Source organism: Carcharodon carcharias, chromosome 18 (genome assembly GCF_017639515.1).
Source record: "Carcharodon carcharias isolate sCarCar2 chromosome 18, sCarCar2.pri, whole genome shotgun sequence".
NCBI lineage: Eukaryota > Metazoa > Chordata > Chondrichthyes > Lamniformes > Lamnidae > Carcharodon > Carcharodon carcharias.
This window is the reverse complement of record NC_054484.1, coordinates 28,949,177-29,218,144: the sequence shown is the minus strand read 5'-3', so window position 1 is coordinate 29,218,144 and position 268,968 is coordinate 28,949,177. Positions and strand designations below refer to the sequence as shown.

The 268,968-nt window shown below is 42.1% G+C and overlaps 5 protein-coding genes and 1 long non-coding RNA gene across 20 annotated transcripts; 3 read left to right on the top strand and 3 right to left on the bottom strand.

Annotated features, from left to right (window-relative positions):
* Nucleotides 1–28,227: 28,227 nt before the first annotated feature.
* On the bottom strand, nucleotides 28,228–108,549 carry LOC121290306 (transmembrane protein 50B). Of its 2 annotated transcripts, XM_041210618.1 has the most exons (8): nucleotides 108,432–108,549; nucleotides 84,528–84,706; nucleotides 57,604–57,716; nucleotides 55,916–55,983; nucleotides 41,954–42,046; nucleotides 41,207–41,463; nucleotides 38,258–38,315; nucleotides 28,228–28,869 (listed from the first exon to the last, which is right to left on the bottom strand). In XM_041210618.1, exons 2-7 carry the CDS (start codon nucleotides 84,624–84,626, stop codon nucleotides 38,268–38,270), a joined length of 678 nt encoding a protein of 225 aa, XP_041066552.1. In that variant the 5' UTR covers nucleotides 84,627–84,706; nucleotides 108,432–108,549; the 3' UTR covers nucleotides 28,228–28,869; nucleotides 38,258–38,267. The 2 variants fall into 2 exon arrangements, with proteins under 2 accessions (XP_041066552.1, XP_041066553.1); XM_041210619.1 differs by lacking the exon at nucleotides 41,207–41,463.
* Nucleotides 108,550–115,148: 6,599 nt separating this feature from the next.
* Nucleotides 115,149–117,481, bottom strand: dnajc28 (DnaJ (Hsp40) homolog, subfamily C, member 28). Its single transcript, XM_041211626.1, has one exon. It carries the CDS (start codon nucleotides 117,093–117,095, stop codon nucleotides 116,022–116,024), a length of 1,074 nt encoding a protein of 357 aa, XP_041067560.1. The 5' UTR covers nucleotides 117,096–117,481; the 3' UTR covers nucleotides 115,149–116,021.
* A 4,692-nt stretch (nucleotides 117,482–122,173) lies between these two features.
* On the top strand, nucleotides 122,174–173,293 carry gart (phosphoribosylglycinamide formyltransferase). 2 transcript variants are annotated; one of them, XM_041211906.1, is made up of 22 exons: nucleotides 122,174–122,386; nucleotides 126,350–126,498; nucleotides 128,883–128,978; nucleotides 137,104–137,278; nucleotides 137,800–137,911; nucleotides 142,498–142,566; nucleotides 143,173–143,298; nucleotides 145,217–145,304; nucleotides 146,093–146,178; nucleotides 146,338–146,506; nucleotides 148,373–148,604; nucleotides 149,141–149,235; nucleotides 150,097–150,206; nucleotides 150,332–150,530; nucleotides 153,103–153,354; nucleotides 154,991–155,143; nucleotides 157,896–158,099; nucleotides 159,760–159,903; nucleotides 160,482–160,612; nucleotides 167,875–168,016; nucleotides 169,155–169,270; nucleotides 172,742–173,293. In XM_041211906.1, exons 2-22 carry the CDS (start codon nucleotides 126,354–126,356, stop codon nucleotides 172,937–172,939), a joined length of 3,042 nt encoding a protein of 1,013 aa, XP_041067840.1. In that variant the 5' UTR covers nucleotides 122,174–122,386; nucleotides 126,350–126,353; the 3' UTR covers nucleotides 172,940–173,293. The 2 variants fall into 2 exon arrangements, with proteins under 2 accessions (XP_041067840.1, XP_041067841.1); XM_041211907.1 differs by having other exon boundaries at nucleotides 122,384–122,469.
* A 4,991-nt stretch (nucleotides 173,294–178,284) lies between these two features.
* On the top strand, nucleotides 178,285–234,930 carry LOC121290533 (protein SON). 9 transcript variants are annotated; one of them, XR_005945820.1, is made up of 13 exons: nucleotides 178,285–178,399; nucleotides 190,565–190,731; nucleotides 198,539–199,846; nucleotides 200,490–200,647; nucleotides 203,202–203,336; nucleotides 214,148–214,324; nucleotides 215,104–215,214; nucleotides 220,459–220,575; nucleotides 221,742–221,824; nucleotides 224,052–224,170; nucleotides 227,380–227,527; nucleotides 228,552–228,620; nucleotides 231,239–231,311. XR_005945820.1 is itself a non-coding variant. In XM_041211014.1 (13 exons), exons 1-13 carry the CDS (start codon nucleotides 178,320–178,322, stop codon nucleotides 234,789–234,791), a joined length of 2,856 nt encoding a protein of 951 aa, XP_041066948.1. In that variant the 5' UTR covers nucleotides 178,285–178,319; the 3' UTR covers nucleotides 234,792–234,930. The 9 variants fall into 9 exon arrangements, 6 of the variants coding, with proteins under 6 accessions (XP_041066948.1, XP_041066949.1, XP_041066952.1 ...); XM_041211014.1 differs by lacking the exons at nucleotides 221,742–221,824; nucleotides 224,052–224,170 and adding exons at nucleotides 232,419–232,579; nucleotides 234,683–234,930 and having other exon boundaries at nucleotides 231,239–231,354; XR_005945821.1 differs by lacking the exons at nucleotides 228,552–228,620; nucleotides 231,239–231,311 and adding an exon at nucleotides 226,985–227,077 and having other exon boundaries at nucleotides 227,380–227,516.
* LOC121290536 lies at nucleotides 206,955–209,688 on the top strand. Its single transcript, XR_005945825.1, has 3 exons — nucleotides 206,955–208,116; nucleotides 208,973–209,076; nucleotides 209,577–209,688. It is a non-coding gene; the product is annotated as an uncharacterized LOC121290536 (long non-coding RNA).
* Nucleotides 212,293–266,707, bottom strand: LOC121290535 (protein downstream neighbor of son homolog). Of its 5 annotated transcripts, XR_005945824.1 has the most exons (12): nucleotides 266,182–266,707; nucleotides 260,977–261,060; nucleotides 256,367–256,567; nucleotides 254,997–255,175; nucleotides 253,994–254,172; nucleotides 253,476–253,602; nucleotides 248,843–248,947; nucleotides 246,789–246,987; nucleotides 243,818–244,030; nucleotides 235,800–235,958; nucleotides 235,353–235,428; nucleotides 234,850–234,992 (listed from the first exon to the last, which is right to left on the bottom strand). XR_005945824.1 is itself a non-coding variant. In XM_041211021.1 (11 exons), exons 1-10 carry the CDS (start codon nucleotides 266,527–266,529, stop codon nucleotides 235,821–235,823), a joined length of 1,773 nt encoding a protein of 590 aa, XP_041066955.1. In that variant the 5' UTR covers nucleotides 266,530–266,707; the 3' UTR covers nucleotides 234,850–235,428; nucleotides 235,800–235,820. The 5 variants fall into 5 exon arrangements, 2 of the variants coding, with proteins under 2 accessions (XP_041066955.1, XP_041066954.1); XR_005945822.1 differs by lacking the exon at nucleotides 234,850–234,992 and adding an exon at nucleotides 212,293–212,381 and having other exon boundaries at nucleotides 235,353–235,958; XR_005945823.1 differs by having other exon boundaries at nucleotides 235,353–235,958.
* Between the last annotated feature and the right edge of the window lie 2,261 nt (nucleotides 266,708–268,968).

Here is a 268,968-nt window from a genome sequence, read left to right as displayed (position 1 = left end):
GGTCCATGTCAGATAGAACCTGGTCTCCACTTAGTGCCTACCCACAACAACATGGTTAATACTATGAACTTGCCGCAAAGAGAACAGATGTCCTGTGACACAGGTGTTGCAGAGTATTAAGGGGGCTGTAGTGTAGTATTTATGTTCCTAGTCTAATAATCTAGAGGCCTGGATTAAAGATGTGGGGACATCAGATCCCACCATGACAGTTAGGGAATTTGATTTCAATTAATAAATAGGTCTGAAATTAAGAAACTAGCACCAGTAATGATGACTGTGTAACTCGTGTATGTTGTAAAAACTTATCTGGTTCACTCATTTCCTTTAGGGAGGAAAATCTGCTTTACTCATGCAGTCTGGCTTAAATGATTTCAGGCAATGTGGTTAACTCTTAACTGTCCTCTCATATAGCCTAACAACTGCACTTCCCCCGAGTTATGGACAATAAATACTGGCCTATACACCCATATCCTTTGATTGAATTTTTAAAAATCTCACTTGATAATGTTGACATGAACTCTTGATTGATTGCATAACACTGGAAGACAATAGAAATTTGAACATCATATTTATGTTTAAGTCAGTGGAGAGACTGAATATGCAGCAAATAATTAATTAAAACATATTTGGAGAGATATTTTACTGCTATTACACTTTATATAGTCTGTGCAGTAGTACTTACAAAGCACAATAGTTAACTGGCTTCATTTTCCACGGCTTTTCCTTTTCTCTGCCTTTTTCACATTTCAGATTAATGTTAAATTTGGCTTGGATTCTACCCAGGTTAGTAAGAACAATTTAATAACGAGCACTTTCATTTTGTGCTTTGCGGACATGCTTCAGTTTGATTGGCTGAAACGAGGAATTGCAAGTATTATTAGTAGTGACAGGCACTGAATGTGCATTATCAAACCAGGTTCTAGGTGTACTTGGGAAAGAAGATTTTATAATCTGACCATTCAGTTTACATTTACTAAAATTCCAGAACGGGATAATGTGTTGTTGAATTGATTTAAACAAGAACAATTTTGATAGGTATAAAAGTGACATTCATTGTGCTGGATTAGTAGTTGTGGATGTGAGCATTAGAACATGTTTTCTAAATCAAAAGCCCAAATTAATTCGGGCGAAAACATTCTTGCAAAGTTCTTCTGGTTAACACAGTTAAACTGGAAGAAAATTGCATTACAGCATAAATGTTTTCAGTATTGAGTGATCTATTTGGTTTAGTAATGACAAACGACAGACGTTTATTGGATTGGATCTCGTCCTCAGGTATCCTCTTAAGTTGTTCACCATTACTGAGTGAGCTTTTACTGTTCACATTAGGGCCTGAAGATTGAACGCTGTATGGAAGCTTAAGAAAGGTATACTGTAACAAGCTGATGAAGTTATTTCCTGCTGAGTTGTCAATAGGTTAGATGAAGTAGGGTAGGAGGGGGCTTATGTGGAGCATAAACACCAGCATAGATAAGTTGGGCCAAATGGCCTGATTCTGTGTTGAAAATTGTGCAATTTGTAGCTCCTCACAGCTGTAAATTGTGAAGCAACATTGTCTAGTTCTGTGGGCCAGATTGTTTCAGCTTCCCAACTGAAGTGGGAAGCACAACAACAAATGGTGGCAGCAAGGAGGTGTAATTGTGGGAAAAATATAAAAGATAGGAATGTGTTAATGTGGAAAAACTGGAACGTCTTGTAATTCACTAACTGACTTCACTAACTGAACACAACTCTCTTCAAACTTTTATGTTTGACTGTTTTGATCAGGGATTAAGCATCTAATCATGAATACTGACCTTACTGGTACTTAATTGCACAGCATTAATGTAATTAGTCCTCTGATATCATAGAATTATAGAATGGTTACAGAACAGAATGAGGCCATCTGATGCGTCGTGTCTGTACTGGTCCTCTGAAGCAGCAATTCACCCAGTGCCACACTCCTGCCTTTACCTCGTAGCCCTGCAACTTTTTTTCTTTTCAGAAAGTGAACCAATTCCCTTTTGAAAACCTCAATTGAACCTGCTTCCACCATGCTCCCAGGCAGTGCATTCCAGATCCTAACCACTCGTGTCACCCTCGCTTCTTTTGCCAATTACCTTAAATCTGGTTCCCAATTCTTCTACCAATGGGAACAGTTTCTCCCTATCCATTCTATCCAGACCCCTCATGATTTTCAATACCTCTATCAAATCTCCTCTCAACCATCTCTTCAAGAAGAACAGTCCCAACTTCTCCAATCGTTCTATGTAACTGAAGTTCCTCGTCCCTCGTACTATTCTCATCATGAATCTTTTATGTACCTTCTCTAATGCCTTCATATCTTTCCTAAAGCGTGGTGCCCAGAACTACACTGCAATGCTCCAGTTGCCAAACCAGTGTTTTATATAGATCATGGCAAATGGAACATTATCAGTGGTGGCAATGATTTTCTAATACTTTTGTCTGAAACAATAATTACATTTCGTAGTTGCATAATACAGTGCCAACTCTTGAGATGCCCGTGTCTTATCAGAAATAAGGCAAGCATTCCCATGAAGTAGGTAGGTGGTGGCATAGTCGTATTATCACTGGGCTGGTATTCCAGAGGTAAAAACAAAAAACTAAAAAACTGCTAAGTTTTTCCAGGTATTTCTGTTTTTGTTCCAGAGACCCAGGGTAATGCTCTGGGGACCTGGGTTCAAATCCCAGCCATGGCAGATGGTGAAATTTGAATTCAATAAAATTCGGCATTAAAAGTCTGATGATGACCATGAAATCACTGCTGGTTGTTGTAAAAACCCATTTGGTTCACTAATGCCTTTTAGGCAAAGAAATCTGCTGTCCTTACCCGGTCTGGCCTACATGTGACTCCAACTCACAATGACTCTTAAAAGCTCTCTGAACAAGGGCAATTAGGGATGGGCAATAAATGCTGGCCTAGCCAGTGATGTCCACAATCCATGAATGAATTTAAAAAAAAACTCATATGTTTTTGCTTTAGAGCAAAAATCTTTCAGCTGATAATTGTTTCCCTGGTTCACATTTATTTATTGGGAGCTGTAAGTTTAGGTGTAATACACTTGACTGTTACCAATAGAAAATTGAAGTATTTAGTCATGGCATAAAGCCCGCCTGACTCTGTAGGGAATAAGACTCTTCCAACAGAAAACAGGCTCCAATTTGGTTTTACATCTTTGTGGAACAAATAAGTGATAATGAAACTGCACAAGTTTATGTGTAATCTACAATAAAAGGATTTATGTAATGTTGTAAACCTGGAGAATGAAGATTAGCACTTTATACAGGAGCATATGTTACTTATTTGTATATAGATATCTTAACATACAACTTTGGCAACTATCATTTTATCAATTTACCATCAGGTGTTTACAAAATAGTAGAAGATACAACTAAAAATAAAACCAAATAATAATGCTTGGTAAACTGTTCAGGAATTTATAGAGGGCCAGGTCTCATTTCATTACTTTGGGAAGGACATTCACTGCGCTTATTGTGCTACCTGTTGTCAATGCTCCCTCAATATTTCAATGAGCTTTTGACATGTGCAAGTACCTGGTAAATATCAGTTAGCAGCACAAACGTTTTTGTCTTCTTGTTTCTATTTTCATGTGTGAACTTTGAAAAAATGTAATCTCTTACTCAATTTATATCTTTTGTTTTTTTTTATAAATGTGAAATGAGCTTTGCCATTGAAAATAAAGAGCTTTTAATTTGTCATTTAGTGTGCTTAATTTTTTGATTAAACTTGCTTTAAGTACACAGGGAGGCAGACAGCAACAGTCCCATTTATTAATGCTATGCAGATAATTTTAATGGATGGGTAGACAGGTATACAGCTGCCCCATAATAGTCATTCGTTCTGAAATTTCTGGCTGCCCGATTCACCAGTGCAAGTATAGAACCCCATCTAGCCACACCAGTAGCCACAGACCTTTCGTCAAATTACAAGAACGTGCTGGAGACAAGCACCACTTGCTGATACCAGCCAGAATATTGTAACCATTTCTGTCATTTTCTTTCCTCATACACCATTAAATATACAGCGGTTCAAGATGGCAGCTCACCACCACCTTCTCAAGGGCAGTTAGGGCTGGGCAATAAATGCTGGTCTTGCCAGCAACGGCCATATCCCATGAATGAATTTTAAAAATTCATTCTGCATACAACTTCTTGCAGATGTGTAAAGATTTGTAAGACTTGTGTCCTGAAAACATTGACCTTTTATGTCAGTAATTTCCCCTATCTGTTCCTCCACCTATAATAAATAAAAACAGATTTAGAAACTTTCCAAGCACTGTAGTTGTTCATAGGTAGACATCGTAGAATAAATCTAATCGTCTCATCTTGCCTACGGGGAGTTGCACTCAAAAGGGAATGCAGGTCAGGGAATCAGAGTGCCAATGTTGTATTCCAGCTTGTGTTCCAAACTAATTGCAGGGTCACTAAATATATCCTTGAGAAGTCACAGATGGAAAGAACTTGTGCTTTGACTAGCCTTGGACATCTTGCAGATTTAAGGGTTAATAATCAAATTTCTCATATCTGGAAACAGAAAACTTTCCAATCTAAACAAAATAGCTTTAGAGTGCCATGAGAGGAAAGCATAATTTACCCTGTGTTTTTGACATCTTGAATAATATCTACAAGAAATGCTTGTGCTTGTGGAAGGAAAAAAGTAACTGGAACAGCATCAATCATGAGAGATTAAAGGATAACTTTAGTATCTGTTACGATATTGGACCACGAGCCCCTCCACAAAAAATTTTGGTATGATCTGGTTAGTTACCAGTAACTTCTGGTTTAAAGAAGACAAAGTTTGAGATTCAACACGCTTGCTAAGAGATTAAATCCACAAGATTAAATGGTTTTTGAACAAACAAAATAAACTTTACAAGATCAGAAAAATAAAACAATTTAAAATATCTATCTTATAATCTTAGCATTCAGGGTTAATATAAAGTAAATGTGAATTAACAGGTAAATTGTGGTCAAACACTACACGTTAAATAGCAAATGCGACCAAGACAGACCCCATGGATTTCTCAGCAGCTCACCCATACGTCAATCAACACTGAGTCGACCAATCTCATTGAAACTCTGTCTCTCTCATGAGGGAATCCAGTCTTCACCTTCGAATATCTGCCCTCTGAATTCCCTCCAGGAAAATATAATCATTTTCATAATGTTAATGGGATTTATTGTAAGGTAGGAATAGTGGGCAGGAGTTAGCCCTTGGTTGACGTGCGGGTCCCACTGGTTCGGCAGTGGACGGGCAGCCGAACCCCACTGCCAAAACGGGGTCTGCTGCCATTTTCAGTGGGCGGGCCAATTAAGGCCTGCCCAGCAGCCTCCCTGACAGGAAGCGCTATGCACTTCCTGTTCCGGGGGGGTAGGGAATCTCCAACTGTCAAAGTGCGCTCTTTCACACATGCGCGTGAAAGAGTGTACTGCTCCCTGAGGCAAAGTCCTGTCTCAGGGAGTTTAGTGAAAGGTAAGTAAAGTAAAAAAATAGAGACATTTTAAAATTATTAACATGTCCCCCTCGTGACAATGGGACATGTTGATAACAAACTCATACGATTTATTAAATTTTTACAAAACGGTAATGAAACTTCATCCTGCCAGTGGATGAAGTTTCATTAATAATCTACAGGCCGCTGGGGGTCCTGGCCTGCCCACCAGTCTTAAGGTTGGCCAGGCAGGGCATTTAACTATCTTAATGAGCCTGAAAATGGCCATAATTGGCCATTGACAGGTTGGCCAGTGGACAGCTGTTTTCGCTGTCTGGCTGCCTTCCTTAAGATTTAAATGGCCCGGGATGATGTCGGGGATTCCTCCCGAAGTTATCCCGCTTCATTTTCCCCTCGTTGAGTGGGCCGGGCCCCAAATCACCGAGGGGAAAATCCTGGCCAGTGTGTGGGACTTAAATGAATTAAAAACAGCTGGTTTGTAGGCTTTGATGTATCAGAAGAGAAGATGGTTTGAAATGTTAAATAGCTGAACAAAAGGTGTACAGGGAAATTTTTCATTTTTAGATAAACCAGAGTAATTTGAATTTCAAAAGAGAGGATGAAATGTTACACTTAATCAGAAGAAGCCACACAGTGTGTTTATTTTCCCAAAGCTTACTGATAAAGTTGGTGCTATGAAAGATTTTTATTTTTAGAAAGGTAAAGTCCAAAGACATATTGAAACAATGGGATTTACATTAAAAAGGGAGGGACATGTATAAAGGAAATTAGGTTATGTGTAAGGAAAGAAGGCATTCTAAGATCTACCAACTGTGAAAAGCCTCAAGCCTGTAAGCCTCAAGTCACTGTCTACACGAACTGAAGTGAAGAAAACTCACTTTGAGTTCGACTGTTCAGGGTATTGTATTACTTTACTGGGTCTTTTAAAATCCTCCTTAACAGAAGTGTAACTGGGAGTTAGATTAACTAGGGGAGCTAGGAGTTATCATAGTAGCAATATGTAAACCTATGTATGTGCTTAAAATCATTTTTTTATTTAATAAAAGTTTAATTCAGTTTTGTAAGAAAAGTGTAAGACTTGGTGGTCTTATTACTACTGAATTCAAGGCACGCATCTCGAAATTTATACAAATTGTAAGATAGTTGTGGCAGTTGTTTCAAATTTTGCTCTGAACAGCTCAGCATTTACCACCCATCGTGTCATAATAAAATTTGGGGCTCTTTGCAGGATATATTTTATATTCTTTGATTGGTTTGGAGTTGATGAATCTTAAGGTTATGAGTACAAGAAACACTATGAATTCAGGAGATGGTGTGAGGTTTCTTTTAATTGGTGAGACTGCATTGTGGCTTTGGCAGTTGCTAAGACTTGTCTGGGAGTTGAAATTGTAACTTTGGTTGGTTTACAAAGGGCAAATGAAACTAAGTTAATGGAATTGGCAGACAAGTTACAATTAGGGTTACCTTCAGGGGTAATGAAATCACAGATAATTGAAGTTATAGCACAGCACTTGAAATTGGAAAGAATACTTTGGAGACCAAGTTCTCCAAGGGGTGGTTCATTGCAATGGGCTTAAATTCAGTTGCAAATGAAAAGAACTGGAAGGAGAGGCAGCAGAAATAAAAGGACAGAGAAAGAAAAAAAAAGGAAAGAGAAAGGACATTCCAAAGGGTATAGTCAGATAAGCAGGAGAGAGAAAGAAAACAGGAAAGGAAATTAGAAATGGCAAGGTTAGAAAAGAAGGAAAGAAAAAAATGAGAGAGAAAAAGAGAGAGAATTCCAGCTTAAATTCCTGGCATTTAAAAAAGACACTAGAAGATGCGGGAGGACTTATTTCAAGATCAGAACGCAGTAAGGTGTTTAAATTTGTAAAAGCTCTTCCAAAGATTGAGGAAAGAAATGTTGAAGCATTCTTCAGCTAGAATATGGCCATTGACGTGTGGGGGCGGGCCCAACATGCCAACGTATTAAATGATGCCAGGTGTGTGTCCCAATGTCATCGGGCATCATTCCAATATCGCGTTCAGTGGGCACCAGCCAGAGGTGGCTGTGCGCCTGCTGAACTATCAAAAGCCTATTAAGGCCATTAGGAAACTAATTAAGCTGATTAACAGCACTGCCTGTCCAACCTTAACGCTGGCGGGAAGGCACAGAGCCCAAGTAGCCTTTGCATTTTTCAGGAAACCTCATCCACCAGTGGGATGAGGTTTCCTGAAGGTTTTATAAAATAATTAAATAAAATTTACTAAATGTACGAACATATCCCAGCTCATTGGACACTGTCACATGAGGGGAGATATTTCAATAATTTTTCCATTCATTTATTCAGGAGTTTTATTATGAACTTAATCTCCCTGAGGCCCGGAGCTGCCTCAGGGAGATTGCTGCACTCTTTCGCACGCATGCACAAAAGAGCACAGACCCCAACTCTCCCCCCTCTCCCCGCCTGTACAGGTAGCGCTGAGAGCTACCAGCCGTGCGTCATACTGGGCAGGCCTCAATTGGCCCATCCAGGTGAAATGGCGGCATGCAGCCAATCACAGGCAGAAATAAAAGTACTGTGGGTTCTGAGGTTCAGGTACAGGAAAAACCAATGGTTTGTTTACAGATAAAGCAGGAAGAATCAGTGATAGGCAAAGAAGTAGGAATGTGTTCACAATTTACACAAGAGAATTCTGAGGAGCAGGATGCAGAAATGTTTAAAGATTTTGTGTGTGAAGGGAAAGTCTTTCCATGAGTACAGGGTGGAGTAGGTAAAGATGTTGAAATTTTAAGAGACACGGGAGCTAGTAAATCCTTAATGTTGTGGGAGAGTGACATTTGTTGCTCAGAGGGAGCATTGCAGCAACAGGTGGGGTTATGAAGATGCTAAAACTATTCCATTGTTGAAGGTAAATATAAAGAGTAAGTGTAAAAAAGGCAAAGTGATTGTTGGAGTAGTGGGAAAATTTGCCCATTGCAGCGCTTCAATTTATTCTGGGTAATGATATAGCTGGGTCACAATGAGGGTGATGCCTATGGTAGCTGAGTAGCCAGTAGAAGTGTTTTTAACAGAAGTGTTGCAGTGAGAGCATCCTGAGTTATTTCCAGATTGTGTAATAACAAGATCACAGACTCATAGGTTGAAACAAGAAGAACAGAGAGTTCAAAGGCAGAAAGAAGGTGTGGAAGTCCAATTAGCTGGCATTGTGTTTGATAAGATTGTTCAGGAAGAAAGACTGGAAGACAATGCAGCTGAGGTGTTTAACTGAAGACATTTAGTGGAGTTATAGAAAAAGGATTCGCAAATTAGACAGTTATATCAAACAGCTTATTCAGATACAGAGGCAGAATGTATTCTAGAATGTTATTACCTTAAGGGTAATATTTTAATAAGAAAATGGGGGCCTTATCATGTTTCAGCAAATGAAAGGTAGAAGGAGGTGCATCAGATTGTAATACCACTTGGATCCAGAAATGATGTTCTGAGGACAGCTCATAAAATTCCAATAGGGGGACATTTAGGAATTAGAAAGACACAGGCAAAAGTACAAAAACATTTTTATTGGCCTGGATTGCATTGGGATGTAGTTAAATTCTGTAGAACACGTCCCACGTGTCAGGTGATAGGGAAACCACAAGCAGTGATTAAGCCAGCACCTTTAATTCCAATTCCAGCATTTGAAGAACATTTTATAGGGTCATGGTTGATTGTGTAGGACCCCTCCCTAACACTGTGGAAATCAGTGCTTATTGACAATAATGGATCTGTCTACAAGGTTTCCTGAAGTGATATCTTTGAGAAATATTACAACAAAGGGAATTGTGAAAGAGTTGATTAAATGTTTTACAAGATATGATTTACCAAAAGAAATACAATCAGATCAGAGTTTAAATTTCATGTCACAGCTGTTTAAGGAAGTAATGAATAGTTTGGGGATAAAACAATTTACGTCAACAGTTTACCATCCTGAGTCACAAGGGACTTTGGAAAGATGGCATCAAACTCTAAAAACTATGATGAGGGTGTATAGCCAGGATTAACCACAGGATTGGGATGGGGGCATTCTATCCTTGTTATTTGCTATTAAGGATGCTCCTGCATCAACTGGTTTTAGTCCTTTTGAACTAGTTTACGGGACCACTGACAATGATTCATAAATACTCCAGATAGAAGAAAGAAGCAGAGACTGTGTTATGTAAATATGCTTAAAAAGTACTTTGACAGGGAAGAGGACCAAAAGAAGGTATCAGCGTTGGTGTGTAATGAGAAAGAGGTAGAAATGCAGGATTCTGAAATTGATTTTCCTTGAATCAAATTGGATAATGAGGGTGTACTTGAATATTAAATGTAATATCGAGTTACCTTCCAGACAAGTGTCAAAGTGATTTAAAACAAAGTGATTTGAATCAAACAAAATTGATTGAATTTTTTGAGGAGGTGACCAGCTGTGTAGATGAGGGTAGTGCAGCTGATGTAGTTTATATAGATTTCAGCAAAACCTTTGACAAAGTCACACATGGGAGGCTTATAAAGAAGGCAAATGCACATGGGATACAGGGTAATTTGATAAGGTGGATTCAAAATTGGCTTAGTTGTCGGAGACAGAGGGGGATGTCAGAAGGATACTTTAGTGACTGGAAGCTGGTGTCCGGTGGCACACCACAGGGATCTGTGCTGGGTCCCCTATTATTCGTCATTTATATAAATGACATGGATGGCTATGTGGGGGGTAGGATTAGTAAGTTTGCGGATATCACAAAGATTGGCCGGGTTGTTAACAGTGAAGTTGAGTGTCTTGGGCTACAGGAAGATATAGATGGGATGGTCAAATGGCCAGATAAGTGGCAGATGGGATTTAACCCTGAAAAGTGTGAGGTGATACACTTTGGAAGGAGTAATTTGACAAGGAAGTATTCAATGAATGGCATGACACTAGGAAGTTCTGAGGAACAAAGGGGCCCTGGTGTGTGTGTCCATAGATCTCTGAAGGCGGAGGGGCATGTTAGTGGGGTGATGAAAAAGGCATATGGGACACTTGCTTTTATCAATCAAGGCATAGATTACAAAAGAAGGGAGGTCATGTTAGAGTTGTATAGAATCTTGGTGAGGCCACAGCTGGAGTACTGTGTGCAGTTCTGGTCACCACATTATAGGAAGGATGTGATTGCACTGGAGGGGATGCAGAGGAGATTCACCAGGATGTTGCCTGGGATGAAACATTTAAGTTATGAAGAGAGGCTGGATAGACTTGGGTTGTTTTCGTTGGAGCAGAGAAGACTGAGGTGCGACCTGATTGAGGTGTACAAGATCATGAGGGGCATGGACAGGGTGGATAGGAAGCAGCTGTTCCCCTTAGTTGCAGGGTTAGGCACGAAGGGGCATAAGTTCAAGGTGAGCGGAAGGAGGTTTAGGGGGGATGTGAGGAAAAACATTTTTACCCAGAGTGTGGTGATAGTCTGGAATGCACTGTCTGGGAGGGTGGTGGAGGTGAGTTGCCTCACATTCTTTAAAAAGTACCTGGATGAGCACTTGGCATGTCATAGCATTCAAGGCTATGGGCCAAGTGCTGGTAAATGGGATTAGGTAGGTAGGTCAGGTGTTTCTCACGTGTCGGTGCAGACTCAATGGGCCGAAGGGCCTCTTCTGCACTGAGATTGATTCTGTGATTCGGGGGAGCTATTGCAGTCACACAAAGCTATTTGTAGGAACAAACTGTGGGGGCAGACAAATTTAGCTACACATGATATATGTGTAGAAGTTTCATATTTGATAAGGCAACATCCTTATAAATTAAATCCAGCAAAGTTATCACAAGTACAGAAAGAAACTGAATTCATGCTTCAAAATAACATCATTGCATTTAATTGGAGTAACTGGAGTTCACCTATTGTGCTGGTACCGAAACCAGATGGAACACAAAGACTGAGTGTGGGCTATCGAAAAATGAATGCAGTGACAAAAGCGGATTCATATCCTACACTACATTTGGAAAGTGGGACAATCAAAATGTGTCACAAAGATTGACTTGCTAAGAAGATATTGGCAAGAAATGTTATCGGAGAGAGCAAAAGAGATATTGGCTTTTGCGACACCAGATGGACTATATCAGTTTGAAGTCATACCATTTGGTATGAAAAATGCACTTGCAACATTTCAAAAGCTGACAAAGTAATTGCCGGTCTGATCAATTGTGTTGTTTATACTGACGACTTGTTAGCTTTCAGTCAGACATGGGAGAATGAGATTCTTACAGTATCTGGAAGAATTGTCTTGTCAATTACAATAAGCTAATTTGGTGATGAACTTGGCTAAAAGTGTATTTGCAAAAGCGCAAGTTACGTATCTAGGCCATACCATTGGACATGGTAAGGTGGATCCGAGAGATGTGAAAATCAAGGCTGTCTTGGATTTCCCCATGCCTACAATAAAATGAGAAGGTTTGAGACTTCTAGGCATGACTGGGTTTTACCAGAAATTTGTACTAAATTTTAGCAGTGTGGTTGCTCCATTGACTAAACTATTAAAAAGGAACAAGAAGTTTCAATGGACACAGAAGTGTCAGAAAGCATTTGATAGTTTGAAAACTGCATTAACTATAACACCAATTTTGGCAGTACCTAATTTAAGTTGGCTGTTGATGCAAGCGATATAGGCATTGGAGCTGTATTGCTACAAGATGACAAATGAATTGACAAACCAATAGGATATTTTTCACGGAGATTAAACGTAAACAAAGAAGATATTCAACGATCAAAGAGGAGTCCCGAGTGGGAGGTAGTCCCCTGGAGGGTGTATAGTCAGATGGTGCAGGATGTCCCCTGGGGGTTCGGGGGTGTGTCACATGGGGGACCAGTGTGGGACTGCACAATAGTTACCCAGAAGCTAGAATTGGTTTCAATTCTTCTAACTTTTCCTGAGTAACTATTGATGTAACACAGTCAGAACCATCCAAAGTTTGTGAGTTAAATTGCATTTTTGGGTGATTCCTGGTGCAGGGCAATTGTCCATGGGAACTTTGCACTTGCCATGGAAATATTGCCTGGGAACTTCCAGGGGGCGGTCCCCAGCACATCTTTGGGGTACCCCCAAACGTGACATTCTAGAGTTCAAAAGTTACAACCCATTGTTTCTACAGGCTTTATCTCAGTGACAAGTCATCACTATCCAAGTACAATGCCTACTGAAAGTAGGACTGTCCAATGCAAGCTCAGAGAGATACAAGACATGGCTGAATCAGACATGATTCAGTCATGTGCTGGCCACAAAGGCTGGAAGAGATTACAAAATGCTCTGAAATCTGTCTACAGGTCTCAGCCTACTGGTTCATCACTAATCTCGAGGCAGACAGATCAACACTGCACACTGCAAAAGCCTAAATTCTAGACAGGTATGCAGAGCACTTTAACCACATCCTCAATCAACCTTCATCCATCAATAAAGAAGCAATCAACAGGTTGCCACAGGTTGCCATCAACTGCTGTCTTGATGACCCTCCCACGCTTTTAGAAACAATGAAAATCAATGAGAATCAGACTCCTGTCTGGACAAAGTTCAAGGAGCTGATGCAATCCCAGCTGAGGTCTACGAGCTGGAGGTCAATGCCTGGTCAAGAAGCTTCGTGAACTCTTTCAGTTTGTGTGGGAGCAAGGAACCATCTTGCAAGAATACAAATATTATCCGCCTGTACAAGCAGAAAGGAACTTGACAATCTTAAGACAATCATATAGGAATCTCCCTCAACTCAATCGCCAGCAAAATTTTCACCAAAATCCTTTGGAACTGCTCAGTGCAACATCTCGACCAAGATCTACTGCCAGAGAGGCAGTGTAGTTTCAGAAAAGTTTGGAGAACCAATAAATATGGTGTTTGCAGTTGGATGACCACAAGAGAAATGCCAAGAACACAACACTGACCTCTACATCATGTTTGTTATGAAAATAAGTATGTACAAACACACAAATTAGGAGCGGGGGTAGGCCATTTGGCCCCTTGAGCTTTTTTGATAAGATCATGGCTGATCTGATTGTGGTCTCAACTCTACTTTGTTGACTACCCCCTTTGACACCCTTGTCAATCAAGAATCTATCTAACTCAGCCATAAAAATATTCAATGACCCTACATCCATTGCTATCTGAGGAAGAGAGTTCCACAGACTAATGAGAGAAAAAAAAATCTCCTCATTTCAGTCTTAGTTCAAATCTCCCCCATGAGAGAAAACATCCTCTCAGCACCACCATGTCAAGTCCCCTCTGGATCTTACATATTTCAATGAGAGCATCTCTCATTCTTCTAAACTCCGACGGGTATAGGCCCAACCTATCCAACCTTTCCTCATAAGACAACCCCTTTGTCACAGGAATCAGCCAAGTGAACCTTCTACTGTTGACCTGACAAAGGCATTTGACACAGTCAGCCGTGAGGGCCTTTGGTAGGTAATTGTGAAATTTGGCTGCTCTGAGAAATTCATCACAATGATTTCGACAGTTCCATGATGGCATGCTCTTGAGCATCTTGGATGACGGTGAGTCTTCTGAGCCATTCCCTGTCAGTATTGCCGTTAAATAGGGCTGCAAATTATCACCAACCTTCGTCAGCATGTTTTTCTCCACCTTGCTCTCTGATGTGTTCCATGATGATGATCCTGGCATCAAAATCAGATCTTGCACAGACAGGAAGCTGCTCAATCTGAGACAACTCCAGGCAAAGACCAAGGTCTCCAAGGACATACTGTTGGATTTCCTGTTTGCTGATGCACTAGCTGCCAGTTCAGAACTGGACATGCAATGGAGAATGGACTTGTTTTCCAATGCATGCGACAACTTCAGCCTTACAATCAGCACAAAGAAAACTGAAGTAATGTAGCAGCCTGCTCCAGGAAAGCCCTATCTTGAGCCCAAGGTTTCAGTTCATGACCAGAACCTGTCAGCAGCAGATATTTGGGGTACCCCCAAATTTGACACCCTGGAGCTCGAAAATTACAGTACATTGTTTCTACAGGTTTTACCTCAGTGACAAGTCATCACTATCCAAGTACAATGCACACTTAGCAGTACATTCTCCTGAGCTGTCTGTGACAATGAGATACTTGCAAGAAATACCAAAGCAAGTGTAATCTTCAGTAGGAATGAAGAGGAGTAAGTCTGCCTACCAAACTAAAAGGCCAGCACTGGAAGGCTGTTTCCAATGGAGTTCTGCAGGGCTCAGTACTAGGTCCCCTGCTTTTTGTGGTATATATTAATGATTTGGACATAAATGTAACGCAAAATGATCAAGAAGTTTGCAGGCAACACAAAAATTGGCTCGGTGGTTGATAGCCAGGAGGAGGGTGCAGGAAGTTATCAATGGACTGATCAGGGTCGCAAAAAAGTGAAAAATGGAATTCAACCTGGAGAAGTGTGAGGTGATGCATCTGGAGAGGTTAAACAAGGCAATAAACGGGAGGACACTGAATAGTGTAGAGGAAGTGAGGGGCCTTGAAGTGAACGTCCACATATCCCTGATTTCCAGTGGAAAAAGTCATGAATGTTATGAATTCTGATTCGTGGCAGGTCGCTATCTCCTCGTTGGTCCCCTGGGTAATGTCGCGTGGGATTCTGCGTTCGTGCTTGGTGAAGTGCAATCTGATTGGATGATCTTCCGATTTTGCTTTGACCAGAGCAGACGTGACAGCAAAGTAACTGGAATGAGCGAAATCACTTGATTGGGCTGGTTTGCATAAACAATTACCTTGCAAGTGCAGGACTATAAATTGGCTAGATTAATTCGATAATGGACAGTCCAAATGGTCTGATCTGTTCCAAATGGGATGCGAACCGGTCAAAAAACATCCCCGTGTTGGTTCAATTCTCCCTGGCAATCAACAATGGAAAATATTTTAATTGCTTGGGTTGGGTGTGGTTAAAGTTGCATCTGCCAACTCTGCTACATCTCTTTGCATATCCTCATATACACAAATGAGGAAGACTTTATAAGGCCATTTACCAAGACTGTTACGATTATTGATCAGACTTCTTTTAATGAAGATAGCAGTCAATGGACGTCTAGCAAAGATGATAAAGTCACTCAAGAAAGCGCCAGAAGTCAGAACAATTCCCGTGAAATCGGGATTTTATCAGAAACATTGTCGTCGGATAATTTTAATTTGACATTTTATAATTCGAATTGTAGAGTTCCTCAGACAGAATCTAGTCATCATATTAGTAATAATGACTGTCTTTTAGACTTACCCAGTGATTTTTTAAAATTCGCAATTTAACAAACAAAATTATCTTTAATGTTAATGATAATTAAAGTCAATCCATAATCAGGACACTATGATTCCACCTAAATTGTCACGCGTTGGTGATTTTAATTACCTCGCTAGGATTTGTTGTCTTTGCAAGCAGTTTGTCTGCCCAGCCTGTAAGGAAATTTTAGATTCAATTACTAACTTAAGAAAGCATCTCAAAAGTAAATATAAAGCATAAAATTGAACATATCGAAAATCTTAACATAATTAAATTTCCAGTTCTTTGGAAAATCATCCTAATCAACGCACTTATAACGCTGCTATTTCGACATGCACCTCTATTGAAAGTTCATCATTGGTGCTTGCAGTTAGTGTGACAACTAAAGGCCCAATTGGGGATACATATTTTAAGTGGCATGAATTTGAATTCAAGAAATGGTCAAGCCTCGGTTATCAAGGAGTTGGAATATTATATTTTTATAATGATACCATTCCTAATCACTGGTTTCATTTTAATCATTTCAAACAATCTTTTATCAAGGATATTCTATTAAGGAGCAAGGTATGTCTAACTAGATATTTTTTAATCACTTGGTAGGGATGAATATATTACAAATTTCAGAAGGTGCACCGCCCCTAATGTGACTATCTCACACATTTCCAGCTGTTGTCTATTTGTGAAGGATGTTAGAATACTCCATCACACAAGATTCTGAACCTTCTCAAAGAAAAGGTCATGAAATTTGGACCATACATTAGGGCATTAATTATATATTATGGAAAACTGGATATAATTTTTCGAAAAGGTGATACTGTTGCCGTAGTAGATGTTACTTTCAGATATAAATACAATAATAATTCATTAAAGCGCATGAGATGAAAAAGTCTCCAAATATAAACATCTTGCAGATCAGATCAAAACCATGAGCAGTGGCCAAAATGTTAAATCCTTTGGCTTTGTAGTAGGTGCTTGCGGTAAATGGTTTAGGCGCAAAGACCCGTGGTTGAGATTTTTACTATAAAATGTTCGCCAGTAAAACCCTCAGGTTGACAATGTTGTTAACATTGGAGATTTTACAAATTTTTATGGACAATTAAGTTTGCATGCTTATTCCTTTTAACATAACTTTTAACGCCTTTTTAACTCAATTTTTCTCGACTCAAATAGCTTTTCCTATTTTAATTAATAATGTTTTATATTTTATTTCATTATTCATAAATGATATGATGAAGGGATTTGTCGACTTTCTTGTTTGAGTGACTAAACATTCAGCTCATTAGTTCAGTCCTCCATATTGGTAAATTCTGCAATAACAATGTTCGTTTATTTTATATCTATTTGTTCCCTCAGTTTTACTTTAGGAAATTTGGCCTAATTAATTTTTTTCACAATGTGGATGTGCACCAAATACTCGAAATGTACATTATATATTTTTATGTATCAATGTCTATTAGTAGCAGGACAGTTTGATAAAGTGGTTAAGAAGGCATATGGAATCCTTTCACTTAGTGACTGAGGCATATAATATAAGAGCAGGGAGGTTATGCTGGAACTATATAAAACATTAGTTAGGCCACTGTGTGCAGTTCAGGTCACCTCATTACAGAAAAGATGTAACTGCACTAGAAAGGGTTCAGAGGAGATTTATGAGGATGTTGTCTGAACTGGAAAATTGCAGCTATGAGGAAAGCTTGAATAGGTTGGGTTGTTCTCCTTGAAATAGAGCAAGCTGAGGGGAAATTTGACTGAAATGTACAGAATTGTGAGGGGCTTGAATAGAGTGGATGGGAAGGCCTATTTACTTTAGCAGAGATATCAGTGCTGAGGGGGCATAGATTTAACGTGATTGGTAGAAGGATTAGAGTGGAGATAAGGAAAAGATTTTTAACCCAAAATGTTGTAGATGTCTGGAACTCACTGCCGAAAGGGTAGTTACGGCAGAAATCCTCAGCTCATTTAAAAGGCATCTGGATATGCACCTCAAGCACCGTAACCAGCAGGGCTACGGACCAAATACTGAAAAGTGGGATTATGCTGGGTGGCTCGATTTTCAGCCAGCGCAGACACAATGGGGCCAAGTAGCCTCGTTCTGTGCTGTAAACTTTCTATGATTCTATCATGCCAAGAAGCTCAACCACTTTCAATTGATCTGCCTTCGGAATCTTCTGAAGATCAGATGGCAAGACAAAATACCAGACACTAAGATGCTGACCCGAGTTCACATGACAAGCATTCACACCATACTGAGACAGTGACAACTGAGTTGGGCTGGTCATGTAGCCAGACTGCCGACACTTGCTTACCAAAGCGAATCTTTTATGGAGAGCTTGAGTCTGGGCTGCGCTCTCATGGCAGCCAAAGGAAGCGCTACAAGGACATTCTGAAGGCTTCACTTTGGAGTTTTGATATCAATCCCAAACTCTGGGAGAAGCTCTCCCAGGATCACTGCACCTGCTACAACCAAATAAAAAACAATGTGTCCTCCTTCGAAAGCAAGCTAAAGCAGAGGTAGAGAGAAAATGCAAGGAGAGGAAATCCTGAACTAGCAACTCATCCAAAACTCAATCATCTGCGATACCGATCCTACTTCCAGGTGCAAATCCACCTTAGCAGTCACCAACGTAGCCAGCAGAACTCGACCAAACACTCCAGCTGATGAACATGGTCCTCTTCATCTTGAAGAACAAACAAGAGGAAGAAAGTTCAGGTCATTACCACTCATAATGTAAAAAAGCTCTTCTTCACATCCCCTCTAGTGTCTTGCTCAAAACCTTAAATCTGTGTCCCTTAGTCCTTGTACCGTCAGTTAATGGAAAGAACTTTTCTTTGTCCACCTTATTTAAATCTGTCATAATTTCACACACCTGTATCTCCCCTCAGCCTCCTTTGTTCCAAAGCCCAGTATCTCCAAACTAACCTTATAGCTAAATTTCCTCATTTTGGAGAAGTAACTTTGAGGTGAACAACTATGGCTGTTTATATAAATAGACTGTTTACGAATGATTCAGGAATAGACACATCATGAGGTCTTATTACAACAACTTATATTTCTTCAGTGCTGTTAACATAGGGAAGCATCCAAAGATGCTTCACAGGAGTATAATAAAACAAAGTATGACACCCAGCCATATACTAGGTCAGATAACCAAAAGCTTGGTTAAAAAGGTAAGTTTTAAAGAGTGTCTTAAAGGAAAGCGATGTATGGTGTTGGAGAGATGAAAGGGGGTATTCCAGAACTTAGGGCCTAGATAGCTGAAGGCATAGCCACCTATAGTGGAGCAATAAACATTGGGGGTGCTCAAGAGGCCAGGATTAGAGGAGCACAGATATCTGAGAGGATTGTGGAGCTGGAGGAGATTATGGAGATAGGGAAGACAATTTGAAAACAAGTATGCGACTTTTAAAATCAAGGTATTGTTTCAGGAGCTAAAGTAGGTCAGTGAGCACAGGGGTGATAGGGGAACAGGACTTGCAGTGAGTTAAGACACAGGCAGCAGAGTTTTGGATGATCTCAAGTTTTGGAGGATAGAATGTGCGAGTGCAATGGAATAGTGGCGTTTAGAGGGAACTATCTGTGACGTAGCTTTGATGCGGGAAAAAAAGGCAAATAGTTTTTGACAGTTATTCGGAGAGCACGAATGATAGAAGAATTGAAAAGATGCTCTCTCAGGTGGATGGAATCTTCCAGTCCCCCGTGGACAGGTTTGAAGGTTGGACTAGAAGCAAAATTTGCAAGGTGGGTGTTGGATTGGTTAGCCAGTGCATTCCTGCCTCCAGCTGATCTTGCTGCAGGCAGGATGGAAGAGGCAACAGCTACTGTCCCGGCAGTGATGTGTAGCAACTTTGTATATTTAACTGGGAGAATGGGTTTGCCGCTGGGATCTTCCCTCGCTGAGAGTAAAAACTGGCAAGTACCTGGAGGCACCTTGCCAATAGCTGGCTTGGTGGTGGTTGGGGGGGTGGGGGGGTTGGGGGTAGGAACTTCTTCCAGTTCACCACCACCTCCCACTACTCTATTCCACCAGAGCCATCAGCAGCCCACAGCTGTGGTTGCAGGCTATCCTGTGGATGAGCTTCTCCTCCACAGGGGTGGCCTGGCAGTGGTAGCTACTTTATATTTTATAAAAGTAAATATCTGTTCAGGGGGTGCCTCAAATGGAGAGACTCTCACAGCGCCATCCTGCAGTGGCAGTGCCCACCTCTGTTTGGGCCTCAGCAATTGGACAACAGACCCAGATGCAGCCTCTTAACTGGCCGCCTCCATGAAGATCTCCTAGGTGGGCACGCTGTGCAGGTGGGATAGGGGCTCAGAACTAGTCCCGTCCTCAATTATTTCTAAAGGGGACAAGACTACCCTCTGTTACAGTTTGGCTGATCCAATAAAGTCCATTCCGTATAGTCTACCATCGAGTAAGCTTACTCAAAGCATGCTGTCGTGAATCATGGAAGGGAGGAAATTGAATATTATCAGCCAGAAATGCTGGAGCAGGGAGGAAATGCACAAAACTAGAGGACAATCAGCCTAGGTGATTGTTTCAATGTTTAATTTTCTTTTCTTTTGCCTTTTGAACAGTCAGCTCAGCTGCTTGTTTTGGTTCCTTAACTTTCTGTTATTTCCTCTCATGTGTTGGGTTCTCACAGTATTTGTTGCAGCTATCAGCATATTGGTAAAAATAACATTTCTGGTTCCTAGCTTCTGGTGTTCTTCCCTTTCTATTTCTTCGCATTGTTAGTTTTTAATCGTCTTAATTCTCTTCACATGTACCGGGGCACGCAACATCATTGTAGACCTCAGAGTAATTTCATCTGTCCTCTATTACAAGCCAATCACTTCTTGGACTCTGGGGGATCCCCTAATTTTGCCCTGAGGCTGTTTACAACTTTCTCCTGAAAAACACACCTACCATTTTTTTGCTTTCCATGAAGAAAAGCTCCCACCACAGACAGTAAGGCATGAGGATGGTTGGCATGCATGAACAGTTCTTTCTTTCTTCTTTCCCTTCTTGGTGCCTCACATCTTCATGACTTCTCAAACTAACCAAGAATGTTAGCATGGATCTATCCCTAGGAGTTCTCTCCCTTGCTTGCTGCTTACTGCAACCAAAAGTCCTTTACTCTTTCAAGGTTCTGGATAGAATACTGACAGAGCCCTATGGTCCTATAAAGATTTACTTTATTTCAAACTACCCAATAAAATATCAAGTTCTTTATCTAAACCATAGGCAGAAAACCAACCTTTAATGCTATCCAATTGCCATTAACCTCTTGAGCCTTCACACATACTTCTGACCTTGATTAATCAAGCCTTATGTGATCCCTTCCTTATCTCGAGCTGTTCTCTCTGATTAATTGGATCCTCCTGTTATGAAGCAGCAGATGATGTGAGCCAGGCAGATTAAATCCATGAGGGAAACTTGATCATGCTATCACAACTGTTTTGCAATTTGTCTTTATTTTGTGATGCATGCTCTGAGTTCAGAAGTAATAAGTCCACCAAAACGTTAGAGATTTAAAAAAAACTAAATTAAAATAATTATTAACAAAAGGTAAGGTTTCAAGCACATACATAGGTCTACAAATTACTACTATAATAACTCCTAAAATCCCTAATTAACCTGGCTCCCAGTTACCAGCTCCCAGCCTTTAAGGCAATGGTCCAAAAATAGATTTTAGATTTTAAACAGGTCCAGCAATTTAACATAATACCCTGGACAGTGGAATTCAAAGTGGCTTTCTCCAGCTTTGGTTTCTGTAGACAGCAGGTTTATGCACAACTGCTGTTGGCTTCTCACACTTTTGTTAAATCTTACAATGCCTCCCCCTGACACATAGGCAAGAATTTTCCCATCGGTGAGCAGGGGCAGGGCCCGCCAACGCGTAAAATGATGTGGAATGACATCAGGTGGAACTTCCTCATTTGCCATTCCACTCCTGCCCGCACAGGGAGCGCACAGCGTTTCCATGCAGACGTCATGCTGGGTGGGCCAAATGAAAAATAGTGGCACGCCCCCAATCGGGGGCGCTGATCAGAGGCCCACCCAGCCCGCTCCCACACTCAATGCCTGCTCCTGCACTTCCCCCCCCTAATGGGGGGAAAATTTTGCCCATAGCCTCATCCTCCTTTATATATGTTTCATCCTTTTTAACATATTAATTCCATTGTTTGCATACGTCTTTGGAACTTTTACCTTTCTCATATGTCTTTTCATGTTGCTACTATTTTCATTAACCTCCTTGAAATTCAAATCCCCCTTCAGCTATCTAAAAATGCAAATTTCCTTTACACTTTGCATGTTAAGACCCCAACTATGTTTACTCATTACCGTATTAAAGACACTTCTGCATCTTACTTCTTTTGATAACTTTAACTTTCAGTCTGTTTGGCTAACAAATATAATTAAATCTCACACACAGACAGAAAAAACACAATCTCCATAAACTTACTTTACAATAAACCAGAAAAATATTATGAAAATTATTATACCTTCATGACACCTCCCCCAAAATGCTCTACCTCCAGATTCAAAGCTAACTCTCAGAAGTTTCATTTATTTGTATTTCTCACCATTTATTTATGCCCAAAGCCATTCATAAGACCTGCTAATGAGCTGTTTATAAATTGCCAGTCCACTGTCACTATTTCTCATCAAATTGTTGAATAATAGTGTTGCTCACTGAAGTAACTTATATTCTACTTCCACACACTAATTAACTTAAGTATATCAGCAAGCATAGTTAGGCAATGTTAAGCCCAATAAAGTTTCATAGTATATATTAAATTCTACCAGCTGCCTTGTCTGATCATGGGCTTTTTAAGCTAGCTACAGCTGTTATCACCTAAAAATAATTATTCTAATAGCTTTACTTCTAGAGAAACAAAATCGTAAGCACTTTCCAGGGGAAAAAAATTATAGCACTAACTTATCATTTAACTATTTCAGGCTGACTGTTAAATATTAGTAATTATAATAAATTTGCAAATGTTACACCCTTGTTCAAAAAGGATATAAGGTTATGCCCAGCAATTACAGGCCTGTCAATTTAATCTTGGCGATGGGGAAGCTTTGAGGGACGATAATTCGGGACAAAATCAATAGTTAGTTGAGCAAATTCAGGTTAATTAAGAAAAGCCAAGGTGGATTTCTTAAGGGCAAATCATGTTGCACTAACTTGCTTGAGTTTTTGATAAGATAATGGGTAAGTTACTTGAGGGTAGTGTGGGTAAAAGGCATTGATAAAGTGCCACACAACTGACTTGTGAACAAAGTTAGAGCTCATGGAATAAAAGAGACAGTAGCAACATGTATACAAAATTGGCTGAGTGACAAGAAATAGAGTGTATTGGTGAACAGTTGTTTTTTGGACTCCAAGAAGATTGATAGTGGGGTTCACCAGGGGTGGTGTTAGGAACCTGCTCTTCTTGATATATATTAATGTCCTAGACTTCAGTGTACAGGACACATTTGCAAAATTTTCAGATGACATGAACATTGGAAGTAATGTGAACTGTGAGGAGAATAGTGTTAAACTTCAAAAGGTCATAAACTGATTGGTGGATAAATGTGCGATAAAATTTAATACGTGGAAGCGTGCAGTGATTCATTTTGACAGAAAGAACTGGGAAAGGTAATACAAAATAAAGGAGACAATTTTAAAAAGGATGCAGGAACAGAGGGACCTGGGGTATATGTGCACATAGCATTGAAAGTGGCAGGACAGGTTGAGAAAACAGTTAATAAAGCATAAGGGATCCTGGACTTTATAAACAGACGCATAGAGTACAAAAACAAAGTTATGATAAACTTGTATAAAACACTAGTTCGACCTCAACTGGAGTATTATGTCCCGTACTGGGCATCATAGTTGAGGAAGGATGTGAAAGTGAAGATTACAGAGGTGCAGAAAAGTACACAAGAATGGTTCCAGGGATGAGAAACTTCAGTTACATAGATAGGTTGGAGAAGCTGGGGCTGTTCTCCTTGAAGAGAAGGTTGAGAATGGATTTGATAGAGGTGTTCAAAATCATGTGGGGTCTGGCTAGAACAGATAGGAAAATACAATTTCCATTGGTGGAATCAGAGGACACCGATTTAAGACGATTGCCAAAAGAAGCAATGGCGACATGACAGAAGACTTTTTTTTTTTACACAGCGAGTGGTTAGGATCTGGAATGTACTACTTGAGTGTGGTGAAAGCAGATTTGATTGTGGATTTCAAAACAGAATTGGATAATTATCTGAGGAGAAAAAATTTCCAGGGCTACAGGGAAAAGGAAGGGGAGTGGCACAAATTGAATTGCTAATTCAGAGAATCAGCACAGACACAACAGGCCAAATAGCCTCCTTCTGTGCTGTAGCCATTCCATGATTCTATATGCTTTTTCTAAGCATAAACAGTGAAGCTTGCTGAAGTAGGATGGGCAAGGCCAGGCACAGATTATGAGGTGAATGATTTTGAATTAAATGTAAAAGAGAACGTGGAGGTGATGAAATTTAGCTAGAACGGGGTAATTGATGAATGAGACTTAATGCCGGGTATGGTGCAAGCAACTGAATTTTGATAAGTTGGAGCTTGTGGAGAGTGGAACTCATCAAGTGTATCAGAACAGAGTGTTAGAGAAGTTGAGTCAGGATATTAATTAAATATGAATTAAGATTTCAGCTATCGTGGAGCAAGGTAAAAGCAGGGGTAGGAGCTGTCAGCAAAGTGCAAGGATAAGATGCAGGATATGAAGTTTAGTTCAGAATCAAATCAGACACAGAGATGTACACTATCTAGTTCAGGATGACTGAGCAGCCAAGAAGGGTGATGGGAGATATAGAAAGAATATAGGTTGAGACTTTGCTCTTTGGATTAAGTCCTAATACTGGAATACTATTGGAATAGGTGTATCACAAAATTGAGTGGATACGAGTATTAGAGCTCAATATTACCAGTTTACATATGAAAACTCCATGCCAGGTTTGGACTGCCTAGCTAAGAGCCAACGGAAATGATGGCCTGAAAGTCCTCTTTTTGCGCTGTAAAGCTCTAAAGGAAATTTAGGCAACATTTTTTTCAGTAACAATAAAAGAACTGAACTGACTATTAGTAGAGCGGTGAAAGAAAAATAGCATTCTTTAAAATAATCTGGATGAAGTCCTGTTAGGAGGAGGAGATACAGGGCTATTTGTTCTAGAGCCAGATAAGGCACCTAATGGGAATGGGGAAAAGGTAGATTAGATAACCAATTATTTTCTCTTGTTCAAAATAAAACTCTATCTTATGTTGGAAGAAAACTTGAATTTTAGCTGTTATCAGTCTTAATTACATAAACATGAAGAGAAATGCCTGAAAGAGAATCGGGGGTAACTTAAGGCAATAGTTCAGCAAGGTTGCTGAGATTAAAAAAACTCCATTTTAAAGCAGTTTTCAACTTGGTTACTTCCACATAAAAACCACAAGTTTTAGAGCTTACTAATCTAAAGTTCAAGGATTTTTGGTGCTTCAGTGTCAATATTACTGTACATAGTACATAGATTTTAAAAGATATTTTTTCATGTAAGCTAGCAGTAGTTTACTTTGTGACATGGGGAATCCCTGCAAACATGAACCTTCCCATGACCTGCCATCCTAATTTTTGGTAATGTCAGCTACTTGGAACAAAAGAGCTTTGCAGTGCAGAAATATTTTCATTAGCATGTCACAAAAAGTGAAACAGAATTTGTAAGTCAGTAAGTACCGAGATAAATTCAATCCAATGCATTCCCATTACAAATCTGGAGTCCAGAAATGTCACGAAGATATTATGGTACATAATGTTATTGGAAATTATTTTAAATTGGACTTGTAGTAGGGTCTGTCTGTGAATGTGTATCAATTGGATTAAAGCCAGCTAGTCCAGGTGCTTTGATGTGTACTGGTTTTGAAATGTTAAACAATAAGGTACAGGGTACATTTGCATTTTATTGAATAAACCACCCAAAGACTGGGGGTGAAATCTTGCACCTTGCTAGGTGACACCAAGCAATATGTTTATATTACTAATAAAATTGGTAAAGGGGTTTTATTATTAGAAGAGGTGGAGTTCAAAGGGCCTGGTGATAAAATGAGAATTTGCATTCAAAGGGAAGGCTAGGTATATGCAGAAGTTTTGAATGTGGAAGTCAGAGGCATGTAAGATCTAAGCCTGTAAGCCCTACCACTGTGTCTGAGAAGGAACAAATTGAAAAGAACCTCATTTGTAAGTTAAAAAGTGCTTTGCCTGGTGTCTGCTTAAATCTATGGGTTATTGTTGCCTTGGTGAAGATTTATCTAGGAGTGATTAATTTGGGGATTTGTTTAATAGTTATTAAGGGATTAATTTGTAAACATATGTGTGTGTTTAATACTTGTTAAATTAATAAATGTTTAATCTAATTTATTTAAGAAAACCTCTGGCGGCTTGGCGATTTCATTTCTGAATTCAGAGCTGCATCTCAAACATACCAATAGAAAATATAGGTTATGACAGTTGTTTAAAGTTTCCCTCTAGGATTTTAAATAACTCAGCCTTTACCAACTGCTGGATCAAAACAGGAGACTCTAACTTTAAACGACAGGCTTTCGATGTTTTGCAAACTGGACAGAGACTATCTTTGAACACTTTACAGAGCTGTGGAGAAGGTTGCTGGTTTTGTATTCATGTAGCAAACAAATGGTCTTTGTCCATCAGTTAAAAATGCCAGCTCAAGCTACATAAGGTTATGCTGGCTGACTAGATTGAAAATTAACATTTATCATATGCATGCCAGAGTGTTATAGACATTAACCATGGCAAGCCACAATAAAAACATCCCCTCCTCTTCAAGATTCTGAGATATTGGCACAATGTTTGGCATTTACTTCTTGCAGCTAATATTTCCCTTGCCTGCAGAACAGAACCTCTCTGCTTGAGGTGTCTGTGGGGCTTCAGTGGCAGTTATCCCTGCTTGAATACTTTTCCTCTGTGTTTAAAGCCATTTAAAAACTTCACTTCATAATTAGTTAACAATCTGACTGAAAGGTAACATCTTGTAAATAGTGACCATTATATGACTTATTGAGTTTCATATTAGGTTGGAGAGAGAAATGAGTCACAAACCAAGGTTTTGAATTTAAGCATGGCAAACTTCAAAGGGAATAGAAATAAAGTGAGCACAATAAGTTGGGTTAACCTACAAACAGTGCGAAGTATTGAAATATGTTCTTGGTACAATACGAGTCCACAGTCCTAAAAGGCAAAACTCCAATAATAGCTTGAGTCAGTCAACAAACACAGCAAAGGGCTGCATCAAGCTAAAAGAAAAAGTTCACACCAAAGCAAGGAAAAGTGGATATTCAGAATAATTGCAAAAAAAGGATACGAAGAAGGTAACGAGGTGAAAAAGAGAGTATCCAAAAAAAACTCAGGGAAAATAAGGAAGAAGTGTTCATTTTCTGAAAGGCAGAGTATGTCACGTAGCGCTCCCCAGGAGTCCGTATTGAAGCCTTTGCTTTTCACCATGTTAATCAATGACTTATGTAGATAAAGGAGTAGTGAGTTGGATATCCAAGGTTATAGATGACAAAGTTAGGAATATGTTCTCTTGTTGAGAACAAGATGTTACATATGAACACAGGCAGTTTAAGTGTGCATGGGAAAAATTGTGGCAGATGAAGAACAGAGGAAAGTATGAGGTCATTCACTTCTGAGAATCCAAATGACTGGGAGCAGGTGCACATTGGTTTTTATCTTAAGTGGATTGGAATTCAAAAGTGAAGAAGTGATTGTGAAACTGTACAAAGACTTAGTCAGACTCCATCTGGAGTACTGCACCAAAGAAAGGATATGTTATTCTTGGAATGAGTACATTCTGGATTGAGTTATTTCAAGTCTTAAAAATTAGGTTATGAAGACTAGATGTTAAGTTTCGAAGGTTGAAAGGTGATTTCAATGAAATGCTTAAAATGATAAAATAAATGATACAGAGGAGCCATTTCCTCTCGCAGGGAAATCCAGAGCTGTGGGTATAATAAAAGTTAGGACTAAGCTATTCAGCAGTGAAACTAGGAGGCACCATTTCACACAAAGTAGTGAAAATCTAGGATTCTCTCCTTCAAGGCCATGGATGTTGGGGTCAATTGAAAGTTTCAAGAATTATATGGTTTGATTTTTATTAAGTGAGAACAAAAAGGGATATGAAACAAAGGCAGGTAAATGGACTGGAATTACAGATCAGCCATGATGTAATTGAGTGATGGAATAGTTTTGTGGGGCTGAGTAGCTTAGTCTTGTTTTTTAATGTCGGTTCCCTTTTATAGTTCCACATTTCTCTTGGTGGTTCATCATTCGTTCATTTGTTTAGCACAGACACACTCTACAAGGAAGTGTGCGTGTAAAATTAACCATTAGAAAAAAAGCTTTAATAAGATGAAAGCTATTGATAAAATGAGAAAGAAAATCTATTATTTTAAGTCAGCTATATGGCTCATTTCCTCCTGCCTTTCAACAGAACAGAATTAGTTTTTGTGAATTTTGTGCAGATGAACACAAGAAAATATGTAATTGAGAAGGTTTATTTCATAAATATTGTTTAAAGAAAAAAACCTATTTAATAGTGGCAGTCCCTTCTCAGACAACTAAAAACAGAGTTGGAGCAGACATTCTGATTCAACAGCGATGCTTTTTAAGTGCTTTAAAAATTTAAAAGGGTTAAACAGATAACTAACCCCTACAAATATTTTGCACAACCTAAAGTTACAAATTTACAATGCTTCGGGGGTGCAGAGAAGGATTTTTTTAAAAAACACAAAGCAGCAATAATTGTAGAATAATTGTAGCAACATACATTTTACATATTATCCATATTTTTCCAATGGATTTAATAGAGTACAGGTCATATGACAGTTATCAGCCCAAACAGCGCGTCATCTTCTGTTTATATGACCCAATATAACTATTATTCACAAAGCAGTATCAGAATACAAAATATTAAATGTTCATAAAATAAAATGATGACTTTTTCGAAATTATCTTTAATACATTTAATCTAAAATCAACTTGAATTAATATTTGGCCAACAATACAAAGCAGTGTGCATTTGTAGCTATCATTCATGTGCAGGATATCCTGAGTCAGTGCTGAGATGGGCAGAGTTTATGCCCAAAGTTCTTCTGTTCTTCCAAACTTATAGATCAGGCTGCTGCAAAATAAGACAAGGCAAGATGTTTAATAGATTCCTACATTTTGAGTGCAAAATGTTTTATCACATTTAATGAAGGAGTCAAAACATTAATAGTGTTGCGTATCAAATAATTAAAAGGGCAGGTCCGATGTAGTGATAAGCCAGAAGGGTCTGGGATTTGATCTCCAGCATGACTTAGCTTATTTCAGATGGGGCAGCAACTGGTTTAGGGGAACATATCCATCTACACCTAATGAATAGCAACACTCAATGTCTAGGATCAAACATTAAGAACGGCCACTTGGGCAAGCTCCTGAGGTTTTTCCTCAGAAATCGCTGAACCTAACAATAGTCACTACCTCCATGAGATGACAGAGGTCAGAGTCAAGTGTGTAATCTAGACTGACACCAAAGAAGTGCTGCACAGTCAAGGTCTCTGTCTTTCAAATTAGCTCTTTGGTCTGCCCGTGCAGAGTTGTCCCCAACTGAGTGTTGCAGACTGGCACATTCCAAGCGTGCTGAAGGACGCACTAAAGCTTGGGGCAGCCAGCACAAAGGGGAAAGGTCGCTGTCTAAGACCTTTCTGCCACTGTGCGCTGAGGGGCTGGGAACTGTTGAGAGCCCCCCGGGCTGTACAGCTCACAATGAATGTATGCAGTGAATACTAATTGTATTATAAATGTAATGAAGCACCTCAGAGTGCAACATGATGTATGTTGATAACTCCAATACCATTGTCTGATTGTCTGCATTGACCATATTGAAATGATTGTAATATTCATTGATTGTATTGATGCACCTTGTGATACATGTTGTAAAAGTTGAATCTGATTGGACTTATGTGATGGTGATTTTGAAATGGTTTGGAATGTTCTTCCAGATATTTTATGGATAAAGTATATTTTTCAAAAAAAAAGCTTTTTTTAATTAATTCACAGGATGTGGGCTTCACTGGCTGGGCCAGCATTTATTGCCCATCCCTAGTTGCTCTTGAGAAGGTGGTGGTGAACCGCATTCTTGAACCACTGCAGTCCATGTGGTATAGGTACTGTTATGGTGCTGTTATGAAGGGAGTTCCAGGATTTTGACCCAGTGACAGTGGAGGAACGGTGATATATTTCCAAGTCAGGGTGGTGAGCGACTTGGAGGGGAGCTTCCAGGTGGTGGTGTTCCCATCTATCTGCTGCCCTTGTCCTTCTAGGTGGTAGTGGTCAACGGTTTGGAAGGTGCCGTCTAATTAGCCTTGGTGAATTCCTGCAGTGCATCTTGTAGATGGTACACACTGCTGCTACTGTGTGTCGGTGGTGAAGGGAGTGAATGTGGATGTGGTGCCAATCAAGCGGACTTTGTTCTGGACGGTGTCTAGCTTCTTCAGTGTTGTGGGAGCTGCACTCATCCAGAAAAGTGGAGAGTTTTCCATCACACTCCTGACTTGTGCCTTGTAGATGGTGGACAGGCTTTGGGGAGTCAGGAGGTGAGTTACTTGTTGCACGATTCCTAGCCTCTGACCTGCTCTTGCAGCCACAGTATTTATATGACTAGTCCAGTTCAGTTTCTGGTCAATGCTACCCCCCAGGATGTTGGTAGTGGGGGATGCAGTGCCGGTAATGCCACTGAACAACAAGGGGCGATGTTGGATTCTTTCTTGTTGGAGATGGTCATTACCTGCCACTTGTATGGCATGAATGTTACTTCCCACTTGTCAGCCCAAGCCTGGATATTGTCCAGGTCTTGTTGCATTTGGACATGTATCATCAGTATCAATACCATCAGATACTTCAGTATCTGAGTCATGAATGGTGCTGAACATTGTGCAATCATCAGCGAACATGTCCACTTCAGACCTTACGATGGAAGGAAGGTCATTAATGAAGCAGCTGAAGATGGCTGGGCCGAGGACACTACCCTGAGGAACTCCTGCAGTGTTGTCCTGGATCTGAAATGACGGAACTCCCAACAACCACAACCATTGTCCTTTGTGCTAGATATGACTCCAACCAGTGGCGAGTTTTCCCCCCGATTCCCATTGACTTCAGTTTTGCTAGGGCTCCTTGATGCCACACTCTGTCAAATTCTGCCTTGATGTCAAGGGCAGTCACTCTCAAATCACCTCAGGTGTTCAGCTCTTTTGTCCATGTTGAACCAAGGTTGTAATGAGGTCAGGAGCTGAGTGACCCTGGCAGAACACAAACCGGGCATCAGTGAGCAGGTTATTGCTAAGCAAGTACTGCTTGATAGCACTGTTGATGACCCCTTCCATTACTTTACTGATGATGGAGAATGGACTGATGGGGCAATAATTGGCCAGGTTGCATTTGTCCTGCTTTTTGTGTACAGGACATATCTGGGCAATTTTTCACATAGCCGGTTAGATGCGAGTGTTGTAGCTGTCCTGGAACAGCTTGGCTAGGGAGATGACAAATTCTTGAGCACGTCTTCAGTACTATTGCCGGAATATTGTCAGGGCCCATAGCCTTTGCAGTATCCAGTGCCTTTACCGTTTATTGATATCATGTGGAGTGAATTGAATTGGCTGAAGACTGGCATCTGTGATGCCGAGGATCTCCAGAGGAGGCCGAGATGGATCATCCATTCTGCACTTATGGCTGAAGATTGTTGAGAATGCCTTATCTTTTGCACTGCTGTGCTGGGCTCCTCCATCATTGAGGATGGGGATATTTGTGGAGCCTCCTCCTCTAGTTAGTTGTTTAATTGTCCACCACCATTCATGACTGGATGTGGCAGGACTGCAGAGCTTAGATCTGATCCGTTGGTTGTGGGACAGCTTAGCTTTGTCAATAACTTGCTGCTTATACTGTTTGGCATGCAAATAGTCCTGTGTTATAGCTTCACCAGGTTGACACCTTATGTTTAGGTATGCCTGGTGCTGCTCCTGGCATGCCCTCCTGCACTCTTCATTGAACCAGGGTTGATCCCCTGGCCTGATGGTAATGGTAGAGTGGGGGGATATGCCGAGCCACGAGGTTACAGATTGTGTTCGGGTACAATTCTGCTGCTGCTGATGGCCCACAGTGCCTCATGGATGCCCAGTCTTGAGTTGCTAGATCTGTTCAAAATCTATCCCATTTAGCAAAGCGGTAGTGCTACACAACATGATGGAGGATATCCTCAATGTGAAGGCAGGACGTCGTCTCCACAATGACTGTGCGGTGGTCACTCGTACCGATACTGTCAAGGACAGATGCATCTGTGGCAGGCAGATTGGTGAGGATGAGGTCAAATATGTTATTCCCTCTTGTTGATTCCCTCACAACCTGCCACAGACCCAGTCTAGCACCTATGTCATTTAGGACTCGGCCAGCTCGTCAGTTGTGATGTTACCAAGCCACTCTTGATGATGGACATTGAAGTCCCCCACCCAGAATAGATTCTGTGCCCTTGCCACCCTCAGTGCTTCCTCCAAGTGGTGTTCAACATGGAGGAGCACTGATCCATCAGCTGAGGGAGGGAGGGTAGTACGCGGTCATCAGCCGGAGGTTTCCTTGCCCATGTTTGACCTGAAACTGAGTCTCCGTCTGTCTGCTCAGGTAAACAATAAATGATCCCACAGTATTATTTGGGGAAAGAGCTGGAAAGCTCTCAAGGTGACCCGATGAATATTTATCCCTCAACCAACTACAGCATAACTAATCCTATATGACAAAACTTCAAAGGTAATTAATGTACTGTGAAATGCTTTGAGTACTCTGAAGGGATGAAAAATAGCTCTATATACTTGTAAGTTTGCTTTTGGGAAAAATGGAGAGAAATTGAATAAAAAATAGTGGGGTGGTGGTGAGAAGAAAGATTGAAGAGCAATGAGGGTGGAACAAATAAGCAACATTTTCTTGATTTATAAATTGTGATTTTCAGGGATTTGGCTACAGCAGGCACAGAAGCTAAAAGTGAGAGGTGCTGCATTCTCAGTAGATACAAGGATTCTTGCTATTTCAAATGTGTATTTATTTCAGTTCTCAATTTGGCCCATTGTATTTAGGGCAACTCATCTAGTCCCATTCCCCTGCCTTTTCCCCACAGTCATACAAACATTTTCTCCTCCGATAATTAGCTAATTAGCCCTTTTGAAAACCTTGATTAAATGTGCCCCCACTAAACTCTTGGAAGTGCATTCCAGATCCTAACCACTTACTGCGTAATAAAGTTTTTCCTCATATTATCATTGCTTCTTTTGTCAGCTATCTTAAATAGACATCTTTTGATTCTTGACCCTTCCGCCAACGGGAACAGTTTCTCCATCTGCTCATCAGGCTCCTCATGATGTTGAACACCCCTGTCAAATCTCCTCATAATCTTCTCCAAGGAAAACAGTATCAGCTTCTCCAATCAATTCATGTTACTGAAGTTCCTCACCCCGGGACCTATTCCCGTGAATCTTTGTTGCACCCTCTCCAATGCCTTCACATCCTTCCTAAATTGTAGTGCGCAGAACTCGACACAGTGCTCCAGGTGAGGCCAAGCCAGTGTTTTATACAGGTTCATCATAACTTCTTTGCTTTTATACTCTGTTCTCCTATTTATAAAGCTCAGGATCCCATATGCTTTATTTACTGTTTTCACAACCTGTCCTGCGACTTTCAATTATCTGTGCACTTATACCTTCACGTCCCTCTGTTCCTGCACCCTCTTTAGAATTGTACCCTTTATTTTACATTGTCCCTCCTTGTTATTCCTACAAAAATAAATCACCTCACACTTCTCTGCATTAAATTTCATCTGCCACTTGTCTACCCATTCCACCAGTTTATGTCCACTTGAAGTCCATCATTATCCTTCTCACAGATAACAATTTTCCAAGTTTATGTCAATTCTGCAAATTTTGAAATTGTGCCCTGTACACCCAAGTCTAGATCATTAGTATAGACTAAGAAAAGTAGTGATCTCAACATCGACACCTGGGAAATCCCATTGTATACCTTCCTCTAGTCCGAAAAACGACCATTCACCACTACGCTATTTCCTATCACTTAGTCAACTTTGTATCGATGCTGCTGTGATCTTTTTATTCCGTGGGTTTGACTTTGTTGACAAGCCTGTTATTTGGCACTTTACCAAACACCTTTTGGAAGTCAATGTGCACCACATCACCTCCATAATCTCATCAGAAAACTTAAATCAAATGGGTTAAAAATTATTTGCCTTTAACAAATTCATGCTAGCCTTCCTTAATTAATCCACATTTGTCCAAGCAACTGTTAATTTGTCACATATCGTTTTGGGCGTTATAAAAAAGCTTCCCTACTGCCGAGGTTAAACTGACTGGCCTATAGTTGCTGGGCTTATCCTTGCACCCTTTGTTTTTGTAATTCTCCAGTCCCCTGGCACCACCCTTGTATCTGAGGAGGATTGGAAGATTGTGGCTAGTGGCTAAGCATTTTCACCCTTATTTTCCTCAAAATCTTGGATGCATCTCATCCGGTCCTGGTGACATTATTATGTTCAGCTAGCCTTTCTAATAGCTCTTCTTTATCAATTTTTAGCCTATCAGGTGCCTCTTTCACTATGACTTGAGCAGTATCGTCTTCCTTGGTGAAATAAGATGCAAAGTACTCATTTAATACCTAAGCCACATCCTCTGCCTCTGCTTAAATCCTCTTTTTTGCCCCTAATTGGCCCCACTGTTCCTTTTACCATCCTTTTGCTATTTATTTGCCTATAGAAGTCTAAATTGTAATGATAAAAAACTCTCAATCTTGAAACTTTCCATTGCTAATCTTAAGTCTAGAAACACTAAAAACTAGTGACAAACTGCAATTAAATTTCTAGTCGTCTAAATGTTTTTCATGCTATTCACTAGAAAGCATTTGATCTGGTGTGCTGAGTCTGACTGTTAGAAATAAACAAGGTAGAATTACTATGAGGGAATGGTGTCCCGAGTACATAATAGCTACAGTCTCACATCTATTTGGTGTGAATAGAAGCCACTTTTTTTTTTGAAAACATGGGGGCTTCAAATCATTAAGTAAAGCTAAACTAGGACCTCTATCAGCTACTTGTGGAAGCCCAAATACAATCACACACTAGGAATATCCTCAATCATTTCCCAATTCAGTGCCATAACTTCACTGTAAGTGTTGTAAAAATGCCATTTGTGTAAATAGTGTTTCGAACGGTGTCGCTCTGAGGAAATACCTGACCAGGCAAATCTTAACTTTGGAATATAAATATCCAATCATGGGATCAGTAAAGGTGAAATTAATTGCATGTTGATATCATAGAATTTTTGAGCTACAGTCCATGAAAATCTGTCTATATGTAATTAAACAGCAGTCATCATAACCAGTTAGTCGGGAAAGGTGGGGGGAGACATTGGGGGCACTTTAACATTTTCACACTAGACTATCTGGAGGTTTGTAGTGTGGCTTGTATATCATGCAATTATTTCCACTTGTGCTCTGGAAACTTTACCCCACTTATGTTGCGGTAGGATACAAAGCTCTGGCAACAGTAATGAAACTATATGTGCAAGCCTGCCTCTGTGGCATTGTCCTCTGTTGGCACTGGAAAACTACCTTATGATTTTTTCAAAGTTGTGACTTCTCTTTAACGTAATGCTACAGTATTTATTAAGGAATACAGGGTGGCTTTCCCTTCTAGTGTCAATTTTCTCCTGTCCTCCACTGAAAGTATCAAATCATTCTTCCGTTCAGTTCCATGGTGTCAGAATACCAGTGGCCATACAGTGACTAATTGAAATGGCTATTCTACATAGGAGATTGGACAGGGTCTGCAGTTAACCAAGGAACCCCTTGTACTGTCAAGCCCAATGTTGTCTGCATATACCTTCTCTACGACAGGATAAACTGGATTGCTGCAGCATGCAAGAATAGTGGCTGATTATTTCCCTCATCTTAAGCCAGAGTGTGAAAGTTAATTTTATCCATTAAGTCATTGGGAAAGCTACGAAGTTTCTACCCTGTTCACTGCAATCGGACCAGTCTAACTAACGCTGTGAATCTGAGAGTGGTCGTAGTGGATTTTTATCCCTGCCCGTCCTTTTCTCAATTGATCCGAAATCTGCTAATGTAGTTCTGCATTGCCCCTATGCAAAACATTAAATAGTAGAACTGTGTTATAGCAATGGTGGCTCGTAGGGTTAGAATAATACAGCACAGAAAGAGGCCATTTGACCCATCGTGTTTGTGCCAGCTCTTTGGTAGAGCTATACAATTAGTCCCACTCTATTCTCTTTTCCTATAGTCCTGTAAATGTTTTTGTTTCAACTATTTAGCCGATACCCTTTTGAAAGTTATGATTTAATCTGTTTCCAGCACCCTTTCAGGCAATATGTTCCAGATCACAACTGCATTAAAAAACTTTCTCCATGTTGCCTCTGGTTCTTTTGTCAATCACCTTGTATCGGTGTTCTCTGGTTATCAATCCATGTGCCTTCATATATGAAGATTTGCATAGTATACTTTAAAATACAATATTATTATTAAAGCTAAAGTCCCCAGAGGAGAAGAGTTTGTTGCTTACAACATCCTTACAATACCACTGGTCTCTGCAAACTGAGATTAATCAAAGGAACTGAAACCAAGCTGACGAGCTAATCATGCTTGGTTGAAAATAACATACAACTGTAGCAAATTGCATGAATTTTTATAAAATCTCTAGTCAGTGCTAATAATGCAAAGCTACATTTTTTTCAAATACAGTTTCAATTACAAACCACAGCACACAGAACACTCATCATATACTGCTTAATTTCTAAAATTCTCATTTTGAAACACCATTTTGAAGAGTAAGAAGTTTGGTAACTATTGTAATTACCGAATCAAATTATAATATTTTGCACAGGGGCAATGCAGAACTACATGAGCAGATTTCTGATCAATTGGGAAAAGGGCAGGTGGGGATAAAAATCTACTACTCTCAGATTCACAGCATTAGTTAGAGTGGTCCGATTGCTGTGAACAGGGTAGAAACTGAATAGAAGAGATTGAAAAGGGGGGTTTTGAGAAAGAGTGGTATGGATTTGAGAAGAGAAGACATGTTAAAGTACCTTAGAGAACAAAGGAAGGCTCGTCTTGGGACAATGGTCAGGCGAGAATAGAGGGTTGATTATAGGCTTTTTTGGGGGTCTGGGGTAGGACAGATAATGATGGTGATTTTGAAAGGGAAAAGAAAAAACAGAACCACTTACAACATCAGCAAGCATAGAGGCCAGGATGTGTAGTTTAATGGTCAGGATTTCTGTGGGGTTGGTTTCAGAAGAGCAAAATGTGAATGAGTTAAGCTTGGAGAGGGCAGGGAACAAAAATGAAATAGAAATTGCAAAATGACAGGGAATCAGGGTAAGGACATTTGAAGCACAGCTCACTGTCAAGTATGATATCCAAGTTGAGCATTGAGCTTGAGCTAACACCCAGGAAGGGTGATATGATTAGTGTGAGGAGTTTCTGGTGGAGGGTCAAATGTGAAGGCTTTAGATTTTGCCAATGTTGAGCTGTGAGCTCCAGCTCATATATGACTTTAACAGACAACATGCAGACACTATCATGGAATTAAGACAGTTTTTGGAGAGAAGAGGAAACTGGGTATGACTGCCATATTTATGTAGGGCAATCCCATTGGCGGTTCAGTCCAACTGGTGCATGTTGGTTTACCCTGCACACAAACAATAGTTCCAATTCCATGTGCTGTCCTCATCCCATAGCTCTTTATTGCTCGAATAACATTGCTGAGGAGAATATATATGTATGTACAATAGATGTCACAAGGATAGAAACTTGAGCCGAGAGAGAGCTAACATTGCAGTCATAGAATGAGAAGCCACTGCAAAAGGGGATGGATTGGCCACTTTGTGAAAGACAAGACAGAAATTACAAGATAGCAGTGCCATTGAGGAGAGGTGGTGGTCAAACATGTTCAAAGCTGTAGAGAAAGCATCATGGTCACAGTCTCTCAGGATTATCATCTTGTGACTTCAACTAGAATGGTCTAAGACGGAAGCCAGAATAATGAGATTTGAACAGGGAGCAGAGATCATGGAGTTAAGTGGTGATAACTTTTCAGAATCTCAACAGAAAGCAGATGTTGAAGCTAGAGGTGGAAGGTTACACCTTTAGGAGTCTGGGTTGCAGGCAGGCAATTTGAACAAGGTTGGGGGGGGGGTGGGGGTTCAATAATATTTGATGAGATTGGGTAGTTGAGAATGATCAGCTCAAGCAGTGACAGGATAATTTGAATGGTTAGGAGTCGATTTGGCAGGGGATCAGGAACACTGCAGCTGGGTCTCAAAAGAAGAGACAAATCTGGTAATGTGTTCAACCTGGTAAAAAAAATATTTGAAGGAGAGTTAGCATTTTATACTCAAAACTATTAGGCTTCTGTCTGAGAAGCCATGCAGTGATTGTCCATTTCCTAAATTAAATGACCAACTTACCTAAAAAATATTAATGCATTCTGAAAGAACACAGCCAGGCCTGGATACACATTAACCTCTGCAAGAAAAGAATAGGAATGTTAATTAACCAAGGAATTGGTTTAAATCGACCGGTTAGATAACCCGGATTTTGTCACATATTTCAATCTGTTCATTTGATTTTACCGAATTCTAGAAATAGTTTGAAGCTGTAGATCATAATTACAGCAAAACAAAAATTAAGCGCAAATGCAAGTAGAGTGAAAATAAAAACAGAAAATGCTGAAAATTTTCAGCAGGTCTGGCAGCATCTGTGGAGAGAGAGAAACAGAGTTGACGCTTCAGGTTGATGACCTTTCATCAGTACTGCTGAATTTTAACTTCACTTGACTGGCTAAAAGCATTTATAAGGCCTGTCGATATATGCGTATCAACTGATCATATAGTAATAATAATTTATTTCCTTAAAACTATAAATAGGTCATCTTGTAGTGAAAATTTTACTCCATGTGGTATATTTTACTTCATACCTTAGTCTATCAGTAAATGGAAGAAAATGGGTTAAAAAGGTTGACTTTTTTTTGATGTCAGTGGGGAAGCCAGCATAAAATTAAGAATCTGTGAGCTCAACAAAATCAATGGAGCACATTATTTTGCATTCCAGATACAACACAGGCAGTTACAACCTTCTTCCAGGCTGACCTTCTATTAATACCAACCCTTCCTGTGTTTCTTAGAGTAAGACCAATTTTATGTGATTGTGCTGTTGACTCACTCATGAAAAGACTTTTCAAATTGATTCACACAAATTTTCATTCTTCATGAGTTAAGGGTCCTTTCAGATGATTAGCATGGGCTATAATCAAACCATGTCCCTCTCAAATGTTCATCAGCTGTTAAACATTTCAATGCTGAACTAACACTTTACTTCTAAAAATAACTGAGCATAGAACTGAGCACTTTTAGATTACATAAATTAGAACAAATCTGCTCCTATTTTCTTTCTATCTTTGCTCTCCAAATCAAGGGAACACAGACTTGAGCATATCTGGGGCATAAACAGCATCCTTCACTAGATTTGGCTCGACCACATCAAGGTTCATTCTGCACAGTCAAAATTGCCCTTTACTCTAGAATAATCTTTGACAGCAACCTAGCCTGCTTTTATTATTCACCTCCTTAAGTCCTCTCTCCTCTAACAGCAAGTGCTAGGATCTCATGGATTAATTAGTCAATGAGTTAGGTCACTTGTTCACCAAACTCTGTTCTGTTTCCCTCACCCACAAGTCAAACTTCCGGCCTTTGGGCCCCCCTATCATAGCACTGAACTGTTTCCTTAGTTCTTCTATTTTATACTAGATCCTCTTCAAGCTTGTTTTGCCAAATATCTACCTAGTGTTCCCTTGATTCCCTCTGAACTGCTGATTGCTCAATTTACTTTTTTTGGTTCTCTAACTGATAAGTGGTTCCAGGTGACTTCTCAGATACTATCCTCTGTCTTTTCAAAACTACCATCATCACGTCCCTCCTCTCCACTGAAAAATCTTTTACTATGATGTCTCCTTCCAAATGCACACCTGTCTTTCCCACAATTCTTTGTTTAAAGCCCTTCAAAAAGTAGGTTCTTACAGTACTTAAAAGGTCCTAAACAAAATTCTGTGACTGTGGCCATGGTGCATAATGCATCCTCGACTTCTCTGCAGCGTATGACACAGTTGACCATGTCATCCACCTCCATTGCTTTTCTGAGGTTGACATCAGTGGAACTACTTTTACTTGGGTCCAATCTTAATTTACCTGATCAAAGTCAAAACATCTAAACCAATGGCTTTTCTTCGTCACCTCAGGAATCCTCCAAAAATCCATCCTTGGCTCCCTCCTCTTTTTCATCCAAATGTTGCTTCTTGATAACAACTATATTTCAGAATTTTTGGCCATTTTTCCATGAAAAGCAATATATACTCAGTTTTTTTTTAGAAAAAGAGGGCACACCAAGACAAAGGGTGTCCAATATGCTTAAAATAAGTTGTTTTACCCTACAAAGCAAATCACAGCTGATTTGGTAACTATTCCAAGGTAATGGAAACATCTCCCATCCATTATGTTGGAAAATCTTTTGATCTGCCTCCGTGAACCAAGGGTTAAGAAGAGAAGCAGCACTAATTTTGGAAAGAGGATAAAGAGTGCACAGCACAGGCAGTCAAGCAACAAAAGGTTATGAAAGACAAGAATTCGCAAGAAGAGGTTCTACCATGGAGGGCAGAGCAGAATTCAGAGCAGTTATCCTGTTCAAATTAAGAAAGCAACTCACTGTTGCAGTGTAATGTGACACAATAGCATAAAACTAAGTTATAACTGATTGAATTAAGAGAATCAGTTCTTAACTATTGCTCTGCACATTTACCTTATAATGAAATAAAACTACTTATCAATTAAAACCAAATCTCATCTTATCTACTATAACCTCTTTCTGTGCTACAATAATTCTTCCCCCTGAGCTCTAATTCTCTAAAGCTCTGACTCTCACCTCTTCTGCAACTCTTCCTTACCCTCTGCCCCACCAACTCAATTAGTGGCTATGCCTTTAATTGACTAGGCTTCATGCTCTGGAATTCTCTTTGAAAATCTCTTGATATCCCTCTTCTTTAAAGGCTCTCTTTGAACCACATGACTTTTACAAAGTTTTTGGTCTCTTTTCCTATCAATTCCTTCTATGTCACAGCATCCATTTATTTACTTTAGATATGTGCAAAATCGCATGGTAATTTTTCTATATTAAACACAACATATAAATAGAATTGTATTGACTACAGATAGCAAAATGGTTAGCAATTCATCTTCAGAAAAAAATGGAGAGAGAGTATTAATGCTCTATGACCTTAAGCTAGTGCACATTCCAGTCTTAAGAGGTAAGAATAATTGTGGAAATAATCAACTCCAAATGATTTATAATAGCTTCAGTCCACTTACTGAAACAATTATATTTCCAATATGTTCCTTCCTCACTTCACTTCTCCCCTTCCCACCGAGTAATCCTTTTTCCTCGCTTCTCATGGCATACACGTTTCTGAGGCAGCTCCTGCTTTCAAATGCTACACTTGAGAAAGTAGCAGGGAGCCAGGCAGCTTTGGATGATGCCCCCTTCCATTTGTCCATATCTTCCCAGCAGAGGTATGCTTTTTCTAAACTGAGGAGAATGATTAGGAGAAATTTCTTCATGCAGGGATCTGTTAGGGCCACAATATGATTTGTCACAGGGAATATTTGAGGCAGAAAGCATCAAGTCTTCTAAAGGGAAGAGCAGATAAACAATTGAAGTAGAGGAAGATACAATGCAATATGGGGAATGCAGGGCAGTAAATTTTGGTTTGCTTGAACAAAGGGAGCAGGCACAGGAAGGATGGCCAAGTGGACTCATTCTGTAGAGTAAACCATGGCTTTTGTTGGAGGGCCAGAGGAGGTTGGCATAAGAGGGAATAAAGGAAGCCCATTATTCTACCATCCTGAAGAATGGGATTCATACAAAGCACTGCAGTGACATTGTACTTATCATTGCTTTTCAACCATCTGATAAAATAAATCCTCAAACTAAAATAATTGAGTGTACAGGACTTCCAGCTAATTTTAGAAACACATTTGCTTGGGTGTTATAATACTGGTAATTTTTATTTGAAAGTCAGAGATCACTTATAGGAGCATTTAAATGATACGACTTACTAGGTACAACATATGCCCCAAATAAAATCCACATGGAAGCTATGAGAGATCCAAACATTAGCATGAAGCCAATAAAAAGCCAGATTCGTGCACCTGTAAAAGAAAGCAAACATGTTAACACGTACATTTGCTTGTGCACTGAGGTTCTGTTACAAATGTGGCGAAACAGAAACTTTTCTAAACCCGTATTTGCTCAGTTTAGTAAATAATACAAACAACTTTTTCAATTGGCTCTGATGACTTCCCTAATATCTGAAGCAGCACTGGATTGATAAGTGGTAACAGGGCTGCTTTATTTCCATGTTGAGGGTGGGTCAAGGGAAGAGCACTACCAAGGTGTTCAGTCAGACTAAAAAATACTTCTTCCCTTGATTATGAGAGAGGCACACACACTCAGAGGGGTACACACAAAGAAGAAAAGACTTGTATTATTTAGTGTTTTTTACACCACCTAATGTCTCAACAACACTTTACAGCCAATGAAGCACTTCTGAATTGTCATCACTGTTATAATGTAGGGAAACATGGCAGCCAATTTGTGCAACCCAAAACTCCCACATACAGCAATGAGATAATGAACAGATAATCTGTTTTTGTGATGTTCATTGAAGGATAAATGTTGGCCAGGACACCTGAGATACCTCCCCTGCTCATCTTTGAAATGGTGTCATGGGATCTTTTACTGCCACTTGAGAGGGCAGAGGGGCCTCAGTTTAATGTCTCAAATGAAAGATGGCACCTCCTACAGTACAGCGTGCCCTCAGTAATACATTGGGGTGTCAGCATGGATCTTTTTTGCTCAGGTCCTGGAGTGGAAATTGAATCCAGAACCTTGTTATTTGTGCTCCAGAACGCACTGCATTCTTAGCTGAGCTGTTCCATTGCAGTTACAACACTGGCATCTACCCGACCAGGTGGAAAAGTGCCTAGGGATGTCCTGCCCACAAAAAACAGGACAAACCCAATCTGGCCAATTACTGTTTCATTAATCAACTCTCAATCAACAAAGGGATGGAAGTTGTCATTGACAGTACTATCAAACAGCATTGACACAGCAATAACCTGCTCACCAATGCTCAATTTGGGTTCTGTCAGGGCTACTCAGAATCTGACTTCATTACAGCCTTGGTCCAAACATGGATAAAAGAGCTGCACTCCAGAGGTGAGGTGAGAGTGACTGCCCTTCACATCAAGGCAACATTTGACCGAGTATGACATCAAGGAGCCCTAGTAAAATTGAAGTCAATATGAATAGGGGGAAAACTCTCCACTGGTTGGAGTCATAACTAACATATTGGCAGGTGGTTGCGGTTGTTGGAGGCCATCATTTCAGTCCCAGGTCATCACTGCAGGAGTTCCTCAGGGTAGTATTCTAGGTCCAGCCATCTTCAGCTACTTCATCAATGATCTTTCCTCAGTCATAAGGGCAGAAGTGCATAAAGTTTAATACCATTCGTGACTCCTCAGGTACTGAAGCAGTCCATATATACAGCGAGACCTGGACAACATTGAGGTTTGAGCTGATAAGTAGCAAGTGACATTCACAACCACACCAAGTACCAGATGATGACTTTTTCCAACAAGAGGGCAATCTAATCATCTCTTCTTGATATTCAACAGCATTACCATTGCTGAATCTCCCACCATCAATATCCTGGGGTTACCACTGAGCAGAAACTTAATTGGACGAGCCACATAAACACTGTGGCTGCATGAGGTCAGAGGCTGTAAATTCTGCAGTGAATAACTCACCTCTTGACTCCCAAAGCCTGTCCATCATCTTCAAGGCACAAGTCAGGAGTGTGATGGACAACTCTCCACTTGCCTGGATGAATGTGGTTCCACCAACACTCAAGAAGCGCGACACAATTCAGAACAAAGCAGCTCCCTATCCACCATGTTAAACACTCACTTCCACTCTCTTTACCACCGATGCACAGTGGCAGTAGTGTGCACCATGTATGAGATACACCGTGGCAACTCACCAAGGCTCCTTTGACAACACCTTCCAAATCCGCAATCTTTACCATCTAGGAGAACAAAGGCAGCAGGCACATGGGAACACCACCAACTGCAAGTTCCCCTCCAAGCCACACAACATCCTGACTTAGAGTAATATCGTCATTCCTTCACTGTTGTTGGGTCAAAGTCTCAGCTCCCTTCCTACCAATACTGTATGCGTATGTGTAGCCGCACCAGATGGACTGCAGCAGTTCAAGGCGGCGAATCATCACTACCTTCCCAAGAGAAATTAGGGATGAGGAACAAATACCAGCCTTACCAGCAACACTCACATCCCAAGAAAGAACAAGAAAATAAGGTGCTGTGCTACCAACTGAACCATGACTGACAGAGGGAGTTCGAGAGCAGCCAGAGGGGGAGAAAGAGACACACATACAGATTCCAGGAGGAAAACAGACAGTAGATATAATATGCGCAAGACCAAGAATTTAAATAAGTTGTTGCTGGGCTCTACAAGTAGGCTGAGAGTTCAACCTACATGGAGAAAAGCAGTGACTTGTGCTACAGGAGGCTGCGACCTATGTTTACCATCAGTAGGGTGAGAGGGACCACAAACAGAAATTTCCAGGAGAAAATGGAACAACGCTCAATGAGAAGGAGCAGTTGTTGATTTTGGAAGACATTGCAATGAGAAAGGTATTTGAATGATGAGAGGCCATCAGGAAAAGGGTAAAGTTGCGGCCAATTCTGGGACCCTAAGCAGGCGAGGAAATAGGTAGATAGCAGTATCCAGTAGGATGAAAGCTTAGGAGGAGGAGAGAAAGGCATGCTGCAAAAATGATGCTGAGGGGTGGGGAGTAGTAAAAGGAAAGACTGGATGGGATTCTAAAAGGAGAGATGCAGATAGGGAACACAATAGACAGTAAAGAGGCCTTGGGTTTGGAGCAATTACCATTATATACATACATATGAACAAACAAAGCCATGGGCAAATGAGGCAAAGTTGAAGTTACTTATATAAAGCTAAGACTCCTGTTCTATAACAAACACCTCTCAAACCTGTCCTTAATTCACCTAACTAAAGGACTGCTGACTTTGTAAATAAACAAAACATTCACATTTAAACAGACTTTATGCCACTCAAGCTTTATTTAATGATTTGTTTCACAATTCTTCAGAGTCGCCAGATTTCATAACTAGGTTAAAACAAATGGCACACCTATATGCAGAGATGATGCATCTATTCGCAGGAAAGCTATTTTGTCAGCAATGAATTAGTTGACTTTTGATGCATATGAACAGAAGACTATTCCTGTAAACCACATCCTTTTCTCCCTGGTTAACCACATGCTTCACAGTACTCTCGTCTCAATTAACAGTAACTTTTCTCATTCAAGCATTTTGAAACAGGTCTAGCAAAAAGCACAAGGATCAGATGATTACCTTGCCACTCTATGGATCAGATAACTGCTACATGCATCCAGCAGAGCACAAAATACTGAACATTTAATACGTGCACTATGTGCGAATGCGCATTATTCTCTCAAATAGTTAAACAGAAAATGAAGAAAATAAATAATGGTATAATCTAGCACATATTTCCAGCATTGTACTTATGTACTGTACCAGATATCCAACATTGTAGTTTCCCTCAACCTTTTTATTCATACATTGTTTTGTCTGGGCTAGATAAAAATTCAGATTCCAACTCAAGCAAAATTTGTCACTCTGCCACGACTCTCAAAGTTCAATCCATAAAACATTGCTGATTTTCAAATCCATAGCAATCATTTCAACTAAAGCCTGAATTTGTACTATATTTATACCACTACCATATTTACTGTGTTCATTTTAGCCTCCCAATATTCTTTATATTTACTCTCGTAGTTTCTCTTGAACAAAGGTGGACCAGATTAAGAAGCAAGGGTAACAAAACAGTCAGGTAACAAATACAGTTATAAATAAAAGTATGAAAGGACTGCAGAAAACAAAGTAAAGGGAACAAGTATTAAAGATAATTAAATTGCCTGTACAGCAACATACTCAGCATCCAAAATAAGATGGGGGAACCCGAGGCAATAATCAATAATGAAGAAGCATTTGCAGTAGGAATAACTAACATGGATTCATAAAGGACAAAACTAGCACTAAATATTGCAGGTTGCAATATAATTCAGACAGGATAAAAAAGTAAGAAAGGGCAGTGGGGTAGCTGTACCAAATAGAGATAACAATGACAATAGAAAAAAAGTGGCATAATTAATAGGAGGATAGAAACAAAATCCAAATTCATATGGTTTGAAATAAAAGACAAGGGGTTGCACAGAACCAACAGAATCAATAAAGTTTTAAAATGATTTATTTATTTTCCACTGTTTGCTCAATGCCCATAACACACAACTCAATGGTTGAGAAAAGAGATTTGTGATCTGCTCTCAAGACTTTCAATAGTACCCAAAGCCAGCAAATAAGAGGGACCCAGAGATCATAAACCTTTAATCTTCTCACCCTTATTGTAAGGAAGCATTTGGCCTTCAACTTCTCAGATGGCATGGTTGCCTTGACACTCCAGCAGTTTACTGAAGCTCCAATACACTGCACTATAATGTCACAATTTACTAAACGTTATGCAAAAAAATCTACTATAAATCTATAGCAAATACCACTGAATTCCAAGGGTTAGGCCCTAGATTACAGCCATTTTCCTTAACAGTTGTCATGCATATGCAACATCTGTTTCCAATAAATTCAGAATAATCACACTCAAAAATGCTGGAGCTTCAGTGAATGAACTGTATTTCTTACAGCTCTTCAAATATAGCTGGTGGGTTGATATACTGTTGCTGGGCACCTGACTGCAGTACAGCATTAAGTGCGTACTCTGGATGTACATCTGCATAACAATCAGTTCCTAGCTCTTTATGAATAACAACATAACATCCCTCTTTCTTTAAAAAATGCTTCTATATATCAAAATAATTGTTCTAAACATTAACTTTATTATAAACAAAAACAGAATTACCTGGAAAAACTCAGCAGGTCTGGCAGCATCGGCGGAGAAGAAAAGAGTTGACGTTTCGAGTCCTCATGACCCTTCGACAGAACTTGAGTTCGAGTCCAAGAAAGAGTTGAAATATAAGCTGGTTTAAGGTGTGTGTGTGGGGGGCGGAGAGATAGAAAGAGAGAGAGAGGTGGGGGGGTGGTGTGGTTGTAGGGACAAACAAGCAGTGATAGAAGCAGATCATCAAAAGATGTCAACGACAATAGTACAATAGAACACATAGGTGTTAAAGTTAAAGTTGGTGATATTATCTAAACGAATGTGCTAATTAAGAATGGATAGAAGGGCACTCAAGGTATAGCTCTAGTGGGGGGTTTTTTTTGTATAATGGAAATAGCTGGGAAAAGGAAAATCTTTATAATTTAGTGGAAAAAAAAGGAAGGGGGAAACAGAAAGGGGGTGGGGATGGGGGAGGGAGCTCACGACCTAAAGTTGTTGAATTCAATATTCAGTCCGGAAGACCGTAAAGTCCCTAGTTGGAAGATGAGGTGTTGTTCCTCCAGTTTACGTTGGGCTTCACTGGAAAAATGCAGCAAGCCAAGGACAGACATGTGGGCAAGAGAGAAGGGTGGAGTGTTAAAATGGCAAGCGACAGGGAGGTTTGGGTCATTCTTGTGGACAGACCGCAGGTGTTCTGCAAAGCGGTCGCCCAGTTTACGTTTGGTCTCTCCAATGTAGAGGAGACCACATTGGGAGCAACGAATGCAATAGACTAAGTTGGGGGAAATGCAAGTGAAATGCTGCTTCACTTGAAAGGAGTGTTTGGGTCCTTGGACGGTGAGGAGAGAGGAAGTGAAGGGGCAGGTGTTGCATCTTTTGCGTGGGCATGGGGTGGTGCCATAGGAGGGGGTTGAGGAATAGGGGGTGATGGAGGAGTGGACCAGGGTGTCCCGGAGGGAGCGATCCCTACGGAATGCCGATAAGGGGGGTGAAGGGAAGATGTGTTTGGTGGTGGCATCATGCTGGAGTTGGCAGAAATGGCAGAGGATGATCCTTTGAATGCGGAGGCTGGTGGGGTGATAAGTGAAGACAAGGGGGACCCTATCATGTTTCTGGGAGGGAGGAGAAGGCGTGAGGGCGGATGCGCGGGAGATGGGCCGGACACGGTTGAGGGCCCTGTCAATGACCGTGGGTGGAAAACCTCGGTTAAGGAAGAAGGAGGACATGTCAGAGGAACTGTTTTTGAATGTAGCATCATCGGAACAGATGCGACGGAGGCGAAGGAACTGAGAGAATGGGATGGAGTCCTTACAGGAAGCAGGGTGTGAGGAGCTGTAGTCGAGATGGCTGTGGGAGTCGGTGGGTTTGTAATGGATATTGGTGGACAGTCTATCACCAGAGATTGAGACAGAGAGGTCAAGGAAGGGAAGGGAAGTGTCAGAGATGGACCACGTGAAAATGATGGAGGGGTGGAGATTGGAAGCAAAATTAATAAATTTTTCCAAGTCCCGATGAGAGCATGAAGCGGCACCGAAGTAATCATCGATGTACCGGAGAAAGAGTTGTGGAAGGGGGCTGGAGTAGGACTGCAACAAGGAATGTTCCACATACCCCATAAAGAGACAGGCATAGCTGGGGCTCATGCGGGTACCCATAGCCACACCTTTTATTTGGAGGAAGTGAGAGGAGTTGAAGGAGAAATTGTTCAGCGTGAGAACAAGTTCAGCCAGACGGAGGAGAGTAGTGGTGGATGGGGATTGTTCGGGCCTCTGTTCGAGGAAGAAGCTAAGGGCCCTCAGACCATCCTGGTGGGGGATGGAGGTGCAGAGGGATTGCACGTCCATGGTGAATTCTTACCTTCTCTCGATCTTTTCATTGAGAACTGTTGGCGCGACATTAGTCGTCTTAATTTCTCTGCTCCTCTCACCCATTCTAACCTGTCTCTCTCTGAACTTACTGCACTCCATTCTCTCAGGTCCAACCCTGACATTGTCATCAAACCCGCTGACAAGGGTGGTGCTGTTGTTGTCTGGCGCACTGACCTCTACCTCGCGGAGGCTGAGCGTCAACTCGCAGACACTTCCTCCTACCTCTCCCTGGACCATGACCCCACCACTGAACATCAAGCCATTGTTTCCAGGACTGTCACTGACCTCACCTCCTCTGGGGATCTCCCTCCCACAGCTTCCAACCTGATAGTCGCCCAACCTCGGACAGCCCGCTTCTATCTCCTACCCAAAATCCACAAACAGAACTGCCCCGGTAGACCGATCGTCTCAGCTTGCTCCTGCCCCACAGAACTCATTTCTCGTTATCTTGACTCCCTTCTCTCTCCCCTTGTCCAGTCCCTTCCCACCTACATCTGTGATTCCTGACACCTTACGTCACATCAACAATTTCCAGTTCCCTGGCCCCAACCGCTTCCTCTTCACCATGGACGGCCAATCCTTCTACACCTCCATCCCCCACCAGGATGGTCTGAGGGCCCTTAGCTTCTTCCTCGAACAGAGGCCCGAACAATCCCCATCCACCACTACTCTCCTCCGTCTGGCTGAACTTGTTCTCACGCTGAACAATTTCTCCTTCAACTCCTCTCACTTCCTCCAAATAAAAGGTGTAGCTATGGGTACCCGCATGGGCCCCAGCTATGCCTGTCTCTTTATGGGGTATGTGGAACATTCCTTGTTCCAGTCCTACTCCGGCACCCTTCCACAACTCTTTCTCCGGTACATCGATGATTACTTCGGTGCCGCTTCATGCTCTCGTCGGGATTTGGAAAAATTTATTAATTTTGCTTCCAATCTCCACCCCTCCATCATTTTCACGTGGTCCATCTCTGACACTTCCCTTCCCTTCCTTGACCTCTCTGTCTCAATCTCTGGTGATAGACTGTCCACCAATATCCATTACAAACCCACCGACTCCCACAGCTATCTCGACTACAGCTCCTCACACCCCGCTTCCTGTAAGGACTCCATCCCATTCTCTCAGTTCCTTCGCCTCCGTCGCATCTGTTCCGATGATGCTACATTCAAAAACAGTTCCTCTGACATGTCCTCCTTCTTCCTTAACCGAGGTTTTCCACCCACGGTCGTTGACAGGGCCCTCAACCGTGTCCGGCCCATCTCCCGCGCATCCGCCCTCACGCCTTCTCCTCCCTCCCAGAAACATGATAGGGTCCACCTTGTCCTCACTTATCACCCCACCAGCTGCCGCATTCAAAGGATCATCCTCCGCCATTTCTGCCAACTCCAGCATGATGCCACCACCAAACACATCTTCCCTTCACCCCCCTTATCGGCATTCCGTAGGGAACGCTCCCTCCGGGACACCCTGGTCCACTCCTCCATCACCCCCTATTCCTCAACCCCCTCCTATGGCACCACCCCATGCCCACGCAAAAGATGTAACACCTACCCCTTCACTTCCTCTCTCCTCACCGTCCAAGGACCCAAACACTCCTTTCAAGTGAAGCAGCATTTCACTTGCATTTCCCCCAACTTAGTCTATTGCATTCGTTGCTCCCAATGTGGTCTCCTCTACATTGGAGAGACCAAACGTAAACTGGGCGACCGCTTTGCAGAACACCTGCGGTCTGTCCACAAGAATGACCCAAACCTCCCTGTCGCTTGCCATTTTAACACTCCACCCTTCTCTCTTGCCCACATGTCTGTCCTTGGCTTGCTGCATTGTTCCAGTGAAGCCCAACGTAAACTGGAGGAACAACACCTCATCTTCCGACTAGGGACTTTACAGCCTTCCGGACTGAATATTGAATTCAACAACTTTAGGTCGTGAGCTCCCTCCCCCATCCCCACCCCCTTTCTGTTTCCCCCTTCCTTTTTTTTCCACTAAATTATAAAGATTTTCCTTTTCCCACCTATTTCCATTATATAAAAAAAAACCCCACTAGAGCTATACCTTGAGCGCCCTACCATCCATTCTTAATTAGCACATTCGTTTAGATAATATCACCAACTTTAACACCTATGTGTTCTATTGTACTATTGTCGTTGACATCTTTTGATGATCTGCTTCTATCACTGCTTGTTTGTCCCTACAACCACACCCCCCCCACCTCTCTCTCTCTCTATCTCTCCGCCCCCCACACACACACCTTAAACCAGCTTATATTTCAACTCTTTCTTGGACTCGAACTCAAGTTCTGTCGAAAGGTCATGAGGACTCGAAACGTCAACTCTTTTCTTTTCCGCCGATGCTGCCAGACCTGCTGAGTTTTTCCAGGTAATTCTGTTTTTGTTTTGGATTTCCAGCATCTGCAGTTTTTTTGTTATTAACTTTATTATATTTAATTGAAAGGTCAACAATTAAACCGAACACCTTTAGAGTCTGTTACATCTTAATTTCTTCTCAAAATATTATTCATGGTATCGCTTAGGTGGTAGGGTGTTGTGCCTCCATCTTGTAGGTTGGCATCACTCAGTGGCGAATTGGCATGCAGCACAGGTGACATTCTGCATGTTGCTCCTGGTGTTACTATAGGAGTCATGCTTGATGTTATGTCTGGTGACTCTGATGTTGCATTGTTTGTTGATGAAGCTGGTGATGTTGCTGATGATCTTTTCCAACTTAGGTGCTTGTCGAATATGGACTCTGTTCTTCTCTTTTGCCTGTCGGTTTTGGTTTCAATGATATATGACCTTGGAATCTCAGCTTCACCAACAATTTTTGCTGGGTTCCAGGTTTTCATGAATGGATCTGTAAATGTATCATTTGTCCTTCAATAACTCAGGCAGGGGTTTAGCAAGCCTGAAGCCTGTGCAACAGTGAGTTGATATCTTGCTTCCTCCAAGTGACCAGAAGGAAGTAAATATTTTGCTTGGTGTTTTCTTACATTCAAAAGCTCTGCAGGCGATTTAGATTGGCCTTGAGAGGTGTAGTTTAGAGTGATATTAAAGCAGGCTTGGGTCTTCCTTGTTTCTTGGCATTTAGTGAGGGTTCTCTTGACCTTCTTGACATGTCTTACTATAAACCTATGTCGCTTTAGGGAACGTGGTGATGAGGTGGTGTTGAAGCCATAGTGTTCAACAAATTCTTTAAATTCTGTGGAGGTGAACTGGGTTCCATTGTCATGTATTTTTTTTTGGGAATCCCTTGCTCAGCAGACAGAACTTGTACTGCTGTGATAATTGTTCTCTCTCTTAAATCTTTCACCTTTCAGAAAAAGGGAACTTTGAGTATTAATCTGCAACTACGAGATACCATTCTTCTTGATTTTATGTGAATAGATTAGCATCCACAGTACGCCATGGTCTGAGTGGTATTTCAATATCTATCATCTCCTCTTTTCTACTGTTACTGCTGTACTTCTGCATACATTGCAATGTAGACACCATTCTTTTGATGTGTTTGTGGATGCCAATCTAACAGCTGACCTGCCTCTAAGCTTACACTGCCCCATTCCCATGTGGTCTCCGTATATAATTTGATGTCAAGCGAAATTCCAAGTGCCCCGGAGATTGAAATCTCTTCTATTTCCATAGCATAATGTGCATGTCAACAAGATGGACTTTAATTGCACCTTTAAATATAAACTTCCTGTGTGTATTTGCATCAGTTACTATAAAAAGGTAACCAGAACATCACACGAGGATGATCTGTGGATGCCACAAATCTGAAATAAAACAGAAAATGCTAGAAACACTTAGCAGGTCTGGCAGCATTTGTGGAGATTAAAGGTTATTGACCTGAAACATTGGCCAGGATTTTACAGCCTCGCCACAGCAGGTCTCCCCCCAACAGTTCAGTGGGACCGTAATTTCCTGCAGGGCGGGAGGAGCTGTAAAATCCTGGCCATTAACTCTGTTTCGTTCTCCCAGATGCTGCCTGACCTGCTGAGTATTTCAGGCATTTTTTGTTTTTATATCAGTTCAGTGGATACAGAAGCAACTATTTCCTCAACTGAAAGATGACTCTAGTAAAATGTTAAAAAATATGCAGAGCTGTCAGCATCTAAAGAGAGAAGAATGGCTAACATTTCAGATTTAGATCTTGCATCAAATTAAAGAGTTGAAACCTAAAAATGTACTTCTTCTCTTTCCAGATGCTGACATGTTTATTTCTTTTTAACCCTTAGTGTTGTATTTTGAATGGGAAGGGAAATGCAGAGTCATCATGGCCAGTATTCTGCATTTAATTAGAAATTTTGAACGTATCTTAAGATGCCAACTGACCAGATGCCTACAAGTGCTCTTTCCAACAGCATCAACATTTGCTTGCAATTCTAATGTAGCTCAACACTACTACAAGTTGCCACCCATCAATATCCGCACATGGAAGAATTCTTGCTCTGCTGCCAATTCTATTTTTAGAGGGGGAAATTTTTAATGTTTTGTGTGAGCTTAAAATAATATTGGCACTGCATGCCATTAATACTATTCAATGGCAATTTACAAGTAACGAATGTTTGCAATTCTATTAAGCAATTCACAAAAATAACTTTGTGGGTCTTAAAGAGCATGCGTCAAATTCTGACCCCAGAACAAGTCTGTTGGGAGACATTATCTTAAGTCCAACTCCAAACTTTGTGGCTTCCTGAGAAGTTAAAATAAAACAAACTTACTATATTTTGAATAGAATAACGGATCTAAGCCAGTAGCATAAGAAAAATATTTCACTTACTTGATTTGCATACCTCAGAGTTTTGTCTTTCAAAAATATCCACCTTGGTAGTAAAGTATGGAGACACCATGTTTCCACAATTCTTCAAACTGGAAGAGTCATGGCACATGGTATTTCCATACTTATTCACCTTTTATTATTAGTGATCAGTAGGTATTTTTGATCCCAAGGACTCAATATTAAGAAGAGATTAATATTTCCACAATGCTCTTGAGGCATCTTTTTCTAACCGCCTTCTCTCCAATAAATAAAAGCATCACCGGTGCAACATTGAGCCAAATAGTCCAGGAAGCGCTCAGATTAAATTCTTGACCTATGTGGAGTTTGTTGATTTTTGCCATGACAGTAACTGGAGTGCCACAACTGGCCTGAATCTTTGGACCCAGCAGGAAAAAATTTATAAAAATGAGATTTTCCATTCCTAATTGATAGCCGATGAATCCTGCTGATAAACATATCTATGGGTGAGAATAGGATCAAGCAGGTCTATAAAGCTCTCCACAACCTAGGTTCACAGATGAAGTCTTATTTGGAGCAAGGTACTCAAGGGCTTCTGGCATTGTAAATCTAGTACAAGCAATTATCTTAGGAACAGGAGTAGGCCATTCAGCCCCTCAAGCCTATTCTGCTGATGGCTGATACGTATCTTTACTCCATCTACCCACCTTGGTTCCATACCCCTCAATAACTTCACCTTCAAAAGAAGAAAGAAATGCTTGGGATGGTCAGGGGCAGGGAAGCAAATCTCAACATTCAGAAACATTTCCATTTCATTTTCTAAAATTTGGTCAATCCCCAAAATTCTAGTGCCGCATAGTTCACATATTAGTGTCCAACTTGAGTTAGCCTCGCACTGAAGTCAGTTCTTTAGAAAGAACAATGAAGTAAATAATCAGCACAGTAGCATAGGCTGCTAGAATGAAAGTACTTGGCAGTAGTACATAGAATCAATCTCCACAACTCCACTGAGTTATCAACTTTAGTTTCACTGCTGCAGAGAGGCACAAAGTAGAAGCGAGGGAACCACAGGGTAGACCGGGGTGGGGGAATGGAGGAAACTAGTTCATTCCTCTGCACTACCTCCCATTTTACTCTGGCACAAGAGTGGCAAAGGCCCAGAAACAGAAGGAGATGCCTAGCTCCGAGGGCTAAAAGTGAACTTAACTTGTTCACTCAATGACCGACAAAAATAACTTGCTTTCAACATGATTAGCAACTCAATACAGGAAAGATTTTAGCCACTCAAGAGTGTCACATATAGATGTAAGTAAGAAACATAAAACAGTGCTCATTAGCCTGGTACAAAATCTACAATGCATCACACTAGACATTCTGGCGTAATGAATGTTTTTCTATACATTCATCATTTTTCACTCCAGTTGGTGGTCTGCACTCTGCTGAATGCTTCATTCAACCTAGAATTAAACAACCTAGAATCCAAAATCTAGAAGCAGAAGTGACTGTTTTCTTTTGACAAATCACACTGATGCACCTCTTTTCTGATTCTCATCCCAAATAACTCAGCATCTGGGAAAAACTATACTCAAATGCTATGCCTTTTTTAAACTTATTTTCTCTTTTAAGGTTTCCCTATCTGTCCCCCAGCCCCAAAGTAACACATCATTTCCAGCTGATCATTAGCCAGTGCCCAAATCAATACTTAAGAGATGACAGATTGATGGGAAGCTAATAGCATTCCCACTGATCATCTGAGAAAACTTACTCTCATTAGTTAATATCTCTAGTTGACAATAGGGCCAAGACTGATGCATTAACACTACAGAATAATGCAAAGCATGCGCAATCCAATGTTTTTTTTACTTTCATGCCAGTTCAGGCACCTTTCAAACCTGTAATTTTACCAGCAAAAAGGACAAGGGCAGCAGGTGACTCCATCACCTAGGCATTCCCCTCCTTGTCACACACCATTCTGACTTGGAACTACATTGCCATTCCTTCACTGTCATTGGGTCAAAATCCTGGAACTCCCTCCCTTTCAGTATTGTGGGTGTACCTACACAAGGACTGCAGCAGTTCAAGAAAGTGGCTCACCAATACCTTCTCAAAAAGCAATTAGGAATAGGCAACAAATGTTGGCCTTGCCAGCGAGGTTTGCATTCCATGAATGAATAAAACGAAAATGTCCTCTTCACTTATATTGTTACCCTTCACAGATTATGAAGTTTCTTTTCAAAAAAGCTGGTTAAGTTCTTTGCATTTAGAATCAGCATCCCACTTGCAACAAACCAGAGGTTTTCTCTGCAGTTCTGCCTTCAATGTCATTAGATAACTATTCTTCAATACTTCTCAAAATGTGGTAATTACTGAAATAAGTAAATAGCTTGCAGTATTCTTACCTATTCTTCCCAGGCACCCATCACTGTATCCATCCCCTCGGACCTGTCCATTAGACACAGCATTTATCCTAGATTTTAGAATTAAAAATAAGTTACATTAAATACTTCACAGGACAAGAGGGCTTGACAGGGTAGATGAAGAAAGGATGTTTCCCTTGGCTGAAGAGTCTAGAACTAGGAGACATAGACTCAGGAGAAGGGGTCAGCATTTAGGATAGAAATGAGCAGTACTTTACCATTACAGCTTGCACATGTGGATAAATTTAGGAAAATGCAGCAGTAGGAAAAGCAGGTTAATTTAAGTGAGGTAAATGGGTAATATGGTTTAATTAAATTAAAAGAACAGCAGAAATAATTGACCAGAACACCAAGCAAAGGCAGCAAAATTCCAATGGGAACGCAAAGTAGGTACCTTAATTGAAACGTGATAAAGACTGAAGGAGGACTGATACCCTTGAGACAGCATTGTTGGTGGAGGGTGCATTGTCAGGGAGCAAATTTGAAATGTTATGAAATGCTCTTTTACAAATTTTAGGAATAAAATATATAAAAAAAAATACAAGGCTAATGTGGACTAAAAAAAAATGTATAAAGTCATTGCCAATGGGGTCAAATCTACACTGGAGTTAGTGATCTACCTTGATCGGACCTGCACTGTATCCATCAGATCTCTGATAGAAAACCGAACCCTTGGGAACACAAGGCTATATGCAGAACAGATGGATGGATACCTGTCTCCAGGTATCAGGACCAGGAGTAGGCCTTTGACAGAATATCACACATCATACATGATTGTGTGCAGCATGTGGAGATTGAGAGACTCCGGGCGTGTCGGAGGATCTAGGGAGGACCCTTCTCATCACCAGTCAAACCACGTCTTGCTGCTTGTTTGAGAATTCTGGGGATGTGACATTCTGCCAAATTACTTTGACTGTGCTCTAGAAATTTGAACTGTTATGTAATGCTCTTTTACAAGTTTTAGGATTCACCACCTCCTTTTCCCAGAGCTTCGAGGACGTTACATGTGGACTTGCTGTCAAAAGAGTTTTTCTGCACAAACTTTTCCAAGAGGAACAGGTAGAATGGCACAGACCAACTGAATGAAGCGTTCTATAGTAATATGGCCAGACCCATCCATCACAACATCAGGGAAAGAACATAGCACATAGTGTCACTTGGTGTTTGCATATCAAAGGTATGCACGCAGCTTGACGTAGCCCACCCAAGATGGTTAGTACACCCCTAAGCACTTTACAGCCAATGAATTTTTTTTAATGTCGGAAACAAGGGTGCAAATATATACACAGCAAGGTCGCACAAATTGCCATGCAATAATGGCTTGATAACCTTTTTGAACTGATATCGATTGAGGAATAAATATTGGTCAGGATATCAGGATAACTCCCCTTCTTTGAAATAGTGCCGTGAAATCTTTTATATGCAGTAGAGAGGGCATGCGGGCCTTGGTTTAACAGCTCATCCCTCAGTACTGCCTTGGAGTGGGACTTGAATCTATGCTCTTCTGCCTCAGAGGTGATAGTGCTACCCTTCAGCCATAGCTGATACCTGCAAGGTTCTCTGTTCATACTTGGGTATTTAACCCATAAAACACAGCCATATAACGCATTTAATAAAACTGATAAAGACAGCCAAGCAACAAGGTACTGTATTCAATTGTCAGAACTTACATGAAAAAAGCTATGGTTGACATGACTCCACATGTGTGAAAGGCAGAATTCATTTCTCCACTTTTTGAGTAAACCACTGCAGCATCTATAATTATCCACCAACCGGTAAAGAACTGTAAAAGGAAAATAAAATAGCATTATGAGGTTTTTGCACTCAAATTATATTACTAATTTTTCTTAGTAAAATAGAAGTAATAATTATCTCATTCTAAAAATTACAATTTTGTTAAATGGATTGGGCATTTTGAAAGGTCAAATAACTAGCTTCTCTAATAACTCAACTGTAAACTCATTAATTGGTGTAGAATATAGCCATAATGGACCAGGAGAATTGCCAATTTGATCCCTTTTCTGGGGCAGGGAGGAAGGAAAGGGAAATAGGTAGGGCTGTTATCCTCATTTTTATCCAGTGTTCCATTCCTGGAAAGAACAAACTTACTTTCATTATATTCAGCTATGGTAACATTTATTGCCAACCTCCTAATGGTTCCCCTATTCACAGAGTTTAATTATCTGTTCTCTCTATGAGCTAGTTAAATGTTGTCCCCATAGATCAACTAAACAAAGGCGATCGGAGACCAAGTAAATTGTCACACTTTCCAATTGTTCTGTATTTTTCTTTCATCTTTTAAAATTTATTAAAACAAGTCTCATCCTGGTCCTGTCCTGGACAAAATGAGAAAATTGCTTTATTGCACTAGTTCACAAAGAATTTTAAAATAAGTCTATCTAAGCTCACATTGCCAGTCAGTAATTTCTAAACACACATTTGCACATATAATATGTGCCTGAGATTTATTCACCATATTTTCCTGAATCACAACAGTGTTCTAAAGATTTCTGCCCTGCATTGCATGCAACCAAGAGCAGCTAAGGAAAATACAACTCTCTGCTTCAAATTCATCTCTCTCCTCTCCCACTCTAGATCTTCCTTTCCTAAAGATTACATGCCAAGAGACTTACAAACAGTAGAATATTTCAAATCCTGTAAACAACTTATTCATAAAATGGTGTAAATTCTCTTCTGATAATTTGTGATACAACATTGTCTACATGTCTCTGTGCACTCTAAGACAAGTATGTTGCCTATACAAAAAGTGAGCATCTGAGAAGAACAAATGCATTAGCAAACAAAAATGTGTTAGACTACCGCCTCTCGACAATGGATTTTAAATCAGAAGACGCAATCCCAAATAACAATTAATTTTATGAAGAACTGAGACCTGCTCATTGGCAGGTTAGCAATACTCACTTCAAAACTTATGCATACCCCCCAAACCCTGCCACCACCCTCCTTCTCCCCTACAATATTGTAATCATAAATGAACAGGCACATAACCAAAACTCATCACCTATTGATTCAAATCCTAAAATACAGCAGTACTCGAGTGCTCACTGATTCCGTGTCTTGGAAATTCCCATAGAATTTCTCCTCCCACCCCCACTTCTATTCTATTTAGAATCTATAAAGTTTCCATAAGACCATAAGAATAGGAGGGGGTAGGCCATTCAGCCCATTGAGTCTGCTCCACCATCCAATAAGATTATGGTTGATCTGATAATCCTCAACTCCACTTTCCTGCCTTTTCCCCATAACTCTTACTGATTAAAAATCTATCTCAGTCTTGACGATACTTAATGACCCAGCCTCTACAGCCCTCTGTGATAAAGAATTCCACAATTCTCTACCTTCTAAGAGAAGAAATTCCTCCTCATCTTGGTCTTAAATGGGCAACCCCTTACTCTGAGATTATGCCCTCTGGTCCTAGACTCTCCCACAAGGGGAAACAACCTCTCAGCATCTACCCTGTCAAGCCCCCTAAGAATCTTATATGTTTCAATGAGGTCGCCTTTCATTTATCTAAACTCCAATGAGTACAGGCCCAACCTACTCAACCTCTCCTCATAAGAAAATCCTTCCAGAATCCGGATCAAATTAGTGAACCTTCTCTGGATTGCCTCCAATGCCAGTATATCTTTCCTTAGATAAGGGGACCATAACTATTCACAGTATTCTAGATGTGGTCTAACTAGTGCCTTGTATAATTTTAGCAAGACTTCCCTATTTTTATACTCCATTCCCTTTGAATTAAAGGCCAACGTTCCATTTGCCTTCCCTATTACCTGCTGAACTTGTATGTTAGCTTTTTGTGATACATGCACGAGGACCCCCAAATTCCTGTGCTGTAGCTCTGTGGTCTTTCTCCACTTCAATAACATTCAACTCCCCTATTCTTCTTGCCAAAGTGCATTACCTCACATTTGCCACATTATATTCCATCTGCCAAGTTCTTGTCCACTCACTTAACTTGTCTATATCCCTCTGTAGACTCCTTGTGTCATCCTCATCACTTGCCTTCCCACTTTTTGTGTCATCCGCAAACTTGGCGATAGTACTTTCATTTCCCTCATCCAAGTCATTAATATATATAGTAAATAATTGTGACTCCAGCACTGATCCCTGCAGCACTCCACTAGTTACAGGTTGCCATCCTGAAAATGCCCCCCTTATCCCAACTCTCTATCTTCTATCACTTAGCCAATCTTCTATCCGTGCTAATATACTACCCTCAACACCATGGGCTCTTAACTTATTGAGTAGCCGTATGTGCCTTTTGGAAAGCCAAAAATATTACATCTACTGGTTCCCCTTTATCTATCCTGCTTGTTACCTCCTCAAAGAATTCTAATCAATTTGTCGGTCATGATTTCCCCTTCATGAAGCCATGCTGACTCTGCTTAATTATATTACGCATTTCTAAATGCTCCGCTATTACATCCTTTATAATGGACTCTAACATTTTCCCAATGGCGGATGTGAGGCTAACTGGTCTATAGTTAACTGGCTTTTGTCTCCCTCCCTTTTTGAATAAGGGTGTTACATTGACAGTTTTCCAATCCTCTGGGAATTTTCCAGATTCTAAGGATTCTTGGAAGATTACTACCAGTGCATCCACTATCTCTGTAGCTACTTACTTTAATATCCTAGGATGCAACCCATCAGGTCCAGGAGAGTTATTGGCCTTTAGCCTCATTAGTTTCCCTAGTACTTTTTCTCTAGTGACAGTTATTGTATTTATTTCCTCTCCCCATTTTGCCCCTTGATTATTTAGTATTTTTGGAAGGCTATTAGTTATCTTCTACAATGAAGACTGATGCAAAGTATTTATTCAACTCCTCTGCCATTTCCTGCTTCCACATTATTATTTCCCCAGCCTCATTCTCTAAGAAGCCTCTGTTCACTTTGGCCTCTCTCTTCCTTTTTATATATTTAAAGGAGCTCTTAGTATCCATTTTTATATTACTTGCTAGTTTGCCCTCTATTCCTCCCTCTATTTTTTTAATTCATTCGTGGGTTGCCGGCTTCGCTGGCTGGGCCAGCATTTATTGCTCATCCCTAGATGCCCTAGATGGTGGTGAGTGCCTTCTTGAACTGCTGCAGTCCATTGGTGTGGGTACTCCACAGTGCTGTTAGGAAGGGAGTTCCAGGATTTTGACCCAGCGACAGTGAAGGAACAGTGATATATTTCCAAGTCAGGATGGTGAGTGACTTGGAGGGGAACTTCCAGGTGGTGGTGTTCCCATCTATCTGCTGCCTTTGTCTTTCTAGATGGTAGTGGTCGTGGGTTTGGAAGGTGCTGTCTAAGGAACCTTGGCGAATTTCTGCAGTGCATCTTGTAGATGGTACACACTGCTGCCACTGTGCGTCAGTGGTGGAAGGAGTGACTTTTTGTGGATGTGGTGCCAATCAAGCGGCCAGCTTTGTCCTGGATAGTATCAAGCTTCTTGAGTGTTGTGGGAGCTGCACTCATCCAGGCAAGTGGGGAGTATTCCATCACACTCCTTATTTGTGCCTGTAGATGGTAGACAGGCTTTGGGGAGTCAGGAGGTAGGTTACTTGTCGCAGAATTCCTAGCCTCTGACCTGCTCTTGTAGCCACAGTATTGATATGGCTAGCGCAGTTCAGTTTCTGGTCAATGGTGACAGCCAGGATATTGATAGTTGGGGATTCAGTGATGGTAATGCCATTGAATATCAAGGGGCGATGGTTGGATTCTCTCTTGTTGGAGATGGTCATTAACTGACATTTGTGTGGTGCGAATGTTACTTGCCATTTGTCAGCCCAAGCCTGGATATTGTCCAGGTCTTACTACATTTGGATATGGACTGCTTCAGTATCTGAGTCATCACGAATGGTGCTGAACATTGTGCAATCATCAGCGAACATCCCCACTTATGCCCTTATGATGGATGGAAGGTCATTGATGAAGCAGCTGAAGATAGTTGGGCCGAGGACAATACCCTGAGGAACTCCTGCATTGATGTCCTGAAGCTGAGATAACTGATCTCCAACAACCACAACCATCTTCCTTTGTGCTAGGTATGACTCCAACCAACGGAATTTTCCCCCTGATTCCCATTGGCTCCAGTTTTGCTAGAACTCAATGCCACACTCGGTCAAATGCTGCCTTGATGTCAAGGGCAGTCACTCTCAAGAGGCATCTTTTGTTAGTTTTTAAAAGTTTCTCAATCCTCTGGCTTCCACTAATCTTTGCCACATTGTCTGTTTTTTCTTTCAATTTGATACTATCCTTAACTTCTTTTTTCAACCACAATTGGTTTATCCCCTTCCTAGAGTCCTTCCTCACTGGGAATATATCTTTATTGTGAGTCATGAACTGTTTTCTTAAATGTCTGCCGCTGTTCATCAATCGTTTTTTTCTGTTAAACCCCTTTTTTAGTTCACTCCAAGCAACTCTACCCTCATTCATTTGTAATTGCCCTTACTTAAGTTTAGCACAGTTGTTTCCAATCCAAGTTTCTCACTCTTAAACTGAATGCTAAATTCCACCATCTTATGGTCAAGCCGCTCGTACACTTCCTTTCCAGGCTACATTCTAGCCTTTTCAACCTTTCTTCTTAACTCAAACCACAGTGAGCTCAGCTCCTTAATTAGCTGGCTCCAGTTTAGCAAATAAATATGGATGGAGTTTAGCAAGATACATATCCACGGAGATTGGAAAGTCGGTGCCACAGAAACTATGGTGGGAGGATCAAGCGCTGGGATGCAATGTTGAGTAGATAGAGTGGGGTGCAACTCTGGAGGGAATTGCTTTGGAAGTAAACATTGAATGGAAGTTAGGAGGAGGAGAGGAGTAATGGAAGCTGTTGAAGACATGGGCAATAGCCAAGCAGAACACCATGACTAAGTGGCAACTGGAGGTGAGTGCAGTGAGACAGTGTGTTAAATCGAGGAATTTGGTAAGTGAGGGAAGAAGTGCTTTTCTGGCCTTCACAAAAAAGGAGCGGTCCAAGAAAAGGAGTGGTCCAAGAGAAGGAGCCAGAGACAGCAAGAACCGAGAGCTCAAGCCCGGAGGTATTAATTAGATGTGCAATAGGTGATTGGTGAATTTCCTTTTTCCCTCTAAACTGGGAACAGTAGTTTAAACCAGTATTGGGGAGACACAAGTGTTATATTACATTTTTAGTGGCACTGGTTAAACTCCATAATATAACTACAGATAATTGTTGAGTAATATTTCTAATCTTGAAACCTAATTAGTTAAATAAAAACAAAATAAAGATGGCAAGGCAGGTGATGTGTTGCAGCTGTAACATGTAAGATCTAGCAGATACCTGTGTGATCACTGCAACCACATCTGCAGTAAATGTCTGCAACTTGAGGAATTTTGGCTTAGGGTTGATGAGCTGGAGTCCAGGCTTTGGAAACTGCAATGCATCAGGGAGGGGAAAAGTTCCCTGCACACTTTGTTCTGGAAGGCAGTCACACCCCTTAGGCTAAGTACTTCAGATCTGGTCCATGGTCAGGACAGCAGTGTATGACTGTAAGAGGCAGATTTGTGGATCCAGAAGATAGCAATGGAGGGGTCTCAGCCCTTGCAATTGTCCAACAGGTTTAATGTTCTTGCAGTTTCTGTAGACAAGAGCAGGGAATACAGGGAGGATAAGCAAACTGACCACAGAACCGTGGTACAGGGGATGATTCAATTAGGGGAGGAGAGTGGGGCAAAAATGAATGTAGTTGTAGTAGGATCCACAAATCTGCATCTTACAGTCATACACTGCTGTCCTGACCACGGACCAGATCTGAAGTACTTAGCCAAAGGGGTGTGACTGCCTTCCGGAACAAAGTGTGCAGGGAACTTTTCGCCTCCCTGATGCATTGCAGTTTCCAAAGCCTGGACTCCGGAGGGAAAAAGGAAATTCACCAATCACCTATTGCACATCTAATTAATACCTCTGGGCTTGAGCTCTTGGTTCTTGCTGCCTCCGGCTCCTTCTGTTGGACCACTCCTTTTCTTGGACCACTCCTTTTTTGTGAAGGCCAGAAAAGCACTTCTTCACTCACTGTACCAAATTCCCTCACTTACTAAATTCCTCGATTTAACACACTGTCGTCTGCAGCAGAGAGCGTGAGTCTCAAAAGCTGTGTTGCCTGCCAGGTTCCAGTGTTAAGGACATCTCCTCAAGGCTGGAGAGGAACTTGCAGTGGGAAAGGAAGGATCCAGTTGTCCTGATTCATGTGGGTACCACCGACATAGGTGAGGCTAAGAAAGAGGTTCTACTGAGGGAATATGAGCAGCTGTGGACTGAATTAAAAAGCAGAACCTCAAAGGTAACAATCTCCGAGCCATGAACAATTTGGCATAGGGTATATAAGACCAGGAGTTGAAGGTGTGGCTCAAAGATTGGTGTGGGAGGAAAATGGGTTTTGATTCATGGAGCACTGGCACCAGAACTAAGGAAAGCTGGAGCTGAACCACTGGGATGATCTTCTCCTGAACCCTGCTGGTGAATTATATAACTAGGGCAGTAGAAAGGGCTTTAAACTGAATAGTCGGGGAGGATTCATGTGAGGGGAGACTTGGAAAGTTAAAGGACAAGGCAATAGTGCAGGGTTGTGATGCAGGTAACCAGTGTGCGACAGGAAGGGACAGAGCATACAAGAGTGCACCAGCAAGTGAGGTCAGAGTAAGCAAAAATGGTAAAGGACAGAATTAAAGGCTCTTTATCTGAATACTCAGAGCATTTGTAACAAGATGGATGAATTGATAGCACAAATAGAAATAAATTAGTATGATATGAAAGCCAGTACAGAGACATGGTTGCAAAGTGATGACAGCTGGGACCTGAATACTCAAGCGTATCTAACATTTTGGAAGCTCAGGACAAAGTGGAAAAGGAGTTGGAGTAGATCTGCTAATAAAAGATGAGATCAGCACAATAGTGAGAAGTGATCTTGATTTGGAGGACCAAAATGTAGAATCAGCTAAGGTGGAGATAAGAAATAGCAAAGGAAAGAAATCACTAGTGGGGATGGTTTATAGGATCCTTACAGTAGCTACACTGTAGGACTGAGTACAAAATCAAGAAATAATGAGCTTGTAAGAAATGTACTGCAATAATCATGGGGAATTTTAATCTTCACACAGATTGGACAAATCAAGTTGTCAAAAGTAGCCTGGGGATGAGTTCATAGAATGTATTCGAGACCGTTCCTAAGAACAATACATCTTTGAAACAACCAGAGAACAGGCTATTTTGTACCTGGTAGTATATAGTGAGAGAGGAATAATTTATTACCTCATCGTAATGGATCGTCCTCTAGCTAAGAGTGATCATAACATGATTGAATATCATAATCAGTTTGAAGATGAGAAATTTGGGTGTGGAACGAGTGTCTTAAACTGAAATAAAGACAATTACAAGGGTATAAAAATAGGGTTGACTGAAGTGGAATGGGAACATAGGTTAAAAGATAAGAAAGCAGAGAAACAGTGGCAGACGTTTAAAGGGGACATTTCATGGCCTGAATCTTTGGCTCGGTGAGCGGGGGCGGGGCCTGTTCGCTGAGGCATAAAATGATGCACGGTGACGTCGGGCATGCGTTCTGACGTCACCACGCGTCATTCCAATCTTCAGTTCGGCAGGCACGTGCCGGAGTCGGTTGCGCGCCCACCGAACTGTCAAAGGCTTAGTGAGGCCATTTAAAAAGACAAGTAAGCAATTACCTGAGCTGCCCGTCTAACCTTAAGGTTGGCGGGCAGGCAAAGAGCCCAGGCGGCCTTCGTATTTTCATGGAACCTTATCCATGGGCAGGATGAGACTTCACGAAGGGTTTATAAGTTAAATCAATTTTTTCATTAAAGTTCATTGACATGTATCAGCTCATGAGGGGACATGTCTTAAAAAATTTTATTTCTTTATTAAAACTTTTGGAACTTAAACTAATCTCCCTGAGGCAGCTCTGTGCCTCAGGGAGATTTCTGTGCTCTTTCACGCGCATGCACACAAAAGAGTGCAGGCCCTGATTCAGGGAACACCTTCCCCCCACCACAGGGAGCACTCAGCGCTTCCAGGAGCACGTCACGCTGGGTGGGCCTTAATTGGCCCGCCCACATAAAATGGCGGCAAGGACCCTACCAGGAGCGCTGTTCGGCTCCGCACCCACCCCCACATTAACCCCCCGAATGGCGGGAAAATTTTACCCCATAACTCTCGAAGATATATTCCACTGAAATAGAAAGACTCTACAAGAAGGATGTACCACCTGTCGCTAACTATCAAATTGAAAGGGTGTGAAGGAAAATTGCATTTTTAGATAAGTGAAGGGGTTGCTTGGGTTTAAAAGGGATGATAGATTGTTTACTACAAGATTTTTACATTATGGGAAAAGTAATTTTCCAAGGACATATAGAGCGATGGAATTTACAGATTAAAGAGAAAGAAACCTATATAAAGACGGATGGAAGGGTATGTTGTCGGGCCATGTAAGATCTAAAAGGACCATGTAAAACAGCCTTGGGGAAGCCTCTGTCTCCAGTGACCAAAGGTGGAGGAAAGCCTTTGGAATTCCACTGTCAAGTGGGTGCTGTGGTAAACTTGCTGACTTGCTTATTTAAATCTATAATCTATTTTGGGACTGTTGCCTTAAAGGGGTGTGTAGTTGGGAATCAGGTTAATTAGGGATTTGTTTTAGTATTAAGTAACTGTAATCTTATGTATGTGCTTGAAATATTTTTTGTTAATAAATTTTTTAATTTGCTTTTTAAAATCTCTACAAAGGTGTGGGTGGACTCGTTACTTCCGAATTCAGTACAGAAATCTTCTCGTAATAAATACAAATTGCAAAACCGTTGTGACAGTGTGGCCAAGCTTCCCTTGTGGATCTGGTCTGCCTGGCACATATCACCTGCCATGTCATTATCCTTGCACATGAATGGCCAAAAGTTGGGATACAAGTACAGTGAGTAATTGGGAAGGCAACTGTAATGTTTGCCTTTATTGCAAGGGGAATGGAATGTAAAAGTAGGAAGGACTTGCTGCAACTGTATAGGGCATTGGTAAGGCTGCAAATGTGGGGGAATCTAGGAGTCACAATTTAAAAATGAGAAATCTCCCATTGAAGACAGAAATAAGGAGGAATTTCTTCTCTTAGATGGTTGGTAGTCTTTGGAATTTTTTGGAAGTGCACTGGAGGCTGGGTCATTAAATCAGTGTTGAATATATTCAGACAGATCTTTGATCGACAAGGAGGTAAAGGGTTATTGGGGGACAGATAGGACAGTGGCTACAATCAGAACAGCCCTGATCTTAATGAATGGTGGAGAAGGTTCGATGGGCCAAATGGCCTACTCCTGCTCCTATTTCTTATGAATATAGCATTTTGTGACAGCTGGCTTTCCGAAGCTGGGTATTAGGAAACTTGAATCCAGCAGGTTACTAAGACAAGTTTCAGCCAGTGTGGGAATGAGGCGAGGGTGGACATGGGAGATTACTGTGGAAGTGAGATGGGTATCAGGTTCGAAGTTCAGCTCAGTTATGCACTTAATACGACATGAATATTACACATCCAGTAGTTTAACCTGAGCTCAGTTAGGAAAGTGCTCAAAATTTTTGATGTCAGCTGAATGGGAGTGTTTGTGTCAATCACTGAAAGTCCTCAAACTTGATGCAGTTTTTTAAAGTTGTATTTGTTTGTTTTGTCTATCTTGACTCACTTCCCTCCTTTCGAGAATTCTGTGGTGTGTTGGAAGGACTTAAAGACTGGTCAACAACCTGCTCTGAGCCTGTTGGTAGTGCCGTCTTTCAGACAAGGTGTTAAATCAAGGCCCCATCTGCTCACTGAGAGCATGTAAAAGAACTCACAGCAGTCAAAGAACAGCAGGGGAGTTATCCCTGGTAGCCCGGTCAATACTTATCCCTCAATTCAGCAAGACAAAAAAACAGATTATCTGGCCATTTATCACATTGCTGTTTGTGGGAGTTTACTGTGCGCATATTGGCTGCTGCATTTCCTACATTACAACAGTGCCTACACTTCATTGACTGTAAAGTGCTTTGAGATGCCTGTGGTCATGAAAGACGCTATATAAATGCAAGTATTTTTTGTGTCAGAAAAGTTCCAACCCACCCATGAAAATGTCAAATGGCTTTGTGAGAAATGGATGTTATTTTAAAAATATTTTTGGGGAATATGGTGTTATTCTGTGAAGAAAGCTGTGTGTAAGCATGTGTGCATGAGAGGTTTAATTAATTTGGGAAAAGATTAATAGAAGACAGGTTGTCTGGGGAGTTTAAAACATCAAAAGGATAGAGGTGTTAGGTTTGAGGTACAAGTGAATGGGTAAGATCTAACTTTTGCATTTTTAGATGAGTTGAGAGTTTGGCTGAATATCAAAGGGAAGTCAGAGATAACAAGGGACATTTGCATCTTGCAGGAGTTCCACAAGTAAACAAAAGGGGGGAATATTAGATTTTATTGACCTGACAGTAAAGATGAAATAGAGATATGAAATATTTTATATTTGGAAGGACTTGTGTTTCAAAAAGAGGTGTGGGAACAATGGAACCTGAGATGAAAGGGTGGGTTGGTGGGGCGGGGGGGTGGAGAACGGTATTTTACAGTTACCGTTGGAAGCTGTGGGAGGTAGCAGCTAGAGCTGTGAGCTTTAGCTGGAGCTGAGTTGGGAGCTGTTATCTCTGGGCTGGGAGGAGATGCAGTTTGAATCAGCTATCCAGCCAAGCCAGGAAAGTCTTGGGCTGCAAAATGTAGTTTTGTTCTGAAGTCTGGATTTCCATAGCAGAGGGGAAGAGGGTTAAAGGTCATGTGGTATGCCTTTGTTAAAGCTATAGCAGTTTGCCTTGGGTAATATTACTGGATTTTTATCATTGAACATCTATAATGGAGTGTTACCTGGAAGGTGGTTACTTGTGGGTCTGACAAAGAATAGAGTTTTTTTTTAGGAGAAATATGTTTTTTTTATTCTTGTTAATAAAACTTTTACTTTAAATTTGTGGTGGTGGGGAAAGAGAGAGACATTTACTACTGATGTAATGAGGTAGTTGAGAAATTAAAGGTTCAGTGGTCAGGTGACAGGCCGCAAGAGCTGGGCGTAAAAGGCAGGAATTTTGTTGGGGCAACAATTGATGAGTGAAGGTGATAAGAAATTGAGACTGGCAGCAAAACTGGCAATTCGGGCCAGGATCAAATGTAGCAGATTGTCTGAAAGATTGAGATTAACTCCTCAAGTGTCTTGGTGAGGCGGAAGATGAGGCTACGGTAAACATCTTACCTGAAAGATGACATCTCTAATAATGGTACTCCCTCTGTGTTGCACTGAACTTTAACCTAGATACAGAACCCACGATTTCCTATCTCAGAGATGAGAGTATTACCACTGAGACAATGCTAACACCTTCACCAAGTGGTAGCACTCTCATCTACTGAGTCAGAAGTTTGTGGTTTTAAGTATGGTTCCATTGTTCAACAATATCATCTTTCTTTACAAACACCAATGAAGCGAATACACTGAAGGCTATGGTGTGGGACCAAAACATTTGCAAGGGTGAGAAGTCATTCTTTACCATTTCCACTACAGGGCTGGAGATGGCATTGAAATACGCTGGTATTGTTACAGTTTTAAGGAACTGCTTTGTGCTTTAGCTCACCAGAGGTGAAAAGAGAGTCCAAAACAAAAACAGAATTACCTGGAAAAACTCAGCAGGTCTGGCAACATCGGTGGAGAAGAAAAGAGTTGACGTTTCGAGTCCTCATGACTCTTCGACAGAACTTGAGTTCGAGTCCAAGAAAGAGTTGAAATATAAGCTGGTTTAAGGTTGGGTGGGTGGGGGGGGGGGGGGGGGGGGGGGGGGGGGGGGGGGGGGGGCGGAGAAGAGACAGGGAGAGAGAGAGAGAGAAGTGGAGGGGGTTGGTGTGGTTGTAGGGACAAACAAGCAGTGATAGAAGCAGATCATCAAAAGATGTCACAAACAACAGAACAAAAGTACACATAGGTGTTAAAGTTGGTGATATTATCTAAACGAATGTGCTAATTAAGAATGTGTGGTAGGGCACTCAAGGTATAGCTCTAGTGGGGGTGGGGAGAGCATAAAAGATTTAAAAATATTTAAAAATAATGGAAATAGGTGGGAAAAGAAAAATCTATATAAGTTATTGGAAAAAAAAAGGAAGGGGGAAACAGAAAGGGGGTGGGGATGGAGGAGGGAGCTCATGATCTAAAGTTGTTGAATTCAATATTCAGTCCGGAAGGCTGTAAAGTGCCTAGTCGGAAGATGAGGTGTTGTTCCTCCAGTTTGCGTTGGGCTTCACTGGAACAATGCAGCAAGCCAAGGACAGACATGTGGGCAAGAGAGCAGGGTGGAGTGTTAAAATGGCAAGCAACAGGACGGTTTGGGTCATTCTTGTGGACAGACCGCAGGTGTTCTGCAAAGCGGTCGCCCAGTTTACGTTTGGTCTCTCCAATGTAGAGGAGACCACATTGGGAGCAACGAATGCAGTAGACTAAGTTGGGGGAAATGCAAGTGAAATGCTGCTTCACTTGAAAGGAGTGTTTGGGCCCTTGGACGGTGAGGAGAGAGGAAGTGAAGGGGCAGGTGTTGCATCTTTTGCGTGGGCATGGGGTGGTGCCATAGGAGAGGGTTGAGGAGTAGGGGGTGATGGAGGAGTGGACCAGGGTGTCCCGGAGGGAGCGATCCCAATGGAATGCCGATAGTGGGGGTGAAGGGAAGATGCGTTTGGTGGTGGCATCATGCTGGAGTTGGCAGAAATGGTGGAGGATGATCCTTTGAATGCGGAGGCTGGTGGGGTGATAAGTGAGGACAAGGGGGACCCTATCATATTTCTGGGAGGGAGGAGAAGGCGTGAGGGCGGATGTGCGGGAGATGGGCCGGACACGGTTGAGGGCCCTGTCAATGACCGTGGGTGGAAAACCTCGGTTAAGGAAGAAGGAGGACATGTCAGAGGAACTGTTTTTGAAGGTAGCATCATCGGAACAGATGCGACAGAGGCGAAGGAACTGAGAGAATGGGATGGAGTCCTTACAGGAAGCGGGGTGTGAGGAGCTGCAGTCGAGGTAGCTGTGGGAGTCGGTGGGTTTGTAATGGATATTGGTGGACAGTCTATCACCAGAGATTGAGACAGAGAGGTCAAGGAAGGGAAGGGAAGTGTCAGAGATGGACCACGTGAAAATGATGGAGGGGTGGAGATTGGAAGCAAAATTAATAAATTTTTCCAAGTCCCAACGAGAGCATGAAGCAGCACCGAAGTAATCATTGATGTACCGGAGAAAAAGTTGTGGAAGGGGGCCGGAGTAGGACTGGAACAAGGAATGTTCCACATACCCCATAAGGAGACAGGCATAGCTGGGGCCCATGCGGGTACCCATAGCCACACCTTTTATTTGGAGGAAGTGAGAGGAGTTGAAGGAGAAATTATTCAGTGTGAGAACAAGTTCAGCCAGACAGAGGAGAGTAGTGGTGGATGGGGATTGTTCGGGCCTCTGTTCGAGGAAGAAGCTAAGGGCCCTCAGACCATCCTGGTGGGGGATGGAGGTGTAGAGGGATTGGACGTCCATGGTGAAGAGGAAGCGGTTGGGGCCTGGGAACTGGAAATTGTTGATGTGACGTAAGGTGTCAGAGGAATCATGGATGTAGGTGGGAAGGGACTGGACAAGGGGAGAGAGAAGGGAGTGAAAAGAGAATCACCCTGTTAAGTGTAATTTCCCCCAACCCTGACACATTCCACACTCAAAATGCAAATGACTGCTTAATGGGCAAGCTGACAATTATTTCTTCAAAGCACAAGAAACAAACATGCACTGATTAGATGAGATACAGGATTTACCCTAATTAGTGCTATCTATACAATGTAAAGGGAGCCCGAGTGACTTCGTTGTAGCACTCCAGCCTCTGAGCCAGAAGGTCAAGGGTTCAAGTTCCATTGACCATGGAAGAAGCTTTACAGCCAATGAAGTGCTTTTGAAACAAAAACAGAAAATGCTGGAAAAACTCAGCAGGTCTAGCGGCATCTGTGAAGAGAGAAACAGAGTTAACATTTCGAGTCCGAATGAACCTTCTTCAGAGCTACTTTTGGAAGTGTAATCACTGTTGTAATGCAGGAAACATGGCAGCCAAACCCCACAAACAGCAATGTGATACATGACCAGATAATTTGCTTGTCATGTTGATTGAGGGACAAATATTGACCAGGACACTATAAATAACTTCTCTGCTGTGCTTCATGTGCCATGGGTCTTTTTTTACATCCTGCCAGCAGGCAGATGGGGCCTCGGTTTAATGTCAGCCACAAAGCAGGTTGTTAATCAGCCTGTAAATCCTTCCAATACTCCACAGCATTCTCCATGGGAGAAGAGTGTGTCAAGGTACACAAAACAAACAAACAAATATAACTTTTAAAAATTGTCAATTTTGAGGAATTTCAGTGATCGACAAACACTTCATGGAAAGTGCGTAGCCCTATATGTATAAGCAGTTTCAGAACGACAGAAAAGAGAACTCTTGTAACCAACTTGATGCTCCTTTGCTACTCTCTAATTCTCTTCTGTGTCATTTCCTTATGTCTTTCACCCCTTTTCTATCAATCTTGCTGTTTTCACTTGTAATCAATTCACTCATTTTAGTACTTATGTCATTGTTACTTTCTCAATTTGTTTTTAGATTCTTTTATCTCAGTCCAGGTATTGCCTCTTCCTCAGTATCTCTAATGTCCAAGTAAATCACTGACATTCTTTGTAGGAGATGTGAGGTGGGGTAAGGCCAGATACATGGGCAATAATAGGGCTGAGGGCCATGTCAAGGGAGACTAGAGAAAGCAAGAGCTGCAGTGTTGGGAGAGAGTGAGAGGGGCAGAAAGAAAAAAAAAAAGGATGGACCTGAGAATAATCACAGGAGCTAAGAAGTGGGAGCACTGGGTCATGGCATAACTAATTTGGTAGTCTGGTGAGGGGGAAAGAAAGGAGAAATTAACTCCAGGAGGGATTTGCGAAACTGGCGGCACAGAAACTATGAGTACAAGGGTCATTGTGGGGACAGGGGTGTGCAGAGCACTAGGATGTAAACTGAGAAGTATAGGATCTAGCTACCAGACCAAGAGACAGTGCACAGTTACTGGTCTGAAGCATAATCAAAGTATTACGATGTGACAGCAGTGACATGAAACAAAAATCTTAGCAGTGGATGAAATGCTTCAAGGAGTTTTGAAGTTTTTATTTAGTGAGCAGCATTGCAGATGAAGCTGTATGGCCATTTCAGCTGCTGGGAAGCATTAGGTGGACATCAATATTCTCTCTAATCTTTTCAGCATGCATGTGATTTATTTAAGTGCAGGGCCCCTTTAACCATTTTTGCGCAGCCATGCACACATGGTAATTTAGAGGGGCCAACTGTGCAGGGCTTTCAAATTGCTTTGCAGCTTAGAGGGAAGATTGTTGGATACACTAAATTAATCGGAATAAAATTCAAAAGCCTCAGAATAAAATGTTTCAACATCTCAGGATTTTATAGCAGGACAGGCAGTTTAGTTCACTGAGTCTGTGGTGGCTCTCTGAAGGTGTTAGCCACAGTTCCATTCCTCTGCTCTTCATCAATCTCTGACTGAATTTGTTCTTTTTAAAATATTCATCCACTTAATTTTTAAAAGCTATTGTACATTCTAATTCAGCAACAACTTGCATTTATGCTGTGCCTTTAACATAGTTAACTTTCCCAAGGCACTCAACAGGAGCGTGATCAAAAATAAATCACACCAAGCTGCAAGAGATATTAGGACAGGAACTTCCACTGATCTGGTTTTTTTAAAAATTCATTCACGGGATTTGGGCTTCGCTGGCTGGACCAGCATTTATTGTCTATCCTTAGTTCCCCTTGAGGTGGTGGTGGTGAGCTGCCTTCTTGAACTGCTGCAGTCTATGTGGTGTAGGTACACCCACAATGCTGTTAGGGAGTTCCAGGATATTGACCCATATTGTGTACCATATTGCAATAGATAAAACGCAGATTACTGAAATCATTTTAAGAAGTGGAGTATAAGGGGACTGAGCAATCTTTTTGGAAATGAGCTGAGATGGGATAAATAACTTTCCCCACCTGCACTTACTTTTCAATGTAACAATTGCATGAATCAAAATTAGTTCAAAATTGGCCGAGTTTCCTCCTTTACAGTGGGAACACTGCACTTACTGTCATCCTACTTCCTCTTTTCTGGTTACACAAATGATGCCCATTATTGCGGGAGTGCAATGGAATTTCAAAGGAGACTTACAGCAATATAACTTATTTATGAAAAACATTTCTTTCATCACCATTCACAGTTAGATAATGGAATTACAAGAATTAGCTAACTCAACATAGATTCAACAATAGCAATTAGGTCTCTCTTTCAGAATAAAACTGGGACTAAGTATTAACTTGTGGCAATGGACTTACCCAAATTATTAAGGGCCAAGAGGAAATGGATTGCACAACACTCAAGTTAGTGTCAATATTTTTTTTAAAGCTCATTCACAGGATGTGGACTTTGCTTGCTGTGCCAGCATTTATTGCCCATCCCTAGTTGCTCTTGAGAAGATGGTGGTGAGCTGCCTTCTTGAACCGCTGAAGGCCCTGTGATGTAGGTACACCCACAGTGCTATTAGGGAGTGCGTTCCAGGATTTTGACCCAGCGACAGTGAAGGAACAGCAATATATTTCCAAGTCGGGATGGTGGGTCAACCCAAGCCTGGATGTTGTCCAGGTCTTGTTGCATTTGGACATGGACTACTTCAGCATCTGAGGAGTTGCGAATGGTGCTGAACATTGTACAGTCATCAGCGAATATGCCCACTTCTGACCTTATGATGGAAGGAAGGTTATTGATGAAGCAGCTGAAGATGGTTATTTAACTTCAGCACACCTACAATTGCATTGCAATGTTAGAATTGATTGCAGCAGGCAGTAATAGTTCTATCAATGTTACACAAATGCCAGTATTGATAGGAGCGACCACCACACAGTCCTGGTAGAGATAAAGTCAATCTTCACAATGAGGATACCCTCCATCATGCTTTGTGACATTACCAACGTTCTAAGTGGGGTAGAGTTCAGAAGAATAAGGGGGGGGGGATCTCAGAAGCCTATAAAATTCTAACAGGACTAGACAGGGTAGATGCAGGAAGGATGTTCCCGATGGTGGGGGAATCCAGAACCAGGGGTCACAGTCTGAGGATACGGGGTAGACCATTTAGGATTGAGATGAGGAGAAATTTCATCACCCAGAGAGTGGGGAGCCTGTGGAATTCGCTACCACAGAAAGTATTTGAGGCCAAAACATTGTATGCTTTCAAGGAGGAGTTAGATATAGCTCTTGCGGGCTAAGGGGTCAAAGGATATGGAGAGAAAGTAGGAGCAGACTTTTGAGTTGGATGATCAGCAATGATCATAACGAATGGCGGAGCAGGCTCAAAGTGCCGAATGGCCTACTCCAGTTCCTATTTTCTATATTTCTATATATCTAGCAACTCAAAACTGGGCAGCCGTAAGGCACTATGGCTATCATCATCAGCACTGTATTCAACCACAATCTGTAACCTCATGGCTTGGTATATTTCCTCATTACCATTAAGCTAGGGGATCAACCTGGTTCAATGAAGAGTGCAGGGAGGCATGCCAGGAGCGTCACCAGGCATGCCTAAAATTGAAGTGTCAACCTGATGAAGCTACAAGACAGGACTACTTACATGCCAAACAGCAGAAGCAGCATGCAACAGACAGAGACATGCTAACCCAGAACCAACAGATCAGATCTAAGCAGCTACATCCAGTTGTGAATGGTGGAGGACAATTAAACAACTCACTGGAGCCAGTGGTTCCACAAATATCCCCATCCTCAATGATGGGAAAGCCCAATACATCAGGACAAAAGACAATGTTGAAACATTTGCAACCATATTATGCCAGAAGTGCCAAACGGATGATTCAACTCGGCCTCCTCCTGAGGTTCCCAGCATCACAGGTGCCAGTCTTCAGCCAATTCAATTCACTCTACTGCAACACTACCAAACCATTTCCTAAGACATAGAAGCTTGGCAATTATAATACAATGGGCAAATTTATTGGCACTGAATCTGGATTTTTTGACCCGCACACAGAGGCTTAAAAGGACTTTCAGTCGTTTCTCTTCCTTCGTCATATGCTATTTTATTTTTCAATTCCCCCACTTATTTCTGAATTACAAGGGCCAAAGAAATGAGACAGAATTATGTGCCCTCATACAAAATGAGCTCCCAAGTTCAACTGTGCCATCAAAATAGCTACATACAGTTCCATGTGGAAGAGGGGGGAAACGGTAATTAAAATAAAAGACCCTTTGCTACTTCAACATGCCCCCTCAACCAAACTTGGAATAAAATTTGATGTGCATTGCTAATAGTTAGTAATTCTCAGCCATGAATGTTGTGGAAAATATATAACTGAATGCCTTACTGTGCCAACACATTCTTGGAATAAAGAGAGCTCTTCTTCAAAATAGTGCCATGGGATCTTTTACACTCAACAAAGTAGGCAGATCGGCGAAGGGTGGGACAAATATTCATGGCATACTTGAAGGGGGTGATGGAAGGGGAGAACCAGTGCTCAAGAAGGAATTGTTAATAATAATCAGCTAACATGGGCACAGGAGGGGAAGTTAAGACCTCAACAGCTTAGTTGGAATAGGATCAAGAGAACAGAATGTCAATCTTGTGGACAAGACGATCTTGAGAGAGCAAAGTGGGACATAGGATAGAATCCAGCGAAAGACTCAAGCTCAGGGCTAGGTCAGCAGGGAACATTAGAGCAAGTCTGGTCAGGTGGCTAGGAATGGAGGGAAGCAGCAGAGGCACCCAAGTGGACAGTCACCATCTCTGTGACAGAAAAAGAAAAATGTGAATGTCCTTGCAGTTGTTGATGGGGGCGAGGTTGGAGGAGCAGGGGAGGGTTGCTTAAGAAGAAAATTGTGGTGGTGAAGAGAACCCACGGTTTATTTTTTCATTCCTGAATGATTTTTTGAACAATAAGCAGCTTTCGCAATGGAGAGCGTGACCTGATAATGTGTTATGTGGTCCTGTAAGATGTACATCCAAATCTGCACCCCTAGGATGAGCAGGATTTATTAGTGGCATATAATATTCATGTCATACAAGTTCTAGGCAATGGCCATCTCCAACAAGAGAGAATGTAACCATCTCCCCTTGACATTCAATGGCATTACCTTCACTGGGGGTTGCCATTGATCAGAGCCTGAACTGGATCAGCCATTTAAATACCGTGGGGGCGAGAGCTGGTCAGAAGTTGGTGTGACTTAGAGACAAGGGCTATCCACCACTGCAGTGGTTTAAACAGGTTAGGTAAGATTCTTGAGATGATTTCACAGTGAGGTAGCCTGAAATACAATCTTCAGTCATACTCTCTATTGCCTAGCCTTTACAAGATAAAAGTTGAAATTGACCAGAACTGCGGGGTTGTTGCACGTCAATATTGCAATTGTTCTTTCCAGTCACTGTATTGGTTGATGATGATGCCATTAATTGATCAGCCAACCAGCCTCTCCTGTGGAGAGATCACATCCGCTACCACCCTCCCCATTTATAATAACCCTCTAGTTTTGTCACAAAGATGCAAGATGCTGCCTTAAAGCCTTGATAGAATATGATGAAACCAGGATTAAAATGAGGCAGAAAATAAAATGGTCTCTACAACTCTCAAAACCAGTAAACTGACTCTACCACAATACAGGAAACACCCAAACCAGAACACTATTTGGTCAAAACTGCATTTTTCTTTTATAATTAAAACCAAAGAAAACATTACAAAAGGAAAAACGAAAAACTAAACAGGTGCCATTTATCCCCCACAAACCTGTTCTGCCATGCAAGGAGACCATGATGATTTGTCACCTAACTCCATGTGCACCCTTTGCCCCATAGCCCTTAATATCTTTGAGATGAAAGATTTTTGTTCGCCAATGTTAAAATTAACAAGTGACCCAGCATTAACTCTCATTTGCCAAAGTGGGTTCCAAATCTCTGCAACCCTTTGTGAAAAAGTATTTACTAATTTCACTCTTGAAAAGTCTGGCTCTCATTTTTAGATTATACCCCCTAGTCCTAGACTCCCCAGGCAGCAACATGGCAATCTTCTGGCTCCCTCTACTGGTCATTTGTAGTTGTTCAATTAAATTCTTAATCTAGTTCAAGTGTTCCATGACTAGTCAGCTGATCATTCTTTTCGCTTCATTTCATTTCTAAGTAAAAGGAATTTTATATTCCATTTCACTCTTCTACACCAAACCGCCTGCACATAAATTAAATATTTTCTGAACTGATCTTTTCCACCAAATGCAACCCAATAAGGATTAAAAAAAAATTAATCTGGCCATGACCATAAATTCTCTGCTTAGCCTAACAAAATAAAAATCATCAGATTTAGTGTGGCATACTTTGCATTCTTATTATAAATTCTAGAAAGTAGAAAGACATGAATTATAATTGTACAGTGGTTAAAATTCCATGCTAATCTGCTAGGGTGAGTGAATGGCTGTAACAGTTCTATGATTTTGTGATCACAGAATCACATGCAGCACCAATGTACTCATGGTTATCTGGCCAAAGGCCTTTATTTTCAAACTAAAAACTGAATGAGTGTTGGAAATATGCAGCAGACCCACCAACGTCAGTAAATGCAAGACTGGTGAATGTTTCTGCTTTAAATCTGCTGGTTTCTGGTATTTTCGGTTATTTTTCAGATTTCTAGCATACGCAGATTTTTCTTTCCATCTCCAAGTATTTTCTTTAATCTTTTTCCTTAAACGTTATTACTTTTATTGTCTAATTCATTCAACTTGGGTTTTCTAAACTTCTACCTCCTTTCAAACTACTTATATTCTCTCCCTGTAAAGTCAGGCAGTTTTCTCTCATTTATTCTATGCTATTGAATGTAGTTTTAGCATACTGCCATCCAGAGGTAATAAACAAGTGCTACAACTGGTGCCATTTATCCCCTCAAAACTGTTCTGCCATTTAAGGAGATCATGATTGATTTGTCACCTAACTCCACCCAGGCCCTTTGTCCCATGTCCCTTAATATCTTTGGCTAACAAAAGTCTTTCTTTCTCGATGTTAAAATTAACAAGTAATCTAGCATTAACTGTCACTTGCTGAAGTGTGTTCCAGACCTCTACCACTCTTTGTGAAGGTTTTCACTCGAAAAAAGTCTGGCTCTAATTTTTAGACTATGCCCCCCGCCATATTGCCCCCCCACCCCATATCCCACCCGAGTCCGAGACTCCCCCCAATCAGCAAAAATAGTTTCCATCTACTCCAACAACTTCCCTTAATATCTTGAAAACTTCAATCAAATTAAACTTTCTAAGCCATTACTGCATTTTAAGGGCTTACTGCCTCAAGACAAGTTTGTCTTACAAATAGCATTCATCTTCATGTGCACATATATATTTTGGTACCACTGCCCATATGCTAATATTCAACATGGGCCTTTTTTCTTCTAAAAACTGCAATTGATTTTTCAATTACATATTTCAACAAACATATGAACATACAGAAAATGAACAGCTTCAACTTTATTATATCATTTTAAAAATATTCTTTTATGGGATGTGAATGGCAAGGCCAGCATTTTTTGCTCATCCCTAACTGACTAAGGTGGTGGTGAGGTGCTTTCTTGAACTGCTGCTGTCTAGCTGCTGTAGATAAAGCCACAGTGCTGTTGGGAATGGAGTTTCAGGATCTTGACCCAGTGATGGTGAAGGAATGACAATATACTTCCAAGACAGGATGGTGTATGGCTTGGAGGGAAACTTGCAGGTGGTGGTGTTCCCATGCATCTGCTGCTCTTGTCCTTCTAGGTGGGAGACGTCGTGGGTTTGGAAAGTGTTTTTGAAAGAGCTTTGGAGAGTTGCTGCAGTGCATATCATATATGGTAAGCACTGCTGACACTGTGCATCAGTGGTTGAGTGAGCAAATGTTTAAGGTGGTGGATGATGTGCTAATCAAGTGGGCTGTATTACACCTCTTTTCTATTTTTCCTTAGTTCTGTTGAAGAGTCATACGGACTCGAAACGTTAACTGTGTTCCTCTCCGCAGATACTGTCAGACCTGCTGAGTTTTTCCAGGTATTTTTGTTTTTGTTTTGGATTTACAGCATCTGCAGTCTTTTTTGCTTTTGCCCTGGATGGTGTTGAGCTTCACGAGTGTTGGAGCTGCACTCATCCAGGCAAGTGGAGAGTATTCCAACACACTCCTGACTTGTGCCTTGGATGGTTGACAGGATTTGTGGAGATAGGAGGTGAGCTGCTCGCCACAGAATTCCCAGCCTCTGAGAATTCATAATAGCTTAAATCTTGTTCATATATGCCTATCCACTTTCTGATTACATTCTTTCCACACAGCCATTTAGGCTCTTCCCTTTGCAATTCATCTGAACAGTCTGTTGCACCAAGATTGTAATGCTGTCTCCTTTTTCACTCCCAGGTGCTTTCCTTACATTTCCAAATGTAAATAAACATGCTTAATTTTCACACTAAGTGATTATCTGCAAGAGATATAATGGAGGGAATGCTAACTTTCTTATAAAATGCAATTAATCCTTCAGCTAACATGGTAAAAACATTTTTCTTAGCCACTGGAAGGAGTACTACTAAACACAAGATCAAGATCGAAATGCTAGGCTTATATCAATTATGGTGTCTGAAATTGTAATATTTTTGTATTTGTACTTATGTAGGTGGTATAGTGGTAACATCGCTGGAATAGTAATCCAGGGACCCAGGCTAATGCTCAGGTTCAAATCCCGCCATGGCAGCTGGTGGAAATTAAATTCCATTAATAAATAAAAATCTGGAATTGAAAGCTAGTCTCAGTAATAGTGATCATGAAACTATCATTGATTTTTGTTAAAACCCATCTGGTTCACTAATATCCTTTAGGGAAAGAAATCTGCAGATCTGGAGTCATATGAAGACAATATGTAGTTGACTAGCAAGCCACACAGTTAAAGAGCAATTAGAGATGGGCCACAATTGCTGGCCTTAGCAGTGACCCCCACATCCCATTAAAAAGAATAAAAACTTTATGGCAACTAGCAAAGCATTGTAATTCTGTTGATGGGTGGGGGGGGGGTAGCGGGGAATGGAAGAAAAGACTTGTATCTACTTTCTCTCATGTCCACATGTCCGTCCTTGGCCTGCTGCAATGTTCCAGTGAAGCCTAACATAAACTGGAGGAACAGCACCTCATCTACCAATTAAGCACTTTACAACCTTCCGGACTTAATACGGAGTTCAACAATTTCAGACAATGAACTCTCTACTCTATCTTTACCCCCTTTTTAATCCAATTTTTAAAAATTTTAATTTTAATATTTTATTTATGTTTATTTATTTTTTAATATCCTTTTTCCCCAACCCCTCCCCTCAAAACCCCAACCACAGGGCCATCTGTCACTTGTTGATATGTTGTGCTTTCACACATTCTGCTCTTAACTTCATGCCACTATCAACATCTTTAGCCTTTACCGCTACCGTTAACATTCCCTGCATCTCGCGTCCATGACATCTTTGTCAATCTCTCCTTAGCTCCCAACTATCCCTGACCTTCTACTTTGCTCCACCCCCTCTTAAACAGTATAAAATCCTTCACATTTCTAATTCTCTTTAGCTCTGAAGGCAAGTCAAGTGGACTTGAAACATTAACTCTGTTTCTCTCTCCACAGATGCTGCCAGACCTGCTGAGATTTTCCAGCATTTTTTCTTTTCATTTCAGATTTCCAGCATCCGCAGTATTTTGCTTTCACACTAGCAGACATCCCTATTCTATATTGAGCTGCTGGTTGCAACAACCCAATTATTAAAGGGAGACTGCACAGTGGAGCCCTATAAAATGAGACTTCTTTAAAACTGACATGTATTTATTTTCAGTTTGTATAGGGGGTGGGAGGCATGGAATGAAACGGTAGAGTGATAACCCCTATAGCATGAGCCAAAAGGGAGAAAGTGAAAGCTATGTTGTATGTTAAAGTAGTACTTTTTCCTCTCAAATGATAATCCTCATTCCCAGTTCTCAAAAAAAAAATGCAGTTAATCTAGAAAGCCTGTTGCAGTGCAATTCTTAGATTTACATTCTGAAATGACAATTAAACAGTGGTGCTCTAAGTATTTCTACAAATAATTTTATGTTCTGAGATATAACATCTACATGTCAGGTGAGTTTTATGTACAGGATGGTCCACTGTGTTTGATTTAATTGACAGACAATTAGATTCCAACCACCCCCCCCCCCCCCCACCCCCCCACCCCCACCCCCCAACCCATCCACCCACCAAGAGGCTAGATTATATATGGCAGGGTTTTCTTAATAACCATTTCAGTTTCTGGAACTAGTGTAGACTCCCTAGTACAACAGAGAAATCACATTGTCCACAGACACCATTGAAGGTCAACAAAAAATCCTAAATTAAAAGCTATATTGCAAAAAGTATGTTGGACAATCTGTGTTTTAGAAAAACATTTAAAATGATGTGTACCGCATCTAGTATCCATATCATGTTTAGGCCCCCCTCTGCTCGTGTAACATCTTACTTGCAGATTAATCTATTTACTTTTTCATCCAATTTAAAACTAAGATAGTTTAAAGGAATAAAGTCAGCGTTTACAATGCATTCATATTTGAGCCCCTCTCATCAGGTTTCCATCCTGCTCCATCACTAAAAAGCCCTTATCAAAGCCACAAATGACATCCTATGAGACTGTGAAAATCGTAAATTATTTATCCGCATCCTTTTCTATCTGTCTGCAACATTCAACATAGGTGACCACACCATTCTCCCCAAAACCTCTCTTTTATTGTTCAGCTCCGCGAGGCTGCCTGTGCCTAATTCCATTCCTATCTATTCAGCCTAAGATTCACTTGAAATGGTTTTTCTTCCCATCTCCGCACAGTTACCTCTGGAGTCTTTCAAGGATCTATCCTTAGCCCCATGTATTTCTCATCTACTCACTACCTTTCAGCAACACCATCCAAGAGCACAATGTCTGGTTCCACATGTAAGAACACACAGCTCTACTTCACTACCTCTCTCAACTCTTTCACCACCTCTGATGTTATGGTGCTCGCCTGACATGCAGTATTGGGTGAGCAGAAATTTCTTCCCATTAAACATTGGGAAGATCAAAGATATTATCTTCAGTCACTGCCACAAACTCCATTTTCTACCCACCATATGACTCCATAAAATATCATAAACAATAGGAGCAGTGGGTCATATGGCCCCTTGAGCCTGCTCCACTATTCATTAAGATTATGGCTGATCATTTACATTATCTCCACTTTCCCACCCTGTCCCAAAATCCTTCTATTTCCTTGCTGCCCAAAATTTTATTGACTTTCGTCTGGATCCCTCTCCCCGGCCACTGCTGGAGGCTGAACCAGACCACCTTAGTGGCCTATCTGACCAGAGTTGAACTTCTGATCTTATATCCTCTATCACAAGGCCACCTACTTCCACCTCCAAAACATTCGGTCCCTGCCTCAGCTTGTCAGTTGCTAGAACCCTCATTCATGCCTTTGTTACTTCTAGACTTAACTATTCCAATGTGCTCCTGGCCACACTCTCACTTGCACCCTCTGTAAAGTTGAACTCATCCAAAACTCTCTGTGTCCTAACTTGCAGCAAGTCCTGTGCTCACCTGCCTACAGTGGTTCCAGTCCGACAACGTCTCGATTTTGAAATTCTCACTCTTATTTTTAAAACACTCCATGGCCTCCAAAGGCAAATGTTTTCCTCTTGTGCCCACATCATATTGTTTTCTTCTTCAGATAGGCAAATGGGAAAATGGCCTCATCCCTCCCTATTACTGGAACCTCCTCCAGCCCAATAGCCCCAAGAAATTTCTATGCTCTTCCAATTCTGGTCTCGAGTGCAGCCACAGTTTACATTGTTTCACCGTTGGTGGCTGTGTCTTCAGCTGCATAGGCACCAAGCTCTAGAATTTTCTCAACTTCTCCCCCTCTCTACCTTGTCCTGCTCCTTTAAAATGCTCCTTAATGCCTACCTCTTTGACCAAACGTTGTCATTAATCCTAATATCACCTGATCTGTCTCCGTGTCAAACTTTGTTTGATATCGCTCCCAAGAGGTGATTTGGGATGTTTTACTATATTAAAGATGCTATATAAATGCACACTGTTCTTTAGTAATGGTCTGTTGATGGGAACCTCATTATAAAGTTCCTTTCACAACAAAATTAACTTTATTGGCTCTCAGATAGCACCTCACCATGAGGGTGAATGGTGTACAAAGAATACATCCAGTAACAGGACAGATAAAAATGCTTAGAAGTATTTGTTCGTGTGGAATGTAAACAACAACATGGACTAGTTGTGTTGAATAGGCTGTTATCTAGTTTTGTATTAAGAGAATCATTAATTTGCTCTTTTCCTGTGTCATGACTCACTAGCATACAATTTACAAAGAGTAAGTTGCCATTTTCAATATATCTACAAAGCGAGGCACTGAAAAAAATCATCCATTTACAAATTTATTTACAGAACTTACCAGCACCCCGGCAACTATCGAAGCAACAGTATTTCTGCTTTCTCCCCAGTCAATACATTCAAATTCTGGCCAGCGGAAATTATCCAGGAATCCTGCCATCTTAGAGCTGCTGTTGGGATCGTCCTCTATTTACTGGACCTCAATGTAGTCTTTGACCTTCAAATTCAGTTTGCGTTTCACTGAAAGAAAGATACATGTCGATTAATTTTCTAAATCAATTCCTGCCACACTTCATTGTTGAACTGAATAACATGGGCCAAATCCACCATGTAGCTGGACTAAATGCTGGATTATCCCAATCTCTAGGATTCAACTGGCCTCAATTGTTCAAATTACTAGGCCTTCTGATTTGGCTTCCATCCCAGGGATAAAAACACAACTTTCTGGAGGTGGAAAAACTAAACAGAAGTATGTTTGTTCTTAATCAGAAAGTTTTTATTGAGAGCTTAAGCCTTCAAAATAACTTGTGAATAAATGCATACAATATTTTAATTCCCTTTACAAAGTACTGTATTTAGCATTAATGTATGGGGCCAAACTAGGTGGGCTACCCGGCACTAACCCAAGAAAGGTACATCCACTCAACCCTCACTAACATCTAGAGACTTATGCCAAGCAGAGTTCCCATAGACTAGTCAAGCTAATGTAGTTGTAGTCGCACCTTATCTTTGAGCCAACACCCCAGACTACTCCACCACTGTCCCTGGGTTATGTTCTGACCCACAGGAATTACAGATACACCAGAGTTGATACCACGGTGTATAGTCAGGAGGGAATGGCCCTGGGAGTCCTCAACATTGACTCAGGACCCCATGAAGTTCAATGACATCACATCAAATGTGGGCAAGGAAACATTCTGATTACGACCTGCACCCTGTACCCTACCTCATCGGATTAATCAGTACTCCTCAATGCTGAACATCATTTGGAAGAACCGCCAAGGGTAGCAAGGGCACAGAATGCACTCCTGGATGGGGGAATTCAATATCCACTGCCACAAGTGGCTCAGAAGCACCACTGCTGACTGGGCTGGCCAAGCCCTGAAGGACACATTTGCCAGACTGAGCCTATAGCTGTTGTTGAGTACACCAAGAGGGAAAAAACCTAATTGACCTTGTCCTCACTAATCTACCTGTCGCAGATGCATCTGTCCATGACAGTATTGGTAGGAGTGACCACCGGACAGCCCATGTAGAGACAAAATCCTGTCTCCACACTGAGAACACCCTTCATTAAGTTGTGTGGCATTACCACCGTGTGAACTAGGGCAGACGTAGAACAGATCTAGCAGCTTAAAACCAAGCATCCATGAGGCAGTGTGGGCCATCAGCAGAATTGCACTCCACTACAATCTGTAACCTCAAGGCTTAGCATATCCCTCATGACCATTTCCATCAAACCAACTAGCAACCCAAACTTAATGAGGAATGTAGGTGATTATGCCAGCAGAACCAGACATATCTAAAAATGAGGTGCCTACATGAAGCTACAACACAGTATTATATGCATGCTAAACAGAACAACATGCTACAGACAGAGATAAGCGATTCCACAACCAACGGATCGGATCAATGTTCTGCAGTCCCGCCACCTCAAGTTGTGAATGGTGGTGGACAATTAAACAATTAAAAGGAGGAGGATCCATTCTCAATGGCGGCAGAACCCAGTACATCAGCCCAACAGACAAGACTGAAGCATTTACAACCATTTTCAGTTGGAAATACTGAGTGGATGATCTATCTCAGCTTTCTGAGGTAACCAACATAGCAGGTGCCAAACTTAAGCCAATGTCACATGATTAAAGAGGGAAGACCGAACAGGATACATCAAAGGTGATGGGGCCCAACAGCATCTACAGTTGCAGTGCTGAAAACTTGCACTCCAAAATTAGCCACACCTTAGCCAAGCTGTTCCTGCACAGCTACAACACTGGCAATTAACTGACAAAGCAGAAAATTCTCCAGGCATGTCATGTCTACAAAAGAAACAGGACAAATCCAATTTAGCCAATTACCACTCCATCAGTTTTCTCTCAATCATCAATGAAGTGATGGAAGGTATCATCGACAGTGCTATCAAGCAGCAGTTACTCAGCTATGTTGTTTGACATCCACCAGGACCACTTGGCTTCAGACCTCATTACAGCCTTGGACCAAACATAGACAAGATCTGAATTTTGGAGGTGAGGCAAGATTGACAAAGCAACATTAGACTGAGTATGACATCAAGAAGCCAGAGTAAAACTGAAATCAATGGGAAAAAAGGAGTGGAGGGGAAATTGCCACTGGCTAGAATCAAGCCTACCACAAAGGCATATGGTAGTGGTTGTTGTAGGCCAATCATCCCAGTCCCAGGACATCACTGTAGGAGTGTCCCAGGGCAGTGTCTTAGGCCCAACTGCTTCATTTATGACACTCCCTCCAACATGTGGTGGGGATGTTCCTTGATGATTCTAGTTCTATTCACAACTCCTCAGATACTGAAGCAATCAGTGCACATATGCAGCAAGACCTATATCATATCAGCCCAGGCTTGATTAGATTGCAAGTAACATTTGCACCACATATTTGACCATCTCCAACAAGAGAGATTTTAATGAGATTGCCATTGCTGAATTCCCCCACCATCAACATCCTGGAGTCTCTACTGACCAGACACTTAACTGGACCAGCCATATGAGAGCAGGTCAGAGGCTCAGTTGCCTTTTGAATCCCCAAAGCCAGTCCAGCATCTACAAGGCACAAGTCAGGAGTGTGATGGAATACTCCCCACTTGCCTGGATGAGTGCAGCTCCAACAATGCATGGGAACACCGCCACCTGCAAGTTCCCCTGCAAGCCACTCACCATCCTGTCTTGGAACTATATCACCGTTCCTTCAAAGAAACTAGAACTCGTTTCCTAACAACACTGTGGGTGTGCCTAACACTACACGGACTGCAGCAGTTCATGAAGGCAGATTACCACCACCTTAACGGAAATTAGGGATGGGCAATAAATACTGGCCTTGACAATGCCACACACATCCCAACATTTAAGTAATAAATAATAACAACAAAAAAAATACAAAACACGTCATTAGCTGCATCCTCCAGGACGATGTGCAAACAATCCAGGCAACTGCTTTTCTTTGATAGTAATCACTTTTAGAGAGAATAGGTACCTCATGCCAGAAGTGGAGACTGCTTGGCTACAGTGGAAAATGGTAAATCAAATAATGTGTTTTAGTGGCAAAACACAATGAAGTTATAATGTTGCTGAAAGTAGAATTGGTCCCATTGGGATTTCTGTGCACAGTTCTCATAGGAAGGATATTACTAACCTTTTCAGAGTCCAGAGGTTTTTTTCCCCTGCTCTTCACTGTTTCTTGGAATTGAAGGAAATTCCAGCATTTAAACAAACTGCACGACAGGCGGCAAAAACTGAGGCATACAGAAGCGCTTAATGTTTTTACATCCTCCCAAAAAGAAAATTACCATTCTATGAGCGAATAACTTGCCGAAAGGCTCCAGGCACTTGGAAAATGCCTATTCAAATATGAAGTGTTTTTATTCTGATATTATGGACAAGTTTATATGAATATCTCTTACAGGAAAATAATTTGAGGATGCATTAATTGCAGTAGCTGTGAAAGTGCCAACAAATGAAAATTCCACGGGCGAGGGGGTCGGGGGGAAGAAATTCTGTGAAAGGAGTGACGGATACAAGAATTAAGGAAATTTGAGTCAACTGAAATGTTTTATTGAAACAAAAACATTCTTTTTCACTTTTGGACCTATTCAAAAATGACCAAGAATGGAGTGCCATGAAGAGCTTCGAATTGACTAGGTTTACTTCACAAAAAAATTTGGATTCATCAGCTTGAACATTATGAATCTATTTCCTTGCTAGGAACTTGAATATGGAGCAAACTTAGCTTCCAATGGACACGAATGCGCTTGTCATAATTTTTTCACTAATCAGCAGTCACACCCACACAGCTAGTGATATGTGCTCCGGGCTTGGCATTAAACTATAGGATTACTGCAGCAGTGGAGAGAATGTTACACTCCCAATCCTGACTCAAAACTCTGGAGGAAAAGGGTAACATTCTGGTCCTGAAAAACTAATTTTAATATTGTGGAATGTCAAATTTCTCCATTACAATAAAAAAAATAATTAATTCTTAAAATAATCAAAATGATAATCTTCTAAAGGTTATGATACTTCAGATTCTACCTTAATCCTATGTGTATGTTCCAATCTTTTTTTCATGTATAAACTGGGTAAAAATGAAGGATAATCACTGCATTTTACTTATGGATTGCAGTTCATGAGAATTATGCAACGTGATGCCTGCCTTATAACACTGCTGTTGCTGGAAGCTGAAGATCATCTTAATCTGACGCTGGAATGAAATGTACATCGGTAAAGATGAAATCCACACCACAGAGATTGCTAGATCTCTACGGGCAGATTTCTTTGACATCAACATCTTGCCAAAATCCAAGCCACTGTATCCAGGTGGTGCTCTTTTCTCAACTCGCTCACAGGTGAACAAGTTTCAGTGTTCTGCTGCTTCCCGCCTGCCTCAGTCCTGATGCTCTGCTTCGAGCACTAAGTATACATCTGCTTTTAAAAAAAAATGAGAATTCCAATTTTAAGTGGCAGTGAGCAGAACACATGATGACTGTACCAGCAGATATTTACTGTACTAGCTGGTAACGTCTTGCATCAAGTGCACAAGTAGAGCTAGGGTATTTTCCTATTTTTGTAAAAAATAAAATAATTTAAAACATGTATTAAGACCCATATGTGGGAGATCGTCACTATTTTAAACCGTGGAACAAATAAGTTTGATAGCACGTGAACAAACTTCAACAGAAACACACGAAACTTCAACAGAAACACACGAAACTTCAACAGAAACACACGAAACTTCAACAATACAGGAAACAACTAACTAAATACCAAAAACGTTTATTACAATTTCTTTAAAAGCTCATGAATAATTCACCAGAAGTAGTAAGGGGAAGCAAAAGTGATTAAAAAAAATTTGGGTTTACATAGTAACCATTCCAGTTTATTTCATCTTGCAGCACAGATAGTTGAACACCCCTTGACTGTTAGTGACACAGCCTAGCAAACCAGTTCTGGAAAGTGCTTCAACTTATTAGTCATCACATTGCAACAAGTAGCAACAAAAAAACATGGAGCACAAAGATGTGCTCAAAAATTTGCACCTGCAGTTTGGACCCATGAACTATAGATCTTAAAACTGTCAAATGTAGACACTTTCCAAAACACATTACATTCTTTGTTAGGGTTAGAGAACATACTTGCCTGTGTTATAAATAAAAATCAAAATGTTTGCTCTTTTATTAAGGTATTAAATTATTACTGTAATGTCCAATGTACAAGCCAAACTTTGTGAATGTTATTTTCTGGTTTTTGATTACAACACTGCAACTGCATTTGAGAATAAGTGATGTCTTTATATTTTTGATGTTGAAGAGTTAGGTTACAAATCAACCATGCAAGTAGGCAAAGGGGAAACAATTAGGATGCAAATGAAATTCCATTCCTTGCTCTCCACTCGAACTCTGCTCCACTGTGTGTTTCTTCCATTCTCCTACTGGTGGCCCCAATCTCTAGGTCACACTAAATCCTTCATCTTAAGACATCTCTCACCATCCTTCAAAACCTCCTTAAAACCACTCTCTCTCTCTCCCCCCAACTGGACCGTCCGTCGCCTCCTCTCATTTCAGAACCACCTTCCCTCAAGTAAAGTCTGTCACCCACCTATGAAAACCATGAGTCTTCTCGTTATTCTTAAGGCATTATTAAAATGCAATCACTGGTGGCAGTGTTTACAAGAACTCAGTTATTATTTGCTTGTTCGGGGGGATAGGGGAAGATTATCTGCGTGTCAGCCGGGATTGTGGAGGGAATTATCATCTTGGTGATTGGTTTCTAATTTAAGAAGCAACTTATATGAGCAGGTAATTGAATTGGCAATTTCATCCCACTTCTGGAGAGTTTCTTGACCCAGTAGGGCGATTATGTCAAGCCACTTTTACAACCTGGAGTTTTACATTAATTAGGCTTGTTGATTGAGTGCAAAGGAGCTCATCATCATTTGATTCTTCTAATTAATGTAGCAAACAACCAGGGTATGAAGCATCGTAGTGCAATTGGGATTGGGGAGGAGTGAACAGAAAAGTCATCATTAGTATTCTTTCACCCACCTCCTGGTGACAGGTTTCAGAACACTGGCAGAGCAGAGGGCAAGTAGCCTGCATTCTTACTTGGGGTACATAGTACTTGAGGTGAGGAGACATTAATAAATCAGTAAGATGAAAAAGAAAGCTTTAACTCATCCCCTCCCCCAAATTAAACACAAATATACCATTCATGAAAAACACTTTTTTGAAAATGTTAAACATTGAATGCAAATTTCCTATTAACAACATCAATAGTTTGGTAAATCACAATTTCGAATTTTCCTTTCTGTTGTCAGCAACCACTCCCTGAAGATACTGTAACTCGCCAGCTCGATGTCACGTTGTGGGCAAGGCAACATTGATTTTCTAATAGTTACCGATGTAGATAGAGAACTAAAACTGTAGGGTTTTTTTTGGCACTTCAAGCAGCACTCTCAAAAGGAGTAGCCTGGCAGGCAAGCAAGTATTATCCGAGTTGAAACCTCGGAGAGTGCATGCTGGGGGGATTGAAGGACTCGCTAAAGCTGCTGTTATATTTGGCTAAATACCACGCTCGTATCACCGGCATCTGTGCACCTGCTCTACTGATTCCTGATGATGCCCTCTTCAGACAGTAAGCTTGTTGGATATGCCAAGGCTGGCACCCAGGAAAACATCTTCTATAAGATTGAAAATAAGGCAGTCAGCCTTCGGAAATCCCATTAATTTAAATTGGGGTTGCCACAAGCTGCGCAAGGCTCATGCAGATGGTGACACCAAATATAAAAGCAGTTTAACACGGCATAAAGATACGGGTGAGTGGAAATCAAACATACCCCAGGAAAAGCAGCAGCTGTAACAGCTGCCCATGCAGAGAAGCTGGAAAGCAGCTACTTATAGTTTCCAAAGCACAGCATTTACTGGAATATCAGAAAGATTATTCAGCATCCCGATGGGAAGAATGCTGTTTTGGTACAACTAATACTTTTTCAGAATTCATTTGAGGGAGCATGTCAGTTTCATTGAACTTTAGTACATGAGGATTGGATTACCAACTTAAAACAATAAACATGCCATGTTTTGATCAATTTCAGCCTCAGTTTAAAGAGGATGTAAAAATAGCATCTGACACGCCTAGTGGCCTCATTCAATCAATTGCAAGTAACTCCCTGGACAGGAAATGCTCGCTTAGCACCTATATTTTGTAAATATATGGAAGTTAATTTTTTCCTGCCGTAACTTCTTCCATGCAAATCATAACCATAAAGATTACACACAAAACAGCAGCTTGCAATTATATGGCACCTTTAACAGGCAAAGTCACATACCTCCTGACTCAACAATGCAAAAAGAAGCTCCAAGTCCCTGTTTCACCTATGAATAAAAACCTAGACTGTCATCTGTCTTGAGAGAGTATGTCTCAGGACTGTGAAGGATTCCCCACTATACTCTCATACACTCAAGAGTTGGTGGGATACCCCATTTCAGACTGTACATTCAGACAAAAACTAGTAGCTTAAATTTACATTGAAGAAATCAAACAGAGGCAGAAATACACAGCAAGAAACTAACTATATAATACTTGGCTTACATAATGCATAAATTCTTTCAAAACAAAAAGACAATACATAACCCTCATTCTTTGATTTCTTTTGACTGAGCCCCTCATGGATGCACCCCATAAGAATGACATTCCTGGAGCCCTTCATGACCCTAGTATAGGCAGAGTGAAACACGGAAGTGGGTTTCTTGACGCTGGCTGCTCTTTCTTTGGTGTGAAAGAAAGTCCTCTCATGTTTTTGGCATTTGCTAACCTTTGAATTTGCATCACCTTCTGCTCTCACATATCTATCAATGTTACTGAACTCCTCCAAGAACAAAGCATTGGTTCAGCTATTGTAAACCAGTAAAAATCTTTTTTGGCAGTTTACAAATGTGCAAGTTCCAAAAGATATTCAGTTCCTGAAATGAAGCGATTAACCCTTTTTAGAAATGTGTACAGTCTGAAAATACTTGCTTTGGATGTCTTTTTTGAAATACCACTGACTGCTATGGCTAATTTATGATGGACTGGAGCTTGAAGCTACACAGAAGTATCCACTGTTCTTCAAAGGGCTAATAAGTTCATTAGCATTTAGAATTAAGTCTCTGCACCCTGGTTCTCCACAGATAAAAAAAAGCCTGTCTGTATTCTCCCAGAAAAGTGTACTTCCTCTTAATGTTTAGTTAAGGAAAGTCAGTTTAAACATTAATTCCAATTGTTCTAAAACTATACAACTTAATTTTCAGATTTTTTTGAACCAGAATTAAAACTGCTGTCATCACAGCAGCTAAATGTTTCAATATCTAAGCTCTACCTGGATACTTATGTTACATGTTGGAATATCTTTTACTTGGCACAAGATCATAAGATAAATTCAAATAAAAAGACTCCTCTCTTCCTTCCCGAAGACTAACCCCATTATTTTTCCATTAAGCCGTTTCAACATTCAACCTTAACACTCAGCTAGATCTGTTTCATCTCTCAAACTGTGAAGTTTCTCATAATGTAACATGCCCTCAGTAATGTAACGTGTCCTCAGTATGCACAAATGTCAACCTAGGTTATGTACTCAAGTCCCACTGTGAGTCTTGAACTCTAACAGAGATGCAGAACCATGGGTGATGCTAACTGAGCCAAACACAGACCTATGACTTGAGCACATGCTAATTTTTGCATGACCTCTTCATGATTCAAATATCAGTGGGCACAAGTGAAAAATCAGGACATTAGGTTAGGAGTAAGAAGGGAAGTCAGCTGGAAATCTTTTACCCACAGGATACCAAAATCATGAAATGAGTTACCTGGGAAGGCCAGGCAAGTGAACAATATTGCTGAAGTCAAGAAACAACTGAATGCATTTCTAAAGAGAAGTGATTGAGTAGAAACATAGAAAGATAGAAACTAGGAGCAGGAGTAGGCCATTCAGCCCTTCGAGCCTGCTCTGCCATTCAATATGATCATGGCTGATCCTCTATCTCAACGTCATATTCCCGCTTTCTCTCCATAACCCATAATGCCCCTAATATTCAAAAAATTATCAATTTCTTTCTTGAATACACTCATTCACCTGGCCTGCACAGCCTTCTGTGGTAGAGAATTCCACAGGTTGACCACCTTCTGGATGAAGAAATTTTTCCTCATCTCAGTCCTAAATGGCCTGCTCCCTATCTTGAGACTGTGGCCCCTGGTTTTAGACTTCCCAGCCAGGGGAAAAATCCCCCCCTGCATCTAGTCTGTCTAGCCCTGTTAGATTCTTAAACGTTTCAATCAGATTCCCTCTCATTCTTCTAAACTATAACGAATAAAGGCCCAGTCGAACCAATCTCTCCTCATGCAACAGTCCTGTCATCCCAGTATCAGCTTAGTGAACCTTTGCTGCACTCCCTCTATGACAAGTATATCCTTTCTTAGGCAGGGAGACTAAAACTGCACACAATACTCCAGGTGTGGTCTCACCGAGGCTCTGTATAACTGCAGTAAGGCATCCCTGCTTTTGAACTCAAATCCTTTCGCAATGAAGGCGAACATACCATTTGCCTTCCTGAGTGACCTATGTTAAACACTAGTTCAGTCCGGCTGGAATATTGTGTCCAATGCTGGGCTCCGCAGTTTTGGTTTCAGAGAGGGTACAGAAGAGATTTATTAGAATGGTTCCAGGAATAAGGGGTCATAGGTACTTGGAGAGACCAGAGAAGCTGAGGTTGTCCTCCACGGGGCAGAAAACGTTTAGACAAGATTTGATAGAGGCATTTAAAAATGAAGGGTTTATAAAGAGTCAATAGAGAAACCCTTTCTATTGACTGAAGGGGCGATAACTAGAGGGCACAAATTTAAGGTGATTGCAAAAGAACCAGAACCGATAAGAGGAAATCACAAGTGGTGAGGGTTTGGAATGCACTGATAGGGTGGTGAATAAAGATTCAGTAGTAGCCTTCAAAATAGAATAGGATAAATTCTTGAAAAATTTGCAGGGATGTTAGCAAAGAACAGGAGAGTGGAACTAATTGGATTTCCCTTTGAAAGAGCCAGTGTAAATTCCATGTGCCAAATCTTCTCCTCCTGTGCTGAACTATTCTATGATACTATGATCTAGAGAGGAAGGTAGGTAGTGGCGTTGTTCTATCATGTGAAATAGGATTGCTTTCGCTCTTGCGAAAAATATTCCTGTAATTTTTAAGGTAAAAATGGAAAGAAGATAAAACATCACATTTTAATAAAGCAAGATTGTAATTTAAAAAAATCCTCCTTCTCATTTCTCCCTGTTCACAACCAAAGGTGAACATACTATTCATTCCCAACATATCTGTCGAAGATGCACTACAATGGGCCACAAGGGTGTTCCCACAGGAAAGGTCCAGGTTTGATCCCTAGCCTGCAGCAGCCCCGTTGATCCTACCAGAAAGTATTTGGTGAACGTCTTTTCAGATACAAAAGAGTACCACTTCCAGAAGATGCAAACTAAAACATTTCCTCTCAAAAGACTGCTTAAAATCTTTACAAATAACATACATTAGCAAATATTTTTACTATGTGATCTATAATTAGGAAACTGAAGCCCTAAAATCACATGGCATTGATCAACATGCATACCGACATAAGACTACAAAAGCCAGGAAGTAATGCTAAACTGATAGCTTAGCCCCAGCTGAAGTAGTGTGTCCAATTCTGGGCACTACACTTTAGGAAGGATGTGAAGGCTTTGGAAACGGTACAGAGGGATTTACTAGAATGTTTTCAGGGATGAGGGATTCAGTTATCTGGATAGACCAGGGAAACTGGTGCTGTTCACAATAGTGCAGAGAAGGCTAAGTTGAGATTTAAAAGAAGTGTTTAAAATCATGAAGGCTTTAGAGCAAATAAAAAGAAACTGCTTCCAGTAGCTGTTGGGTTGATAACCAGATGGCACAGATTGAAGGTGATTGGCAAAAGAACTAGAGAGAAACTATTTAAAAAAAAACAGAATGAGTAATTAGGATTTGGAATGCACTACCTGATGGGTTGGTGGGTAGAGATCCAACAGCAGACCAAAAGGGGATTGGATCAATACTTGAAGGGGAACAAAAATTACAGAGATCCAGGGTAATAAGATTAACTGGTTTGTGATACGAAAATTGCCAGCACAGGCTCAACAGGCTGAATGCCCTCTTTCTGTGCTATTCTATGATGCTATGAAATGCATTGGATACATTTTTCATTTAAACAGCAAAAAGAGACATCCACCTGGTTAGATAATTTGCTATGTTAGATATATTACATGTGAAGACATACCTTCACAAAAAAATTTGAAAATTTTATCTGAAAAACATGAACAAAACATTCATGTCAACTAAGTGTTTTCTCCATTTCTAGCGAAAACACTTAGTTGACAGTATCATTTTGGGTTTTCATAAAGGAAGTGAGAGTACATCATTCACACTATTTATCCCTAGCTCGGATGCATGTACATGTCAATCTATTTAATGAATTAATATTTATTTGCTTTTATCTCCTTCCCTCCTAATGTTTATTCTACATGTAAAGTTCCACTTGTTTGTCTAGACATAATTGTGGAAAATTGTTAACAGCCAGTTTTCATTTAATGAAAAAACACTTGTTCACTGGAAACACTGTTAAAGAGACCTGCATTCCCTCTAATCTTCTCGTAAGCAGTTGTAGTGGTGCAGATTTGATGACAGATATTGTCAGTTACAGCAATAGAGAGGCAGTCAACATGGATAGTGACTCAGAAGTAGGGTTACTTCCAATAGGACTACATACCAGGACAAGACAGTGACGCAAGAAAATAATGCACATTATGAAGGGCCATCAAGCCTGGTCCTTCCACAACACATACACAATTTATTCTAGCATGAACTTTCTCCTTTTCCAAACAACTTCTGAACAACAAAATCTTAACAGAAACTGCATTAACTGGAAAAACTCAGCAGTTCTGGCAGCATTGGCGGAGAAGAAAAGAGTTGATGTTTCGAGTCCTCATGACCCTTCGACCGAACTGAGTGAATCCAAGAAAGGGGTGAAATATAAGCTGGTTTAAGGTGTGTGTGTGTGTGTGTGTGTGTGTGTGTGTGTGTGTGTGTGTGTGTGTGTGTGTGTGTGTGGGGGGGATATGGTTTGGGTGGGGGGAGAGAAGTGGAGGGGGTTGGTGTGGTTGCAGGGACAAACAAGCAGTGATAGAAGCAGATCATCAAAAGATGTCACAGACAACAGAACAAAAGAACACATAGGTGTTAAAGTTGGTGATATTATCTAAACGAATGTGCTAATTAAGAATGGATGGTAGGGCACTCAAGGTATAGCTCTAGTGGGGGTGGGGGGAGCATAAAAGATTTAAAAATATTTAAAAATAATGGAAATAGGTGGGAAAAGAAAAATCTATATAAGTTATTGGAAAAAACAAAAGGAAGGGGGAAGAAACAGAAAGGGGGTGGGGATGGAGGAGGGAACTCAAGACCTAAAGTTGTTGAATTCAATATTCAGTCCGGAAGGCTGTAAAGTGCCTAGTTGGAAGATGAGGTGTTGTTCCTCCAGTTTGCGTTGGGCTTCACTGGAACAATGCAGCAAGCCAAGGACAGACATGTGGGCAAGAGAGCAGGGTGGAGTGTTAAAATAGCAAGCGACAGGGAGGTTTGGGTCATTCTTGCGGACAGACCGCAGATGTTCTGCAAAGCGGTCGCCCAGTTTACGTTTGGTCTCTCCAAGGTAGAGGAGACCGCATTGGGAGCAACGAACGCAATAGACTAAGTTGGGGGAAATGCAAGTGAAATGCTGCTTCACTTGAAAGGAGTGTTTGGGCCCTTGGACGGTGAGGAGAGAGGAAGTGAAGGGGCAGGTGTTACATCTTTTGCGTGGGCATGGCGTGGTGCCATAGGAGGGGGTTGAGGAGTAGGGGGCGATGGAGGAGTGGACCAGGGTGTCCCGGAGGGAACGATCCTTACGGAATGCCAATAGTGGGGGGTGAAGGGAAGATGCGTTTGGTGGTGGCATCATGCTGGAGTTGGCGGAAATGGCGGAGGATGATCCTTTGAATGCGGAGGCTGGTGGGGTGATAAGTGAGGACAAGATGGACCCTATCATGTTTCTGGGAGGGAGGAGAAGCATGAGGGCGGATGTGCGGGAGATGGGCCGGACACGGTTGAAGGCCCTGTTAACGACCGTGGGTGGAAAACCCTCGGTTAAGGAAGAAGGAGGACATGTCATCGGAACAGATGCGACAGAGGCGAAGGAACTGAGAGAATGGGATGGAGTCCTTACAGGAAGCAGGGTGTGAGGAGCTGTAGTCGAGGTAGCTGTGGGAGTCGGTAGGTTTCTAATGGATATTGGTGGACAGTCTATCACCAGAGATTGAGACAGAGAGGTCAAGGAAGGGAAGGGAAGTGTCAGAGATGGACCACGTGAAAATGATGGAGGGGTGGAGATTGGAACAAAATTAATAAATTTTTCCAAGTCCCGACGAGAGCATGAAGCAGCACCGAAGTAATCATCGATGTACCGGAGAAAGAGTTGTGGAAGGGGGCCGGAGTAGGACTGGAACAAGAAATGTTCCACATACCCCATAAAGAGACAGGCATAGCTGGGGCCCATGCAGGTACCCATAGCTACACTCTTTATTTGGAGGAAGTGAGAGGAGTTGAAGGAGAAATTGTTCAGTGTGAGAACAAGTTCAGCCAGACGGAGGAGAGTAGTGGTGGATGGGGATTGTTCGGGCCTCTGTTCGAGGAAGAAGCTAAGGGCCCTCAGACCATCCTGGTGGGGGATGGAGGTGTAGAGGGATTGGACGTCCATGGTGAAGAGGAAGCGGTTGGGGCCAGGGAACTGGAAATTGTTGATGTGACGTAAGGTGTCAGAGGAATCACGGATGTAGGTGGGAAGGGACTGGACAAGGGGAGAGAGAAGGGAGTCAAGATAACGAGAAATGAGTTCTGTGGGGCAGGAGCAAGTTGACACGATCGGTCTACCAATACAGTCCTGTTTGTGGATTTTGGGTAAGAGGTAGAAGCGGGCCGTCCGAGGTTGGGCGACTATCAGGTTGGAAGCTGTGGGAGGAAGATCCCCAGAGGAGATGAGGTCAGTGACAGTCCTGGAAACAATGGCTTGATGTTCAGTGGTGGGGTCATGGTCCAGGGAAAGGTAGGAGGAAGTGTCTGTGAGTTGACGCTCAGCCTCCGCGAGGTAAAGGTCAGTGCACCAGACAACAACAGCACCACCCTTGTCAGCGGGTTTGATGACAATGTCAGGGTTGGACCTGAGAGAATGGAGTGCAGTAAGTTCAGAGAGAGAGAGATTAGAATGGGTGAGAGGAGCAGAGAAATTGAGACGACTAATGTCGCGCCGACAGTTCTCAATGAAAAGATCAAGAGAAGGTAAGAATCCAGAGGGAGGGGTCCAGGTGGAGGTAGAATATTGGAGGTGGGTGAAAGGATCCGTCGAACGGGGAGAGGACTCCTGCCCAAAGAAGTGAGCCCGGAGACAAAGACGGCGGAAGAAGAGTTCAGCATCGTGCTAAGCCCGAAATTCATTGAGGTGAGGGCGTAAAGGTATGAAACTAAGTCCTTTGCTGAGCACTGAATGTTCAGCATCGGAGAGGGGAAGGTCAGGGGGTATTGTGAGTACACGGCTGGGGCTGGGATTGGAAGATGGGGTGGGGACGGAGGGACAGGCAGGGGTGGAGGGTCCTAGATGGGTGTTGGTGTCAATGAGTTGTTGGAGGTTGCATTCCTTAGCACTTGAGAGAAAGAGAAAAAGTTTCTTGTTGAGGCGTCGGATGAGACGAAGAATAAAATGAAACTGGGGGCACGCGCAGCTTTGAAAAAGGGTACGGCGGTGCTGCTGGAGGGAGAGGTCGAGTGTGTTCATATGACGGCGCATGGCACTGAGTGTGGATCTCAGAATGTGACGGGAACAGCAGTCTGAGAAAAGTTTTATGTCCGGAGATACCTGTAATCCTGGGTGGTATCTTAACAGGTTGCATTTAACAAGTGAGGAGAGGCTGCTCTCAATGGAAAAATGAAGTGCAAAAATTAAAAATGTGTTTCTTCACAGCAGATGGTGCGCAGATGAACTGATCCTAGGTCCGCAATGCTTTCTCTCCACTGATGAACTTTAAGGGTGTACCAAAAGTGTATTATTTCACAAAAACAAGCAGCACAGGGTTTGTGCCAAGTATTCCATTGTTGGTGAAATTCATTTCAGTTGTGCTTTCAGAGGAGTCCATATGCCCATTGGGAAATCTATGGATCATAGAATCATAACTACTGATGGGGATGAAAAAGGTAGAACAGGATAGTTCATGAAAGAACTAGCATTTGTACACAGTCTTTCAAATCCCAAAGCACTTCTCATTACTTTGCTGAAGTGTAGATACCGTTACAATGGTGACAAATGCAGAGGTAAATCTGCAAACAGCAAGGTCTCACAATCGACAAGATACATAACTGGTTAATTTGTTTTGGTGGTGTTAGTTCAAGGGCAGAACACTGCAGAAATGCCCCAGTTTTCTTTAAATAATGTCACGGGATCTTTTATGTGACAAATAAGGTACAGGTATAACTTTTCAATTAAAGTACATTAACTCTGACATATCAGCTCCCCCTTGAATCTGTTTTGAAGTCTCAGATTATTTTGTTTGCTTAGGAGGAAAAGTATCAGCAAGTGAATGAAACTGACACTTGTCGCCCCTGCACATTTCAGAACATTTTGTTATAAAAGGGTAATCCTGATTGATAGGGAAGTTGAAGGTATTACCTATCCAACACCACCCCCCAACCCCCCACCAAAAAGCTGCACAGCAACCAAAATGTTGCCGAAAAATCTGCAGGAAAAAAAGCATTTAAGTCAATTTTCTTTTTAAATTTGTCTATCAGATCTGAGCATTGCTGGCAAGACCAGTGTTTCTTATCTATTCTTAATTGTCCTTGAGAAGTTGGTGATGAACCACCTTTCTAAACCACTGCAATCCATGTGATGCAGGTACGTCCAAATTGATGTTGGGGAAGGGAGTTCCAAGAGTTTGATCCAGTGACAGTGAAGGAGAAGTGATATAGTTCCAATCAGGAAGGTAAGTGGATTGGAGAGGAACTTACAGGTGGTGGTGCTCCCACGTGTCTGCTGCCCTCCCAGGTGGTGGGGGTTGCAAGTTTGGAAAGTGTGTTGAGGGAGGCTTGGTGAGTTGCTGCAGGGCATCTGGTATATACTGCAGCCACATATTTTTTGTATTCATTCACAGGATGTGGGCTTCGCTGACTGAGCCAGCATTTATTGCCCATCCTTAGCTGTGCTCGAGAAGGTGGTGGTGAGCTGCCTTCTTGAACCGCTGCAGTCCATGTGGCGTAGGTACACCCACAGTGCTGTTAGGAAGGGAGTTCCAGGATTTTGACAGTGAAGGAATGGTGATATATTTCCAAGTCAGGATGGTGAGTGACTTGGAGGGGAGCTTCCAGGTGGTGGTGTTGCCATCTATCTACTGCCCTTCTCCTTCAAGATAATAGTGGTTGTGGGTTTGGAAGGTGCTGTCGAAGATGCCTTGGTGAATTCCTGCAGTGCATCTGGTAGACGGTACACACTGCTGCTATTGTGCGTTGGCGGTGGAGGGAATGAATGTTTGTGGATGTGCTGCCAATCAAGCGGGCTGCTTTGTCCTGGACGGCGTCGAGCTTTGTGAGTGTTGTGGAAGCAGCACTCATCCAGTCAAGTGGGGAGTATTCCATCACATTCCTGACCTGTGCCTTGTAGATGGTGGACAGGTTTTGGGGAGTCTGGAGGTGAGTTACTCGTCACATGATTCCTAGCCTCTGACCTGCCATTATAACTACAGTATTTATATGGCTAGTCCAGTTAAGTTTCTGTCAATGGTAACCCCCCTCCCAGTATGTTAATAGTGGGGGATTCAGTGATGGCAATGCCAGTGAACATCAAGGGGCTATGGCTGGATTCTTTCTTGTTTGAGGTGGTCATTGCCTGACACTTGTGTGTTAGCCCAAGCTGGGTATTGTCCAGGTCTTTCTGCATTTCAACATGGACTGCTTCAGTATCTGAGGAGTCGCGAATGGTGCTGAACATTGTGTAATCATCAGCAAACATCCCCACTGCTAACTTTATGATGGAAGGAAGGTCATTGGTGAAGCAACTGCAGATGGTTGGGCTGAGGACAGTACCCTGAGGAACTCCTGCAGTGATGTCCTGAAGCTGAAATGACTGACCTCCATCAACCACAACCATCTTCCTTTGTGATAGGTATGACTCCAACCAGCGGAGAGTTTTCCCCAATTCCCACTGACTCCAGTTTTGCTAGGGCTCCTTGATGCCACACTCAGTCAAATGCCGCCTTGATGTCAATGGTAGTCACTCTCACATCATCTCAGGAGTTCAGCTCTTTTGTCCATGTTTGAACCAAGGTTGTAATAAAGTCAGGAACTGAGTGCCCCTGGTGGAACCCAAACTGGGCATCAGTGAGCAGGTTACTGCTAAGCAAGTGCTACTGGATAGCACTGTTGATGAACCCTTCCATTGTTTTACTGATGATCGAGAGTAGACTGATGATTGGTAATTGATGACTGGGGTGGTAATTGGCTGGTTTGGATTTGTCCTGCTTTTTGTGTACAGGACATACCTGGGCAATTTTCCACATAGCCAGGTAGATGCTGGTGCTGTAGCTGTACTGGAACAGCTTGGCTAAGGACATGGCAAATTCTGGAGCACAAGTCATCAGTACTATTGCCAGATCATTGTCAGGGCTCACAGCTTTTGCAGTATCCAGTGCCTTCAGCTGTTTCTTGATATCATATGGAGTGAATTGAATTGGTTGAAGACTCCATGATGCTGGGGACCTCTGGAGGTTCCAGTGATTGGGGCAAATGAATGTTTAAGGTGGTGGATGGGGTACTGATCAAGCAGGGTACTTTGTCCTGGACGGTGTCAAGCTTCCTGAGTGTTGTTTGGAGTTGCAGTCATCTAGGCAAATGGATAGTATTCCAACACCTTCCTGACTTGCGTCTTGTACATAATGGACAAGCTTTGCAGAATCAGGAGGTGACTTGTCAGAGGATTCCCAGCCTCTGACTTGCTCTTGTAGCCACAGTATTTACATGTCTGGTCCAGTTAAATTAAAGTGAGTCTGGGGAATTAATAACGGTAAGGAGATGGCATATGAATTCAACAGGTATCTTGCATCGGCCTTCACTATAGTGGACACAAGTAACATCACGGAAATAGCTGTAAATTGCAAAATGGAAGGGGCAAAGAACTCAGGCAAATTACAATCACCACAGAAGTGGTACTGAGCAAACAGTTGGATTCGGAGGCTGACAAATCCCTGGGTCCTGATGGATTCCATCCTAGGGTCTTGAAAGAAATGGCCAGTGTAATAGTTGAAGCGTTGGTTTTAATTTTCCATAGCTCTCTAGATTCAGGGGAGGTTCCATTAGATTGGAAAATAGCAAATGCAGCTCCTTTATTCAAAAGTGGGGGAGTTGGGGAGGTTGGTGTGTGGCAGACAGAAAGCAGGAAACTACAGGCCAGTTAGCTTAACGTCTGTCATAGGGAAAATGTTAGAAGCCAATATTAAAGACATTGTGGCACGACACTTTGAAAAATTCAAGGTAATCAAGCAGAATCAACATGGTTTTGTGAAAGGGAAATCGTGTTTAACTAATTTATTGGAGTGCTTTGAAGGAGTCACATGTGCTGTGTATAATGGGGAACTGGTGAATGTACTGTACTTAGAGTTCCAGAAGGCATTTGATAAGATGCCACATCAAAGGTTATTGCAGAAAATAAAAGTTCATGGTGTAGGGGGTAACATATTGGTAAGGACAGAAGATTGGCTAGCTAACAGGAAATAGAGTAGGCATAAATGGGTCATTTTCTGGTTGACAGGATGTGATGAATGGTGTGCACCAGGAATCAGAGTTGGGGGTCTCAACTTTTTACAATTGATATAAATGACTTGGATTAAGGGACCAAAGTTTGCTGATGACACAAAGATAGGTAGGAAAGTAAGTTGTGAAGAGGGCATAAGGAGGCTACAAAGTGACATAGATAGGTTTAGTGAGTGGGCAAAGATCTAGCAAATGGAGTAAAATGTGGGCAAATATGAAATTGTCCATTTTGGAAGGAAGAATTATAAAAAGCATATTATCTAAATGTGAGAGATTGCAGAGCACTGAAATTCAGAGGGATCTAGGTGCCCTAGCGCATGAATCACAAAAGGCCAGTGTGCAGGTATAGCAAGTAATTAGGAAAGCTAATAGAATGTTATCATTTATTGTGAGGGGAATTGATTACTAAAGTAGGGAGGTTATGCTTCAGTTATACAGGGCACTGGTGAGACCGCATCTGGTGTACCATGTACAGTATTGGTCTACTTATTTCAGGAAAGATGTAAGTGCGTTAAAAGCAGTTCAGAGAAGGTTTACTAGATTAATATCAGGAATGGGCGAGTTGTCTTATGAGGAAAGGCTGGACAGGTTAGGCTTGTATCCACTGGAGTTTAGACTTGATTGAGACCTTTAAGATCCTGAGGAGTCTTGACAGGATGGATGTGGAGAGAATGTTTCCTCTTGTGGGAGAATTTAGAACTAGGGGGGTCATGGTTTAAAAATAAGGGGTTGCTCATTTAAGACCGAGACGAGGAGAAGTTTTTTCTCAGAGGGTTAGAAGTTTTTTCTCAGAAGGTTAAGAGTTTTTGGAACTCTCTTCCTCAAAAGGCAGTGGCGGCAGAGTGTTTGAATACTTTTAAGGCAGAGCTAGATAGATTCCTAATTAACAAGGGGGTGAAAGTGTAGGCAGGAATGTGGAGTGGAGGTTACAATCAGATCAGCCATGATCTTATTGAATGGCGAAGGAGGCTCAAGGGGCCTACTCCTGCTCCTAATTTGTACATTCGTATGTATGGTCAATGGTAACCCTCAGAATATTGATGCAGGGGGATTCAACGATGGTAATTGGCCCCTTCGTCACAAGGTTTCAAGTTCAAGCTGCATTCCAGGGCTTGAGCACAAAAATCAAGACTGACACTGCACAGCCGTACTGAGGGAGTACTGCAATGTCAAAAATGCCAACTTTAAGGTGAAACATTAAACCAAGCCTCATCTGCTTGCTCAGGTGGATGTAAAAGATCCAAGCACTCTTTTGAAGAACAGGGGGGTTATCTCTGATGTCCTGGCCAATATTTATATCTTGATCAACACCCACCCCCTACTAACCAAAAAAATTCTGCATTATCATTTTGCTTTGTTTGAGAGCTTGTTGTGCACAATTTGGCTGCCACTTTACATTACAACAGTGACCGCACTTTAAAAAGTGCTTCAATGCCTGTAAAGTGCTTTGAGATATCCAGGGTTGTCAAAAACACTATATAAATGCAAAACTTCCTTTTGAACATCAAGTGGAGATGGCTAGATTCTCTCTTGTTCGAAATGGTTATTGTCTGGCAACTGTGTGTCTCAACTGTTACTTGCCATTTAATGCCCAAGTATGAATGTTGCCCTGGTCTTGCTGCATGCAGGCATGGATACTTCAGTGTCAGAGGGCTTGCCAACTATACTGAACACTGGGCAATCATCAGCAAACTTTCCCACTCTGACCTTATAAGGAAGGGAAAGTCATTGATAAAGCAGTTGATGATGGTTGGGCCTAGGACACTACCCTGAGGAAGTCCTGCAGCAATGTCCTACGGCTGAAATAATTTTGTTTTGGAAAAATATACTTTACTCATAAAATATCTGAAAGAACACTACAAGACATTCCTAAATGACCATCACAAAAAGTGCATTCATTTTCAACTTTTACACATGGATCACGAGGTGTTTCAATACAATCAATGAATATTACAGTAATATGGTCATTACAGACAGTCAAACAGTGCAATGGGTTTGGAGTTATTGACATACATCATGTTACACTCTGAGGTGTTTCAATGCAAATATGATACATTTAGTATTCACTACATACAATCTTTGAGAGTCATACAGCCTGAGGGGTCTATACAATTCCCAGCCCCATGGTGCACTATGGCAGAAAGGTCTTAGACAGCAACCTTTCCCCATTGCGCCAGCTGCCCAAGTTTTACTGCGTCCCTCGGCATATCGTCCTGGATCTTGGAATAGGCCAGTCTGCAACACTCAGTTGGGGACAACTCTTTGCACTGGAAGACCAACAAGTTTCGGGCAGACCAAAGAGCATCTTTCACCGAGTTGATGATCCTCCAGCTGCAGCTGATGTTTGTCTCTGTATTTACCCCTGGGAACAGCCTGTTGAGCACAGACTCCTGCTTCACAGCACTACTCTGGATGAACCTCGACAAAAACCACTGCATCCCTCTCCAAACCTTCTTTGCAAGGCACATTCCACAAGGAGGTGAACAACAGTCTCTTCCCCACCACAGCCACCTTGAGGGCAACATGCAGAGGGGATGAGATGCCTGGCATGTAGGAAGGATCTGACAGGGAGGGCCTTTCTCACCACCAGCCAAGCTACATCTTGGTGCTTGTTGCAAAGTTCTGGCGATGAGGCATTCTGCCAAATGACTTTGATAGTCTGCTCGGGAAACCATCCAACAAGATCCACCATCTCCTTTTCCCTCAGGGCCTGCAGGACTTGTGATCAAAGGTGTTTCTCTGCATAAATCTTTCCACGAGGAACAGGTGGTACAATTATTTGGAGCATTCCGCAGCAGCGTGGCCAGACTCATCCTTCGCAACACCAGGGAGAGGTAGTGACACTTGGTTTTTGCGTACCAAGGGACTACGCACAGCTTGATGCAGCTGCACACGGAGGTGGCCTTCAGAATGAGGGCAATGTTGGGCACAGTTTTTCCCCTTTTATCTAGAGGCTTGTATATCGCGTCCCTGCGAACACGATCCATTTTCAACCTCCAGATAAAGCAAAAGATGGCTCAGGTGATTGTCACCGCACAGGAGTGAGGAATGGGCCAGACCTGCGCCATGTACAGCAGCATCGAGAGTGCCTCACACCTGATGACCCGCAATGGAGATGGAGCATCGCTCCCACATGCCCAGTTTTCTTAGCCACTCGCTCCTTCCAGTTTCTAATGCATATCCCCAGCACCTTCAGGCCGTCTGACCTGACAGTGAAGGGGACAAAGGATCGGTCAGCCCAGTTCCCAAAAGACATAGCCTTGCTCTTGCTACGATTTACCTTGGCTCCCGAAGTCGGTTCGAACTGGTCACAGATATTGATCAGTCTGCGCAACGACATCAGATCCGAGCAGAAGACAGTGACATCATCCACGTACAGGGAGGCTTTGACCTGAGTGCCTTCACTACCTGGGATCGTCACTCCTCTTATGCCCAGAACCTTCCTGATGGACTCAGCAAAGGGTTCTATGCAACACACAAACAGGACAGGGGAGAGAGGGAAGCCCTGCTTCACTCCAGATTTAATTTGAAAGCTTTCTGATTCCCACCCATTGATTGAAACTGTTCTACTGATGTTGGATCAAGTTGCAGATTCCCTCCCCAAAACTCATTTTGAAGAGCACATCCACCATGTAGGTGTGTGATATTCTATCAAAGGCCTTCTCCTGATCCAGGCTGATGAGGCAGGTGTCCACACCCCTGTCCTGCACATAGACAATCGTATCCCTGAGTAGTGCGAGGCTATCAGAGATCTTCCTGCCAGGCACAGTACAGGTCTGGTCAGGGTGGATCACTAACTCCAGAGCAGACTTGACCCGATTGGTGATGACCTTGGACAGAAACTTATAGTACACATTCAACAGTGAAATGGGTCGCCAATTTCTAATTTCCTCCCTTTCCCCCTTGTGCTTACAGATGAGGGTGATGATGCCTTTCCTCGTGGATTCTGACATGCTGCCGGCCAGGAGCATTCTCTCATACATTTCTAGCAGGTCTGGGCCAATCCAAGCCCACAGAGCCGAATACAACTCAGCCGGTAAGCTGTTGCTTCTGGGAGTCTTACTCTTCTCGAATGACTCAGGGGCCTTAGATAATTGGCCTCTATCAAGCACAACCATCTTCCTTTATGCAAGGAGTGGCCACAACCAGCAGTCAATTCACTGCCCCGATTCCCATTGACATCAATTTTGCTAGGGTTCCTTGATGCCACAGTCAAAATGCTGCCTTGACATCAAAGGCACTCCCACCTCACTCGTGGAACTGAGCTCCTTTGTCCTTGTCTAACACAGGGGTAAAATAACAAAAACCACTTCCTGCTCTCTGTTTTAATTTCCTGATGCAAACTTATCAAACAAGGAAAGCTTGCTGATTGGTTGTATTTCCGCACCCCCTCACAAACACACCGCTGCCCCTATAAGGGACATAAGTATGTGGGCATGGTATTGCCAGCAGTTTAGGATTAGGAATGCGAGGAATAAATGGTTAAAAAAAAAGGTGCTGTCCAAAGCTGTCACTATTTTCCACTTGGTTAAAAGATGACAGGTAAAGAACATGCCCAGACTTTAAATACAGGAATGAAGACGTATCTGTAACCAGTAATCTTACACTGAAGGGATGGGCTGGACCCAGATGCAGGTATGAGGTTATTTCAGACCTTGCTGCATCTTCCCCGACCGTCGCCTATCTCCCGGCCTCAGGGGCGTAAGGCAGGGGTTAGGGTCACGCTCAATGAGAAGTACATCACTATTGTTTAATCTCTATCGCTTTTCTTTTTTTAAAAAAAAAATTAAAAATCAAAAGTGCACGAACCTGGGCGCAACCTCTTCAGTTCGGCTCCTTCAACTGCCCAGCGCGACTCGGCCCTATCCTGTCCTGTCCCGTCCGCCCGATCACGATCCCAGCCTCCGCAGTGCGACCCCGCCCTCCCAGCGCCGATTGACACCCCTGTCAGCCAATAGAAACAGCGACAGCCGCCCGCGACCGCCAATCGTGCCTCCCTTCGCAGTTACAAGGTTTCCGCCCGCTTTGACGAAAGGGTGATGAGTGAAACGAGAGTTGCCATTGGCTGTCACCAACCACCCCCCCCGCCCCGCCTGCCAACCACAATGTGAGACCCTTCACTGGGTCAAGTTATTAATAAGGCATTACACAGCACAAGGCAGAGTTTCTCTTGAGGATAATTTTTCTGCAGCTTACAGATCGCTCACTGGAGTAGCTGCCAATTTACCACAATATGAGGACAGAATTATGAGGCAAAAGAGGGCAATTAGCTGGCAAATCCATTAGATTGAATATCTTTTTTCTCCTCAAGGAGACAAGTTACACTTTTCTACCAAAAATATAAATAGCAGGTTGACGTTGGTTGTTCTGGAAACAACTGTTAGCTTGTTGGCAAGAATAAAATTCAAGTATTTTCCTACCACTATCTGAGGTTGGTAATCTGAGCATCTGAAAGACATAATTGGAAGCTGTCAGAACCAAGTAGGTTTCACTTTCTCCTTTTGTTGGTTATATATTGTTCTGGAGGCAGAACATGTTCAAATGAGCTGTCGGTTTCTGAAGGGCATTATTACAGATGGGACTGGTTTTTATCCTGAGAGAAATTTACTTACAATAAATGTATTTACAATAAATTGCTAAAATGCAGATCTTTTTAATGGGAGCATGTCAGTTTCATATCTTTTTGAGACATATACAAATGCAATTTCTTTTGGTGTTTGGTGTTTTTGCTGTATACCAAAGTTTGGTTTTCAAATAGGAAGTTGGAGCTTTTGAGTTACACTTTTTGTAGGTTTCAAAATGCCAGTAAATGCAGTTTATCAGATAGTAAAAGACAAATCAATTTTTGGCAGAATGGGGGAAAACAGGATTCAACCAATCATTGGAAATAAATCTCATGTTTTCCATACTCACTTCGACAACAATAGAATCATAGAAAGTTTACAGCACAGAAAGAGTCCACATGGCTCATCGTTTCTGCACCGGTGGAAAAGTGAGCCACCCAGCGTAATCCCACTTTCCAGCATTTGGTCCATAGCCCAGCAGGTTACAACACTTCAGTTATGTATCTAGCCAGCTTTTAAATGAGTTGAGGGTTTCTGCCTCTACTACTCTTTCAGGCAATGAGTTCCAGACCCCTACAACCCTCTGGGTGAAAAAAACATTTCATCATCTCCCCTCTAATCCTTCTACCAATCAAGTTAAATCTATGCCCCCTCCTCACTGACCTCTCTGCTAAAGTAAATAGCTTCTTCCCATTCATTCTATCCAGGCCCCTCAATCTCAATCAAATCTCCCCTCAGTCTCATCTACTCCAGCCTATCCAATCTTTTCTCCTAGCTGAAATTTTCCATAAATCTCCTCTGTACCCCCTCTAGTGCAGTTACATCCTTTCTATAATGAGGTGGCTAGAACTGTACACAGTACTCAAGTTGTGTTTTATATAGTCCCAGCATAACCTCCCTGCTCTTATACTCTTTGCCTCTATTAATAAATGAAAGGATTCCATATGCAATCATATACCACCTCTAACATAGTAAGATGCCAAAAGTGCTTCACAGAAGAATAAATAGAAATAAAAGAAGCCAAAAAATTAGGACAGGTGACCAAAAACTTTGGTTAAAGAAGTAGATTTTAAGGAGCATCTTAAAGGAAGAGAGGTAGAGGGATTTAGGGATAAAATTCTAATGCCTAGGGTCTCGATGGTGGAAAGCACATCCACTAATTATAGGGCAAAAGACAAGAGGTCAGAGTTGGAAGATTTTAGGAGGTTACATAGATTGGGATGGACAAAGCTACGAAGGGATTTGAACACAGAAACTCTGAAAATTGATGTCTTGATGAACAGTGGAACCCATGATAAATAGGCTGTTGATGACTACCTTATCCAGTATTTTATCATGAACTGGACTCAGTTGGAAATAGCAATAAAAGTTTGACTTATTGCTCTAAAAATGTCATTAGGTTTTAGTATTATCTGCTGATCTGAAAAATAAGTAGGAGTTTCCAAGGAATTTTATTGATGTAGGTCCTCGATTTAATAATCGAGGATAAAACATTGGAAGCATGAGAAGAAATAAGGAAGCCCAGTAAGTATAAGTGTAATACAATTGAACATTGCAAACCAGGGAAGTGGGGCTGAATTTCACGACATGTGGGCTGGCGCACGACACACATGACACAATGGAAGCTAAAAGCCCTTAAAGTCAATAGACATTCGATCGTTGGCATGAAATAGAAGCCCAGATTTGATACAATATTACACCACAGAAACCAACCAGTTAGACATCACATTATGCTAGTGTTTTGTTCCCCCCAAGCTAGGTTGTGCATCCAGTTTTAGTCTCCTATTCACTCCCCATATCCTTTTACACTCCTCTCTTTCAAACAACTGTCTAGCCTCCCATTTAAATTTATGCACTCTGCTTCAACAACTGCTTGCAGCAGGGAATTCCACATTCTAACCAACCTGAAAGGAATTTTTCCTAAGTTCTTTAATTCTTTGTGATTACAATAAATGTGTGTTCTCTGGTTGCCATCTCACTGATCACACATCAGTAACATTAAAAAAAAACGTATGAACGCTTTTAGAAGTAAAAATCAGGGTAAATCCTAAAACAGGGTTGTGACATAAACATTCCTTTGGATAACCTTGATGTGGGTAATAGCTTTAATCCGGTTCGGTAGACTTGGCTAGTTAGGGAGGGAAGTCATGAGAAGGACAACTTCATGCCAAGGAAGATGTTCAGAATAAGAATTAGAGTAATGCGGTCAGACAGATAAAGAGAGACCATGTTGAAGATGTATTTTAAAACAGAACAAAATCTTTGCAAGAGAAGCAGTGAGGCAGCAAAAGATGGGTTTAGTCAGAGAGATATCTAGCAGTATTGTAATTAATAATTCAGTAACAGTCAGAAGAAAAATTGCCTGATGAATCATGGAAAAAAATGCTAAATAACCTAGATGCCACTTGCAGGGAAGAGAGGATAAATGTGAAGAATTCAAAACATACTGGCTGGAATTTTTGCCACCCCTGGGAGTGGGCTGATTGGCAGGGTTTGTAACAGCTGGTGGCATGGCAGAGGGCCAGAGGGGGGACGGGGGTGGGGTGGGTATGGTTGGTGTTGGATGGCCTTCCCTCCTTTGGGCCAAATGAGATTCTTAAGTGCCCACTTAAGGGTCTCCTCCCACCGCCGTTGGCGTTTTACCAGTGATGGGGGTGCCCATGCCATGTGGTGAAGCTGCTGAAGGATGGTGACCTGGCTGTGGGCTGGGTTGGAGGGGCTGGTCCTTCCTGTTCGGGAACTCTGCACTCAACAGAGGCTGACCCCATTGTCATCACTTATTTCTGCCCTGCCCTCCTGATTGCAGCCCCTGATCCCCCTTGCTTGGACCTTCCCTTCTGGCCTTGGTGAAACACCCCACTTATCCCAGTGTCCGGTTCTAGCGTCAATTTTCATGGGGAACTGGCTGCAGTTCCAATGGTAGCCACTGCTCCCAGTGGCACAACTGGGACTGGAGAGTTTCTGGCCATCTGATCTGTCAGCATTTCTTGCAGGTGGAATTTCCTCCCAGATGTGGTAGAAGTCTCAACATCAGCCAATTAATAGGCTGACAACCATTAAATCAGATCAGTGCTTCCCAGCCATGCAGAGGTGGGCTCCTCCCTGAGGAAGAGTTGGTGGTGCCACCAGCGCCACTAAAGTTTCCAGCTAGTGTTAGAAATACATTTTGTGCTGCCATTTATTTATTGAACTGTAGTAAATTATAAGCTAGTTATTTTCAACTAATACAACCTTTAACAGTTACAGCATAAAAGATCACTTGACACACCATGCTGCGCCATCTCTGTATGAACAATCCGCAACTGATTAAAAAGGGAAGAAGTGACAACCCGAGTAATTAGTTAGCCTAACCTTGATGGTGGGCGAAATTATTAAAATTCTGAGGAACAGGATAAATATTCCTTTAAAAAATCATGGATTGATCAAGTATGTATTTGATTAGGGAAGGTCGTTTGAGTAACTTGATTGAATTTTTTAGGGAGGTAAGGAAGGAGGATTTAAGAAGGCTTTTGACAAAGTTCTACATGACAGACTGATCAGTAAATTAGAAGCTTAAGGGATCCAAGGGAAAGTAGCAAATTCAATCCAAAATTGGCTGATACAGGAAATTAAAGATTATGATCAACAGGTGCTTTTGTGGCTGGAAGGCTGTTTCCAGCAGGGTTCCGCTGGACTCAGTAATGGGTCCTTGCTGTTTGTGGTATGTATCAATGATTTTAACTTAAATACAGGGGCATAATTAAGAAGTTGCAAATGATGTAAAAATTGCCTGTGTGGTTTATAGTGAGGAAAATGTGTCAGCTCAGATGGTAGTGTTCTTACTTCTGAGTCACAAGGTTCTTGGTTCAAACCCCACTGTAGGACTTGAGTACAAAAATTAACAAACACACTCCAGTATAGTACTGAGGGAGCACTACACTGTTAGATTTGCCATCTTTTGGATGAGAAACCATGGCCCCCATCTGCCTTCTCAAGTGGTTGTGAAAGATCCCATGGCACTGTTTTGAAGAAGACCAGGTGAATTATCCCCAGTGTCCTGGCCAATATTAATCTCTCAATCAACATAACAGATTACCTGGTCATTATCTGATCTTGCTGTTTGTGGGAACTTGCTGTGTGCAGATTGGTTGTCATGCTTCCTATATTACAACAGGGACTACACTTTAAAAAGTGCTTCATTGGCAGTAAAGTACTTTGAGACAGCTGGTGGTTGTGAAAGGTGCTATATAAATGCAAGTCTTTCTTTCTTTCACCCTTATCTTGAAAGATGTATAGTTTCATGCTTCAACCAACGCACTATTGGTAGAATATTTAATTCATAATATCTGGATTTGTTAACATAGGACAACTTGATGCATAGTGAATATGGCAACATAGACAAGTAAACACAATATATTTTCTCATTAGCTATGGGCATTGGAACTAATCACCTTACATTAATGTGGGATGTCATAAATTTTGAATTTCTATCCTTAACGGTGCTTTGGATTTGAAACATAGATTAGCTTTCCTACGGGTACAGTATGAAAATCTAAATAAATTAGCCCAGAGCAATCCTTATCTTAATTATCAATGTAACCAGTTTAAAGCAATACCAAACCAATAAAAAGACAATGGGCAGGTAGCTTGTTTCCATCACTCCAATAAATTGCTGATCTAAGCTAATAAGATTTTAACGTTCTCGTATTGTAACAATAAAACAATTTACACTTATATACTGCCTTTAATGGAATAAAACGTCCCAAGACACTTCACAGGAGTATTATAAAACAAAATATGATACTGAACCACGTAAGGCGATAGTAGGTCAGATGACCAAAAGCTTAGTCAAAGAGGTAATTTTTAAGGAGTGTTTTAAAGTGGAGTAGAGAAGTGGAAAGGTTTAGGGAAGGAATTCCAAAATTTGGGGCCTAGACAACTGAAGGTACAGCCATCAATGGTGGAGCAATTATGATTGGGAATACACAAGAGGGCAGAATTAGAGGAATGCAGATATCTTGAAGGGCTGCAGTAGATTATAGAGACAGGAGGGGCAAGGCCATTTGAAAACAAGCATGAGAATTGTAAAATCAAGACATTGCTTGTTCGGGAGCCAACACAGCTCAGCGAGCACAGGTGTGATGAAAGGTCATTCATCTGAAACATTAAATCTGTTTCTCTTTCTGTAGATGCTGCCAGTCCTGATAAGTTTTTCCAGCCTTTTTGTTCATATTTCAGATTTCCAGCATCTGCAGTATTTTGCTTGTATATTGATGATGGGGAACTGGACTTGCTGCAAGTTAATTCACAGGCAGCAGAGTTTTGGGTGACCTCAAGTTTACAGAGGGTAGAATGTGGGAGACCAGCCAGGAGTGTATTAGAATAGTCAAGTCTAGAGGTAACAAATGCATAAATGAGGGTTTCAGCAGATGAGCTGAGGCAGGGGCGAAGTGCAGTAATGTTACAAATGCTACAGGTGGTCTTAGAGATAGCACAAATATGAGGTTGCCCTACCAAATATAAATCACTCTACCAGGGTGGGTAGGGAGAGAGTAACAGCATGGGAGGGGGAGGATGGGGATGGCTTGGAGGGGTGGGTGATAGTGATGGCATGACAGGGTGGGTATTGGGAATGACATGGAGCAGGAATGCACAGGAAGTAGAATGGGGGATAGGATGGCATGGGAGAGTTGGAATTTGGGGTGGGGATGGCATAGAGAGGGTGGGATGCGACATGGAATGGGGATGATATGAGTGGGATGAAAGGAATGTGATCGGTATGGCAAGAGAGGGATGGCATGGGAAGGATGGGGATTTAAAGAAGTACTGTTGCAATGAAGATACTAATTGCACCACAAGTGTTTTCCTAGTCTGTTAATATTTCTATCCTTTCCATGCAATTAGCTGGAGGACAGCAAAAGCACAATCCTGCCGGGAAGGCAAAATTAATACATTTTTAAAAAAATGTCGTAAGCCTCAGATAATCAGAGATGCATTCAACTTTATTAGGTGACAATTTGAATAACCTGACAACAAGGGATTATATAAAAAGAGACTGAATAAATGTATTTCCAGAAAAAATCTGAGACTGAGAATTTATATAACGTACTAATTGTGCAAAGATAGTGGATTGTTAACAATGATATTCCATTTTGTGAATTCACAGTCACAATTAAGGTTTTTTTAAAACCACCACTTCAAAAAGTCAATCCAGACTGAAATCAATTCCCACTTAGTGGCACCTTGAACACTTCACTTTCACCCGCCAGCCAAAAAAAGTGCAACAATAACTAATAATAACCTACAGCAGTTGTTTTTCCTTGGTTACAGTACATTGCAGGAAACAGGAATTTTACAGACAAGTTAAACAGTGCTGTGAAAATCACTAACTGTCATAAACAGATGATAACCTGCTTGTCCAATAAGGTAGCTACAGATAAACTATTTACTCTGGTAGGGGGAATCAAGAACGAGTGTGCATAAAATTTGAGGTTGGCCATTTCGGAGGGAATTCCAGAATTTCACACACAAAGGCTCGTAAAAATCTGATTCCCCTCCCCCTTCCCTAAAAGGCTGTGGAGGTTGGGACAATTAGGGCTTTCAAGACTGAGCTTGATAGATCTTTTGTTAGATAAAGGTATCAAGTGATATAGAACTAATGAAAATACATGCAGTTGAACTACATTGATCTAATGACAGATCTAATGACAGGAATGAGGGAACAAGCTTGGGAGACTAAGCAACCTCTTCCTGTTGCAACTAATGTGCTTCTCTGTGCACAATGCAGTTATAATTAAAGAGGTAAATTAACCTCCTGATCACAAAGATTACCAATCTTTCACTTCTTACTCTATCCTTATTTCAGGAAAAGTTTGATCCAAGCAAACAGGCTGTTTTTTGCATGCTCAGATGTGTCATCTCCCTTAGCTGATTTTTCCATAACCTCTGAAGTGGCCTTGCTTGCTTCCAAGAACACATCATATTTCTTCAATATGATAGCAAGCTCCTTATCTGGGTTGAAGTGCAGCATCTGCCTGTTCAGCAGAGGGACAACTAAATTGAAACGATCTACTATTTTATTGAGTTGTTTAATATCATGTCTGAATTGTTCACACTTCAGATTCCACTGTTTCTGGTTGTGGAGAGTCAGAGACTCACCAAGTTTTCTCCTATAGGCCACCATATCATTTCTAAGCTTCTCTATAGTTTGTTTTATTTCTTTCTGCTGGACAATCCATTCTGGTTGATATCCATTTTCTATAAGTATCCTGTTCAGATTATGAGTCATGGGATCAATGTATGGATACTGTGAGAACTTTTGCAGTGGCTTCCCTTTACCACTTAGGTTATCAAATTCACCTTTGGCCATCGATTCTTGGATAAGATCTTCCACCAATCGTTCCACTGCTTGGGTTATCTTTATTTTCTTGCTCTGCTGGACATCTTTCACCATCATAGTATTTTCCAGTTCCTGGTGTTGCAGTTTCTGTTTTCTGTAGTCCAGCACTTGGTCGGTTGCACGGTTCATCCTGAATTTTCTATACTGCTTCTCGCGTTGACTTGGCGTTCCAGTGCCAATGCCTTCAAAGCTAAGGTACTGTCTATGTTGAGGTGCCACGTGTTTGACTTGTTCTTCTTCATCATCCTCCCTTTCAGACTCTGCTTTTTTCTCAGCTAAGTGTTTGACAACAGCCTTGTAAGCTTCTTTCACCTGCATGAATTTTCCAGGATCAGCTCCAGAACCACTATCTGGATGATGCAACTTCACCAACTTGAGATAGGCTTCCTTCACTTCTTCGGGGTTGCAGCTCTCCTGTACATTAAGCAAGCGGTAGCAGTCTCGGAGGCTTTTGCTCATTGCTTTGTAACCTGAGAACATCCTAGCACTTCGAGTACAGGTGACAACGTAACTCCTCTTTGCTGTTAGCATGTTCCCGCCGCACTGACGTCTTTATATAGGAATGATAACCAGGCAGGGGACCACTTACTTGTATGCGACCTTGCATTTAATAAATCACAAAACCATTGGTGTTAAGAGAAATGCTAAAATTCCTTGCAAGGATTCACAAAACAGAATTGAGTGGGGTTACATGTTAGACCAGCAATGAATGCAATTTGTGTCAGATTAAACAAAAACTTTTGCCCTCTTCCAAAAAATATTCAGCAGTTATTGAGATAATGTGTCCGGAAACTCAGCGACTGTAAAAGCGAACCCAGATATCACCTTGAATCCTTCCGCTCAGTTAGGAGCCATGTCTCTTAAGTACACTGGATCCTGGGAGCCGTAGTTTTGTCCTTCAAAACACTCAAAAGGAAGACTCCAGGACAGAGCGCTCTCAACTGGGTGAAACAGCGAAGTGATGCAGTCAAGTAAAACTGCGAACTTTAGAACTTAAACCTGTTCCAGAACGGTGCAATGTGAGTTTAAGTGGAAACGTTGAAAAAGGAAAATCCCATTTGACAAATGTTTGACTGCAAGTTTCTGGTTTTGTGCAGGACGAGAAGAATCGGTACAAAGTATACAAAAGTAAAACGCCAGGACGTTGGAAATCTGGAATAAAAACCGAAAATGCTAAAATACTCAGTAGGTTAGGCAGCATCTGAGAGAGAGGAGCCGAGTTAACGTTTCAGGCGGATGATCCAGTCAGGGCTGGAGCTGGGCAATATTACCAAGATTGAAATAAGAAGCCCTTGGTGATGGCGTGGATAAATGGTTGGGAGCTCATCTCGGGTCAAATATGACTCCAAAGTTGTGAACAGTCTGACTCAAAGTTGCCACAGAGAGAAATGGAATCAGTGGCTAGGGAATGAGTTTGTTATGGGACCTAAGACACTGGCTTCAGTCTTCCCAATATCTAGTTGGGGGAAATTTCTGTTCATCCAGCATCGGATGGCAGACCAACAGAGAAAGAGGGAAGGTTAAAAAGTGTTGAGGTAGAGCAGAATATCATCAGTGTACATGTGAAAACTAATGCTGTGTTTTCTGATGATGCTGCAAGGACAGCATGTAGATGTGAAATGGAGGTGGGGGAGACCATAAGATGTAGGAGCAGAAGTAGGCCATTCATCCCATCGACTCTGCTCTTTCAATTAGGTCATGGCTGATCTGATAATCCTCAACTCCACTTTCCTGCCTTGTCCCCATACCCCTTGATTCCCTTACTGATTAAAAATCTGTCTATCTGATTCTTGAATATACTTAACAACCCAGGCTCTATAGCCCTCTGCGGTAAAGAATTCTACAGATTCACTACCCTCTGAGATTATGCCCTCTGGTCCTAGACTTCCCACAAGGAGAAACAACCTCTCAGCATCTACCCTGTTAAACCTCCTGAGAATCTTATATGTTTCGATAAGGTTGCCTCTCATTCTTCTAAATTCCAATGAGTACAGGCCCAACCTACTCAACCTCTCCTCATAAGTAAATCCCTCCATACCCGGCATCAACTAGTGAACCTTCTCTGGACTGCCTCCAATGCCAGTATATCTTTCCTTAGATAAGGAGATCAAAACCGTTCACAGTATTCTAGATGTGGTCTAACTAGTGCCTTGTATAGTTTTAGCAAGACTTCCCTATTTTTATACTCCATTCCCTTGGAATTAAAGGCCAATGTTCCATTAGCCTTCCCTATTACCTGTTGAACTTGTATGTTAGCTTTTTTGGGATTCATGCACAAAGACTCCCAAATCCCTCTGTGCTGCAGCCTTCTGCAGTCTTCCTCATTTAAATAATATTCAGCTCCTCTATTCTTCCTGCCAAAGTGCATTACTTCATTTTCCCACATTATATTCCATCTGCCAAGTTTTTGCCCACTCACAACCTGTCTATCTCCCTCTGTAGACTCCTTGTGTCATCCTCACCACTTGCCTTCCCACTTATGTTTGTGTCATCTGCAAACTTGGTGATGGTACATTCACTTCCCTCATCTAAGTCATTAATATATATTGTAATTAACTGAGGCCCCAACACTGATCCCTGTGGCACTCCACTAGTTACAGGTTGCCATCTCAAAAATGCCCCCCTTATCCCAACTCTCTCTTCTATCAGCTAATCCTCTATCCATGCTAATATGCTACCCCCAACACCACGGGCTCTTATCTTATTAATAGCCTTATGTGTGGTACCTTATTGAATGCCTTTTAGAATTCCAAATGTTTTACATCTACCGGTTTCCCTTTAGCTAACATGCTTGTTACTTCCACAAAGAATTCTAATAAATTTGTTAGGCATGATTTCCCCTTCATGAAGCCATGCTGACTCTGCTTGATTAAATACGTATTTCTAAATGCACCGCTATTACATCCTTTATAATAGATTCTAACATTTTACCAATGGTGGATGTTAAGCTAACTGGCCTATGGTTACCTGTTTTCTGTCTCCCTCCCATTTTGAATAAGGGTGTTACATTGGCCGTTCTCCAATCCCCTGGGACTTTTCCAGATTCTAAGGATTCTTGGAAGATTACTACCAGTGCATCCACTATCTTTGCAGCTACTTCGTTTAATAACCTAGGATGCAGCCCATCAGGTCCAGGGGACTTATCAGCCTTTAGCCCAATTACTTTCCCTCATACTTTTTCTCTAGGGATAGTTACTGTATTTATTTCCTCGCCCCCTCATTGCCCCTTGATTATTTAGTATTTTTGGAATGCTATTAGTATCTTCTACCGTGAAGACTGAAGCAAAGTATTTATTCAACTCCTCTGCCATTTCCTGATTCCCCATTATTATTTCCCCAGCCTCATTCTCCAAGGGGCCTATGTTCACTTCATCTTGGGCTTAACACAGCCAAACAGGCTGATCATCAACCTGCAAATCCTTCCAACACATGCCAATGGAAGGTGGTAAGAGCTGGAGACATTCCTGGTCAGCCATGTAATGGAAAAAAAGTTGGAACTTCTACCATCGCTTTCCATAGCTTCAGACTACAACATGCATGTAAAAAGTGCATGTTGCCATAGCAACTTGGACACCCTGAGTGATCTGTAACAAGCAATAGCAGATGAGAACAGTGTTTGATGGTGCTTTACAAGCCAGCTCTGGCAGTGAATGGCTAAACCAGTTGTCTGCCATTTCCATTTGCATCCCTTGGACTTAAAAGGGTGGTGATGAGGGCTGTACGGGGGGAATGACCAGGGTCAGAGAGAGTAATGGGGATTAGGGCATCAATGATGGAGGTGAGGGTTGAGCAGATCGATGGCTGCAGAAATGTCAGGGTGAATGGAGGGTCAAAGGCTAGAGAATTGGGATTTTGAAAATGCAGTTGTAAGCAAATTGGGAGCGAGTTCCTTCCCGGGTTGGGAAAGGGATGGAAAGTGATATAATGAAGTGATCAGAGATGGCAACATGCATTTTTTACATGCATGTTGTAGTCTGAAGCTATGGAAAGCGATGGTAGAAGTTCCAACTTTTTTTCTATTACATGGCTGACCAGGAATGTTTGATATGATGGCTGCGGTGAAGCCATGTGCGAAGGCTAGGCCAATGGGTTGGCCTCAAATATGGATTTGTGAGTTTATATAAGGGGAGAGATTAAGGGAGCATAGGAGGGCAGTGAACTTCGGGGAGTGGGGGAAGAGAGAGAACTTGATGAATTGAGATGAAGTTTGAAATTACTAAAGATGAGAAGTCGCTTGGTACAGAGGATGAGAGAGGTAATTTTCTCAGTGAGAAACTTGGCATGATACATGAGTGGATGGTAGAGAACAAATGATTTTAAATGAGAGGTGAGAGGGGTGGAACAAGGTGAGATGATCAAGGGAGGAGAAAGTGCTAAAGGAGTAAGGAGACAGACAAGGTGTGATCTGGTGATAACAGCCAAACCATCATATCTGGGTTGTGCAAGTTCTGGAAGATATAACCCAATAGGGAGGTTTCAGTGAAAGGGAAATTGTTGTCACCCCCCAGCCAGGTTTCTATTAAGGCCATGGCATTAATGCAAACATCAAAATAAGTTCATAGTTGGCAAGGGTCTTGTTCACAAGTGAACGGACATTCTGGAGGGAGACACATAGAGGGGCTGTGAGAGCTGAGGCACCGGCAGAGTGCACAGGGTCAGCCGTCAGAGGGTGAGTCATTTGGGAAGGAGATTGGTAAAATTATCTCCCAGTAGAAGTACTGGGAGGAAAGATCAGTGAGAGAGTGGGATAGGGCAGTTGGTGTTGCTGTTCATAAGGAGACAGTGATGAGTACCTTGTTGGGTACATCAGAGACCAACAGAGGGAAGCTGTAGGCTTGTCTAGGAAGAAATCAAGCCAGGTTTGGGGGCACAAGTGTAGGGAAGTTGAGAAGGCACAGGAAGAATAAATACAAAAAGGTACCACCACATTAATAACAACTAAAATTATGGTAAAATAATCATTAACAGGAACCAAGCTCATGATACCAAACAACTTTTCCAGTTATTAATTCAAAACTAATAAATATGCTCCTATTCAGATGCTGAGGTCTGATTGGACAATTCGGGCTGGCAGTAATTTCCAAGATGCTGAAAAGCAAAAGGAAATAAAACATTGTCTGAAACATTTGGTACTGGACTAAGATGCTAATCATATAAGAATCATACAGCACTGAAGGAGGCCATTCGGCCCATTGTGCCTGCTCTTCCCAACCCCCCTTAGATCTGCACATTTCTCCCTTTTTAAGTACACATCTTAGCTATTTATCCGCCAAAATAAAAATCTGCAATTAAACTTTTCACCCCCAGCACAAACTAAAACGCTATCATTTTAAACTAAGCACATCACCGGATTACAAAGCAACAATGAACGTGTAACATGCTAGTTAAATGATTGTAGTTCTGTCGAAGGGTCATGAGGACTCGAAACGTCAACTCTTTTCTTCTCCGCCGATGCTGCCAGACCTGCTGAGTTTTTCCAGGTAATTCTGTTTTTGTTTTTGCTGTGTCTCTGGCACTCTGGTCAAACTGGGAGCAAACTACAAGCCCCACAATCCCTTCTGCTCATAATCAAGTTTTAAAGAAAAACTTGTAAAAATCAAATTAACAGTAACAGAACTGGCTCTGCAAACGTTACTCTAAGCCTACATGCTTCAGTTAATTCAGGTCAAAATATTAAAACAGCAACAAAAAAAAATGCCTTGGTGGCGCGTGGAACGAAACCTCCCTGTTTTCAATTTCCAGCTCTGATGATTTGCTGTGTTACAGCTTGCAGCTCAGTATTTCCACCGCCCTTTCAGGCAAAGCATTGCACCGCCATTTGTGTGAGTATATACAACCTGTGCATGTTACTGGCGTTAATTCCTGTTGTAGCACGTGTTTCTTTCTAAGTTTCAAAGATCAGTAGGTGAGCTTGCAAACATCCAGCCATCACTTTTGATTTTAGCGTATTTCTTTCCTAATGCCCTGAATTGACCCGCGAGTTTACGATAGTGAGAAGCGATGTAGCCCGTATAAAAATGACTGCATGGATGGTGGGAGCCAGCTAACTTAGCAGAGTCTGGATGCTTGCTGTTTTGCATGGCTTAATACTATAGTATATATGGTGCCTTTACTCTTGTTGCAATGTTAAAGTTACTCATTTATGAGTTATATTTGGTAATCATCGGGATTCAGTGCAGTACTGTGATAGGGAAAATTATAAAGCAATGGACAAATCGCAGGATTCACTGGGATACTAACAGGGTCACCAATATTAAAAGGATAATTTAAGATTTTTTTTGTTGTAAAGGTCAGGGTTTCTTGATTATGGCGTTTGACTTCTGTTTGTTTTAAAAGGTCTTCAAGGTACACTGTGTTAATGTTTTGTCAGTGATAAGAATAGCAGGAGAATTTGCAGGGGAGGTTAAAAATTATGAGTGGGTTAGGATATGGAATCTCTTTTGCTGCAGATTATTGAAGATTATTGAACAATTCATAAATTGTTTTAAAAGAGAATTTGCTAACTTATTTCCCCTTGCCCGCCAGCCAAACCTCTTCCAAATGTACCCTGCTCAACCTCTAGTTTACCCCTCATTCTCTCTTACCAGGTATTGGAGGGGAGGAGGTGGCATGGTGGTATTGTCACTGGAATAGTATTTCAGACAGTCAGTGCAATGCTCTGGGGACCACCATGTTAAATGGTGAAATTTGAATTTAATAAAAATCTGGAATTAAAAGTCTAATGATGACCACAAAACCATTGCTGATTGACGTAAAAACCGATCTGGTTCACTAATGTCCTTTAGGGAAGGAAATCTGCTGTGTTTACCTGGTCTGGCCTACATGTGACTCCAGACCCACAGTAATGTGGTTGACTCTTAACTGCCCTCTGAACAAGGACAATTAGGGATGGGGAATAAAAATGCTGGCCTAGCCAGCGATGCTCACATCCCATGAACAAGTTAAAAAATAACTTTTCTGAAGGCTACATAATCCACCTTGCCTCCTTGTACAAATAGAACTTTCTTTTCACACCTTCCAAAAATCAGTTTCCTAGGAGTCGATCTGGGTGCCCCTCCTAAAACATAAGTTTGTGCCAATCATTTGTACTTGATGTTAACCTAAACACATAGATGGTTTATGTACATGGATACTGCAAAACTGCAGCTAACATAAACATTTGTTAGCCAACGTAACTTTGAATGTTACTTGTTCTCATTCTTCTTAGAATACCTGCATCCAGAGACACATGAGGCGGACAAAGTATATGCTTATGTCTGTTTTCGTAGCTTGTTTTTGCTGGAACACATTGCTAACCTAATGCCGAAAGCAAAAAACTGCAGAGGCTGAAAATCTGAAAGAAAAATACAAAATGCTGGAAAAACTCAGCAGGTCTGGCAGCATCTGTGGAGATAGAAACAGAGTTAACATTTCGAGTTCATATGGCCTAAAGCCATTGGCTGTAGCTTGAAGTGCGCCACTTCACATTAACCATGGCTGACCAGGAGTCTCTCACTCAGTTACCCTGCCATAGGGGTGCTGGAAGGATTTGCAGGTTGACAATCAACCTGTTTGGCTACACTATGAACACACCTTCCATGGCCATCAAGTCCTGGAGTGAGACTGAAACTCAGAGCTTCTGGCTGAGCGGTGGGGACGCTACCCACTGCACCATAAGACCTTCTTTCTCCTGTTCTTATCAGGAACTATTAAGAAAATTTATTTGCAAACACATTTTAAAATGTACTCTCAAAATCTGGTGGATATAATCTCCATATGATCCATGAGCACTGTACTTCATCCATGGCCTTACCCCTACATATCTAATTAAACTCCTCCAGCCATACAGCCCTGTAAGAATTTTGTGTTCTTTGAATTTTGATCTCTTTTCCTTGTACCAGTTTCCACCCTATGTTGGTGGCTATGCCTCAAACTGTCTAGACCATTAGCGCTGGAATTCTTTCTTTAAACCTCTCCTTTGACACTTTAAAACCTACCACTTTGACCAAGCTTTTCAATAGCTCCTTATGTGGCTTGGTGCTAGATTTTGTCTGCTAAAACTCCTGTAAAGCACCTTGGGATGTTATTACTGTGTTAAAGACACTATAAAAATGTAAGGTGGTGTTGATTGCAATCTCATCCTCTAATAATGTTCTCAGAAACACAGAATGGTTACATCACAGAAGGCCATTCAGCAGGCATGTCAGCTCTCTGCAAGAGCAACTCAGCTAGTCCCACTCCCCTGCTCTTTTTCCACAGCCCCGTAACGTTTTTCTCTTCAGGTGCTTATCCAATTCCCTTTTGAAAGCCATGGTTGAATCTCCCTCCACCAAACTTGCAGCTAGTGCATTCCAATTCTAACCACTTGTTTTTTTTTCCAAATAGGTTTTGGCAGGTTGGAAGAACTGTAATTCTACAAACAGCAAAGGCAACTAAAACTTACCTGCCGCACAGATAAAGTTTGCGCCATGGGGCTTGATTGATTTAAGGGAACCGTTAAGCAGGGAACCTTGGGACTGCAGTGTTGGCCAAATTTCTGATTCAATTGTTCTGTTTTGAAACCTGGTCGCAGTTTGAAGATGAAATTGCTTTCTCTGCTTAAGGGTCCGGTGGAAACAGCTTAAGGGAAGCTAATGAGATTATGGTAGTGGGGATCGCAAACTCACGTGTTAAATAAATAGGTAGGCAGCTGTTAACCAGGCCTCTAATTCTGTTGATCTGTAACCATTTATGAGATGTAATAACAGTAATGCTAAGAGTGCAGTTAAACTGCAGCTAGTGCATTACTGAGAATTAACTACATAACTCCAGAGACTGGTCTTAGTCTAACTCAGATAAAGAGTCATATGGACTTAAAATGTTAACTCTGTCTTTCTCTCCACAGATGCTGTCAAACCTGCTGAGTTTTTCCAGCACTTTTTGTTTTTGTTTCAGATTTCCAGCATCCGCAGTATTTTGCCTTTACTTAAGTTTGTTAACTCGTGCTATATATAAAATGTCAGGCAAAGCTAATTTTGTTGTTAAGGGCTTATTAATCCATGAGTGATGGAAGTCATGAGTAGATCATGAGGTCTTTCTTTCTGCGTGACTTCTGAAATAAACTCAATGTCTGTTTCCTTCTGTGTTCATCCTTTTTTTAAAGTTAATTCACAGAATACTACTGTATTCCATGGTCTAGAACATTTTTCCAATCTACATTTGTAAATTTGAGGATCTTTTTTGGGGTTTGCTTGGTAGAAACTGAGAAAGTGTGTAAAAAGTCTAAAGTGCATCATTCCATTTTTTTAAACTTTATTGATAGCACCTTGTTTTATCTTGGGCTGCTTTAAAAGGCCATATTTGAGAGTTAGTGTTATTGAGGTCTGTTTTTAATTAACTTGTCTGATGTTCTTTTCTTTGCTGTTTACATTTAGAATGAATGTCTCTCTTGATTTTATGTGCTGTTATGTTGAGTCTTGAGCATACTTTATCAAATCTATTTTTCAAATGTGGGTTAGAGCTAGTGTTCATGTGTTAATCCATTCAGCTGTGTCAGATATTGGTGCTATTTGTTAATGTTGATACAATAAAATTAAATGGCTATGTGGGATGAAGCCTGATATTTATCTTGGTAACTCTGCCCATTGTGTATAAAGGACTGATAAGTGACGTGCCATTTTCAAAGAGCAAGCATCTTGGATATAACTAAGAAAGATGCCCTTTTTTACAAGCTGTGCAAACGATCAGTGCAGTGGGTGGCTAGAATTGTTGTGGGCTATTGTGAACTCAGGGTAGTAACCTAAGGTAATGGATATGATTATGTTTAGGACCATGGCAGAACGAGTACTTATCATTGGCAGCGGAGGACGCGAGCATGCTCTGGCATGGAAGCTGGCCCAGTCTCCTCTTGTACTGCAGGTTTTGGTTGCCCCTGGGAATGCCGGAACAGCTGAGAGTGGAAAAATCTCCAATTCAGGTGAGGGGTCGTTGTTACATGACCCAGTTTCAGATCAAGTATTTAAAATTACTACACATTTTATTTGTTTCATGCTGCACTTGTGTTTAATAATTCCAGATAGTCTGCATTATAACCGAGACCAAAGGTGGATGATGCAAAATTTTGGTCAATCATGACCAGCAAAGGGAAATATTTTAAGGAACACAAATCAATAATGATTATTTTTTTTGGAATTTTCAGCAATAATGGTGCTAAATATGTTGGCATGGAATTTGGGGTTGCAATCAAGGTGGAACTATTAGCATCCACCATCATTACTTTGTAAAAATTGACAGCAATTATGGTTGTGCACAGAAATCCAGAAGTTACTGTGAGTAATATCCTGCTCCTCCATAGGGTGCACTAATGCAATCTTTGCAGATCCAATCAACATAGGATCAGCTCAGTGATTTGACATGAGCTTCAACTTTTTATACATTACCCTCAACTGTGAAAATCATTGAAAATGTTACATCATGTTGAATGGGATGTAATTGAGTTTTTAATTGTCATTCATTCATGTGTGCTCTGTTGAAAAGCAGGCCCTTAGCTCACCGTATGCTGATGCTTCATCCTGAGCTGTTTTCTTGGCAGTTTTTGTCAGTGATGGTTTGCCATTGCCTTCCAGTCTCAGGGACAGGGTGAGGTTGTAGGTTCCAAGTCTACCTCTGCTGGAATGAGAATTGAACCCGTGCAGTTGGCTTATTCTGTTGGCAAAATGAGCTAACTGACCCCTATATATTTTTAATAGCATACCAAGTCATAATTTCTGCTGAACAACCTCCCTGCCTCTGAAAAGCTAATTTTACAAACGCGGAGCATTGTTCCCTCCATTCTATGATAAAGCTTCCATGATCTTTTAAAATAATTTTTTAAGCGTTTGTTTGAGATTTCAGTTTCTACTTAAGTCCCATGTGTACATCACTATCTTGATTTTACTTTCTGTAAAATGATTAAAAAGTGACTTAAGCTCTGCACTTTTTGCTTGGTTTGCTATCGGTGAATTTTTCAATCTGATTGGCTGCTCAACCTGCCTGATGACTTCACCATTCATGGACAACCCCTGTTGATGACATCTGATTAGAAGTCACATTGGAACAAAGGAAATTGATGCTCTGAAGCCTGCTTAAATCCTTGTGGGCGGTATTTTTCAAGGTTAGCGGCGAGGGTTGTCCCTTCACAGCCGACCACAAGTTTGGCCATTGTGTTTTGAAGCCTAGATACTGAATCTGCTTGATATCTTTTCTTCCAGATGTGCTGTGTCGTTCATTGCTTTGCATGGGAAAAGTTGGGAGGTGGGGTTACGGGAACCGATGGTTGGTCAAGATATAATGATGTCCAATCCAGCGGCCAATCACCATGTGTATTGGTGTGTCTGCAATGAATTCTTTCCAGATAAAGGAATTTTAGAATCTTAGCCCTGAATATTTAACACATTTAGAGTTTAAATATGCTGCGTCATGTGAATTTTTGCTTGAAACACGTGGGATGAAATCGGAGAATTTTCTGACTTTTATTTCAGATTTCCAGTTTTCACTGCTTTTTTAATATATATGTAACCTGTTAACTAGAGTTAGAGATTGCAGTCTAATCTCTGGATCCAGGTGGCCATTGCAAAACACTGACATTGTTCACTTGGCCTCCTGACCTTGATCAATACATTGCTGCATACAGACTTTGGGTTATTTCTGATTTTTAGATAGCCCTTTTGATGTTGACCATTTAAACTTATACAGGTCCGTAAATGACCCACTTAATATAAGCCAGCAGTTATAGTTTTAGGGGAAAATTAAACACTTTTCATAAAACCTTCGTAAGATTGCGGATGATGCTGAATGAATGTGTGGTTGTATATGACTAATTGAACCAATGTTGCCACAAGCTTTGAATTGCTCCAGGTTAAAACTTAAAAGTTGCTTTTGATGAATCCCGCTAAATAAGAAATGCCTGGATCTAGACGGTGGGTGGAATTTTGTGGCCGGTCCCACCGGCAGGATTTCCAGTCCTGGCGAAGTCAATGAAATTTTGAATGACTTGCTGCATTTTGTGCCCTGGCCCCCCATCTATGACAGGGCTGTAAAGTTCTGCCCAATGATTTTTAGAGAATCGGGCAGCACGGGTATAAATCAGGCGGACACATGAACTGCTACACTTCTCCGATTGCTGTCCTTGGATGAGTTGGGCACCAAAGTGCCATCATCTTTTATTACAGGTTTCGTTAACACCAAAGATTGGGGCTTATACCTGCTGCATGAAGCTGATGGGAAGATGTGTGATTTTATTTTCGGTGAACTGTAAAGCCAAAGGACCAAGATTGCCAAAATAATTGTGAAAACTATGGTTTCTCTTTTTCCCCCTTGCAGCTGTCTCTGTCAGCAATCATGCTATTCTTGCCCAATACTGCAAAGATCACAACATTGGCCTGGTGGTGGTTGGGCCAGAGGCTCCACTCGCTGCAGGTAAGCACAAGGCTCCTGAAATTACACCATAGGATAGTAACTTTCAGTTACTTGATGCGTTCGTTTGAAGTGCGTTTTCCCAGTATTTTGGTGGAATCGTATTAGGCCTTATAAAATAAATTCCTCACTCCCCTTTTAGGCTGTTTAGCAAATTTGTGTTGTGTTGCTCACCAGTGTCTCAGCATAAATTTAGGGCCTGGATCTATTAACAAAACTACTGGATCTTTGTAAATATGGTAGAGTAATGGTAATCCATATGATGGTTTAGATTAGTCTTTATCTTTTTTATACATTCATCTATAAATTTTGTTAAGAACTTGACTCAATCATTTTTTCCCAGGTAACTGTAGAATTTTAGTTTTCTCTTCCCTGTTCCCCACTTTTAGGGTGGAATTTAATGTAGGCGATGGGGGCCTTGCCCGCTGACTGGAGAGCTGGTGAGAGTCTCGCATCGCCTACTTTCGGGAAGGCCCACCAATTGGGCACTTAACTGGGCAACGGTGGGCCTTCCCTGAGATCAGGGACTGTAGGGGAGGAAGTGCCAACCCCTGAGAGCTGCCAGCCCATCAGAGGCCAGCAGCTGTGCATTGCTCAGGGGAGCAGTGGCTGCTGCCAAAAATGCACCTGCACAAGGCCCAGGATTGCCGAGAGGACCCAGGACGCGAGTGAGTGATTGCAGGATGCAGGTCGTGGGGAAGGTAGCAGGTTCAGCAGCAAGGGCAGGGGGGTGGCTCTCGGCACGCTCCCACTTTCAATGACGGCTCCCTTGATCAGGCACGGAGTGTCTGACAACACAGGACTTCCCCCGGAAGCTTGCAAGCAACCCCGACAGGATTTGTTTTTTCAGGCTTAATCAGGACAGAAGTAGGAAGGTGGCAGATTCCCCACACACTAACCACCCCCTGCAAACTCGCCTCGGGGGCAGGCATTAAATTATGGCCTTAATCTCCACTGCATTGAAATGGTGGGTGGGGGTGCAGGAGAGATGCTAGTTGATTTGTCCCTTTTTTACTTCTCTCATTTCCTTTTGGAGAAGCCGTTTGCTTAGGCTGTACACCCTCCAGAAATTTGTTGGGGTTGAAACCCATCCTTCTGCCCAGTAACATGACAGCAGTCCTGCTACATAGTGTGCAGTTATCTTGAGGGTGCATGGTTGAACATAGAACTTAAGAGTAGGAGTAGGCCATTCGAGCCTTTGAGCCTGAGCCTGCTCCACAGTTCAGCTAAGATCATAGCTGCTCTGGTTGTGGTCTCAATTCCACTTTCCTGTCTCCTGCTCCCCACGCCCTATAACCTTTGACCTCCTTGTTTGACATTAGTACTGTTACCTTCAGAAGAAGCCGGTTGGCCAGCTGTACAATTTGAACAGGGCAGTAGGCCATTATGACGTGCAAGCTACTGTTCAGGCTTGTAGCAGTGTTCAACTGTGTTTTGGTGTTAAGATAATCCTCAATTAATTAATTAGGTTTCTTCAGAGAATTGCTAGTATTTGACAGTTCAGTCCTGCTTATAATTGGAGATGATAAATTTGTACAGTAGGTGCAGTAGAATTCTGATACACAAATACAGCCCAGTATACTGAGAAGTTGGTGTTAATTTCATTCAAGGTATATACAGAATTACCAATACTTTTTGCACGCCAATTATCAAGGACTCTTTCCAGTTCAGTTATGCAGGTTTCCTCCAAAGTAAAAAGTTTGAACTCTTAATTTTTTTTTTGTCGTTTTATTCACAGTGCTACTTTACCTTTGCTTAAGTTTATGTACTCCTATCATCCTCATATCTGTCAAAGTGAATGAACCTAAGGCTATTACTAGTTAGGTGAATCAGCAACTTAAGTCAGTTTAACCTTGCAAGGATACTCACTGCAACATCAAAAAAGACTTATGAAAGACTGATTGGGCTAAATGACCAATTACATCTATTTCCTAGATACTTTATGATTTAAGGATATTTTCTTTTAATCTTTCATTTCAATGTGTCGCCTCCTGGAATACATATGTTGAAGGAATTGTGGTTTCCAGGAAGTAAAATGCATTTGATGGGATTTGTTTAATTTCTTTATGTCTGGTGCAGTTCAGTTTATTCTGTGTAATCTTCCAGTTCCCAATGTTGTATCTAGTGGTCCCTAAATGCAGCTTGTAGAAGTCCAGATAAAACGCCATGTTTGAACTTGTGACCAGAGTTTTGCTAAAGCGGTGTGCATAAAGAGTCTTTGGCCCCGATTTTGACTGAGTTTAGTCTGCAGTGGATGGGGGGCTGGAATTTAATTCCACAGTATGTATTTTTTTTTTATAAGCAGTTTTTCCAGCTGGAAGTTAGGCAGATTAACAAGCTTGGCTCTGTGTCAGGCAGGGAAGGTTCTGGAAGAGGTCACAGGTCCGGAGTGGGAAGGTAGCTGGCAGCTGGGTTAATGGTGGGAAAGGTCCCCGAACCCTCAGTTGGGGGGGGTTGGTGTGGTGTTTGTTGATGGTAAGGGAATCTGATACTGTTGTGGGGTGAGGACAGATTAGTCACCTCTGGGGATCTAGTCTGTTCCCAGGAGGTCCGATCATGGGTGAGCAGGGTAGAAGATTTGGTATGGTGGGAAGCAATCCTGCTCCTCTTGGCCTACAAGCTGTGCTGGAAAGGTACTTAGCTATTGCAGCAGTCTTTGCCTCCTCTTAACCACTGAGTTTGTTTGCCTGCACAACCTGTATCTTGGGGGTAGTCTTGTTGTCCATCCACTGTCCTGCCTCCGTTAAAACCAGAGGTGGGCTGGTTGGAGGCATTTTGGGGTCAGGTTTGAGATTTTTAACCCAAACAACTTTTTTTGTGTGGTTAAAATTGCCCCTTAGGAAACTTTAAACATATTGGGCCGTAACTTCCGAGCTCCCTAGCGTCAGATTTGGGGGCTACCCCAGAAGATGCGCTGGATAATTCCCTTTCGGAACTTCAAAGGTAAGGGTTTGCATGGCAATTGCCCAGAAGTGCAAACTTCCCTGGACAATTGTCCTGCTCTGGGAACCATCCGAAAATGCAATTGAAATCTCAAACATCAGATGATTCTGGCTGTGTTACACAAATAGTTACTCAGAAAAAGTTAGAAGAATTAAAACTTCTTGTAACTTCTGGGTAACTATTGTAAAGTCACAGACCAATGTGACCTATGTGACTGCCCCCACACCCCTGACCCCACCCAGGGATCTCCACCCACCCACCCCGACTACCCCCCTCCACCCCCAAGCATGGTATTCTCCATCTACCCCCCCCCTCCCCATGGGATTCCCTCTGACCGACCCCTCCAACCCCTGAAGGCCTGACCCTGCCCCATTCCCCCCTCCCATCCCCACCCAACTTGACTGGACACCCACCTCTCCCCCCACCCCGTAGGCCTTATTTGCCCCCCGCCCCCAACCTGACCTGACCTCCAATCCCCGACGGGCTCCAAATCCTATCCACCTACCTTAGAGATTTACCTCCTCCCTCGTCTGTCAATTTACCTCTGACTCCCCCACCCACCCCATGGCTCCTTATACCCACTGCCAACCCATCCAGTATCCACCATGGGCAGCCCTCAAGAGCCATGTGGAGAGGAAATGTAATGCAGCTTTCACTAGACAGGCTTGATAAAAAAAAACTCCCATTCATGAAGCATAGAAAATAAGAGCAGGAGTAGGTCATTCGGCCCTTCGAGCCTGCTCTGCCACTCAATATAATCATGGATGATCCTCCATCTCCGTGCCAAACTCCCACTCTCTCCCCTTACCACTTGAATCCCTTCGTGTCTAGAAATCCATCTATTTCCTCTTTAAATATATTCAGTGACTTGGCCTCCAAAGCCTTCTGTGGTAGTGAATTCCACAGGTTCACTACCCTTAGTGAAGAAATTTCTCTTAATCTCATTCCTAAATGGCCTACCCCAATGCTGAGTCCATGACCCCTTGTTCTAGGTACACCAGCCAGGGGAAACATCATCCCAGCATCCAGTCTGATCAGCCCTGTCAGAATTTTATACGTTTCAATGAGATACTCAACTAATTCTAAACTCCCGTGAATACAAGCCTAGTTGACCCAGTCTCTCCTCATACAACAATCCTGCCATGCCAGGAATCAGTCTGGTGCACCTTTGCTGCTCTCCCTCTATGGTATGTATATCCCTTCTTGGGTAAGGAGACCAAAACTGCACAAAATACCCTAGGTGTGGTCTCACCGAGGCCCTGTGCAACAATTTGTCAATCGCTCAACTTGTCTAAATCGCCTTGAAGCCTGTTTACATCCTCATCACCACTCACATTCCCACCAAGTTTTGTGTCATTAGCAATCTTTGAAATATTACATTTGGTTCCCTCATCCAAATCATTGATATATATTGTGAATAGCTGGAACTCAAGCACTGATCCCTTCAGTACCCCACTAGTCACTGCCTGCCGCTCTGAAAAAGACCCATTTATTCCTGCTCTCTATTTCCTGTCTGCTAACCAATTCTCAGTCCATGCCAAAATATTACCCCCAATCCCATATGTTTTAATTTAATTTAATCAAAAGCTTTCTGAAAATCCAAATACACCACATCCATTGGTTTTCCCTTCCCTATTCTGCTAGTTATGTCCTCAAAAAAAACTCCAGTAGGTTTGACAAACATGATTTCCCTTTCATAAATCCATGTTGCCTTTGTCTAATCCCGTTGATATTCTCTAAGTGTCCTGTTATCACATCTTTTATAATAGACTATAGCATTTTCCCTACAACTGATGTTAGGCTAATTCGCTGTAATTGGCTGTTTTCTCTCTCCCTCCTTTTTTAAATAGTGGGGTTACACTTGCCACCCTCCAGTCTGCTGGGACTTCCAATCTGCTGGGACTATTCCAGAATCTATAGAATTTTGGAAGATGACAACCAATGCACCCACTATTTCCATGGACACCTCCTTTAGTACCTTGGGATGTAGGTTATTAGGCTCTGGAGATTTATCAGCTTTTTTAGTTTCCCATTAATTCAGCACTATTTTTTTACAAATACTAATTTCCTTCAATTCCTCCTTCTCACTAATCCTTGGTTCCCTGATATTTCTGGGAAGTTATTTGTGTCTTCTTCCATGAAGACAGAACTAAAGTAGTTGGTTAATTGCTCTGCCATTTCCTTGTTCTCCATTATAATTTCCCCCATTGTACACTGTAAAGAACCTACATTTGTCTTCACCAGTCTTTTTTTACATCCTTATAGAAGATTTTATAGTCTGTTTTTACGTTCCTTGCAAGTTTACTCTCATACTCTATGTTTCCTCTCTTGATCAATCTCTTGGTTCTCCTTTGCTGACTTCTAAACTGCACCCAGTCCTTGGGCTTGCTACTTTTTCTAGCCACTTTATATGATTCCTCTTTGGATCTAATACTTTCTTTACTTTATATTGTTAACCATGGTTGGGCTGCTTTTTCCTATTGTGTTTTTGCGCCAGAAAGGAATGCAGGACTGTTGCAATGCATGCATTCATTCCTTAAATATTAGCCATTGCTTATCCATCATCATTCCTTTTAGTGAAGTTCCCCAATCTCTCACAGCCAACTCACTCCTCATACCTTTGTAGTTTCCTTTGTTTAGATTTAGGACTCCAGTTTCAGATTGGACTACTTCACTTTCCACCCTAATGAAAAATTCTGTTATGTTATGGTCACTGTTTTCTAAAAGACCCCTTTCTCATTGCACAATACCAAATCTAGGATAGCCTGTTCCCTAGTTGGTTCTTCGATGTACTGTTCTAAAAACCATCTTGTGCACACTCCAGGAATTCATCCGTCACAGTATTATTGCTAACTTGGTTTTCACAGTCTATATGTAGATTAAAGTAACCCATGATTATTGTAGCACCCTTGTGATGTGCATCTCTAATTTCCTGTTTACTGCCATCTTCTACCTTACCACTATTGTCTGGAAGCCTATAGACAACTCCCACTAATATTTTCTGCCCCTTGTTGCTTCTTAGCTCCATGCAGATTGACTCTACACCTTGATTTTCTGAGCCAACATCCATTCTCACCATTGCAGTGAAGTCATCCTTTACTAACAATGCCACCTCCTTTTCCTTTTTGTCTGTCCTTCCTAAATATCGAATACCTTTGGATATTCAGTTCCCAGCCTTGGTCACCCTGCAACCACGTCTCCGTATTCACAATCATATCATATCTGTTTGTATCTATTGGCTCTGTTAATTCATCTACCTTATTGTGAATGTGCCATGCGTTCAGATACCATGCCTTTAGACTTGTCTTTTTAACATTTCTTGTTTTGTACTATGGCTTTATTTGCTGCTAGCCCTTGTTTCCTCTGCCTTCTACTTTTGCTTTTTACTTTTCTATCTTTTGTTTCAATCTTTGTTTCCCTCTCTTGTGACTCCCTGTTCAGGTTCCCATCCCCTGCCACTCTAGTTTAAACCCTCCCCCACAGTACTCGTGAACACCCCTGCAAGGAGGTTGGTCCTGGTCCTGCTGGGGTGCAACCTGTCCAGCTTGTCCAGGTCCCATCTTCCCCAGAATTGGTCCCAATGCTTCAGGAATCTAAATCCCTCCCTCCTACACCATCTCTCCAGCCACGCGTTCATCTAGTCTATTCTCCTATTCCTAATCTCGCTAGCACATGGCACTAGGAGTAATCCTGAGATTACTACCTTTGAGGACCTGCTTTTTAATTTATTTCCTAGCTCCCTATAGTCTGCTTGAAGGACCTCACCCTCTGTTTACCTGTGTCGTTAGTATCGATATGGACCACAACCTCTAGCTGTTCACCCTCCCCCTTCAGAATGTCCTGCAGCTGCTCAGTGACATCTTTGACCCTGGCACCAGGGAGGCAACATACCATCCTGGCGGCCGCAGAAACAACTGTCTGTTTCCCTTATAATAGAATCCCCTATCACTATTGCTCTCCCACTCTTTTTTTTCTCCGCGTCCCACCAAGCATTCATAAAGAGCCATTGGAGAAACGTCAATATCAACAAATATCCATTGAAGCTGCGAGAACAGATGCTAGACTACCTGTTTTGTCAATCTAAGCAATACAAGAGTATTTTTTTAAACTCTCTCTGACCCTGCAGCCAGTTTTTTTTTAAGTTTAAAGAGCAGGGGATTTCAAAAAATCTTTCAGATCATGATAGTTAAACGGAGCTTACCCACCCTTCAACAGCATTTAACGTCTCCTCCATAGATTTACGGCTCCATCCTGCAGATTAAGGCCCCTGCAGCATTTAAAATAGGGTCTGTTTGAATTCAGCCCTGAGTTCAAATGACCGTGCTGAGTTGGGGTTTCCCTCATGTGAATCGCTCACTCCCTCCTCTCCCCTACTGGCAAAAATCGGATCTGTTGGAAATGGGGTGGGACATCCATATCTGGGTCCTATCCTCCGATTTTGAAGGTTCGTGGATTTGCAAAGACTCTGCGAAAGTTTTGCCCTTAATCACAAAATAGCAGATGTTCTTTCAAAGCAACGTGTTCTATTCCTGACCTCTCGCTCTGTGAATGACCTCAATTTCTGTGAAGACAGGGATGGGGAAAATACTCCAGGATTGCTAATCAATACCTATCCAATGACGAAAACAAAAACAAAAATACCTGCAAAAGTTCAGCAGGTCTGGCAGAACAGAAAAGTTATGCGGACTCGAAACGGTGGCTGTGTTCCTCTCCGCAGATGCTGCCAGACCTGCTGAATTTTTCCAGGTATTTTTGTTTTTGTTTTGGACTTCCAGCATCCGCAGTTTTTTGCTTTTACCTATCCAATGACGACCTGCTTTTAAAAAGAAAAGCACTTATATGAATGTTGGTTGAGATTGACTCTGATTTTTTTTCTTCTGCCTAGTTCTAACCATTCCAATTTTAACCATTCTGTCCACGGGGAGAAGACCAGGGAATGGCACTTAGGTAAACTGCTCCTTCGGAGAGAGTGCAGGCACGAGGGGCCGAATAGCTGCCTGCTGTGCTATAACCATTTTCTTGATTCTCACTCTTCAATGTGCTCTGGGGCAAGTCACTAATATTTGGAAGAGGAGAATAGAAAGAGGGAGGAGGAAATATAATAACATTTTAAAACTAACTGTTTAAATACCTTACAAAACTGTGTTCACCATCTCTTTGTTTTTTGATTCTTGGTGTTCTTCAGGAATTGTCGATGATCTGACAGCTGCTGGAGTGAGATGTTTTGGCCCATCAGCAAATGCAATGCAATTGGAAGCTAGCAAGCATTTTGCAAAAGACTTCTTGGATCGACATGGTATCCCCACTGCTCGATGGAAAGCTTTTACAGACCCTGAGGAAGCATGTAGCTACATTCAGCAGTAAGAAGAGCACTTATCTACATAGTGTGTGCATTAAATTGAGATTTTTCTGGAATGCCAAAGGCCTTCCTATTAAGGTTAATATATCATGTGACTGAGCCTCTGCAGTTCAGCGTTCAGTGCATCAGAGTTAATGTCAAGACAGAAAGCTTAATTTTTAATTGATGGTCTTGACTTACAGCTAAAACTTAATCATCCTGTGGAATTGAGATTTACTTGCCCTCACGTTTTTGCTGTTCAGGAAATCCAAATTGTGTTTGATCGTAATATTGAGAAAATTGTTTGAGGCTCCATTACTGTTAATAAAATAGATTTGATTAAAAACCGCAGCAGAACATAAGATGTACACCATTAGCTCTCTCACTTTTTTCTAGATTGCTTCCTGGTGTGTGTATAGACTGTACGTTCCTTGCTTGAAAACCTCTTCAGCAGGGAATACCTTGCATGGTGCAGAGAAGGGAAATTTCAAAACAAGAAAACCCCTTATCTTGCAATGGTTTCATTGTTGCTTTTGTTTTTAGCGCTGATTTCCCCGCACTGGTAGTAAAAGCAAGTGGCTTGGCAGCTGGGAAAGGTGTTATTGTAGCAGCTGACATAGGAGAGGCTTGCAAAGCAGTCCGAGATATAATGCAGGTATGTTACCATAGAATTTTATGTCAGTTTTTATTCTTTCAAAAATATATGGTTTTCAGTGAATGAGAGGAACACTGCTGGCTAAGTTCCATCAACGGCTTTCTCTTTCTGTGATAACAGTCATATTTTTGTTCTACGTAACTTCAATACTAAGCATCTGCTTCAGATCCTATTGCTTTCAGTAAGTTGGGAAACAAGACTGCTAGGGGGAGAAATTTGTTCGTTGTACAGAGACTTGCGTCGTTTCACCAGGGCAGGCAACAAAGCGGCTACAGAAAAGCAGGAGTGGAAATTATAATTACGGGGTATAATGGATTTCAGAAAGATAGAGAGGGAAAAAGTAAAGGGGAGTGGAGTGACTGTGACTTAATAGGGAAAACATAATGACAGTAGAAAAAAATGGCGCAGCTATAAGCAAGACAAAATAAAATCCATATAGATGGTGATTAAGATAATTAAAGATTAATCACACCAATAGTGTAGCCTAGAGATCACCTAATAGTGGATGAAATATGCAAACAAATTAAAGAAATGAGTAAAAAGATATTGAATAATAATCTTGGGTGACTTCAACTATATTAATTGGCCAGAAGAGGTAGGAAAAGGGTATAGGGAATGGAGTTCCTGCACTGTGTACAGGACTCCTTTCTAACCCAGTATATAAAAAGCACAACAAGGGAAGTCTCACTACTGTATCTAGTAATGGGGAATGAACTAAGGTACATTAAAAAAGTACATGTAGGGGAATATTTGGCAGTAGTGACCAAAATATTGTACAATTTTAAGATAATTGAGACGGTTATCTGTTTGATGTAGACCAGGGTAATAGAATGGAGAAAAGCCAATTTTTTGGGGTTGAGAATAGAACTTGGGGAAAGTAAAATGGAAAACAATAATGGTGAACAATGATGTAGAACAGTAATGGCAAACATTGAAAACAGTGTTTCCAAAAAACGCAGGAAAAATATATTCCACTAAAAAATAAGAACAGGCTAAACACTAATGGGTTACCATGGATGGATAAAGACATAAGGAAAACATTGAGGAAAAGAAAGAGGACATACACTGAGTATATTGACAGCAAGGTAGAGCATGACAAGACAGAGTATGAAGAAATTAGAAGAGAAGTTTTTTTAAAAAGGAGAGTGAAGAGGATCTATGCAGCTAAATTATCAAGGAACGTAAAACAAAATGCTAAAATATTTGGCAGGCACATATAAAGAGGAAAGCTGTGAAGGGAATAGCGTCACTTAATAGGGAGAATAATTCATAGGCAACAATAGAAATATTAAATAATAACCTTGCTTCCATATTTACAAGGGAAACAGGACAGGTGAACATGACATCAAGTGATAAGATTAGAAATAAGATAACTGTATTTGAATTAAAAAGAGTGCAATATGAAATGAACAAATCCAAGAGGATAAAGCCCCTGGCCCAGAAGGATTAGTTTTCATTTTAAAGAATATAAGGAAAGGATACCAGAGGCATCACAACACATTTTTAATATTCGTTAGAGAAAGGTATAGTGCCAGAGGACTGTTGGGATAGCTAAGCTACGCCTTTATTTAAGAAGGGAGGTAGAACATGTTCAGAAACTGCAGACTAGTCGTCTCAACATTGATGGGAGGAAAAATAATGGAATCCCTACTAAAGGAGCGAATAGAAGAACATCGAGAAAAGGAAAGTAAATGTAATAATGAATAGCAACACAGATTTCAAAAGGGAAAAGTCTTGCTTGACCAATCTTGTCATTTTTTTGGTAGCTGAGAGAGAATAGACAGGGGTAACGTAGGAGGTGCAGTTTATCTAGGTTTCAAAAGGCCTCTGAGAAGGTACCATATAATAGACTAACGAGTAAGGTCAGAGAATCTGGAGTCATGGATGAGTAGCAGAATGGATGACTAGCTGGTTTCAAGACAGAAGGCAGAGAATAGGGTTAAAAGTAGTTATTCAGAGTGCCAAAAGGTGGGAAGTAGTGTTCCACAAGAACCAGTGCTAGGACCACTGTTGTTCAAAATTTTTATTAACGATTTAGACTTTGGAATAAAAAATACCATTTCTAAATTTTCGAATGACACCAAATTGGGGGGAGATAATACTGAGGAGGACTATAACAACTTGCAAGAAGATATTAACAATCTTGCAGAATGGGCATGTCATTAGCAAATGAATTTCAACATAGATAAGTATGAGCCTTTACAATTAGGGAAGAAAACTAACGAGGTTGCATGTAACTTAGAAACCAAGGATGGAATTTTCCAGCCCCCTGTGGCGGGTTTCCCCATGGCAGGGCCAGCAAGTCTTTGAAATCTCCGTTCACATTGGCGGGACTGGAAGATCTTGCTGTTGTGAGACACTGAAAATTCCGGCCCAAGAATCAAAATGGGATTAGATGGGCAAAGGGATCTGGGAGTACAAATACACAAATCACTAACAGTGGTGACACAGATTAATAAGGCCATAAAACAAAAAGTAAACCAAGTATCAGGATTCATTTCTGTGGGGATAGAACTAAAAGAGCAAAGAAATGGGACTAATGTTGTATTGAATCTTGGTTAGAGCTCACCTGAAGAACTGCATACAATTCAAGTTGCCATATTGTAGAAAAGAAATAGAGGCACTGGAGAAGGTGCAAAGAAGATTTACAAGGTTGATACCAGAAATGTGGTGCATACCTATCTGGAGTGAATGAATAGGCTGGGACTCTTTTCTCTTGAAAAGAATAGCCAAGGGGTGACCAGATAGAGGTCTTGAAAATTATGAAAGGTTTTGATAGAGGGGACACAGAAGAGCATATTAAGAGGGGGAGTGGGTGGTGTAGTGGTAATGTCACTGGAGGCCCAGACTAATGCCCTGGGGACATGTGTTCAACTCACACCACGGCAGCTGGTGAAATTTCAATTCAATTAAAAAGAAACTCTGGAATTGAAAGCTAGTCTTAATAATTGTTGTAAAAACCCATCTGATTCACTAATATCCTTTTAAGGAAGGAAATCTGCCATCCTTACCTGGTCTGGCCTACATGTGACTCCAGACCCACAGCGATATGGTTGACTATTAACTGCTGTCAAAGGCAGTTAGAGATGGGTAACAAATGCTGGCCTTGCCAGTGGTGCTCATACCCCATGAATGAATGAAAAAAACACTGAAGGCCATCAATGTGAGATAGTCACCAAGAAATTAAATAGGGAATTCAGATGAAACTTCATTTCCCAGATAGTGATGAGAATGTGGAACTCGCTACCAGGGGGAGATGGATTTAAGGGAAAACTGAACTAACACATGAGGGAGAAGGGAATCGAGGGTTATGCAGATAGAGGTAGATGAGAAAAGGAAGAAAGTCCAGTGAACCATAAACATATTGGCATGGACTGATTGAGCCGGTCGGCCTGATTCAATGATGTATACCCAATATAAAGGGAACAGAGATGTTGTAGAGGGGGAAGCTGTATGCTATTGCAAATGATAGAACAATTTATTTTTTGTTGTCAAACATATGGCGTACCACTTAAAAGTAAGTGTTGAAACTGTTTCAGAGTTGAGTTTTTCTAAAATATCCAAAGTAATTCGGTTACTGAAAAATTTTATTAATTCAAGTGAACATTTTATTGGTAAATATATGGCGAGCTTATCTAAGCCGTCACTGAATTTTGCTTCCCTGTACAATTCTATCATGTGACAGAGGAATTAATAGAATTTCTAAAATAAAATCTGTGGGATAAAGTTTCTGCTATTTATCGAAAATCAGCCAAACCAGCGCGCACAATTGAGGAATTTTAAGCACAAGTTGCGTTAAGTGTAAATTGAGTTTCTGTAGTGTTTTGCACTGGTTTAGAAAGCTTCGCGCTGGAAGCTTGGCCCATTTACAAAACTGGCCACGTTCCCAATCGAGTTCATAACCATGATGACTTTCCACTAATTGTGCCAATTTGGGGGCCTTTGAGGAGGCTCTGAAAATTACACTTTGTAGGTGCACCAGTAGGCAACTTTTTTTAAAAAAATGCTTAATTTAGAAACTGGATGCTATACGTTGAACCTGATAAATGGTTTTGTAGGCATTTTTTTGGAAGCCATTTTCAGTTATTTAAAATCCGTTTACTCACGGTGTAGACACTGATTAAACCTATTTTCTGCACCAGGTTATTACTCTTAAATATATCAAGGACTATCTTTTAATGCAAAAGAACTAAGTTCTAAAATGTCGCCTGCTTCGTGGAGAGTTTTACGTTTATTTGTGATTGTGCAACTGAGTTCCAGGAGAAGCTTGAACCATAAAATTAATTTGGAAAATGAGCACGATTTGTCCACAAACTGCTAGTTGTGCCCCAAAAACCCTACCCTGCATTTTAACAAAATAAATATTTTGTTGGGGGCTGTGGGGGTGCTTTTTGTACCATTTTTGCTCCTCTCTTTTGAAGAAGATGTCTCTTTTTTAGGTACAGTTCCAAATATCTGAACCTAAATTTCTCAATTCATTATCAGTGTAATAGTTCAAATGCAGTTTTAACAACAAATCTTCTTAGACCTTTGCCGACTAATATATGGTACACAGCTAAATGTGTTTGCGTTTTCTTTTTGAAAAGGAAAAGACCTTTGGTTCTGCTGGTGAAACTGTAATTGTGGAGGAGCTGCTTGAAGGAGAGGAAGTTTCTGTAAGTAAGGCTTGTGCCTTTTGCCAGCCCATGACCATTTGAAGTTTTTTTTCATATGTTTTTCGTTGCCAATTTCATCCAATTGTATGTGCAGAGTAGACTCAACATCAGATATACCAAGAGTAACTTGGATAAAAGTTATACCTGGACTGAAAGATCTTATCCCAGGAAAGGGTCATTCATGCAACATTAACTAAGTTTAAACCTGCATACCAGCCCAACACTTTAGGTAGAGCTCCAATCTACTGCACCACAGTATAATAGAAAATGAGGCTATACCAGGTGCTTTACAATGAGTTACTATTTTGAGTGGTGACATTAGTGAGAGGTCCAGAGCAGAGGCCATTAATTTCCCCTCCAGTTGCCCTGCATTGAAAGCAGTTGCCAAGGACAGGTTGTCTAGCGGTGCTGTGAAATTCTAGATTAAGTAGCACTGATTTTTACTCAATTCAGCTCATAAGTATCTCTTTGCTTTCCCATTTACTGTTTCCATTACTGTCCTAGTATGTGATTGCAATTGGCTAAGATATCAGGAATCAATTTTTTTTCTGAATACCTTGAGTCTTTGTCCATTCCAGGAAGTGCAATTCTAATAATGTTGTGCAGTGCCTTTGTTTCAGTGATGGCGTTACTGTTGCCTGTATGCCACCAGCTCAAGATCACAAACGCTTACTGGATGGGGACCAGGGACCAAATACAGGTGGAATGGGAGCTTATTGCCCTGCTCCTCAGGTAAAATAGCATTTGAAAATTAACTCTTCTGCAAAATAACAAAGACTTTGACAGTCTGATTGCCTCCATGGAATTGTAATGTACTGTCTTGTGCAATACTGAAATATTATGATAGTCACTTGGTGTAGGCTTTAACTATCAATTCAGTGGAATTTAGGAATATGACTCAAGGGTCGAATTTAAACTTGTTAAAACAGCCACAGCTTACCTGCACCGACCCTGTTGCCATCTCACAGTTTGCAATTTTACCTGATTCTTTTAGAGCAGTTGAGAGAAACTCCTGAAAGGCAGCAGAAACCTCCTTTGAAAATGTAGAGATGATGTCATCAGGACTGTGCTGCAATTTTTAACTGGAGGCTTGCATGATCAAGGTATTGGGCTTCCCTGCTTGGCCAGCTAGATGTTCCTCTGGGGGCGTAAGAGGAGACCTTAAGCTTCCCCTACTTTAGGCTTCCCTCCCTTCACTGGTGTCATCCAGTAACTCTTCTCCCTCCACCCCTCCACCCCCACCATGCCCTACTTTAAGCAACCCAAAATCACTTAGCTGAGTGCTGGGGATCATTTTTGCAGTTCCCTGGCAGCCAAATTCCTGCCAGTCAAAATCATACTGCCCACCACCTACCAGCTACTGGTTCTTTTTGAGTTTGTGCAGGAGACAAACAGGCCCTATGCAGATGAGGGTGTTGAAATCTCCCAGGCCTCATGCAGTGGAAGACCAGACAATTTTGCCATCTGCCTCAGCCCCAACCATTCAACTCCCATTGGGAATTGAAATCAGCCCGTGGACTTCATTGATACCTGACTTTGTAGCATTGATTGTGGATAAGAGTAGAAAGTATGAAATCAAAACTTCTGACAACTTCCACTCCAACTAATTTAATCTTTCCTGGGACCTCAAGATCAGGAACTTTTTGTCTTCATTTTCACCTATAATTTAGTCCATTATAATCCCACCTTGGAATTGACATGATCCACATAGCTTCTTTTATCTTCGCTTGAACATTTCCTTTCAATCAAGTGATTTCCTTAGCTTAATTTCTTTTGCTTAATGTTTTCAATTAAAGAAAAGGTACTGCCATCCCAGCAGGGATGTTAATTGAAAGAACTCCCCCCAAACTCAGTTGGTCGCACCCTCACTTCTGAGTTGAATGGTCCTGGGGTTCAAATCCAACTCCAGAGACTTGAGCACAAAAATCTAGGCTGACTCTCCAGTACTGTACTGAGGGAGTGCTGCACTGTTGTAAGTGCCATCTTTCAAATGAGTCGTTAAACCAAGGCCCAGGTAGATGTCTCGGGTAGATCTCATGACACTATTTTGAAGAAGAGCAGGGGATTTATCTCTGGTATTCTGGCCAACAGTTATCCTGCAATCAGTATCACAAAATGCAAATGGTCTGCTCATTATTACTTTGCTGTTTGTGGAAGCTTGCTGTGGGCAATATAACTGCCGCATTTCCTACATTACAATAGTGACTACAATTCAAAATTATTTCATGGGCTGTAACGTGCGTTAAGATGTCCCCTGGTCATGAAAAGTGCTGTATAAATGCAAATCTTTCTTCGAACAAGCTCTCATTTGCCACTAATCTTAATCGGGCTGTGATAGTGAGCAATTGCAATCTCTCTCTGACACAGGAGTCAGTTGAAAGCTTAGTTAACCAATTTCTGGCATCCCAGCCAGTTTGGATACACGATACATGAATGTGAATTGTTCTAGTCCTGCAAGTGTCAATGTCACTGCAGCATTAAATGTATTCCTTAAAATAATTCAAATAGACTGACATCTAGGAAATTATTTTTCTGGTACTGGCTGTGGGACTTTAAGGGTTTGCACCTGAATCATTAATCAGATGATTACCAGTTCCAACTATTTTCAGCCTGGGTTAGATTTTCTTTTCTTTTGCTTATGGCTTTTTAGGTTTCTAAAAATCTTCTTCAAAGGATCAAGGAAAACGTTCTTCAGAAAACAATTGATGGCATGAGACAAGAAGGAACCCCTTATGTTGGTGAGTGTTGCTTTATTTTGTAGGCCAGCATTGTTAAAATTGGAGTGGGTTGGAACCTCAAACTCTGAGTGAACTAAGTGCTCCCACCGGAACAGTGAGTAAAGGCACCTCTCTTTGAGCCAGAGGGATCTGAGCTCATTTTACTTCTGCATTGAGTTAGCTGATCCCAACTCGGACAGTGCCTCAGGTACTGCAACTGGGTGCAGCACTCTGAATTAGGTAGGAGAAAATCAGTAAAAGTGCCTGCTCCCCATTACAGCATGGTGCCTCCCACTGGGAAGCTGATGGAGTGTGTTCGGGGGCAGGGATGGACTCAGCAGTAATACACTCCATTGTCAAGCAGCACCCACATTCAAGATTGATGCTGACAGTAACTCATGCGCTATAACCTAGCACCTTCAAGATAAAAGTGTATGTTGTTAACATTTACTATTTTAATTACTTCAGTTCTGGATGCTCCTAGCATGGATTGATTTCAGGATAAGTGAAAACAAGTATGGCAAAATAGTGATTATGGAACTGGACCTACTACCACCTTCTTCTGCATCCTATATATCTATAACCTTTTGCTATTTTTAGGTGGCTTTACTTCAATAGCAAGATATTTCTATTTGTCCTTCATAACGTACAAACATTACAGCACAGCTCAGTTCTTTAATCACTATTTACACTTGTGTCATAAAGATTTCAAAACTGAAGTTGAGGTGATTAGGCATTGAAATACCTATGCTGTTGGAATGAAAGGGATCTGTATGAAGCAAACCACATTTTTCTCCCTTTCTTCACAGGGATACTATATGCTGGGCTGATGCTAACCCAAGATGGACCTAAAGTGTTGGAGTTTAATTGTCGCTTTGGGGATCCAGAATGTCAGGTAGCATGACTGTAGTTTTCTAGCCTGTCTGAGGTGTGTGCTTCGATGTGTATTAAAGCAAGGACCCATGTTACGTAATTTGACTTCATTATGCATATTGATTATTTCTCTTTTTTTTTAAGCTGAGAAACCTCACATTGATCCTTGGCTGTGTTTCAGGTCATTCTTCCCTTATTAAACAGTGATTTATATGAAGTTGTACAAGCAACTGTGGATGGCAAACTTTCTAGAGCCATGCCATCTTGGCTGGAAAGCAGTGCAGCTATGACAGTGGTTATGGCCAGTGGTGGATACCCAGGCAACTACCCAAAAGGCCACGTGATCACAGGTAGAATCTACTGTGCAGAAAAGCCGTGTTAGGGCTGGTGAAATGTTGCTTGCTACTTTAATGAAGTTGCAGTTCTTTGTAACAGCTAAAATTACATGGATATGTCTTAATAATATGGTATGGAAATGACTCGGGTAAAAGCTACTGAGCTTTTTGTGGTCTGTAAGTATTAGATCTGCTGTAATGTGTGTAGGCTTGAGATGTGTGTGTTAGGACCACACAGAACATTAATTTCTTGCTTACCTGCGAATAAACTTGCTGCTATTTAGAGTCGCAGAGTCATTATGGCACAGAAGGAGGCTATTTGTCCCATCAGGTCCATGCTGCGCCTCTGTAGAGCAATGTTATGTAGATTCTTTATTTATTAATGAAAAATGCACATCAGATTCCATAGTGCTCAACAACACTAAGATTGAAGGGAATATGGCAGAAAACAGCATAAACTGAAGCAGTATGTGATCCCAAACTTCTTTTCATGAATTTCCATCCCTTTTCTCTTTTCCTCAAGGTTTTGACTATTATCAGGGCTATAGTTCCACGGGTGCCCAATGGACTTTGTCCAAGTTAGTATTATTCATGCCACAGCCTTGATGATTCAGCTAATCACTGAATAAACATTTCAGCCAGCAGCGGATCTAAGCCATACAGATCTGGAAAGTTTCTGGTCTTGTGCTGATCTTGGCTCCTGCTATTGACCTCCATGCTCCTCAATTAATAAGATCAAAATTGTCTAGGGGTCCTATCCCTGAGCACTACTCTGTAATCTGTTGCAAGTGAGGTATATCAACATTAGGCAGGTTTGTGTTATCCTTTGATCAGATAGCTTACTGACATTTGGGACAGAATATTACGAGGGGTAAGACAGATCACCCCTCTGGAAGTAAAGTAAGCATGGAGCTGACCCGCCATAATGCACTGCTGACGGGCTGAACTGGGGCAGTGTGGGACTTTTGTCCCTCACTGGGGAGGAAGTCCTGCCCTCAGGAGCAACCAGCCAATTGGATTGGCCAGCAGCTCCAGCAGTCTCGGCAGTGCCAAGAGCACATTAGTGGACACTGCCAGGACTGCAAGAAGGATTAAGGAGAAGGCCCATGGATTGCAGAGCTAGTTAAGTCCAGGGTCTTGGGCAGGGAGGGTTTGGGCAGTTAGGGAAGGGGGCTGGGGGTGATGTGTTTCATAGGGCAGGCGGATAGGAAGAAGGGGCGTCTGTCTTAGGGGGGCTTCCCCCCACCCTACCAAGGATCGTGAACATCCCCCCACCCCCCCACTTCCCGCCTTTTGAAAATGTTTTTTAAAGGCGACCTGCCCACCCCTGCCTGACTGCACATGACACCTGTTTTATGTCAGGGGCACTGTAATATCAGGGTCAGTTGGCTTGTTAAGAAGCTTAGTTGACTTCTAATTGTTTAATTAAAAATGGCAGGCCTGCCCATTCCCAACGCCCCCCCCTTAAAATATGGGGTGGACAGGAAGGTGGTGGGGTGGGCACCTGCCCTATTTTATGTGCGCCCCTCCCCCTCCTCCCCCATGGTGAGAGCGTGTAAAATGCAACCCTTGATCTCTAGAGTGAGACATAAAGAGCAGCCATTTGGGTCAGATAAAGGAGCACCCCAGTAAACAGCTATTGCTTTCAAGAGAAGTGGAAGGAAAGAAGAAATATTGTTGTGAAGAGGAGAAGTAAAAGTCTACAGGCTGTAGGTGGAGGCAAGACTGGGTTGGAAGTGAGAAATTCTAATTTTGAGCCTTCATTTCAGCATGAGGATGCCAGGAGAGAATGTAGGGTGGAATATTCACAGCTTGTGGAGAAGAACAGCTGTTGATGAACAGCATTTTACTTCTTTGAGCTAAAAGGACTTTATTTTGCAGGTTTGTCACTTGCGAAGGACATGGGCCTACAAGTGTTCCATGCAGGAACTGCACTGAAGGATGGGAAGGTTGTGACGAATGGTGGTCGAGTACTTACAGTAACTGCTGTCAGTAAAGACCTGATCAGGGCAGTGAAAGAAGCCAATAAAGGGGTAGAAACTGTTCAGTTCCAAGATGCTGTTTACAGAAAGGACATTGCACATCGAGCCATTACATTCATAAAACAGTCCAGGTTTGTGTTTAAATGCAAATAAATCTTTTCTTAGCACGTGAGTTATAGCTCAGCATGGGGTTAGGAGACAACTGTGCTTTGCTATATGAGCAAATGTATTTTTAAATGTCTAAGCTACCTGTTGTTGTGCTCAGCTTCCACATACTCCTTTCCTAACAGCACAGTGGGTGTACCTACACCATATGCTCTCTAGCAGAACACCAAATCCAAAAGTTTGTTCTCTTTCAGCAAACATTGGCTCTTTTCGCATTATTTAAGTTGTAAGTTCAAACTTGTGATTTTACTTTTAAACGTGCCATTGGCTGCTGCAGCTGTTATATATGAAATGCTGGTCAGTCCACCAAACAGCTCATCTCATCCAGAGCCCAACGTGTTAGTGAATGCAACTTGTTTCTATAATAAATTTGAAAAATGCTTGACACAAGATTTTAAACAGCTTTAGAGATGAACTTGAACTGTAGTTTGTAATGATTTATATCCTTTACTTTTCTAACTGCTGAACTTGTGTCTTTCTCCTTGCCACTCCCTCCCTGTAGAGGACTGACTTACAAAGACAGTGGAGTTGATATTGCAGCTGGGAATGCTTTGGTCCATTCAATCAAACCACTGGCAGCAGCTACCTCCAGACCAGGTAGGCAGGTATCCATTCTAATTGAGTCAAGCATCACTGTAAAATCCTGCAATAGGAATCATATTTGATAAGCCTAACATATCATTACAAGTTGGGAGGCATTTCACCGTGGCCCATTTGAGTGTTAGTTGGGGAATATATTCTGAGGAGAAAATAACATTATTGGAGAAATGAATATTTTTATATGGATTCAATTGCCTGCACTTCAAGGAAAGGGTCTTTTATAAGATTCCAGTACAATATTACCTTCTGGAAGGAGGTGGTGATGAATTTGTACAAGTCTTTGATTGGGCCGCAGTTGGAATACTGAGAGTAGTTTGGGACAATCCACTGTGGAAAGGATATTGGAGCCATGGGAGGGTAGTGTGAGGTAAATTCACTAGGATAATATTGGGAGATGAGTGAATATAGTATATTGAAAGATTTGGAAGCCCCAGGTATGTATTCAGTGGAGGTTATGGGGGTGAAGGTTCAGTGAACTTTATAGGAGGAATCTAACAGCAGGTTTCAAGTTATGAAACCGTTTTAGAGAGTAAACAGTCAAAGATTTATCCAGAGATCAGTGAATTGGGTAACACAGGAACAGAAGCTCAGACTGAGTATTAAAATCATAAAGGGGGAAGTTAGAAGAAATTTTCTCAGTGCAAAGAATGACTGGAATGTAGAATGTATTAATGCAAGTGACTATTGAAGCCGAGTTACTCCGAGCATTTACAATGGAATTAGATAAGCACAATTAATTACTCTGACAAAACAAAATTGAATGTGGAACTAGCATTGCACAGGCTCAGTGAGCTGAATGGTCTTCTTCTGTGATGTAATCTCCCTGATTCTAAGAAATAGTTTCTTTCTAATTCCCAGGCTGTAATGCTGAACTTGGAGGATTTGCAGGTACCTTTGACCTAAAGTTAGCTGGATACACTGATCCAATCCTAGTCTCTGGAACTGATGGAGTTGGAACCAAACTTAAGGTGTCATTTGCATGTACTTTAACTATAATTGGAATAAAATTATAACACGCATGTACTATAGTGTTATTAATCTTCATTTTCTTTTTTATTCCATTCTATTCCAACCCTGTTTTGGCTGCGGACAGATTGCCCAGATGTGCAATAAACATGACACGCTGGGTCAAGACCTGGTAGCAATGTGCGTAAACGATATTCTGGCACAAGGGGCAGAGCCACTTTTCTTTCTCGACTACTTTTCCTGTGGTAAACTGGATGTGGTTGTGGCACAGACTGTGATTGCTGGTATTGCAGAGGCTTGCAAAATGGCTGGATGTGCGCTGTTAGGTAAGGCATTACTATGGCACTAATACTATTTCCAGTGATGCTGGTAAAAATAAGCATACGCTCAGAACTATTTTCTAAGTCAATGCGATACAGTTCCAATGAAGGAAGCTCAAGTATTAGATCTGATTTGGTTAATAAACTGGGGCAAGTAAGTGAACTGATTGCAGGGGTATATTTAGGGGTCAGTGGATGTAACAGAATTATGAAATGATAAAGTGGCCTTTGTTCAATAGCAAAGTTACCTCAGGCATAAGAAGATTGTGGGTTCAAGTAACACTTCAGAGTCTTAAACACATGATCCAGACTGGCACCTTAGTGTGGTACTGAGGGACTCTTGCACTTTCCAATGATGTTAAACCAGGTTCTGCCTGCCCTTTCACATGGACATAAAAAATCTCATGACACGATTTGAAGGACAATGGAGGAATTATTGGCCAATGTTTATCTCTCAAATTAACTTGCCAAAACAGCTGAACTGGCCAAGTAGCTCATCGCTGTTTGTGGTACCTTGCTATGTGCAAGTCGGCTACAGGATTCTGAGAAAGGGTAGGGAGATTAGATTAGAGTAGGTGTTTCCTTCCTTATTTGCTAAGCATTAGTGGAGAACATTTTTCGTTATGTGCTACACTTTTCATGCTAGCATCCTTCCGTTTTCTCAAAGTCATTTTGTTTGTGTGGGGTACAATTCCACAGTTACCAGCTCTTCCCAGTGAAAATCTTATTGAACCTTGTTAAGCTGTCTGAGCAATTATCATTATCCTGGCTGAAACTGACAAACTTGGCACAGAATGGCCAGGATTTAACGTGGGTGTTGGGGAAATGGTGGGAACCCTGCATTGCTTTTTTTCTGGGTGACCTGACACTGTTGTGTGCCAATCAGGCACTTACTTGAGCAGCACTGGGCCTCCTGTTCAATGAAACCCCCTGTAGGGCTGAAATTCCACCCCCAAGAGCTGTTGGCCAATCAGAGGCCGGCAGCTGTCCAGTATTGGCAGCCCCCACTCTGGTGGCTAAGAGCCCCAATTGGTCTCTGGGTGAGAAGGCCACACCTGAGCCTTCCTGCTCTAGACTTGATTGCAGGGAGGTGGGAGGGCAGTGGGATCTCCTCCCTGTCTTCACCTGCCCAATCACATGGACCAGCCTCCGCTATCAAATATGTTAGTGGGGTTGGGGGAAGACATTGGGCAGAATTCAATGTCGAATTTGGCTTGTGTGCCTCATCTTCTCACTGGATAAACTTGTAGAGCCGACATGAAATAGATTAGAATAACAATTCATGACTTTAAAACATAAATAACTTTGGGATCTTTAAATTGGACATTGGTGGTGATACCCACAATACTACATACATCAATTTACGGTGTCAGCCCTGTTACACTTCTGCTCAGCATTGAAAATAAGAGTTTCTTAAGTTACTGTTCTGCACCATCCAAGTGTCAGCTTAAGAGTATTATGGACCTCGAAGCCAATTGTTTGACGATTCTCTACCCATTAAAAGGGGAGAGGAAAATTCTAGACTGGTAGAATTAAATCTACTTCATAAAACTTCCAGTGGTTCATTTACCGAATGCGCTGTCAAGTGTGATAGTGAGCCCTAGAGACCAGGATGCCCTGGGTTTGAATCCTTGATCTTTTGCCAAGTTAGTTGATCTTGAGTGGTTTGGATGTGGGAATATGACACTCGACTTGAGTAACACTGATCTAGAGAGGGGAAGAGCCAGCTGGGGATTCTCTTCTTTCATTGTTATCCAGTGACCTCTGCAGGAAAGTAAATGGGCATGGGAAGAAATAGACCTAGTTATGATGCCTCAATGGTTAAATATCCTTCTAAAATTTGCAGTATAGGCTCACATTGGTGAGGTATGCATGGATCTGCATGAGCCAGTATTTTCAGGAGAGGAAGAGAAAAAAGTTACATTTTTTTCTTGTGCAATTACGGTTAAAAATTGAATTCCGTCCCTAAACTTCTCCATCTGTCTACCTCTTGCTCTCCTCAGGATGTACCTTAATCAGACTCCTCCTACCTCTTTAAATCAGGCTTTTTGTCACTTGACTTAGTATTACCTTATGTGGCTCAGTGTTTGACAATGTTCCTGTGAAGCTTCCTAGAACATATATAGAATATTCAGCATAGAAACAGGCCATTTGGCTCAACTAACTAACTCTGCTGGTGTTTATACTCCAAACCAGTCTCCTTCCATTCTGTCTAGCTCATCTCCACCTTTCAGCATACTGTATTTTTCTGTCAGAAAACCTGTTGCGTTTCCTATTGAAAACAGCTAAGCTCAACCATTTCCTGCGATAGCAAATTTCACAACTGAACTGGTTTCTGAGTAAATGAAATTTCTCCTTATTTCCCTATTAGATTTATTGGGAACCATCTTGTATTAATGGCTCCTAATTTTAGATTCCCCACAAGTGGAAACATGCTCTCCCCATCCACCGTGTCCAACCTATTTGGCAGACTGTTATTTTCTTCCAGTGTGGTGCTGCTGCATTCTCTTGACACTATTATGACTGTTTGTTTTAGCACAGGTTGTTTTATTCCTTCTTCTACCTGTTCTTTTTTTAGGAGGAGAGACTGCTGAAATGCCAGGCATGTATTCCCCGGGACAGTACGATCTGGCTGGTTTTGCAGTGGGGGCAGTGGAACGTGAACAGATGCTCCCACAGCTGGAGCACATCTCTGCAGGTGACACCGTCATTGGCGTTGCATCGTCTGGTCTCCATAGTAATGGCTTTAGCCTTGTTCGAACAATTTTGGAGAAGTCCTCTTTACAGTGTTCCTTACCAGCACCGTCCAGCTATGGTTCACAAACACTCGGTAAGGTTCAAGCTGAAATGTGGATTGTGAGGCCCTCATAACAAGCTATCTACATCTAGAGCCTGACTTAATTGTTTTATATCCAAGAAACTCTTTATATAGGCAGGAGGCCAATGTTTTTCCTTGTGAGCCTATGTTATGGTCTTTAGCAGGGCCCTGCAGTTCTCCTACACTGGATGTTCCCCATTTTTGAAAGGTAAACCAATATTGCTGTTTAGAAATAAGCAGAAAATTGAGGCTGGTGCATGGCAGCAACCCTCAATCAAGTCACTAATTGGGTTATGACCCATATCCAAAAATTAAGGAATACATTCAATGGACAGTATCCTATAGTGTTTATATTTCTGCATTGTGACTTCCATTTGTGCATCAAGCTTCTAAGCAGATGTTTTATTTTTAATTTATAAAGGGCTCTGGATGCTCAATCATTGAGTATATTCAAGGCTTAGTTAGATTTTTGAACTCTGGGGAATCAAAGGATATGGGGATCAGGCAGGAAAGTGGAATTGAAGTCAGGGATTAGCCATGATCTTGTTGAATGGCAGAGTAGACTTGAGGGGCCATGCACCTGCTCCAGCTCCTATTTCTTGTGCTCTCATCTATTGGACTTGAAATATCAATTTTTAAAAATAAAACTTACGTGCATGATCGGCGGGCCCAGAAGCAGATGCGATATGCGCTTCTGGTCACGATCACAACAGGAATGTGATCTTATGTTGGCTGGCCAATTAACTGGCAGCCAGCGTGAAATGCGCACTGAGGATAAAAAGGCTCAGCACTGCCAGGGTGGGGGGTGTGCTGGGAAGAGGGCAGGCGTCGAGAGAAGTGAGGGTGCGGGCAGGCGTTTCCAGCGAGCTCCCTGAAGGCTGACAACTGCTGTGGAGCTGCCTCATGGGAGCTGCAGTATTGTTCTAATAAAATTTGCATGAAAGAATGCCACAAACCCTCTCTCTAATGCAAATTCAATCAACCGACAGCAGAACTCATAACATCTCAACCCTTCAACGCCTTTTATTTTATTTCATCCCGGACATTTTATCCTGCCCTGGATCGAGTATGAAGCAAAAGCGTGAAGGCCAACAGGCATGCATCAACCATAAAAGCGCACGGGCTGCGTAAAATCTCTATTAATTGCCTCCTTAATGGGCTTAATTGCGGCAGGCAAGCTTCCAACTCCCTCAGTTGCCCATCGACTGCAATATGGCGTGACAGCGGGATGACGTTGGGACACATGCCTGATGTTTTCTCACACGATTTCAGGCAGGGTTGGGTTGGGCGCCCGCCCGCTGGATCTCTGTAAAATTCTGCCCATGAAGTACTTTTTAACCATTTCCCTTGACTTGAAATGTACTTGCTGCAGAGTATTTTATTGTTCTCTAATATCAGAAGTCTTTGGGCTGCCTCCTTTAGAATGTAAAGTTAACCCTGCGTTAACAAGCATGCCTTTTCTTCCTTTTAATTGGTTAGCAATCGATGGCTCCCAAAATTCAGCTACTTTAAATTTGTGTTTTATAGCCAGTTCTTAAGTCTTCACGCCAGGAAACAAAAGTGACAACCTTAAAAGTACAGGTGACTGAGCCCCCTTTTGTGACATTTGACAATGGAATGTAAGGATCTTTTTTTAACTTCTTTGTAGGAGAGGTGCTGCTCGCACCCACCAGAATTTATGCTAAGGCCTTGTTGCCAATTCTGCATCTGGGCCATGTGAAGGCTTTTGCTCACATCACTGGAGGTGGACTGCTAGAAAATATTCCCAGAGTTCTTCCTGAAACGTTCAGTGTTACATTAGGTGAGAGCTTGTTTCATATACCACAGAATGCTACAAAGTAGAGTCTATTCACCCCATCGATTTGTGTGCCTTTTTGGTTAGCCTTGGCAGCATTCTTTTCAATCCTAATTCTCTACCTTATGTTTTTACATGTCCTTTGAATAACCTTTCTTTTCAATGAAATACCTAATTTACTGGAGTTCATTGAGGATGTAACAAACAATGTGGATAAAGGGGAAACCTGTCAATGTGCTGTACTTAGATTTCAAGAACGCATTTGCCAAGGCGCCACATCAAAGGTTACTACAGAAAATAAGAGCTCATGGTGCAGGGGGTAACATATTAGCATGGATAGAGGATTGGTTGACTAATAGGAAAAGGAGAGTAGGCATAAATGGGTCTTTTTCGGGTTTGTAAGATGTGACGAATGGAGTGCCATGGGGATCAGCGCTGGGGCCTCAGCTATTTACAATATTATCAATGATTTGGATGAAGGGACCGAATGTATGGTTGCTAAATTTGATGACGTAAAGGTAGGTAGGAAAGTAAGTTGTGAAGAGGACAAAAGGAGCCTGCGAAGGGATATAGATAGGCTAAATGAGTGGGCAAAAATTTGGCAGATGAAGTATAATGTGGGAAAATGTGAACTTGTCCACTTTGGCAGGAAGAATAGAAAAGAAGTATATTATTTAAATATTTAAGACGGGGGTGAGAAGAGGTCGTGAATCTTTGGAACTCTTCCCGGGAGACTGGTGGAGGCAGGGTAAATTAATTTTTTTTAAGGCAGAGGTCGATAGATTCTTGACTAACAAGGGGGGTCAAAGATTATCAGGGTTAGGAAGAATGTGGAGTTGAAGCCATAATCAGATCAGCCATGTTCTTATTGAATGCTGGAGTAGGCTCAAAGGGCCAAATGGCCTACTCCTGCTCCTAATTTGTAATTTCCTATGTATGTTCCCCTTTCTGTTGATGCCAAAATTAACAGTGAAAGGGAGGTGATTAAGAAAAAGAATTAATAATCTTTGCTAATAGTAAATGAGGGTCATTTTCTCTAATAGCTTGTTGAATTCTCACTGGGGTGGAATGGATTCAGATTCCAATCTTGACATTTTCTAATGTGCCTACCTCATTGAACATCTTAAAAGTAACAGCACTGCAGGTGTACTTAAACCAGGTGGACTCTGGGTGCACCTGAACCAGGGCTTCAAGAAGGCAGCTCACCACCACCTTCTCGAGAGTAGTTGGGGATGAGAAAAATTCGGGCATTGCCAGCTGCACTCGCATCCCACAAAAGAATTAGTTAAAAAGTAGGATATAATTTCTTCTGAACTACATAAATGTCAGAATAGTATTGGACTAATATGACTTTTTTTTGTATCCCACGCCAACTTTTTATGACTGCCAGTCTTGTACTGTAGTTTCATGCCCACCAGGAGTTGGATTGGATGGTCTGAGCCAGTCTCTTGCAGTTGGATTTGAGCTTCAGTTTCAGAGATTGTGTTCTAACCCAGTCCAGTGGAAAAACCCATAATCTGTGATGTTTTACAATCAATACTCTTAAATATTGAGAAATCTTTGCAACAATCTTCAGCCAGAAGTGCCGAATGGATGATCCATCTTGGCCTCCTCCGGAACTCCCCAGCATTACAGATGCCAGTCGTTACCCAATTCGATTCACTCCACATGATATCAAGAAACACATGAAGGCACTGAATACCACAAAGGCTATGGCCCTGATAATATTCTGGCAATAGTGCTGAAGACTTGTGCTCCAGAACTTGCCACACCCATAGCCAAGCTGTTCCAGTACAGCTACAACACTGGTATCTACCCAGAAATGTGCAAAATTGCCCAGATACGTTCTGTACACAAAAAGCAGGACAACTTCAACCCGGCTAATCACCACCCCATCAGTCTACCCTCGATCATCACTAAAGTGATGTAAGGGTCATCAACAAACATTCACTCCCTCCATCACTGATGCACAGTGGCAGCAGTGTGTATCGTCTACAAGGTGCACTGCAGGAACTCACCAAGGCTCCTCTGACAGCATCTTCCAAACCCAGGACTGCTACCATCTAGAAGGACAAGAGCAGCAGATGCATGGGAACACCACCACCTGGAAGTTCCCCTCCAAGCCTCTCACCATCCTGACTTGGAAATATATCTCCATTCCCTCACTGTCACTAGGTCAAAATCTTGGAACTCCCTCCTTAGCAGCACTGTGGGTGTACCTACACCACATGGACTGCAGCGGTTCAAGAAGACAGCTCACCACCACCTTCTGAAGGGCAACTAGGGATGGGCAATAAATGCTGGCCTAGCTAGGGATGCTCACATCCCGTGAATGAATAAAAACAAATCTTTTGTTTGAAATGACCACAAATCTTTTTTCTTCTAAATACTTTAGTTGCTGATAGAGTACATTCATCTAGTGGGGGAAGAGTGTTAATTGGATCCTTGCTGGTTGGTGAAGTTAAAACTAAGACACAGCTGCTTTCTTTTCTAGAAAGAGTTCATTGACTTAGTTCACAGTCAACACTACTCCAACACCCCAGTGTCCCAGCTATCCCCATTTATAGGTGTTCAAATACTCATCACTTGTTTAACAATGTAATTGCCGTTAGACCGTCATAATGTAATTGCCATTAAGGCGTAACAATGTAAATAATAAGGCATTGATAAAGGGGATCAGTAACAAATTGTGTGAACTCTGCAGAACTACAAATTATTCTTCAATACTTACAAATCTACTTCTATTGCCATTTAAAAGATGCATCATGTTGGAAGATTCCTGAAATCTTTTCGTGGTTACAAACACATGGTGCCCTTTCTGAAGAGGAGATGGCTCGCACCTTTAACTGTGGACTTGGAGCTGTGCTCGTGGTGGATAAAGAGGAAGCTGAAAACGTGCTGCAAAGTGTAAAGAGGCATTATGAAGCATGGACCATTGGAGAAGTTGTGCCGCATCAAGCAGGTCACTTATCATTCATTAGCTGTGTATGCATGGGAAAGGAGAAGACTGTCATTGTTTATCAGAGTTTCTGATTTCCATTTATCAAGTTACATTGTAAAACTTACTGCAGGTGTAACTGTAATTATTTGCCCACCAAAGCAAAATACATTAGATGCTGGAAATAGGAAAGAACAGCAGCAAATGCTAGAAGTGCTTGGCAGGTTATGCAGCATCTGTGGAGAAAGAAACAAGAGTTAATGTTTCAGAACCTTAAAAAAAGTGGAGATGTGTAAGGTTTCAAGCAAGTGTTGAGGCAATGAAAGAGGGGAAGGAGGAAAGAACTAAAGGGTGATAAGAGTCAAAGACAGGAGAGAGTAAATGACAAGGGATGATGGTGCAAAGCAGATGGTGATGGGGCAAGTAAAAAAAAACAAAAGGAGGGTGTGGAGGAGGTGTAAATAGCAACTGTGATTCTGTGAACAGCAGAATTGTCACCTGTTGGTTGGAAAAGTGGGGGAAATGGCTGTGATTGGAAATTACTGAACTCTTATGTTGAATCCAGAAGGCTGTAAAGTGCCTGACCTGCTGAGTGTTATTTGCCAGTTGTTGAAGATTTTTCTTTTACTGAATTCACAATACACCACAGTGGATGGAGTTTAGCAATTAGAAGATATCAGCTGTCCAGATGGTGCAGCGGCTAAATACACCACATGGTGTGGATCTGAGACACACAAACTGAGAAAGTCTCTCAGTTAATCTCTTGCCTGTTCTAAATTAAATAATCTCATATAAGCAGAAGTGGGCATTAGGGGGAGTGGGATAGGGAATGGTGATCGTAAGAGTTGAATTTGATGGTTAGGATAAAGAGACAAAGTTCCCACTCTCGATCACTCCTTGTAACCTCAGCTGGATGGTAGCTAGGTGTGTAACTTCTATTAAATGGATTGATTTAAATTAAGGTCTCAGTGCCTCTGGGATAGGGGGGGGGGGGGAATTAATCAGCCAGTGATTCCACCGCTGAAGTCTGTCTAGTGATTTCTCCTGACAAGTGCAAGTGTGAATATTAGGTGACAACAGGACTGCATGTGGCTGTGATGTCTTCCACACCTGCTGATAGTTACCATGTAGGTTCACTGGAAGTCCATCTTTGTCCACCACACCAGTGCACACAGAATCATACCCCAGCAAGATATAGGTGCCTTCTGGAGAGCTGGGAAAGAAATGGAGAAGGAGGAGAAATCATAGCTCTGCATTTGCAGTTGGTGCCTTATCCTTTTTTACTGTATTGAATTGCTAGTTAAAATTAGTTTAGAAGATTTCTCATGCAGTGCTCTTTCATGTGCTAGCGCTGTTGTTGTTCCATTTTTCTAACTGGTGGAGTGATGGAGGGAAAAAGGAGAAGAGCAAACCTGTCCCTTTCATAAACATTAGTGAATGGAAAAGAAATTCTGGCTAACTTTTTTTTCTATTACAATGGAAAAATGTGACTAAGAATTAGCTGCTGTCTTGACCTTTAACCTTTAACATGGAGGGTGCTGGGAAATGATTTTAGTTGATGTCCACCCATGTTGTTACGAAATAGCATCCTGTACGGTTCACAATCAAACTGAGCTAATTAAGCATTTTTTTTAAAGAAGCTGTTTTAAAGTATTTAACACTTTTTTTTCCCCTCCACTTTTAGGCATTGAAAAGGTAGCAATTAAAAATCTCATGAAGACACTACACTTAAACCAGCAGTCAGATCAATGTGCTGCTGTTGGTGGTTTATCACAGGATTGTGGGCAGACTCGGAAAGTGAGAGTGGGCGTTCTCATCTCCGGAACAGGTTAGTTTCCCCTATTTTGAGCAGAAATAATTGTATCTGTGAAAGAACATTTAATCCGTTTGAGCCCTGAATAAGCTGAATGGATGGGCTTTTGGATTGCTTAGTTTTTCTCTAGTTCCAGCCAGAACCATCCTTACTCAATTTGATATATGATATGGCTGTTTACTGAAGGTAGATGTTTGAATATGTGTCCTCAATGTGATGCCATTTTTTTTTCATTGCTAACAGCAAGATCTCTCCTTTTAAAGTCCTTTGAGGGTCCTCAAGGAGCAGATGGAAGGAGAAATCGTGGGTCTTCAGACTATGGGACCACAGTCCAAAATGTGCAGCAAAGCATCTTTTTTGACCGTTCGGTGGTCTTGAACTTGACAGTGATAAATTTGCATGGTATTGAGTTGACCCTCTAACAGTCTGCACGTACGAGTTTTGGAGTCTGGTTTCACGTCTGCTATTTCTTCAGATCATGAATAGCCCAGATCTTATTCAGTGGTCGCCAAGCATTTTCAACAAGTGGGTTGCTATGTTTCCCTGAAGACATTTGCTACTTGTTTACTTGTTTCTCTTTTATTTCTTTGAAGGAACAAACCTTCAGGCCATAATAGAACACACAAAGGATCCTGCCAGTTGTGTAGAAATAGCAATTGTCATCTCCAACAAAACTGGCGTGGAGGGGCTGAAGAAAGCAACTCGAGCTGGAATCCCGACAAGGGTGAGAGCACTATAACTTCTGGTGGGCTGACCAGATATAAAGTATAACCAGTAAATGTTGCCTGTGAGTAAAACCCAGGGTGCAAGACAAAGTGCAGGCTTGTAACGCTTCTTGTTTAACATGTTCCCAGTAGTTAATGTAGTTATCTTTGGTGTTTAATACAGCATTTAAATCGTAAACTGGAAATGCTAGAAATCCACTAAACCCAGATTACGCTTGTACGTATGTTAGCATTTTTGAAGAACAAGTCTTGTTTGGAGGTTTTAAATTGGTCCTGGTTTATTCTCAGTTGAAGCTGGAGAGACCAATGTAAAATTAACATGGGCCAGAATTTTGCCCTTCGGCGGGCCCGACCGACTTGGCGGAGGGAGGGCAGCCGATCACCGCCGCCGAAATGGGCTGTGTCGCTATTTTCTGTGGCAGGCCAATTAAGGCCCGCCCAGCGGGTTAGCGACTCCCATGGAGATCTGGAAAGTAGTCGCTAGGGTGGGCGGCCTCAGACCGCCGGTTCCAATGGGGAAGCGGCAGCCTGTTTAAAGAGTGGCCAGGCAGCCTGCTTGAGGCAGTGCACCATGGCCACTCGGGGCGAGGAGAGAGAGAGAGAGGCAGCTGTGGTTCCATAGGAGCAGGAGGAAGGGGGCAGGCTTCAGGAGAGGCCAGCAAGGGGACCACTGTGCCCCTCGATTCTCCGATGCCTGCCTAGCTGTCCTCCTCCAAGAGGTTTCCAGCCGTCGGGATGTGCAGGATGTGTTGTATCCAGATGATGGGAGGAGGAGGGCCCCCCCATGTCACCAGCCAAGCGTGGGAGGAGGTTGGTGATGCTGTCAGCGCCCATGATGATGTACGGCGTACTGGCACCCAGTGCCGCAAGAGATTCAATGATTTGCTGCGTTCTGGAAGGGTGAGTACCATATCGGCCTTGGCCATTTGACCCAGAAGGTAGCCTTAGCCTTTGAGCCCCCCCACCCCCCCCCACGTCTTGCTGTCGTTACTGCATTGGGCATTTGGCGCACGCTGGGTGGGCAAACGGATAGTGACCATGCTTACATCAGCCTTAGTGGTTGAGGAGAAGATTGGTTCTCCCAGCATATGTTGGCATTTGTCGCATTTGAGTAGTCTGGGGTCAACCTGCAGGGGAGGCCGCTAGACACATACTCAGAATTCCAACACGTGTCATATTGATGGTGATGAGATGGTGGAAGAGGATCCTCAATGCGTCATGGCCTAGAGCCATCTGCTGTTATCGGCACCGCACCTAGTTGCGCCTCCTTGCCATGGGCGCTAAGACCCGTGTGTTATTCAAAGTGATGGACGCCGAATGTGTCCAAGGTGTCCGTTGGGGGAGGGGGTTGGAAGCAGCCATACTATCTTCTGGGGACTGATCATCAGTAGTGTGGACAGGAGCCGCTGGAGGCCTCAGATGGACCACTGTGGTTGGGGTGCGGCTTGCGTGTGCAGACTACATGAGCGATCAGCTCCAATAAATCCTCTGTTCTGCAGGCAAAAACCGAACACAATCTCAGGGAGCACCAGAGGACTGGTGGTGGGCACAGCTGCTGCAGCACCTGATTATCTACGAGGAGCAGGCCATGGAGATGGGGAGGAGGCAGGCAGTCAGGGCGGTGAGGCTGGGGTCCAGCGGCCAGGTTTTTGGGGTCCACAGTCCCATCCACTCTGTCTCCTCACCATCCAAATCACTGATGATTGCTGCAATCGTTAGTGCTGCAACACTGCTCATTCGCAGACAGAGACAGTCAGACGTGTGGGTCATACACAAAGGCCCTTCGGCCCCTTGAGGATGCGCGTCTCCACCACCTTCCAAAGTTGACGTATCCCATTTGTGACCACTATCCCCATGGTCTAACATAGCATTGGATCGTTGCTGCACAGCCAAAGACTTATTACATCTTAGGGGTTTGGGGACCTCCAGCACCCTTTCAGCCAGGGCGCCCCACATTACTCTGTCCAAAAGGCCCTCAGCACCTCACCTGTCAACCTCAGGCAGTCAACTTAGATAAATGCCACCACGTTACTCATCCCTGCGCCAAGGGGAAATGTTGCCTTTTGCCCAGCCGGTCTATGCCCCTCCTAACGGTATGAAGGTCAATAATGGGACCTGTCAATCTCCTGTGATCCACGGCAAATGTTGTAAGTGTTTGCAATGTTTCCTCAGCACCGCAAATCTCCAGACCAGCATGCATCCAGGTCAGGTACCTCTGCACTCTCCCCACTCCAATGGTACATAACATACCATGTGACATTCCTGAGGCCATCTGACCAGCCTGTCTGTATGCGCATCTAATGTTTGGGGCTCCTCTTGACTCTTTTCCACCCCACCAGTGTTCGTCTCCTTTAGGTCTTGAAGGGTGAGCGACTTATGAGGCTGCGGGGTGGTGGGGAAGGGATGGGAGGTTTAACTGACAGAACGCTAACTGATGCACTGTCCTTGTTGTTAATTTCAGCATCACCACCACATGGCCGCCCCCAACACGTCCAGAGCCCCCCCCCTCCACATCCGAGGGCCAAGACGTGCAACTTGCGGCACGTCATTTCAGCCAGCCAGGCACCAGCGCAGACACACACACCTTGGTGGAGAACTTACTGTCGGCTAGTGTCCCGGGTCACAGTGGAGAGGGCACTTCACAATCGCTGGAGGAGGTGGTAGGGACAGAGAGTGCCGATGGCGCCAGCAGCCGGAGGACTGCAGGGGACCAGCCACATGCCGAGTCCGGCAGTGATGATGTACCTCTGGAGACTTCACCAATGCAGCAGCTGCAGGACAAGTGGCAGGAATCCCGTTTGCATCTGGCAGAGTTACATGAGGGTGTGCTTCAGTTGGTCTCTGTGATAGAGGAGTCCAGGCAGAGTACACGTGAAGGCATGAACCTCAGGGCAGAGCTTCAGGCTTTCTCCACTGAGAGTTTGGCGACTCTCATGGGTTCGATCAGATGGAAAATCTTCTGACTGGGATACGCTCTGACCTGCAAGCCCTCACAGTGCTAATGGCCACAGGTGGTCATTCCCAATGTGGGAGATGTTGTTTGCACCAAGCGTCAGCGCTTGGTGCCCATCCATCTGCGGTGAGCAGAGAGATCCAGTGTGACTTCAGGTCGGTGCAGCAGCTGCCTGTCATTGCTGCGAGCTCCTCTCAGGACACTCTGGATGAGGGCAGCAGCCCCTCCACCCCTCTGCCAGTCAATGTTGCTTCAGTTGAGGCTGCGACAACTGGGGAGGTGTCAGTTCTGGAACTGGCCACTCCATCCCAGGCGGGGCCAGCACAGGCTCCACGGGCCAGAGGACACCCGCCAAGGTCATCGAGGCCAATAGGACAGCAGAGTCAGCAGGCTGTCTCACAAACCACTCCGTGCGATGGGGCGGCACATAGGTGTAACACCCAGAAACGAAAGCATAAGGCGCCTTAGGCACTCCACGGGTATGTCACTGGTGATTTTGTGTTGGCCTTAGAATAGAGAACAAAATACTTATGTTTGCAATGGAGAAGTCTCTGTTATATTTTGGACATAATAAAGTCCACTTTTCTTATCATGGCTGAGGGTGTTTCCTTTGTGCTGCATTTTTCTTTTTCACAGACATACCATGAGTGTTTAAGTGGACATTGATGTTTCTGTACTAAGCCCTTAGTTGCAGCTGATAAGGTGTAAGATGTAGCACCTACATGCCATGTGTGGAAGCGCCAGGCAATGCTGTTCTTGCTGATCCATGTGTGTGTTGAGCTAGCTGAAGGTTCGTTGGATTAAAGTGTCCTGGGTGTCCCTGCCTCCTTGGTGTAATAGCGGGTCAGCGTGCTGCCCCTCATCTTTGCTCTGTGCTTCCTCATCCTCTGAGCCACTGCTGGATTCATCATGTGCAGCCTCATCAACTGTGATCCCCCTTTCCAGCGCAAGATTGTGCAGAGTGCAGCATGCTACCACTATCAGAGAGACGCAATCTGGGGGGTACTGGAGTGCATCCCCTGAGCGGTCCAGGCATCGGAAGCGCATCTTGAGAAGACCGATGGCTCTCTCCACCACAGCCCTTATGGTGCCCTGGCTCCTGTTGTAGCGCTGCTCAGCTTCTGTTCTTGGATGGCGGAGAGGCGTCATGAACCACCTTCTGAGGGGATAGCCCTTGTCACCCAGTAGCCACCCGTCCAGCCGGACCGGAGCACTGAAAAGCCCCGGCACCTGGGAGTGTTTGAGGATGTAAGCATCATGGGAGCTGCCTTGGTACCTTGCACAGACTTGTAGAATCAGCATCCTGTGATCACACAGTATCTGCACGTTCATGGAGTGGAAGCCCTTCCTGTTGACGAAGGCACCGGGCTCACCTGCTGGTGCCTTGATGGCCACATGTATACAGTCTATTGCACCCTGGACACGGGGGAAGCCAGCAATGGCTGCAAAGCCTCTGGCTCACTGTGTCTGACTTGTCTGGTCGCAGCAGAAGTGGATGAAGGTGGATACCCTTCTGAACAGAGCATCTGTAACCTGCTTGACAGAAGTGTAGAGAGCTGATTGGGAGACACCGCAAAGATCACTCACCGAGCCCTGGAAGGAACCAGAGGCATAGAAGTGGAGGGCAACTGTGAGCTTCAGAGCCACTGGCATGGGGTGTCCACCCATACAGTTAGGGGAGATCTCAGGGCCAATCATCTGACAGATATAGATACTCTGTCACTGTCCCCCTTGACAGTTGGAGCCTCCTTCGGCACTGCACCTCAGTCATATTGAGGTAACTGCTTCACTGCCTGTATACCCTGGCAGCAGGATAATGGCGTCCTCTGCGGCCCCTTCCACCTTGGACAACCTCTTGGCCCTGCGCCCCTTGTGCCTGAGCCTGGCCTCCCAAAGGTGGCTCCCCTGGAGGCTGATTGTCCAGTCCTGGCCTCCTTATTCTATCCCTCCCTTCCTCCTCAGAGAAGCTGCCTCCAGTGGAGAGGTCAGAACCCATAGCCCCAGGCTAAATGGAGGCCTCCGGAATGCTACAGGCCTGAGAAAGATAACTGTTTGCAGACTGGTTTCAAAGTACACAAAAAGCTCTCGGAAATCGATGAGAACTGCTAACAATCACACAGGCAACTTTTAAACACTTTCCTCAATTGTAACTTCGTGTAAAACATGAACAACCCCTCTGAGTCCACATATCCCGACAATACATGAGTTTTATTAAAAAATCACCTACCCGCCTGCCCGTTGGACATGTGGGCCGACCCGAAGTTTGCACGGACCCCTCAAAATCCAGGACAATTGGCAAGTTAAGGGCCTTAACGAGGCCTTCAATTAATGGCAGGAGAGCGTCCTGCCGCTGGGTGTGCCTGCCGACCGAAATATCGCGATGCCACGTGCTGACATTGGGACGCTCGCACGACATTTTAAGCGCTGACGTGCGGGTTCTGCCAGGAAATTCTGCCCATGGTGTTTCTGGTCATTTGCCACATGTTGATTCCACATTTCCTTAGAGGTGCAGGGAAAGGGACCTTGGGATTTGGATTTTCTTCCCTTCTCTTTCCTGCCCCTGCTCCACCCAAAAAGGAAGAAAATTGGAGGGCTGCATTTACCCGAAGCCAATTGTAGAATACGACACAAAACCTAAAGATTTATTTACTGCGAAAATCGCAGCAAATGCTTGAAATTATCAGTGTTGGTGAGAGACTTGGAAGTAGAATCACAGAATGTTATCGGATAGAAGGAGGCCATTCGGCCTGTCATGCCCATGCTGGCTCTCTGCAAGAGCAATTCACCTAGTGCCGCTCCCCCTGCCTTTTCCCCATAGCCCTGCACATTTTTCCTTTTCAGATAATGATCCAATTCCCTCTTGAATCCCTCAGTTGAACCTGTCTGCACCAAACTCTCAGGCAGTGCATTCCAGATCGTAACACTTGCTGCATTAAAAAGTTTTGCCTCATGCCACCATTACTTCTTTTGCCAATTACTTCAAATCTGTGCCCTCTGGTTCTTGATTCTTCCATCAACGGGTACGGTTTCTCCCTATCTACTCTGTCCAGACTGCTCATGATTTTGATTTTCTCTGTCAAATCTCCTCTCAACATTCTCTTCTCCAAGGAAAACCGAGTTCCCAACTTCTCCAATCTACCTATGTTACTGAAGTTCCTCATCCCTGGTATCATTCTTGTGAATCTTTTCTGTACTCTCTTCAATGCCTTCACATCTTCCCTGAAGTGTGGTGCCCAGAACTGGGCGCAATGCTCTCAGTTAAGGATGAACTAGTGTTTCAGTGTATAGTGAGCAGAAGGAAAGAAATGCTGGATATGTACATGGGTAAATATGATATACGCAGTATTGTTGATGTGTACATTTCTGTGAATGTGCTTTATTTTAGACACATGTTAAATATTACACATGCTGAACGGGGTCAGATTCATAGACCTTCATTTATGAAGACTATGTGGGTTGGATGTTGGTCTGTTCTGTGCGGGTATGAGAGAGTAGAGGTCCCTTGGGTTCTCACTGGTGAATGTAGATCGCAGGAAACCTCATTAATTATTCAAATGCAGTGATTTCTAACAATTTGAGCTTTGATCAATCTTGAAACAGGAATCCATGTACTGACACTGATATGTTTAAAGGAATACCTGGTTGTTAACCAGTAAACCTGGACTGTCTAGGACCACTATTTCATAAACATGCTACTGCACAGAGCAACATGGTTTATAGCTGGCTGGAGCACAGTTCTGTAGTCACATTTCACTACAGAAGAAAAACGTGATGCAAAAGTCATTTTTTTAAAGCTTTTTTTTTTACAGCAGTTTGGGGAAGTTAGGACTCTTTCCCTTGGGGAAAAGAAGGCTGAGAGGAGATTTGATAGAGGTATTCAAAATCATGAGGTTGCCTGGAGGGAGTAGACAGGGCGAAACTGATCCCACTCGTGAAAGGATCGAGAACAAGAGGGCAAAGATTTAAAGTAATCGGTAAAAGCGACACGAGTTAAACCTTCTCACATTGCAAGTGGTTGGGGTCTGAAATGCACTGAGTGTGATGGAGGCAGGGTCAAGCGAGGCATTCGAGGGATTTAAATGTTTCTTTTCAGATAATCAGTCTACAGGGTTACAGGGGGAAGGCAGGAAAATGGCACTGGTGAATTGTTCACTCGGAGAGCTGGTGCAGACACAATGGGCTGAATGGCTTCCTTCTGCACTGTAACTAGTCCTGTGATTCTGTGATTTTCTGACATTAGCAGTTGTTCTTTTTTTACCTTTTGTGTACTGTGCCTGATTTGGTTCTTTTGCATTTGAAAACCTATAGGTAATTGACCATAAGCTATATGGAAGCCGCTCTGAGTTTGACAGCACTGTTGATCAGCTACTTCAGGAATTCTCTGTTGAGCTGGTCTGCCTAGCGGGATTCATGAGAATCCTCTCTGGTCCCTTCGTCAAGAAATGGAATGGTAAATATTGTTTTTTTTTTTCCCACCCAGGTGATCTGAACAATCCGTTAGCCCTACGCCAGAAGTAAAGATTTGCTTTTGGCACATCTTGAACCTGAGTACTGAGCACAAAGAAATATAAACATTTGTACATCGTCAAATTTGATATTTTAGCATTGACTATTGTTGAGCTGACACGGCCTTAATCTAGAGACTATTACTGAGTGAGTAAACAGTGTGCTGTAGTTAATTGTTGTCTGCCACTAAGTCACTATCTGTTAGCAGTTAAAATTAGTAGAGCTACCGAAGCTGTCATAGGGACTGTTTAAATAGCTCAAAACAATTCTGTCTAGAGTAATAGGAATTGTGTGGTGAGTGGGCTGCATAATTATATACAATTACCCCTTATTAGAGACTTTATTAAATAATGTTTAAAAATAACAAGTTCATGTTGGCTTTAGATGTATGTTTTCACTGTGTTGAATCATTTTTTTTTAACTTCGACTGGATTGTTCATTGGCTGTTTGCTGCCAACATTGTGCATGTGCAGTTTTACACTGTGACATCATTGCGAGTGACAGAATAGGCAGTGGCTAGAAGCAGTGATGTTTATCAAACGGTTATTAAAGATGGCGATTGAAAAAGCTTCACCTTCTCTGAGTCGGCAGGGCAGAATGGAGCTGGGATTCGGGATGGTGAGGGAGGGGAGAGGCTTCTGATCCACCTGGTGACGGCCACAATTCCGGGTTACAACCTCCGTGTCACGCGTGTGAAACTCCGGGTCGTCTTCAGGTTGGACCTTTATTCGGATCCTGAAGATGCTCACCCAGTCTCTGAGCCCTGAGGGCGGATCCCCGGAAACTGTGAGGAGGCTGCGCCTGGACTGACGCCCGGAGTGGGGCTCAGAGACTGGGTGAATGGCTTCAGGATCCGTGTAAGATCCAATAGGCACTGTGTCTCCTACAGATGACGTCATAGGTTTCCTGCGCATGCATGGACAAGTGCGCGTGTGCAGACGGTTATCAGTGGCCCTCTTGGGTTGGGAGGAGACACCGTGTTATTCATTACATTCAGCCCAGATATAAGAGCAGTAAGTTACTGAGTGTTTTTTTTTAAACTAATTGAATTCAGCATTCTCTAATTATAAACTGCCTTCTAGGTAAACTATTGAATATTCATCCATCGCTGCTGCCTTCTTTCAAAGGAGTTAATGCCCACAAACAGGTGCTGCAGGCTGGAGTACGAGTCACTGGCTGCTCTGTGCATTTCGTAGCTGTAAGTATTCCCCCTTTTAGTTTTTCATTTCCCACATATTCCATTTCTCTCTCCAGTTTTCTCCTCAAATCCCTCACTACTACAGTGCTTTCTTCAGCTGAGGTTTGAGCATTGGTCTGAAAGATTGGTCACGTTGATATTCAGGATGTGGGATCAATGGGATTTGATGCCAGTGCTCTAGGGAAGGACATGATGATGTATTGGATTTTTATTCCAAGTGATTTGCATTCGCCCAGCTTCCCCAGCAATCGGTAAAAGTACGGCAAGAAAGAAACACTTGCATTTATCTAGCACCTTTTGTGACTACAGGACATCCCAGGGTGCTTTATAGCCGATGGAGTACTTTTAAAGTGTAATCGCAGTTATAATGTAGGAAATGTGGCAGCCAATTTGCACACAGCAATGTGGTGGTAATGACCAGATGACCTGTTTTTGTGATATTGATTGAGGGATCAGCATTGGCCCGGATGCTGGGAAGAATTCCCCTACTCTCAATAGTGCCACCTGACCTTTTTACATCCACCTGGCAGTGCAGACTGGGTACTGGTTTAACTCTCATCAGCAAGATGGCATCTCTGACAATGCAGCACTCCCTCGGTACTGTAGTGCCAGCCTAGATTTTAGTGCTACAGTCCTGGAGTGGGACTTGAACTCTCAACCTCTGACTTAGAGGTGATGGTGCTATCAGCTGAGCCTTGGTTGATACTGTAACCAGATACACTGTCATAAACTACAATTCAATTGCTTTTGGAGGTAGTACTGCCTCGTAATTGTACTTTTCCATTTCCATATGTGAGCTGTGTTTTATTCACCCAAGCCTCCCTGCATTCTACTTTTATCTAACTGTATCACCATTTCTTTCCAATCCTTTCACCCTTGCGTTTGTGCAGCTTACCCTTAAATGCATCTATGCTGTTGGCCTCTCTACTTTTTATGGTAGTGAGCTCCACATTCCTTCCACTCTGAGTAAAGACAGTTCTCCTGAATTCCCTCTTGGGTTTGTTAATGATTATCTTACCTTTTATGACCTTGTATTTTGGACTCTCCCACAAGTTGAAACATTTTTCCTAATATCAGTGACAGCCCGCCTTTTCTTATGAAGGATGTTGGGTTGTGCCAACTCTTTGGGTTCTACCTTCTCAGCAATAAAACTGAAATATGAATCAGTGTAAGTGAATCTCATTGAAATGTATAAAATTCTGACAGGGCTGGACGGACAAGATGCAGGGGTGATGTTTCCTCTGGCTGGGGGTTTCTAGAACAAGGGGTCACAATCTCAGGATACAGGGTAGACCATTTAGGACTGAGATGAGGAGAAACATCTTCACTCAGAGGATGGTGAACCTTTGGAACATTCTACCACAGAAGGCTGTGGAGGCCACGCCACTGAATATATTTAAGAAGGAAATAGATTTCTAGACTCGAAGGGTATGGGGAGCTCGCAGGAGTACGGCGTTGAGATAGAGGATCAGCCATGATATTGAATGGCGGAGCAGGCTCGAAGGGCTGAATGACCTACTCCTATTTTCTTTGTAAACCCTTCTTGCATGCGGAACTGGACTTGGGCATTGCAAGACTCAGCATAGTTTGCCTGTTGGAGCAAAGAATGTTTATTATCAATTGTTTGCAGGATGTAGATCTTGCTAACAGAGCCAGCATTTATTGCCCATCCTTGACTACCTTTGCCTCAACCTTGAATACAGCTAAGTGGCTTTCTAGGCTATTTCAGAGGGCAATTAAGAATCAACCACATGTTTGTGGGTTTGGAATCTCATGAAGGCCAGATCAGGTATGGACATTTGTGAACCAGAATGGTTTTTATGACTGTGGTAATTTCAGAGTCACTATGACTGATACTAGCTTTTTAAGTTCAGATTTATTTATTTGTGTTTAAGTTCCCCAACTACCATGATGGGATTTGAACTAATGTTTCCAGATCATTTGGAGAGGCTTCTGGATTACTGGTCTAGTAATATAACCACTATGCTACCATACCTCCGGACCACAATGAATGCAGTAAAATGCTTGTATGCTACAATTCCTTCAACAATGACCTGTCAGGATAGGGTGGAATTTAGTGTAGGATTTCTAATTGGTCCTCTTAATCTTCAACTGGGGATCATGACAAATATCCTTTTTCTTTTGGGTTGGTATTTCAGATCGTACGCCCTTGAGCTGTGCAGGTATTTGTAGTTGAGAGGGTAAATGTAGAGTCAGCCTCCTCTTGTTCTGGCTCAGTTGATAGCACTATCACCTCTGAATCATAAGGTTTTGGGTTCAATTCCCACTGCAGGCCTTGAGCACAAAAATCAAGGTTGACACTCCAGTGCAGTACCGAGGGCTGCACTGTCGGCGGTGCTGTTTTTTGGATGTTAAACTGAGGCCTCATCTGCTTGCTCGGGTGGATGTAAAAGGCCCCATGGCACTACTTTGAAGAAGAGCAGGGGAGTTGTTCCCAATGTCCTGGCCGATATTTATCCCTCAATCAACATCGCAAAACAGACTATCTGGTCATTATCATATTGCTGTTTGTGGGAGCTTGCTGTGTGCACATAGGCTGCCACATTCCCTACATTTTAACTGTGACTACACTTCAAAAAGCACGCCATTGGCTGTAAAGTGCTTTGCGACATCCAGTGGCCGGGAAAAGCGCTATATTAATGCAAGTCTTGCTTCCACTCTTGTGACACATGTCCACACTTCCAAACGCTCATCTGAACCTGACTAAGTGGAACGGCAAAACTCATTTCATTGCAGGAGAGAATAAACATGATTAAGAGAAATGTTACATCAAGCCGACAGCACAGTAACAGGTCATTCGGCTCAACTGCTTTTTGCTCGACGGGAGCCTCCCTGAACTCTGCTTCATCATACCTTTCCAATCCTTTCACCCTCATGTTTTATCCAGCTTCCCCTTAAATGCATCCATGCCTACTACTCCTTGTGTTCGTGACTTCCATATTTCTTCCACTCTGAGTAACGCCCTTTATCCTGAATTCCCTATTTCATTTCTTAGTAATTATTTTACCTTTATGATCTCTAATTTTGGACGCCCCCACAAGTCAAACCATTTTCCCTACATCTAGACATTTTCGAAACCCTTTCATACTCTTCTGTCCCATTCTTTCTCATGCTTATCTTGTTTACCCTTTATTGCATCTATGATGTGTGTACACGTCTGCGATCCAACTGCAAAAGGACCCTGGTGGAATCCTTTGAATCTGGGGAGGTGCAAGACATAGGAGATCTGGTCGGTAACACACGCAAGGGAAATTGAAAGGAGAAAATCTAACATTGACTAGAATGAGTTCTGAGTTCTCTCAATGGTGTAATTGTAAAAATAGCACTGAGTGCGATCATAAGTCACTCACAAATGAAGTCTCTGCTCTGATACCTAGTGTATGCAGGGCTAGGTGATGTTGTTCACCTTTTTCTTCTAATTGTATTCTGCTATTTTATTGGCTGTTTCAGGAAGAAATTGATGCTGGAGCAATTATCGTACAGAAGGTTGTTCCAGTACTAGTGGGGGATTCTGAAGAGACCCTCTCGGAGAGAGTGAAAGAAGCTGAGCATATGGCTTATCCTGCTGCTCTCCATCTGGTGGCTAGTGGAGCAGTACATTTAGGAGAAGATGGCAAAATTTGCTGGAAAGAGCTGAATTGTAACTGAAGTCATGCAACATGGGCTCTTCGTGACTACTTACAAAAACGGTTTAGAGGGTGATGAGTGTTAGAAACCGTCCCAAATTGAAATCCCTTTTTGATCTGCTTGTTGTCTCTCCCGTGGTCTATTCCACAGTCTTGTCCACATCTCGTTAACTGGAGAAGCGAAACGTGGCAACTCTCCCGTGCTAAAGTGTGCTCATTTCAATTTCGTGTTACTTGAAATAGAATATCATTAACTTTTTTTTAAACAAAAAGATCTTTTCACAGAAAATACCAGGAAATTGCAGAAAAGAAAAATAAAACACAATTTGTATACTCGTTTTCACTTTTTGTGGTAATAAAACTGTTATACAGCCGAGTTCTATTTTGGTTTTGCATAATTCTGCAAGACATTTATTAGTTCAGGAAAACACTAGCTTTTACATTCCTTGCTTGAAGAAAAAATCAGAGTGTGTGGAGTCATCAGATTTTGATTACAGCATCTACCCTTCCTTTAAAAATCATGATGCGGAAAATTAAGCATTGTGTATCCAGATGCCGGTGACATTCTGTCCAACTACTAGAAGAGTCTAACAACTTTGGATGCGATGTGGGATACAGTCAGATAAAACAAAGGCAGGTGACTGATCAGCACAGCTTGCCTTGGGCTGTGCTGGAAGACATGTTGGCAGTCGGCATAATAAAGGCTGTTTCAGTAGGCTGCACTGCTTTGAACACTGAAAGCCAATTTGAATCAAATAAGATGTTACTGTGTATAAGACAGCTAAACAAAGATGCCATGCTGTCCAGAAAGCTGAATACCTCACTCTAAGGCTGAACTTAATGTCTTCTATTTTGTATTACACTGAAAATGAACAGTTTACCTTTTCATTGCTAGAATAAAGGCAAGAGCTTCATGATGACCCAGTGCATAAAAACACAGATTGCAAGTTGAGCATCAGTATTTAATTTTTACTTGTTTCCTTGTTGTCCAGGAGTGCTCAGGCAACACCAGCAAACTTGCCTCGCTTTCTCAAAGTATCCACTAATTGACATCTTTTCTGTTTGGTTGCCTGCTCGCTTCCATGGAATGGGTTGCCACTTGTGTGAAACCCACCCCAGTAGACTCACCCAGAGGTGGGACCATGTCAGGGATCCGCCCCCATGAGGTTTTCTGCTACTTTCCTAGACTCCCCCACCCCCCTCCAAAGATCTGGGAAAATTCCACCTACCCTCTCTGTGTCTGTGCCAGCTAGAGAATCACTACTTTTGCTTCTTATGTCCTTTATGATGTATTTTAGTTGCTATTTGTGTTGGTAAGGTAAGACAACAATATCTTTTTTGTCAGACTAGAAGGAACTGTTTTGAATGACATTATTTGCTAACTACCAGCATTGTGGCAACGCTGTCTGGATCTATATTGCTAAGTAAACTATTTTTTACCCTTTCCCTGGGTTTTGTTTACCTGATGCACAATGCAACTTTAAAGCACACAGTGCAATCAATTAATAAACCAATTTTCTATAGTAACTGCATACAAATGTTCTTTTGGAACTGATGTTAAACCAAGGGCTTGTCTGCTCTCTTGGGTGGATATGAAAGATCCCATGGTACTATCTTGAATAAGAGCGGGGGAGTTCTCCCCAGTGTCCTGGCCAATACTCATGCCTCAATCAACATCACTTAATGAACAAGTAATTTTTTTACCACATCTCTTTCCGTGAGTTTGCTGTGCACAGATTGACTGCAGTGTTTCATAACCTTCTCTTAGGCAGCCCCTTGGGATTGAGAATGACTTGTTTCCACTCAGCTTCCGTGGGTTCTGAGATAACTGGTATGTCCATTGTGCGATCTACAGACTCTGTCACATGTGGGGCAGGTGGTGGTCGAAGGGTCAGGTGGATGAATTTATTGGTGGTTTGTTTGCTCTCTCTAACACCTTCATGTCTGTGTTCCTGTTGAGGTCTCTTGATGAGTTCGCTGCCTCCCTGAATGAACTTTCTCTATTTTAGTCAGTCATAAGCCAGGGACTCCTGTGAGTTGATGGGGATGTTTGATCTCTTCAGGGATGCTTTTGAGTACACTGAGGGTTGCCAAGATATCACAAGACCCGCCACCTTCATCTGCCCCACCCCCAGACTCCTGCCATTGGGCTTTCAGCCAGATTGAGAGCAGCAGAGTTGGGCCTGCCCCTCTCCAGGCCCAGGCACTTAGCGTATTTCAGGCTGAACCCCAGTTCTGCCTCACACTCTACCCAGGAACAGGCAGCCTCTCATTGGTGAGAACTAACCTGCTGGTGCGACGCTCCCCACCTGCTCTTCCTCTATCTCAGAAGCATAGTGGCTGGAGAGAAGACCCAAAACAATTCTCAGGCCCCAATCCCAGAGAGAGGAGGGGAGACCACCATCTTTACCCAAAGTAGAAATGGTGGTCTATGAACATCCAGTGACCATCAGTTCCCCCAGACAAACGTTCCAGCTGACTGCCAACCCCATCCACTCATGAACTCTATATCCATTAGCATTTTGCATATCCTAAATCTCCCAATAGTTTTCAATGGTCACTGGGAGATAGATGCCAATTCTAGTAGACTGGCCAATCTAGGAGGGTTGGCAAACCTGAGGGCATCCCTAAAGGATACATTACAACATTGACTACACTTCAATTGGCACTAATTACTTGTTGGGGTATAGTTTTATATATTTTTATTGGGGCTACCTGTCCACGGAACTCTCCCCTTCGTACTCCATCTGTAGATCAACTACCGTTCATGGGATTTAAAAAAAATAACAATTGATGCTAGTTTCACAGTCACCATTACTGAGACTAGTATTATATTCCAGATTTATTTATTGAATTTAAACTCCTCCAGCTGTCATGGTGGGATTTGAACCTTGGTCCCCTGCACAATCAGACTGGGCCCTTTAATTACTGATTTGCTGATATTACCACTACACCACTACCCTAAATGGATGTCTAGTGGGGAAAATCACAACTGAGCCCAATTCTGTCCTCGGTTCATAACCACAAAGGTGCACTTTCTGAAAGTATTGGGTATTGATCAGGAACACTAACTTTTATTCTCCATCCCAGATAGGGGTACCAACTGTGGCACCGATGCTGATCAATTAGGGAGTCATGTGAAATTAGTGACTTAAGTTGGATCTGTCACAGTCACGTTGCATTTAGCAAGGCCTCCCTTCTATACTGTTGAAACTGAGGGTCAGGAACAGCTGTATTGGTGTCCCGTGCACTCTGACCCTCTGGTCTAAACATTGATTTCAGCAACTTCAGGCTTCAATTTTTTTAGAAGTTGGGTTGGGTCGGTGCAGACTCGATGGGCCAAAGGGCCTCTTTTGCACTCTGAGATTCTGTGAAAGGAGTTTACATTACATCTGCAGTGGTGGAAGCTGGTGAACTGTTACAATACAGTTTTGGCAAAGAGGACATCTGAGGTGTTGACTTGCCTTTGGTAAATCTATAGATTTTTAAAAAAATTCTGTATTTTCAGTCTGTTCCTTTGTATTTTGTAAATGTGCTTCCTTTTTCTGGTTCTGTCTTTCTGGGATGATTTCATTATTTTACCTATTTCCACTCCCTGTTCATCTTTTAATACCATTTCACTGCCTCGCTGAGATAATCACATAAATCATCCATCAGTTTTTCCCTGTTTATAAAAATCTGAATAGTAAAACTATGATGCTGGCAATACACAACAGGTAGTTATCGACTGAACAGACAAGGCTGCTATTTGATGTTTGGGTGTATTGTACACAGACTTTAGTGGGTCAGGATGAGCAAAGCAGAGAACCTGGTGAATCTAGTGCTGGACTTGGCAAAAATCAGCTCGTGTGTGTTCAGATGTGGTCAGTATGGAGGTGTCCACTGGTAATTGCTCAATTCTGATTGTGACCGGTGGAGACTGCAAGGGTTGTAGATAAAAGTTCTGTTTTCAGAAAATATACTTTATTCATAAAATTTGTAAAAGTACATTACATAACAGTTCAACTTTGACATTAGGTAAAATGCAATACAGTTCAAGTTCTTTCATTACAGTATGTGGCACTCTGAGGTGCCTCACTGCATTTATATTTACAGGTTATATTTACAACATACATTTACATTTCGTGTCATACATTCTTGGGTACATACAGACTTAGGGGTTTTACATGGGTTCCAGCCACTTGGTGTACTATGGTGGGAGGGCCTTAGACTGTGGCCTTTTCCCCCATTGAGCCTTCGTGCAACTGCCTCAAGCTTTTGTGAGTTCCTCAATCCTCAGCTCACAGGACCTTGGAATGTAGCAGTCTGCAACACATGGTTGAGGATAGCTCGTTGAGGATAGCTCATAGAGTTATACAGCACAGAAACAGGCCCTTTGGCCCATTGTGTCTATGCCAACCATCAAGCACCTACCTATTCTAATCCCATTTTTCAGCACTTGGGCCGTTTCAATGGTGTTTCAATTGCTCATTTAAATGCTTCTTAAATGTTGTGAGGGTTCCTGCCTCTATCACCCCCTTAGGCAGCATGTTCCAGATTCCAACCACCCTCTGGGTGAAAATTTTTTTCCTCAAATCCCCCATAAACCTCCAGCCCTTTACCTTAAATCTAGGCAATGTTCCCTCTAAGTGCTCATGCAAGCTGAAAGTTCCTTTAAGTTACTGTGTGTCACTCTCGTCAGAGTATCTCAATGTTTCTTAAATTTTTTCAGGTGGTTGTCTTCACTCTGGAAGTACACGTCACTGTAAAATTCAAGGAATTAACAGTAATGATTTGTAAAAGAAAATTCTTAAAATTTCAGTATCGTTAGTTGTGAAATATTCTGATCTTCCCCTCAAAAATGTTCCCTTAAATTGCTAAGCTGTTCCTCAGGCCAGTTTCTACAATATTTGCAGCAAGATTAGTTGTGTGTCTCCATTTCCATGTCGTTACACATCTCTCCCTCTGTTACAAAGCTGTCTGTCTGCCTGTCTCCCTGCCTTCTGCTGGGCTGCTGCTCTCCCTGGCGGGGGGAAGGGAGAGCAGGTGGTGCTCCCCCTAGCGGTGGTGGAGGCTGCTCCCCCTGGCGGTGGGGGAAGGGAGAGCAGGTGGTGCTCCCCCTGGCGGTGGAGGAGGGGGGGAGCAGGTGGTGCGCCCCCCCCCCCCCCCCCCCCCTGTCGGTGGGGGAGGGTAGTATCGGATGATGCGCCCCCTGGCGGTGGTGGAGTGGTTAGCAGGTGATGCTCCCTCTGGCGGCGGGGCAGGGGAGAGCATGTGGTGCTCCGCCTAGCGGTGAGGGTGGGGGATAGCAGGTGGTGCGCCCCCTTGCGGTGGTGGAGGGGGAATAGCAGGTGGTGCTCCCCCTGGCGGCGGGGGAGGGGAGAGCAGGGTTAGAGTAGGAGGCCTCAGGCTGCGGAAGAACCATGGCGACCAGCATCGAGGAGATCTTCCGTTCTTTTGTCGTAAAGAAGATGAAGGAGATAGAGGATGAGAAGCAGCAGAGGTAATGGGGCAGCAGTGGATAAAATACAATCTTTGACGGGGTTGGCAATGGCTGCTTGAGGTTCTCAGTAAAATTGAGCCTGTTTTCAGGCCTGATTCCGGCGGTTGCGGGGCCTCTGGCTGAAAATCCCCGCACGGAGCCGGGGTTTTCATGGCGGTTCCGACCCGCGGGCAGAAGAACAGCGACGGTGAAAGCCGGAGAGCAACTCACGTTCCCCCGCCCCCACCTCGCACATTCCCCCCCACCTCCACCTCGCACATTCCCCCCCCCCACCCCCACCTCGCACATTCCCCCCCCCCACCTCCACCTCGCACATTCCCCCCCCCCACCTCCACCTCGCACATTCCCCCCCCACCTCCACCTCGCACATTCCCCCCCCACCCCCACCTCGCACATTCCCCCCCCCCACCTCCACCTCGCACATTCCCCCCCACCTCCACCTCGCACATTCCCCCTGCGACCCCCACCTCGCACATTCCCCCCACCTCCACCTCGCACATTCCCCCCCACCTCCACCTCGCACATTCCCCCCCACCCCCACCTCGCACATTCCCCCCACCCCCACCTCGCACATTCCCCCCCACCTCCACCTCGCACATTCCCCCCCCACCCCCACCTCGCACATTCCCCCCCCACACCTCCACCTCGCACATTCCCCCCCACCCCCACCTTGCACATTCCCCCCCACCTCCACCTCGCACATTCCCCCCCACCTCCACCTCGCACATTCCCCCCACCTCCACCTCGCACATTCCCCCCCCCCCACCTCCACCTCGCACATTCCCCCCCACCCCCACCTCGCACATTCCCCCCCCACCTCCACCTCGCACATTCCCCCCCCACCCCCACCTCGCACATTCCCCCCTGCGACCCCCACCTCGCACATTCCCCCCTGCGACCCCCACCTCGCACATTCCCCCCTGTGACCCCCACCTCGCACATTCCCCCCCACCCCCACCTCGCACATTCCCCCCCACCTCCACCTCGCACATTCCCCCCCACCTCCACCTCGCACATTCCCCCCCCCGACCCCCACCTCGCACATTCCCCCCCACCCCCACCTCGCACATTCCCCCCCACCTCCACCTCGCACATTCCCCCCCACCTCCACCTCGCACATTCCCCCCCCCGACCCCCACCTCGCACATTCCCCCCTGTGACCCCCACCTCGCACATTCCCCCCTGTGACCTCCACCTCGCACATTCCCCCTGCGACCCCCACCTCGCACATTCCCCCCTGTGACCCCCACCTCGCACATTCCCCCCCACCCCCACCTCGCACATTCCCCCCCCCACCCCCACCTCGCACATTCCCCCCCCCCCACCCCCACCTCGCACATTCCCCCCCACCCCCACCTCGCACATTCCCCCCCACCTCCACCTCGCACATTCCCCCCCCCCCACCCCCACCTCGCACATTCCCCCCTGTGACCCCCACCTCGCACATTCCCCCCACCTCCACCTCGCACATTCCCCCCTGCGACCCCCACCTCGCACATTCCCCCCTGCGACCCCCACCTCGCACATTCCCCCCTGTGACCTCCACCTCGCACATTCCCCCCTGTGACCTCCACCTCGCACATTCCCCCCCACCTCCACCTCGCACATTCCCCCCTGTGACCCCCACCTCGCACATTCCCCCCTGTGACCTCCACCTCGCACATTCCCCCTGCGACCCCCACCTCGCACATTCCCCCTGCGACCCCCACCTCGCACATTCCCCCCCACCTCCACCTCGCACATTCCCCCCCACCTCCACCTCGCACATTCCCCCTGCGACCCCCACCTCGCACATTCCCCCTGCGACCCCCACCTCGCACATTCCCCCCCACCTCCACCTCGCACATTCCCCCCCAACTCCACCCCGCACATTCCCCCCTGCGACCCCCACCTCGCACATTCCCCCCTGTGACCCCCACCTCGCACATTCCCCCCTGCGACCCCCACCTCGCACATTCCCCCCCCCCGACCCCCACCTCGCACATTCCCCCTGCGACCCCCGCCTCGCACATTCCCCCCTGCGATCCCCACCTCGCACGTTCCCCCTGCGACCTCCACCTCGCACATTCCCCCCTGCGACCTCCACCTCGCACATTCCCCCCTGCGACCTCCACCTCGCACATTCCCCCCCCCCCGACCCCCACCTCGCACATTCCCCCTGCGACCCCCACCTCGCACATTCCCCCCTGCGACCCCCACCTCGCACATTCCCCCTGCGACCTCCACCTCGCACATTCCCCCTGCGACCCCCACCTCGCACATTCCCCCCTGCGACCCCCACCTCGCACATTCCCCCCTGTGACCCCCACCTCGCACATTCCCCCCTGTGACCCCCACCTCGCACATTCCCCCCTGCGACCCCCACCTCGCACATTCCCCCCTGCGACCTCCACCTCGCACATTCCCCCCTGTGACCCCCACCTCGCACATTCCCCCTGCGACCCCCACCTCGCACATTCCCCCCTGCGACCCCCACCTCGCACATTCCCCCCTGCGACCTCCACCTCGCACATTCCCCCCTGTGACCCCCACCTCGCACATTCCCCCCTGCGACCTCCACCTCGCACATTCCCCCTGCGACCCCCACCTCGCACATTCCCCCCCACCTCCACCCCGCACATTCCCCCCTGTGATCCCCACCTCGCACATTCCCCCCTGCGACCCCCACCTCGCACATTCCCCCCACCTCCACCTCGCACATTCCCCCCACCTCCACCTCGCACATTCCCCCCACCTCCACCTCGCACATTCCCCCCACCTCCACCTCGCACATTCCCCCCTGTGACCCCCACCTCGCACATTCCCCCTGCGACCCCCACCTCGCACATTCCCCCCACCTCCACCTCGCACATTCCCCCCTGTGACCCCCACCTCGCACATTCCCCCTGCGACCCCCACCTCGCACATTCCCCCCACCTCCACCTCGCACATTCCCCCCTGTGACCCCCACCTCGCACATTCCCCCTGCGACCCCCACCTCGCACATTCCCCCCACCTCCACCTCGCACATTCCCCCCTGCGACCCCCACCTCGCACATTCCCCCCACCTCCACCTCGCACATTCCCCCTGCGACCCCCACCTCGCACATTCCCCCCACCTCCACCTCGCACATTCCCCCCTGCGACCCCCACCTCGCACATTCCCCCCGACCCCCACCTCGCACATTCCCCCCTGCGACCCCCACCTCGCACATTCCCCCCACCTCCACCTCGCACATTCCCCCTGCGACCCCCACCTCGCACATTCCCCCCCACCTCCACCTCGCACATTCCCCCCCACCTCCACCTCGCACATTCCCCCCCACCTCCACCTCGCACATTCCCCCCCACCTCCACCTCGCACATTCCCCCCCACCTCCACCTCGCACATTCCCCCCCCGACCCCCACCTCGCACATTCCCCCACCTCGCACATTCCCCCCCACCTCCACCTCGCACATTCCCCCTGCGACCCCCACCTCGCACATTCCCCCCCACCTCCACCTCGCACATTCCCCCCCACCTCCACCTCGCACATTCCCCCCCCGACCCCCACCTCGCACATTCCCCCACCTCGCACATTCCCCCCCCCCGACCCCCACCTCGCACATTCCCCCACCTCCACATTCCCCCCCCGACCTCCACCTCGCACATTCCCCCCTGTGACCCCCACCTCACACATCCCCCCCCAACCCCGGCCCCCGCACTATCCCCCCAACCCTGACCCCGCACACTCCCCGACCCCCCTGATCCCCAGCTGACCTGCACCCTCTCCCCCACCCCCAGGGTGACAAAAAACAGGTAACTACAGGCCACGTAGCTTAACATCCGTCATTGGGAAAACATTAAGAGTTTATTATAAAGGATGTAATAGCAGAGCATTAAGTAATACATAATATAATCAAGTGGAGTCAGCATCGCTTCACGAAGGGAAATCATGCCTGACAAATTTATTAGAATTCATTGAGGAGGTAACAAACAGGATAGATAAAGGGGAACCAGTAGATGTAATATATTTGGCTTTCCAAAAGGCATTTGATAAGGTCCCACACATAAGGCTACTTAATAAGATAAGAGCCCATGGCTTTGGCAGTAGTATATTAGCATGGATAGAGGATTGGCTAATGAATAGAAGACAGAGAGTTGGGATAAGGGGGGGCATTTTCAGGATGGCAACCTGTAACTAGTGGAGTGCCACAGGGATCAGTGCTGGGGCTACAATTATTTACAATGTATATTAGTGACTTGGATGAGGGAAGTGAATGTACTATTGCCAATTTTGTGCATGTCACAAAAATGTGTGGGAAGGCAAATGGTGAGGATGACACAAAGAGTCTACAGAGGGATATAGACAGGTTACATGAGTAGGCACAAACTTGTTAGATGGAATATAATGTGGGAAAATGTGAAGTTATGCACTTTGACAGAAAGAATAGAGCTAAATATTACTTAAATAGAGAAAGCTGCAGCACAGAGGGATCCTCGTGCATGAATCCGAAAAAGCTAACAGGTAATAGATGCTGAAAGGTTGTTTCCCCTTGTGGGAGACTCTAGGACCAGATGCCATAATCTCAGAGTGAGGGGTTCGTCCATTTAAGACAGAGATGAGGAGGAATTTCTTCTCTCAGAGTGTTGGTCACCTGTGGAATTCTTTACCACAGAGCGTTGTAGAGGCTGGGTTATTAAGTATATTGAAGGCTGAGATAGACAGATTTTTAATCAGTAACGGAATCAAGGGTTATGGGGAAAAGGCAGCAAAGTGGAATTGAGGACTTCAGATCAGCCATGATCTCACTGAATGGCCTACTTCTGCTCCTATGTTTTATGGTCTTGTGGTCACCACCACCCCCCCCCCCCCCACCACTGCTCATCCACCACCCCGCCAACCACCCCCCCAACCCCCACCCCCCCCCAATCATCCCACTTACCCCGTTATGACTCACGGGGATAGTGCGCTGCAATATGAAGCCTCACTGTTCCAAGCCGCGACAAATGTGAAACATTTGATCAAACCACCAGATTGCCCCAATTCTACTGAACTGTTTAATTTAGGTTAACAAAATATGAGCACCAGGTTTGTAAACTTATTAAGTAAATAACTGAATAAACTTGTTAATCAGTGGCAAAAGAATGAAATATGAACTGCTAACTGCTAATACCATAACTTAAACTGTAATTCCTTCTTAAATCCCTACACACACACACACGACACACAAAACATGGATTTTAAGGGTGGGATAAAACAGTTCAATAGCACCAAACCGGAGTGCAGGATTCGATGGGTTGATTTTGATCGATGTCTTCCAAATTTCTTTCAGTTCTGGTTGATGACACAAGGTGGTCTTCCAGCACTTTCAGTATTTAATTCACTGAGAGCTTTTCAATGTCTCTAACAGTGATTTTCCCCTTTTCCATTTTATAGGGGTTTCCTCAGAGAGAGAGCAGGTTACAGAGATATGGGGAAGAGATTTTAGATGGTTTCTCTTTGCAGGCCAGGAGTTTTTTGCTGCCCTGCTATCACACAAAACCCTACTCAGGAGCCAATTAAAATGCTGTTGGCAGTCCGCTCTCTTGGTCCAGGATTCCTATCAGGCACCAACCTGTCTTTCATGACACACTCTGTTCCAGGACTGCAACATTGTATATATATCTCATCCTGTTCCAGTGGACATGTCTCACAACCTGTAGCCATTGCAATCCCAATCCACAGTCCAACAGAAAATAACAAGATGTGTTCTTTACAACAGCCCAACAGAAATAATAAGATATGTTCCTTACACCCACACGCCCCCAACCCCCGCTTTACCCTCCTCTCCCCTCCCCACCGCTACCGCCTTACCCTGCCCAACCCCTCACTTCCCCCTCATGCCACCAATCCCCGCCCCATCTCATTTCACCAAACCCCGCCCCACCCCTCACGCCTCCAATCCCCATGCCCCAGTTCCCACCCCCACCCCTCCTCCAGTCCCACCCCCCAATCCCACCCCCATCCCCTCCCCTCCTCTCCCCTCCCCCAGTTCCCATCCTCAGCCCCCATCCAGATGGAGAATACCACTCATGTTGCTACTGCATAGTAGCTGCGTGAAGCGGCTAGGTTCACCTGTTGCTCAAAGTTTCGAGCTACCTTACCCTTCCAGAGTAATTTGAGTTAGACTGGGCACTTTTCAGGACCAAAAGTGGTGGCCTTAGGCTCTTTTGTGTATGCGTGATATACAGTGAGCAATGATCTGATTAGGATAACCATTATCTCACAGGGTAGCTTCGATGTGTCCTAATTCAGCATCAAGCTTAAATAGTAAGTAATGTGGTATATGAATTTCAATGTGGGTGTGATGCCAGGTAAGTAGGCCATCCCAATGCCTGGCAGATCATATCAAACAGCAGGTCCCTTCAGCTATTAGCAAGAGGGAGAGTACTGATGACACTCAACCAGTTCGTGCTGGCAAAGCTTAGAACATAGTGTCATGTTAGATTTGATTCTGCGATTGGACAGCACTTGCTGAACAACCCCCAGTGTGCTAAGAATTACAATAACAGCTAATTTTAAATTATCAGTCGGGCTCATGATGTGTCTCTCTTCTGCTTGCTAGAAGCTACATATATTCATTATTGTAGACCCATCCTCTTCAGGAAAAAGGAACATAGGAACATATGAATTAGGAGCAGGAGAGGCCATTCAGCCCCTCGAACCTGTTGCACAGTTCAATAAGACCATGGCTGACCTGATTGTGGCCTCAATTCCACATTCAGCCTGCTCCTGTTAACCTTTGACTCCTTGTTAGCCAAGAATCTATCTATCTCTGCCTGAAAAATATTCATTGACTGTGCCTTCACCACTCTCTGGAGAAGAGGGTTCCACAGATTCACGACTCCCTGAGGGAAAAAAATTCTTCTCATCTCTGTCTTAAATGGTAGACCCTTGTTTTTAAACTGTGTCCCCTAGTTCCAGTCTCTCCCACAAGGGGAAACAACCTTTCAGCATCCACCCTGTCAAGTCCCCTCAGGATTTTGTGTGTTTTAATAAGGTCACCTCCCAATCTTCTAAACTCCAATGGATATAGATCCAGCCTGTCCAACATTTCCTCCTAAGATAGCTCCCCCATCCCAGGTATCAATCCAGCGAACCTTCTCTGAACTACTTCTAATGCATTTATATCCTTTCTTAAATAAGGAGACCAAAACTCTAGATGTGGTCTCAACAACACCCGGTACAGCTGGAGCAAAACAGCCCTACTTTAATATTCTATTCCCCTTGCAATAAATGGCAACATTCCACTTGCCTGTATACTAACTTTTCCTGATTCATGTGCCAGGACACCCAGATCTCTCTGTACTTAAAGTTCTGCCAGCTCTCTCTATTTAAATAATATTATATATTATTATATTATTTAATATAACATGTTCCAGAATTGATTTTATTGAATTCCAAAAAGACACATGTGAGGGACAATAGTTCCCTGGTGCATTCTCCATGGCAACACCTTGTTCAGTCAGAGTTGACTTGCCAACCAATCAGTACCCTTTTCTCATCCAGTATAGACTGTTGCTCCCTTTGAAATTTGGTATTCTTGCATCTATCTTGAGTCCAAGATGAAAAGCTTCAACAGCATGTCTCTTTTTTTCGGCAATGCTCAAGATGAAAAGAATTCTGGTGCTAACTCCCATGTATGATTTTCATACTGAACCCTTGAGTACATCCTTGGAGTCTCTCTGATCCTAGTTGACTCAGTGAAACTTGCTCCAATGATAAACATTTTTCTATGGAGTTTTATTGCTTCACGTTCATAACAGCACCACCATTACCATCTAACTGTACCTGGGATACATCTCATGCAAGTATAAGAAAATGTTAAACAAACCTTTTTTGGGATAGGAATGGTGAAGAACCAGTGTAATTTTTTTCTCAATTAAGTTACTCTCGTGACGTGATGTTTTTGTCTGGTGTGTGTTAAGTGAATGAGAAAAGGCTTGCCAAACACATTTTTGGAAGTAGAGTTCTTTTAAAAAGTGTTTCCTCGATAAAAAAGAGTTAAGGCCTGCAAATACTAGAAATCTGAAATTACAAACAAAATGTTCAAAATACTCAGGTCAGTTAGCATTTGTAAAGAGAAAAAGTAAGTTAATACTTAAGTTACTTTGGATGCACCCCTTCAGCTGCATGTGCTTTGTATTAATTTTATGATGTCCGGTACATCCACCCTCTACTGTTTTAGTCTTTTAAATTCAATTAGCTTGATGCTGCACAAGGATATTTTATTGCATAATTTTTGGGTATGTTGATATCCCTTCCCCTGTTGCTTTTTCCTTTCCTGTTCTAGTCTAACTGAGTTGCCCACTTGCAGCTCCCTGGCCTCTGCTTCACTTGAGTTAGTTACCAGGTGGGGCACCAAGAGCACTCACTCCACTGATGATTTTCCCTCCAATTTTCCTTCCACAGCAGTGTGGCTGAGATTGGGAAGTTGGATTCGCCATTAACATGTTGGCGCTTCAGTCAATACGTGCCTCCCTCATGAGTTAGACCTAATAATGGATGAATGCTTCAGTTGCTTTTAAGGTATTATTCTGCTGTTGCTTAGTGGAATTTTTGGAGTAGAATAACCTGAACTCTATTGTGTGTCCAATGTTATGAACTCGTGTTTTGTATTGGCCATGAGTCAGTTATAGGATCCTCCACGGTATTAAAGCATAATGATGGGAATATACATTTGTTTTGAACTCTGAAAAACACTCAGCAGTACGAATAAAGATCTTGGCCCAGATTCAGCGACAAAGGAATGGCATAAGAACACGAAAAAGGAGCAGGAATAGACCATTGAGCCTGCTGTACCATTCAATACCATCATGGCTGAATTTAGGCTTCAACTCCACTTTCCTGCTCATTCCCCATTTCCCCTGATAGTCCAGAAACCTGCCAATCCCAGCCTTAAATGTATTCAATGGAGCATCCGCAACCCTCTTGAGTAGACAATTTGTACTTGCTGTACATTACTTTTTGTGTTTAATTTTGGCTGCAATTTATAGTGTTTAGAGATTATTACATATTTATGGAGTTAGAGTCCTTTTAAAAAACCATTTCCTCATGAAAAGGGGTTAAAGCCTGGAAATACTAGAAATCTGAAATAAAAAAATGTTCAAAATACTCAGGTCAGTCAGCATCTGTAAAGAGAAAAAATAAGTTAATACTTTTGATGTACCCCTTCATCAGCTGTTACTAGAACTCTGTATATTAATTTTGTGTATTAATGGTGCCATCTACAGGGGGTTTGGGGTGTAGGCATTTGTATACCTATTCAATCAGATTGAAGAATCCTGACTGAGACACGTGTACACAGTCTAAACTTAGAAGTATAAATTGGAATATTTACTTAAATCTAAGGTCATGTACAGAAAGCAAATTAAAGAGAAGGAAAGAAAGATTAGATTAAGAGGGAGAGTAAAAAGATAACAAATAAAAATGATTTATTTTATGCTTTTTAAAATCTACATTAATTAAATTCTGAAGAAATGAGACTCCATACTTGTCATAGAATGGTTACAGCACAGAAGGAGGCCATTCAGACTTTTGTGTCTGTGCCGGCTATCTGCAAGAGCAACTCACCTAGTCCCACCACCCTGCCTTTTCCCCATGGCTCTGCAGGTTTTTTCTCTTCAGGTAATTATCCAATTCTCTTTTGTTTATTTTTGCCTCCACCATTCTTGCAGGCATTCCCAATCCTAACCACTCTGCTTATAAAAAAAAAATTCTTCATGTTACCATTTCTCCTTTTGCTAGTCATCTTAAACTGGTATTCTTAGGTTCTGATTCCTTTTGCCAAAGGGGATAGTTTCTTCCTATCTACTCTGTCCACACCCCTCATGATTTGAACTTTAAATTTTACATTGAGTTCAAAATGTTCAGGGCCAGAGAGGTCGTTTGGCAGTAATCAAGACTTGTCGTGCTGTTAAAAATTCAGTTACACCTGAATACACTAGCTCTAACTTTTTTTGGCATGTTTATCTGGAAACTATTGGGTAATTACCGCAAATTCGTAACTTTTAATGCTGGATCTATCATTGAGGCACCAGTATAGCAGAGATTATGGAGGAGCAGGGCAAATCAGATGACAGCTTCCCAAATTAACTGCATGTCTGCAGGTGCCAGAGATTGCATTCCGATTTACCTCATAGTAACAGTGAACACCGTTATTTCAACTGCAAAATCCAGGCCCATTCAATTGAAACTAAACTGCACTTAAGTGAAACATGGATAATTGCAAGCCTGTCATGTAGTTTCATTGAGAACTGTTTGAAGTGATTAATTAATAGTGCACAGCATTAAAAAGTGTTCGCTTAAATATGTTTTTTTTTGTACTGTTCTGGTGCCAATATACTGAAAAATGCCTGTGACTTTAAATTAGCAAAATATAAAATTTGTGTTCGCTGGACAACATTATGTTGAGAACACAGTAAAATGCTAACAAATGATTTGAGAAAAACTGTGAATAGTAGTGAAACTTCTCTGACTCTACGGAACTTAATCCAAATCCTTAATGTGATTTGGTTACCGAAGATGGATAATTTTGTATTGTGGGCTGCAGCTGAAGGAGTTAACGTGAAGGCCTCATAGTTTTTTACGGATCTTGATTGTAGCAACTCATTGGATTAGGACAGCAGATCTGAAGACTGTGTTTCAGTCACCAGGCCAGTGTTGTCACCATGAGTTCAGAGATGTGTAATGGTAAATGTGTAAAGTGTTGGGACAGTACATTTGTTTCACTGAGATTTCAGTAAAATGTATGGATGAGTAAAATTTTCTTGCTATATGCCCATTTGAAATGTTGACAAGAAAAATGGTGCAATATGATTTTAAATATTGTCCTTGCAAACTTGGATTATCTCTGAGGAGATTTTAAGAAAGCGATCTGTTCTTGTTACAGTGAAGCAACAACTTTGGTTCACTGATGTGTGTGAACTTGGTAAGCACTAACTTTTAGTGGTGGAATCGATTGTTACCTGTTTGATCCAATGATCTTCTCTAACTCTCTACGAAAGTGAATTCTTGCTTTTGTATATCTATTCTGCCACAAGAAACAGCTAGCATTTAATTGGTTGCTTTAACATAGGAAAATCTCCCAAGGCTCTTCACAGGGCCATAATTGGACAAATATTGACACTGAGCAAAAGGGGGATCCATCAGGATGGTAACAAAAGCTTGACTAAAGAAGTTTAAAGAACATCCTAAAGGAGGAGAGAAAGGTGCAGAGAATAACCATCTCAATTTAGTCCCACACCTAGCCTTTTCCCCAAAACTCTGCAAACTTGTCCTCCTCGTGTATGTCTTCGTTTACCTTTTGAAATTTCCTACGGAATTGCTTCCTCCACACTTTCAGATGGTGTGTAATTTAAACATAGATTTTTTTTGTATATCACAAAGTAACGTTCGAACTGCAGCAGGCACATGGCATGAGAATTGACTTCCAGGAGTTCTTGAATTGGAGAGTTGTTACTTGATTTGTTAATTGAGATTTTTAGAAATGTTCTAATCTAAGCTTTCAATTTTAAAGACGACTTTCTCAACATCCGTTAATAGTCGGTGTATAAGTTAATTTGTGGTATGGTTGGTACATGTGGTACTGAACTTCCATATGATTGGCCATTTTCAAAAAGGTCTTGGGACTGACACAATTTCTTGACCAAGATTCTTCTTCAAGGACCTTGCCAGTGTTGCTCTTGGTCTTGCCATGCTGCTAATTTATTTCCCTCTAGAAGCATTCCCATGATGACACGATAGAAATCCGCTAGAAGCATTCCCATGATGACACAATAGAAATCCGGTGTTGTGTTTGTGACTATTAAATGTAAACCTACCTGTTTCTTAGGCACACAGTAAGGTGTAACCAAGTTGCCTTGAGCAATTTCCCCCCATGAAGAAAAACATTTGTATGTCACTGTCTTGAAAGAGACTTTGAATTTTCCATAATATATCTAGACAGCTTAAACACTACTGCGTTATTTCTGAATAATGGAAGTCTCTTCAAATATTGGTTGATAATGGTGTGTTATTCTGACCTTTGTAGCATTCTCTGAAACTCTTATTGATGTCAGGTGAGGACAGAATCTGGTTTGACTGTTACTTCCTACAATTGATAGTTTGTTGACAAACATACCCAAGGCTTGTGTATGAATACAGTTTTCTTTATTCTTCCAGTGAAAAGGTGATCAATGGGGCAAACGGTGAAATTAAACCTGTAGTGGAGGCAAAAGCATCTGAAGATGTGGTTGATACCACTGTGGATGTACAGGAGGAACCGATTACGAATGATACCTATCATGTGTTATCTGGTTTTCAAGAGGATCATCAAAATAATAATCCTGGTGCGTACAGATCCTCTTTCTCCCCCATTTCCATTTCTTAATTTTATTCTACTTTTCTCATCATTGAAGCATGCTGTCACATCAGATGAGAACTCATCTTTTTTGAAGGAGATGTCCATACTTGTAAACTTTTTAATATGTGTCTTAACTGTTTAGTGTCATCTCTGGCCTTAAAAGGGCTTTTAGAATATAATTTTTATAATGTTTTCAAAATGCAATTTTTAAAATTAAAAACATTGCTTGAATTTAAGCTAGTGAATGTGCTATAACATATCAAAATTGAGGTTGGTGCCACATTCTAATGTGTGCTTGATTGCTTTGTCTCACATTCTTCCATAATCTTGATTGAACCAGGGTTGAATTGGTTTGCAGGAGACAGAGGTGTGAAGGTTGTCCTGGGCCATGAGGTTACAGATTATGCTGGTATACCATTCTACTGATGGCTCTCACTGCCATTTGATTTGCCCTTAATCTGTCCCATTTAATCACCATGGTATTACATAATGGAGAATGTCCTAAAAGTGAAGATGAGACTTTGTCTTCACTAGGTCTTTGCCACTCCTGCAGAGGTTGCTGTTTGAGATGTGTTGCTCCTCTGTAAGCTGCATGAAAGTGGCATTTTGAACGACATTAAGATCCTGTATTTATGTTGTAGATATGGACTAATCTAGCCACAGGAATTAGGGCATGTCCATTTCAGTACAAGTATGGCACAATGAGCCTTAATTACTACCAGATATAAATCCTGATGCTGAAAATTAACTTCTACATGAATGGAGTCTCATTCCTTCAGCTTTTAATTAATGTTGCCAATTCAAAAAATAATTTTTTTCTGTTTCTCTCTTTTCTCTTTTTCTCATAAATCAATCTTTCTTTCCCCCTCTCTTCATTTTTCTCTCTACCCAATTTGATATTTAATTTACTATTCGAACTTATACTTTGTGATTCAAACTCTGTGCTGTTTGTTAACAATTCTTCAATCTGCTTAGTTAGAGAGGCGCACAGTTGTTTGCCCTGTTCACACAGGTTCCAGATGCCCTTGCAGCAACTTGCTATGCCACAGCACGTCAGAATTAAACAGTCAAGTCTAATGAATGGCGGGTGCTATTTGTTTACCAATTACAGTAAACTCTGGTCCATTATGCCTTTGGTTCCCTTAGCACTTCCTCCAAGCAGTATTCAGTGTGGATTTGAAGGCATACTGATTTATCAGCTGAAAGGGGAAGTGGTAAGTAGGAATCAGGAAGCTTCCTTGGCCTTAAATTGATGTGAAGTCATAAAAGGTCCATGTAAGAGACCACATCTATTCATTGGTACACCATTAGATCAGAATTTTGGGTTGTTGCCTAAAAGGTATGAGTACGAATTTATCAGGCTGTTGCTTGGTTAGTCTGAGAGACAGCATTCAAAAACGGTGGACAACAAGCTACAGATGTTGCTGCGACTGCCTGTGATTTGCCCTGAAACGATGTCTAGATCCTTCCCGATAGGCTTAGCCATTTCTCTTATTGTTACATTTACAATTGAGTGACCACTTAAGATATTAAGAATCAATCAGTCAAGGTTTGTGTGGGAAGAGCTGGAGGTTAGGAATCAATTGGATTTATATAATAGTCCACATTCATGGTGGTGCTAGGTCAGAATTCAGTTTCTCAATTTGCCAAGACGGGATTTGACCTCTTGGTTGCAAGGTAGTACCATAACCATTAGGCTACCATACCCACTATTTTGGCAGTTGTGGCATTCCTGATTACCAAATATGACATTTTTTTGTATAATTTTCTGAAAGATAGTTTTGGACAACATAAAAGGTCTTGATCCGCTATACTGTATATACAATGAAATTAGTAAATTATTCTTTATAGTTGTTTAAAGTAATTTCAAAATCAAGTTACTCATAGATGGAGGACTGGACACCCTTCTTAAAAATGTATATTTTTGATGATACACATTTTAACTATATTACTAAAATTGCACTAAATTACAGTAAAGAGCTGTTGGTGCTTATAGAAATAAAAGACCTCACACGGGGATCTGACTGTGGTTTTGGCTGCTGCAGAATTTGCCATTGAAAGGTTTGAATTGAACCTAGCCAATCTAACCTCTGTTACCACTAATGTTGCATCTGCCATGATTGGTTGAACCCCTGGCTTAGTTACCTTGGTGGGAAAATATCCGAAATAAAAATAGAAAATTCTGGAACTACTCAGCAGGTCTGGCAGAATCTGGAGGGAGAAATGGAGAGCACTTCAACGCAATGACCCTTCATCAGAACCTGTATTTTGCTTTTTGAAAAACTCTGAGTTTGAAAAACCACACCTGGTTTAATTTCTCTGAATAATTCACCACAAGTGCCACACTCTGAGAATAAAGCTGATGGTTCATTAAAAGGTGCGATAAAAATAGCTGTAAACATCACTGAGTTTATCTGATCTAAATCATTGTCAGTTTGTTTAGCGGCAGGAAGAGACCAATGGCTCTTATTCAGAAACCGTGTACATCTCGAAAATGTGCTGGATTGATCGGGGCAAGTGATGGAAAGATTTGTCAAACCTGCAACCCGCCATTGATTTATTTGATGAGCACTGCAAACTGAAGAACTTCTCTGAAATTGATAATAAAACTTGGAAGTCTGTTTGGTTCTTTCTCACCAGGTAGTTACCTAGATGAAATGAATGTGAAGCTGCAGGAAAAGGACAGTTTGTGATCTTGAATGCAATCTGGCAGAATTTTAGGCAAAGTTGAAACTGTTCATTTGCCAAAAACAAAATTGGGGAAATTATGCTGAACTTTCATAAAGCCCTGGTTAGGCCACAACTAGAGCACTGTGTCCAGTTATGGTCACCACACTTTAGGAAGGATGAGTGCCCTTGAGAGGTGCAGAGGAGATTTACCAAAATGGTTCCATGGGTGATGGATCTTAGCTACAAGGCTATGTTGAAAAAGCTGGGGTTGTGCTCCTGGGGGCAAAGGAGATTGTTGGGTGATTTGATAGAGGTGTACAAAATAATGAAAGGTTTATATAAGGCAGACAGAGCAAAGTGGTTCCCTTTACTCGATCATAGAAAGTCTAGGGCACACAGGTTTAAGGTTCGGGCAAGAAATGTAGGGGGTCTGTGAGGAAGAACTTTTTATACAGCAGATTGTATTGGCTTGGAACTTGCTACCTACGAAGATGGTGGAAATGGACACGATGAATAATTTCAAAAGGAAATTGAATAGGCACTTGAGGGAAATACACTTGCAGGGGATAGAGGGGGGATGGGACTCATTGGATTGTGCTACACAGAGCTGACATAGACTCGATGGGCTGAATGGCTTCCTTCAATGCCATAATGATTCCACGACCCTAAATGGAAGAACGATGCTTTACTACTTTACAAACTTTGTAGCTGACCATGATTTTTGGAGAGATCATTATGCAGCTTGGCTTCGAAATATTCTGGAATTTTTTTTTAGAGGTTTGCTGATTTCCATAGTTTCAATCTTGCATTCACAAAATATAAATTTTGCATTGAAATCAGGAACTTGCAAGAACACGTGTAACTGCTCTCCATGGACAGGAGATGGATCTGCTTACACTGTGAGGTGGATGCATGACTGAGACCAACACTGCTGAAAATATAGCAAAATGCCTTGACTGGAGGTGAATATCTGGTTTTGGGAATTGTTAGTGCCAAGCGGTGTGCCATGTTTGTCTCATCTTAGCTGTGCAAGCTAATATTTTCAACAATTGCTCTGGTGAAGTCAAAGTACCACTCACAGCTGCTAGACAAAATCCTAGAAGTTACACTAAGATGGATTTTGGCAGATTAAAACCATTGCCAGAATTCCAAGAGTGGGGGCTACATACTGTGTCCCCTGCCTTATCCCCCAGCACATAATTTAATTGTGTTTCAGCATAATGTTGGGCATTGTATGATGTGATGTGTTTGCTGTTAAATTTGATGCCTCAACCAGTCTGGAAATCAGACAATTAAAATAATATTAGAATGAAAAATAACTTTTATCTCTTGCAGAGGAATTTGGTTTTTGAACTAATAGCTATTTGTCATCAAGCCTACTGATTTCCTACAATTACAACAGTGACTACAGTACAATCAAGAGAGTACTTCACTGCAGGTTTTGAAAGGCACTCTGTACAAATGCATGTCTTTAAAAGCTTTGGGATGTTTTCCTACGTTGAAGGCGTCATATAAGTACAAATTGTTCATACAAGGACAGTACAGCAGGGGGAGGCGGTGGCTTGGGGTATTGCTACTGGGCAAGTAATCCAGAGACCCAGGGTAATTCTCTGGGGGCCACAGCAGATGGTAACATTTTGAATTCAATAAAAATATGGAATTAATGATGACCATGATACCATTATCGATTGAAGTAAAAAGGGAAGGAAATCTGCCGTCCTTACCTGATCTGGCCTACTTGTCACTAGCATTGAGAGGTGGCGGCACAGTGGTCAGGAGGGAGTTGCCCTGGGAGTCCCCAAAATCGACTCGGGACCCCATGAAGTCTCTTTGCAGCAAGTCAAACATGGGCAAGGAAACCTCCTGCTAATTACCACATACTGTCCTCACCATCAGATGATGAATCAGTACTCCTCTGTTGAGCACCACTTGGAGGAAGCACTGAGTGTGGCAAGGGCGCAGAATATACTCTGGGTGGGGGACTTCAATGTCCATCACCAAGAGTGGCTCGGTAGCTCCACTGCGCACTGAGCTGGCCGAGTCCTAAAGGACATAGCTGCTAAACTGGGTCTGCGGCAGGTAGTGACGGAACCAACAAAAAGGAAAAACATGCTTGACCTCATCATGACTAATCTGCCTGCTGCATATGCATCTGTCCATGACAGTATCAGTAGGAGTGACCACTGTGCCGTCTTTGTGGAGATGAAGTCCCGTCTTCACATTGAGGATACCCTCCATTGTGTGGCACCACCACCGTGCTAAATCGGATAGATTTCGAACAGAGCTAGTATCTCAAGACTGGGCAACCACATGGCACTGTGGGCCATCAGCAGCAACAGAATTGTACTCAACCACAATCTGTAACCTCATGGCCCGTCATTTCCCCACTCTACTATTACCACCAAGCCAGGAGATCAACCCTGGTTCAATGAAGAATGCAGGAGGGCATGCCAGGAGCAGCACCTAAAAATGAGGTGTCAACCTGGTGAAGCCACAACACAGGACTACATGCATGCCAAACAGCATAAGCATCAAGCGATAGATAGAGCTAAGCAATTCCATGACCAACAGATCAGATCTAAGCTCTGCAGTCCTGCCCCTCCGGTCATGAATGGTGGTGGACAACTAAACAACTCATTGGAGGAGGAGGCTGCATAAATATCTCCATCCTCAATGATGGAGGAGCCCAGCACATCAGTGTAAAAGATTAGGCTGAAGCATTTGCAATAACCTTCAGCAGAAGTGCCATGTGGGGATGATCCATCTCGGCCTCCTCCAGAGGTCCCCAGCATCACAGATGCCAGTGTTCAGACAATTCAATTAACTCCACGTGATATCAATAAACGGCTGAAGGTACTGGATACTGCAAAGGCCCTGACAATATTCTGGCAATAGTACTGAAAGCTTGTGCTCCAGAACTTGCCGTGCCCCTAGCCAAGCTGTTCAAGTGCGGCTACAACACTGGCATCTACCTGACAATGTGGAAGATTGCCCAGGTATGGCCTGTCCATAAAAGGCAGGACAATTACAACCTGGCCAATTACCACCCCATTATTTTACTCTCGATCATCAGTAAAGTGATGGAAGATGTCATCAACAGTGCTATCAAGTGGCACTTGCTTAGCAATAACCTGCTCACTGACGCTCAGTTTGGGTTCCACCAGGGTCACTCAGCTCCTGACCTCGTTACAGCCTTGGTTCAAACATGGACAAAAGAGCTGAACACCTGAGGTGAGGTGAGAGTGACTGCCCTTGACATCAAGGCAACATTTGACTGTGTGGCATCAAGGAGCCCTAGCAAAACTAGAGTCAATGGGAATCAGGAGGAAAACTCTCCACTGTTTGGAGCCATACCTAGCACAAAGTGAGATGGTTGTGGTTGTTGGAGGTCAATCATCTCAGCTCCAGGACATCACTGCAGGAGTTCCTCAGGTAGTGTTCTAAGTCCAAACATCTTCAGCTGCCTCATCAATGACCCTCCTTCCATAAAAGGTCAGAAGTAGTTTTGTTCGCTGATGATTGTACATTGTTCAGCACTATTTGCGACTCCTCAGATACTGAAGCAGTCCATGCCCAAATGCAGCAAGACCTGGACAACATCCAGGCTTGGACTGGCAAGTGGCAAGTAACGCTCACTTACAAGTGCCAGGCAATGAGCATCTCCAACAAGAGATGGCATTACCATCGTTGAATTCCCCCACTATCAACATCCTGTGGGTTACCATTGACCAGAAACTAAACTGGACCAGCCATATAAATACTGTGGCTACAAGAGTAGGTCAGAGGCTAGGAATCCTGTGGTGAATAATTCGACCCCCTGCACGGGGGTCCGCCATCTGCACGGTACAAGTCAGAACTGTGATGGATTACACTCCACTTGTCTGGATGAGTGCAGCTCCCACAGCATTCAAGAAACTTGATACCATCCAGGATAAAGCCACTTGATTGGCACCCCATCCACAAACATTCACTCCTTCCACCAATGATGAACATTATCAGCAGTGTGTACCATCTACAAGATGCAATGCAAGAACTCACCAAGTCTCCTTAGATAGCACCTTCCAAACACCACTACCATCTAGAAGGACAAGGGTAGCAGATGCATGGGAACACCACCGCCTGGAAGTTCCTCTCCAAAGCACTGATTATCCTGACTTGGAAATATATCGCTATTCCTTCATTGTTGCTGGGTCAAAATCCTGGAACTCCTTCCCTAACAGCACTGTGGGTGTACCTAAACCACATGGACTACAGTGGCTCAAGAAGGCAGCTCACCATCCCCTTCTAAAGGGCTGTTAGAGATAGGCAACAAATGCTGGCCTAGCCAGCAACTCACACATCCCACGAATGAATAAAAAGAAGTCTATTTGAATTTGCTCAGTTGTATAATATATGTGGAATTCTTCTGACTGAGAATTGAATGTACAGATAGAATAAAACCATCGAATGGCTATAGCACAGGACGAATTCATTCAGCCCATCAATTCCCTACTAGCTCTCTGCAAGAGCAATTTAGCTAATTCCGCTCACCTGCCCTTTCCCCTTGCTTTATGTGCATTTAAAAGCCACAATTGAATCTGCCTCTACAACCCTTTCAGGTAGTGCACTCCAGATGCTAATCACTCATTGCGTAAAATAAGTTTTTCTTCATGTCGCTTTTGATTCACTTTAAGTCAGTGACTTTTGGTTCTTGACCCTCCCATCAATGGGAACTGTTTCTCTCTCTACCTTGTCTAGACCCCTCAAAATTTTGAACATCTCTATCAAATCTCCTCTCAATCTTCTCTAAAGAGAACAATCCCAGCTTCTCTAATCTATCCATGTAACTAAAATTTCTTATCTCTGAAGCCATTCTCATAAATCTTTCCCTGCACTCTCTCCGAGTCTTCATGTCCTTATTGAAGTATGCCCAGAAATGGACACAGCACTCCAGTTAGGGCTAAGCCAGTGTTTTATAAAGGTTTATCATAATCTCCATTGCCTTTGTACTGTGTGGTATATTTTTGATTCTGACTTTTTAAACTTATGTGCAACAATTTTTGATGTAGAGCAAAATTGAACTTGTGGTTTGAATCTTTATGTAGGCCACTGCCTCTAGTTTTTCATTTTCTTTTCTTATTCAGATAAAGAGAATTTAACTGCAGAAAGTGTAGCAACAGAACAAATTAAATCCCCAGCTTTGGACAATAAAGAAGGTAGTATAACTCCATCAAGACGGAAAAACAAAAAACATAAACACAAGCATCATCACAAGCACAAAAGCAAAAAGAAGAAGAAAAAGAAGAGGAGAAAGAAAGACGAAAAGAGAGACCGCTCTAGGTCTCGTTCAGGATCTCGTTCGAGTCGGAAAGCAGAGTCTGGCTTACAGTTACAATCACAATCTCAGTCTAAGTCATCTTTAAACAATGAATGTAGCAGCAGGAAGAATAAAAATATCTCCCTTTTGACAAAATCAAGCAGAACTGGGTCAAATAAAAATGCATTTGATGAAGGAGCTGATACAAATACTGTTGTAACAATGGGAGTTGGGAAAGAAAGCTTTGTGGTTGAAAAGAAGCCATTGTTACAGGACAATTGTGACAAAAGTCTACATGTCAAAGAGAACAGTGTTGCTGACATAAGTGTTAGTAAAGAATGTAAGACAGTTGGAAATGTTTCTGGATTATTGGCTGTAGCATTAGCTGGTGAACAGAACCAAGAATCCACATTGTTTCAAAGTAGTGGTTTGGACAACGTACAGTCAAAATCTACTCAGACTGTTGACGAAAAGAGTAAAAATAACAGAACTGAGACAAGGAGAACAAAAAGAAGTCGGTCAAGATCTCATTCAAAGTCCGCAAAGCATCATAAGTCCCAACTGCATTCCCACTCTCAACATTCTCCTGTAAAGAAATCACATGCCAGCTCCAGCAGTCGGCATCATACACCCCAGAGTTCATATTCCAGGAAACAACTATCACCAGTTCAACTTCAGTCAAAATCAACCTCAAGGGAACAGAAGAAACACACAGAATCATCCCCAAAGTCTAAAAGGAAACAGTCTAGTTCTCACTCTATAGCAAAGAATGAACAACCATCAAAATCGAAATCTCGGTCTCCTTCAAGGTTACACAGTAGATCAAGGTCACACTCTATAACAAGGACCAAACAGCAATCAAAATCACGGCATTGTTCTAGGTCACGTTCACGTTCAAAACACAGGAGTAGGACTTGTTCAGGATCTCCCATGAGATCAAAATCCAGAGTCAAGCGATCACACTCACCAAGACCTAGATCAAGGTCCAGTGACAGGAGATGTCATCAACCAAGTTCTAGAGCATACCATAGTAAGCTTGTGAGGACAAGGAGGTCACCTGATTGGCGGAGGAGATCTAGATCTCCTTTAAGGAGACAGAGTGCCAGCAGAACACCTGAGCGCCTCACAGACTTGGGTAAGATGCAACTTTTTTTTTTAATGTGTGGTTTTCTTCACTATACTTTCTTATCAAGAAATGGCTGGGATTGACTTTTTCATGGTGGGAATGCAAGAGCTAGAATTTACTTAGTTTTAAAGCAATAGTGTTTTATAGTTTAAAAAAAACCTTGTCTGTACTACCTAACAGTGTACCCTAAATTCAGCAACTGTCCCTGCTGCAACCATGTTAGTATTTTCCCTTTCCACATTGGCTATTTTTGTGGCATTTCAGTTTGATTGACCCCAGTTTGGAAGAAACCATTTAAATTGTGCTAACATTGGCCAGATTTCGTTCCGATAAGATCCATATACCTATTAAAACGGAGGGGCATTTATCCCATTAGCATCTGCTGGATTCAAACGCAGAAGCCAGCATTCTTAAGGGACCGTGAGCTGATAGTCGACCCTTTCCTTGATTTTGGAAAGTGGACTCCTTGTAGTTTGTGCTATTGTGAAGTTTTCATTAATTAATGACAGCTGTTTTTAAAAGACTTGTAATTTGTGTGTGAATAATTCTGCCACATTGAAAAATACTGCTTTTGAGGGAAAGAGAGCAAACATGTAAGTTATCTTGCTCAAGAACTGACCAAAAATATACTGAGGATTTATATTTCTTACAGATAAAGCACAATTGCTAGAGATAGCAAAAGCCAATGCTGCAGCCATGTGTGCCAAAGCTGGTATGCCTTTGCCAGCAAACCTGAAACCTGTTGTGCCCCTTGTTAAAAATGTGATCACCAAAAAAATAGGTTGTTCATCAATAGAAGAACTCACAGAGGTAAATATTGATTTTTACATTGTAATTTTTTGCCTTTTGATTTCTCTGCGTTTTCTTGATTTGTAGAGACCTGTGGCTTAAAGCACGGAAGGTTCATGACCTATTGCCATATCTTTGCCAAAGTGTCTCTGAGCTAGCTGTTTGAAAGTGCATGGCAGTAGCCTGGGAATCACTCTTAAGCCTGATTTTTTTTTTGTTTTTTCTTTCCACACTGTGGACCTGCACAGCTGGTTGAGATTGGGAATTCAACACTCATTGTCTAGATTCAAGTGTGAATTATGACCAGAGAACTGACAGATAACCAATGCCCATGGAACCATACTGCAGTTGCAATCTGGAGCAAGTTGGGGGGACTGGAGGGGTAGTGGGGTGGGGTTTAAAATTGCAGAGAAAGTTTAACAAAAGAGATGACCGAGAATGATAACAAGCTAGGAACACAATGAGGAAATGCAAATGACATAACTGGAGAATCGATGGAACTGAGAAATAATTTCACAATTTTATAAACAACTGTTGAGTAAACTACATTTATAGCCCTGGACTTTGCAGTTAGCCACAAAGCAATGATGCTTGCTGTTGACCTCAAAGAAAACTGCCAACTAAGATATAATAGTCTCTGTGGTGTGGATTTTCCCTTTCCCGCCATCAGCTTCAATCTAATTGAAAGTCAAGGTGATCAACAGTGTGGTCACTAAGCAGGGAAAGTAACCAATCCCATTTCCCACTCCTCCCATTCCCGTTTTCCCAATCACCCCACCCCCGTTTCCCCATCGCCCCTCACATTTCTCCCTCCTATTTCCCCACTCCGCTTCCAATTTCCCTCTCCTACTTCCCACTCCTGTTTCCCACTCCCTTCCCTCTCCTTTTTCCCTCCTCCTTGCTGCCCTGCCACCCTCACTGCGCACTCCCCCGCTTCGCCTCCTCCCACCTTGACCCCTCCTCCCACCTCACCGCCCCCCACCGGCCTGCGCCCTTGCCCCTCTCCTACCCCTCGCCTCTCCCTCCCCCTTCCTTTCCCGTTTCCCCTTTCCCTCCCCCCCTCCCATTTGCCTCCCCCACTCCTTTGCCTCTCCCATCCCTTTTCCTCTCCCATTTGCCTTCCTCACGCCCTCGCCTCTACTGTTTCCCTCCCCTCCCCCTCCCCACCCCCCCCCACTCCCCTTCCCCTCCCCCTCCCCACCCCACTCCCCTTCCCCTCCCTACCCCACTCCCCTTCCCCTCCCCACCCCACTCCCCTTCCCCTCCCCACCCCACTCCCCTTCCCCTCCCCTGTCACCTCTCCCGTTTCCTTCCCCCCCACCCCACCCATCTCCCGTTTCCCTTCCCCGCCACTCCACCCCTCTCCCCTTTCCCTCCCCCCCACCCCACCCCTCTCCCCTTTCCCTCCCCCCCACCCCACCCCTCTCCCCTTTCCCTCCCCCCCACCCCACCCCTCTCCCCTTTCCCTCCCCCCCACCCCACCCCTCTCCCCTTTCCCTCCCCCCCACCCCACCCCTCTCCCCTTTCCCTCCCCCCCACCCCACCCCTCTCCCCTTTCCCTCCCCCCCCACCCCACCCCTCTCCCCTTTCCCTCCCCCCCCACCCCACCCCTCCCGTTTCCCTCCCCCCCACCCCACCCCACCCCTCTCCTGTTTCCCTCCCCCCCACACCACCCCTCTCCCCTTTCCCTCCCCCCCAACACCACCCCTCTCCCCTTTCCCTCCCCCCCACCCCACCCCTCTCCCCTTTCCCTCCCCCCCACCCCACCCCTCCCGTTTCCCTCCCCCCCACCCCACCCCACCCCACCCCTCTCCCGTTTCCCTCCCCCACCACCCCACCCCTCTCCCGTTTCCCTCCCCCCCACCCCACCCCACCCCACCCCACCCCACCCCTCTCCTGTTTCCCTCCCCCCCACCCCACCCCTCTCCCGTTTCCCTCCCCCCCACCCCCACCCCTCTCCCGTTTCCCTCCCCCCCACCCCCACCCCTCTCCCGTTTCCCTCCCCCACCACCCCACCCCTCTCCCGTTTCCCTCCCCCCCACCCCACCCCACCCCACCCCTCTCCTGTTTCCCTCCCCCCCACCCCACCCCTCTCCCGTTTCCCTCCCCCCCACCCCTCTCCCGTTTCCCTCCCCCCACCCCACCCCTCCCCTCCCCCCCGCCCCACCCCTCTCCCCCGCCCCACCCCTCTCCCGTCTCCCTCCCCCCCGCCCCACCCCTCTCCTGTCTCCCTCCCCCCCACCCCACCCCACCCCTCTCCCGTTTCCATTCCCCCTCGCCTCACCTGTCCCCCCTCCCCCCTCATTTTCCCCTCACATAAAGGCGTATAGAAGCCAATTACAGCACACTGCCATGAAAACCAGGGACCTTTCATGGCTTAACTCCTAACCACAGCAGCAAATTTACCAACTGTGCCATCCTAGGAGCTGTTTTTGGCTAAAAATTATACCCCACAACTCTACATAGTGTTTCCTCACCTTGGCGATGAAAGGATTTAATTGCATTATCTTTAATAGCATTTGCTCTTTTGTTTATATTCATCTTTTTGTGCACCATCTGGATATTTCTTCCTTAGAAATGCAAGAAAATTGTTGAGAGCAATGATGATAATGAATTGAGTAACAAGCCTCATGTCTCTGAAGAGGATGAATCATTCATTAATCAACCAATTAAAGTTAATGAACTGAAACCCATTTCTTTCAACTTAAATGTAAGTAATGTATTTTTGCAACCCATTTAGATGTTGCTTATTTGCTACTTTCTACATTATCAGTTATTTGATGTATAATTAGGGATAATTGCCCCAGTTGCCTAACGGTTAAGAACAATGTCATTTGTAGCACAAAGCTGTGCACAGCAGAAGGTCCCAAGTTTGATTTTCAGTTGCTGCTCAATTAGCTGGACTGACCGTTGGTGTTTCAGCATCCCCATGGTGTATAGTGAAAATATAGAATCTTAATCACAGTCTGCTGATCCTACTGGAATGTGCACATGTGGATGTCCGGTGAGAACAGGATTGGCTTAGCTTAGCGTCCTTCAAGTTAAGTGGCCTGCTGATGTTCAGTGGAATCAATTGTGAAGAGTGGCCGCTTGGTTATGGCACCTTAAGATGGGTAATTTCCGAAGAATCATCCTGCAGGGTAACTTAGTACCCTCAGTAGGTGGACAAAATTTGCTGGGAGTGGGATAAAAAAAATGCAATATTGAGACTTGTAGGCAGCAATACAGCAGAAGAGTAAATTTGCCAATTTTGAGCTGCCAGAATGGAACTTGGCTTTAAGAGAGCACTTGTCGGGAAGTTGTTTGCATTGTGGTCGAAAATTCTCCTCTTGGAGAGTTAACACCGAAATGTCCACAATGAAAGTGACAACTGAACACTATGAAAGTGTATTACTAGGGTTTTCCCAGGCAGGTCATGAGGTGGGTTTTTTTCACAAAAGATGGAACATTCCAGCCTATGCAAGAAATCTTCAAAATTTACTGATATTAATTGTCTAATATTTAAGAGTATTGTGAGGAATGCAGACTTCATTGCGTAGATATGCTTTAGTTAAAAATGGTAATCTTCAAAATCAATTATATATAAAATTTATGTTGGCACACTTCCTTTTTACACCCTCTGATTTCCTGTTTTCACAATTTTTTCATACTTTGTGCTAGTTTTTCCATTAAAAAATTTAAAGTTAGTTTTGCCTACAACTTGCCACTCTGTACAATCGCAATTGGCTCTGTGGCAACTACCTTAGCTGTCTGTGTCAGCTTAGCCACCCACTTGTTTTCCCCTAAAATTTCAGACTAGAGCCCACTGCTCTCTTTCGTGAGCAGCTAGGGCTAGGACCCCATTCTGAATCACCCTAACATATTCTCATTCAACTGTGAAGTTTCATTAGTTTACCCCTCTACTATTAATTTACTGCTAGCTGCCCTTAATAATCACTGGCTTGTTCGTAGCACAGGTCGGAGTGCTGCTGAGCTGAAGCTTTTACTCCTCGATGAAGACTGCTTGGATTTTAGATAGATCTGAATTATATGCAGTGTATCTATTTAGACTAATATCCTGTAGTGTTTTACATTTGTCCACGTGATTTATTGACTAATGGGAGACTTTACAAAGTAACTGAAGTGTTTCTTGACAGATTTTTCTTAGGATTATAGAAGTAGTTATTTGAAGCATCTATTAATGAGTCGTGTGGACCAGGAAGAACCAGGCTGATTTCCAGTCTATGCTAAACTAGCTGATCTCAGCTGGAATGGCAGTAAGTGCAATATGTTAAACCTCAAGAGTGTTTGGAACAGAGAAGGAAAAAAAATTGGTCTCAGTTCTCATTCTTGATCACTGTCCAGTGACTCCTGGAAAGTTGGTCATGTATGACTATTGTTTAGGACAGGCTGTATTGTTGGAAATAACTGCTGTCATTCTCTGTGCTGGCTATATGAGTAGAATGGCCACTTAGATGTGGTGTTTGGGGCTGAAAATACCTTTGGAATGTAACTCACTGTGAGTTGGAATCTTTAGGCGAGATGGGAGGAATATTGAAGGGGTGGGGGAATAAAAACTTTTAATCTTGATTCAAAATTGTTTCTTAATATGTTTTTCTGCCATCCCCCCAGAATCCAGTATTTAAACCATTATCCAGCTACCCACAATAGAAAGCTTTTGCAGGTGCTATGTCTACAGCATTGAAGATTGTGGTCCAAGCTTGGTTCCAGTGAGCACATTGAAATTCATTTGGTGCTGGGTTGTGTAGTTTCAGAGAAGTCTACCTGAAGCACCAGATGTTCGTTATTTACTTCTTTCTTTTTCTGAAAGTACTCTTTTGATGAAGCAGTGGATCGACCACGTCAGGCATGTTTTCCTCAAGGTTGGAAAAAAAAAAACGTCCAAAACTGAGCCCTTCTTCAGAGCCTATTCGTCAATTCCCATTTAGACTGGGATAAATAGAAGTAGCTTACTCCAAACGCCACAGCAGTTGGAAGTTGCCCTAAGCATCCCAAGAAGGATAGGTGCAGATTCCTCCCTTTTGTTACAAACTGTGTTGCTCATTAACATTGATTCAGACTTTGGCACTGCAATTCAGCTAACGTCAGAAGAGGCAATTTCATGATCCTGAAAAAGACTTGTGTGCTGCTTCAGCCAGGAACAGTATGTGATCTGGTCTGGGGTTTCCCGGTGTGTTTGGGCTTTTTGTCTTGCTGCTGGACGAAAAGATTTCATTTTACTATATTCATCAATGTGTAATACATTTTTAGCTATTGTTTGACACCGCTGGTTTTTAATTTTGTGTGTGTCTTTCATTCCAGAACTTGTCATTTGAGCTGTCATCTCTGTAATAAAATTATTACACTAATATTTTGTGATTATAGTTCTTTTAATTTTCTTACTCCCCCTACCCCCATCTCTTTGAGGGTGCTATTCCAGACTGGTGCATGGTTCAATAAGACAGCAATCATAGGCACTTAAGAAGTTATGAGGCTGGAAAATACCATTCTCACCTAATAGACCAGTCCTAAAGTTTGGAAGGTAAACACCACTCTATCTCACACACGCCAAATAACTTGCTGGCTTCTCCTTGAATTTTCCAGCTGTTCTCAAATAGCTCTTGTAGTTTAGTCAGTCTAACTATTGATTGTTGGTGAATTACAACAACTATTTGCATTTGTTTAATAACTTTATTGTAAAAAAATTTCCCTAGGCACATAATGTCCCAGAGGCATAATCAGAAAATGAACACCAAAGCAACAAAGATATTAAGGAGGGTTGGCTAAAAGCTTGGTCAAAGATTTGGATTTTGAGAAGGATGCGAGCAAGATAAAGAGCAAAGAAGTGGAGGTTTTTAGGCAAAGAAATCAAGAGATTGGGGCTTAGGTAACTGAAGACATGGTTGCCAATGAGAGGCTGAAGTGGAGTTGGAGGGGGTGGTAGGGTTACAGGGGTGGTGTGGGTGGAGGGAAGATGCACAAGAGGCAAGAGTCAAATATGGAGAGAGTTCAGGGATTGTTGTGGGAGAAGGTTACAGAGATAGAATGGGGCAGGGCCTTGAAAGAATTTATACTATCAGAGCTGAGACAAATCCTGCCCACAGTCTACATCCACATGCTCATCATCTGGTAGGGATCACTGTTTAGTAACCTGACTGGATTTTTCTCTTCACTAACCTAAGGATACTAATACCAATTTTGCTCCAGCTATGGCTTGGAACACATACAGTAATCAAATCTGATAATAAACCTTGTCTATATGACCAAATACCACATTGTATAGTATATTACCCATTGAATCATGCGGAACTAATAATGGGTATCATTACATTTTTTTTGTCCAGGCTAAACCATTAACTTTTTTTTTATGAGATTCCCTCTTTTTTCATTTCAACATTTTTGCTGCTTTTATAATTTATTTACCTTCACTGAATATTAACTAAAATATTTTGGTTTGTAGTTACTTATTTTCTTTTTACTTTCTCTCTTTACTCCTCTGCAAAAGATGGTGGCCCATACTGGGGTTCAATTCTTACTGCTAGCCTTTGCAAGAACCTTCATGTGTTTAAATGCTGGTGCCCTACTTGGATAAGGAAAGCTCCCACAGGCTAATTTCCTGCTTTGTTATGTCCATGAATGCACACTTCCAGCTGACATGGCAGTCAAGAATGGGAACACTTTTAAAAAATTGTTCTCTTCCCCTAACACAGGAAAATTGATGCTAATGTTTCCTGAATTCAGTACAATGGAATGGGATTAATTGACTACCTCTACTAAAGTACTAGCACAGACACAATGGGCCAAATGGCCGTCTGTTGTGCTATATCATTCAATGATTCTATTCTATTATAACTTGGGACTTTTAGTGTGATATTAAGCTGTACAGACCATGTATTGCATTTCTACACTCAGCTATCAGAGAACGAGATGTTTTTAAACAATGTTTTCTTCTCATTTTCTTTACCTGCTATATTCCACTTCTCTGTATGGTTTAGTGGGAAGACAGAATTTTCAATTGAATTTTGTTTAACCTTTTTTAAGTGTACTGCTGCTATTGTTCCCTCGTTCTTTTTGAAAAGTGGCTGTGCTGTCATGTATGAAAGTGATTGAGTTCCTTTGAAAATGGTTTTCAGCACCTTAGAAATCTCTACAGAGCATGTATACCAGTATTGTTAATTATTCCAAGTCTTTTAAATTGCATTTTCTCCCTCTCCTCCTCTCTTGAAAGCATTGACTCTCATTGGGGTGTGGCTACATATTCTGCTTGTATGAGTTGAGACGATGTCTGACTGTTTGCTTTGGGCAGGAGGCACTCGCAAGTCTGATGCTGTTCACATAGTGTGATTTGTGGCAGGTGTACTTGACAATGATCAGCCGTGGGCCCCAGCTATGATGGGGGAAAGGCACCTATACCAATTATCACACTTCTGCTGCAACTGTGGCTGAGATTAAATAACCAAAGCAATAGGAACTTGGGACATCTTGCTCTATGTGGCTGAATGCCACATGAGGTAAAGTTCTTACTAACTGGTAATTTTATTATGTAACCTGAAGGACATAGTCACATTTTGTATCAATCTTCAATGTCAATCATTAAAGATTATTTGCTACAATTTCAAGCTGAGTTAGGCACAGTCTTCATTATTAATATTTTATTCCAATGTTTCACAACCAAAATGCTGGAAGAAAGTCATTCAAATATTTGGATATAAATTACATAGTTTTGCCTTTCGTTTTGGGGTTTGGAACCAGAGCCTATTCTAATTAGAAAGTTTTCGTACACTTAATTTTTAAAATTAATTTCCCACTTGAGACGTTCTTGCATTTTGTCTTGCATTGTGCATTTGTCAAAGGCAGAGATTTACTTGGGGGTAGTTTTACAGTTTTAAGCTACATAAATCACTAAGGATTGTCTAACTTGAATTTTAGCAGAAGTTCATCTGTTATCTTACTTAGTAAATGGGTTATGAACTGGATGATGCTTAGCATCCATGGAACCATACATCAGGTTGTTCTCTTCGGGGTGGAGGGGACAACAATCCAACAACAAAAGAAACACAGCAATGTAATAATTGACTTTAATGGAATTGGAGTTTTGAAGTTTAGATATTGGCCTGCTGATTAGTGATATTGGCAGCTGACTCATAATCAAACAAGATGTAGCTTTTGGTTCTAAAACATTGAAGGACATCAACTGAAATACATTGTGGTCAACAATGCGCAGTTTGAATATTTAAAAACTTTTAATACTATTTACTATAATCACAAACGGTCATCCGATCACAAAAGTAACTTGTACCAATGCACAGAAACATTTTTGAGACAAGTCCCTTGTTTTTGGTTGAAATTCACACTTTTAATGTTTAGACCCAGGAGCGGAGTATTGGACAGGCATTTTGAACATGGAGAACATCTGTGGCAAGCTTGATCCCATCCTTGCCCAACATCCATACAAGTGCATTTTTCAGCAGGTTAGGAACTGTTTTAAAAATTTCTCCTTTTTTACCTCAAAATGCTAAAATGAAATGTAATTCTTTAACTCCTGTCCAGTCTGAGATTATTTCAGTACCAAACCAGGGATTGAACATGAGGCCCACTTCAAGTATACAGCTACAGTTGTATTTAAATCCCTAATTCATCACGTAAAACATTGGTTGTAATAATTTAGCAGATATTTGTTTGCATAGATCCAGAATAATCTTGTAGTTATATATTACATTTGACAATTTTTTTCACTGAACATTTCTAGCAAATGGGCTTGTTATGCTACTGATAGCTTTGCAATAAAATTTGATAGCCACATTAGACAATCTGTAACACTGTCAGATGTTAAGTGAAAAGTATGACTATTAGCACTTCAAGCTACACAACTGTCTACAGGTAGAGGTCAGCTAACTCACCTTAGACTGAGAATCGAACCTGGAGGCTTTCTGGGTTAGGTACCTAATTTATATCAATCATTTTGATTCAGAAATAATGCATATTTGCAAATGATACCAAACTAGCGAGGAAGTGGAATTCAAGGAGTCAACACTGAAATTACAGAATGAGTTGGGTAAAATACGTATTTTCGTAGAAAAAAGGCAAGTAAAATTTAATGCAGACAAGCGTAAAGTATTGCATTTGGAAGGCTGCTGAGAGTTCTCTAGCATTTGAGGTGTCCCTTTGGGATGGAACATTAAATTGAGACCCAATATGTTCAGGTAGTTGGAGAACATCTCAGGGCACTATGAAGAGGAGAAGGGTAATTCTCCTGTTTTCTGGCTAACATTCATCGCTCAGTGAATACAATCAAATATTTAACTACTGACTTAATTAGAGAATCATCATCACTGGCTTCTCTTCCCAATCCCATACCGTTAACTCTGATGTTCCCCAAGGATCTATCCTTGGACCCCTCCTATTTTTTATTTACATGTTGCTCCTTGACAATGTCAGTTGAAAACATGTCAGGTTCCACATATATGCTGAAGACACCTAGCTTTACCTCACCACCAACTCTCTCAACCCCATCCCCACTTGCTCTCATACCTACACTGGTTCAGATTAAGCAATGCATTGACTTTAAAATTCTGCTCAAGTGTTTTCATATTGCTCTATGGCCTCACTCCTCTCTATCTCTGTAATCTCCATCAGTCTTACAATCCTCTGCGATATTTGTACTCCTTTAATTCTGGCCCCTTGTGCATCCCTGATTTTAATCATTCCCCATTGATGGTCATGCCTTCAGCTGTCTACGCCCTGATCACCTGAATACCTTCCCCAGATCTCTCTGCCTCTCCATATCACTTTCCTCCTGAAGACACTCTTTGGCAGGGTTTTGGTTATTTGCCCTAGTATCTATTATGTGGCTCAGTATCTTGTTTTGCAATGCTTCGGTGAAGGGCCTAGGGACATTTTATTACGCTAAAGGCACTTCTATGAATACAAGTTATTTATTGTTCTTTGGACTGTGAAACACTTTCATACAAACTGGCTGCTGCATTTACTTAATAAAACAATCACTACACCTCAGAAGTGTGAAGCATTTATGAGATGTGCTAAGACTTCAAAAAGCATGGTATAAATGCCAATGCTTACTTTTTTGGCTGGTCATAATCCTCTCCAACACCAGAATCACTTATCTCCACTGTGTCTTTGTTCCTGCCTCAGATCATCTGCTGCTGAAACTCTTATCTAGACTTGATGAGTCCAGTGTTGTCCTGGTCGCCCTCCCACCTTGTACCCTCCGTAAACTTGAGTTCATCCAAAATTCTGCTGCCTGTAACAACTCATACCAAATCCCATTCAATCACCTCCGTGCTTACTGACCTACATTGGTTCTGTGACCAGCAAGCCGTGATTTTAGAAATGTTCATCCTTGTTTTCAAATTGCTCCATCACTGAGACCCTCCCTATCTCTAACCCCCCCTGCCCCGTGCCTTTCAACCCTGGCCTTTTGCACAACCCCAATTTTTTATTGCTCCACCATTAGCCTTCAGCTGCCTTGGCTTTAAACACTGTGATTGCCTCCCTAAACTGCTCCACCTTTCTACCTCTGTTAACTTTAAGATGGTCCTTAAAAACTACCTCTTTGACCAAGCTTTTGTCTTAATATCTTATGTAGTTTAGTGCCAAATATTGTTTGGTAATGCTCCCATGAAGCACCTTGGGACATTATGCATCATCTATAGTTTCTTTGATCACATTGTCCCATTACTCTACACGCCCCAACTCATCCATCTCCCTTGGGAAAGACGTACAGCTTCTGCTTAACATCTTGGGAGTTGGGAAGAGACAGGGTGTGGGACCGACTTTGCAAAACCCCCATAGCAACTTAGTGAAATTGTATGTTAGGGCCATAATGGTATAAGAAAAGTTGCCTTTCACACAACTCTAATTATCTTCCTTTAAAATTGAATATCTGTGTCTGCATATTTGATAAAAGATTAAAGATGTGTATTGCTGCAATGTATCTGGTTGTAAGTATAATTCAACTTGAATTTGATACATAAAATGGGCATTAATTTCTACAAACCCAGAGAATAAACTAGCTGTACAGACTATAGTAACAGCGCACTTCAACTATTTTGATTACAAAAAATAGCCTTACCTAGAAGTACCCAGAATGATTGAGAATTATTAGCAAATATAAATAACAGCTTGGAGCAATGGTTTTGTTCAGTTACACTTGTAAGCAAAAGATTAAGTGCTGTAACACATTTCTTCCCTTGGTTCAGATTATTTTACCTCAGGTTTTGGTTAATCATAATTTTAGAGGGCACCGGAGAGGGAATTAGTGTGTCTGATATCATCCCATCATAAGTCTCTGCCTGAAATGGATATTCTTTATAAAGAATATAATGCAGAGGAATCAGAGGAGGAAACTAAATAGGCGTTGTGTTAGTGATGACACTGGCCCTTTGCATTCCCCTTTAATCAATAAATTGGAAGATTAAAACCACACAAATAACACAGCATAAATAGAATGCGTTTGTTTAGGAATGGAAACATAGAAGATCAGCCATGAACTTAGTGAATGGTGGAGCAGGTTTGAGAAGAGTATGGCCTACTCCTGTTTCTATTTATTTATTTATTATGTTCTTATGAAAGTTGCATACATGAATGATTTTTCAACTTGCTTATGTTCTTTCAAACAATGGGTGAAAATTCACTCTAGGTGCCTGCTATTGTTAGTCTTGCCCTTGGCCGTTTAATTTCCAGGAGCTTTTGCATGGCAAGTTTTCGTGAGTGGGAGGTGGATATGGCACGGAAGCCTCTTCAGGACATCTGGGACCTGTGTGAACAGGACAAGAAGCTGTATGTCTCTTTAATCAAGCAACTTAAAGAATTGTTAATGAGCATCACAGATTCTGAACCAGGAAGTATAAATTAAATTAATGAATTCAATGTCGAATCAGATATGGAAAGCAAAGTAAACAAAGGAAAGACTGCATTAGGAGGGAGAGAAAAAGTACATGAATTTTTTTTTAAAAAGCTGCAACAATTAAAAGCTGAGGTAATCAGACTTCGCACATGAAAAATTAATTTCCACCGTCAGAGAATTTTTTTTAGGCAGTAATTAAGACATCACATCATCAAAAAATGTGCCTGGACTGAAATGGACGAGCCCTAACTTTCTGCGCAAGTACAGGAACTTCATGCCATGCAGTACATTTAAATGGGAATTCAGACAGAGAGATGCCATTTTCACATTGTTTACAAAGGAATGGCACATCTCGGACACCAACTTCCTGACTTTTGTGTTTAACTGAGCATCTATTCGTACCTGAGATTGAACATAAATATTGGTTAATGCTGTTAGCCTCACTGGCTCATTTGTGGGAGGGAGAATATTTTTATGTGTTTTGGTGATGAAATAAATATGTCATTTAGCTTGGAGTAGTGCATTTTTGTGCATTCATTGAAATTGATGTTTTATAATTCCTAATCCAAGGGTGGCAGAACTCTAATATTTGCAACTAATCTGCCCAGAAAGACTATCAGTTTAGATGCTAATTTTCATATGTAAGCTCTACATATCTTCTATAATATGGAATAGAACTAATATTTTGTGCTTCCATTATGATATGGTGAGGATTTTTTTTCTAATCCTGCAAAACATGAGACATGTTTTCATTCAACATTTTGCATTTTGATTGATATGTTGAGAAATATAAATTGAATAATATGCTAATAAATTTTATTCAAAAGGTATATTCACCATTGTGATAATTATTCTAATGCAAAAAAAGGACTTCTATAAATAAATGAGCATGTCCTTTCAGTTGTTCACAATAGGCAGAGTATTGACCATGATCAACCTGTGTTTGCAAAACTCAGAACATAATGTCTAACATTAGATGTGATTCCACAATTGGACAGCAATTACTTAATATTCCTGAGTGTGTTAAGAATTACACTAACAACCAATTTAAGATTAGGCAGGCTTGCAATATGGCTCCTTTACACATGCTAGAAACTACATATGACCATATTCAGGGACCTGTTGTCTGCAGGCAAAAGGAGCATGACCAGGCACTGTGCCTTTTTTGAATTAAACCAAAGCATAGGGGACAATAGTTCCCTAGTGCATTCTCCATGGCAATGTCTCAACCAATCAACATTGACTTTCCAACCAAACGGCACTCTTTTCTCATGAAGTATAAATTGTTACTCCCTCTGAAATCTGGCATTCTTGCATCTGTTCTGATGAATGCAAGATGAAAAGCTTTGACAGTATGTTTCTTTTTTTCAACACTGCTTTTATAATACCTGATTGTGTTAAACCTAAGTCTGCTTTTTAAAAAAAATTATAGTGAACTTTCTCATAAACATCCATCCATTACAGCATTTCCTCCTCCCTAAAGGACAGCAAAGTCCAAACTTTGACACATGATCTTACTCTCTCGTAGATGACCTTTTGGAAGATAGGGCTAATCTTAGCTCTACAACCCTGCTGACATGGAGCAAATGACATGATCAACATCAGAGCATCTCTGTTTAGAAGAGGAAAGTTTAGATGATGTTTTAAATAAACGTTGACTCTTCCTTTATCACCAGAATGCCACAGTAAAACCAACACCAAAAACCCAGGTGGCTTTGACTAAGGAGTTCCCAGTCTCCTCTGGCACACAACACAGGAAGAAAGAGGTGCTGAATGTTTATGGTGAGTGGGTTCCTGTGGAGAAAGACAGTGAAGAGACTACAGATGATGTCTTTACAGATGTTGATACTCAGGTGAGAGTTGTGCCGTTAACAATTAAACAGTGGGTATAACTATTCTGCATGTGGGAGGTGCTTATTTTTTAATGGATCTCAAGAGACTTTGGGACAATGTGCAACAGAAATGGCATAATTTTTATGTGGAAATTATATATTTTTGAAGATCTATGTATATTGATAGAAATTGAGATTTGAAATCTATTACTCTAATTTTTCAGGTACACCTTGCAAAAACATCCACCAATTCACTCATAGAATGAATTGATTTGCGTTTTGCTTTATTAACCACTGTCTGAAGGAAAAAATGAAAATGGGGGAGGAGTGCTTTTCATCTTAAACATGGGGTAAAATTGCTGTTTCTGTGGCTCACCTAGTTTATCCAATGTGTAGCCAAACTATGTAGCAAGGTAGGTTCCAGGCCCAATAAACAGAGTGTGCTGAGTTAGTTGACTTCAGCCAGGGTAGTGCAAGAGCTGCTACAATTGGCTTTCGTGCTTCTTCAAGGATGAGATAATCGGCCGTGGTTATTGCTTGTCATCTGTGTCTAGCACTCCTTTTGAGTAGCAGTGTAATGGCATCAGGGGACAGGACTAAACGCTGCATTCAAATAGCATGTTGACACTCATCGTCAAGGCTCATGCATCAGTACTGGTTTCTTGGATGAATTACCGTACTGTGACCTGTCTCCAAAAAGGGCCGACATTCAGGAAAAGAGGACGAAAATTGTTGAAAGAAAGATGAAAGCATAGCAATTCAGTCACTCAATGTGGTAATGCTAGTATTTTGTCTTCTAGACGGTGGATATCTCTGTAACAATGAGTGAGAGAGCAACAGCTCAGAAACGTCTTGTAGAAAATCCATATGATGTAGAGGCTATGTCAATGATTCTTCGGGCACAGGAGCAGGTATGTCTGGGAAATGATCTTCGGTTAGGCCTGAGTTATTGAATGGTGTTTAGAAGGAAAAATAGATTTGGGAATATGACTTCTTTCAGACATGAAGCTTGAGAATGCCCAAGGATGTTGGCATGGATAGAAGATTGGATATCTAACAGGAAACAGATCGTAGGCATAAATAGGTCATTTTCTGGTTGGCAAGCTTTAACAAGTGGTGTGCCACAGGGATCAGTGCTGGGGCCTTGACTTTTTACAATTTATATAAATGACTTGGATGAAGGGACCAAAGGTATGGTTGCTAAGTTTGCTGATGACACAAAGGTAGATAGGAAAGTAAGATGTTAAGAGGACATAAGGAAGCTACAAAGAGATATAGATAGGTTAAATAAGTGGGCAAAGATCTGGCAAATGGAGTATAATGTGGGAAAAGGTGGGAAAAGTATAATGTGGCAGGAAAAATAAAAAATAAGCATATTATCTAAATGGGGGTGAGAGATTGCAGAGCCCTGAGATGCAGAGGGATCTAGGTGTCCTAGTGCATGAATTGCATAAGGTTAGTGTGCAGGTACAGTAAGTAATTAGGAAACTTATTAGAATGTTATTGTTTATTTAGAAGGGAGTTGAATACAAGAGTAGGGAGGTTATGCTTCAGTTATAGAGGACATTGGTGAGCTCACATCTGGAGTACTATGTACAGTATTGGTCTCCTTATTTAAGGATGGATGTAAATGCATTGGAAACATTTTAGAGAAGACTTACCACACTAATACCGGGAATGGGTGGGTTGTCTTATGAGGAAAGGTTCGACAGGCTACAGGTTGTATCTGGAGTTTAGAAGAGAAAGAGGCGACTTGATTGAAACAGATATGATCCTGAGGGGTCTTGACAGGGTGGATGTAGAAAGGATGTTTCCTTTTGTGGGAGAATCTAGAACTAGGGGTCACTGTTTAAAAATAAAGGGTCGCCCATTTACAGAATCACACAGTGCAGAAGAGCCTCTTCGGCCTATTGAGTCTGCACCAACACGTGTGAAACACCTGACCTACCTACCTATCTAATCCCATTTGCCAGCACTTGGCCCATAGCCTTGAATGTTATGACGTGCCATGTGCTCATCCAGGTACTTTTTAAAGGATGTGAGGCAATCTGCCTCCACCACCCTCCCAGGCAATGCATTCCAGACCGTCACTACCCTCTGAGTAAAAACGTTTTTCCTCACATCCTCCCTAAACTTCCTGCCCCTCACCTTGAACTTATGTCCCCTCATGACTGACCCTTCAACTAAGGGGAACTGCTGCTCCCTATCCACCCGGTCCAAGCCCCTCATAATCTTGTACACCTTGATCAGGTCGCCCCTCAGTCTTCTCTGCTCCATCGAAAACAACCCAAGTCTATCCAAACTCTCTTCATAACTTAAATGTTTCATCCCAGGCAACATCCTGGTGAATCTCCTCTGCACCCCCTCCAGTGCAATCACATCCTTCCTATAATGTGGCGACCAGAACTGCACACACTACTCCAGCTGTAGCTTCACCAAGGTTCTATATAATTCCAACATGATCTCTCTACTTCTGTAATGTATGCCTCAATTGATAAAGGCAAGTGTCCTGTATGCCTTTTTCACCACCCCACTGACATACCCCTCTGCCTTCAGAGATCTATGGACACACACGCCAAGGTCCCTTTGTTCCCCAGAACTTCCTAGTGTCATGCCGTTCATTGAATACTTCCTTGTCAAATTACTCCTTCCAAAATGTATCACCTCACACTTTTCAGGGTTAAATTCCATCTGCCACTTATCTGCCCATTTGACCATCCTGTCTATATCTTCCTGTAGCCCAAGATACTCAACCTCACTGTTATCCACCCAGCCGATCTTTGTGTCATCCCCAAACTTACTAATCCTACACCCCCACATAGTCATCTATGTTGTTTATATAAATGACTGATAATAGGGGACCCAGCACAGATCCCTGTGGTACGCCACCGGACACTGGCTTCCAGTCACTAAAGCATCCTTCTGTCATCACCCTCTGTCTCCTACAATTAATCCAATTTTGAATCCACCTTATCAAATTATCCTGTATCCCATGTGCACTTGCCTTCTTTATAAGTCTCCCATGTGGGACCTTGTCAAAGGCTTTGCTGAAATCCATATAAACGACATCAACTGCACTACCCTCACCTACACACCTGGTCACCTCCTCAAAAAATTCAATCAAATTTGTTGGGCATGACCTCCGTCTGACAAAGCCATGCTGACTATCCCTAATCAAACCTGCCCCTCCAAGTGGAGATGGATTCTCTCCTTCAGAATTTTCTCCAATAGTTTCCCTACAAATGATGTGAGACTCACTGGCCTGTAGTTCCCTGGCTTATCTCTACAACCCTTCTTAAATAGCGGAACCACATTAGCTGTTCTCCAGTCCTCTGGCACCCCCCCCGTGGCCAGAGAGGAATTAAAAGTTTGGGTCAGAGCCCCTGCGATCTCCTCCCTTGCCTCCCTCAGCAGTCTGGGACACAAATCATCCGAACCTGGAGATTTGTCCACTTTTAAGCCTGCCAACACCTCCAATACCTTGTCACTCCCTATTTCAATTTGCTTAAGAACCTCGCAGTCTCTCTCCCTGAGTTCGATACCTTCATTCTCATTCTCTTGGGTGAAGACAGATGTGAAATATTGGTTCAACACTCTAGCGATGTCCTCTGGCTCCACCCATAGATTGCCCCCTTGGTCCCTTATGGGCCCGAATCTTTCCCTGGTTATCCTCTTCCCATTGATATACTTATAGAATATCTTGGGGTTTTCCCTATTTTTACCAGCCAGAGCTTTCTCATATCCCCTCTTTGCTCTCCTAATTGCTTTCTTAAGCTCCACCCTGCACTTTCTGTACTCCACTAATTTGTTTCCCTTGTACCTGCTAAAAGCCTCTCTTTTCCTTCTCATCGTATCCTGAATATCTCTGGTCATCCATAGTTCTCTGGGTTTTTTACTGCTTCCTATCACCCTAGAGGGAACATGTTGAGCCTGTACCTTCCCCATTTCCTTTTTGAACGCCACTTTTAAACCCATTGCTCCTCTGTAGATTTCCCCACAAGTAACTGTTCCCAGTCTACCTTGGCCAGATCCTGCTTTATTTTACTAAAATCCACTCTCCCCCAGTCCAAAACATTTTTTTGCAATTTGTCTATTTCTTTGTCCATAACAAACTTAACTTGTACCATGTTGTGGTCGCTATCACTAAAATGTTCCTCCACCACCACCTCAGCCACCTGTCTGGCTTCATTCCCCAGAATTAGGTCCAGCACTGCGCCATCCCTTGTTGGACCCTCTACATATTGACCTAAAAAGTTCTGCTGTACACATTTCAAAAATCCACTCCAACCAAGCCCTTAACACTATGTCTTTCGCAATTAATGTTGGGAAAGTTGAAATCACTTAATATAAATACCTATTGCTATTGTTTTTACACACCTCTGCAAATTGTGCACATATTTGCTCCTTAATTTCCCGCTGACTATCCAGGGGTCTATAATAAACACGTAACAATGTGGCTGCCCCTTTTTTATTCCTAAGCTCTACCCATAAAGCTTCATTCAATGCCCCCTCCAAGATATCATCTCTCCTTACTGCAGTAACTGACTCTTTAACTAATAATGCAGTGCCTCCTCCTCTTTTACCACCTGCCCTGTCTCGCCTGAAGATTCTATATCCCAGAATGTTGAGCTGCCAATCCTGCTCCTCCCTCAACCACGTTTCAGTGATGGCTACTATATCACAATTCCACGTGTCAATCCTCACTCTTAACTCATCCGTTTTACCTGTAATACTCCTGGCATTAAAGTAGAGGACATCTAGCCATGCCTTAGTCCCTTGAAACTTAATGCAGCTGTTCTCCCTCTGACTTGATTGTTTTACTGTATTATGATGTGTCCCTATTCTGCTAACATTCTGTGTCCCCTCCCCCTGCCGAATTAAACTCCTCCCAACAGCACTAGCAAAACCACCCGCAAGGATGTTAGACCCACTCTGGTCCAGAAACGGTCCCAGTGATCCAGGAATCTAAAATCCTCCCTCCTGCACCAACTCTTAAGCCACATATTCATCTGCGCTATTCTCCTTTTTCTGAGCTCACTAGCTTGTGGCACTGGGAGTAATCCAGAGATTACAACCCAAGAGGTTTTACTTTTTAGTCTACTGCCTAACTCCCTGAAATCTTGATGCAAGACCTCATCCCTCTTTCTACCTATGTCATTGATACCAACATGTACCATGACCTCTGCCTTATCACCTTCCCCCTTCAGGATGCCCTGCAGCCATTCAGTGACATCCCAGACCCTGGCACCAGGGAGGCAACACACCATCCTGGAGTCACATTGACGGCCACAGTAGGGCCGATCTGTTCCCCTGACTATAGAATCCCCTATTACTATTGCTCTTCCTCCCCTCCTGTACAGACAGGCTGCTTGTGCCAGAAGCTTGGCTCTGTCCGCACTCCCTGGAGGAACCAGCGCCCTCATCAGCCTCCAAAATGGTATACCAATTTGCGAGCAGGACCCCAGGGGACTCCTGAACTACCTGCCTGTTTCTCTTGGACTGTCTGGTGGTCACCCATTCCCTTCCTTCCTCAAGTCCCTTCAGCTGCAGTGTGACCACCTCTTTATACATGCTATCCATGTTTAGACAGAGACAAGGAGAAATTTTTTCTCTGAGGATTGAGAGTCTTTGGAACTCTCTTCCTCAAAAGGCGGTGGAAGCAGACTCTTTAAATATTTTTAAGGCAGTGGTAGATAGATTCTTGATAAGCAAGGAAATGAAAGGTTATAGGGGGTAGGTGGGAATGTGGAGTTGAGGTGACAATCAGATCAGCCATAATCTTATTGAATGGCGGAACAGATTCAGGGGGCTGACTGGCCTACTCCTAATTCATATTTCCGTATGTTGTAAGTTCAAGTCCCTGTACAGGACTTTGACTTATAGGTGGACACCTAAGGTTGCTCTATATTGTCAGAGATGCTGTTCATAGCATTATTCATAAAAGAACAGGAATACTTCTAATGTCCTGGTCAACAGTCCTCCTTGAAGCAACAGCAACCTGGTCATTCATAACATTGAGAATTCATAACATTTGCGATTCATCATTGGTTCTGGATGTTTATCCTTCAAGTTATTTAGATTTAATCAGATTTGAAACAAACATTTAATAGTTGCTTATTTTCAATATTGTTTACATTTTTTTTTCTTTTTGTCAGATTGATGTGTGGGCTCAGTCAAACTCTCTGCCTGGTCAATTCACAGGCAGCACTGGAGCTCAAGTATTAACCTATGAGGAATTAACAAACAGTGGTCCTCAAGCTTGGATCAGGAAGGTAATGAGTACATTTGAGGACTAAATTACGTTGTCAGCATTGAAATTAAAATAATCATGTAAGGGTACTGATTATGTTTGGAGTCACACCTCCATTAGTTAACAGAGACAGTGAATGAAAAAAAGTATGCTGAAGTTTAGTGTGTATCCATGAGTTAGTGAGGGTGAGGTCTGTTTTGTAATTGGCAGATAATTAGAAACCTTGAACGCTTGAAAAAGAATAGATCTTCCTATTGATTATATATTAGCTGACATTCTGCATTAAGAGGTTGCCATCTTTTCTGTGCACCATACATAGAGTAATATAAGCAGACAAAGCTAAGGAGGAGATTCTTTTTTAATTTTTATTGACTTTAACTGCTGTTGCATAAAGTTAATTTGGCAAAAAGAGTGACTTTGTTACAAAATGTAGCTGAGGTATAAGAGAATATAGTTGCCTTCAATTACAGTTATAATTGGAAATCAGCAGTCTTCTCCCCACAATCTGAGAATTCTTTGACCTGATTGTAACAGGTGTCAATTAAGACTTGGGCAAAACTTTAGAAACTACAATATTCCTTAGATCTTTCCACTAACATTTGAAGTGGTTGGTGGCACAGCATTTGAGGTTTTGCATGTATTAAGGACGTTATTATGCAAGACAAAAGCCACTGACTCATACAGGTTATAAGCAGAAATGGGTGAAAATTTGAATGGCAACATATACAACAGATGTAAATACCTCCTGGCTGAAATGACCCAAAAGTTTGTATAAGAAGCTTTGGGGAGGAAAAGTATAAAACTTCGAAGGATTTTGTGTTTTATATTATTTAACACTTAGGAAACTCACATTAATCAAAATCATGTAGGTATATGCAGTTTTATTAGATATAGTCATTTACTGTTAAATCTGTGAAATAACCTTTTGTGATATTTAAATGTTATCCTAGGCCTTTCAGAAAATTGTAATGATGTTTAAAACCCTCTTGCCCAACCAAGTGTTCTTACATAAAAAGTAACAATGTATTATTTTCAATTGGTTTTGTAACCTGATTTCAGTGTAAACAAGACAGAAAAAGTTAAAAGGAAAAGTAATGCTTCACATTTTTTTATATTATGACAACATTCTGACTGACACATGGTTGGGTATTAATCCACTAGAGAAAAAAAAACTAATGTCTGTTTCAGTTTATGTTCAGTGGTGTATCCAGTTCACAAACAAGAGATGCAGTTATACAAAGAGAATCTAACTGGAGTCCGAACCAAAATTGGTATGAAACAGTTGTTTCATAGATCTTTTATTCTGTGTATGTCATGACTGCTCGAACAGTTTTTGTCCTTCAAACTTCTATTCTATATGGATATTTAATACACTGGGCTTTCATTACATGTTCTCAAATATTTAATTTCCCTCCTACTTTTAAAATCTCTATTATTCCAATTTTCATGGAATGACTTTTGCAGATTTGTGTTCCTGGGAAATGACACTTGCTGATCTGTGTCTTGTCTGCAATATTTTTCATCCCTCTTACATTATTTTCTTCTTAATTTGAAATCTGTATTTTACCTCCTGTAGGGCTTTCCCTTTTCCTCACTGCTATGCTTCTGTTTTCAGCTGCTTAAAAGGGTGGGGATCAAATGGCAAGTTTCTTCCCAGATGTTTTCTGTGCTGTTTTTAACGGTTGGAGAACATTCAGATGATCTCTGGTAAGGCTAGTATGCTCCTTTGAATGCAACTTCACCCTCTTCCTCCAGTCTTGGAATCAGAGCTGTACTGCTTTTTGCCATATTGTGGTTCCTCTATTTGAGAGCTGGCAGGACATGCTTAATGGTTACAACCAACTTTTCCTGTTAGTCAAGACTGAGATAGAATCATGACTTCTGATTGGACATGCCAACACTGTAAAACCAAGATAACTAGGCGATCTGCTGTCCTCATGCTTTTGAAAGTTAAATGGTAAACCTCTTTTATGTTGTTTTTTTCAGTTTAAAGAAAACACTGTAAACTATGATGTTTTTAAGAACAAATGAACTGGCAATTTTCCCTTATCTTGAAAATATCTTGCTTTTTTAAAATTTACAATCGCCATTTTATGTTAGCATCAGTTAAGTAGTGATAAATTAAATAGTTCCTCAGGGTAGTGTCCTAGGCCCAACCATCTTCAGCTGCTTCATCAATGACCTTCCTTCCATCATAAGGTCAGAAATGGGTATGTTCGCTGATGATTGCACAATGTTCAGCACCATGTACGACTCCTCAGATACTGAAGCAGTCCATGTCCAAATGCAGCAAAACCTGGACAATATCCAGGCTTGGGCTGACAAGTAGCAAGTAACATTTGCGCCACACAATGACCATCTCCAACAGGAGAGAATCTAACCATCGCCCCTTGACATTCAACGGCATTACCATCGCTGAATCCCCCACTATCAACAACCTGGGGGTTACCATTGACTAGAAACTGAACTGGAGTGGCCATATAAATACTGTGGCTACAAGAGCAGGTCAGAGGCTAGGAATCCTGCGGCGAGTAACTCACCACTTGACTCTCCAAAGCCTGTCCACAATCTACAAGGCACAGTCAGGAGTGTGATGGAATACTGTCCCCTTGCCCGGATGAATGCAAATCCAACAATACTCGAGAAGCTTGACACCACCCAGGACAAAGCAGCCCACTTGATTGGCATCAGATCCACAAACATTCATTCCCTCCATCACCGACGCACAGTAGCAGCAGTATGTACCATCTACAAGATGCACTGCAGCAACTCACCAAGGCTTAGACAGCATCTTCTAAACCCACGACCACTACCATTTAGAAAGACAAAGACAGCAGATACAATGGAACACCACCACCTGGAAGTTTCCTCCAAGCCACTCACCCCTGACTTGGAAATATATCACCGTTCCTTCATTGTCACTGGGTCAAAATCCTGGAACTCCCTCCCTACACCACATGGACTGCAGCAGTTCAAGAAGGCAGCTCACCACCACCTTCTGAAGGGCAATTAGGGATGGGCAATAAATGTTGGCCTAGCCAGCAAAGCCCTCATCCCTTGAATGAATAAAAAGAAATGATGAATTGTAGTCATAGATTTCTTGTATTTAACTGGATACTGTATATTAAGAGTATCTTTTTCATAATTTTTTTGAGCATTATTTTCACCAAGGCAGTAGTTTGAATATTTGAGTTTTTCTTTTTACCATAAAACTTTATTTTTTCAATACTCGGGGTGATATTGAGGAAATAAAAGCATGAAATATATTTTTTGTAATAGTAATTATATAACACATTAAATTATATAACACATTCCAGAGCGTTGCTTTAGAAAATATGGAAAGAGAATTATTTATCATAAATTATTTGATTAATACACGTCTCTTTTCTGTGTAAATTGTATACAGTTGGTTAAGTATCTGAATTGGATTTGTGGACTGAATACACATTGGAGATACTGAAACAGATGTTGATGATAAAAAATTCTATCATTACAAAGCAGGTACAAAAGCAGGACGGAACCCTGGGCGACTTTGGCTGGGGTTTGTATCATTCTCTGCATGGTTGCCTCTTTCTTTTGTGAGGTTCCTGGAAAAACAGGGGAAGAAGGAAATGGAAGTAAGTAAAAACCAATCCAGGTTTTTGGGATGAGGCAGCTGGTATTCCAGACCCTTGGTTGATTTGAAGAAATATATTTATCTGTTTAGACAGTTTTTGCATGCATTTTAATATTTTGTTAAAGAAACAAACAGTTTAAGTTTCAAAGATGTTTCTGTTTACTTGTAATGAAAAGTGGCTTAAAATTTTTGAGTGCAATTTAAAGAGTAATTAAAGTCATAGCTGTATGAACATAGTTAAAATGTGAATTAATTTGATTATTAAATTATTTTCAGTTACACATTTTAACTATAATTTTCTCAATCTAAGCCCTTTATAAATCTGGCTCGTCAGGTTCACCGTTTAGCACACACATTTGGAGCTGATACAGAAATGCTTTTAAATTTAAAAATAATGGCCTTTGAACAATATTGGAATACCTTAAATTAGTACTAGCATAATTTAACATTTTAATTGCATTTTGAGGTTTTGCTATTTCCTGTGTTGAAAATGTTTCAAAAGCCTCACTGTCAAAGTCTTTACCATGGTTTGATTCATTGCCTTATATTCCATTTATTGTATTTGGTTTGATAGCTACAAAATTGGGCAAACTGATTATTGTCTAAAACAAGCCTTGATGACCTTTGCATGCACCACTGAAGCCTTTCCCCAATGTGATCCACACGATAGTTAAAATATCACCATCAGACTTGTCGGATGAAAAGTGAATGTATTAACTTGACTAATCTTGTAATAAATAGAATGCATATTGCATTTGTTCACCTCTCAATTTTCACTAGAACTTTGACTTAACTACTTCAGTGTTTTTCAAACTTTGCTGTGTGGTTGATCCTGACAAATATTGATGCACACTACTAATTTCCAAAAGACAGTGAAAGCAGGGCTATTGATGCAGAAAATATTTTAATTAGTATTCTGCAAAAGAAATCAAATGCTAGTAAATCAAAAAATGTAGACAGATACTATTGGCAAATGGATTAAAATCTGATGATGTCAGGGACTCTTGGATACTTTTGTAGATCTGTTGGGAACTCAAGTTTGCAAACCTAAGACCTAGAAGAGCTTCTGAACTGATCCTATTTGAGCTTTTTAATTTAAATTCAGGTATTCTTATTTGTAGTTGTGACCATTAAACCTGAAAACAGTTAGCTCTGTTATTCACTATTATCTTATGTTTATTTATTAATTTGTCACCAGCATAAAACTATGCATTCTGTATCCACTCCTGTCTTCATTATGTACCACATTAGGTTATGCTTGCATTATGCTCACCATTCTTCTAAGTATTGCTCCAAAAAGCAACTATGGCCATCAGTAGGGAGGTTCCTACGTGCTGGGGTCAATTTTTGACTTGCTTCATCTGGCATTAGTTGAGGCAATGATAGTCTCAAAATGGAATCGGTAGCATTAACTCCCTGTTATCATAAGCAATATGGCAGGATTCCATTTTGAAAGGGCTTACGACCAGACATCCTGAGTGCCCCTTGTTTCAGGCAATAGGCCACTTTTGTCAAGGAAATTGAGATCCTATGATGTAAACAGATCCCTGATTGCTATTTTAGGTTGGAACTGGTTGGATTCTGCCCAGAGGTGCTCCTCCAGGGCACACACAAATAATCTGGCTTGTTGATGCCCTGGAAGACCCCACCAATCGTGGCTCCCAGTCCTATCAAACTACAACTTACTTTGCTGGTGGCTGCTCCTGTCTGAATTTGAGGCCTGTTTGAAACCCACAGTTGGTTGGTCAGATTTAAGTGGGTCTTTGGTCTCAGAATCGCAGGGGCCTCTTATTCGGTGTAAAGGCGGCCAACCAAAAATCAAGGCAGATTCGTTTTTTTTTTGTTACATGAATGGTTGCAATTTAGCACATTTTATTTATTTAATACTGGGCAGATATACATGTTTCAAAATATTAAATACAGATAATTTTCCTGGTAACCTATCAACATTTTTTCTTGAGCGCAAGTGTCTGAAGAGTAGTTGCCTTGATTTTCAAGTAAACAGAGATTTTTTTTATTCATTCATGGGATGTGGGCTTCGCTGGCTGAACCAGCATTTATTGCCCAACCCTACTTGCCTATGAGAAGGTGTAGTCCATGTGGTGCAGGCACACCTACAGTGCTGTTAGGGAAGGAGTTTCAGGATTTTGACCCAGCGACAGTGAAGGAACGGCGATATATTTCTAAGTCAGGATTGTGAGTGACTTGGAAGGAAACTTCCAGGTGGTGGTGTTCCCATGTATCTGCTGCCCTTGACCTTCTAGATGGTAGTGGTCGTGGGTTTGGGCAGTGTTGTCTGAGGAGCCTTGGTGAAGTTCTGCAGTGCATCTTGTTGATGGTATACTGCTGCTCTTGTGTGTCGTTGTGGTGGAGGGAGTGAATGTTTGTGGATGTGATGCCAATCAAGTGAGCTAATTTGTCCTGGGTGGTGTCAAGCTTCTTGAGTGTTGTGAGAGCTGCACTCATCCACAGTAATCACCACACAGTAATTTTTAAAAAACGATTCAACATGACAAATATTGTATTGTCTATCACACTACTAGGCCTGCTCTTTTACTAAATTTTAATGGCTCCAATTCACGTCAGTATAGTAATATTGACCATTAACATCTTAGAAATAATAATGTTTGACTGCTGGATTGTGTTTCCCTTCATTTATTAATTGTTACTAATTTAAAAATTTCTGAAATTTTGTTGAAATATTGGTATTCAGCAGTGCCTGGTGATCTGTTGAAATGCATGGTTGGGAGATGGAAAGGACAAAGAGAGGTGATAGTTCACAGACTGACCTGTGAACTTTCACTTCTATGTACAGAAACCTGGTGCAGGGTCAAATCCTTGTAGCCGCCTTGTTGCCACGGTCAGTCTCAACCCTACTTTTCACTACACACCGGCAGCAGAGGTCTAGGTATGTAATTTTTTTAAGGAGTTTTCAAATACCTATTTTTAACCTGCATTTTAAATGTTTGCAGAGCAGACTTTACAAAGGCTTTTCATGCATGCGTCTTTTTCCCTAAAACTCTTCACAATTTTTTTAAACAGTGGCATAATTATTTTTATTTGTTTTGGAATGTTTGATTTACTTTTTAAGATGTTCTGAGTACTTATGCATTTCTGAATTTGCAGATTGTGTTAATCAATCTGACTGAAAAAAGTTACTTTGACGTCTTGTAATATTTGTTTTTATTATACCTTTCTACTTATAAACAGGATCAGTTCCTGAAGGCTGCACCTTTAACTGGAGGAATGGGAGCACACTTGATGCAGAAAATGGGATGGAGGGCAGGAGAAGGGCTGGGAAAAAACAAAAATGGACCAGTAGAACCCATAGTTGTTGACTTCAAGACCGATCGTAAAGGTAATGATGCTCTTTTATCTTTAGTTTATTAATACGTAGTGAGTAGAATTGCTTGACAACGGCAGCAGAACTTGAGTGGTGGTCTCACAGAGACTGTTAATGTGAAAGTGTCAGTTTCTCATGTAGACGATTAAGGTCCAAGTCAGACACACGATAATTTAACTAGCCCATTTAGGTCATATTGTATAAAATGAGGCAGTGATAGTCTCAAAATGGAATCGGTAAACATTAACTCCCTGCTGTCATGAGTGATATGGCAGGACTCCATTTTGAAAGGGGTTTACGACTGGACATCCTGAGTAAAATAATCAAATTCCTCAAAATATTTCTCAAGCTGCTTTTAGGAAGTGCTTGAATTACTTCACTATGGATTTTACATATAACAAAAACATTCATTACTGAGAAACCCTGAAAGTTCTGAATAAAATACAATTATCTATATGATTACATCAGTCACTCAAAACCATTTTTTTTGTTCTTTGTTCAGCAGTAAACTTCAAGTTCCACTAATTACCTGCAACTCCAGTAATCCAGTTGTGCTTCACTGCCCAATTTTACACGTGCACGACCGCTATCCACTGATTCATTGCTGTAATCCTGGCCCTCCACATTCCACCTGTTCCTTCTCTACTCTGGTTTCCTAAGTTACCTACTGAGATTCCAGATGCTAGCCCTCTTGTGTGACAAGAGAAAGAAAACACATTTTTCCAGGGAACAAACAAAAAATAACACCACTGTTTTTGAGGACACCTCTTACAGATTTCTTTCCTAATTCTTTCAGTGCAGATGCATCGCCATCTCAACTCTGGCTGATAATAGTGTAACATCTCAGTAATCCCACATTGATTTTCTGGAGTTAAAAAGGTTTCCATCATCCAATCCTTGAAAAAGATATTAAAATCTGCTTAATATTCCAATATTTGGTTATCTTTTGAAAATTAGTAGTATCTTGAAAGTTAGGTTTGTCTCAGAAATGTAGCTCATTTCTTGCACAAATTAAGGGCTAACATTTGTGCCATTTTAGGTCTTGTAGCAGAAGGTGAGAAAACACAGAGGAAATCTGCAAATTTCCCCATAATGAAGGATCTATCAGGTATAAGTTCATATATGCTGTGTTATCCATTAAATATTGATATTTTGCAAATAATGTATCAACATGGATAAAGGATTAGTTAGTGGACAGAAAGCAAAGGGTAAGGATAAGTTGGCAAGCTGTGACTTGTGTAATGCTGCAAAGATCAGTACTTGGACCTCAGCTATTTACAATCTATTTTAATGACTTGGATGAAGAGGCAGAGAATAATGTTGATGATACAATTTGATGATATAAAGCAAGTTGGGAATGTAAGCTGTAAGAAAGACACAAAGAGGCTGCAAAGAGAAAGATTGAGTGAGTGAGACAACAAGATGGCAGATGGAATATAATGTGAGGTTATTCACTTTAGTCGTAAAAATAGGAAAGCAGAATATTCTTTAAAAGGCGTGAAACTTGTAAATGTTGATATTCAGTGGGATGTAGATGTACAAGTGTAAGGAGCACAATGTTAGTATGCAGGTACAGCAAGCAATTAGGAGGGCAAATGGCATGTTGGCCTTTATTGGAAGGGGATTGGAGTACAAGAACTACAACTGTAAAGGGCTTTGGTGAGACCACACCTGGAGTACAATGTGAACTTCGATATCCATATTAAATAAGGGATATACTTGCATTGGAGTACACATAAGTTCACTAGATCGTTTCCTGGGATTGGAGGGTTGCCCTTTGAAGAGAGGCTGAGTAAATTGGGTCTATACTAATTGGAGTTTAAAAGAATAAGAGGTAATCTCATTGAGACTTAAGATTCTTAAGAACTTGACAGAGTAGACACTGAGATACTGTTTCCCCTGGCTGGGGAATCTAGAACATGGGGGCACAGTTTTGGGTTAAGGGGTAATTCATTTAGGACTGTAATGAGAAACTTCTTCACTCAAAGGGTTGTGAATCTTTTGAATTCTCTACCCCAGAGGGTTGTGAATGCTCAATTGTTGATTACATTTAAGGCTGAAGTAGACAGATTTTTGGTCTCTCAGGGAATCATGGGATTTGGGAAGTGTGTGTGCAAGTGGAGTTGAGGCCATGATTGTACTGAATGGTGGAGCAGGCTCAACGGACCGTACGGTCTACTCTGCTCCTATTTCATGTTTTGTTGGAAGCTACTGAGACTGATATTGCATCATGGTTGGGTCCAAAAGTGAACTAATGGAGTTGGCTATCACTTTCATGCTGGAAAGATGGGCTCTAGCTCTGCGCAGTACTCTCCACTAGGTTAATGCAGGAGTCCTCCATGCTCCTTGACATTGAACGCAGGCTTTCTGACAGGTATGCACTGGGAATGCATTGGGAAGACTGCCAACTTTCTTCTGTAGCTTGCCCCATTGAAGTCCTCACCTGAATCCTCTGCAGCACAATATGTCTGCCCTCACCCTCTGGTGAATTTGTATCCATACTTCCTGCCCTGACTGCAGAACATTTGTGCCTGATGCAGATACCACCTTTATGCTATCCTCTAAGTTGCATACTGTCTTGGTATTTGAGCTGTTGGTTAACTGTGTGAAATTGAGTGCCAGTATGTGTCCATCACTGTCGTCTTGCTATTCCTCCACTAAGATTGCTATTTTCATAGCTATCTGAAAGAAAGGCACAAGGGTAATGGGTGATAAGAGGTGCACACTTACACCATCTACAACTTGTAAATCAAAAGATATTATGCAATATGGAGGGAAGGAGGATTTGGTATGAGGATATTGTCATCTTCAATGGAATCAGCTCTGTTGCTGGCCATGACCTCAACAACTGCTGTTTCAATAATGGCCAATACTGTTTCCTCCATATGCGTAACTGTACTCCTATTGTTAGTTCCTGCTGCTTCCATTTGTGCGCCATCTTGGACTGCAGAGGGAGGAAATGTGTCAGGAAGCACTGTGCAATTTGTTTGGGTGATGTGGCTGGCATGGTTGAATACTGTATTGTATGGAAGCTGTGAAATGTGGCTTGCAGCAGTCTTAGTGTGCGAGGATGCCATGGGGCATATGGATGTTTTATATGAATTGTGACTGATAGAAACTGTTGGTAGATGATTGATGAAGTGTGTAGTGATTTGAGGCAAGTGGTGCAGTTGGTGGGATATTTAAGATGTATTCTCTGAGATAACTGAACTTATTGCAGTACTGTATTCAGGTCCCTGGGACTACTCCAGGCATTCATCTCCATGGCTATCTGCTCCCATTGCCTGTTAGGGCTTATTGCAGATACATGGCGTCTTATTTTCCACCTCCTTTACAAACACCTCCAGTTCAGGGTTCAAAAACCTTGAAACCGCCCATGTTGTGCCATTCTTCAGTTTCCCTCTTTGGATGACTGTCAACATCTGCTCCAGCCAGAGTCCACCTCCCCTTTAAGAGGTGCAGACTTGCTTTAATAAATGCTCAGAAGGTACAATTTTGGACCCACTGCTGCTGTGTGCAGCAAATGAACAATGCATGTGGCATTGATATGCTGCCTGCTTTCAAGGAACAACATGGGTTAATCTTACCTTTTTGGGCCTTGCTTAATTTAACACCTCCTACCTGGCCTTTTGAATTTAAATGAGTTGCTGCTTTAACTCGAAGTTGTTACATTTGATTGGTCCATTTTGGGATGACTAAATGCCTCTTTTTTTGTACAATCCTTAGGAAAGCATCCAGTTTCTGCATTGATGGAAATTTGTAACAAGAGAAAATGGCCACCACCTGATTTTTTGATGGTTCATGACAGTGGTCCTGATCATCGCAAACATTTCCTTTTTAAGGTGAGCAAATAGGATGATAAAATTCTCATTTATGTTTTAAGCTATTTTCTCAGTACTGCTAAATTTCTTAACTAAACAATACTGAGAGATGCAAATGGATGCTTTACACATGTAATTATCTTCACACACAATTAGGATGTGTCCAGGTTGCTAATATGGAGATCTTGGAATCAGTATGCTTTTAAGCTGTTTTGATATAAACTCTAGAACTCTTGCACTTTGTGGCCATGGTGAGTGCAGCCATTTAGAAGTTAAGCTAGAATGTAAAGTACAACATTTGATATATGTTCAGGAAAATGGAATAAAATTGAACACAATGACTTCATTACTAAAGCTGCAGAGGTGAAATTCTGTGGTGGTAATGGGAATTGAGTGTTCTGGAACACTAAGGAGGCATTGCTCCTGTGATTTGCACTAATGTTGGCTTACCTACAAATCTTGAAAAAAATTGCAATGAGTTAAAATTTGTAAACAGAGATGTTAGTTTCCTAATTTGAGACAGTGTGGGAGAACAGAAATAAAATTGAGATTTTCTTCCTAATAATTACATGCTTAGCAAGAATGAAGCAACATAAAACTAGATGTTAACTGAGGGAGCAGTCAACTGTAAGCAAAAGCTTTGCATTATTTATGGCAGAATGGCTGAACTCAAAGTAAATTTGTAAAATAAATCAGGAGCAGGAGAAATGAGATTCAGAATTGTCCTTCTGAAAAATATATGTAGCCATTAAGTCTTATGACTAGAAATTTGATGTTGATCTGCTGTACTTAGACACACCTCTTTCTAGGCTGCGGTATGATGTATTGATAGTGACCTTTCACTCTCAGAATACACTTTTCAACATTCAGGGCTCAGTGGGGCAACAGTAGCCTAGTTTTATTTGACCAAGTGTAGACAACTGCATCTTTGTAAGCATATTAAATTCTGTCAAACATCTGCAGCTGTAATCTATTTTTGATTCAAATTTAGCTGTTAAAAATAAAATGAACTGTTAAATTTGCAACTGATATCTGCTTTGATAAGACTGAACGTCACATTTACAGTATACACATTTCTATGATAGGTGATGATCAATGGTACAGAGTACAAACCCAGCCTCCCCAGTCCTAACAAGAAGCATGCTAAGGCCTCAGCTGCCACTATTGCCCTGCAGGCCATGGGACTCGTTCCAAAGGATGGTGCTACTTCAGCCACAAGTTTTAAGAGTGCCTCAGATGATGCTATGTAAATTAATTTTCAGTACCTGCCATTAAATTGTTTCATGACTCTGTAAATAGAGATATTTTAAAAGCAAATTCCACAACCAATTTAAGTTATTTTCATGAATTGTTAAGCAACTTTGTAAATTATGTTCAGCTCTTGTCCCCAGACATTATGTAGAACTTCATCAATGAGTGTGATCATCACATTGTGCATTTGTAAATACACATCTTCAATAAAGGAACCTGTGGTTCTTTCCGTAATACAACTATTTTGTATAACATGGATGGTAGTGTTTAGAATTCACTCTGCTTCAAAGAGTAGTCTGGTCTGTATTTACACCTTCTTAAACATAGGATAACGAGAAGGCCTTTCAGCTCTGTATCTTAAAACCATTTGCCTCCCTTTGTTCCATAATTCTTACCAAATGAGAATCTTTCAAATTTTGATTGAAATTTTCATTTGACCTAGCCTCATTTTTTGGGACAAGAGTTCCTGATTTCCACTATCCCTTCTGTAGCTTCTGTGACTTTTCCATCAAGTTACAATGGATGATGGTTCCTTCGCTGTGAATCAATTTTACTGTGTTTCTAGAGTGGTTTTGTTCCAGCCCACAAGAGGAAGAAATTGACAATTGATTGGCTGTCATATGCACAAGATCCAAGGTAGAATCTAGGATATGCAAATGCAGTGGTATCTGCATGTTCAAGATGGAATATGTTTCTAAAAGGAAATACAAGAAGAGCTGGTAGACTGAAAGCAGCAGTCTGTGCTCCTACTATATTTAATCTAAGTGAAGTACTTCACTGGAAACTAGTTGCTAAATTTACAACACCAAACAAGTGACAGGATGTTTGTTCCGCTGGACCTAGATTCATAAGATTACTAGTGAATGAATTTTAACTTCTTTCATGGGATGTGGGCATCACTGGCCAGGCCAACATTTGTTGCCCATTCATAATTGCCCTTGAATTGAATAGCTTGGCAGTTAACAGTTCAACCACACATAAGCCAGACCAGGTAAGGATGGCATAGTTCTTTCCCTAAAGGGCATTGATGAATCAGGTAGGTTTTTAATGAGAATTGAGCTTGACAATGCATTGAGCTTTCAAAGTATTAATTGAATACTGTAGGATTTGAACCTGTATCCCAGAGCCTGGGCCTCTGGATTACTAGGCTAGTGATATCATCACTGTGCCACTGTCTCCCCCCAGGACTGGCAGGAGCAGAGCTGAAATTTCATCTAGATCAATCTTCACTCATAATGCATAATCTAACATGGCATTCGGTTAGAAATCTAATTTTAGAGATGTAGCTAGTTAACTTAAATATGGACTCTCAGTACTGCTATTGACTCACTGTAGCTCTGGGAAACACCTGAGGGATAGCAAGCATAATTCTCCAGCTTTTAGATCAGCAGATTGGTCACTTGTCAAGCAACAGGAGTTTGAAATTTGCCAAAACGAAAATGAAATTCAAAGCATCAGTTCATCCAGATTGGAAATAAGTAGCCCACACATTTGCACGACAGGCAAAAGCAAGTTTGAGAACAAGCTTAGAAATTGTACAGTTTAAAAAAATTAGGACAAAATTTTAGTAGTAAATTTAAATACTTTATAAACAATCAGGTACAATTATAAAGGCAGTGTCTCCAAAAAGTGCATTTAGCAAAATCTTTAATTCTGTAAAAACTTGGCTCTCAGTTAAAACCTGCTTGGGTCTTATCCACAACTCAGAATGTAAAAGCCCAGTTGGCTGTAGGCTGTTCAAATAAACTTAAAACTAAATAGAGTTACAATATTTATCTCTACCTTATTTGAGATTTGCAATCACCTTCCAGACATTTTCTTTATGTAAATTGCTTGATGACCAACTTCAAAAGCAGACTGCAGTTTTCTACAAACTTTATCTTGTCACAATTTGGGTAACAGGTTACGTCAAATATTTAACCCTTGACAGTAAAGTGCATACTACAAAGTATGGTGACCACATTCTTCTCAGGCAGCTGCAAACATCAAATTTTCTGTCATAGGCTAAAACTACTCAGATTTATTTACAGATAAAACAAATGTGTAAGCAAAATGCCATACAATATGATAATCAGCTTTAAACTGTTTTTGAAAATAGGTGGTTCTTGCAGCTTCGTTTGAAACAGTCAAAGGCAGATCGGCTCTCATGGTACATCCAAATGCTTCTTGTGCAGTTTTCTCCATTTCTCGCCAGTGCTGAGGCATAGAATAGAAAACTGAAGAATGGCTACAAGGCTGGCACATTGGATTCATTCCCGTATAAGTATTCTCCAAACGTTGTCTTTTAATTCGTTGAATTTGAACAGGTGAACATCCAATTAAATAATGGGGTGATTCTTCTAGAAATTTTATTTTCTTGTGGTGTCTGTTATTTGACTAGATTGGGCTGTTTTGTTTTAAAAACACACCTAAGTTAGAAATTATATTTTTAACTCACCAAAAAGTTGAATAAAACAGCCCTCTGAAAGACCTCATGCAAACAGATAACAGGCTACTTTTTGTGAAGCTAGCCATGAATATGAAATAAAATTACATTGAGATCACATATGCATGATCGATTAATCAACAGCTGAACAGTTACCACAAGAGAACTTAAAGGTATCTGCATTTCCGTCTATAACCTAACTGAGATAAAACAAAGAAAATTGAGATTCTGGACAAAGTTCTCTGATATTGATAATATATGTATACTCTATTTAAAACAAAAGACAAATAAAATCCCATTTTTGTCATATAACCTCTTATAAAGTTAAAGAACATCATCCTACCTATTAATGCCACACCATTTCCAGAGGGAAAAACAGCTCTTAGTTTGCTGGAGTGGGCTCTGACAGTAGGACCGATCTGTAAACAATAATGGGAAATCTCACTAGATGCCTTTGCAATGAAAATCAAAGAGGACTTTACAAATAGCAGCCCATGACAACCCCAGCTTTGAATTTCCACATTATTAAAAATATGATATGCACTTGTTATATTAAAGAAACCTAATTTTAGATAGTACAGCTAATACAAATGTACAATACTACATTAATAATGGCATGGATGTGGTCAATTAATACACTTAATGTTTGTTGCTCCTTCATTGCTTTCATCAACTTTCACAGATAAAATCCATCTGTAGTTTTCTCAAGCTTCACACCTGCATGTTGCTGAACACCTAAAACAAAAGCATCTACTGACAGAACAATTTTTTTTAAGGAAATCACAGCTACCACTAAAATTGCTGGTAGAGTTCATAATTTCCAGGTATATTTGTAGTCATTCATTTCTAGATGCTTCATAGAGGATTTTCCAAAGGTTGGCTGCTGCATCAGTTGATTCAGAGTTTCAGGGTGTAGACCACTATTAGACAGCTCATCTGAAGACAGGTCCTGTTAAAATGAAAAGAGGTCAGAACATCCTTAACAGTTCTATTACAGCACATGAATAGTAAAGAATTGGAAATACTGTTTGGTGTGATCCCCTGCGTATTAAGCACAGTGAATAGTTTTTTGCACCTTTAGCTGGTGCTGAGTGTATGCTACCTGTCAATCAACTGAACACAAGCCCTATATCTCAATTATAACGTGATACACAACATTCAGTGTACGCATTGTCACAAAAACACGCTTTATAGAACCATAGAACAGAAAACAGGCCATTCGGCCCTTCTAGTCTGTGCCGAAATATTATTCCGCTAGTCCCATTGACCTGCACCTAGTCCATAACCCTCCAGACCTCTCCCATCCATGTATCTAGCTAATTTATTCTTAAAACTTAAGAGTGAGCCCGCACTTAGCACCTCAGATAGTAGCTCGTTCCACACTCTCACCACTCTGAGTGAAGAAGTTCCCCCTAAACTTTTCCCCTTTCACCCTAAAGCGATGTCCTCTCATGTTTATTTCTCCTAATCTAAGTGGAAAGAGCCTACTCGCATTTACCCCTCATAATTTTGTAAACTTCTATCATATCTCCCCTCATTCTTCTACGGTCCAAGGAATAAAGTCCTAATCTTTCCCTGTAACTCAACTCCTTAAGACCCGTCAACATCCTAGTAAATCTTCTCTGCAATCTCTCAATCTTACTGATATCCTTCCTGCAGTTAGGCGACTAGAACTGTACACAATACTCCAAAGTTGGCCTCACCAATGTCTTATACAACCTCACCATAACATCCCAACTCCTATACTCAATACTTTGATTTATGAAGGCCAGTATGCCAAAAGCTTTCTTCACAAACTTGTCTACCTGTGACACCACTTTCAGGGAACTATGCATCTGAACTCCCAGATCCCTTTGTTCCTCCGCACTCCTCAGTGCCCTACCATTTACTGTGTATGTCCTACCTTGGTTTGACCTTCCAAAATGTAACACCTCACACTTTTCCACATTAAATTCCATCTGCCATTTTCTGGCCCATTTTTCCAGTTGGTCCAGATCTCTCTGCAAGCTTTGAAAGCCTTCCTCGCTGTCCACAACGCCTCCAATCTTAGTGTCATCAGCAAACTTGCTGATCCAATTCACCACATTATCATCCAAATCATTGATATAGACAACAAACAACAATGGTCCCAGCACAGATCCCTGAGGCACACCACTAGGCACAGACCTCCAGTCTGAGAAGCAGTCATCCACTACCACTTTCTGTCTTCTCCCACACAGCCAATTTCGAATCCAATTTACAACCCCTCCATGGATACCAAGTGTCTGAACCTCCTGAACTAACCTCCCATGTGGGACCTTGTCAAAGGCCTTACTAAAGTCCATGTAGACAACATCCACAGCCTTTCCTTCATCTACTTTCTTGGTAACCTCCTCGAAAAACTCTACATGGTTCGTTAAACACGACCTACCACGCACAAAGCCATGCTGACTATCCTTAATCAGCTCTTGGCTGTCCAAATAATTATATATCCGATCTCTCAGAACACCTTCCAATAATTTACCTACTACTGACGTCAGGCCTGTAATTATCTGGTTTACTTTTGGAGCCTTTTTTAAACAACGGAACAACATGTCAAATAATGATTTTTAATGTCAATTGGAGACCCAAATTGAACTTTTTAAAAACGGAAATTAAAGGTGACTTGAGTCGCAGCCAAAGATGGCTACCCAATTTATATCGCTGCACATCTCAAGGGTCAAAATTCTGGAACTCCCTCAACAGCACTGTGGGTGTACCTACACTAAGTGGACTGTAGCAGTTCAAGAAGGCAGCTCACCACCACCTCTGCAGGGCAATTAGGGATGGGCAATAACTGCTGGCCTAGCCAGCAAAGACCACATTCCATAAATGAATAAAAAAGAACATTCCAATTATTGAGATGGAGACATCATGTCTGCAAGGACCCATTAAGGACAATGACCCAGAGAATATAAGTGAATCACATATCTTGTTCCCATTAGCAAGGCATTAAGGCAATCACCTGAGGTATGCGACTGGTGGAGACGAACCATAAAACCTAATTGTTTGGTCAATGGGACCCTGGGGTTCCATCAAGCTACAATGGGAATGCCTTAGACCCAATTACTTGAACAATGGGATTCTGGGTAAGGGGGGGATTCCCAGACATGAATTGATTAAGTTACAAGGAATACACTAGTAATGATCATGTTTGAATCAGAGTGATGGTCATGTGCGTTTCAGCTCCTGCTTTCTCTGCACTAAGAGAACAAGCTGCTGAGATGCTGACGGGAAAAGACCCAAGTGGGGTCTCTCCTTCCTCCCTCTCCAACCTACTGCAAGTTTTTGAACTCTGTTTGCTGACCATGGCTATCCAGGGACACCCTTGCTGCAGACAGAGACTTCTTGAAGGAAATCAACCCCACACTACTGTCTCCAGAAGGACACCCAAATCAGCTGGCTACATATTTAATTTGCATCCATGAGGCAAACAGCAGGACCACCAAATTCATTCTGAAGCCAACCAAGTCACCAAACTATAGACTGTATACCCCATCTATTTCTCTGGGCTCTAATTTGATTAATCTATTTTTCCCCACTCTGTAATCTATTTGTGTGTGTGTGTTTAAGTCAGAGCATATTTTATTATTTTTACTTAGACCAGGTTAAGTGTATGGTCGGAGTGGGTGAACTGAATTGGCAAGTATACCCTTTTCATAAAAACCCTGTTGCAGTCAAATGAGGAGTGGAAAAAGAGGAGAGCCATTTGATCTCTCCTCACCTGATCGTAATAGCATGCATTCCCAGAGAATTGCAGGCACCTTGATAAATCAATAAAAGCATCCTTGTGCTAATTCCAGGGCTCATAAGAATCATGTTTTCATATTTCCCCCACTCCATTTTCTAGCTCCTTCAGATTAACTGCAGCATTGTGGCTACTTTACCGTGGCATTTATTATTAAATAGTGGCTTCGGACACTAGGTCATTCAACCTGCTACTACTTGCTCTGCTGGTTTCAGGACAGCATGGTCTATAGCCAACCATATAGTAGGCTGTTCTGCACATTACCAAGTCTAATGAGACAGGATTAATTAATGGCCTCATAGTAAAGAAGTTCCTAGGTGACAGTGATCATAATATGAATTAGTTTCGCATTCAATTTGAGGGAGAGAAAAGTGGATCTGAAATTAGCATTTTAAACTTAAATAAGGTTAAATTAAGGCTTTGAGGACAGAGCTGGCTAAATTGAACTGGGAAATTAAGTTAAGGTAGGTCACTAAGAGCTACAGTGGAAGAAATTTATGGAGATATTTCATAACACTCAGCAAACATACATTTTGATGAGAAAGACTCTATGAAAAGGATGCATCATTTGTGGCTAAGGAGGTTAAAGATAATATCAAATTGAAAGAAAAGGCGTACTATTCCATGAAGATTAATGGCAGGTCAGAAGATTGGACAGAATATAAAAACCAGCAAAGAATGGCTTACAAAATGAGAATGAGAGAAAACTAACTAAAATATAAAAAGAGATAATAAGAGTTTCTACAGATATTTAAAAAGGGGAAGAGTAACTAAAACGAGCGTTGGTCTCCAGAGAGTGTGTTTGGGTAATTAATAATGGGAAATAAGGAAATGGCAGATGCATTGAATAGATATCTTATGTCTGTCTTCACCATAGAAGACACAAATAACATCCCAGGAATAATTGTAAACCAAGAGATGAAAGGGAGAGAGGAATGTAAAACAATTACAGTCACCAGTGAAAGGGGACTGAGTATTATTAGAACTAAAAGCTGACAAATCCCCAGGTGTTGGTGGACTACATCCTAGGGTCTTAAAAGAAGTGCTGCTGACAGTAGGTGCACTGGTTTTAATTTTCCAAAATTCATAGATTCTGGAAAGGTCCCATCAGATTGGAAAATAGCAAATATAACTCCTCTATTCAAGAAAAGGAAGAAACAGAAAGCAGGAAACTATAGTTAGCCCAACATCCGTCATAGGGAAAATACTAGAATCTATTACTGAGGCGGCTTTAGCAGGGCACTTAGAAAATCTTAATGCAATTAGGCAGAGTCAACATGGTCTTGTGAAAGGGGAATCAGGCATGACTAATTTATTAGAGCTCTTTGAGGAACTAACAAGCAAAGTTAATAAAGGGGGACCTGTAGATGTGGTGTACTTGGATTTCCAAAAGGCATTTAACAAGGGGCCACATCAAAGGTTACTACACAAAATAAGAGCTCATGGTGCAGGGAATAAAATATTAGCAAGGACAGAGGACTGGTCAGTTAACAGGGAACAGAGAATAAGGATAAATGGGTCATTTTCAGGTTGGCAAGATGTAACTAGGGGAGTGCCAGAGGGATCAGCGCTGGGGCCTCAACTATTTACAATCTATATCAATGACTTGGATGAAAGGACCGAATGTATGGTTGCTAGATTTGTTGATGACACAAAAATAGGTAGGAGGGCAAACTGATGAGGACATAAAGGAGCCTGCAAAGGGACATAGATAGGTTAAGTGAGCGGGCAAAAATTTGGCAGATGCAGTATAATGTGGGAAAACGTGAACTTGTGCACTTTGGCAGGAAGAATACAAAAACAGCATATTATTTAAATGGTGAGAGATTGCAGAACTCTGTGGTACAGAGGGATCTGAGGGTCCTGGAACATGAATCACAAATAGTTAGCAGGCACAGCATGTGATTAGAAAGGCTAAAGGGATGTTGTCGTTTATTGCAAGGGGAATGGAAAATAAAAGTAGGGAAGTTTTGCCACAGTTGTACAGGGCATTGGTGAGACCACATCTGAAGTATTGTGTACAGTTTTGATCTCCTTATCTAAGAAAGGGTATAACTGCATTAGAAACAGTACAGAGGAGGTTTACTTGATTGATTCCTGGGCTGAAGGGGTTGTCCTAGGAGGACAGGTTGTGTCTATATCCATTAGAGTTTAGAAGAATGCGAGGTGATCTTATTGAAACATATAAGGTCCTGATCAGTCTTGACAAGATGGATGCTGAAAAGATCACAGAATCTTAACAGAACAGGAGGCCATTCAGCCCATCATGTCTGAACCGGCTCTCCAAATGAGTATTATGACCTAGTGTCATTGCCCTGCCTTTTCCATACATCCCTGCACATTGTTTCTATTCAAATAATCATCTAATGCCTCTTGAATGCCTCAATTGAACCTCCCTCCACCACACTTCCAGGCAGGGCATTCAGACCCAAACCACTCATCGTGTGAAAAAGTTTTTTCTCATGTCAAATTTGCCTCTTTTGCAAATCACTTTAAATCTGTGCCCTCTCGTTCTTAATCCTTTTACAAGCGGGAACAGCTTCTCTCTATCTACTCTGTCCAGCCCCTCATGATTTTGAACACCTCTATTAAATTTCCTCTTAGCTGCCTTCTCTCCAAGGAGAACAGTCCCAACCTCTCCAATTTATCCTCATAGTTGAAGCTTCTCATCCCTGGAACCATTCCTGTGAACCCCTTCTGCATTCTCTCCAACGTGTTCACATTTTCCTATAATGTGGCGCCCAGAATTGTGCAGAATACTCCAACTGAGGTCTACTGATTGTCTTATATAAATTCAGCATAGCCTCCCTGCTCTTGTACTCTATGCCCCTATTAATACAGCCCAGGATAGGATATGCTTTATTAACTGCTCTCTCCACCTGTCCTGCCACCTTCAATGATCTATGCACATATACACCCACCCAGGTCTTTCTGTTCCTGCACCCTTCAAAATTTCACTCCTTATTTTATATTGTCTGTCCATGTTCTTTCTACCAAAATGCACCACTCCACACTTCTCCACACTGAACTTCATCTGTCCACTCCACCAACTGGTGTATGTCCTCTTGAAGTTCCATACTGTCCTCCTTGCAGTTCACAACATTTCCAAGCTTCGTAACATCCACAAACGTTGAAATTGTCCCTTGCGCATCAAGATCTAGATCATTAATATATATCAGGGAAAGCAAGGGTCCCAATGCTGACCCCTGGGGAACTCCACTACAAACCTTCCTCCAGCCTGAAAAATATCCATTGACCATTACTCTCTGCTTCCTATTTTTCAGCCAATTCTGCAACCACGTTGCCACTGTCCCTTTTATTCCATGAACAATAACTTTTCTCACCAGTCTGTTGTGTGACACTGTATCAAATGCTTTTTGAAAGTCCATGTACACCACATCAACAGCATTATCCTCATTGATCTTTTCTGTTACCCCTTCAAAAAACACTCCAGCAATGGGACGTTTCCTCTTTTGAAAGAGACTAGAACCAGGGGACAGAGTTTAAAAATAAGGGGTATCCCAATTAAGACTGAGATGAGGGGATTTTTTTTTCCTCTCGGAGGGTTGTTAATCCGTGAAATTCTCTTCCCCACAGATCAGTGGAGCCTAGCTCATAGAATATGTACAAGGCTGAGTTAGATAGATTTTTGACAGACAAGAGAGTCAAAGGTTATGGGAGGCAGACAGGAAGGTGGAGTTGAGACTACAACTGGATCAACCACGATCTTATCAAATGGCGGAGCAGGCTTGAGGGGCCGTGTGTCCTAGTCCTACTGTTAATTCCTATGTTCACATGTACTCTTTTTCCACCCACAAACCTGATTTTTTGTATATCTATCGCAACTTGTTCAATTATTGTTTTTTCTTCCTGTTTCTTCTCTGCATCAGAATAAAGGACAGAACTTGCATTTATATAGCATCTTTCTTGATCAAGAAGTTCCAAAATGCTTTATAGCCAATGAAATACTTCTGAAGTATAATCACTGTTATAATGTACAAAATGCAACAGCCAATTTAAGGTCCCAAAAACAGCAATGAGATATCGACCAGATATATTCACTTATATCATTTGAGGAATGAATATTAACCAGGACAGTGGGGAGTCCTTTCCTGCACTTCCTTAAAATAGTGCCCCGAGATCTTTTACGTGCAGCTAAGAGTGCAAATGTTGGTTAACGTCTCACCTGAAAGACAATACTTCCAACACAAAAATTAGGAATAGGCTATTTGGCCCCTCGAGCCTGCTCCATCCTTCAATAAGATCATGATTGATCCAGTTTGACCTCACTTCCACTTTCCTGTCTGCTCCCCATAACCCTGGACTCCCTTGTCTAGCAAAAATCTATAACTCAGCCTTGAATATATTCAATGATACAGCCGCCACTGCTCTGTGGGGAAGGGAATTCTACAGACTAACAACCCTCAGAGAAAAATAAATCTCTACATCTCAGTCTTAAATGGGATACCTGTAACTTTTAAACTGTGTCCCCCAGTTCTAGACTCCCCCACAAGGGGAAACATCCTCTCAGCATCCACTCTGTCAAGTCCCCTCAGGATCTTCTCTGTTTCAATAAGATCACCTCTCATTCTTCTAAACTCTAATGGGTATAGGCCCTGCCAGTTCAACCTTTCCTCATAAGCTAATTCCTTCATCCCAGGAATCAGTCAAGCGAACCTTCTCCGAACTGCTCCTATTGCTATTCTTTCTTAAGTAAGGAGACCAAAACTGTACACAGTACTCCAGATGCGGTCTCACTAAGGCGCTAGCATGGCACTCTAAGTATTGCATTGGAATTTTAGCTTAGATTTTGTTCTTAAATCCACAATATTCTGACTCATATGCTTGAGTACTGTGTCACAACTAATGGGTAAGTTTAGTATTGGATAGTGCAGCCTAAGCTTTAAAATAGCTATATATTTTTTCCTTTGAGATGCTGTCTGCCTAAAGAACTTCAGAAACCTATCCATTCAGAAAAGTGAAAATACTTCATTTTTCAAAAGCTACAGTCTCTTTAAAGATGAAAAACTTCAGTCCCTTACCTTGTTTTCATGTTGCTCCATTTTGAGAGCTACATTAAACACAGAAGTTGGTTCATGTGTGAGAAAGCTGGCTGTGAATCTTCCTTTCTGTGCCGACTTCAACATTAGTGTCAGAGAGTGGAGGGAGTGAGGCATGATGGGACCAGTGATCTCAAGACTGTGGGATTCCATCATCCCAGAGTGATTCTGTGTCCTAACATTAATGCTTCGGGCCTGAATAAATAATGCAAAATTAAGTATTAAAAAATACTATAGTATTCACTTCTCCCCTACGAGCAATGGTTAATGCAGGCTGGACAGTAGATTTCACCAAAGGAAAAACACAGAGCAAGAAATTAGGCTCATTAGCTCAGTTTTTTTGACTGTGGCTAGAGAGTCAAGGGTTATGGGAAGCAAAGGGAGTACACTTAGAGGTCCAAAATGGCACATTCAAGGCAAAAATCACACCAGATGCCACATTAGTGCAAGTGCTTGTGCTCAAGCAGTGAGATTTTGCCTTAAGTAGGCACAGACTGGTCATGTGATTAAACAATGCACAAAGTTGATTTGACACCAGCTGTAGCATTTTGGAACTCAGCACTCCAGCCAACACCCCGTCAAACACACACAGCTGAAGAAGCCTACACCAACCCTCCACTTTTCCCCAACAAGCAGTACATAAAAGGGATCAATTTCTTCTAGGTTAGTTGCTACTGATTTTCTACAATTTTACTAGTGTTTCAAGTTGCAAAAATCATCAGGGAATGGTGAGGCAGGACTTTGTACTAGCTTCAAGGCTTCTGCACAAACTAACTGTGGGCAGATTTGGGTGCACTAGTAGACATTTCTCTTGGACTACGGCATGATTTATGAACCGAGGGCATGAAGAGCAGGAGCTTACTGGAAGATGAAGAGGTGGAAAAGTGGAGGTGGCTGGCTCTTAGCAGGAGGCCATATTCACTGAGGGTGGGCATATTCACTATGGGGGCAATTCTACCTGAACTTCAGTGAGGAACAGAGTGTGAGACATTGGCTTCAATAAGGATATTCTCGATGAAATACACTTTCTGCTGCAGCAACAACTGCAGCCCCAGAGCATGGCAAGTACAGCATTGCCAATGACTGAGAAGGTGACCATGGTGATGAGCTTTTATGCATTTGACTCATTCCAGACTGAAATTATTTGCACACACTTATTTCCATACACTTGTAGTTTGCCATCCATTGTTTTGTAAGGGGTAGGGGTAGTAGGGGTTCACTGAAGCTCTTTATTCAGAGAGCGCTAATTTCATTTCATTCTCTCTTGCCAGAGAGAAGCAGGTGGAATGAGATTTAGTACGTTTCTCCACGGTGCAGGATGCCATTGACTACACACAAATCATTCAGCAGGTGCTGCACGTCATTGCAAGTTAATTGAGCATCACAACACCCTGCCCTTTTTGGAGGCGATCCAATTTTTAAATACTAATTCTTGGGATATGGGCATCATTGGTAAGGCCAGCATTTGTTGCCCATCCCCAATTTTCCTAGATTTGAGTGGCTTGCTAGGCTATTTCAGGAGGCAATTAAGAGTCAACCACATTGCAGTGGGTCTGCAGACCAAGTAAGGATGGTAGATTTCCTTCCCTAAAGGATATACCAGATGGGCTTTTACAACAATTGGCAATGGTTTCATGGTCACTATTATCGAGACTGGCTTTCAGTTCCAGATTTATTAACTGAATTTAAATTTCACCAGCTGCCATTGTGGGATTTGAACCTATGCATTAGCCTAGGCCTCTGGATTACTAGTCCAATGACATTACCACTACACCACATCAGCCCCATTTAGCCCCAACGCCTCACTTCATCCTACGCTTCCAGATTACTTCTAGCTAAGAGAGATGATTTTATCTCAGAAGTTTGAACAGACTGTACTAAAATAAATAAGCTATCTCATGAAGACCAAATATTCTTCCAGCAGCTGAGTGATAGATTTCATAGGTACGTCAAAGGTATGCACCAACTGATCTGCCCCAAATAGACACTTATTTTAGGATCCAGCTATGCCACCTAAAGTCCAGTGCAAACCACCCTCTGAAATTGACTTTATAACAGCTATTGCAGGCAGATCTCCTGCTTCTGCTCACTACTAACCTCCACATCACCAAATGAGTTGGAAATCCTACGTCAATATCGTAGAAACATGATTTATTCTGAGAACACCAATGGAATGAGCAACTGAGTTGGATTTTCAACGCTAAAAACTAAATCAATAAATTTTAAGGCGATGTGCTGATGCTTTATTGGAAAAACGTTGTTTAAATATTCACACTCACCTCATGCACTCAAAACCATTCCACCCAAAGGATATTTATGTTGGATCCCAGAATGGACAGAACCTCACCTCTTAACTAGATTTCAGGCACTGCTCCAGCCTGACACTCAGCAACCCTGTCACCAACTATTTTATCTGAGTTTCTTAACAATGACTGCCAAAGTAGTAACAGCACCATGCATTAAAAACACAAATTGTCTAAGCTACAAAATAACAATAATTAAGAATTTCAGCTGGACTATTTAATTGGATTTTGACAGTTACAGAATGCTGCAGGGAATATTATATATGAATCTTCAGAATTTTTGTACCTTTCTAAAAAAAATCTAAGACATGTACTATTGAAGGGAATTTAGCTGCATGGGTAGAGGAATTGCCTAGGACAAGCACAAAACAACAGTAAATGGATAATTTTACTCACAAATTGGCAAGATTATAGGTGGTGGCATAGGACCCATTTTGATAAATTATTTGGGCATAGATATGAGGGGACAGTATTGAAGATGCTCAAGAAAATGTAATTTTTTTACGCAAATCAGGCTGCACGAAAGAAATGAAGTAAAAAAAATACACAAATTTTAAAAAAAACCTGACATAATCAAATGGAACCACAAGATTTACTTTATTACACCCCCCTAATTGAAAACACAAAATTTCCATACACTTTAGTCCTACCTTTAATGTCTGCATAGTAGCTCCTCTGAATGCAACAGGTGCCAAGAGAGTAGGTGGAAGCCCTGCCTGGGGTCCAGATCCAGCTACAATACTCTTATTGTTTATCAGGAAGTTCAACAAAGTGAATGTGTGAAGGCCCTTCACCAGTGCAGCTGATTCAGGCTTATGGTCCATACGGACCACATTGTGCTCCTTACGACTGAATTTTAGCATGAAGGAAAACCCATTATAACTCCTCTCTAGTGCGGTCTTTAAGCAAAATTCTACAATTAATTTCAGTGGGAATTTGTAACAACTTAAATTTCACCAAAAGAAATTCCCTGCACAAACTACAGTATAATTGCTTTTGAAAGCTGTTGCTCAAAAGGCACTCCCCAAGTGAAATATGACGACAATAAAAAGAGAGAATGTTGGAAATACTCTGTAGGTCTGGCAGCATCTGTGGCAAGAAACAATTAATATTTTGAGTTGATAACCTATCATCAGAAATGTGTAAAGTTACAGATGTAACAGATTTTAAGCAAGTGAAAGGGGAAAGATGGGAAAAAGAATAAGAATAAAGTCTTTCATATGATGGAAGGTAGGAGAGATTAAATGACAAAAGAGTTGATACTGCAAGACCAAAGGGAACATGGGACAAGTTAAAAGATGTCTTGTAGAAATGTGAATACTAGAAATCATGAACAGCTGCCATCTAAAAGCTAGCAAAGAAAAAAAACTAAAAGGAAAAGGAAACAAAATAGAAGAAGTTACAATCTATAATTGTTGAACTCAGTGTTGAGCCTGGAAGGCTGTAAAGTATCTAGTTGAAAGATGAGGTACTGTTTCTCAAGCTTGTGCTGAGTTTTACTGAAACACTTCAGGAGGCTGAAAACAGAAAAGTCAGAGTGGGAGCAAGGTGGAGAATTAAAACGACAGGTAACCAGAGGCTCGGGATCACAGTTGCAGATTGAACATAATGTAGAGATCATCTATCCTGAACAGTGAATACTGTTAACTAAATTTAAAATACTCCTGGAAGGAGTATTTGGGGCCTAACACAATGAGAATGGAGGATGTAAAAGGGCAGGTGTTGCACCTCCTGCGCTTGCAGGGAATAAAGTGATGTTGGAAAGGTATGGGGGTGACTGAGGAGTGGATCAGGTATCGCTAATGGAACAGTCCCTTTGGAATGCTAACCAGGGAAGATTATGCAAGTCCCCCCACTACCCACCTTTCCCATCCACCACCTAAACTTTGGTTAATTTGTTATTTTCCACATTTCTTCTCCAACTTCCTACCCTCTTCTCTCTCCCCCTATGTTCTTTGGAGTTTAGAAGAATGAGAGGTGATCTTACTGAAACATTTCTAATGGGGCTTGACAGGGTAAATGCTGAGAGGATGTGGGGAAAGCTAGAATTAGGGGGTACAGTTTCAAAATAAGGGGTCTCCCCATTTAAGAGAGAGATGTGGTGGAATTTCTTCTCTCAGCATGTGCTTAGTTTTTGGAATTCTCTTTCTCAGTGAGCATTGAAGTCTGGGTCATTGAATATATTCAAAGATGAATGAAGATAGATTTTTGATTGACAAGGGAGTCAAGGGTTATAGAGGACAGGTAGAAAAGTGGAGTTGAGGCTACGATCAGATCAGCCATGATCTTACTGAATGGAGGAGGAGGCTTGAAGGGCCAAACGGCCTACTTCTATGCTCTTACGTACTTCCAATCATCACGATGATAGAAGGAATAATTGAGTGTTATCTAGTGGCACGTAATCAAATGACTCACCAATAACCTGCATGTTGATGCTTAGTTTAGGTTCCATCAGGCCTACTGGCTCCAGATCACATTTACCTTGGCCCAAATATGGACAAAAGAGGGAAAAGCTTCAATAGTACGTCTTTTTTTCAGCAATACTCAGGTTCTGTACTACCAAACGACTATATGTGTTCTGTTTGCAAAATCATTTAAGAAAATGGTGAAAATGAAAACTCCAATTCTGTGCCAACTTCTCCTCACCAAAAGCATGTCCGTTTCACTTCTTCATCCACCACAAAATCTGGGTTTAAAAGGATACAGTTTAATGGACACGGAATCAGGCTTCTTAATTTTGTCCTGTACTCCCATCTCCTTGAGCCAGGAAAACCCTCCATCATCATCATCACTACTACCAGCTTGTTCTCTACATTAAAATGAAAAAAAAAATGTGCGCCAGTTAATCCTTCATGACTGCAGAGACATATTCATTGAAAAACATTTAAAAAACTGATTAACGGTCATTCAAGGCCTCCTAACTGCTTCAAATTATCAAAATTATAAATAAGCTTTCTTATATGATAGAATTAACAACCTTCAACATTTATTGTTTTTTTCAGTTTTCAATTTGGTATGTTACAACATATACAAACATTAGCATATTAATGAAACACATCTATTTGCAACAAATGGTTGCAACTGTGTCTGGATTTCCTATTTGCAGTTCTAATGAAAGGTCACAACTTGAAATGTTAACTGTTTCTCACCACTTTTTCCAAATGTTGCCTCAGTTCTAGTCATTTTGATATATTTTTTAAAAAAATAGAATATCTAATACTGAACAATCTACAATAATATGCCCTTTTTTTGTCTGTCCAGATTGTTTTGACCGGTCAGCTTAAGGGGTGCATTTGTTGATTTAGGATCTTCCTCCTTTATTCCAGCTGGCCGTGAATGTTGAAATTGTGCTGCAATAGAGCACACGCTTTCAGCTGGTAATTAAGAATAGCTGTCCCCAATTGGGCTTCATTACTAGAGTATAAAAAGGTGTTCACAATGGGCTGGCGGTTGAGAGAAAGTGGAAGAGTTTGTGTATTTACTTTGTAGTCTTGGAAATAAATCTGTCCTAAGGTAAAGGCTGGCTTGAGACTCATTCTTTCCTGAGCAAACAAATAGTGGATATAACATGATAGTAGAGGATGGACATTGAGCTCTGGTAATTGGTTGTTGAAAAAGAAACATACTACTCTTGGCAACCTCAGGTACAGAACAGATGCAAAATTGTAAACTTTGATTATCTACCATTTTTTTTGGAGGTGGAATCATATCATCAATGGGAAAATGAAGTTGAAATGTGGACCCTGGAAGCAGCAAGGTATGGCCTTGGTGTTGTCATTTCCAGCAAAACATAAGATTAGGTGTAAGGTAATTTTGAATTGGATGTGAATGACTTGGACACTGAAGAAAGATTAACCCTTCTATTACAGTTTTTGGATAAGTTTTACAAAAATGATTTGTAGGAAGTGTATGAAGTATGATAGAGTTAAGAAAACAGATGATCAGTCCATAGAGGAGTATATTATAGACTTTGATAAGTGGTATAAGAGACTGAAAAAAGTTTAATCTTAAAATCCCAGAGTCTGTATTGGCTTTCAAGTTACTGGACTGTGCACATTTCTCATGTTAATAGGCCTTTGGTTTTGATGGGGGTTCAATTTCACAGAAAAGACTTGTTCTTAGACCAAACAGCCGCTACCTTAAAATTTTTTAGAAAAGCCGTTATTTCCAGCTGCTTTCCTATCAAACACAGACAACACTGCTGTACAGAAAAGGATGGAAACTCCATGGTTACTGAAGTTCAAGACTGTACTGAAATCTGTTTGTAACATTTTGACAAAGTCTGATAGGTGGTCTGATAGGTGGTTGCACTTGTAACCAAGAATTGAGACAAAGCGGGTCTGGGATGGTGATCATAAGTGTGTTATTGTTATGATTCCAAATATCATTATGCAATGAATTGCCTGCAGCAAAAGAATAGTGTCTTTGAAATAACCCACTAAGCAGATACCTCCAACACTGAGAATAGGATGATGAAGGAAACTGCAATGAAGTAATTATTGGTCAATGCAAATTTGAGTCCGGTGTCAGCAGATGACTAAGCACCATGTGCATCTCATACTCTCATAAACTTTGTGGGGCAGACCCAGCGAGATTAGATGTGATAGATCAGGAGTTAGATATTGGTAGAAAGTCCGATTGGGAAAAAATAGCCCTTTCATGTTTATCACAGGATGGGTGCCCAAAATGGATTCCGGGGTATTGTACCGTCCAGAAGGACTGGATAACTGGAGGGATGCAACAGTGGTGGGATGGGCAGTAAAATCTACTGGAAAATTTAAGAATTGGCTGAATGTCCAGGAGGATGGACTGGGAGAGTTGAGTACAAGAATGGAAAATAAGGAAGCAAAGCTCAAGTTATAGTAATGGGTCGGGTGATGAGTCCCAGGCGAGGACACATTCATAGGGTATACAGGGAGTCTAACAGTAGGAGCTTGGAAAGACTTCAATAGGCAAGTAGGGGTTGCAGCCTGACTAGACAACAGAGTGGTGAATGCTGAACTATTACACCAAAAGAGCAGAAGCAGGAATTCCCATGACCGAGAGGTTTTTATAATGGCTAACAAGTTAGGGAATAAAGCTAAACATAAGGAATAGGATAGTTGGAGGGTGTTTGGTAGTTTTCAGGGGTCCCAAATGGGGGTCATCCAGCATTATCACAAAATAGTATGGGTCTGAGGTTACTTTACACCAGCAATCTTATTTGGAGAAGGTTAACCCCACCACAGTCAGGCAGGCTAGGTCCGTACAAATATGCAGATGCTTTGAGGGACGAGAGGGAGCAGCTGTGAAGTCTAGATAGATTGGTTGGGCATACTGACAGGGCTGGATGCAAGCTTTGATGATCTTGAACTGAGTGCTATAATGAAACATCCCAAGGTCTAGGACATCTTATGGGTGAACAAAACATTACAAGATAAGTTAAAGATGGAGAAATGTGTATGAAGTTTCCAACTTTAGGCAGTACCAAGAACAGAAAATTGAATGTGTTCGGTGACACCTCTTTGGCAAACTTTGATGGATTTTCAAGCAGGTTTCATAATATTTCTTGAGTGAAAATGGGAAGTGTTGTCCCTTGGCTTGGAAAGGCAAGGAAGTAAGATGAGTAGTAAAGAACATCCTGGCTGCAGAGAGTCTCGCGCTAGTCAGGTGATTGACGTAACGTTTTTTAGATTTAAAAGAAATGCCAGGGTAAATGTCCCAGTACAATGTTATGTTGACAATCTATCCCTTTGGGATAATTTACACTCCGCAGGGAGTATGAGTGAAAAAAGGATTACTAATTGAGACCGCAAGTCTGCAACAAATGGAGTAGTTTGATGCAAGCCACCAGTTTTATCAGATTATTTCAGCAAAAGGATGGTTTGTAGTGAAAAAAATTGTTGGGGGTATTTGAGGGCCAACTCGGGATGTAACTGTTGAAAATGTGACATTTTCTGTCTTCAATTTCTACTTTTTTTATCTGAAAAGAAAATGCACTTTTTGCATGAAGAGAATCTGTTAATGTTGAAATTGTGCTGCAATAAATGTCATGCTTTAAATAGGTAATTAAGAATAGTTGTCCCCAACTTGGGAGGCATTCATTACTAGGGTATAAAAAGATGTTCACACTAGGTAACGGAAGAGTCTGTATTTACTCTGCAGTTTTGAAAATAAACCTGTCTTAAGGTACAGGCTGGCTTCATTCATTCTTTCCTGAGCATATGATTATTGGATCAAAAATTGTTACATTCAATACAATAAGGTGTGTGTCTGTGGTGGATTTATTTAGTGGATGGTGCTCGGGTTAGTTTGTGGTGTCATTTAACTGGGATGCGAGTATTGAAAATCAAGTCTTTTATTTTAGCAAGATGAGATGCATGACAATTTTTTTACTCACTCACTCTTTCTGGAGTGAATTGTAGCCTGAGATCATTGCACTCAGCAGAAAATACATCACTGCCCCATAATATGCTTTTAGTCTTGGGAAATTTCTATGTACTATTGATGAAATACATTTCAAAGAATGTTTAACATTTAAATTAAGTGCAGGTACAATGGCTTTATGCAGAAAATCTGATTTAAAAAAAAGGCAGATGAATGTGAAGATACGCATGCGGAGGCTGGTAGGATGCATTTAGCTTTTGGAGGTGAGTGGTGAAATGAATTCTTTATTTTTTTAGCAAGATGAGATGCATGAAAATTTGTACAAATGTTGTTTCAGGAAGTCGTTACTACTAACTGCAGTTTCTTTAACCCAATTTGAGATGAGTGATGTCCTGCTTGGCTATCCATGATTGGTGGTGGCAGCAGGGTTGATGGAGGAAAAAAAGAACACAACAAGAACATACAAACTATCTTGGCTGGAGGGAGCAATTGGGTGGGAGAGATGGGACATGGCTTTAGAAGGGCCAGGGAGCAGGGGTGGAAGGAAAGCATGGAAGCTAAGAAAATATTCTCAATGGGACTTTCATACTTTATGATAAACAAGTCACAAGGCTAGACTTTTGACAAAATTTGTATTTATATTCCTAGGCCTATATTTAAACATAGGCAGCTTAACGTGGCTTTCTCCAGAGTGAGACGTTTTGATTCAGTTAAAGATTTTGGTGAAAGAATAACCAGAAATCCTGTATTTAAAAAAAAGTCCTGTGGCAATAAAAGATACTAATTACACCATAAACGTTTTACAAGGTCTATGCTAGTATGCCTAGTTCATAGATGGTAATTAGAACTGTGATTTTAAAATTAGACTTTTTTGTTTGAATAACTACCTGCGGCAATCAAATTAAAAGAGATGTACAGGATATATACCCATAGTGTTTTTCCACATCAACGTAGCCATAAGGAAGACTTACTTATGAATGTCTGAGCTTGCTTCCTGTGTTTCAAAACCTAGAGTGTCTCTTTCCACATCTGCAGTTTCGTTTACTTTTTTCTTTCCATTTTTACCATCTTCCAGCAAGGGCAAGGAAAATGTGATCCCTATGTAAAGGTAACAATGTCATCAGCTAGTAAGCACCATCTTATAGCCATGAGCAACAGGGTATCCACAACGGGTGCCAATGTTGCTGTTTTCACTGAATGATCACTCACTGTATCATAACATGACTGGAATATCAGCAAGTTTCAACTGGATCATAAAGCCATTTGAATGAAGGGGGCAGAAAAAGAAAAGCAATGATACAGTGCCAAAATAATCTCAGCTATGAACATTTTTGAATATTTTTGCACAATGTACCTTACAAAAGATTTGTTACAATAAAACTCAACAGATCACGAATCAACCCGAGTATCAACCATGGGTATATAAAGTTTTAAAATGTGTTCTCCCAAAACAACAGTTTTACACATATATGATGAGATATGATCTTACCTTCATTTTTCATAGCTTCTCTAAGGCCCCTTGTTGTAGGGGAAATAACAGCCGTCAGCACACCACTCCCTGCTACTCCAGGTGCCCGGAACAGGACAGTGAATTGATATGTGCAGAAGTAGAAAAAGGGGCAAAGCTTGGCTCGTAGTAAGTTATATAATGAACTAAAGCTGAGTGACCTGGGGAAATTGAAGAAAAAGGTGGTCATTTACAACTAATTAAATTCATTTTTCTCTCCTCATAATCGTCTCTTTGTTCCTTCTGTAGACACTGACCAATACTAAATTTTGATTCTGCTAGGAATTGGATTACTACACTACCTTCCAAGTGCAAGCTTAGACATTCAACTTGCAAGCATGCACATTGTAGTTGTGGTTGGGTCAGCAGTGAGGAAATATAGACTTTGCACTTATTTAGATAACTTCACATACCCTCTGGGAACATCAAAGCATTTTCTAATGAATACATTACATTTTAGTGCTGCAATGCAGTGAAATACAGCAGCTAGACTGTACAAAAATCTTACATGCAACAAATTAACAAAAGGGCTTGATAATCTGTTTCCTTGGTGTTGAAAGTGGAATGCTGACCAGGACAAGAGAACTTCCCTAGCTTCTTTGAGCCGTGGAATCTTTTATGCCCACCTTAAACAGGCTGACAAGATGTGACTGTAAAACCTCATCTAAAAAACATCATACAAAAATACTGCATCTCTTCAGTACTGCAGGTGACCCCAATGATGAGACACACTCAGAATTTTACAATCGAGAAAGCCATTTGATCAATTCTTCCTTTTTGTGTAAGATGACTGAGTAACAGTCCTTTCATCTCAAGCTCAAAGCCCAGACTTTTGGTATGCAAGAGTCCTCACTATCAAGTGTGAAATGCATTAACAAGCCTCAGCTCAATTTGTAGAGTGCGTAAACCATTCCAATAGACTTTCCATCATTTTCATTTTAATCCTTGTACAATTTAGGTTTCTAAAAAAGAGAAAAACATGTACCATTCACTCATTAGCACTTGCTGGAGTTCTACATCTTGTGACCACGGACTGTTCTTGCCTGCCATTTTCCGTTCTGCTCCTATTCGAGGGAAAAGCGATAGCCATGGCAGAGAGGGATGAAGCCAGTATACAAGACTCTGCTGAAATGCACAGCGTAAATCTGTGCATGATCTTGGGTCCTAGATAAAAGAAAAAATGAGTGAGACAAACTGTGCTTACTAATGAATTATAGCTCATTCAGTATTGGATTAAATCTAAACAACCTGACTTTAGAAATGTGTGAGGGCAGAATGAGTAACTTGAGGTCATGTTTATATGACTATAGCACATTGAGGCCAATTTCTGTCTCCCTATTTCCCCATTTATCTGGTTTAATGAGGAAGGAAGGGGAGGAAAATTGCAACACAAAAAAGCAATATACTGCTGGAGACCTGCCTCTTTGAATTTTCAGCTTGGCTTTGATTTAGGCAGACAGCACACCCACCTGAAACTAGTGAAGGATAATTAATGAAGGATCTATTCATTCGGTTTGGTGTCAGTCAAAGCTGTCACTGCTGCTTCTTCAAGTCACTCTCAAACGACGGGCAGACAATGATCATTGTAGCTCTAATTGAAAGAGATAAGAAGCTACAATAGTGCTAAGCCAGAAACAGGTCTTGTAATGACTATTTTTTGGGACATTTTGGCCTTAAAGCCCTCTTTCACCTCATTATGACAGAGCCACGGCCGAGGTTGGCAGTACATGCATTCCGCATTTCGCCTCCTGGATGTACACCCTGCCCCAGTAGCTGTACAACAGACACCACCAGCTGGAGGAAGAAGACTGGGCTGACCACAGAAGACCTAGTGGAGTATATTTAAGAAGGATCTCAAAGGGCAGAAAAGCTGGGCTGGAGTGAAAGAGATTGTGATGGACTGGGGCCAGTGGCAGAGTATTGCTGCCTGTCATCTCAACTTGCTGCTCTTTTAAATTTCTCTGTCACAATAATGTGCTGCTCCATTGGTCCCCTTTTCGTGCTCTTTTCAGCTCTTCCTTTGAAGCTGAAGGCCCAGTTCAACATCTGACCAACTGGATTTCAAAATGACTAGGTGTCTACAAGAGTTGTGACTAGTGCTGGCACCTTGCCTCTTGTATTTAATTGAGACGTTTATCACAAAAATCAATTTGGCCTCCTGCTGATAAATCTGCCCATCTAATGTACAGTAGAAATAAAAATCAACACCATCAGCTGGAAACTGAATTTGGATCAAGTTTTAATAGCTATTTGAAATTAAGAGTGAAGTGCATTTAATAAGTCAAAATTTACTTTGATCATAGCTTCACATCGCGCCTTTTTCAACAATTATGTTAGAGACAATTCACTTAGTACCTCTATATGCAGAGGGAAATCAACTACTGAGGAACGACAGTGCTGTATTAACCCTTTGGCTTCCTCTGATGCCTTGAGATGACCTGTCCAAGTAAAAGGGTAAGGGGATTTGAAAAGTACCCATGTTTTGACACTCCAGTCTGCAGGAAACTCTTTGGGTAAAGATGTGCATTCAGATAATGCTTCAGGATTCTGTAAGTTCTGGGAAAACAAAATAGGAAAGGTGACCTGTTACAATCAAATCCAGAATAAAAGTTGGTATAGGAAACAAACTCCTTATATTTCACCCCTTTCTTGGATTCACTCAAGTTCTGTCAAAGGGTCATGAGGACTCGAAACGTCAACTCTTTTCTTCTCCGCCGATGCTGCCAGACCTGCTGAGTTTTTCCAGGTAATTCTGTTTTTGTTTTCCTTTTTACAATATCCTTTTATACTTTGGAGATTAAAATATTTATTCTAGTATACAACATATATTGCAGGTGGTCAGATCTATTTCTGAGCTACGGCAATTGGTTCTGTCAACAGCAAAACCATGGGATTATAGCACTAAAATTTATTCAAAAAAAATTATTGTCCCTATTTTGTAGTGGTTACCAACAACAAATCACATTGACCTCGTTAACAATTAAATCCCAGAGGAGCTGCTGAGATGGCTTACTGAAGAAAGCATCATACAGAAATGTACAGACCAGAGGATCTCAAATGAGTTTCCAAGTTTGTGCCAAGTTAAGTGATCTCAGCCAAGAGGGTACAATTCACCTTGGTGAATGATGAAAGGGGAAAAAAAATGCCAGTAATGTCAATCCTGGAGGATGGTAGAGTGGTGTTTCCCAAGGGTCAGTGGTAGGACTACTGCTATTTTTTTGCTGTATATGAATCACTGAGATCTTGGAATACAGAGTAGAGTTTCAAAATTTGTCGATACCACCAAACTTGGAAATAGCAAACAGTGAGGATGATACAAAGCCTGCAACATAACAGACAAGCTAGCAGAATGGGCAAGCAAGTGCAATTTAATATAGAAAAATGCAAAATAATGCAGAAGGGATAGAGAGGCGCAATATAGATTTAATGGCAGTTCTAAAGAGTGTGCAGAAACAGAAGGACGTGGGGGTGCATGTGCATCGATCATTGGAGGTCGCAGGACATATTGAGAGGGTGGTTTGCAGAACATATGGGATCTTGGGCTTCAGAAATAGAGGCATTGAGTACAAAAGCAGAGAAGTTGTGCTATATCTTTATAGAGCTCTAGTTAGGGCCCAACTAGAGTATTGTGTCCAATGCTGGTCACCACACTTTAGGAAGGATTCTTGAGAGGGCGTAGAAGAGATTTACCAGAATGGTACTAGGGATGGGGGATTTTAGTTACAAAGTTACGTTGGAAAAACTGGAGTCGCTCTCCTTGGAGCAAAGGAGATTGAGGGAAAATTTGACAGAAGTGTACAAGATTATGACTGGTTGAGATAAGATAGACGAGGAAAAACTACCTTTAACTGATAAGGACACAGAATTAAGGTTTTTGGCAGGAGTTGCAGGGGGAATGTGAGGAAGAACTTTTTTTTTTAACGATAGGAGTGGTAATGATCTGGAACACACTGCCCATAAGGGTGGTGGAAGCAGAAACAATCAACAATTCCAAAGAGGAAATTGGGTGGGCACTTGAAGAAAATAAACCTTAAGGGCTACTGGTATTGACTGGATTGCTCTGCAGAGAGCTAGCATGGACTCGATGGGCCAAATGGCCTCTTCCGCTGTAAAGGGAGATGGTGATATAGTGTAATGTCACTGGACCAGTAATCCAGAGGTCCAGGCTAATTTCTGAGGACATAGATTCAAATCCCACCATAGCAGCTGGTGAATTTGAATTCAATAAATTTGGAATATAACACTAGCGGTAACCATGACAACTATTATTGATTTTGTTAAAAAAAACACACCTGGTTCAGTAATGTCCTGCAGGGGAGGATATCTGCCATGCTTACCTAGTCTGGCCTACATGTGACTCTAGACCCATAGCAACATGGTTGACTCTTAAATGGCCTAGCAAGTCACTCAGTTCAAGGGCAATTAGGGTTGGGCAACAAATGCTGGCCTTGCCAGCGATGCCAAATTCCCATGAAAAGTTTTTTAAAAAATGACTCCTGATTGCTATCCAGAGACATTGCTGAAAAGTGCATGCCTGGGTTGACTTCTACATTTGATGTTCAAGGTTTTGGCTCAGTGGTAGAGGAGGGCTGCTGCCATTCTTGCAATAATTACCCACTAAAAGACAACACGGAGTGAGGAAAACTTGAAGAAAAACCAAGTCACAATATAGTGGAGCTTTATTTTCACATAATGGGGACTCCGCAAAAGTGTAATGCCACCTATAATACAATGCAGAAGTAGGTAAGTTTGGTATTAATGCACCATGATCATCAAAAGATAGAAAAACTGAAAATGCTGGAAGTATTCAGCAGTTGTGGCAACATCTGTGGAGAAAGAAACAATGAGAGCATTTCAAAACTGGGAAAAGATACAACAGCAAGTGAAAGAGGCGAGTTACGTGATATCATCATCAAACATCTTCCCCTTCCCTCCCCCAACAGCATTCTCAATGCCCCCTCCCCTTCTGAGGGCACCCTCCCATGCAAGTGCAGGAGACGCAGCACCTGCCCTCACCTTTCAAGGTTCTAAACACTCCTTGCAGGTGAAACAGCGATTTACTTGTACTTTCAATTTAGTATAGTGTAGTTGCTGCTCACGATATGCTGTCCTCTTCATTTGGGAGATCAAATGCAAATTGTGTGATTGGTTTATGGAACATCTCTATTTAGTCCACAAGCATGACCTGAGTTTCTGCTCATCTGTCATTTTAATTCTTTCCCTTGCTCCTACTCTGACCTTACTGTCGTCGGCCTCCAAGAGTACTCAAAAAAGCTCAACAGAAACACACACCTTTCAGTTAGACACTTTACAGCCATCCGGATTTGACATAAGTTTAGCAATTTTAGATTGTAACTTCTGTCGCAATTGTTTCCTCTTTCTTGTTGGTTTTGGTTTGTCTCTCATTTTTCTTTTCACTTTCAAATGGCAGCTGTTCCTGATTCTGCCATTCACACCTCAAGATACATCTTTATTTCTTTACTTATCCCATTACCACTCCCTTTGGCTTTACAATGTCAACACTTTTATCATTTAACCTCTCTTGCCTGCCACCATATCACAGGACTCATCATTTGTTAATCTGTCTTGCTTAAAATCCACTCCATCTCTAACTTTTTCCAGTTCTGATGGAAGGTCATCGACGTAAAACATCAACTCTATTTCTATCTCCACAGATGCTACCAGACCCACTGAGTATTTCCACCATTTTCTGTTATTTCAGATTTCCAGCATTGCTGTATTTTGCCTTTGCATTGGGCAAAAGATATATGTAGCAGTGTAGCCAGCTAGTATTGTGCAGTAATAGAATAGGCACAGGAAATGGGGTTACATGCATGAATTTCATGAACAGGTTCATGGTCCCATCTGGACATCAAGAGCAGAACTGAATGTGTGTGTTGGGATACATTTCATTGCCAATTTAATCTGTCAGGTGCTCAGGGTGCCACAAGGATTTAATTGCCATGGTTGGTTGATGCCCATACTAGTGCAATGGTGGCTTTATTTCCAGGAAGAGGAAAGGGCTGTTCTGTATGCATTAGGATTTCCAAAAGATACTCAACATATATGCATATATAATTGCCACCATGCTTCAAAACTTAATTCATTAAAGAAAGTGCTCTGAAACACTAAAACACAATAGGCTCTATATAAGCGTGTGCAAGATTATAATATATGTTAATTTTAAACTGCTGTCATTTATAATTGTACATTTTTAAAAACTTGGGCCAAGTGAAAAGTTTGCTTTACATGAACAAATTGAGAGGTATCTTGGCTATGCCACCTGATCAGGCAATAGAGGGATAAAGTAGGCATTTCAAGTGACTCTTTCACATTTCTCTGACTGGTTATAAAGTAGCAATGGTAAAAGCCGAGGAACAGACCACCAACTTGGCTGTACAGCCAGGCATTGGTGTATGGGATGGATGCTTCACCAGCTATTCCTGATCTCTGTAGACAGTAATAAGTAATTCTTTACCCTCAAGCTTAGAAACTGAATGACTGTTTTAATTACGGAGGGCATCACAGACAGACTGTGTCCTGTCCTTGCTCAGTTTCCAGATATTCACTTTTTAGGGCATTCCACATGGTGCATTTCTCAACCAAGACCTCAGTAATTCAAAGTAGCATTCTTACCCACTGAAAACTCATGAAACCAAAGCTCAAATAAATAAAAGTGCAGGACCAGAAATCTGGCCAATTACAAAAAACTAATACCCCTTGAACAGCAAGCAATCTTTCTTTAAATATTTCCATACTATCAGCCTTCATTGCCTTACCAAACATGCCACATATTCATCACCAAAGTACCTTAAGTAAGCCATTAAGTAAATGTAGTTTTCCAGTGGTGTGGCTCCATTATGGAGGTGTTAAAAATTGAATCAAAAAAAGAGAAGATTTTTCTTTCGGTAAATAGATTTTAAAAACTAAATAAAGCATATAGGAATGGTATACAAAGTCTTAACCTGAATTAGTACAGGGCCTGACTGCACTTGAGAAATTAAGTCTTCGCCTTCCCACATGGAATCTTCATCTTTCTTAGAAGACACCTGTTTATCCAAGAGAAAATTCACAATATTAATACTTTGTCACACAAATAAAATCTTAACTCAAATTCAAGATAACATGTAATTGGCCTACCGGCAGCATTACAGTTGGTCAAAATGTAATGAAATTGCTCAGAAATCTAGGTCCAAGATATGGGGATAAATCTTCCATAGCAATTGAGTATTTTTTTCCTATGATAATGGCTCCTAGTGCAATTGCCAAGTTGTAGGAGAAAAATCAGAACTCAGTCTTAACTACTGGTTTTCCAGTGTGTATGTTCAATTCACTCCATATCATCAAGAAACGGCTGAAGGCACTGGATACTGCAAAGGCTATGGGCCCTGGCAACATTCTGGCAATAGTACTGAAGACTTGTGCTCCAGAACTTGTTGCACCCCTAACCAAGCTAAACTACAACACTGGCATCTACCCAGCTATGTGGAAAATTGCCCAGGTACGTCCTGTACACAAAAAGCAGGACAAACCTGGCCAATTATCGCCCTATCAGTATACTCTCGATCATCAGTAAAGTGATGGAAGGGGTCATCAACAGTGCTATCAAATGGCACTTGCTTAGCAATAATCTGTTCACTGATGCCGTTTGAGTTCTGCCAGGGACACTCAGCTCTTGACCTCATTACAGCCTTGGTTCAAACATGGACAAAAGAGCTGAGCTCCAGAGGTGAGGTGAGAGTGGTTGCCCTTGACATCAAGGCGGCGTTTGACAATGTGGCATCAAGCAGCCCTAGCAAAACTGGAGTCAATTGGAATGGTGAAAAACTCTCTGCTGGTTGGAATTATACCTAGCGCAAAGGAAAATGGTTGTGGTTGTTGGAGGTTAATCATCTCAGTTCCAGGACATCACTGCAGGATTTCCTCATGGTAGTGCCCTCGGGCCAACCATTTCAGCTGCTTCATCAATGACCTTCCTTCCATCATAAGGTCAGAAGAAGGGATGTTCGCTGACGATTGCACAATGCTCAGCACCATTCACGACTCCTCAGATACTGAAGCAGTCCATGTCCAAATGCTGCAAGGCCTGGACAATATCCAGGCTTGGGCTGACAAGTGGCAAGTAACATTTGTAGCACAAAAATGCCAGGTAACGACCATCTCCAACAATAAAGAATCTAACTTTTGCCCCAAGACATTCAATGGCATTATCCATCGCTGAATCCCCCACTATCAATATCCTGATGTGGGTGGTGGTGGTGGTGGGGGTGGGGGTTGCGGTTACCATTAACCAGAAACTGAACTAGACCAGCCATATAACATTTTGATAATGTCCCACATAGGACGTTAGTGTGAAATGTAGTGAGGTCCAACTTATAGGCTTTGAGATTGGCTTTCAGAATGTCTTTGTATCTGAGTTTGGAATGTCCTAAGGTGCGAATCCCATGCTCAGCTGGCTGCAGAATATTATCTTTGGTTATGTGGGAAACTTCCACATGAACCACAGAACCTGAGTTCTGAGGAGCACGCTCTTGATACCACGTATGCAACACCTTGCAAGAGCTGGTGTAGGGGATTTTGTCCTGGCACTTGATGTTGCAGATAGATCTTAAGCAGTCAAGGTGGATTATATCTAGTAGCTTTATGCGGCACCGTTAGGTTGTCCATGCCTTACAGCCACAGAGAAATGACTTGCGAACCACTGTCCGGTAGGCTTTGATCTTTGTTTTGAGACCAACTCCACACTCTCTCCAAAGACTGTGGGTGAGCCTGCTAGATGCTGAGCATACTTTTGTCAGGCGATGGTCGATTTCATCATCCAACATGGTGGTGTTGGAGGGGATGCTCCCAGATGGCAGAACCTCTGAAATGAGCTGAGGGGTATTTGTTGATTGTGATTATGGTGTCTTGAAGTTTGTGGCCTACAGCAGGTACAATGAGTCTGAAAAGACAAATTTTGCAAGGTCAAAGGCTTGAGACTTGGGCAAAGTGGACAACAAGCAAGTGGACGTCCTCCAGAGTGTGCAGCAGACAAAACTTCATTTAGCAGCTGTTCTGTGATCTTTGTGTGCGAGCCTTTACAGATTAAAGAGGTTGCCATCTGTCCTGAACTACTTGTACACAAAGATCTCAACATAATAAAGCATGGTGAAAACGATGATGGCAAGCAGAACTGGAGCCATTATGCAGCCTTGCTTGGTGTCACTGGTGATCAGAAAAGCATCTGATGAGGAATCATTCTGTATCACATGGTCAACATGCCATCACGAAGTGAGCAGATGACCCTTATTTTTTCTGGGCAGACATATTTGTATAGCACCTTCCATAGGCCTTAACGGTTTAACTACCTAACACACCTAAAAGAGCAATCATGCATAGTCAAATATCAGCTGACATAACATGCTTTGATAAGGTAATCTAGTTGACACTCTAGAGCAGTACATCCTACACAGAGGCAGCATCTGCAAAATGACTGTAATAGTATTCGAAGAACAGGGAAGTTCTAACCAGTGTCCTGCCTGATATTTATCCTTCAACCAGCTTCACTAAAAACAGATTATCTGCTCATTATCAATCACACTGCTGCTTGCACAAATTGGTTCAGCTTTCCCTACGTTATAAAACAATGGTGACACTTTGTGTTCGTCTTTTGAGGCAAAGATTACCACGTTCATCATCTAGGGTGCTTGGTAGGGCTCCAGTGCGTGCGTAGGTGACTGCTAAGGCCGATCTGTGACCTGAAGGTTCTGCTACAAATAGGACAGGATAATGCAAACGACAGTTTTAGATGAGTTGGTGGCTCAGGATTTCCTCTCTGCCTATGATATGCGCTTGACTTTGAAGGAAGCTGCAACATTTTTTATTTGGCTGCACCAGGTGCAGCAATCCTGGACAAGCTTCTTCCAGGACTCAAGGTTGTCATCAAAACTCCTAAGTGAAACCTTCAGACTGTCCCTGTAGCACTTCCTTTGATCACTTTGAGTGCACCATAAGCTCAAGCTCTCCATAGAAGATTCACTTTGGTAAGTGAGTCAGGCGTTCTAGCTACGTTACCAACCCAACTCAGTTCTGTCTGACTGAATATGGTGTGAATTCTTTGCATGCCAGCTCAGGTAAGCACCTCAGCATCTAGTATTTTGTCCTGTCATCAGAAAATTCTGAATGCGCCTCAAGTGTTGAGCTTTTTAGCTTGACACTAGTACGCAGTCCAAGTTTCACATGCATAGAGCAGCGTGGGCAGAAATATTGCTCTAGACTTTCAGTTTAACAGGCAGTGTTACTGATGTTCGAAGTCTGCCAAAGGCTACACTTGCTTTGGCAATTCTTGCATGTGTCTTGTCATCAATATAGGCAGTTTGAGATTGTGCTGCTGAAATAAGTGAACTTATCCACTATTGACAGTTTCTAGTCAAGGACTGAAACCCTGAGCTAGAGATAGGTCACAGTCATCAGCAAACAGGAAATCGCACAGTATGTCATTGGAGACGTTGGTCCTTGGCTGGAGGTGTCTCAGATTGAGCAGCTTCTTGTCCATGCGATATTTGATTTCGGTGCCAGGGTCACCATTGTGGACGGCATTGGAGTGCATGCAGCCCTGTTTAGCTCCATCCCTGACTACACAAATGGGTCAGAAGACTCATCCAGGACTCACATGAGCATGCAGTCATGGAACTGCCAAATCATTGTGATGAATCTGTGGCAGCTTGTTGCTTCGTTGGTGGATAAAGGTCGCTTGAGAATGTGGTTAAACTGCTCTGTCCTTCATTCTAGTACTTGGACATTTTCTGAGCATTATTGACCTGTAGGCACAGAGGATTGGTGATGAACCACTAGACAGATTTTAGAACATTGTAGAATCTCTTCCAGTCTTTGTGGTCTGACATTCATCTGCTTTCTGATTCAGTCAAGTGTCTGGCATCTCTCTGAGCTTGCACTGGAGAGTCCTGTGGATGCTTCCGTCGGTATAGTGATGACTTGTTATCAAAGTAAACCATGTAGAGATGAAGTTTCTCCTCCAGTAGTTTCTGGATTATCTCATTGTTTGCATTGAACCAATCTTGATGCTTACAAGAGGTAGGGCCAAGGGCCTCTGGAGGAGTGGGGTACCCTGAAGGTCACTCAGGCATCCCAATGCAGTGTGTCTATTTTCATGATATGTAGGTGACTCTGCAATTTCTCAGAGAAAGAGATCCCTTCACGACTGCCTGTTTGAGCCTTGAGACACTTCTTGCCCCGGCAGACAGATCTTGATATTTAGCTTCGAAATGGTAAGATAGTGGTCAGTCCAACAGTCAGCACTGCCGTTACATGCATAACCCTCTTGTTCCTCTTTTTGGTGATGACATTGTCAATTAGATGCCAAAGCATACAACATCTTGTTACAATAGGGAGGTGGAAAACTGTGTTGGTATTTAAGAGTTCATGCTCAGCACACATCTTCAGCAAGAGACGACCATTACTGTTGCAACTACGAAACCCGTTTCTTTTTCCAATGACCCCTTCCCACGCCTGGTGAACTGCACCAACTCTTACATCGAAGTCTGCAAGTATGATGAGCTAGTCTGATTTTGATTCAAGGAGCGCCAGAAGCATAAGGAAAAGTCATCGAGCTGAAACATTAGCTCGACTTCTATCTCCAAATTCTGCCAGCATTTCCCCTTTTTGCCACCCAGTTAAAACTCTTTGGGTCAGCCAATTATTACAAAGTTCTTGAAGGTCCCTTTTTTCTTGCCGTGGAAGGACTGGGTGTCGAATCGGTGAATAGGAGGAATCGGTACTTTGTCAGCTGCTGCCCCTCTGTGGGTTGTGCAACAACGTCCCAAATGAACAAACAACTCCTCCTAAAAGGCAGGCGGTCAAACACCGGCAGTGTAGTACCTTAAAAAAAAGTTTTAAAATACTTTGAATCGCCCGCCACATTCACACAACTTAAGAAAAAATGATATATTTTGAAAAAATTCCGACTGAGCATGCCTATTTTGCTTCCTAGGAGAGAATATTGAGTTATTTCAGATCCGGCGCAGTTTATTATAGGAAACGTGTTCAATGTTACACTGGTTATGAACGCCTTCACCCGGTTATCTTTACGCTTTCTAACTGGTTATGAACGCCTTCACCCGGTTATCTTAACGCTTTCTAACATTGACGAAAGAAACACTTAGAAGCTGCACCTGGCCGTCCCATTCGCAGCTGCTCGGTTTCGCTTTGCCGGCGGCGGCCGCGGTCTTCCACTCTTGGGCGGAGAGCGAGCGGTGCAGGGGATTGCCGGTCTCCTCGGGCCAGCCCGCCCCGGCCTCTGCCCCCGACAGCCACCCGGTGTTGCCGATGTTGACGAACGGGTTCCTCCTGCCCCTCTGCCGTTTGTTGTGGCGGCCCGGCTCCTCTTTCTCAGCCGGCGACGGTGGGTCCGAGGAGAGGCCGAGGCGCGGCGAGCTGCGGGCCCGCTTCCTCCTCAGCCTCAGCGTCTCCGACGGCTTCTTGAAACTGGGGGAATAACCGGCCAGCTGCCCGGTCGACATTTTAAAACGCGGTTAATATCGAGCGCTTCACTGGCACGGACTGAACCGGAGCTCTGACCTGAAAGCCAGGGCTTGACTGATTATTTTTTATTAAAAAAAATATATTTCTTTTCTTTCCCTTATGCAGATTGATTTCAGGAGCATTGATTTAAAACCTTTCCCGTTTTTAGCTTCCTCTTTATTTAAAAAAAAGAGAAAACAATCAGCAAAATGTCATCATTTCCAGCAGCGGATCAAAGTTTCTGAAAATTTCGCGCGAGCTGCCAGTTGAAAGTTTCCCGCCGAGCTAGTGCGCTTGTGCAATTGAGGCTCCGCCCCCGGGGGCGGGCGCGCTGGAACCCCGCGCACGCGCACTGTGGTCCCTGTCAGGATTTCTTCCAGGCACTGGAAGCCGCGGCACTGCGCATGCGTATTTTCCTGGAAACTTTCAAGCGGGTTTCATCGGCCTTAGGAATTCAGGACAGCTGCTATACCCTGGGATCAGCTTTCTTCAAGTGCAAAATTTAATCCAGTTTGAACAGATGAAGTAAATGGAAATACCTGGTTGGTGATGAGGGAAATCCATGTAGTTAATTAGTTAATAAATAAACTGGGTAAGTAAAAGTAAAATAATCCTAAAATCAGGTGAGTTAAAATGCCCATCGCTCTCCTGCTCATTTCGGCTAAACGAAGCAAACTGTGGCATATTGCTCAACCCAGAGCAGAGCTTTATACCCCACTGTTTATCAATCAGCAAGACTGTTCACCTCCAATTCTATCTCACTTAGTTCTATTACTGTTGAAAGTCTTTATCTTACATCCACCAATATCCATAAAATCCCAACTTGTGCAAAGGTTAGCTGTGGTTTAACCAGGAGAAAGTTCCATTTCAAAAACAGAATTACCTGGAAAAACTCAGCAGGTCTGGCAGCATCGGCGGAGAAGAAAAGAGTTGACGTTTCAAGTCCTCATGACCCTTCGACAGAACTTGCGTTCGAGTCCAAGAAAGAGTTGAAATATAAGCTGGTTTAAGGTGTGTGTGTGAGGGGTGGAGAGATAGAGAGACAGAGAGGTGGAGGGGGGGCGGTGTGGTTGTAGGGACAAACAAGCAGTGATAGAAGCAGATCATCAAAAGATGTCAACGACAATAGTACAATAGAACACATAGGTGTTAAAGTTAAAGTTGGTGATATTATCTAAACGAAAGTTCCATTTGTCCATCACTTGTGTCTTCGATGATCTAACTGGCTCCCTGTAGCCCAATCAGCACGTTGAGTTTAAAATCCTCACTCTCAACTTCCATGCATTGTCTCACCCCACCTCCAGCCTTATGTTCCCTTCTACACCCTTTGGTCCTCTAAACTGTCCTATGTATCCCTCTTCCATTACCCCACCAATGGGTGTAGACAGTTTAATCATTTTAACAATACTCACTTGAACTCCATTCCCAAGAACTTATGTCCTTTATGAATTATATATGAGAGCAAAATATTGTCCAAGCTGTCTTAGGTTTGTCACATTGTTTAAGACATCAAAGGATTGAATTTCAACATGGCTTCTCCCAATTCTCTGCTGTACCTTTGGTGAAAGATTTGCAGCATTCCTGAAGATTGCAGTGAGAGAGGATTTTCTGCTCTTGCACTGTTGCGCTTTACCTTACAGATAATCTAGCTGCAGACATGGTTGGTTTCATAGAACTGCCATTGGGGCTGGAGGTCAAGAGGGAGCAGCAAGGAAGACACATTAGAGCAGGAGAAGCTACCATAAGTTGGGGGGTGTGGGGGGAAGGAAGGCATTAAACACAAGGCCATATTCACAGAAAGTCTTGAGGAAGTACTTTTATTTCAATGTTGTTGAGAAGCAATGTAGGAGGTTCCTCTTTTCACTCAGCAGATTGTCACCTACTGCAGCCACGACTCCAGTCATGCACCAGGACATAGACAGCAGTGACTGTGCTTGTGGCTGTCAAGGTCACCATCAGCATCAGCGTTTATGCCACTGGCTCCTTTTGAGTTACAACAAATGATATCAGTGATACGTCTGTTTGCAGTACATTGATGTTTCAGGGAGGCCGCCAAGGATTTCTAGGAGAAACAATTGTGTTTCCTTCCCTATGGGCAGAGTGAAGCAGGGCTAAAGCACATTAGGCTTTCCCTGTACGACAGGTTTCCCCAAGACATGTTGTCTTGCATGCTCTAACTATCATTTTATCTTTATCAATTGAAAGTAATTCCACTCAACATACAACTGTTTTGTAAAAGGTTTTGAAGGGCTGGTTATTTGGTGGTAAAGGCTGTCCTCTCTCGGCAAAGCTCATAACTTCTGTCAGAATCCACACACAAAAGAGAGTAAGCCTACAATGAGAGCCATACTGCCACAAGAAACAGCATCGAACAAACAATTGGCATGCTCAAGTAACGCTTTGCTGTCTGGAACATTTAGGAGGAACTTTGCAGTACA

Excerpts from the sequence above, each read along its gene's own strand:
- LOC121290306 (XM_041210618.1), bottom strand. The coding sequence starts at position 84,626 with ATGGCAGGATTCCTGGATAATTTCCGCTGGCCAGAATTTGAATGTATT. Across the intron at positions 57,717-84,527 it reads CGATAGTTGCCGGGGTGCTG|TTCTTTACCGGTTGGTGGAT; the intron begins GTAAGTTCTGTA and ends TTCCTTTTACAG. Across the intron at positions 55,984-57,603 it reads TCAACCATAGCTTTTTTCAT|GATAAATGCTGTGTCTAATG; the intron begins GTAAGTTCTGAC and ends TCTAAAATCTAG.
- dnajc28 (XM_041211626.1), bottom strand. The coding sequence starts at position 117,095 with ATGCTAACAGCAAAGAGGAGTTACGTTGTCACCTGTACTCGAAGTGCT.
- LOC121290535 (XM_041211020.1), bottom strand. The coding sequence starts at position 266,529 with ATGTCGACCGGGCAGCTGGCCGGTTATTCCCCCAGTTTCAAGAAGCCG. Across the intron at positions 248,948-253,475 it reads GCAAGCTCAGACATTCATAA|AGAACAAGCTGGTAGTAGTG; the intron begins GTAAGTCTTCCT and ends ATTTTAATGTAG. Across the intron at positions 244,031-246,788 it reads CTACTATGCAGACATTAAAG|GCCCGAAGCATTAATGTTAG; the intron begins GTAGGACTAAAG and ends TTATTTATTCAG.
- gart (XM_041211906.1), top strand. The coding sequence starts at position 126,354 with ATGGCAGAACGAGTACTTATCATTGGCAGCGGAGGACGCGAGCATGCT. Across the intron at positions 148,605-149,140 it reads ACATTCATAAAACAGTCCAG|AGGACTGACTTACAAAGACA; the intron begins GTTTGTGTTTAA and ends CCCTCCCTGTAG. Across the intron at positions 168,017-169,154 it reads CTTCGTCAAGAAATGGAATG|GTAAACTATTGAATATTCAT; the intron begins GTAAATATTGTT and ends ACTGCCTTCTAG.
- LOC121290533 (XM_041211014.1), top strand. The coding sequence starts at position 178,320 with ATGGCGACCAGCATCGAGGAGATCTTCCGTTCTTTTGTCGTAAAGAAG. Across the intron at positions 190,732-198,538 it reads TCATCAAAATAATAATCCTG|ATAAAGAGAATTTAACTGCA; the intron begins GTGCGTACAGAT and ends TTTCTTATTCAG. Across the intron at positions 203,337-214,147 it reads CCATTTCTTTCAACTTAAAT|AATGCCACAGTAAAACCAAC; the intron begins GTAAGTAATGTA and ends CTTTATCACCAG.